Source organism: Tachypleus tridentatus, chromosome 8 (assembly GCF_004210375.1).
Source record: "Tachypleus tridentatus isolate NWPU-2018 chromosome 8, ASM421037v1, whole genome shotgun sequence".
NCBI classification, from domain to species: Eukaryota; Metazoa; Arthropoda; class Merostomata; order Xiphosura; family Limulidae; genus Tachypleus; species Tachypleus tridentatus.
Window position 1 is genome coordinate 109052373 of NC_134832.1, and position 286278 is coordinate 109338650.

The 286278-nt window shown below is 32.9% G+C and overlaps 6 protein-coding genes and 1 long non-coding RNA gene across 22 annotated transcripts; 3 read left to right on the forward strand and 4 right to left on the reverse strand.

Annotated features, from left to right (window-relative positions):
- Positions 1 to 50209: 50209 nt before the first annotated feature.
- LOC143223184 (cell adhesion molecule Dscam1-like) lies at positions 50210 to 117725 on the reverse strand. 9 transcript variants are annotated; one of them, XR_013012732.1, is made up of 18 exons: positions 86492 to 86766; positions 85659 to 85778; positions 84866 to 85042; positions 83287 to 83568; positions 80691 to 80816; positions 80401 to 80574; positions 72067 to 72214; positions 68842 to 68990; positions 67630 to 67761; positions 67304 to 67468; positions 66805 to 66875; positions 65677 to 65914; positions 65328 to 65426; positions 64730 to 64918; positions 63788 to 63964; positions 58380 to 58615; positions 53565 to 53752; positions 50210 to 52755 (listed from the first exon to the last, which is right to left on the reverse strand). XR_013012732.1 is itself a non-coding variant. In XM_076450766.1 (17 exons), exons 1-17 carry the CDS (start codon positions 87489 to 87491, stop codon positions 53669 to 53671), a joined length of 2673 nt encoding a protein of 890 aa, XP_076306881.1. In that variant the 5' UTR covers positions 87492 to 88224; the 3' UTR covers positions 50210 to 53668. The 9 variants fall into 9 exon arrangements, 8 of the variants coding, with proteins under 8 accessions (XP_076306881.1, XP_076306880.1, XP_076306882.1 ...); XM_076450766.1 differs by lacking the exon at positions 86492 to 86766 and adding an exon at positions 87386 to 88224 and having other exon boundaries at positions 50210 to 53752; XM_076450765.1 differs by having other exon boundaries at positions 50210 to 53752.
- On the forward strand, positions 53736 to 63966 carry LOC143223187 (uncharacterized). Its single transcript, XR_013012733.1, has 3 exons — positions 53736 to 53859; positions 62913 to 63014; positions 63827 to 63966. It is a non-coding gene; the product is annotated as an uncharacterized LOC143223187 (long non-coding RNA).
- Positions 117726 to 123396: 5671 nt separating the features above from the next.
- On the reverse strand, positions 123397 to 127234 carry LOC143223186 (cell adhesion molecule DSCAML1-like). Its single transcript, XM_076450774.1, has 5 exons — positions 126882 to 127234; positions 125832 to 126110; positions 125034 to 125150; positions 124762 to 124917; positions 123397 to 123627 (listed from the first exon to the last, which is right to left on the reverse strand). The coding sequence occupies exons 1-5, from the start codon at positions 127045 to 127047 to the stop codon at positions 123449 to 123451; spliced, it is 897 nt and encodes a 298-aa protein (XP_076306889.1). The 5' UTR covers positions 127048 to 127234; the 3' UTR covers positions 123397 to 123448.
- Positions 127235 to 136793: 9559 nt separating this feature from the next.
- LOC143223188 (cell adhesion molecule Dscam1-like) lies at positions 136794 to 183995 on the reverse strand. 8 transcript variants are annotated; one of them, XM_076450782.1, is made up of 15 exons: positions 183727 to 183995; positions 179989 to 180269; positions 179525 to 179641; positions 178430 to 178579; positions 149124 to 149271; positions 148314 to 148462; positions 146927 to 147058; positions 146317 to 146481; positions 145651 to 145721; positions 144518 to 144755; positions 142138 to 142236; positions 141238 to 141429; positions 140760 to 140906; positions 140216 to 140421; positions 136794 to 138907 (listed from the first exon to the last, which is right to left on the reverse strand). In XM_076450782.1, the coding sequence occupies exons 2-15, from the start codon at positions 180098 to 180100 to the stop codon at positions 138824 to 138826; spliced, it is 2010 nt and encodes a 669-aa protein (XP_076306897.1). In that variant the 5' UTR covers positions 180101 to 180269; positions 183727 to 183995; the 3' UTR covers positions 136794 to 138823. The 8 variants fall into 8 exon arrangements, with proteins under 8 accessions (XP_076306897.1, XP_076306895.1, XP_076306891.1 ...); XM_076450780.1 differs by lacking the exons at positions 178430 to 178579; positions 179525 to 179641; positions 179989 to 180269; positions 183727 to 183995 and adding exons at positions 173463 to 173621; positions 175584 to 175703; positions 177304 to 177585; positions 178025 to 178319; XM_076450776.1 differs by lacking the exons at positions 178430 to 178579; positions 179525 to 179641; positions 179989 to 180269; positions 183727 to 183995 and adding exons at positions 168131 to 168286; positions 168647 to 168766; positions 170598 to 170879; positions 171600 to 171865.
- Positions 183996 to 210928: 26933 nt separating this feature from the next.
- Positions 210929 to 213532, forward strand: LOC143223191 (uncharacterized). Its single transcript, XM_076450784.1, has 3 exons — positions 210929 to 211075; positions 212088 to 212288; positions 212763 to 213532. Exons 1-3 carry the CDS (start codon positions 211067 to 211069, stop codon positions 213153 to 213155), a joined length of 603 nt encoding a protein of 200 aa, XP_076306899.1. The 5' UTR covers positions 210929 to 211066; the 3' UTR covers positions 213156 to 213532.
- Positions 213533 to 225500: 11968 nt separating this feature from the next.
- On the reverse strand, positions 225501 to 260462 carry LOC143223192 (platelet-activating factor acetylhydrolase 2, cytoplasmic-like). The gene is made up of 8 exons (XM_076450785.1): positions 260048 to 260462; positions 237305 to 237419; positions 235635 to 235800; positions 233928 to 234249; positions 233327 to 233532; positions 231664 to 231840; positions 227397 to 227545; positions 225501 to 226154 (listed from the first exon to the last, which is right to left on the reverse strand). The coding sequence occupies exons 1-8, from the start codon at positions 260216 to 260218 to the stop codon at positions 226057 to 226059; spliced, it is 1404 nt and encodes a 467-aa protein (XP_076306900.1). The 5' UTR covers positions 260219 to 260462; the 3' UTR covers positions 225501 to 226056.
- A 2782-nt stretch (positions 260463 to 263244) lies between these two features.
- LOC143223194 (large ribosomal subunit protein P1-like) lies at positions 263245 to 271930 on the forward strand. The gene is made up of 5 exons (XM_076450792.1): positions 263245 to 263464; positions 267178 to 267238; positions 270435 to 270566; positions 271251 to 271307; positions 271831 to 271930. The coding sequence occupies exons 1-5, from the start codon at positions 263393 to 263395 to the stop codon at positions 271842 to 271844; spliced, it is 336 nt and encodes a 111-aa protein (XP_076306907.1). The 5' UTR covers positions 263245 to 263392; the 3' UTR covers positions 271845 to 271930.
- The last annotated feature ends 14348 nt before the right edge of the window (positions 271931 to 286278 follow it).

Here is a 286278-nt window from a genome sequence, read left to right on the forward strand (position 1 = left end):
TTTAACTCAAAACTAACGTGGGTAAACCACATAAATAATATTAGAACAAAATTTGGCGAAGAACAAACTATGCTAGGAGTCTAACTGGTAAAAATAGTGGAGCAACGGCAAATAACATCATAAAAATATATAAAACGTACATTAGGCCCATCATTGACTATGCAGCCCCTGCATGGATAAATGTAAGCAAAAAACTACTTCAAACAAAACTACAAACAATACAAAATACATTACTCACAACAGCTTATAAAGTACCCAGAACAGCATAATCAGAATCCATGCATAAATACGCAGACCTAGAAACAATAACAGATATATCTCTACATCGTACAATAAATTATTATGACAAAAATTGGAGAAGCAATGAACTAGTAAGCGAACTAGACAGATACTGTATACATGATGAGGATAGTTCTAAACACCTTTCCTCAGTAAATATATATTTTCTAAATAATAAAAAAGGCCACCTATAAACTAAAATTTACATTAGTTTAGAAGTTAATTACTAAACATTGAAAGGATTTTTTATATAAATGTTTTATAGTTAATACCTATCTAATAAAAGTACAAAAAATTATGGAACTATAAAAAGAAATGATTTATGTGCACCAAGTGTATGTGTAGATAGTTCATGGAAATTGCCCTGAAAGGGGCCTGAGTCAGTGCGGGCTACTCTTACCCTCGTGCACTATATACAAATACACTTGACAGTTGCAAAACAATTATAAAGGAAGGAGGAAGAGGTCGACAGAACCTGCCCCCCTCGGGTATATAAACATAAATACCCAAATAACTATGAGAGAGAGAACCCACCTGGCTCCATTTTTATTTAAATATAAAAAAGAGAAACTAAATGATATAAAAGTGTTATTTTAAAATTTGAAGCAATCGCCAATATATCTAAGGTATTGTACCATACTATATTGCCTCCCAGTGGCACAACGGTATGTCTGCAGACTCACGCCGCTAAAAACCGGGTTTCGATACCCGTGGTAGGCAGAACGCAGATAGTCCATTGTGTAACTCTATGCTTAATTCTAAGCAAACATAGCATATTCTAAGGTAGAGTCAAACCTGTCAATAACGAAAGCGTATATTTATTCTTGGAAAGAAAAGAAAACCTTAATTATATTCATAATGTTTACTCAGAAAGAAAAGTATTGTTTCTTCATCTACTTATATTTTTATGTGTATCTACGTTGGTGTATATATATAAATATATTTTCTTAAGGTCTGATATGGTTTCGAACTTCGCGCAAGGCTAAACGATGGCTATCATCGTTAGCCGTCCCTAATTTAACAGTAAAGACTAGGGGTACAGTAATTAGTCTTCACCACTAATTCCAGGTTTACTCTTTTACCAATGAATAGTGGGAATGATCATCACATTATAACACTCCCACCACTGAAAGGGCAAACATGTTTGGTGTGACGGGAATTTGAACCCGCGACCTTCAAATTGCGAGTCGAGCGCCCTAACCAAATGAGATTTTGTAAATTCTACTGTCTCTACTGGCTGTTGCATCTTGCCGATCAAGTATTATCTCTCTATTCTCTCACTGGTACAGGGGTAGATCTACGAATTTACAACGCTAAACTCAGGGGTTCGATTCCTGTCGGTGGACTAAGCAGATAATCTGATGTAGCTTTGCTATAAGAAAACACACACATATATTTTCATTTTAATACCCATAAATTAATGATTTGCAAATAGAGAACTGTTAATAGAGTTTAGCAACTAGTGTACATGTTGTCAAAACTGAGATATGGTGCGTACTTCATTTTATTTATTTATTTATGGAAAAGAAAAAATATCCACTTCATAATTTATCAGATCTTTTAAATTTCGTTTGTTTTATTTTGAATTTCGCACAAAGCTAGATGAGGACTATCTACGCTAGCCATTCCCGATTTAGCAGTGCAAAACTAGAGGGAAGACAACTAGTCATCATCACCCACCGCCAACTCTTGGGCTACTTTTTTACCAACGAATAATGGGATTAACCGTTCCATTATAACGCCCCCACGGCTGGAAGGGCGAGCATGTTTGGTGGATCTTTTAAGAACACTGATAACTTCTCTAGACAAAGTTAAAGAAACATCATCTGATGTAGTTAGTTCTTATGTGTTTAATTACCATTTGTTTTAAACCAAGAACTTATCGTACGTATATTGTAACCAAATGGTGAGATCTCGAAGCAAAATAATTTGTTTTTTAGTTTTTTTGTTTTTTATATATATACATACATGGGCCCTCTTAGCTGTCACAAATTCGTTATTGTTATATAACTACTCATTAATGGCCTATGTTGCGTTATGAAATGAACATTTATAAAAATTAAAGTAAGTTATCAAGTTATGTGACGAATAAAAGCGTGTCTTTTTACATAATGATTTTTTTATTTTGACATTTAGAACATAACAATTAAGAAATGTAATGTGCCTTTTATATGTAAAAAAGGAAAAGTTTAAATTTATAATAATACAAAAACCAGTATGACAGCTGAGTTTATCCAATCGTAATTTATTCTTTCTCAGAAAAACTACAACATATTTCAGTTTCAATCTTTTCACTCAACCGAATTTCCCAAAGGAATTTGTTGCATTACACATAAAACACGTCTCCGTGATGTGATCAAAGTCTTTTACAATTGGTTGTTTCCTCTTCCTTTTGTTTAATCATAGCCGAAAACTCTGAATTTATTACATAATTACCAAATATACAACAGTGTTGCAATCCAATTAATATATATACAGATAGCAAGTGCTGTAATAATTAGGTACTTAGCCTGTTTAGTTCTAACGTATATCTACTTATTGGCAAAAACTTTTACCTTTTAAAGGAAAAAATGCTTCGTAAAATACGATAAGAATAATGATTCTTCATAAACTAGAATGGATTTCAATGTGTGTTTTATTTGCGAGTTGGATTGTTCACGTTGCAGTAGTTCTTTTCTTTTATATATTATTGTTCAGTTATCTATTTCTTTTCGGTTACCCAGTTTCAGTCTGCCAAGGTTTAATAGTTAGGACGCTCGACTCGTAATCTTAGAAGAGATGGACACATTATGATGTAACGACCAATACCATATTTAGCTGGTAAATAGTAATAAAATGTATGTGTTGTTGTTTAGATACCTTCCTTCTCGTTTATCACTTTTAAATTAGGGACGATTGTCGCAGACATCCTTTAAACAGCTTTGTGCGAAATTCAACGAACAAAATAAAGAAAATAGTTTTAATGCTTTTAAACGGTTATATTTTTTGTGAATCATAAATATGGTGTTCTACTCAATTCTTAAGTCATAGATCTGTATTGCTAGTATAAATTATGCTAATTCAAGTTTCTTTTTTTAAATTTTCAATCCACTTTATAATATAATTAAAATAAGTGAATTCTATCTCTATCCAGCTCTGGTAAAACCGAAGGATGAACAATATTATATTTAAAATTATAAATTTTTAAAATACAAATATATAACTTATAAGCTATTCAAACCACGAAGACTGAAAGTGGCAAAATTTAAAATTAAATGACTGGAAAAAATATAATTTATTTTATTCCACAGAAATGGTTTCTTCTTGTAATATGCACTGATGTTTTTTTAGGATAATAGCATTATTATAACAGAAGCAACAATAAAACAATAGGCTGACACTAGATATACGTCTTGGTTCACAAATATGGCTCCTACACTTTTCGTCCACTTTCATAGTTTTGTATCAAACCCTTCAAGTTTAATCTGGTGAATACGATAATTTTAAACGAATCCGTGGAATATAAAGAAGTGAAAAATACCAAATATGTGTCACTAGAGGTTTTGATGTTTAAAAGTTTTCAGTGAAATCACAAATCTGTTTAGGCTTAAAAACGTTATTTTTCATGTAAAGTGTATTGGACACTCTGAGATAAACAAATACGCTCTCCTGTTTGCAAATAGGGATATATATATATATATATTCGTGTGCATGGCTAACCATCAGAATTCTCCCTACAAGCTTCAAGGTACTCTTAAAAAAAAAACACACGCTGAGTATTATCACACACCTTATAAAATTATAAACAAGCACTGTAGACAGTTTTAGAATTATTCGATCAACGAAGTTAGAAATAAAGCTTTTGATTTGAGAAGCAATGCTGATAATTAAGAAGTAGTAGTTTTGTGAAGGCAGTCCTAGGTAAAGTATAAACAATTGATCTCTGTAACAGATACTTTCTTCTCTGCATTTCTGTGGTCAAAAATAAAGTTCCAAACTTTTTATACCTGAAGTAAAGTGTAAGTTTATATTATATATGGTATGGTTATTATAAGTCAAGTACCTGATAAATTTATTTGTTTTGTAGTAATTTCGTGAGTATTTTGAGAATTACGTATTTTAATACAATCACCATGTAACGACCAGCTTGCTGCATCATATTATGAGTATTTAAATAAATCTCAGAATATATTTCGTTTCTATATCCGAATCGAAAATTCCTTGAAACGCTTCCAGAACATAATTGAAGGCCAAGATAGTTGATTTTATGTTTCAGTTGCTATTTGTAAAACGATTTAGGTTAACAATTAATCAAACTTAACAGATAATTCTAGCGCTAGCAGAGCTTATAATACAATTGCTGAAAAACAATTACTGATATACATGCTTAATTTTACATAAAGCTAAAGACGTAGCAGCTTATCATATTAAAATCAAATGTCCGACAGCTGGATGATAACAATGATGATTTTATTTTATAATAGTGTTCATGTGGTGTTTTCACACCCAGAATATATAATTATTAGTTTCTTTAAGTAAAGTATCAACAACCTCACCAACTAGAAAGCAAAATATTGTTGTGTCGTTACTTCTTCGCGATAACTCAAAGGTTAACTCTAAATTTTCCTATTTAGATTGTAATGTAGACAGTTTTTAAAGCCCCCAAGTGGCTCAGCGGTATGTCTGCGGACTTACAATGCTAAAATCTGCGTTTCGATAACCGTGGTGGGCAGAGCACAGATAATTCATGGTGTATCTTTGTGCTTCATTCAAAACAACAGTTTTTAAATGACAATCTTTAGTCAACTATTTTTTTTAGTTTCTTAGCGCAAAGACCAAGATAACAAGTGTGAAACGATCATTCCTATCTTTTTCATAATATAATATTAATTTATATTTTATGTCATATACAAGTATTTCAAATGAAATGAAACTTCTGTCGCTTTACTGTATTAGTTACGATATCTTGCTGAAGTGTTTTTTTATCTTAATTTGGCCAGTTTAATAAAAGTCAGTACTTCATAAAAGTTTATAAAGTTTTCTCCATTACAATTATGCCAGGAATGTTTTTAAAATATTTTCAGCACGAAAATATATTGATTTATTCGAATCATTTGCTACAAGGATCGTATGCGAAGAGAACTTCGATATCAAAAACAACAACACGCGAACTATCAACGCAAGGTATAAGCAAAGAAACGAACTTGGAATTTTGTAAAAACATAAGCTCCAAGTTACACCAATAATAAAAAATATGAGTGCATAATTCTAACACATAAAACCAGAGAAGATGCAAGACTTATATATCGGTTGAGGACGTTATATTAAAACAATTTTGAAGCCTTACAAAGTTGTTACAGTTATAGTCCATGTTACCACAGCCGATCGTGGTCAGTATTAACATTATTTAGTTTGATAATAGCACTGCAGCGTGGATTACTTTGCAAGAGACCCCTTCCTAAAGTTGTCATAGCCAAAGCGTATCGATCTTCCCTGCGTGTTTTCCATTATTCAACTAGTGTATGAAAAAGACGGTTTTTCAGTCCCTATTTCGACATTATCACTGCATAGAAATCCAAAAGCATTCCATTTGGTGACTTAACTGCTATATCTTCGCATGAAATAGCATGGGCACTCGTTTCATTAAACAGCTGTTTTAGGTATGGAATGGTTGAACAGATTTGTAGTGGATGCAACTTGTGTACACGTGGCATGTTTACCAAACAAAGATCCTTATTGTTTATTCTGCATACTGTTACCTGTTACATAATAACAGCTTTTATCTCTTACAATGCATAGAATTTTGCTTACAACTGCTAGAGTATGACCCATAGGTCTCTCATGGATGATCCTGACAACTCTAAACTGATTCAAAATATTTTGTTTTAGAATACTAGTGCAAATTCTAAATGGTTCAGATGTTTTCGTTGAATAGGCTTTTGAATGCCTTGCCCGAGAACTAAAAAATGTATTTTTCATCACTCTACCGATTTAATGTTATACAAGTCGAAATTTAGTTCTTATAAATACACTTCCAGTTCTACTTTATATTGGCTGCGGTTGTCACTTGGCTTGTTGATTTACACATCGAAAATTATTTCCATAATTAATAAGGACCATAAAGCAGTTATAAAAGCAGTTTTTCAAGTAACATTCTAAGAATGTAGACTTATTAGATAACAAGACAAATATAATAGCCAAACATAGCATTTTTGAAGACAATTAAAATGAAAATAAAAATCATTACATTTCTGTTTAAATGTTCTTAGCATAGACAGGTGGTTAAGGCACTCGACTCGTAATCCGACGGTCGCGGGTTCGAATCCCCGTCACACCAAACATGCTCGCCATTTCAACTGTGAGGGCGTTATAATGTGACTGTCAATCCCACTATTCGTTGGTAAAAGAACAGCCAAAGAGTTGGTGGTGGGTGGTGATGACTAGCTGCCTTCTGTCTAGTCTTACACTACTAAATTAGGAATGGTTAGCGCAGATAGCCCTTGAGTAGCTTTGTGTGAAATTCAAAACAAATCAAACCAAATGTTCTTATAAGAGAAGAAATCAACAATGATAAAAGATATTTCAAAAAACAATAAAATAACATCTCAGATAAGTAGGTGCTAGCATCATGGTAGCAAACTTGTTTGGAAGTAAAAATAATAATCGAAGATTCCCTCTAAAAGTTTAATCAAAAACCAACACAAGCGAGCAAACTACACAAAAACTGTCAGAGAAAATTGCTGGCCACCTTAAAGATACAGCATCCTTATTGTTACTTAGCGTGATCACAACCTTGCTAACGAAATACAAAAGTCAGATCTTGTAGTTAACTAACTAAAGACGACCTAAGAAAATCGAAACTTTGTTCTGTACTTCATTTTAATTAAAGTTTTAATACCCGTACTAACCGTCTTTAGAATACAACCTCGCCAAAATTCACCACATTCAAAACCATAATTTTACAAAAAAAAAATCAAATTCACTTACTAATCTGGTAAGCGTTTATCTTAGGAAGAAAGAAATATAGCTAATCTTCTTTATAAATGTAGAAAGTATTGATACAGAATGTAATTAGCATTGTTTTCTGCTATGGTAGCAATTCAGATTTCCAATCACCTTTAAATCTGACCATAACTGTGGTCTGTGACTAAACGGGTTAAAAATCTTAACTATTTTATTCCAAACCACTTGAGGTGCGTAAGGGGCAAGAACAGATAGTTCCTAAAACTAGTCTTTTCTGAAAGGAAGATCTTCTGTAACATAATAATAAAAACATATAATTCGTGGCATTTTATCATTCCCAAGAAAGAGATAACAGTAGAATTATCTACATCGTCAGCATAAAGAAGAAAAGCTATTTCATGATCAGCTAGCATTTACTTACGGAAGATAATAAAGCAAGTTAAGCAACATGTCACTTACCAAAGGCAAAATAACACAAGGAAATTATAGCTTAAATATAGGAGGACTGTACATAAGACAATTCCAATAGATTAGGCCTACAAAATAAACACAGTAGCTGTTTTTACAGTCTTTTACTGAAGCACAGAACTGAAAAGAAGACCTACTGTAGAGGGCTGTGTAAATACCATCTGGATGCAATAATGTCTTCACATTTTTGGAACGTTCATATACTAATATATTTACAAATACCCAAGAGGTTCGTTATCATCCTACCTTTGATACACCATTTCAAAAATGACACAGTGTATGTAGCAAATGAATTTTTCCAGGATATTTATGATGTTTAAAAATTATATCTGGAGAGTTGAGAAAATTCCAAATTGAACTCTAAAAATATTGAATTAACACCATTGTACCAGAAGAAAATATATTTGTTTGAGTTGGATGCCAGTAAGGCATATCTTACTTTAGACAAAACATCCAGATTCAAGTCTCTCCTTATTCGCAAGTACAAATGGGATTTATGTGTTAAGCCATTTAGTGTAATTTCCCATTGATTTCTGTTTCATTGAGTTTCTCAAACAGATATTCGAATGTAGCCATCTGGATACGACTGTTGATCTCCAAAAAAAATTTGAAAACGAAGAGGCAGCATTAACCTTAGTGTATTTTGCACAAAAAAGTCTTTTGTAATAGTTCAAACCAGGATCATCACTTAGAAACCTATTGATGTGTAAGACATGATATAAAATATTCGTATTCAGCCTCGTTTTACTACTATGCCACATAATTAAGGCACTCGACTCGTGATCCAACGGTCGCGGGTTCGAATCCCCGTCATACAAAACATGCTCGCTCTTTCAGCCGTGGGGTGTTATAACGCGTCGATCAATCTCACTATTCGTTAGTAAAAAAATAGCCCAATGGCGGAGGGTGGTGGTAACTAGCTGCCTTCTCTCTAGTCTCATACTACTAAAGTAAGGACGGCCAGAGCAGATAGCCCTTGTGTAGTTTTGCGCGAAATTCAAAAACAAACAAACGAACAATACTATACTACTGATCGTGAACAACCCCATATAAAATGTAAATAAAATAAATCTCTTTCCATTACTGTTAAACACATTTTTGTCTGTCAGAGGTAGAAACGTGTCATGATGCATATGATGTTCACACTCATACCTCTCACTTCACTGGTCAGTATTAAAGCGTATGTATCCTTTGTTACATGACTCTCATCCTATCGTACCGATTGAACATGGTATCGACATCCTTTCTTATCGAATTTACATTTTATCGAAACAGGAAATAAATATTTTGTCAGGAAAAAAAGTAAACATATTTATTTGTGGTGTATTTTGTACTTGTCGGAGAGAATTAAAACAAAAATAATCGATTAATTAAATATTAATTTAAGCACTTAGAACTATTGTTCAATAATAGTTGCTATTGGTAGTTTACATTTTCGACATAAGTATCTAAAGTTTATTTTGTACTTTTCGGTAATAATTAATATTTATGTTAGAAAAAAGTGGATTAATTAAATATTAATGTAAATACATAAAAACTGTTGTTTTTTAATTTGCTTATTGAAATTGTATATTTCCGACAGAATTGTTAGACGTTAGAAGGTCACACGTGGCAACGTTTAATCGAAATCCTATAAGACGTCGTTTGGATAAGATGTCGGCAAAAAACATCGATCATTCAAAGTAATAGTCACTATATATTATGCGCATGTATACAATTAATATGCTAAAAAGATCAATAACATTTTCGATAAAAATTAAGAAAAATTCTAAAACAGTAACTATTTTGTTTACTATCTACCTACTTGCTCAAGTCAGAGGAGCTAACTCCGAAATGGCATGGACTATCGCTGCAAGATATCTCCAGCTTACTTGACTGATCTGTGTGTATTTCCTTTTGATATTTTGATAAATATATGCATATTTTTATTAAATGGTAAACATGTCATCCACTTAAATATATTTTAGCCTCAATTCAGTCCAATAGATAGCGCTACCTATAGACGGATTGACACACAACAGTTTCTGAAAGTAAAGAACGTGCTTCATTCAGGTATAATGTAAAAAAATAAACAGACAAGAATACTAAAAAGGTATGATTTTTAAATTAAAATAGGGATCCTGCTACATCAATACATGCGTCTCTGAACTAAACATAAAATTTAAAAATTCTTATTAAAACAACATACGAACTACTTTTTGAAGCTTTGTGGTTTGTTTTAGTGAACGCTCCGCACGAAGTGGTAAAGCAAAATGCCGAGTGTCTAAGTAAATAAAAACAATATTTAAGTATTATAAGGTCACCTACTTCTTGCATTAATATGCCTTCTACACATCAATATGCACTACAGAAATTAAATAAGATTTAAACTGATTTTAGTAAACAGGGCACGTATGATAATTATTTAAGATTATTGTTGTTTCTTATCTCTTTCTTCGAATTTACAACACTAAAACTGGAGGTTCGGTTCCCTTGATGAACACAGTTGATAGCCCGATATGGCTATCAACGTTTTGCATTTTAGGCTTCATTACTAATACTTTTAATACAAATTGACCTTCTTTTATTATATTATTCGAGTACGAAAAGGAATTTGATTTAATGTGGCATCGTGATTAAATCTCCAGGTTATGTTCTACGTCTATTCATATATTCATAATGCCTGAATATTTTGTTTGTTTTTTCTTATATATCACTAGCTTTGACCTCTCACCTCCCAGTGTCACAGTGGAAAGTATGTAAGCTTATAACACTAAAAATAAGGGTTTGATAACCATGGTGACATGTTTCTTGAAGATTAAATTAATATGGATGGAGCCAAATAAGTTTTTTCTTTACTTATGATATAAACGAGATTTGTATATATATATATATATATGTGTGTGTGTGTGTTTTAAACAGGCCTAAAAATCAATGTAACACAACATTTAACTTTTTAGGAAAGCATGGCATGTAAATCAAATTATTATACTAAAAAAATTCCTTTATCTAAACGCTTGAGTACAAATTATTTTTGTGTTGACGAAAAACTTCTTTTCTTAAGGATAACGTGTTCACGTTACGTGAATTTTAAAACATGTACAAACGTGATTTATTCATTCTAATGTAACGAAAGAAAGCTTATAAACCTTTTCAGAAATTACATAAATTATATTACCAAGTAAAAAAATTAAAAAAGTATAGATGAATCTCGAAATTACTCAAACACATATATATGTAACTAAATGGATAGAGATAACTAAACGGAAACTTAGGCTTTCATTAGAAAGATTCTTTCGTACCTATTTCTTCGTTTACCAGAGTTAATTACTGCAAATCATTTTGAATTCGAAAATAATAATTCGTATTTAATGATGGAGCTCAACTCTGCTAGTTTGAAACAATTTGAATGTGTATATAGTATATCGCCTTGTAATTGTGAGGATATACTCTACAGTCTTACTATGTTTGAATACCTGATGTATAAGGAACATTTCTTTATTCGCCATATCATTTCACCTTTCATTTTATTTAAAAACCAGAACAGAATGTAATTATTCCGGTTAGCTTTTTCTATTTCTATTTCACTGAACAGTTTTTGAAAATATTAACGGAAATATTTACAACATCATTCAAAATTCACTAATTGTTTTACATCATTTTGTCCTATATGTTAATATTTAATATATCCGTTCTGTATATTTAAATACATTTATTATAGTAAGTATATTACACTTTACTGGGTGGAGTATTTATTAAGATATGTTGTTGTTACTTGTTACATCCAATGCCGAAAGAATAGAGATAAATATACTTAATTCAGTATCTTTTACTGGTATTTTTTATATAGCTTCGTTAACTGCTTTAGGCTGATAAACTTGGTTTATATGTTATTCTGTATATTTTGATATGCAGAAGTTTGTCATGCCACTTATGTTAGATATTATGAACATATGTTAATGTGTTAAAGAAAAGTAAATATGGGATTCAAAACACAGTTTAATTCTTTTAATGAATAAGCTATTAAACTTTGTTATCAATTTTTAGGTAGTTAGATACAGCATACTAATAATATTAATATCTGTGTGTTACAATGGTATACCGCTTGACCTTTTATTACTTACTTTACTACAAGTATGTGATAATGATACATATGATTTAATTTGTTGAAAATACTGTGTCTTCAAGACTCTTACCGACCTTTATACTATCGAAAGGTTATAATCTCATTATATTCTTTATTTAACACAAACAGATAAATAATGTGAGACTCATTAAAAGACGTATTAAATGATACAAACTGCTTCAGTTAAGATATAAGCTTGGTACGATTTTGAAAACATTACATACAATTAGAACACTAGGCTACTACTGTTCTTGTTTAGATAGTGTTTGTAGTGCGTGATTTTGTGATATTATGTGGCAGTGAGGTCTCGGTGGAACGGTGGGAGATATGATTAAGGTTGTTGTCCTGGAACCGACAGTTTGATGACACTATATCTCATAATATTTTATTACATTCAAAACACATGTTTTAGTGGTATCCGTAAAATCTGTATATTTCACAAAACTACAAGACACACAGCATTATGTATAAAGTAGGGAATATAAAATGTCAGAATAAAACAGAATAATCAAAACAAATTGTCATCATTTATCGATAAATATACAGGTATATAAGTTCAAAATCTTAAATCTTATTATTAAACACGCTAGTACCTAATATTAGGGATCGTGATGAAACAAAATGACAGCATTTATAAATCTCTTGTTTAGAATGTGTGAATATTAACATTGACTATTTCACAGTATTGGCTAGGGAAACTTGAAGCTAGTTGTAGTAATAAAGCTATTTACACTATATCTTAAGATACAAGTATATATATGTAAGCCCACTGAATTTTGGTAGAGTAAGCCTAAAGTAGAGAGGTAGTGTAGGATCACCTAACCTAGAGCCAAGTGCATACAATTTAACTCGACACTACAAATATCGATTCAATTTTAATTCTAAATTGTCTCTGAATTAAGCTATTTTTGTTAAATCCCCTGAATTAAGCTATTTTTGTTAAATCCTATAACGTTTTTGATAAAAACGAATATCTTTAATTAACAGTGTGCGTGTGTGTGTTTTCTTATAGCAAAGCCACATTGGGTTATCTGCTGAGTCCACCGAGGGGAATCAACCCCCTCGATTTTAGCGTTGTAAATCCGAATACTTATCTTTGTACCAGCAGAGGACTAATCACCAGCGACTCTAAATTAAGAAATCAACAATAATTTCATTTTATACGTTTAATGCATAGACCAACAACTGTTGCTGTTGCTTTTTTGAAGTTATGCACAAACCTACACAATGAGATATCATTGAGTTGCCTACCACTGATATCGAAACCCAGTTTCTAACGTTATGAGTCAGTAGCTGAAGGGCTAGACTAGCAACAATATGGGTTATATTTTTGTTGGTAGGAAACAGGACATAAAAGCAGTTGTTGGAATGTAGTGTTACCAAAAGGTACTGACTTTCCTATGTATTAGAAATTGTTAATTTTACTGACTTTTGCTAATAATTAATTTATGAATACGCCACGAATTCAGTTCATGAAGGATTTTCATTTTGATGAACTCATAAAGAAATTTACCGACGTTTGACTACCATGACTGTAATTTTCTGCTTCTATTGGCCAAACACAATTTAGCAAAATTTATTTAATTCAGTTAGCTGTAAAATATGAGATTAGGGTATACTATGGTGTATGGTGTATAATGATAGGAGAGTGCTAGTATTTGTCTTGTCATTTCTGGCAGGCCAAACGCTAGTTTGAATATAGAAAGTAAAACAAGAGAAAATGGGAAGTATGTGCTACTAACGAAGTTGGTATGGATACTATTTGTTTATATTCATATCGTTTGCTAATTATGCATTACAAATTATATCACATTTATTTTTTAATTACCATTGTCCTTCTTTCACAGCTCTAGATTTACTGAAGATGAAATTTTGAAGATTCTTAAATAGTTAATAAATGTTTGATACTATTACACTCATATTTTGTTTTATTATTAAATTATATTTTTTGAAACATGTCACTATAATAACACTTTTTTCTAACTTTGGAGCTATACTAAATAAGCCTAAGCTACACAATGGACTATCTGTCTTTTGCTCACCACGAATATCAAAAAAACGTGTTTTTAGCGATATGAGCCCTCAGACTTAAAACTGAAGAAGGGTAAGGTAGGGATAAAATTTGAATTATATTGTTAATTACATTGATCTTAACGAATCTAGTGAAGTGTTCATGGAACTATAAGACATCTGCCGAAAGAGTATTCATAATATTAAAATGAGCCTATTGAAGGGCTCACGAAAATATACAAAATCTATTGCAAAGTTATTCATAAAATCGTAAGGATCTGTTGAGGATTCTGAAACCCTAAAGGAATTGTTAAAAGATTTATCGGATTTCTAAAATTTTACATTTATACTATATCAAAAATTGTGATGTTTCAAGTATTATTAACTATCCCTAATTTGAATAAAGACTGCCAAGCTAAACAACTGGAAAATGAAATAATGACTAGCAAAAAGATATTATAATTTTTTCTGTTCTATTAAAAAAAAGCTTATCTAAACATATCAAAAATAAGTATGATACATGAAGTAAAATATAAAAGTTAATAAGAGTTTGGCCAATGAGATTTTTAAAAAAGGAAATCATATCAAAAGAAAAAAAATAGTAATTTTCCCTGAAGCAGTTCTTCTCTTGTAATGAAGTTTGGAAATAAAAAAATAGCCCGTTTTGTATCGCACCAAATTCTATGTTGCGTAAGCAATGTAGGAGGTTAATAAATATTAAAATAGTACGTTGTTACACATACTAACGCCCGCCGCTAGTACAGTGGTATGTCTTTGGATTTACAACGTAAAATCAGCGGTTCGATTCCTCTCCGTCGGCTCAGCAGATAACCCGACGTGGCTTTTCTATAAGAAAACATACACTCATTAAGTTTTTGTTTCATAAGTAATCTATTCAGATAATAACTATCTAAAAAAAAGGTCCCTTGTGTCACACACTAACTTTTGTGTTTCTTAAGCAATGCACGTTGTTAAAAGCTATAAAAATAGCACGTTATGTCACACACCAACTTCTTTTTTCCGTAAATAATGTATTTAGGTAATAACTATAAAAAGAGTCCCTTGTGTCACACACTAATGTTTTGGTTAATAAGCAATGCACGGGGCTAATAAATATAAAAATAACACATTGTGTCATAAACCGATATCTTTGTTTAATAAATAATATATTTAGATAATACTCATAAAGAAGAATCCTTTGTGTCACACACTAACTTTTATTTTTAATAAGGATAATAAATATTGATTAAAAAAACATTGAAGAAAAGAACTGATTGGTATAAAACTACGAAGATATTTTACCAAAACGTTTACTGTGTGATATCATATAATCACATTTCAAGTCACAACTTTGTTGATTATATCAAAACATGGTTTAAATTTTGCCATTTTACTGAACTACTTAACACAATTTGATACCTACAGACGTATATTGTGTTCATATCAATAGTTTGTTATGACAAGAACATACTTTAGAAAATTACTGTGGAGAACTAATTCTGTGTAGACTATTTCCACTTATAGAGATGTTTCAGGAGATCACTAAACTGGCCAGTGGATACAAATGTAACCGTATTCAAATAATTCTGTGAAACATATCATCTTATTTGAAAACAATGCATCCCAATATTCCTTAATTATTATGTACAAATCGACGCATTCTATTTATTTGTGTTTGAAATGTAGAAGTTGATCCTCAAAGACTGTTTGTTTGTTTTGGAATTTCGCACCAAGCTACTCGAGGGCTATCTGTGCTAGCCGTCCCTAATTTAGTAGTGTAAGACTAGAGGGAAGGCAGCTAGTCATCACCACCCACCGCCAACTCTTGGGCTACTCTTTTACCAACGAATAGTGGGATTGACCGTCACATTATAACGCCCCCACGGCTGGGAGGGCGAGCATGTTTGGCGCGACTCGGGCGCGAACCCGCGACCCTCAGATTACGAAGTGCACGCCTTAAGTGCTAGGCCATGCCGGGCCCGATCCTCAAAGAACAACAATAAAAGAATTTTGGGAACATGACTTTCAGATTACTGACACAGGAAATTTTATAACACTATATCTTTGTAAGATATTATTACATATGCCTGAGAATTTAAACTTCATAAAAGTTGTTTTGGTTTTAATAACTAATATTTCACACTTCAGCTGCGTGATAGAAAAAAAAAAGCTATATTTTTCAAATCTGTATGTGTTAATGAAATATGGGTATCATTTGAGGATTCAGCGTAAAGGAATTTATGTAGAACATGTAAATATTTCGAGACAATATAACCATCGCAGGCCTGTATTACTGTATTAGAAGTATAAGTACAGTTATTTACCTTTTTTTATTTCAGTTTAAGCTGGTACAGAGAATTATACACAACTATCTTTAGAATACATGAAGAATGCTTTGTAGTTTTCTTATATCCGACATTTATACACCAAGTTATGGCAAGTTTGTTTTCGTTAGGATTGTAAGGTAATGCATATTAAGGATACAATAACGACTTGATGTATTTTCTTCAGTTATCTGAATTTGACAGGAAAACTGGGAAATTATGAAGAAAACAAAAATATCATTTGTTTCATCCGATATAATATTTCAGCTTGTGTGATTGTGAAGTATCCCTGACCCTAAATAAGAAAATATAATTTTAATTCTGACAAAACAAACTGTTTTATTCGTACTTATCATCATCTTTGTCTTTGTCTAATTCAAATCTCTCATGACTAAAATATAGAGAACTGCGTCTTCATTATCATTTCCGTCATATAAGTTTCTTTTTTACCCGATCCGACAAGATATCAATAACTTTCTATGGAAAAATTCCACCATCACGATACGTTCATTTCGTCCGTTTTCCGTTCTTTAATATACAGATCGGAAATATCAGAATATTAATATGGAGATTTTTCTATATAAAAGTCTGATTGGCTGTTCCAAACATATGCATTCTCAACGTCGATGTTCGTGGCAGTAAATACACTACTCGGTAATACAATCAGGGAAGAAATGACTACTTCTAATCCCGAGCTTTTGTCTTGCCACATCGCACTAAAGTTTGTTTATATACGAATGTTTTAGTTTTCCGTACAAACAGTTCACAAACTACTTCAACTCTTTAAAAAAAATGGTTGATAGAGAATTTGAAGTACCTATTTCACAAAAACTGTCATATACCTTTCGTATTTTGGGCATGTTTAATTGTTTGATTTTCCCTTCACTGAGAAAGGCGATTGTAGTGTAACAGCCGCACAACGTATGTAATCCTGAAAGGGCAGAACATAACTGTTGACTGTGATTAGGACGCTTGACTCGTAATCTGAAAATTACGGGTTCGAATCCCCTTCGCACCAAACATGCTCGCCCTTTCAGGAGTGGGAACATTATAACGTGACGGTCAATTTCACTATTCGTTGATAAAAAAGTAACCCAAGAATTGGAGGGATGATGACTAGCTGTTTTTCCTCTAGTCTTACACTGCTAAATTAGGAACGGCTAGCGCAGATAACCCTCGTGTTGCTTTGCGCGAAATCATAAAAAAAAACAACAACAATTTTTTGGACACTTGTATTTTATTTACAAAGGTGCTCAACATGCTTATGATACATATGTTTGATTTATCAAGAAAGTAGGTTAAACCATGACAAACCTCGTCTGTCATGGTTAAACCTATTTCTGAGAGTTTTCTTATTTGCAAAATATCCTGTATTTTTGTAAAATTAATTTTGGTAGGATACTCAATGTCTGACTTAACTTTTAAATTGTGTATGACAACTAATCTGTTTTGCTAATCGTTTAAAAATTTCTGGTTCTCTTCACACTAATGGAATATCCTTCAGACATATTTATTTTTAATGCTTGATATTGTAACGGATGAAAGCGCATGTCAAGTAAATACAAATCTAATTTTGCCTAACTCTATCATTCTAATGAATCATTTAAAAATATTTTCATAAACAAAATTGAAAAGAAATAGAAAATAATAGATTTATATTAATTACAGATGGAAATATTAATCATTCTTGTGATTTTAAAGAATCTTAAATTTATCAATTTGGCTCAGAAGTATTCATTAAAGGTAATTTAATGAGATAATTTTGAAATATTAAATTTCTAAATAATTTGAAGTTAAATTTTGTAATATAAAATCAAACAAATAACACTAGTCACCCTTTAAATCAGTTTAAGATCAACATTACTTTTAAAATATATATTAGCATTTATATACATTTACATTTGGGGTAGAAACAGAATTTTACCTTTTAAGATATAATAGAAACGTCCCCGGCTGGTACAGGAGTAAGTACACGAAGTTACAACGCTAAAAGTAAGGGTTCGATTCCACTCAGAGAGCTGGACGTGGTTTTGCTATAAAAAACACACACATTAGAAACAGTAAGTTAACGTAAATAGGCTTAAAAACATTTCTAAAGAAACCCGTCTTTATGACAAAACCAATTTTGGATTCATGTTACATGTTATAAATTTTAAAATCAGCATGATTTTCTTTTGCGATGCTGTTAATCAATAACTAAGTACAGACAAACTGATAGAAGAATAAACATTCATATTTGAAGTCAAAATTATATAAAAAAGACTGTTAAAGATAATAATTGTTTACTTGATTTTGTTTAGGACAGATTTATCATTTAAGCCAATAAATTACAAACTTTATATATAGCCTGAAGCTAGCTCTTTAGATGTTGCATTGATATTAAATTTATTCCCTTATCTAATGTATAATTAATCTTTCGGCAATAAAATTTGACACTTTCAATTTTAGGAAATGTTCTTTAAAATACGAAAGATAATGTTGAAAAATAACTGATATAAAATGAATGAGCACATGAAAAATTTTACTTGTTTTCATAAATGTTCTTAAAATACTGGTGCCATAAAACATCAATGGGGCTGGTTTATATTCTGGCACATAGACTAACACGTCTATATATCGTTTGCTACCAGTGGGGCTCACACATTGCATATTAACGAGTATTCATTTTTTACTTGCTACCTTGATGTAAAGAAATAACCAAAACAATGAGTGAAATAATTTATTGCAACAAATATGCAACTACCAGTAATTAATGAAATTAATAGCAGTGTTGTTGGTAGTTTTCATTAAATATTTTTGTGTGGTTCACACATTCTTGCGGATTCTGAAATCAACGAACATGCTTTTAAAAAAACCGATGGGGTTCATTTGGACCCCTATCGCTAATTCTAGGGTTAAGTGAAACGTCACGTATATAACTTTTTCTACAGTGTGATCTCTAATAGATATGTAAGCTCTTTTTTTATAATGAAATGAGAACATGAGATTCCTACAATGGTATTTTAAATCTCTGCTGAGGAAACGATACTGTCAAGTATCATTTAAATGCCATATCATACTTCTTTTTAAAATTCCATGCAAAGTAAGCATATCGATTTGTCGTTGTTTCTTGGGTGTTTGAAGAGGAAATAATGTCGAAATCAAGCGACAGTTAGATTAGTGACAAAAAGTGAAACAGGGTTATTTTCATAGCACCGAACAGTCTAGTGCTAATGTAAAATTAAATACAAGTAAAAGACTGTTTAAGAATTTAGATAAGTGATGTTCTCACCTGAATTATGCGTCCGAAATACTTCTCAAATATCAGAAACATATTAAGCTGTATCTTTCTTCATGTTTTGGGCTGTTTTTTTTTTGGGGGGATAATTTCATGAATCATACAGAAAAATGAAGTACAAGTAATTAAAGTTAATTATCGAAATCAGAATCTTAACAACTTATGCACCGAAAGTTATTGAGTAAGACACCTACATTTGAAAGTATTTCTGTAATATTAAGAAATGTTATCAGTAAGATTGTTTACGTTTGTTATGCTTCTTCCTATTGATGTGCTGATCTTGTTTGAATCTATGTTGGATATAGCTTTTAACTAAATTGAGGTTCTTGTATTTTATGAAATCACCTTATCTCGCTAAAGATTTCAACAGGTTAACATTTTTTAATTCAAAATTATACTCATAATGAGACAATAATTCAATTATATCATTTGGTTCACAAAAAAGTGATATAGGTAGAACATTTTGCTGCGTTATGTGTTTAGTTTAATGCTTACATAATAGACTATTTATGTGATTTTCACCATCCATTTAGTTTGATCATTTGTCAATTGGTTACTAATAGAGGAATAATGTATACGTTTTTCACAAATAAAAAGACACTTTATAACCACTTCTGCCTTTCACTGGCTTATGATTATTGACCTTCACTTGAGAATCCCGCCTTTACCTTAAAATATTGTCATTTAAGATTCTTTAATTTCATATTCTAAACAAATCGTTAACACTCTTTTTAAGATGCAATCTTTTTTTCTAAATTGTATTGTTGGAAAGGATTTGATGGAGGAAATGCTGCATATTTCAATTATTACGTACAAGAAACACTTACATATTACGATTCTTAAGAGTCCAAAACTAAGAGTATAAGTTTGTAAAGAATTTGTCCTTTAAGATATTCAAATTTTATATTTTAAGCAGTTTAAGTGTGATTCTTTCCCTTGAATATTTGTCATTGTTTGATCTATTTTTTAACTGTAACATATAACTATAGTGCTCTGTTGTTGGTTTTATTATAATAATATTTTAAAACGTTCTGTCCTAAACTTCGTTTTATGTGTTAAAGATAGCGTATCAACCATATTACTTTTGTATTTATTTGATCTAATACGAATTGATATACGCGTAACCAAGATAGCTATAGTAATATAGAAAATTTTAATGCTACAAAACGTATTGAGACAAAGTCAAAACTACAAAAACTGAGTTACTTAAAATTCGAAAAATCTTATATTTACTTTGGTGAATCATTGTAATTATGTTGGTCTGAACCAAAGTATAGATAACTTTTTCGTTTTATTTACATACATTCTCAGAACTTGCGACTCAGTCATTACATAGACATTGTTATCAAAGGAAACATACTTTAATATTGTAAAGTTCTGATAACATATTGAGGAGATATTTAAAATAACAGTTTAATGAACAACTTAAGCCATCCCTATGGAACTCATCATCATCAGGTTAAGTAATGAAATTAAATTTTTGCTAAATATAAAGGGCCTGGCATGGCCAATCGCGTAAGGCGTGCGACTCGTAATCCGAAGGGCGCGGGTTCGCGCCCGCGTTGCGCTAAACATGTTCGCCCTCCCAGCCGTGGGGGGCGTACAATGTTACGGTCAATCCCACTATTCGTTGGTAAAAGAGTAGCCCAAGAGTTGGCGGTGGGTGGTGATGACTAGCTGCCTTCCCTCTAGTCTTACACTGCAAAATTACGGACGGCTAGCACAGATAGCCCTCGAGTAGCTTTGTGCAAAATTCCAAAAACAAACAAACAAACAAAGCTAAATATAACCGTACTGTACTTAGAAAACAATAATATGATATTTTATAAATATTATCATACGGAAAAAAATAGATGCTATTGTTTATGTTCTAGCATCTATACATTCCCTTGCTGGAGTCTTTGCTAGAAATAGTTCTAATAAAAGTGGTTAGAGGGCATATTCGTTTTCGTACACATCACCAAGAAACAAAGATCAACAATAGGTGCGACATCTAGCCGTATTAAACATTAATAATAATACAATAACTGTTTTAGGGTTGAGGTTAAACTTCAATTTTTTTCTTTGTAATAGAATAAACAAAGGAAAATAATTTAATCTGTATAACCACATACAAACATATGCATATGTGCAATCATATATAACGATGTAATATGTATACATATATATGTGTGTGTGTGTGATATTAGCATTATTTACTAATTTGTGTGTGTCATGGTCTGGATTAAGTGCGATCCAATGGATAGTGTGCGGAACTGTGGAACTAAATTTCCATGGCTTGCGTTCCGTTATCGAAAAAAAAATAAAATAAAAAATAATCCCACGCCGTACTTTCGGTACATTATGAAGGTGACTGTCATATCACACTATTGTATCTGTGGAGAACTGACACGGTGGTTGATGTTTACTAGCTGCCATCTTTCTAGTCTATCACCTCAAAATAAAGATCTGTTTGCGGAAGTATCCGGTATGTAGTTTTGTACTAAATTCACTAAACGAACTGTAATTACATTTAGATTGCATATACTTTTTGTTAAATACAAATTGGCCTCGTAATAACAAAACGTGGAAAGTTAATTAATATGATCAAAATATGTGTTAATGCCTGATTTTTTAATCAACTCTCTTCTGTTGTTAATCCTTGTTGTCATATAACGTTATCTTACTTACTTCTTGTAGCGTTGTGCTAGCTTATGGGTGGCTAACTCAATTAGCCTTCCTGTAGTTTTGCGCAAAATTAAAAAAAAACAAGCAAATGTATAATGAACAGTAATGATTTTGGGTATTTTAAAACAACATTTACAAAGAACGAATCTTAAGTCGTATCTAATTATGTTTTTAATTGTTTAATGTATTTTAATATATTATTTGTAATATTATAATACTCTGTTTGTGAATTTGATTAATGTGATGATTTTTATACAAACGCACCAAAAACACTTGAGTGATAACGTTATTGTAAACAAAACTAACAAAAGTTTATTTTAAAAAATGTTTCATTTATTATAGAAGTATGATCAATCAGAGAGTTCATATTTAATGTAAGCAAGAAATACAATGGTGAAAAATTTCTTTCTTTCTTGAAATTCGCGAGAAGCTACACTAGAGTAGTCCCTCATTTAGAATGGTAAGACTAGAGAGAAGGCAGCTAGTCATCACCTCCCACCACCAACTCTTGGGTTACTCTTTTACACACGAATAGTGCGATTGAACGTTACAACACCCCCCAGGTGTACGCTAATCAGAATTGAGAACAGTTGCATGATCAAAATTTAAGCAGAAAACAAGCACACTCCAGAAATATTAGCATAGATAAATAATAGCTAAATGTTGGAAGACAAAATCTAAAAATTAGTTTCAAAATATATTCAACTAAAATTGAGTGATTTTTTTATTTCTCGTGATAATCTGAGTTCAATGTTATATTTATAGGCTTATCCGTTTACCAACTCATGTTATGAGAATTACCATTCCCAAGGGTTGTTAAGAACTTACAGTAGAAGTACGTATAGATGTCATCAGTTGTCTATTTCATGTTTATGATGTAAACGATTTTAAACATGGGCATGTACGAGGTCTGTTCAAAAAATACGCGGACTGTTTGAATTGCGCGGCTCCAGTTGGTTCCAAAGGAATCCGCTTGGCGTCGCTAGGTTCGCACAAATCAGCTGATTACGACGCTATTTCCCGATTGCAGATATCTTCATTTGTGTATTAGCTACGCGGTTTTAAGTGAAGTGCGATTTTTTCGTTTGGCGGATTTCAGAATGAATGACCTGAAGGAGCAACGACTTGCTGTAAAATTTTGTGTTAAACTTGGAAAATCTGCGACTGAAACTTTTCCTATGCTTAACACGGCTTACGGTGATGTTGCTTAGAAGCGTACGGCATGTTTCAAGTGACATGAACGTTTCAAGGATGGTCGACAGTCCATTGAAGATGATGAGCGTCTTGGACGTCCTTCCACGTCAACTGACGATCCACACGTCGACAAAATCAACACCCTAGTGCAGGCAAATCGACGTCTGACTGTCAGGGAGCTTGCTGAAGAGTGTGGGATATCAGTTGGATCTTGTTACGAGATTTTGACCGAAAAATTGAAGATGCACCGCGTTGCTGCGAAATTTGTGCCCATTCAGCCCTCAGAACTCGTGAGTTTTTGGCCAAACACTCGATCACTGTTCTTTCCCACCCCCCTACTCACTTGACCTTGCTCCTTGCGATTTTTTCTTGTTCCCCAAACTCAAAAGATCCTTGAAAGGAAGAAGATTTGAGACGATTCCCGAGATTAGGGCAAATGCGACGAAGGAGCTGGAGGACATTACAAAAGAAGCGTACCAGGACTGTTTCAACAAGTTGAAACATCGTTAGGATAAGTGTGTGCGTTGGGGAGGAGAGTACTTTGAAGGTGTCCCAGACCTGTAACTTCTAAATAAAGTACATTTTGTTTTATGACGTCAGTCCGCTTATTTTTTGAACAGCCCTCGTATGATATGTATGTAACGGGAGACTCCTTCTTTCAGGTGTAAAAAAATTATTTAAACATGTGGAACTACTGTACTGTTTTGCAGGAAAGCCGAACGGATGACAGTTGGATTTTAAATCACGTTTTTTTGTTGGTTTTGTGAAGAAATAAATCTTTAATAATTATATCTATTAATGATTTCACTCGTTTTGTTTGTTTTTTAATTTTGCGCAAAGCAACACGACGGCTATTTGCGCTAGCCGTCCCTAATTTAGCAGTGTAAGACTAAAGGGAAGGCAGCTAGTCATCACCACCCACCGCCAACTTTTGGACTACTCTTTTATCAACGAATACTGGGATTGACCGTAACATTATAATGCCCCCACAGCTAAAAGAGCGAGCATGTTTGGTGCTTCACTTGTTTTAAGGATAAATATCGTGGGATTTCAAAGAGCTGTTTAATAAATAAAACTTAAATTTAAAAATCTGAGTGAGGTGCGGTTTATATAATGGCCACATTATAAACATTTTAAATTTGTGTTGATTTCTGATTTGTTTATGTTTTACTTTTTCATACTAGCGTTACGATACTTTTCACGTTTTCATAACCTACATCAATTCCATTATTTTAAAGACTTTTGCACACACATATACTACAATCCAAAGAGTCAATGGTACGTATGTAGGCTAATAACTGTAACTTGAGTTTTAATACAGGCAGTGGGAAGAACACAGATAGGTCCATTGAGCAGTTTAACATCAAACAGAAAAGAGTGCACGTTTGATTGACAAATATTTGCAGAACTAAAATTTATTTAATAAAAGTATTTTAAATTATAATTCATTTATTTGATCACTTGGAACTGCACATTTCGAACTAAGCAGCATTTTTTATTCCACAGATTTCAGGAATAGCTGGTCATAATTTTAAACGACTGGTCAGGGAGAGAAAAACCTGCTAACAACTAAAAAACGGCTTTGTGTCCGGCTATATGAACCAAATAACAGGATTCAGTGCGGCTTTTTTTTACATGTTTCTATTGAAAGAAGGAAACGTGTTTAGTACCATCATGTCATGAGCCTCTGTTCGTTCGACCTCGTCTGACTGATACAACATCAGGCTTCGTCTGGCCCTTATTGACTTCTGATTTGTATGTAAAATAATTTTGTAAAACAATGTATTAGTTTCAAAACTACTTTTTGTATCTTAAAGTGAAAACTTAAAATATCACGTTGTTTTAATCTTTCTCTAATATTTTTTTATTTTACACTGGGTACGCCTGATACATATTTATATGACTATTTAATTATACAAATTCCTTTAATAAAGTTTTACTAATTTGAAAAGCGAAGTGTTGTGGTTTTAGAGGCTCTAAATAAACCGGAAAGAAACGCTAAGATGGTTTAAATTTAATAACAACAGAGTGCCAACCAGCTTGTTTGTTAACAAAATTTATTGTTTCGTCACTATTAAACTATCCTTCGTGTAATGGAAAGACGTGCCCTGTGATAAAAGATATATTATTATTATCAAAAGTAGTATGTTATTGTTGTGATCTGAGTTCTTAGCTTTTATAAATTTATATTTATTGAAATAGGCGCATTTCATCTATGTTTAACACTAAGTTGTGCTAAGGTTTTTTTTCAATTAAGTTCTTTAAATGATTATGTCTGAAGTTGTTCGTTGTACCTTTTACAGGTTGCAACTCAACAAAATAAATTATTCAGTGTGGTTAATATTAGATATGACAGTTGTTCAATTGCCAAGATTAGTTACTCTAGTGTAAGAAAACTTAACTCCACAATTCAAATAATTGTCCATTTGATTGATTTGTTTCGAAGTTTGGGTATAATAAGTACGGATGATACATTATCTTATATAAAGATGTATACTTCAGCCATATTCATCCATCGTTCTAGATACTTTTTGTTAACTCTTGAAAACAAAAGTCCTAGTAGTGTGAAGCACGCTAATATCATATATTATGTGATTAATAAAATTTGAAACATTAAATTAAACATAAGCTTTCGAATCGGTACAGTTTACATGCAAGAGACAAATATATCAATATGCTTGACACGCATATACTTCAATAATGTTAACTTAATTTTTCATTGAATAATAGTTAAAATATAACAAGAATAAATTATATACTTATATTATACGTTTTTACAGTCAGTAATTCACTGATTAGCAACCCAGCGAAGTTAATACTCCTTTGTAGTGCGTATCAGCATTTAATTTAGATTAGACAGGATAATTTCCTTTTCTTTACGTATGTTACTAGCTATAAATAAAAGAATTATTACCTCAGGAAGCACACCGTTAATTATAACTAATTAGATCCAACAGGCCTTCGTATATACTACTACAGTGGATACTAAACTGGAAGAAAAGTTTGCTTTTTTTATTTTACGTAAAATCTTGAACAAAGGTGATTTGATGCTCTGCAGATATTTTAACCTACTAAGTTCAGTATTTAGAATGAAGAAATGTGATAGGTCTTTTGAAATATACCAATCGAGTTGTAATGTTGAGAAAATATTATATACTATATTTATTTTTTTCACTTTTTTGGCCTGGCATGATGTGGTAGGTAGAGCTCGAGTTACCATCTCCATCTCACGAGCTCGAATGTCCATCACACCGAACATGTTTGTTCTTTCAACCGTGTGGGCGTTCTAATGCTTCGGTTTATTCCTTTATTCGTTGGTAAAAGAGTAGCTCAAGAACTGGCGGTAGGTGGTATTGATTAGCTGCCTTCCTTCTAGTCTGTCACTGGTAAATTAGAGACAGCTACCGAGAATAATACTAATGTAGTTTTGTGCGAAGTTCAACAGTATGATCCAAATAATTTAAAACTTGTCTCAAAATTCGAAAACTGAAATCAGGCGATCTGTGATTCTACTTAAAGACAGATGTTTAGTCTGCATATATGTGCTAGCTGTCTCTTAATTCTGAGTTGATAATCTTACGGAGAAAAAGACAACCAGTCGATTGCACCTGCCGCCGACTCTTGGGCTACCCCAATCAAAGAGTGGGATTTGACAGTTACTCTTATAACCCCTCAAGGTCCACAACATACATTTTTATATATTTTTGCGGTTACAAAGTAGCAGTCGTTACACCTGGACCTAGGAATAGGTACTTCTTTATTCTCTATTTCATATTCTACAAACTTCCCGGGTATATAAAGTCAACTATTTATATAAAAAAAAATTAAAGTAACCAAAATGACACTTTGCTTCGAATTATACCGACAAGTGAGATAAAAAAAGAAACCGAATAAATCATATAACTAACAATTGAAAAATTACAGTAATAATGGAAAAGGCAAATACATTACATATATAATAAAGCATAAAATTGTTTCTGTAATATAATAATAGAAATAAAGAAAAACAATGCAACTCACATACGAAGTATATAACCCCGAATTCCTGGACTACGTTCTTATGTTTTGTAGAAGTAAAAATAAACACATTGTGGTTCAAAAATATCGTTAATAATCAAAGTAGATTCATTTTTTTACTTTCTTCTAAAATAAAATTCACTAATAAAGTTGGTTACCAGTTTAATTCCTCTAGATGAATAAATTACAGAAATAAATTAGTGAATCTATTGTAGAGGTTGGTTCCGTAATATTGAAATGCATTTGGTGCGTCACCATGTCTTTACGTTCAATGTAGTCAGATCCTACTATGCTATAATTGAGGACAGTGCATTTTGACCATGTTCCTGCAGCATACTCGTATTCACAAAAGGCTCCGTCGTGAGACTTTCATCTCTAAACCATACTATTCTTTCTTACAGGCTTTTCATATTCTATTTATTGCACAAGGATAATTCTTTTTCAGCACCCATTCCGAAAGTACCATCAACCAGAAAGCTAAATGCATTGCGATTGACTGATAAGTTTCAGGGTGGAATAGCACTGTTTCATTCTCCAGCTGTTTGAGATGTTCCATGATTGAAAAGAAAGGTTGAATGGATGCCTTATCTTAATGAACTAATACTTCTTGGCCTCGTTTCCAAACATAGATCCAACTTAATAATTATGTTGCGTTTTGTGCCTGGTGCACGCGGACGGCTGTTGTCATTGGCAATTATACACATAGTTTGTCATGTGTTATAGAGAGCTACACTTTTCTTACCATAGTTTGGATATGACTTATTTAAGATCATTCTCTGAATGGTCCTGGTGTTCCAAATTGATTCATATTTTTTTGTTTTCCAATGCCATTACGCAAGAAGGATATACCCGTCTTGGAAATTTCTAATCCTTGATCTGAATACATCTTCATGACCTAACTCTACAAAATGTTTTGTGTCTGAAAGGACTGTTTGATACCCTTCCCAAAAATGGTCACTTGTCGATGGTATCATACCATCTATAAAATTTAAAATACCGTCAACTTGTAACTCTGACACTCGTCACTCTACCGCGACTTTACATCGGCTATGATTATCATTGACTTGCTGATTTAAAGCAAAAGTATCTTTTTTTTGTAAAATTTAGATATTGCAACATTTCATCCAAGGTACCGTTTGCATTTTCCATTATCAAATAAATGTCAGTTTATAAGCAAGCATAACGAAGACGAAATCAAATATCCACAATTCTTGAGTATTTTATTACTAAAAAAATGCAACTGCACAATCGTTTTCTTATGATAAGTACAAAAGGAATAAATCATTTGGATATCAATTAGCTTAACATCTGTTGTTACAGTGTTATGCCAAATACAATAATCTATCTTACTTAAACTCAACAAAGTAAACTGAATGTTAGAATTTTCAACTTAACGGCACATTATGTATGGAATAGGGGCAAGTTTAGATACAACCTTTGATACAAGTGCAACATTGCTTGATTTTAAACTATTGACCAGAGAAAGAGCAATCAGTCAGCGGCCTCTATCGTCACAAGGACGTTGTTAAGCTGTTTGAGCCGAACAAAGGCATTGGTTGTCACTTTTAAGACTTCTCCCTATCTGAAAGTTCAGATCATATTTCAGATTACAAACAATGAACCATTTAATCTACTACCTGGCATGTTGACCACCAGGTCGTGCCTGGCTCAACAAGATAAAAAATTATATCTAAAAATATTCGTAACGCTTACGTAACAAATTCGTATACATCAATGGAAATTATCGTCAAATCTCCTTTTACGTAATAATTAAATTGAAAGATTACATACCGTCCAATACACATCTTTAGTTGAATTAACTCAAACTGCGTATTCCACTATGAGTCACTTGGTTTGTTTTAAATTTCGAGCTAAGCTACACGTGGATTATCTATGTTAGCCGACCCCTAATTTTGCAGTGGTTTGGTTTTTTTTTTTAATTTCGCACACAGCGTCACCAGGTATATCTGCGTTAGCCGTCCCTAATTAGCAGTGAAGGACCAGAAAGAACCAGCTAGTCATAACCATCTACCGCCAACTCTTGGGCTACTCTTTACCAAAGAATAGTAGAATCTACTGTACTTTATAGCGGCCCCATGGCTGAAAGGGCGAGCATGTTTGGTGTGGTGGAGATTTGAAACCATAACACTTGGAATACGAATTGAGTCTCCTAACCACCTGACCATGCCAGGCCTTTTAGATCAAAAAATTGTTTCTTTAACATTTTAGCAACTTCTGACTATTTTTGCATCTAAAGTATTGGACGAATGGAAGGAAGAAAATGCTATTGCAATTAATTCTTTCGCTCTCTAAACATGTCAGTGATCGAAACGTGGTGAAACTGCTTGCGTTGTTTTTGAATCAAAACAAAGAAAACATTTACAGTTTCATAAAATAAAAGATTTATAAGGAAGTTTTAAATAACGTATAAATACATGAAACAAATCACAAGGAAATATTTTCAAAAATTCAAAACTGCAAATTCATACGAATAGCAGAAATGAAAATAAGTTATTATATTTCGTAACATCGTGTCTGATAGAGTTAATATCCTGATAAATCTCATTGCATAAAGATATTAAACATGCAATATCTCTCCCCTATGGCCGTTTTATTAAATTAACACAGTCTAATTATTTTATTTCTTACTAAACAACATTTAAGCAATTGTTTAGTTTTCCTGTGTTTAAATACATTTTGGAGATGCATTTATGGCCGTTTGTTTTTTGTAGCAAATGGAATTTCCAGTATTTTATCCTTCGAAACTAGAACTGAAATATATTTTTATTTACACTTTTTTTTTCAAATGTTCCTCACAGATCTTTACAAAGTAAATGACATTTATCTAAACAGGATGTAGTTAACTCTATTTTGCGTTAATATTTACACTAAGCAAGTTGCACAAAATCAATGCTATTCTATGGCTTATATTTACCTTTTCGTATTGCTATGCTACTTTTGTTGATACTAAGAGTAGTACATTGGTCAGTTATGATCAGCATAAGTGGAGTAGTTACCTTCTCTTGAATGTGTAGTTGGCATGACCTCAGAGAAAGGTAACTATCGTATATAGCTATCAATGTAACTTTTCCCAGCAGCTTTCAGAAAGGAAGTAATAGCATAGAATCCAACAAGACCACAGTTACAGCACGCTGTACAATAAGTTAGTTAAGAGATACAGCAATACATCCTAATGTCAAATTCCATAAGGATTACATTATTGTTCTCTGTAAAACAGTTGTGTCTACTCTCACCATTCTACCATTCTATGTTCAATTTTCACACAGAAAAATTCATTTTGTCTAACCTGTGAAGGATTGGAGTTAACACTGAGCATCAGTATACTTAGATATCCCAATACCATGTTATAATTATATCGAAACAGTCTTTCCGTTCATTAAAATATTTTTGAAATGCTTGGATAATTGTCTTTATTATTCATAGAACATCTTACACTTTCGTCAGCCAGTATTTAATATTTTTGTTTGAAATTTAATATTTTAATGAATACTCAGCTGCTAAATATCGCATGTCAATTCGACTATTTGTCTTCTCTTTTGTGATTATGAAAACGGTTAACTTAACGATTCATAAAAATTATCGGAACAATATGCAATTCTCTAAATTCATTGTAACTCTCATAGAAAATCAAGGATTAGATAATGCCAATGTTAAGTTCGTTCCACACTGAAACAGTACATAGGAGTTGGTGACGAATACAATAGCACAAGCGGGTGAGAATGGTGACACATTATCCCTAAATTGAATGCATGTCCATCGTAGATTATTGTTCAGCTTGGTAGACTGAAATAATTGGGGTGAAGTGTCTTACTCAACGAGCGAGAAAGTGTACAGCTCGTAACCTCCTAGTATGAATCAAAGTGTGTTATCATATTTATCACCTAATAGCTTCCATTACAGCTGCAACTCATCCTGTGATTCAAAAGTAATTGTAGAGAGCGCTAGAATCGGATTAAAACTGTATTAAAGCACAAAGCTACACAATGGGCTGTCTCTGCACTGCTCACCATGGTTATCAAAAATCGATTTCTAATGGTTTCATTAAAAAAAAGATACATTACGAAATTATTTTTTTCTAGAATGTAATGAACAATTTTGTTAGGATAGTTCGTATTTCTTAATATATTAGAATCTTCATTGAGGATTACTTTCTAGTAAGACTCATACATTAGTTTTGTTCATAAAGAACTATTTTACTGCTTAATTGTAAAATTATATCATTGTATTAGCTAGTATTTATGTTTCTTTTTAGAACCTGCAAAAACCAGAATCATTGTATGTTTAAACAGCAAAAATGTTTCTCAAAAATAACAGCACATAAAAAATTGTTGTTACTTACCATTTACGTTTATTTTATTATGTAGAGCCACCTAACGGCAGCAGTAATTGTAAGAACTGGCGCAACGTGTGTAAGCATGTTTGTGTTATATATTCAGAAACTTCCTAATGGACTTGAGTCAAATTTTTAAAGAGGCTCCATGTGGTATCTTATGTTCTACAGAGACAAATATTTTTATGATATGTATACCCAAGAAAGAATGAAAATCATTATCAATAGCCATAAAAATGTTATTTAAAATAGTAATCAAAATGAAAATTAGTGATACCTTATCAAAACGTTGTACATATACAAACATATCAAAGTTAGATTGCCCCCAGTGACGCAGCGCTATGTCTACGGACTTACAACGTTAAAAACCAGGTTTTGATACTCGTGGGGGCAGAGTACAGTTAGCTCATTGTGTAACTTTGTGCTTAATTCAAAACAACAACAACAAAGTTAGATTAAAGAGGTCAGCCATATTAAGATTTGATATATATGACAAAGGTATATATATACGTGAGCAAACCAGGTGAAGATGTAATGCAACATTAGATAAGTTAAATGAAAAAATAAGTATTTAGTGAAAATTCTCATAATTTAATGTTGTAGTTTTAAACTTAGATCGTTTAATAGATGGCTAGTGAGATATGTGGCCATTACAATTGACGGAACTCAACATTTTGTTTATAGTAGGTAAACTTTAGTGATAACTAATGGCAAGCAATTTATATTACTCTAGGTTCTGCTGAACTTATAGGATAGTTTTTGTTGTCCTTGTTCAGAAATTGAATGAAAATACGGAATTTCAATATTTTGTGAAATACTTTCATGTTCTCCTTAGTGTTAATGCATAATGAAAAAGTTGCAGATGCTAGTTTTCGGGCTTCTTTCTTGGAACTAATGATGCATGTTCCTGATTTCACACGTGTGCGGATTTGAAATTAAATTGAAAGTGGCAGGAAGCTCTGTATTCACTCGCTGTATGTTGCCACTGTTTGGTTTTTTGTTAAAGAAGTATACATTACGGCTTATAATGCTCTGTATAATTTGGATGTAACTTTCTTCAATTAATTTTGCTATTTAAACATGTAATCATACTCTGAAAGAGTTTCTGGATGTGATTCGGTTTGAGTTTTCTTATTGAGATAGTAATTCCATTTATATCACTCAGTCATACTTTTTTGGAGTATCATGGTACGTTTCTTTTTCCATATCAATTTATTTTCCTTTTATATTTGTAAATATATATGATCTAAATGTAATGTTTGCTCATATTCTCGTGAGTGTTATTTTTTCTTTAATTTTTGAACTAGTTTCTACTTTAACTGTAAACAATATTACATTTTCAGAAGGCGTATTTTTCGTGTTCAACGTTTGTATTTCTGTTTTCCATTCATCTTCAACTTCTATTGTTTTGAAGCTTGGCGCCATTTCTTCGTGGAAAGGCTCCAAGCAGTATTGCATTTTCATATATTCTTCTTTACATAATTTAGGTATGTCTTCCCTATTCCCAAATCATGATAGTTATTTTAAGATTCAGTAGTTTGATTTTATTAATGTGATTAAAGAATAATTTCTTCGTTTGTGTCTCTGTCTATTTTGATCATTTCTTCAGACTGCATTCATTATTTCCTTATTGTTAAATGTTCTTCGTCCCGTTCACTTAATTAGTTGCAGGCTATATATTTTTCCTTCGTCTTTTGTCTCTTTCTATCAGTTTTTTTCTGTATTTACCTCCTATTTGACAACTTTGTTAATGATTATCTTTGTCTTCTATCGTAGATTCTCAGTTTTTGGGATTTCATAGAATCTCACTATGCTTATTATTAGGCAGTTTTTTTGGAATGTCCAAATATTGCGTGGTTGTAGGTGGCACAGTTTGCGATTTTTCATTATATTATCCGTTATTATTAAGACCATGTTCTCTGAGTGGTTTTATTAAATTAAGCCTCTGAACTTATTCTTATCATTGTTTTTTTTTATATTTTCATTTCTGTTTCGTTGATAGGCGAGTTTCTAACTGAGGATCTCCCACCTGCAATTATTGAATCCTATATGTCAGTGCGCAGTCCATGTAGCGTGGCAACATCCCTAATTTCAAAGAAATGACAAAAAGGAAGCAACTAATCAACATTAATTTATTGCTGTTTTTAATATTTATTATTTAATTATCTGTCGTTATCTTCATGCATCATTATTACACTACATTCCCAATGCAAATAAGAAAGGATTCCACTTTTAATATTAAAACGTGGATTTAAAGTATACTAACAGTTGTATGATACTACACAAGGTAAACAAAGGGAAGTCCAGTACCATATCAGTGTAACAGGCAAGAGTATTCTGTGGTCTCTACTTGTACTGGCTGGCTTCTATATTTATGTAATGAATAATTTACCTGTTGTATCTGGAGGAAACATGTCTATATCAAAAGAAAAATATACAAAAATAATTATAATGGCGCTCTCTTAAGTTAGACCACAGTTCCCGTGTACTATCCAAAAATCTTTACACTGTTATGCCAACGATAATTTCCATGATACATGACCAAAGGAAGTAAATTCCCAATTTATAATAACTTGCACAAGTCTTTTCTTTTTAATCACCAATTATAATGCTTATAATAATTTGTACGATTCTTTTATCTGTCTTAAAATGAGTATAACGTTATTCCAGGAAGCATGAGACAGAAACAGGGTCAAGAAAGTTAAAGCTATGTGTAATAATCTTTCGCGTGAACAGGAGTATTAGTGCAAATTTATGATCTATGTACATCAGGAATACTGGAATTTGTAACTAAATGTAGAATACCCGCAAGTAAATTTTGAAAAATTACCATAATATACATGAATAAAAATATATTCTTCAGTTGTAATAGAACGATAAAATATAGTGTGATATTTTCAATTATCACTTTGCTACATGAAGTTTGTTTTTCAATCCTATACTTTCTCTTTTTTTGGGCCTTTTCACGAATTTTTACCGTTTTCTGGGTGTGTATTATCTTGATAACTACCTGTATTGAATTTAACTGAATTCAATTTCCATTTTACATAAAGATTCAAGTGAAGCTAATGTTTACCGTGTTGGAAAAAAATATTATAGCACTATGAATATTCTACTGAGAGTCGGTTGGATTCTTAATTTATCCTAATTTAAATACACCCTGAATAAGCAACTGCCCAGCTCGGTGTGTTTCATAACAATATTTACTTTAGTCACGTGTAAAAATAATTCAAGTTTGAAGGAAGCCAAATGTTGTAAACCAATACGTCTATCATCTGTGAAAAAAATCATATAAGCTAGAAATGTGGAAATATATCTGCTATGATTGTGTTTTTATCTTAATTATTCGAAACACTGGAGTAGAAAGTTATTTCAAACTTTCTTTCATAGGGCTGTTTCTATTTTAAAACTTCGTCTTGATGACTATATTAGTTTACATTTCCTCTAAGAAATACATGTGTGTTTTAGGTCATCCTATCTTGATCGTTGAACAGTGCTCATAACGTAAAATTAATTCCTGTTTGTTTGTTTTTCCATTTACAGCTGGGCCCGGCGTGGCCATATGATTAGAATGCTTGACTCACAATCTGAGGGTTGTGAGTTCGAATCCCCGTCTCATCAAACTTGCTCACCCTTTCAGACGTGAGGGAGTTATAAAGTGGTGGCCAATCCAATTATTCGTTGATAAAAAAGTAATCCAAGAGTTGGCGGTGGATGATGATGACTAGCTGCCTTCTCTCTAGTCTATCACTATTAAATTAGGAACGGCTAGCGCAGATAGCCTTCGTGTAGCTTTGCGCGAAAATTAAAACATTTACAACGGATTTCTTGTTTTTTATGAATATTTCCATAAACATTTAAAACTAAAGAATTATCGTTTTCGGTTTGTTTTCTTGTAAAGGAACAGGTCATACTAACCTTTGTAAAATATTTACTATTTAAATTCTATCAATGTTTCTTACTTGTTTCAATTATCAGATAGACATCAAAATCCACGGAGTTTGCTTTTAACCTTGGACACTTTTGTATACCAATCGTAAACCTATGAATTTCTTGACGTATACTTGTAGAACGCCTATATCACAGATCTGATCAGTTATACTGTCTTCAAAAGATTTTACTTGAAGGTTTGTTTCTAGTAACATGTGAATAAATGATAACATTTGTTACTGATACATTTCTCAATAACAAACTGTCTTCTCTTCTCTAGTACTGCATCCTTTGACACTGGAGAGAGTGCTCTTTTAGTGATGGTTCAACCAATTTTTATATAACCTCTTTACCCGCAAATCATATTTCTATATTTGGCCTTTTTTCCTACTCCTTAGGGAATTTTACTTGTTATTATTTGGTGGTAAATTCAAATGTTCTTACTTCTCAATATAGTTCCTTTTGTTACGGATATTCCATTACATTAACAGAATACATTTCAGAGATTATAGTTCTCATTGCTTTGTTTTATTCTTGAAGTTTTCAATTAAACTAGTTTGTCTTTCACTCCGATCGTTTATACTGTTCTTTTATCTCTGATTGTTTATCTAACCAAGTAAAAGTTATTTCATTATTAATGCTACCAAAATTGTGTTACAGCTTCGATTCCTTCTGCTCCTTAGATGGTTATTTTTGTCCTTTGTTTTTCGATTAGTGTACTTTACTCTGTGAATTAGGATTTTTAAATAGCTTCATTATTAAGCTGTTTTTTTCTGTTGTTACTTCCCGTAATCTGTGACAGTAAAGACCTTTATCTTGTTCGAAATAAATATCACGTGTTTCTTCCTCGTGTGGATTAGAATATCTAATTTATTTTCTTATTCTGTCCGCTGTTTTGTTTTTATCTTTAACTTTTTTTTTAGTTGTTTGGCTATCTTTATTATCATTGGATCACTGCAGGCTACTTAGAAACTTACTGAAGGATGTTTTAGATCACTTTATCTTCTTTTTTTATTCTTCTAAGGTTTTTATTTGTTCTGAATTTCACCCAGCTACACGAGGGCTATCTGTGCTAGCCTTCCTTAATTTAGTGATGAAAGACTAGAGGGAAGGAGCTAGCTATCACAACCCACAGCCAACTCTTGAGTTACTCTTTTACCAACGAATAATGGGACTGATCGTCACATTACAACGTCCTCGCGGCTAAAAGAACGAGCACGTTTAGTAGGACGGGGATTCAAACCCGGTACCTTCAGATTGCGAGTTGATCTCCCTAACCACCTGGTCATGCCAGGTCTCTTCTAAGACCAGAGAGGCTTAAAAAGACTATAAAATACTTCAACTTTGCTTTTCCTTATTCATGAAAAACTAACTGACGCACCCAATCAACTGTCACTTCCGAAGAGAATGGGAGGGTTTAAGAGTACATGGTGGCAATCTGTTCAGCGATTCGCCTCTTATTAGCGAACACAACGCATAAGGAAGATAAAAAGGGTGCCAAATCCGGGTGCTGACAGCTTTTTTCTTTTGCCTTCATGGGAGTCCTAAAGGCACATGTTAACTTTTGTTACAGTTCTTCTAGCTGTTTACCAGCTATAAGCGAACACACACAGAAGTGTTCGTCAAATACCAATTTAGGTTATGATAAAATGAGCTTGTCTACAAAAACGTAGGTTTGGACTGTTTAATTGGTAAATGTTAAATCAGCAACTTGAAACAAGGAAGAAACACAATCATAGTTAGTTTTACGACAAACAAAGAAAACTGGTTATTAAGCTTCAAACAAAGTACCTGTCTAAAGAAAACGAAAGATTCAGAGTTTAAGACTGTAATACGTGAAATAAAAATAATATATATTAAGACTTGACTGAATATAAATTAAGACCACACTAAACAGAATTGAACTTGAAGTTACGACAAAGTAAACTAAAACACAGTCAGCTTAACACTCAAGGAATTAACCTGGAACTAAATTTATTACTATAATCGACCTTGACAATAACATTATCTCTGACAATTAATGAATCACATGCAAAGAATCACACGGTTATCGAGTTGATAACCCTCTCTAACGATCACTAAAATCAATTTGCCACCAAGAAAACTGAGGCTGTTTTCAACATTTGTGGAGTTTTCCTGAGGACTAGATCATAAGCCTGACTTATTTAAACAGTGTATCTTGTCTTAATTTCATTTCCTATGTCTTTCTCAAAATCTTGTCTTATTTTTATTCACCCATGTTTTGATAAACGTTATTAATCATTCAGAGGATGTTCACCCTGACCTGTGTGTAACACCTTCAAGTTTTAAAGTTGAAGACCCGGAATATCGTAGCTGGGTTTTCCAAGAACACTCAGAACAGTGGTGTATTTCCCTTCAATCTTTGTGTCTTTTAGATATCTTAGTGTTGTATATTGACCAAAGTAGCTTTTATTGACAATCAAGTTTTAATTTTCGAAGTACAGGAAGAAATCATTTAAATTAAAATTTTACCAAGTAATATCTTCTGAAAGGTATATGATGAGTTTATAAAAAATAAAAAATGAATAAAATTTCCTGATGTGCTGTTTTCAAAATTCATTTTTCAAAAAAATAATTTAAAATATTAAATTTTATTTTCTAAGTTTGTAAAAATACGTAGCTTTTGACAATATGACCAGTGCTATGGAATATCTATTGTTTTCCACTCCTTCACATGAAATGGACCATATAACCAGTAGGACGTATAACCAAAATATGATTACATGTAAATCACATAACCAGTGATGTCATAATTCAACCACAAAGGCTTTATTTCTTACACGTAAAAGAAACACAACAAAAGTGTGAAAATAATTTACTTGATTGCTTCTGCGGGACTAAATTTCATGAAAAAAAATATAATAATTATGTTTAGAGAACTATTAACAGTCGCTTTCGCTCGCCTCACCTTTACTTGTCAGAACTGAACGAAAGCTATGCTTACATCAAACCAGTATTTTATAGACGTATCCATAATAAATACGACGAACCAAATAAAAAAACACGAGATAAATGAAACAATTACTAGTACGAGTGATCTCCAAGGTTAGAAGCTGAAATAAAGTTTATGTGGTAAATGTTTCCTACAATAAGACTACTAAACATTAACAAGTTTCCAGTATTATATACACGTGTGGACAATATAATAGGTTAAACACTAATTTCTTGTTACTATTAAAGTCTGTTTTTGATAATTATTTTATCGCTATAAGTTCTTTAAACACTGTTTTAGCAAAATACGTGTCCTTTTGTATAATATATATTTTTCACAGGTAATAACTACTGTGATAAAAATTTGATGATTTTTTTGTCTTATTTATTACGGTTTAACACGTAGTTTCATTCGATTTGTAACAAAGTAACATTTAGCGAAATGCACAAAATGACACAATTCGCAACAAAAGACGTTTTTTCATATTCGCAAAGCAGCCTTTTGGAGGCAAATGGTGTTTTATTATCGCGCAAACGATTAACATCTTCATATGTTAACAATTTACAGCGACGATAGTATTCAGTTGTAAATATAAACATTTGTGTAGTTTTTTGGCGGTATTATGTAATCAATAAATAACTAAGCTTCTTTGTTTGTTTAAATTTCGCACAAATAACTAAGCAATACAACTTTAAATAGAAATTGCTTTCAGTTATGTTGCTGGATATTTGGATGTTCTAAGAAGATCAGGTCTGGTATGACCAGGTGGTTCGGGCACTTGACTTGTAATCCGAGGTTCGCGGGTTCGAATCCCCGTCACAGCAAACATGTTCGCTCTTTCAACCGTGAAGACATTATAATATGACCACTAATCCCAATATTCATTAGTAAGAGAGTAGCACAAGAGTTGGCGGTGGGTGGTGATGACTGACTACCTTTCCTCTATCTAGTCTTACACTGCTAAATTAGGGACTACTAGTGCAGATATCCCTCCTGTAGTTTTACGCAAAATTCAAATAAACAAACAAAGAAAATCCGTAATACTTAATGCCAGCTTAACTTCTGCTTAGCTTGAAAAAATATTGTCCACCGCTAAAACAGCCGTTAGTCTACGGACTTACAACGCTAAAAGCTGAGGCTCGATTTCCCTCGATGGACGCACTAGATGATAACCTGATGTTGTTTTGCTGTAACATAAAAAAAGCATACACAGAAAAGATAATTTTTCATTTTTAACCAAATTGTACTTCACTAGTGAATTTTCATTTTTTTTATCGTTAGATTCGTTTCTGTTCATCCTATGAACTATTTACGTTATTCTAAATAATTATGCATCAGTAATGAGTTTTCATTTGCTTTCAACATTAGATTCATTTCTTTTTTGCCTAAATCTATTTCCATCTTGTAAACAATAAACCTTCAGTAATGATCTTCAACCTCTAGACAATTTACTTATATTATCTTACGAAACAACAGTAATCTATTTGAAGCACATAAGGCACACGTCAATGTATTTGAATTTATATATATGATAGAACTGCACAAAAAACAAAATTTTTTTAAACTCGAGTTTTAATGAGTTTTCGAAAGTTTGAAAACAATGACGGAGATTATGAAGATAAATATTAGAGAAACGGTTGGACTTAAACCTTATGTCTTTAATTTATCTTTACTTCTCCCCTTTTTATTATTGTTCCAATTACAATGTTGGAGCTATAGTTTAATTTGTTAAACACAGAAAACTTTTTAATACTAAATTTTTGAAAGACAGCTAAAATAAGTGTAAAAGAACCACATTGAAATAAGGTGTATATACAAGACAAGCAAACTTCTCAGTTTCAATTAGAAAGTAAGTTATTATTATTATTATTTTATTGCAAAGTATCAGGTCATTCCTTTCGTAATGTCCGATTTTAGGTTCAGAAAAAATAGAAAGGATTTCAAACGCTTTTAATGTTATTTTATCAATAACGTATGTTCCATTATTATTAATTACTTCTTGCCAACGATTAACAAGCTTCTGAATGCCACTTCTATAAAATTATTGGGGATTGGAGAAAAAGAATGCAGAGAGGGTAGTAATAACATCTTTATGTGTTACAAACTCTTTTCCATCAAGATAGTTCTGCAAACGTCAGAATAGATGATAATCAGATGGGGCAAGGTTTGGAAAATAAGGAAGATGTGGAAGTTTTCCCAGTCTAGCTCTTCAACCATTGCAGATGTGATCCTTGCTGTATGAGGCCGTGCATTATCCTAGCGTAACACAACACCTTTATGGTTGATCAAAGCAGGTCTCTTTTCTTTCAGTGCAACATTCAAGCTCTCTAATTGTCGACAATAGAAGCCTGATGTAATCATCACACTGAGTGGCAACAACTCAAAGTAGATCACACCAACAATATCCCACATAACGCTTAACAAGACTTTCCTAGGGTGGAGGTCCATTTTGTGTTGTGCTTTAGCCAGTGTACCTGCACTGAGCTATTGTCTGCGGCGCTTAATATTTTTATAATATATCAATTTTTCATCTTCAGTCATTAACCTGTCCAAAAAAGGTGAATTACGTTCACGAGAGTGCAGAGAAGTGCAAATGTCTACTCTTGCTGTAAGGTTGGCTTATGTCAAATCATGGGGCACCCATTTTCCAAGTTTTCACACCTTTTCAAGTTGTTGCAGATGAGGTTGAACTGTTGAATGAGTTAAATTAAGCTCATGTTATAGTTCTTCAACTGTTACAGCACAATCTTCATCAAGTGCAACCAGAAGCAAGTCATCATTAAACTCAACAGGACAACCTGAACGTGGCGCATCACTTAAGCTGTGGTCACCTCATCTGAACTTCTGAAACCACCTTCGCCATTTTCGTTCATTGAGAGACTCCGCACCATAAACACCTTGAATGTTTCGTGTAGTTTCTGCTGCACTATTGCCTTTTTTAAACTCATAAAGCGTTGTATGCCTCAGAGAAATCCATCTTCATAAGGGTTCATTTGATTAATGATTTGAAAAAGTGGAGTTGGGTTAGTTTCTTTTATTTGTCTGAACATTTTTATAGAGGTCCAACTACATATGTTAGTCATTAAGGCTTTCTATAAAAAGAGAAATGATGATACACTTTCTGTATTTAATTTTCGGACATTACTTATGGTATGACCTGATAGTAACCTTGTATCATAAATAAAATTTAACAAAATTCCAGGAAAAATTACTAGATTTTAGCGTCATCTAGTGTTGATATATATTTAAACATGAAACTGTTATAATTTCGAATTTTAACTGTATAGTGCTGTCACCTAGTGACAGGCTCTGATTCAAATTCTTACTTTATATGTAATGGGTAATTTAAAACTATTGACTAAAATGCAAAAGCTACTTTTCTAAAATTTATCCTTTGCTTATGTTTAGTTCTATAAAAATAGAATTAAAGTATTTCATTTCATTCCGGAGGAAAGCTAAATCACAAATAATTTTTTCTAAGTTTTTACTTAGCAGTATCAAATTTTGTTTTGGGTTTGGTTTAGATTTAGTCCTCTATCATTTATTATAGAAATGAAACAAGATTGCATATTCATATTTTTGGTTATTTTTTATATTTCTTCTTTACTCTGATTTGTTGAGCTCAAGAAGTAATGATGTTGTATTTATTAAAATTATTGCGTTTAAATACGTTTCAGTTACACAGATTATTTAAATAATACGATGAAAAACGTTTTATCAGTACGCTTGTGGATCTGATAGAAATTATCCATCGCTTTGAATCGATGTTTTTGATTTTTGGACGTTCCATTTTTTCACGTTCATATTTTATATTCTATACATTAGAAAATCTGTTGTAGGTTTTGTTCTAGCAGCCTCTTGATACCGCAAATGTAGGAAACCGGAATGTTTCGAATATTGTTTATCAAAACTTGTTTTAGATAACTTAGCCTGAAACTTACTACAGCAATTACATATTAATAGTTATCAGAAATAAATGACTGCTAATAGAGATATACATATACCTCTATACCTTATGAATGTAAATATGCTAGCAAATCACTGACTCTTTATATATATATAATTTTATTAGTGTTGTTAATTTTTGCGATAAAAATCACAGAATTCTGAAACCTTATTTTTAGACGACACCAAATAACTTTTATGTTTAATTGTTGTATTTTGTAGCGTCTAATATCCGAAATTCAATTTTGTTTGTATGGAACTGTCATTGGATTCAATAATTTATAGTGTGGCTCTAGTAATGATAAGTCATTTTCATTTAGGATTTACTATATATTAAAAAAAATCAGAATATCTAATGATTTGAAATTACCTTTTAGTTTCAAGCAAAAAACAAAACAAAAACAGATAATTACAAATCCTTGTGTTTCCACTTAGAGACTTATGAAAGGGGCTTGGTTATACGTTTTACATTGGTGTGTACCTTGCAATAAAAGATGTATTATAACAGCTGTTGATACGTTCTGTTACTAAAGTCATATTTTAGAACCGTAATTACTCTTCACCAACATTGCACTACTTTTAAAGATGCTTAATATTTCAAGGAAGTGAGGCTATATTTGAATAAACAGAAATATGGCGTAAAAATGAACACTAAATAGCTATTACAGAAGCAGAATTTTGTAAAATTCGTGTGTGTGTGTGGGGGGGGGGGACACGGCCAGGTGGTTAAGACACTCAATACTGAGGGTCGCGAGTTCGAATACCCGTCACATCAAGCATGCTCAGCCTTTCAGCCGTAGGGGCATTACAATGTGACGGTCAATCGTATTATTCGTTGATCAAAGAGTAGCCCAAGAGTTGGCGGTGGTGATGACGACTAGCTGCTTTCCCTCTAGTATTACACTGCTAAATTATGTACGGCTAGCCTTCGTGTAGCTTTGCGCGAAATTAAAAAGAAACCAAACCAAACTAATTCGTCGAGTCAAATTCCCAAAAATTTTCTGACAGCAGCCCTGATAATAGATTAAGCACTTGGTAACAGATACTTCCAGGATAATGGGTTCATGATCGGGTGTAAATTGATAACATCACGTGACACAGTACTTTACGTGGAAACGACACTCATGCTAATTCGATAGTAATAAAGTATTGTTGTTATGAAGCAATTAAATGAATTTTTTATCATCTGATGAGTAAAAAAATCACTTTTTTTTGCTTCTCTCGCCCTCTTGATGATATAAATAGAAACTCAAAGAACTGCAGTACCAACTTGCGGACACTAAAGCATTCAGATTATGGTCACAGTATTTAGATGTTCTTGGATCATGATGTTCAAGTACAAGCCACCATCCAAGATTTTCAGAACTTTAAGATTTATATGGTATATATAAATGTTTGTTTGTTTTTTTCTAATTTCGCGCAAAGCTACACAAGAGCTATCTGCGCTAACCTTCCCTAATTTAGCAGTGTAAGACTACAGGGAATGCAGCTAGTAATCACCACCCACCTCCAACTCTTGGACTACTCTTTTACCAACGAATAATGGGATTGACTGTCACACTATAACGTCTCCACGACTGAAAGAGCGAGCATGATACATAAATGTACACGTTTACATCTAGAAGGGGTGGTCTACACGGAAAGTTGTAAAGATATTGGCTGTATAAAGTAATATCCGTTTATGATACAGGGATCAGAGTATATTGTAAACTAAATGTATATTAGTATTGTTTGAAATACTCTTTTCAGCAAATAGTATGGTAGACTCATACCACTGTGCATTCTTCTATGATACTATGAACTCGCACGAGTAGATATTATTTTTGGCAGACATGTATTGAAAATCTGTCAAAAAGTAGTACTGGAGGGTAAAAAAGCATATTTTGAAGTATAATAGTTTCATTTTAAACATTGTATCTAAACATATTAATAATGCATAACCGAACGAAATAATATGAAATTAGGTGACACATAGTTGCTAATGTTTATGAAAACATAATGTCACAACCATTTCTATTTCAATTGCGATTGCGTCAGTCATGACGTGACGACTGATTTTTTTATGTGTGTTAGTTTTTAGAGTATAAAATATAACGAAGGTTGATAAATGCCATCATACTGTGTTGCCTTTGGCTAAATTCATAAAATTAACATAGTATTGATATTTTCTTCATATATTAATATAAAATATTTTGATAACTCCTCAAGCATTACCTCCAATTCTTCCTTATTAACATATTTCTACAGTTCAGTTACATTTTTTTTCTAAATCTTATAATAAGTTCAAGTTATTGAGTAAATGTATTATAGTTTGACTATTAATAATTTCCTTACCCAAAATAATTTACACAGCAGCTGATTCCTTACCTATCCGGCTTTAAATTCAGAATTTTTGTGGTACCCCATTTTCATTTACAGGACAAGTGTTATTTAAATTTTAAATTTAAGTGTTTATAATTAGCGATATATTTATGCAGACTAAACCTAAACAACGCCTTCATTTTACGTTTACAAAACTGGAAATTACTACTGCCAATCGTCTTATATTACTTCGAAGAATATGTTTCTTCATTGGTTCTCATCATTTGTGACGCGAGTTCAAAAGTGAGGGTCATTAGCCAGTAACCATAGAAACTATTGATTTGAAACAAGACAGAAACACAGTGAACCTTTACAGTAACGTTCACGTTAACAAGACTGAATTACCCCTGCAGCGCCAACACTTAAGCGGTTTTGTTTATTTTTTGAATTAAGCACAAAACTACACAATGGGCTATCTGTGCCCTGCTCACCACGGGTATCGAAACCCGGTTTTTAGCGTTGTAAGTCCACAGACTTACCGCTGAACCATTGGGGGGCCGAACGGTTTAGAGTATTTATATATACGTTTGCTATAGATGAATTGTAACTCAGACTGAGGAATTTGGCTTCTTCAAAAAAAAAGTCATATCATTAATACAAAATTATTAGTGTAAACTAAAAGAAAAGAATTATCTATATACAAGATTTGAAGGCGAGAATGCAATATCATACTGTTAATAAAATAATTATATTTTTGGAAGATCACTATAATCTTCGAGTTTCTGTTCTAAGTAAAACCCACAAGATACCTGAAGCAGGCAGATGTTTTCTTTTTAATGATAGTGGCAGATGTTTCTACGCTTTCACAATACAAAGACGTTTGCTTCACTCCACGTGGCAGATGGCGGTCGGCACGTGCACATGCTTTCTTACACATGTTGGTATTTGTTGATGTGTGTGTGAGTTACAAATGTTTTTCATTATTAAATGTGAATGCATTAAGTAAAATTTTATTCATTATTTTTATTTCAACATTTATTTCATGTTCGTATTTCATACTAGGTATTTTAAATAAAACAAATATAAAATATTTATAATTTTATTTTTCCAATCTTTGCCCAAAGATGCCGCCACTAAGTTTGTGGTTGACAAAGATGTAGCACAAATAACCGACAGCTGCACGTGCATGCCAGCTGTTGTTTAAATAGCCGGTTAAAGGGACGCCAGAAGAATGAATCACAGACAGGACTTTTTGTCGAGACATAAACTGACCCTAAGAAAATACAGCCTCTTAGACATATTTGACTTTCGTTTAACAGCAGAAGTTAATACGAAGAAACATGTTAGAAAAAAAAATTAAAGTAAAAATGACTGGAAAAAAGAAAGCATAGATAGCAAAATATTTAACAAATACTGGACGTCATTAAATAAAGTATAATAACGACCTAGATATATCACAGTACGGTGCTTCTAAATACCTTGTACCTTTGCATGTTAAATATACACACTACGGAATATTCGTCTTGTCACTCATTGTAGGATTCAAGGCTTTTGTCACAGTTGAAAGTCTGTCACAAATAGGGTTCGTTTGTATTTAAAAGAACGTTTCACTAAACTTATTATCTATATTTACTATTCACTACTGATGGACTTTCTTGTCAGGTTCAAACAGTTCACGTTCAGATAAAAAAAAAAAAAAGGAAAGGAAAGTGAGAATCAAACGCTACAGTAAGAACGAACGTAAGTTTCCAACAGTTGAATCGTGATATATTAGGCCTGTGTAAGGTATACATTATCAATAAATACCTGTGCTAATAGATTTTCTTCCAGCTGATGGTGTACCTATTTATTAATAAACATAACACTCCCTGTAATGTTTAATATCAAATGCTTTTATGATATTACAATCTTTCAACGCGATAGTGTGTTAATATTTCAATTGTGTGTTTATGCGATATGCTGGGTTAAGCTTCTTGATATCTGATTCTATATACATTGAATTTCATGAGAACCCTAGCGTCGTATAATGTCACCACAAATATACATCTACAAATCACGGCAGTTCTGCAGCTTAACGAAAAGGTCTAAATAAGTAGTGGTAATTTACGCTAACAAATTTAGAAATAAAGATACCTGACTCCGATGAAAATGCCGTAAAATAGCATTTTGACGATTGAGGCCAAGTATATAGTTATTTCCTGAGTTTTCGGTTTTGTTTTACGAAAATACATTGTTCAGTTTTAACAAAGGTGAATTTATTGATGATGTAATTTTCTTTTCTATTTTCTAAAATGACGTTATTTTGTAATGTTAATGAAAGAAACTTTCTATTACAGTTAAAAGACAATTATTATTAACTCCATTTCTGTGCCAAAATTGGTTTCGTAATTTTAAACTTTGTGTAGGAAAAGTTGGTGAAGCCAACTGAAATACAACATGAACAATTATACTTTAAAGCATTTACACACGTGTTATATATACAGTAATGATAGGAAAAGCGTAAATGAAGCTTTTCTTGCTGAATTCCAAGACTTCCAACACTAAAATCCGAGACTCGGTTGCTCGTCGTATACAAAGTGCAGATAAACCACTGTAATATTGCGCTAAAACCAAGACAAAGGGTCACTCTAATTTTAATAATATAAATAAACGACATTATAACATCAAACTATTGTCGTTTTTCTTAATTGGACATTCAAGGTTTCGCCTTACAGCATTTTCAGAAGCGTTTCAGTAAAACATAAACTGTAACTTATAGTACAAAGTTACATTTGAAGTTTTGAGCAGTCAGTTACAGTTTATGATTCAGTGAAACGCTCCTGAAGAAGTTGTAAAGCGAAACGTTAAGTGTCCAATTAAAGAAAAGCAAAAATGTGATGCTATAAGGTTGTTTATTTCAGCTATTAAAATGTCTTATATACACAAATATGCATTACAGAAATTAAATATCCACTCCAGTTTTCCGATGGACTGCACCTGGTTTTGATTTTTTATTCAACATTTTTTGCTTATCCATTTACTAGGCACATTATTTACATCGAAAAATAGCTAAGAGTGATTTATAAGTTCAGTCATATACGAACTGAAAAAGATTTTCTGGTGTTAAAGCTAAGAAAAAGTTTATGCTGAAAGAAACAATGAAATTCATTAAATATTATCAAAGAATTGTAGTAATTCGATAAGTACGATGCCTAAAAGCTGTAACAATTATTGTTCTGAGCGATGTGAAAGAACATGCCAGCAGTATTCGTTCAGGATTGTTCTTTTTTTTTTAGGATCATGGAAAGAAAGTAGATTTTCTTTTGTAAGAACTTGAACGGACATTTCCCTTACGTTTGTAGCTTAAGGCGACGTCTGGCAAATTGCCAAAGCGTTGAAAGATGCCACCTTCTCTCAGCTACTGTTTCAGTTCAAACACTCTCACTTTGTTCTCAAAAGTTTCTTGTTCATTCTGTTCGATTTTCTCCATCCCGTATCTTTCAGCCAAACTAAGATATAAACGTTTATTGTTACAATTAAAATGTACGTTAATGTTTGGTGGAGAACTTTACATAACCCTGTAATACAGGCTAATAAATTCCACTACGTTAGCCAGTTGGCTGTAATGAATACTACTTGTAGTCCCCCGCAGGAACAGCGGTAAGCCTACGGATTTACAACGCCAAAATCAGGAGTTCGATTCCCATCAGTAGACTTAGCATATATCACGATGTAGCTTTGCTATAAAAACACATACACGTCTTGTAATAGGGAGAAAACACTCTAGATTCCAGCTTTTCTTAACTAAGGGGCGGCAATGAGCTTTTTCTGTTTGTTGTTTCGAATTTCACGCAAAGCTACACGAGGGCTATCTGCGCTAGCCGTTCCTAATTTAGCAGTGTAATACTAGAGGGAAGGCAGCTAGTCATCACCACCCACCGCCAACTCTTGGGCTACTCTTTTACCAAATAATAGTGGGATTGACCGTCACATAATAACGCCTCCACGGCTAAAAGGTCGAGCATGTTTGGTGTGATGGGGACTCGAACCCGCGACCCTCAGATTACGAGTCGCACGCCTTTACCACCTGGCCATGCCAGGTCGAGGGGGGGCAATGAGACATATAACGAGGTCAGACTTGAAATAACTTATCTACAAGTATGAAATATGATCGAGGAAAATAAAGCTTGCGTAAGGTTCAATTTTATGATATACAGGGTGTTCGGAAAGTCACTGTGCACTTATATATTTATTAACAGACATGTTGCAATATAGAATACAGGAGGTAAATATGAATGACAATTATAAACAATGTTGAAAGTGACCCCCGTTGGGTTCAATACAGGCTAGGATCCTTCTTATTTTGTTTCTAAACATCGCTATCAGTTGCTGGCTTAAAATAGACTGAATAAAATATGATTACAAAACTGCACAGTGACTTTCCGAACACCTTGTAAATATACACATATACATTTCATGTGAAATACATTTCTAATAGCACAAACAGAAGCGTTGCACAGCATAACTATTTTCAAACAGTAAAAAAAATTGTATTTTTTAATTATGATCAGTGAGAAATGTTCTTACCATAAAAGTTTGTAATGACGTTGTTCAATCAATTTTATCATGATAACTAACTCAGAATTACACATCAAAATTGAATCGTATTTTATCTTTCATGCAATGTTTGTTATCAAAGTGTTTCACGACACAAGAGGTGGGAACAAGTCGTAGTTAATAATTAAAAGTCATTTGCAAAGATCACTATGTGTTTATTTCATGTTTAAATCCTATGTTTATCTTTTCTTAGGCATGTTCGCTAAAGAGAGATTAGCAATTGCTAGAAATTGCCGCAGAATATCTTCAGTCTAAATTGTCTAAACAATAGATAAACATATGCAACAAGCATTCAGTTGTTTTGTAGAAGGGTGGCAAAAAACAAAACGAGTTAGCATTTCATAATATTTAGGTTAAACCATAAAATATTTACATCATGCACTGCCTGCGTTATTAACCCTCCCTGATATTCATACAAACTGATTATATCTAATCAAGTTAAAAAAGAAAGTGTTACGAAAATAAATAAAAAAATTACCAACATGGTTGAAACCGAATGGCTTCGACGCCAAATTGTCTTTATTCATAAGAATTCGATGTCGATTTTTAATCCCACACCACTAACTCGACTTTGTCGTATTCTGTCCTGTTAAACTTATTTTAACAAACTTTATAAATGCGTTAATGAAAAACATGTAGTAAATGTACCCGACATTATATTCTCAAAACTTCACAATATTTGACCAGTGTTATGTGTATGATAGTGGAGTAACTAATCCCTCTGCAGTAAATATTTCTGGTGTTTTATGTTTTTATTTACCGCTGTTACTCCTTTCAAAAAAATGCATCTCAGAATGAGATGGATCACATTTGAAAGTTTTACATAACGAAGTAACATACAACAACCATATTTTAAAGAGTTTTTTGTTGGGTTTTAATCTGAATGTCAAAATGTTACATAACAGGATGCTGGCTGAGACTAAGAACCATTTGACCACACATAATGGTAAAGCCTAATATAATAGATGAACACTTACAAACGTACATACATATAACGAATACAATTACATAGAACAGAAACAACATTCAACGACAAAGTAACATCAAAAACATGAACATTAAAACTGAGAATGAATATTTCGCTTAGTCTTAATAATTTATAAACAAATTATGGGTAATTATTTTTATATATCGTACAGCAAGGAATTAATCTATGAGAAAAACAAAACAAAACTCAATGTGTACAACTGAGAATTTACAGCACCATTACATATTTAGGCTTAACTTGATTATAGATGCCAGGTGTATGCTGTGACAGACAATGTATTTTGAATAAAATAGATAAAAAAAAAGATGTGTTAACATTAAATGCAATATATTTTTGTGTACATGATTTTTCATGGGCATTTATATCTGACACGATATACTGTCTTGATACCATTTTAAAACAGTTACTCCTTATAAACTAGTAGTAATTGAGTATTGGAATACCTAATCAAATTCTACAACAAACTGTTATCAACCGATTTATTATAATAAAACCATTATTTTGAAAAAAATGTATGGCATGAATTTTTTTTATAGAAATATTAAAATTAAAAATACTACTTGTGCTAATGATGAAATTCGTGATACATTGTACTATGATCCATTTCTAATATAAACGTTCATGTGGTTATCTGTGTTATATTTACAGTAAGAGAAAAGTACATGAGATAACGCAAATGTGGTTATAAAAAAGATATATGTGGAAATATAATAAGAAGAAAAATGGGCGGGATGCCTTGAAATTGTCGTTGAAAAATATTCATCAAAAAATCAACAATATATATGGACCAGTCATGCAGTTGTCATCGATCGTCTTTATCCAGCTATTGCACGTGCTTACTTCGCAGAGTCCTATTGGCGTACGAACAGCGTTAGAACACATCCACGTTTAGGTTGTCATAACAAGAATAGTAAACAAAATTGGGGACAAAGCTCAAATAAAGCATTTCCAAAACGTCACTACACGAGGCTTTCAAGGGGAAACCATTGTTGATGTCAATAGAAAACAATATTTTAGATCATTTTAATTTAGCTAACGTGTTGGAAAATAACCACGAGACAATTATAAAATCGTTTTGGATATGTTTCATTCAGCATATGTGAATACAATAGAGTAAACAACACAACATCAACAGAAAGTTGCAGTTAAGCCTAAGACTAGTTTGAAACTCATTTTGATACGGAAGTTAATTTATTATTTTAGCAATTACGAACTTTAGAAAACGTGACGTTTGGATCATTTTATGAGTCATTTCTAAAGCTGATACAAAAACTCATTAAACCTACAAAATACTAGTGGTATATAATCTGTTTGATTCTTCACCTCAAAAGCTGAAAAAATATGCAACTCTATAACGCAATGAACATAGGAAACATTCTGTAACAAAGAATGAATCTTACTGGAGAGTATTACTTTCCCCACCCCCAAGTAAACTGCTGCAGTACTTTAGAAACGTCTCCGGATTGAATGAATAAAAAATACTAAAACTTTAAAATGTTTATAATTTTTTTCTAAAGTAAAATATCTTTACACGTACACGAAGTTGTAACTCAACAACAACTATATCTTTAGCCAATTTTGAGGTTTGTTTTAATAAAACATCAACAATAAAATGCCAACATTTCTTTATATGTAACGATTCCATTAACTGTTTCTTCGTAGTTTGTGCCACACCGTTTATAACAACTGTCAAAAACAAATATCTTTCATAGCTTTACAACAAAGTATCAACGGATGATACACGGATCCACTACAACAATAAGTTATTAAGTTTTAATGAACAAAAATTATCGAGTTATTGTAAGGTTAAATTGTTACTTTTAAAATATTTATCAAAATTATGCGCCGATAATGTTCTTTTGTTTTTACACTTTGAAACTGCCACAGACAATTAGGAGAAACAACGAATAACAATATTAACAACATTCACATCTAATACAATAATTACTAAACTAATCAGCCTTGTTTGTCTTTTTGAACCAGCACGAATTTTATTCTACAAGACGACTAATGAATTATCTGGTTAACTAACTCATTTCTCAGTCATAATCTTGGTTTGTGACATAATGATACTTATAGCACATTACACCATTTAGTTTTTACACCAGCCCATAATCGTGTTTAACAGCTGTAACGACACAAGACATTCAACAACACTAGAAACCTGCTCAAAGTAGACTCATAAGGACACTTTGAACAGTTTAATATCAAAGTGAACAAAAAGAGGGACCCTTGAAGAAGTAAACGTGTTTGATCATAAGAATGAGCAATCTTAAACTTACGTCACTGTATGATATCTGCAAGGAGAATGACGTCACCATCAATGATATTGTGGAAGACAATTGATAACTCTACGAGGATGGAAAGTCTAGGCCTCAAGGCAGTTTGAAATCCACGCTGTAACCATACTAGAGAACATTTTCAAAATTTATCTTTGATGCCTAATATAGACAGAAGTATCATTCAAACAATACGTCATTTAATGATGTAACTATTGTAACAAAATTATTGGACATAGATACATTTCCTTCATTTATATTGTGTTCTTGTTGGATAGGTGGCATTAAGATTTCACGTAGAATGCTGGAATCACCATCATTGTATTATTATTTAGATTTTGTCTATTTGTTTCTAGCTAATTAGCTAAATGAATGAGACGATATTCATAAAATATTTCAATCTTGCTAATACTGAACTGCACATGTTTGTCTTTTTTAGCTAATTATGCTCTTCCATCTTTTTTTACTTCATGTAATTTGCTTTTAATGTGACAGTATTATCTAGCACCAAAACAAAGACTGCTGTAAGGAAACTCTAGTCTAGAACAAGATAAATGAAATATTTGGGTAAGTACATTTTAGTTTTAAAGTAATTTAATTTATACTTAGATAACAGGTATATAAGATGGGTGTGACATAAAAGTTTCAGTAGCAATAAGAATGCGTCACTTATGGCTGCTAGAAATGCCAGCTAGTTAAATGTCAGTTTTGTTGTACGCTCCGAATTCTTAGGCCAGCTTACTATTTATTTAAACAGTAAGAACGACATAATCGTTCGAATTAACTAAACAAACTAGGCGTTGCTATGGTTACTCATCCCTCAAGATAACAATGTGTTTCTGGATAGATGTGTAACTGACGCGTTACTCGCTCTACTACCAACTTGTAACACCCATACGCACGTATATGAGAAAAAAGAAAAATCAAATAAAAAGTACCAACAGTCCAGCTGTTGCGGAACTTTAAGACATATTTCTTATAAACTGTCAAGATCCGTCGTGGCCTTTTAGAAACAGACGTGTGTTTTTAAGAGTCAGGGTTCTCACGCTGCATGGTCGTAGTTGTGCACTTCCGCTCGCTCTTGAATCACGTTTCCATCCCCCTGCCGCCTGCTATCAACTGAGCCCTGTAAATAAAATGGATTACTATTACTATCTGGTTGTGAAGTGTTTCGTTGTCAGGACCGTAGAATGTTGTGCGTTAGGTAAACAAAGGTATTTTTGAAAATTATCAGTAAGTATATAGACTACTTGCTATTTAGTTACTTTAATTTAGTCACATGTATATCGCCTGTTAGGTAAATTCTCTTTCAGACAAAAGGATAGTATTTGAGAAATTACTAATAAACGATATATTCCCCAAAACTGCTTAGGTGTAAATATTATGATTTAAAGAACTGTTTTGATCACAAAAGAAGTAAACTCTAAATTAACTATTATACAGAATTCAGTTTTTTTATAAACGTAAGATATGCTGTAATTGTTCTGAAACATTTATGTTTCAAATATATATATTATTTAAGCATGGATTAAGATTCATCGGAATGAGAAAAAGGTAAGTAGCTATGATATATAAGCAATACATAAGAAAAAGTAAATTCTATATAGTCTCATCTTTTTTGTCGTGTGTAAGCGTTTTAGCGGTGGTAGTGTTTAACAACACACACAAACAATTGGGGGAGATTAGGGCTCACCTGTGTTAGGTATACTACGTTTTAAGATTTTATATAGCCGGAAATTTGAATTTAAATTTCGAAGTTAATTAAATGTTAATATGTATCAAACATATGATATTTGCCAACAAGATTGATACAAAATATTTTCTTTCTTAACACAAATATATTTTAATATACAAACAACAATACAATTGATAATAATGGTTATAACAAATAGTTATTTATATACAAAAATCTTACAAACTCACACACAATATTCGTTATTCTATCTGGTCTAGAACTGAATATTTTATCGACGGTGCAGGTCTACGACAAACGAATTAATTTATGTTGATACACAAATATACTTCAGCTGATGGAAATGCTTGCTAACTCTATGTCTATTTCACCTAACGCAGTTTATAAGCTTACTTTTTACAGAAGAAGATAGATATCTGATGTCATTATAAAGACACAAACGACTGAAGTTAATTTTCTGAAGTTGAACGGTTCGTAATGCTCGAATTATATAAACATTCCAGGTCAAATATCTGTAGTTTTCCTATTAATAAGCGTTTATTACGGTTATAGCTTCTGAGTCTTATAATATACTCACTGTAGCAGACAAAGAATATTCTAAAATTTTCGGCGTCTTACGATGGCTAGCTTTTATACTCATTAGGCGAGCTTCTCGAAAGTTCAACAATTTTAAAAGATACGCTAGTGTTTTCGTAAAACATATATTGTTAATTCTTACATTCGAGAATTTTCTACAAATTTAAAGAACAGGCGGGACTTGCGCAACACACATTTAACAATATACGTTACATGCATTAAAACTGAAACAAACATATACATTAACATAAATTTATGATATGGATTCCATTACACCTGTTCCTACAGTAATACAAAGAAACTACGATGAAGGAGCTACAGCTTTCCTCTTCTTACAACAAGTAATAAAAGGACATTTTGTAGATGTCAATTGATGTAAAAATGGTAGTGTCAAAAAGAATGCAAACAAGAATACAGAGATGATACAGCTATACACAGATCATCTGTACATGACTTTCAATATTAAAATTTAGTATTACACTGTAAAATCTGTATTTGACATTAATATTACTGCAGTTGGCCCAGGATGGGCAGGTGGGTTGAGGTGTTCGACTTGTAACCTGAAGATCGCGGGTTCTAATCCCGGTCGTACCAAACATGCTCATCCTTTCAGCCGTGAGGGCGTGATAATGTCACAATCAATCCCACTATTCATTGGTAAAAAAGGAGCCCAAGAGTTGGCGGTAGATGGTGATGACTAGCTGCCTTCCCTCTAGTCTTACAGTACTAAATTAGGGACAGCTAGCGCTTATAGCCCTCGTGTAGCTTTGGGCGAAATTCAAAAGCAAACAAACAAACAATTACTGCAGTTAGAAGTAATATATTCCTGACTGCTGATATACATTATGTTTATTATAATATCATGGTCATGTCAGAGAAGGCATCATTGTATTGTAACTAATAGATTATAATTTGCATACAAGGAAATTCCAATTGATTCAAAATATGTCAATTCGACCAACCTCGTAACCATTTTATACTCGTGCATTTTATAGTGTAATATTAAATTTTAATATTAAGTCATGTAGGGATGATCTAGGTATAGCTGTATCATCTTTATACTCTTGTTTGCATTATTTTTGCCACTGCCACCCCAAAATAATTTAACATTTACAACGTGTTTTTATTATTTGTTTTTGACGTGTTTTTCACTTACTGAAAGATAGTTTATTCTACGAATGTGTATGGCAAAATTTAATATTATTTGTACTGATATTTTACTCCTTCATTTCATATATATGATAGAAGTTTAGCACCCGATTATACAGTTTACAAAATACTGAGTATTCTACATCTTACAGACATATATTGTTCATCTAATATTGTTCATCTAGGTGGAAGTAATAAAGGTTCGTCTGTTCTAATAACAACACATAGAATAATATAATGAAAGTTAATCTGCTCAAATAATAACACACAAAAAATTCATATCTTGCTACAGGTTCTAGAGTTGACAACAGACTAGATAAGGCTATTTTACTATGATTTTCATGCAGACTAAATGGCGAAAATTTTGAAGAGTCTAGTTTTCCAGTTCTTGTTGTCTAACAAACTACTTTTAATTTCTCAGTACATTCGTAACATCAAGAAAGAATACTTATTCTGTAGATAATTCCCTAAATTGTTCGAATTTTTTCGGGTTTTATTGGGTCTAAAGACACCATGGAAGACTGCACCACTCAACCATAGTTTTAATGGAGTGTTGTATTTATTTCTATTGTACCTTATTTTGGTACAAAACATATGAAAATGACAATCCAAGAATAAATACTACAACTCTTTACATTAAATTATGGCTAAGTATAATTTGAATACTTTATTATGTATACAAATAAAGGAAATCCAGGAAGCTTTGTAAACAGCTATTTGCAACTCTGAAAGTTAAGGTACAGCAACTGAAAATTCATTTTATGAGCTTTAGCGCTATTCTGTCACCATGAATAAGTATAAAAATACACAGAAGGTTACGGATGAACCTATTTCAAAATTTGTTCTTGTTACATTAGCAGTTTTTAAGGCTATTCTAGTGAAACTCAGCATCTGCTACTCATTTTTTTCAACAGGGTTGTTTTGAACAAGAAAAGTAACCCAACCCAATTGAACTTTGATTGTTCTTCATATACCCAAAGAGAAACTCAAATTTTTATATTTTATACCAGGAATAGATAACATTGTTTTCTTCTCACTACACAAACTTTTGTTTGCTGTTAAGAACAAAGCTACACAATGGTCTATCTGTGCTGTGACCACTACGAGTATCGTTGAGCCATTAGGGATCACCACATAAACCAATATTCATAATGTTCCATTTGTTTTAGGTTTTTCTTGATTGCCATGCTGGTATTAAACACAAACACGTATACACAAAAGTATCGTTTCAGTTTCACTTGATCCCTAAAAGTCATACTTTCATAAAATAGTGCATGAGTAATATTAGACTGTAACACAGCGAATCTTTTTATTTTTGTGAACATTAATGTTTTTATAACACATATTTGCTGTTAAATTTTCAAGTATAATAGTAAGAGTGGAAAAATACTAAAAACGAATAATATTAAAACCGGATAACATTTAACAGAACTTAAGCATTTTGATCATTATAATTACAGAGCTTTAAGTCTTCGTCTGAATTGATTATGGAATATGAGTTTACCCCTCAAACAATTACAGAAGATGAGCTATCCATCTAAAACAATTATGGAACTTACATCTTTGCATAAAGCCATTCACAAAACCTGAACTCTTCTTTTAATGTCTTAACAGGATGAATAGTAAAAAAACACAAAACCGACGTTTTCTAGTAGAGTGAAAGGTAAACTCTTTATTATTTGTTACGACCGATTCTAGAAAATAACAAAGATTTTACCCTTCATTGTGTTAAAATACGTCTGTTTGTGGTTTTTGGTTTGAATATCGTAGCACTATGTGCCTAGTAACAAATTGTCATTAAAGAGCTTAATATCTTTATCTAATGTGATTACAAAGATTAAGGTCTTTAGCTGAAGTGATTATAGAATATGATCTTTCCTATTGTGTAACTTCATGCCTAACAACAAACAAATAAATCCGCCCTACAAAATGCAAGGTAACACAGATTTTTAGCTGTTTGTGTTTAATGGAAAATAAAATTCATCCCAAAATAATATTGTGGCAAATCTAATTTTTGAAATTAATATAGAAAAACATAATTTGTATTTATGTCATAGCTATTAAAACTAATTGCTGCCGACCCTAACTTTGAACTACTGAAGGAGAATGCAGACTGTCAGCAGTATCCTATCACCTACCAATCACACTTAGTGATTAACTATGATTCTAACAACATCACATCTTAAAGTACGTGGAATGTAGTTTGTGTCGCGTAGTCATTGATATACTGAATAATCACCTAATACAATATTTCTAATTTGTACTGCCTAACTTACCTACTACATTATACTTAAAAAATTAGAAAATAAAATAAACATAAATAAAATTGTCTTACCTCGTTAGATCTGGATCCTCTTCCTGTATTTCTCCGTCTATCAGTGGAATTGTTAGCATCGTTTAGTGGTAGCGTGTCATATGGAGCTGGATAACCATCAGATGGAGGTGGAGGGAGAGGAAAAGGTGGAGGGGGTGGAGGATGTTGTAACAGTGAACGTGTTTTCTCCACATCTACATAGCGCTGTGGTGGGGTACCATTCATACTGTATGGGTAGATTTTCTCAGTAACTGTGTCTGAAACAAGTCAAACTAGCGCTCTATATCATCATTATTTTTTAATCATTCACTCTCTATCTTTATATGCAAAATACATATTTTGTTTCATTGAAACGAATAAAAATAATTGTGTCACTACGCAATCAATCTAAGAATCAAGTGCTTTGCTGCGAATGCTATTTTTAAATGATTATCATGGTAGTACTAAACCATATTATAAACAAATGTGTATGTTTCTTTCGTCACTTTCGTAAAGATATATATTTATTTGATAATAAATTGAACAAGGTACATGCATATCTAATTGGTTTGGCCTAACACGGCCAGGTAGTTAAGGCATTCAGCTCGCAATATGAGGGTCGAGGATTCGAATCCCCTTCATACCAAACATGATCACCCTTTCAGCCGTGGTGACGTTATAATTTTACGTTCAATCCCACTACTCGTTGGTAAGAAAGTAGCCCAAGAGTTGACGGTGGATGGCAGTGACCAGCTGCCTTCCTCTAGTCTTATACTACTAAATTAAGAGCGGCTAGTGCGGATAGACATCGTGAAGCTTTGCGTGAAATTCAATCAAATCTACCAAAAACCAAAAATGTCTCGTTGGTAGTTCCTGATATATCTCATTTACCTTAAGAACCTCCGCCAAATACCTATGAATAATTTGATATTTTGAAAGAGTTTATACCAAAACACAGCTTTGGTTTACCATGGATAACTGTATATGAAATTTACACTTTAAAGCAGGAGTGGCTAACCTGTGGCGCATTGGTCTATAAAAATTGGCGCGCAATGCTTTAAAAAAATGAAGAAAATCGATGAAATAAATTAAGGAAGTTGAAAAACATAAATAAAAATTAAGAGTTGATGGAGAAAAAAAAATATTTCATGCCCATTTGTGGCGCCATCCACGTAAACCTGAATGTCGTACGTTTGGTAGCCCTGGATGTACAACATGTAAGTTTGCTTAATTCTTTATAGTTTCGTAGTGGCTGTTTTCAAAGTCAAAGTGATCAACGAATTCGAATTTGAATTTTAGTGTTTTGTATTTCTTCCCCACCGTGATACACGGCAAAATGAGCAAAAGAAAAACTAATGCAGGTTATGACAGTGAATTTAATGAACAGTGGGAAATTCAATATTTATTTATGATGGGACCTTCCGGAAAATCATTGCGTGTGATTTGTGAAAATGTACTTTCACATAATAGGAGATATGACCTCAACAGACTTTGTATGGCACAGCACAATGTGGAAATAAAGAAAAATAAAGCTAGTTGTAGAATCTAGGGAAACGGAAATATTATTTAAATAAAATGAAAGAAAAAAAAAGGAAAAACACAAAATTATTTTATGACAAGAAGTTGTGACAGTTATGAAATAACAACATCATATAAAATAGTTTTAATGCTCGCCAAAAAGAAGAAGCCATTTTCAGATGGCCAAGAAATTGTTAAATCTAACCTAAAAATATTCGCCAGACGTCCTTGTGATCAGAACGTTGAAAGAAAAGTAAGGGAACTTGCATTCTCAAAGCAGACGATAACGAGGCACTGAAGATCTCTCTCTTGATGTATCTCGACAAATCATAAACATGGCCGGTGTTTAAACCTTTTTTTTTTCAATTGCATTGAACGAATCTGCCGACATATGTGATACAGCTCAGTTAAGCATTTTTATTAAGGGATTGATGATAATTTTAACGTCTTTGAGGAACTTATCGGCCTCAAGTCACTTCATGGAACAACAAAAGGTTCAGACATATTCGAAAAATTAAAGTCATGTATAGAACAATTAAAATTGGATTGGAAAAAAAAATACTTGTTAGTATTTGGCCTGATGGAACTTCAATGATTGGTAAAGTTAGCAGCACCACTTCTTTGATCGAAAGGTTTTTAAATCGTCTTTTACTGCAATATCACTGTATTATAAACCAAGAATCATTATATGAAAAAAGTTTAAATCTCCAGATCGTTATGTCAACAGTGGTAAAATGTGTGAATACAATTAGAGCAAGAGAATTATACTGATGAGAATTTAAAGAATACTGTATTATAGTAGAACAGGAATATGGTAGTCTCATTCTTCATTGTGATATGCATTGACCCTCCAAAGGAAACGTTCTGAAGAGGTTTTGGCAATTAAAAGACAGTGTTTTCCATTTTATAGAAGTTAAAAAAGAGTTGCCTGCGGAGAGGATGCTCTTATGTGGCAGTAATATGTGATTTAGCATTTCTAGTTGACATGACCGATCGTCTCAACAAGTTAAACTGGAAACTATAAGGCAATGACAGATTGTTTGCTAACTCGGTAAATGATAGTATTGCATTTAGAATGTAATAATCTCTATTTGTTTCCATACTGGAAACAAGAAATTCCAACCATTTTGAGCATTTTAAAATGCAAAGTGAAAATGAGAGTTTTGAAACTAAATTATCAGAGAATGTATTATTACAACAATAAGACGACTGCAAGACACTTTTGAATCTCGTTTTTGTGAACTTACCAGTGAGAAAAATAATATAGAACTAGTTATTAACCTATTAGTCATTGCTGAAGAAAAAATATCAGCAACAACTATTGAACTAACAGCATATGCCAAGCTAAAAGCTAAATTCAAGGGGCTTCTTCTGATCCTTGAGGGGGTTGACATGATCCAATTATGGAAAATATTACTTCGTAATCAATTTCCAAATCTTTGAAAATTTTCTCAGAATTGCATCTATCGATTTTCATGCACTTACAGGTGTGAGCAAGCATTTCCATCTGTGAACTTCATTAAAAATAAACAACGATCTCGACTCAGAGACTCAAATTTGAAGAGCTTGCTGTTACTATCTACGACAGATTTGATGTCCAATATAGATAAGTTGACATGCTTAAAACAAACTCAAAAATCTCATTTAAGGTTTGTTTTTGAATTTCGCACAGAGCTGCACGAGGGCTATCTGCGCTAGCCGTTTTTAATTTAGCGGTGTAAGGCTAGAGGAAAGGCGGCTAGTCATCACCACCCACCGCCTACTCTTGCGCTACTATTTTACCAAATGAATAGTGAGATTGACTGTCACATAATAACGCCCCCACAGCTAAATGGCGAGAGTGTTTGGTGTGACGAGAATTCGCACCCGCAACTCTCAAATTACGAGTCGAGCGCCTTAACTATCTGGCCTTTCATTAAAGGTAAGACTGATTTTTCAAAGATGCAGTTATTTTCGTTGGAATATTCATGAGGATTTTGGCGCATTATGTAAAAGATTGGCCATCACTGCTTTATAGCTTGCAATATAAAAAATGTTGTCGCAGAATTCTTTTAGTTTTATATAAGCCTCGAGAAATTCTGATTTGATATACATTTTAAAATTACAGATTTGCAATTATTCACAGCTTATTGCTTGTTCATAAGCACAATTCTACACAAAGGGTTATCTGTGCTGGGCCCACGGCGAGTATCGAGACCATAGGTTTAGCGTTATAAATTCTCACATTACTTTTGTTTTTAAATTGACTCTCTTTCACAGAAATATCATGAGTGATAGGAAGATATTGCTTTTATTTACGATGTGCTTGACGGGATCTTATACATTAGCTGACAGCCAACTAGTGGCTTAATTCAAGAGGGGCTTATAAAATAATACTGTAAATAGTAAATTATTTTTTGATGTATCTCGTCTTTAAAACTTCCCTTTCATTTTCAAAAAGTGATAATAAAAGTAACTATGATTTTCTGATACATACTGTATGATTAAATTTCTGTAAGTTTAACTACCCACCAAAACGGCCCGGTATGGCCAGGTGGTTAAGGCACTCGACTCTTAATCTGAGGGTCGAGTAGTTGAATCCCCATCACACCAAACACGTTCGCCCTTTCAGCCGTGGTGGCGTTATAATGTGACGGCGGTCAATCCCATTTGTCGTTGGTTAAAGAGTAGCCCAAGAGTTGGCAGTGGGTGGTGATGACTGGCCACCTTTCCTTTAATCTTACACTGCTAAATTAGGGACGGCTAGCGCAGATAGCCCTCGAGTAGATTTTCGCGAAATTCAAGACAAACCAAACCAAACCAAACCCACCAAAACGTATGATTAATATTAAGGTTCTACAGACAATGTTACTAACTCGTCGTTTTTTCACTTTCACTCCATCTTTAAAACATAAGTCAAAGCACATGCCTTCAGTGAAGTGCTTTAAACTGCTTATTTTACATGCAGCCTTGCTTATAGTAGACGATAGTTTTACAATTCATATTACGCATTTAACAAAGCAATTATTTTTCAAAAAGAATATTAATGCTCTTAGTACTTCTTGACTTCCTTTTCAGGACATGTATGGAGTCTGTCGACTCGTATGTCTTGGATGTAACAATGGGAAAAGTTTGTGGAATGTAATCCCAACTGACAACATATATTATATGGAGTACTTGGTAAGTACTAATTCCCTAACAGTCACAAGACATGACAGGCATTGTCCCCTAATATGATTCGTTTAGCATTGAGGAAATGGAGTTATTATATTTTAATGAAACACCACATAAAAACACACATCGCCACGTGAACCGATAGAGTTAGAAAGTTAACTTTCTTGTAGCAAGTACCAAAGCGATAGGTTGCATTTGTTAACTATACATACTACGACATTATGTGCTCTATTTCATAAATTGTTATTAATTACATTACAGAGAACATGCAATTGATGTCTGTATATGTTTGCTGCTGACAGAGTTGATTCTTTATGGTATGAAACTCTATACACCATATGGCTTTTAACCTTTATGTTCTTTCATAGCATGCCTTTTAAATACTGGATGAAAGGTATTTATCTTAATAGAAAGTCTGAAAGGATATGAAAGGTCTTTTGTATTCAAACAATAAATTCTACATTCTTCAATTACACAGCAAGCACAGTGAAGTTACCCTGGGTGAGTAACATGCACTAGTGGATATTAACAAATCAAATTTAGCTAAAGTGCTGAGAATAATACAGTGGTTAATTATATATGGTCTTCGTTTTCTGACAGTAGACACTACTAATTTAACTAGTAGAATAAGTGAGTAATAAGTAGTGTTCCAGTAATAAACTACAGACCAAAACAGCTCGTTACTCTCAAAGACTAGAATCTGTATACATCTATAAACACAGCCATAAAATGTTGATATTATAATGTTTCTAATGAATTTATTTTATAAAATCACTCACCGATATCTCTGTTGTATCGTGCTTGTTCCTTCTTCACAGCCATGCAAGACACAATAATAACAAGAATTACAATGGCCACGGAAGCAGACACTGGTGCTAAAACAGGCAGACGGAGATATTCTGGTAATTCTTCTTCTCCTGAGATTACAGCATGTAAATTCCATTCCATAGGTCCTACTGAAAAACAAACATCCATTTTGCTTTTTTGTGTGTGTAGATAATTATATGAAGATTTCTAAATTTTAACAGATCTTATAAGATACGAAAGACAGGTAGAGTTGCTTTATATGAAAAATAGAAATTTTGTTTACTTAAAATGATGCTAACATGTAACAGTTATTTCTTTTAAAGATTCAACTGCTTTCTTCAACTTGTAACAAGTAAAAAATGAGTTAACAGGAGACAGAATGTCTAAGATTGTATTTTGTTGCATCATTAGATCCTTCATTATATATTAATTTAGTTTAATTTATTTTACAAGTAAAAGTAACAATATGTACAATTCATTTTAAGACATAATACTTACTAGTTCTACCAAAATAATTATTAAGCTACTGAATAATTTAAGATAGTTTGAAAATAATGTAACAGTTGTACTGCTACTACCTACTGTTATTGTTATCAGAGTACATTATATTTAAAGAATTCTTAGGATCACACACACAATAAATTTCTATATGACCCCTCCTTCACTTTTTAAAGTGCATTTTCCTGTAAGAATTTCTTTAAGGTATACTTTAAATATCCAAATGACAGTGCAGGTACTGCTATGTTATGTCTATCATTAAATTAGAAATTCCACCAACTTTTCCTCTGAACTTATATAACTGTAAATGATCGATTTGACATTTTTGTAAAAGTAAAAATAACCAGAAAAATATGTTCATTTGTTTTCCACCTATATTGTCTCATCTTCATTGAAGTGGTAAGTTCTAAGTTTACCTGCACCATCTGTTCTCACTGTCAGAGTTTCACTTGGGTTACTGTTGCCTTTTTGACTAGCAGCTTGAAGGTAGAGACAATAAATACTTCCAGGTCTCAAACTCCGAAGTACATATTCTTTCTCCTTTGTATGAGGGATTGTAACCTCAGTCCATGTGTTAGAATTTTCTTTGTAGAATAAAATATAATCTACAAAATACAATCAATTAGTGAATCAAATAATAAAATAAACTATGAAATAACATCTGTCATGTAATAAACATTGTCTTCTAACTTGCAAGAATACTAAATTGTATTTAAAGAAAATGAAATTCTAACAAAATAGAAAGTTTATGATAGAAGAAAAATATTGTAAAAACATTATTAAATTCAGTAAATTACTCAACAAGCGGTTCTAGTGGTAAGTCACACTTTTCTGTAACACAGTATATATAGCTGATTGAGAGCATCTGCTTCAAATTTTGAAATAAATAAAAGTTTTCATTCAGACAGTTGCATTTACTTGTTTATTTAAATTATTTTTTCTCATGTCTTGACAAATATTATTTCAATTTTAAGTATGCTTAAACGTTATAGGAAAAGAAAGTAGGATACCTACGTGAAATCATGTCAGCATCACCTTTATTTTGTCTCCACTTTATAGTAATACTAGTTTCTGACTGAGCAGTAACCCTTAAAGATGGAGCTGAAGGAGGATCTAAGTACAAAATATATCTGTAGTATCTATGATCTAAGAATAATTCATTAACTAAAATTACTCATCTCTGAAATTAACTGTAATACAGAAAAAATGCCAATATTTAAATTTATCCATATGAACTATAACACTACTAAATAAAACTCATAAGCATAGTACATATAAAGAATTGATACTATTACATTTGTCCACTTTTCCACATACTTTATATTTAACAGTGTATACATATAAACAAAGAAAAAGCATGTACCAGTGTCTTTGGTTATCTTCACAATCTCTTGGGACTCAGATCCTCTACCTGCACTGTTGAAAGCTACCACTGTAATACCGTATGCTGTATTTTTGCGCAAATGTTGAAGGAAATATTCTTCTGAAAGCCCTTCACTGAATGTCACATGCTTATATGTGTAAGAATCTGTTGAACCTGTTTCTTTATAGCCGACATAGTAACCTTTCAGCTGACCATTCCATTGATCTTTTGGTGGTGCCTAACCATATGAAAACATATAACATTGAATTTTACTGGAAATTATAGTCAAAGATCAATAGTGAAATAAATTAAGGTGTTTATTACTAAAACTGATAATGCTGTGTTAATGTCTTGTCTGTTAATGAGTTCCAACATAATAAATTTCAAATATACTGCGTTTTTTTATGACTTGAAGAGAAAGTTAATGATTGTTTACTCAGAATTAAGGGTACAAATTCAAACATTTGTGCACCTATTAATTTTAGCAATTGCTTTTCTGGACTTGTGTAACCTCAGCCTAAAAGTTAAGAGCCTTCTTTGTAGAACAAAATGTAGTCTATTAAATATAATCAACCAGTCAACAGAATAATAAAATCAACCATGAAATTACATTTGTTGCATTCCCCATATAATCTCATCCACATTGAGGTAATTATACACCATGACAGTATTCATGTTGTGCAATTCTTTTCTGTATATCCTGAATAAAACAAGCTTAACTCTTTAGTTCAGTGAATAGTAAACATTATTTATACTGCAAACAACAGGCCCACAAGTACATTTTATGCTACCTTAATTAATTTATTAATTATTTTTATACAGACTTGACAAATATTTACTGATAGGGTCTTAAAATACCTTCATATGCAAGCCTTTAAGCGTAATATTTTGTTCGAAAACATTACTAGTATCATTTTAATTATCATAATGTAAACAATCATATACTTTCCCAGATTTTGGCTTTAAATTTAAGCCATAAAAAACCCAAGGGAGAAAATTGCTTCATAATTTTAAATTCTACTATTTGTAAAAACGAAAATATTTTATTAAATAGGAGAAAATGTCATAATCGTAGATACCACAAAAACTAAACCTTAAAATATCTTTATGTCGATTTTTTACTCTTACTTTCCATTTCACATGAAGGGTCCCAGCTCCTCTGGCTTCTACTGACACATCAGTAGGTGAAGCACTTGGCTCTGAAAACATGAAAACATATAACCAACCAGTTAGAAAGCTTAAAAGGAAATGGCACGTCTTTTATATCAAATAATAAATTCTACTTTCTTCAAGTAGAAGGCAGTTTGGGTTAACTGAAAGTGATGAAAGATGTTGAATGCTGATTGAATTTGATTTAGGAAGGAGAGAAATTTAAGTAATACTATACTAGGTTAATTTCATCTTAAGTGAACTTCTAGAAGAGCTTGTTTATTATAAATAGCAGTTGTTACAATAATAACAAAATATCTTTATACACGTTTTTTTTCATTAAGCATTAAAATACATGAGTCCTTAAACATCATACATTTTAAAGAAATTGTTTTAAACTTTTAATGCATGTTTCTTCAATTAAGGATGTAGAAAAGCTCAATATTCAGCACACAAAGTAAGTCTTAAGGATATTTACCTTCTTCACTTGTTAGGAAACGTCTGTTTTCAGATGGAGTTCCTTTTCCTACATCATTTTCTGCCATCACTCGTACAATGTAAGATGTTCCCGGCTGAAGCATGTAAAGTATTATCGAAGTCTGTGCTGATGAAACTGTTTCTTCTTCTAGTCTATGAGGAGCACCTATAAATTCGAAACAAAACTATTGAAATCTTTTATTTTTAATATTCTCACTTTGGTTGATCTCATAAATATTTTACTTATTGGTTCCTATGATTAATACTACCTTGAATTAAAGACACATACATTCATATGTGTTGTACAAAGAAATTATAAAAAATTACCTTGGTTTTGCCAATACTGAATTATATATTTGTTAACGGGACTATTTCCACTGTAAGGCATCATCCACGTGATTCTCACACTTCTACTCCAAGTTTGGTCCACGCGAACATCTGATGGGGCTGAAGGTGGTTCTGAATGTTTAACGAAACAACAAAGTTTAAGAACACATTCTTTAGGAATCAGATTACCTATCCAATGTTAATTACTAGAACTGTCAAACTGTAATGAAAATTCAAGTAAAAGATTGTGAATTATGATTTTAAAAACTGATTTTGATTTACAGCTGAACATTGCTTTTATGTTCCAGAAGCAAAGTTTTTTAATCATATTTAATCAATATTTCATGTCATTTATAAAACAAAATTAAATTAAATATAGGAAATTCTCTATGTATGTACAAGTTCTGGACTGTTAACTTCAAAGTTAATTGTTATACTGAAAAAACTAACAGGTCATATTAATGTCACATGTTAATTTTATACATATGAAATAAAATAAAGCAGAATTTGTAATAAATCTGTTCTAACTATATTTCTAAATAGTTTTATTGTTATGGCATTCAGATATTTGAGAACAAAAAATGTATCTGGTAAATTGATCACCTAATCCAACAGTTTGAAGAGCTGTATAAAAGTCCTTATATTAAACACTAACAAACACTAGAGAGAAATATAGATTTCAAAATGTCTTATATTTATGTATATTATTTATTTATTCATTAATTTAAAGACTAAAATTAAATAGATATAAACATTTCTTTAACTTTAAACATAAAGACACCAATACCAGTTTAGTCATTTTTATTTTTTGTCAAAGGTCTAAAAATAAAAGGAATTGTAATTAAATTTTAATTAATGTTAGGTAATATGTATTGATCTCTAGTATTTACAAGTTTATATTTAGCAAGCAATAATCATATTATTTTAATTAATTCGTTGTTCTATAAGCTTTTCTGTAAAACATCACAATGAAATTGAAAATATTTTTAAGTAATTTACAGTTAACTTGCCTAGGATACTTTATAGTTACATGTAACTAGCAAAGAATTGAATAAGTAAGAGAAACAAGCAATCACAAGAATGGATCCTGCTTCTCCATCTTTGGCATCAATGACTGTACAATTTGTTTCTTTCTATGAAAGGCGGTCAAGCATCTGTGCAATGTTGTATTTCTCTATTATATTACCCTATTTAGCATTTCAAGTTACACACCAAGGACAATCAATTTTATTCTTCTTTGGTCTTCTCCATAGGTATTCTTTGCTAGACATGTAAAGATGCCATTGTCATTATGGTCTACTCCATGGACTTGAATTTCAGACAATGTTCCTCCTTCAGTTATTCTGTCAAATATCTGGTAACTAAGACAAAATAATTATTCTTAGAAATTTTTGAGTTAGAATAATTACAGGTGTAGCTTTCAAGACATCTTACCTATTGTGCAAACTTTTAACATACCCAAAACAATAAAATCAGCTTACACTAGAAAAAAAAGCACATGAAGTTTAATGTTCTATTAACTAGATGCTTGCAAGCATCAGTTCTTCATTTTCAATGATAATATTAAAAAATATTATATTAAAAGTAATTCTTAAAATTCTCTAATCAAATATATACATGTAAAAATATATATATTAAGTATTATGTAAAAGTACACTTGTGAAAGTTTCAGCATGCTAATCAACTGTGAAAAGTTGAGGAAGTCAAATGTAAGGTCAGCAGACTGATTCCGTATAAAATTGAAAGTCAATGCAGGATTAACTTTAAATTTTCAGTGCTATTCCATACGTAATTTTTACAAACTGTACTTTACTTTACTGTTATATTGACTAAATAATCAATCGAAGCTAGAGGAATACAAGTTTTTTTACCCTCATGGATCAATCTGACAGTGGAATGAACATTTCAATTGGCATTTACGCTAAAGGAATGAAAAGGCAAAGTGACCTATGTATTATTCATGTTGCTAAGGGTAACATTCTTTTAACTGGTACACAGGTTTCAACAATTAATTTTTAATGTCAGAGAGTTGTAAGTAAAATAAAAAGGGACAATATTTGTCCTTGAATATTTAAAAGACAAGTAGTAACTTTGAAATAGTGTTTCTTAAATCACGATACGGATTGATTCGGTGCTTTAACAATAAGTTGTGTAGTTTCACTTGTTCTTGATATTAGCGAACACAAGGACAGACTGCTCTAGCCATCCATCACTTTGAACTGAATGTTACAGAGAAGAAAGCTAGTCAACAGCAAGCGCTGCCAACTCTTGGGCTTCTCTAATGGGATAATTTAATGGCAATGTCATTGTTATAACGCACCCACAAATTCGTATCACAGAATTCGAGTTTTTGTTTTCCTTTATTGCTACAACCAGACACGAACTATTGACTCTCAGATCCTCAGTCCAGCACAACTAACACTATGACACAAGTTGTTTAGATGTTTTTTGAAATTAAAATTGACTTTCGATCGTGATTGTAATATCCTATGATGGAAGCGAAGGAGAGAATATAACGTAATATTTCACCCACAGATCTACCACCTTCTGTATCGATGAAGGCTCATCAGGCTGGTTGAGATACAAATATAATAATTGTCTAGGTGCTACATACCATCCGTTTTTATGAAAAAGATTGCTGGGGCGTGAACCAGATTAAGCAAGCGTATTTTAATTATTATTAATTTTATTCAGTAACTCCAAATAAATTTTTAACTAATTAGTTAGTTTGGTTCGAATATTCTTGCAATTTTACATAAGTGCTATCCGCACTTCTCTTACTTAATTTTGAACTGAAAGATTAGAGAGAAGGTAGTGAATCAATTCTGTGAACTTTGAAGCTTCTCTAGGCGAATAGTGAAATTTGGTTATTCTTATAACACTCACAGAGTGTGATTTTATTGTAGCAATGGGGTGTGAATCATTCTGACTTGGGTCTGACACACTAACCATCAGTCCTAATTAACTTGAAATTCCGACTGACACGTTTCACTTTATTTTTTATCAGAAACAATGAAAGTGACATATACATCAGAATTTCTGAATTCGTAAGCACATTCTTTTAAAAGGTACTGAGTTGTTTTTAGTGTGGTTTTCAAGTACAATATTTCAGCTCATAGCTCCATCTTTTGATCGATTTACATCTAATTTGATCTAATTACATCTGTGGTTATTGAGAGTTCCCTTTTGTTTTATTAAACATGCCCCTTTCTTACTGAATTCAATATTAATGTTTGGCCCTGTGGTAGAGTTCTGGATTTCGGATCTGTCGAACCAGGTTTGAATGTGTGCGATATCACAAAGCGCAATCCACTTGGCTGACTGGATGTTGCTGCACTTCCTCTGGTTATTAAACAGAATTAAAAACGGCGATATATAGCCTTAATAGTTTTGTCATAAATACTAAATGCACATATAGTATAAGAACAAACATACAAAGCGAAACATCTAGAAGAATTCATAAACACTTACCTGCTATAAAATGAGGTTTTTAAGAACAGAATGAATTATAAAAATATCTACGCATTTCAAAATGTTATTAAATACTAAAAATGAAAAAATGACTTATAAACTAAGAAGAAAGACTTGATTGTGCGTGTGTTTGTCAGCAAGATTTCTCAAAAATGGCTAAATGGAATTGGACAATTATTGGTATATATTTTGACTATAACCAAATGCAGAAATAACTCGTTTTTGAAAGCTCAAGGTCCGAGATCAAATCCACGAAATTCCAAAAACTCACTATCTCTTAACACTAAGACCGATTCTTTACACTAGTTTTTCTCTGTAACTAGGGCAAATATAATTTTAAGTTGTATTTACAGAAATATTGAATATGAATCTAAATACGTTATAATTTTCTTGTACAGATCACTGGTTAGGCTACATTTGGAGTAATGTGTTCAGTCTTGGGCTCCTTACCTTAGGAAGAACATTTAATTGTTGGAAAGGGTTCAGAGTAGAGTTACTAGAATGGTGCTTTGGAATGAGGGATTGTCATATGAACAGAGATTGATGGACGCATATAAGATACAATTCCTCATTGTTCTGTCATAAATGGTCCGTCTGTTGATAACGACAAACATACGGACAGATATCGTATTTTATGAGAGCCGAATATAATCAACGCTGCGTAGCGGTTGCATGCGATCTAGTAAGTGCTCCTCCAGTTTATAATACAAACAATTTAATGAAGTTGTCCTCTTTGTAATGTGTTTGTCTAATCTAAATATTTATATATAAACACCAGATCTCATGTTTATGTTAATTTTAATAAACTATTTCTGTAATGCAAAACAAAAATATAAAAATTATTATGTATGTAAATATACATGTGTGTATTACTAATACATCTGAATAACTAAATAAAATTACGGAACGTCATTATATTAATTACTTTACAATTTTATAAAAACAAAACAATAAACTGTTACTAACCGGCCACTATCCACTCTCGAAAGGCGTTCGTTATCTTTGTTCCAAGTGATCGTCATAGGGTTATCCCCGAGTGCATCACATTCCAATTTTACTGAGTCACCACGATGAACTCTCTCGACATGAAATTTTTCTTCAAATCTTGCAGGAACTTATAAAGAAAGAAAAATGAAATCAACATATGAAAAGCGATATATCATGAAGCTTTTTTAATAATGAACTCTGCCGTTTGTTAATAATTTCCAACATATTATTTACTATTACACTAAAATGAAGTACAAAATACATTAAAAGTCAATCACAGTGAGCGAGATTCTTGACGAAAAAATTAATTAATGAAGGTAAAATGCGTTATCACAACTTATTAAAAACTTTGTTATGGCAATTGCTAAATATATAATCTGTTTATCTTAGAGCATAATCTTTGAACTACTTATTATAGTAAAAATTCGCTTATCCTCCTAAGTTCTTCCATCAGTGACTAGCTTCAAGTAAAGAAACATAACATTTTCAAACAAATTAAAAATTAGGAAAATCTAAACTCATTTTAAACAATACAGTGAAAAACCAAAAACTTGAAAGAGTAAACATAATATCTGCTAAAGATTTAGGGAAATGATACACAAAATAAATTATAAAAAAATATTTATGCGCATTTGTTATTAAACTTAGAAAGAGAACATTTTTTTTCAGTTCCTGTGGTTTCATTAAAATGATTTGTTATGTATTAAAAAAACGGAAAGATGTTCTCTTTAAGGTTTATAAACGATACTATTTGCTTAGTTAACTGATTAGTTCAATGAACAATACGTCATATTATTAAATACTTCGCCTGAATAATAGTTCTTACAAATCCTAATCATTTCCAAAACAAATGTGCTTCTACTACCAGTTGACCTGGTATCATACTAAGCATATCTCAGACTGATCCTGATTAAACATTTATTTTAGAGAAAGAAAGAATAAACAACATAACTGATTTTTAAAGGTAATAAAGACCACAAATTCCATCGGAAATACACTTCGTAAGACTTCCTGCACTCACTTATTAAATACATTAGTTTTTTGTTTTTTTTTATGGGCATGGAAAAATTAGAGTTAAAGAAAAGTTATGTGACCAAACACAGATCACAAATATTTATCTGTGATTTGTACTAAACTAAGAGTCAAATAAGTAGTTTAATGTTAGAAAAATAATATTTAAGCAACTTTTACCAGTATAAAAAAAACCTGAATTTTTCCCATTTGCCATTTTTGAACCTCATTTATATCATTAATATAAAACCCGTTTCATTATAAAAATGCCTCAGTAACTGCTAATTTTATATGTTAATATTTCCGAATGTAACATTTTGTTCATCTGCAGAAGTTGAACATTGATTTTTCTAAATAACATTCTATAATTATTGTTTCATTGTAATTAATGTACTAAAATATTACTGATTTGACGTTGAAACAGTATTATGTTACGTAACACGGACTTAACATCACTTCGTGGCTATGACTAGTTTCAACTTTTGTACTTTTACAACGCTAAATTTTCTCCATAATGGTTTTGTGCTGTAACATTAGCACCACTATCAATATTTTTTATTTGATAAACATGTGGTAATAAAAATATGTGTTTTGTTAAATCAGCTTAGAATCCAACACCTCTCCGACGTCAACAAAATACTGTACTAGCTAAGCTACATGGTTAGCAACTGAAACATTAGCACCACTATCAATATTTCTTATTTTATGGTTTTATTTGACAAACATATGGTATTAAAAATGTGTACGTTTTCTTAGCTCAGCTTAGCATCCAATACCTCTCCAACGCCAAGAGAATGCTCTATCAACAAAGCTACATGATTAACCACCCAGTAGATACTAGTAAGGTAGTGTATACTCTGCTAACAGAGTTAAATGGTTAACCACTTGTTGATAGTAAGGTAGTGAATGCTCTGACATCTGAGCTATATAGTTAAAAATTAGTTGTTGATAGTAAGGTGGTGAATATTGTAACAACTGAATTATATGGTCAACCACCTAGTTGTTGAGAGTAAGATGGTGAATGCCTTATCAGCAGAGCTACATGGATAACCACCTAGTTGCTGGTAAGGCGGTGAATGTTCTAACAATTGAACTATATAGTTAACCACCTAGTCGTTGATAGTAAGGTAGTGAATGTTCTAACAACTGAGCTACGTGTTTAATCACTTCGTAACTGCTCGTAGAAAATTAGCCCTGTAGCACCTCCAGCAAGGTACTACCACACATGAAGCTTAATCAAAACTAATTTTATGAAACCAACAAGGTTATGTTACTTTATTCTTTAGACGGTAAGTACAGTATGCATAACACAGTCTTACTAGTACACTCCTTTTATCTGATCTACCATACTTTAAATGGGAACCAGAAAGGAATAAAACTAAAATTAACGATCATGGACGAATATCACACGTGCACATGTTCCTTTATTTTTTCCCAATACCTCGACTACAGACTATGAAGGCCTTGCAGATCAGACGTCGCGTTGAGACTAGAAGGGCCTACGAGTTCCCACGGTTGATAGTTTGGGGGAGACACTTTCTCAGAATGAAGAAACGTCATCACGAGCTCGCGTGGCGTGGAATATGTATACCCATTACTGTCATTGTGTATGATCCAGTTTTATGTTTAACAAGTACTATTTGAAAAGTTCTGAAAATTAAAGACGAGTACATAACACAATGAAAGATGCTTAACACACATATCCATACGTATATTTTAATGTACTGTCAGGTGTCTCTTTAGGGTGTAAAATATTGGACAATTTTTGGAATAATTTACTAGTCAAGACACACAGTTAGTTTGCTACAAACTAACAAAAAATACAGAATTGTATGTAAAATAAAAATCGATAGAAATATTTGTTAAACTTCACTTTTTAAAATACTAACACTTTTAAACAATGAAATTGTTTTAATTGCTATATTACACACGACACTTCATTTACCACTCGAACATACACGCTTTTCATTTTCAAAAATACTAAAAATCATGAATTTGTTAATAAGATCGGTTCTGTTTCGTAACACGAATGCAATTTGTTTGTGTGCAAACAAATTCTGCTCTGTACATATTTTGTGCTGACTAAGCTTGGCTTGTTTTGAATTTCGTGCAGAGCTAAAGGAGGGTTTGTTTGTTTGTTTTTGAATTTCTCACAAAGCTACTCGAGGGCTATCTGTGCTAGCCGTCCCTAATTTAGCAGTGTAAAACTAGAGGGAAAGCAGCTAGTCATCACCACCCACCGCCAACTCTTGGGCTACTCTTTTACCAACGAACAATGATATTGACCGTCACATTATAACGCCCCCACGGCTGAAAGAGCGAGCATGTTTGGCGCGACGGGGACCCTCAGATTACGAGTCGCACGCCTTAACACGCTTGGCCATGCCGGGCCTAATACTGATAATGTTTGTGTTTTCTTATAGCAAAGCCACATTGGGCTATCTGCTGAGCCCACCGGGGGGAATCGAACCCCTGATTTTAGCGTTGCAAATCTGTAGATTTTCCGCTGTACTAGCGGGGGCTACAGGAGGTATATCTGCGCTAGCTATCCCTAATTTAGCAGTGTAAGACTGGAGGGAAGGCAACTAGTCATCACTACTCACCCACCGTCAACTCTTGGGCTACTCTTTCAACCCTACAGTTGAAAGGGCGAGCATGTTTGGTGTGACAGTGATTCGAACCCGCGACCCTCAGATTACGAGTCGAGTGCCTTAACCTCCTGGCCATACCGGGCCTGCCGATTTTAAGACAAATCGAATAGATAATATGGCTAAAGATCGAATCTATTATAACAGTGACGTCTGAAAACACTTAGTCAAGTCCCCCGCCGGTCCTGCTGTAAGTCTACGGACTTACAACACTAAAATTAAGGGGTTCGATTCCCCTCGGGGGATTCAACAGATAGCCTAGTGTGGTTTTGCTATAAAAAAGCACACACAAGACTAGTCAAATTCTATTTCTGTAAAAGATGATAATAAAGCTTTTTAAATGTCAAATTGTAAAGGATGGCCAGGAATAAATTCACTGATATAAAAATAATACTTTGAAATATTTAACTTTAGGTAGTTTAAGTTTAAATAACAAATTTCGTAAAAGCAATATTCTTAGCAACAGAAAAATACACTCTTTTGATCTAAGGCAAAACTAATGGATCTGCCATGTAATTATAAATATAAGGCAGAACTAATAGATCCGCCATGTAATTACAAATAAATATCTTACAATAGTAACTAGAACTTTAATTGGTATATTCTGACCTGTTTCTATAACAGACATGTTGAACATCCATATTTTAAATTACACACACACGGAATGGTGATTTTATTTGAAGTGCTAACCAATCCTTTTTCTCCCCTAAAAATAACAAAATAACTTTGTTTTTAAATTACAACCAAGTACATTGTATATATGTTAAATAAAGTCCTAAGCGTACCACAGATGATACCAAGACGGATACCACTGTCATTTATTCTTAGGTTTAACAGTAATTTCAGAGGCGTAGCGCTGAATTTTCTCATCGAAACCCTTCATATACGATTTATTATGGCACAATGGGTCCTTATTTAAAATGCCCTCCCCCATAGCGCCATATCTGTGGGGGCAGTTGCTACATCCCTGTGTGATTCAAAGTGTCTTTTTATATTATAATTATATAAAATGGTCATTCATGTATTTTAATGGTAAAACAGGAGCAATAATTACTGAATATTAATGTTTCCAGCATAAAGACTAGCTACATATTCATTTATCTTTATTTCATGTTTGACGTAAGTGAATACTGATATTACACTAATTATCTATTATCACAAGCTTTAAGGTGCATTTACGAAAAATATGCCTCCTTAAAGACCTTTTAATATTTGTAAGTAAATTTATCTCCTACATGATTACATTAAAGTACTTTATTGTAACATAATAATTGTTTCTTTGTTTGAAATGAAGCATAAAGTTACACAGTTATCTGTGCTCTGTTCATCACGAAATCTGTTTTATAACGTTGTAAGTGCAGACATGCCACTGTGTCTCTGGGAAGGCAAGTATAAGAAATAGCAGCAAATATAGCAGGTTGTCTAAACGATCTCTGAGTGCTTCATTTTTCCAGCCCTAACTTACAATATAACATGTGTACACGCCCACTCCTTTATGAGTAAAGCTAGACTACAAATTTTAATAATCTGAGTGCATATCACTTTCTGCCCCCCGCTAGTGCAACGGTAAGTCTACAGATTTACAACGCTTAATTCAGGGGTTCGATTTCCCTCGGTGGACTCAGCAGATAGCCCGATGTGGCTTTGCTATAAGAAAACACGCTCATATCACTTCCTGCATCATTGAAGCATTGTTATCCATTACAGGAACACGTTAGATGGTCGATCTTGTTTGCTTTAAAACATCTACAAGTTTTGCATTTATTCTACCATCTGCATGACATTAGTTTCACTTGTACAGTTAGAACAGGCGGCAAAGCCATTCATATTATCCCAGTTCAATCTGTACACTATACCGGTTATTTATTCATAACATCAGAAAGAATCCCTCCCACTTGTTTAAGGTTCAAGATCATGTACGTCTGTTTAAGGTTTAGGACCACCACAACTTGTGCCTGTTTATACCGAACTTTGTATGGCTAGGACTTTTGTATCCGTTTGTTTATATGGAATCACGAGCTCACAGTAATAGTTTCGTAATAACAAATTATAACCATTTACTACACATTTAATCTATAAGATACAGTTACAATAAAATGTCTAGTATAGCTTTAATTAAATTGTTAGGAAATTAATATCATGATAATGGGTTAAATTATTGTGTGTTGAATAAGCACGTGTGTAATGAAACATTACGCATTTCTCCCATAGTAATGGTCTTAACTCGTTTGATTTTTTTACATTTCGTTTTAAAATTGCACCAATTGGTCTTTGATCATAAAATTGGCTTTGAACTTAGAAATCAAAAGATGGCATTCAACTAGATTGTCATTAGTATAATATTAGAGGTTTTGTTAAACATGGTTGCCAGCTAATAAGCAGCAAAAGTTTCTTGCAGTATCCTATAAGAACTGGTTGGCTGTTCACCGTGCAAATGCAAAGATTTTCTCAAAAACCTTTTTTATGACAACAAAAATGTACTTAACGTTGTACCAGTGCGTAGTCTGTACAATAATCTTTAAATAGATTTAAAAATAAGATTTTTTATCGTTGACAAGGGATGTAATACTAGTGGATTTTAAAATTTTAAAATAAACCTTCCTAACTATACTATATACTATACTATATAATTAATAATTATACGACGCTCTCATGCCTGTGTTATGACCTAAACAAAACAAAATTATGAAAATTATTCTTGAACTAATTTTATTGTGATTACTAAAACGTAATTTGGTATCAATTTAAGCTCCCCGATAGTACAGCGGCATATCTCTCGATTTACGACGCTATGATCAGGGGTTCGATTCCCCTCGGTGGGCTCAGCAAATAGCCCGATGTGGCTTTGCTATAAGGAAACACAAACAGGTATCACCTTATGCTTTACCTGAATAAGAAAACCGTTGTTCTTGTAAACATTCAGTGAATTTTCATAATCAGTACTTGCAGGTCTGTTTGTTGGACTGTTTTAGGACAAAGCTACGTGCTGTACACACCACGAGAAATAGAGCCTCGAACCTTAGTGCTTAAGTCCGTTAACGTATCGCTGTCTCAACAGTGAGAGTTTCAAGAAGCAAATCTAAATCACACTATACATTTCAGCCGAATCATTTAAAACTATTATGTTATTTAACTTTGTGAAAATGTTCCTACATACTTTAAAAATAATTAACAGTTAATAAACGATTACAAAAATAGTTGAACATGTAACGAAATTATGTGTCGGGTTATACTTTACATCAAAAAGAAAGAAACCATGGAAACACAAGTGATTTTTTATAAACATCAGTTCGTGATCCAAGAAACAAATCAAGGTTACAAACCAGAATTCAGTTGATGCAATGTGTCATTGTGCGTAAAGCGGCTTACCAGTTCTAAACTTACTTGTTTGATAGAAATTGTGAGCTTTCAGTATCCTGAATAAATTATTATTGAATCTTGTTTTACTCTTTAACACGATAGTTTACGTATGCCAGCATGACTGTCTCGTAAATATAAAACCACATCAAGTACTAAAGTAATAAAAACACGAACTATCAAAACTTGCAATCTGTAAATATACTCCAAAACCAAAGCACACGTTCTTTGTGATTTTCTGAAAACAACGGGTTCAAGTAGACTGTGACTTATAATTCTTAATATATTTGTACTTTACACACTTCGAAAGTTGATAAATAAAGCAATGCGCTGATTGATAAAATTACATTTAGTTAATATACATTTTACTGGAATATTATTTAAAAATAGACTTGTTTATAAAATGCTTTTCAGTTGTAAGTCATGGCATTCAATGTGCAAACTTTAACAATTTTATTTGAAATTTTAAATACAAGCATAAAACTCCTTCATTCTATGAACCACAGAGATTCTTTTGTTTTTAATTTCGCGCAAAGCTACTCGAGGGTTATCTGCACCAGCCGTCCCTAATTTAGCAGTGTAAGACTAGAGAGAAGGCAGATAGTCATCACCACCACCGCCAACTCTTGGGCTACTCATTTACCAATGAATAGTGAGATTAACCGTCACGTTATAACGCCCCCACGGCTAAAAGGGCGAGCATGTTTGGTGCGAGCGGGATTCGAACCCGCGACCTTCGGATTACGAGTCGAACGCCATAACACATTTCACCATGCCGGGCCTTTAAACAAGTTTATTGTTATAATAATGTTTTTTTATTCCGAAGAGATTATAACAATAATGCTTTATTTTAGTATCCATTAAAGTACTTTATTGTGTAAAGATCAACATGAACAAAAAGTTTGTCCAGTAACTTTTCTTATTTTAAAACACGAACACTATTTCAATCACTTTTATTAATTTCTCCAGATGTATATATCAAGTACAAAGTAAAGTGTGTAGCAAAACGACATTGGATTCTGTGAGCAGGTTATGAAGTGAATAATTAGAGCTATAAATAAAAATAAACACAAGCTCCTAACATATCTCACCAAAAGCTTCATAATTTCTCCACATATAAATAACAATAACCATCAGTTATCAGAAGAGTTCAGTCCACTACAACACTTTGTTCAAATGAAGCCAATTCTGTTCTATAATTTAAATTGTTACTTTGACCATGACCAATAACTTCCTCGTTTCAGGTTTACAGTCAACTCATGATCGGCCTTACTCCAAATTTTACAGCTTGTCTTACCGTGGAGAAAAAGTGTTACAATTTTGTTGACAGCATTTCCAATTCCGTTACTTGCTGTGCACTGGTATTTGCCAGCGTCCTCCTTATGAACACGGGTTATAATAAGAGATCCGTTTTTTTCAACACGAAAACGTTCTTTCGAAGTGATGGGCAGATACTGCTGTGTTGTTGAAGCTAAAAGTATAAAATATAAAGGTCATTTTTTCTTAGCAACTACTTAATGTTTAAATAAATTATCTGATAGGAATAACTACGTTGTTTCAAGTTTGTTATTAAATTACTGTACTCACCCATAGCCGGGAGAAACTTCCAACTTACAGTAGGTTTGGGATATCCTCCAATAACGCAATCAAATGTTACACTGCTGTCCACAGAAACTATGCCAGTAGTTGGTTCTTTTATCCACTTAGGTGCAACTGTAATATACGTATATTCATATAAAACGATTAATTTTTTTAACAAACTGTCTTTATCAAGCCGGTTAAGGTTATTTATGATAATGTTTATAATAAATATTATCTGAGCTAATCTGACTAAATCCATTTATGCATACAATACAGAAAGAGGGGGGAAAATTATAAAAAATAATTATTTGATATCTCATCACTCGTGTAACAAGCTAAACTAGTAAACAGTGAACAATATATATAATGATCTTAGATTGCTATTAAATGTTAAAAGAAGTTATAAGTTTGAATGTCTTTCATATGGTTATTCCAATTCTTACGAATTACTTGAAAGTTTCATCTTTTATTTTAATTTTATATAATCTGACTCAAACTCGTTCACTACGTTTTGACGTAAACATTTATTTAAATAAGAATTTAAGGATATATAGTCTTTCTTTAATCTTTTGTTTCGGTTTTCTTGGTGTTTTTATCAGTTTATTCTTAGCGTTTAACATATTTTAAGCTCATGCGTTCTATTTAATTCTTTAGTAGGAGATAAATCAGTTCGTTAAATTTAACAAAATGAACATTGACTTTTCTCACACGTCATTTAATGATCTCAGATTCACCTTTCGTTACATATTTTTTTTGGGGCGGGGGGCTTTTGAAACTGGTGAGTACCACATTTTAATTAATGTAATAAATTATAAGTTATTGTAATATCAAAATATATTTTAAACATTTAACTCAAGTATTGGATATATGTATCGACTGGACAAGTCGCTGACCTGTCTTAGTCATTTTGAATATGTTGAAACATTGGAATAATAATTGCTTAAGCTTTCTACATTTTCATTGGTATATCATACTAGCCATAAAATACAACTCTAATACAAGAAGCAAAGAAAGTTGACTAGTGACCAGTTGAGGTTGATAAAAACTGTCTAAAATTATCAATTGTTAAAATTCTGTCGATCAAAATTATTATCAATAACTTCTCAGAAGATCATATACATAGTGCTATTTAAAACAAAATAAAATATGCAGAAATATACAAGAAAAAATGAAATCAAGCAAATATATTACAATTAAAAAAACAGAAGGTTACTTTGATTATCAGTTTCATATAAAAATGATATAAACGATATATAATTTTCATTAATGAAATTGTTTAATCTAAATCGTAACCATTTGCTAAACAAAGTAACTTCCTTTCATTTTTATTCTTACACAACTTACGAGACAGACCATACATAAACTTGATGTCCAAGCAATAATATCCAGCAAAATGACAACATAACTTTTATTTCCAAATGCCATATCCGTGAAAGGCCTAACGAATGACAATATTGATGGAAAATGCTGGTGAGAACGAAGATCATAATAAGCAGTAAGAAATTCAACATCTCAGAAAATATTCTTAGCACGACACTAGACCTACTTGAGAATAATAATCAAATACAGACGTCTTTACAGGCTACAAAAAGCTGATAAAGTATAACACGACACAAACAGTTTATTTAAATATTTAAGAACTACAGGAGTAACAATAAATACGCCACCTAATTTCAAGAAAATGTTGGTACAGTGTTTTTGTCTTGTTTTCACTAGTTTATAAATGTTTGGAGTTGTGGGCAGGAATAAAATATAATAAAGCTTACCTATGGATATGTTCAGGAAGTTTATAACATTGCATATGACAAAATAAGTTTTCCATAATAAATATATCCTGCAGTAGTAATTGGAATGTCAAATTTTCTTTGTAATTACAAAAGAAATAATAATGAATTTGACCTCAAAATCAGCAATATAGTTTTCTTAATAATTATCCATAGCAAGTATTCTGGCGAAAAACATTGTATCACTGTCTAAACACGTAATATTTTTGAAAGCTCTGTCAAGCAACCAAGCACAAAAATATGAAGGAGTGTTTTCTGATATAGTCATTCAATGTACACGTAATATATCTGTACTTCTTTATGAACGTCTGATTTTTTTTAGTATTAGAGATATAGATAATTAGCAAAACGTATTAATACAAAATATATTATTAACAACTTCTAAGGACGCATGAGCTTTAGATAAAGATAATATATTATTTCAACCACACTACATCTACTATTTTTAGTGCTGACGAGACATTTCGCCAAATACAAGACACAGTGGTGGTATAGACGCTATAATTCAATGAACACCGTTACTGTGGGACTCATATTAAGCAAGAAAATTGTAGTTATTATTATTTTATTTCAAGCAATTTACAAATTACATTATTACGCATTTTACAAAAATTTATGTTAGCTACTGCAAAAACTTTATTTCTGAATGATCGAGGTGTTAAGAAAAATAACAGTTATTTAATTCATCTGAAGACACTGGAAAGTCGTGAATAAAGCTCTATATATCATGATGAAATAATAATTTGTGTGATAAAACCTTTACTGCTTGCTGTAGTCATATAATTATGCTGAATATTTAACGTGAAACTAAACTTTACCTGGAATAGTTAAAGAAGCAGTAAACTGGTCTGACCCATGGTGGTTTCTAACAATGCACGTATAGTTTCCATTATCATCTTCTCCAACAGTAATTACTTCCAACAAGGAGTAATCCTCAAATGTTTTAATGGTCACTTTAGGAACCTCTGTCATTGGATATCCATTCTTCAGCCACTGAAAGTGCAAAGGTCGTTCTCCCACTATAAGTGCACAAATTGCCTTAACAGTTTGGCCCTCACTCAACGTTTTAGGGAATATAAAGGGCTGAAGTTTTGGTGCACCTTTGAGAAAATAAGTACATATGATTGGTTATGTTAAAATAATTAATAAGCTTTGAAAAAATATCGAACATTTCTGTCAGTAAAACGAAAAACAAAATATACAAACATTAACATATAGTTTCTTGAGTAACCTATATAATATTGTTGTTTTTAATTATAGTTTGGCTTTTCCTCGAGCTAAGTTAATTGACCAAACAAAATGTCAAACAAGTGTTTAGGTTTGGATCTAGTTATATTTATTACATTAATATTAAGTTGTTTAAACATACTTTATTTTAGCATTTATGTATGTACTAAAAAAGCCACTTAAAAATTAAACTTACCTGTTCCACACACACGTTTTAATAACAATAGACACAGGATGCAAAACATTGTCATATCCATTCTGTTGCAGGTTCCACTCATTCGAGAAAACAACGCTTGGATCAAGATAGCCTTACGTCTAAGTTTTTGCAGTCGGCTATGAATAAGCTAAAATATACACTCAGACACCGAATGAGATAAGGTCATGGCAGTCGAATTTATGAGCGAGCTTTTAGCCATGTGCTAAATATTTGTTGTACATGTGTATGAAACTAGGATTGTAAACTACAAATCTTGAGGTTCATAACGTAGTATAATTCAACGATTAAAGAAACTGTGTACTAGTAAGGGAATAGTGTTTCTATCCACCATCAGTTTATTACGGAACAGCAGCGCCACTGCAGATAGATCTGGACTGTAAAAATACACTCACAACGGAGATGTGTGATATAATTTGTTTAGTTATGTCCATAAACGAAATTGTCGTACATTTTTCAAGTTTAGAAATCATGTTTATACAATAACTTTTGTAAGTTAATGAATCGCTTGAACGTTCCATAAAAAGAACAAAGCTGGATACTACGAATGGTTATGTTTTCAAGATGTACACACATACACACATATATGCACGTGTGTGTTTTTATGTGCGAGTGTGTATGCATGTATATATTTATTTTTTTGTACAACATCTTCAATGATGGGGAATATTATTTCACTACCTCCATTTAATCAAATGTGGTCTGAAAATGTAATACGTGTACATTACCAGAGGCATGGACATACCTTTATGATATTTAGAAATAGCCACAATGATAAAACAAAATAGTACGTTTATAGCTTCTTCAATAAACCATGTTTGTACGAATGTATAAATTACAAAAATCATACAGTTCCGTTTTTATTGTTTTCTATGACGAACAGTTACATTTTTGGTTCTACAAGAAACTACGGATGATGTGTTGTTATACGTAAAATAAGAAACCTGTATTATCACCTCTTACAGTTAACAGTACAGTTTTATTTAAGTCTGCTGCTACTCCGGTCGATGCCTGACAAGTATAGTAACCTGCGTCTTCCGACACAACACTATCGATGACGAGAGCGCCATCTTTATTCATTTTGACTCTACCTGTATTTGGTATCGTCAAAAAGCCATCACCTGCTACGACCCCTGAAATCCAAAAATGTAAACTGTGACAAGTATTAGCTTTTTCAAAAAGTACTGATGTAATAACACCAGTTATTCTACACATATGCAAACATACATGTATATAAATATATAAATACACGTGTGACATCTTTCTTAAATATTATATATTGTAATGAGTAAAATTTCTCTTGTTACACAAGATAGAAAGATAAAAACAATAACAATTTAAGAAAATACTCACAAACATAGCAGGTTTTAGTGACATTTTAAATTTTATAATGGCATATTGAATGTCTTCTATCACATTTTAACTAATTATTTTGAATTAATTTAATAATATGAGATATAGAGACAAATATTTTAGATAAAAATATAAAACAATTTTATAGAGTAATTTATGAATATATAAGTATAATAAAGGACGAGATTTATAATTTAAAAAATAAATTAGGCAATTACATAAAATATTATAAAATAGAAATTAAATATTTATTTATTGCTGTAAGAGGTTCATTGTAACCTCATCAACTACCAGGTAGTAAAATATCGGTAATTGTAGTAGTGATGAGTGACACGTAATAACATACACGTTAGATACCGTTCATTAATACATACACTGTCGACTCATTCAATCTACCTGAGTTTCTTTTCCAATGTATTTCTGGTTTTGGATACCCTGAAGCTGAACATCTGATAGAAGCTTTTTTCCCAATGCTGATAGTAATGTCTTGAGGTTCATCTATCCAACGAGGTGGACCTTGAGGTGTAAAAAGGAAAAGCAGTTAGCTGATATAATGAAATTTCTTTCTTTAGTTTTCAATTAAATAAATAGGTTTATAAAGTTGTATGCTAACTAATAGTTACGATTCCGATTAAATAGAAAAGTATTAAACAGATATCCCCTAATGGATTTTGATTATACGACAAGCAAGAGAAATTTTAAAAGCCCAGAAACTTTTCAACTCAGCTTTATCTTTATTTACATTTGGCTAAATATCGTGGTTCTATCAACAGCAGTACTAGTTACTTAACGACTAATAATAGATAGAAATTAGCAGGTCGTTTGGAAATTGGCTCTCCTTCGAGTTTGTTTGTTTTAAATTTCGCGCAAAGCTACTCGAGGGCTATCTGCGCTCTCCTTTGGAAAAATATAAAAACTTATTTTTGTAATTAAAATTTGTTTTGAAAAACATTAGAAAGCATTCTAATGTGTGTGATATTAGTTTATATTAAGTTACATAAAATTACAGAGAATTATCTAAATAAAAACTTTATCAGAGCTAAAGCACAAAGATATATTAAACATTTACTGGATATAATAAAAATCAAATTATTCAGTAATATACTTTTACTGTTGGTGAATGAATATATTACTGTAGAATTATGAAAATTATTAGAAAAAACTAACTAAAAACGCGTGAATATATGGTCCAAAATAACAAAAATTCTAAAGTGGTAAAATAGTGTTACCTCGAACTTTTAGTTCTGATGAAAAACTATCCTTCCCCGCTGGGTTAGTTGCTATACAAGTGTAGTTCCCTATATGTTTCACATTCACATTATTTATAATAAAAACTGACAGCCTTTTATTGTGTGAATTGTCCATTGTTCTTTGGATTGAAGGACCTTTCCGTTCTTAACCCAATTAAACTCGATTGGATCGTCACCTTCTTCTATACCACAGGTGATTTGAATTGTTTTTCCTTCTTCTATTACTTGGGGCAAGGAAAATGGCTGAATTTTGACAGGTACTAAAACAACAAAAATGATAGTTTGTTTACAAAGCTTCTCAATCAAATACATTTGAAAAAAATTCAAATAAATTCCTGTATTGCACGTGAGAGAAAGTTTATCGGTATTAACTCAAAATAAGGTACTTGAAGTATGAATTTAATTTCACAAAAAGAAGTCTAATAAAGATAAAAAAACAAATCTTTATGAACCAAAACTGAATTTCCTGTTGCTCAGCATGTATATTCGACTTATGTAAGCGAACTGAAATAAGAGTTTTATTGAAACAGTAAAGAGAAATGGTATAAATTTGGTCCTACTTATTTCAGATTATGTTGTTAATTTTCCCTGCTAATTCTTAAGAAATTAAATATTTTTATGTACGTACATGCATTAAAATCGTTGTAATGTATGTGTAAGAAAGCAGGTACGTGGTGAACTCTATAAAACTTTAAAATTAAATAGTAATAATAAACAGGAAAACGAAATTAACCTTTTTATAATAATAAGCTTAATTTTATTCTAAAAATATTTGCTTAACTGTGTATTTTTACAAGTCATATAATCATACACATAAACCTAAATCACAATAACAAAAACTTTGTTAACACTTAGTTCTAATAGATAACTTACCTAAGCCATAGGCCACCAATACGTTGAAATGAATGATCAGAACGATATGTAGGGTTCTCCGAATGAGTATTTGACACAAAGAACATTTCCAAGACAGTAGAATCATTGCAGATATTTTTACCTTCTACCTTACATTGGAAAATGTAACAAATTAAGTATTTTAATCACACAATCATTTCTGCAATTTATGTAAGTAAATGGGTTATAAAACCCCATACAGATTCATCGACTAAGGAATGGAAGTAATACTTCAGCGATGCTCTTTAAAAGCACTGGAAATATGGCGATTTTGACCAAACTACAAGATATTTAGTAATTTTGTAACAGCGCCACATATCGTTAAATGTTTGAAGCAACAAATACTAAAATATCTCATAAAGATGATAGCGAAGTCTTGAAACTTCAAGTATAGTTAATGTTAAATCGTATAGTTTCAACCTCCAGAGTTTATTACACAAACTCCATTGACGAAATTTCTTCTGGTTACCTTATATCGAGTAAAAAAGAAAAATGAATAAATATGGACTTGCATCAAGACGAAAACCTGAAGAAAATAATGTACACAACGTATCTTACAAAACTAAAAGCTGTCATTAGACAGAAAATGTTTTCTAACTGTTCGTTAATATTTTATGAAACGATAAAACCCATTGATGCACATGTTGAAGTATAAAAGTTTATCATTCCTGAGGTACAAAGTGTTAAATTACTGAATTGCCTTTCTCAATAAAATCTATCATATCCTTTAAATTTTATTGTGCTTATGAAACTTCCAAAGCTATGCACCTTATATAATTACATTTGAAAGTTTTCTTATCTGGTTTTCATTCAACTTTTACGTTGCTTTAATAATTATTTGAATGTTACCATTTACTCTGACTTCTATTGTTTTTTGTAATAAATTTTCAATGCCATTTTTCAATGAACAAGTGTAGTATCCTCCATTGATTCGTTGAACTTCTTTCAAATGTAAAGATCCTTCTTCGTCAACAATATCTTGGAGATCTTGAAACAAAGAACCAGAATCCCTCCCTAAAAATTAATGAGATACTCATACAACATAGAAACAATGAAATGATAACGTGTATTAAATAGTAAGGTATTTTATCTTAGTATTTAAGAGCTAATTTAAATGACCTTCTAAGTATGGTAAGTTTTATGGCATTCTAATTTCAAGAGACAATTATGATGGTAGAAATACCTAAAAGAGTTAAAACAAATCTTTAAACATTATCTAACAGAAAGAAACAAAACTTTGCACAAATCTAATGTTAAGCTATTTTTACATTACGAATTTAAAGTGCTTTTTTATTATTCATTATTGATGAATTATGCTGGTTAATAAAAGTGGCTTACGAGACTCCTTAGTCCAAACAACAGAGGGCGCTGGAGAACCGTAAGCTGAGCATGGAATTTTGAAAGATTCCCCAATAGTAACCCGAACATCAGTAGGCTCAATTTTCCAAGTTGGTGGCCCTAAAATTTAGTAAAGAAAATAATGGAGATAACTTAAATTTAATTATTCAATAACTTTGGCATTTATACATTTGTAAAAAATATGTGTACAATAACAGAAAAAAATACTGCGCTTAAGTATAGTGTGTAGTGAAAAGTATATGGAAAATAAAACTTTTCTTCTTTTTAGGCGATTTGAGTTTCAAAAATAAAATATTTAGAACTGTTTCTAAGTTGTAATCACAAGGATATTGCCAAGTGTTACGTGAGTTGTAAATAATAAAAACTTCTACTAACCTTGTACTGATAAAATTGCCGCGTAGCTATCCATTTCATATGCATTCTTTACAACACAAGTATAATTTCCTGAACTAGTAACTTTTACGTTTCTCACTTCCAATAATGAAAATTTGGGTTGTGTGATAACAGACCAATCAGTTCCGGAGACAATGGGTAATCCATCTTTTAACCATCTAAATTCAGTGTATCCGTCTCCTTCATCTAGTCCACAAACTATTTGAACACTCTTTCCTGCTTCTACTGTCTCAGGAAATTTAAAAGGGCGAATTTTCAAAGGCACTACGAGAGAAAATATTAGTATGAAGCAAATGCAAAGCATAAAACAAAAACACTCTATTTTATTTTTAAAAAATTAATGAACTTTAACGAAGAGGTATCTTTAAGTTGCATATCAATGAAATTTAGCTATTCTACATAATATTACGCATTCTTACTAAGTGTAGTGTTTCTAACTTTAAAAAATAGATTATATATATGGAATTTAAGCTTTTATTTTTAAAATAGTTAGCGAATATAAAACATAAAAGGAGAATACAAAATTATAGTTACTGAACGATTATACTTACCCTGAGTGTTGACTAACAGCACCGATGGAATGCTCACCAAAATATTTACCATCCTCAACAGGAGCATCACACACAGCGGACAATTTAGAGACTTGCCGATAGTCTTCATGGATGATTACTCGTGGAAACCCACTTTAGAAAAATTATTCTCTTATTCTATTTTACTCGTTTTTATCAGAATTTGATATTTATATAATAAAAGTGAAAAATATATATGGTTTTACAACAATGCTAACAGAACATCGCAATGAAACATAAATCTGCACGTTCATCATAATATACTATAAGAATATGGCGATGACAATCCAGTGGGAAGAAACTTGTTAATTCCAAAACAGCGCCACACATCGTCATACGTTAGAAACGTAAATAGCTTAAAAATACCAGAAAATATAACCAGCACCTTCATCAAAATACATCTCTGTAGTTTTCACAATATTAGACTAATAACAGCTTCATAAAAGAAAACGCAACATTTCTTCACCTCAGACCCATTGTGCGAGATACGTAAACATTATCAATGACTTTTAATAATGGTGTGGCATATCTGTTGATTCGACCTTCAAATAGTTCGATAATAAGTTTGTTGAAAAACATTGTGAAAATAAAAGTAACTCGTGAAAATGTAATTTAAATCGCACACTTATAAAATCATAGCATTACACCTGTAACAGGCAAGATATCTGATTGGAAATAAAAAAAAGGAAGACCACACCATTTTGTTTTACAAAATATGTTGAGTAACCATAGTAATGTGTTTTATTCTTGAAGTTTATCCGACTATATTCTTGCAGTTATTTACCCTTAATTTTGATTTGTATTGTTTTTCTCAGTGCTGCTTTAATGCCATTCTTTAGTGTACATGTGTAGTGACCACCATCGTTTCGTTGGACATCTTCTATGCGTAATATTCCGTCTTTATCAATACGTTTTTCGGAATCTTCATTAAAAGCACCAGAAAATCTATCTAAGAAATTAAAAATACGTTTGGTATCACAATAAATCTGATTAATTATTTTATATTTCCATAGAAATTGATAAATAGTTAAAGTTAAAAATAAATTCATACAAATAACTTATAATTTAAAACATAATATCAAGCTCAGTCAACAGGACATTAGAGTAAGGCTAGAATGTCGTTTCTTGTATTAAAGGGAATCATAGTGTTGTGACCAAACAAACAATAGTACTCTCAATTGTTGTAAATATTAAACAAGAATCTTCGAAAGTGTCAGTGAATGAAATTTCTTACCGATTTCTTTTGTCCATACTACAGAGGGAGCTGGAAAACCATAAGCGGAACATGGAATTAGAACGGAGTCTCCAACTACAATCTCCACATCAACAGGTTCTTCCTTCCATGTTGGTGGTCCTAAAAATATGAGAAAGTAAAGAAATAAAAATCTAGTAATTTATATCCTGTGATCCCATGTGTACTTTTATGAAAAATATTATCTTTATTCAAGAAAACCAAGCTCGTGCAAATACTACGTTTGAATGTAATAAAATACAGATACTTGAGATGTTTTCTATTTTATCTCCGAGTAACAGCACACAGAGTGATCAAGACAAAACTGGTATTTTCTCTTTATATATGCTGTATTGATAAAGAAACCTGGATTTGTACAAACTAACTGTCGTTATTTATCCTAAATAATAAGCTTTGGCACGTAAGTTTTCTTTTGTTTCAATACGATATGGCTTGCGTTTTCTTTGCAAACTATTAAAGTATGAACACTACCTTGTACTGATAAAACTGCTGTGTGACTGTCCTTTCCTTCAGTATTCTTTGCAACACAAGTGTAATTTCCAGAACTAGCAACTGTCACATGATCCAGTTCCAATACTGAGAATGTTGAGTGAGTAATAATAGTCCAGCGACTTTCTGAAACAATCGGTACTTCGTTTTTAAACCATGTAAAGTGGACATCATCGAATCCTTCCTCTAAACCACAAACCACTTGAACTTTCTTTCCTTCTTCCACTGTTTTGGGGAACTTAAAAGGTCGGATTTTCAGAGGCACTGGAAACAAAATGTATGTGTCAAACAAACAGTGAAATAATCGTTGATAATTATATAAATAACAATCATGATTTAATATGTTTCGTGCTTGCCAATCAACGAACCAATTTGTGTACAATCTCCATTTCCTTTCAATATTAATTCTGATGCGAAGGTTCAGATTAAACAATTTGTTATATTTCATGGATAAATTATATGCCATAAGGTATTTAATGAAAGGATTATATCACATAAGGTGTTTCTCAGTATTAGCAGTAAGAATATAAAAATACTGGGTGTAACGGCTCTTTTGGTGGGTTAAGTTCTCTTAGAATGAATATTTCTCGAGTATCAGCAACATTTTCAAACATACAAATCTAAAAATACCATCATCTTTAAGATTTAAATACATATTAGACTAAATAATACAAAAATAATGCTAAACTGCTATATCTATAAAGTAACGACACACACACAAACATATATATATATATATAACTATAGCTATATGTTCACAGAATCTTTTGAGTTAATATAAATAACTGATAACAAGTAGAAAAGTAGATTGCTAAATGTTTGAATAAATACTCAATAAATACTTACTTTGAACATTTGCAGCCTGGATGTAATTAGTGTTCAGGAAAAATACATCAACCATCCTTTGTAGAAACAGCAGGAACAGAGAAAAACTAGCATATTTCACGAGAGTCATCCTAAGTTAACTATTCGCCAAACTTAAAAAAAGCTTCACCGTTTTACCCCTTAAATATCAAGAGATTTGATACAGATAAGCGAGTCGACAATACACACAACTTTATGACTCTGCCTCATGAACACCAGGAGTATATGCAACTCTGTTTGATCATCGTAATATACTTTCAAAATATGGCGATATCAATTCAATGAGAATGGACGTATCTTAATTCAGCGCCACACATCGTCATATGTTGAAACGAAATTTGTTCAAAAATGTCAATAAATATATTGAATATCAAAATGAGGTATACTTCTGTGCGTTTGAAAGTTACAGACTATGGATAAGTAGCTATACTTTACACAAAAGTAAATGAATTAGTTTCTTATAGAGGGTACCACATGTAATTTTATTCTCTTCACTTTTGTTTTTAAATTCAACTCCAAAACTAGTTTTTAAAAAAACAGCATATTTCGTCGTATTTTTCGAAAACCTCAAAACAAAAAACAACAACATAAAGAATGTATTTTCAAAAGTAAAAGAACTTTTTCAAAATGAAGAGTCATGACAATTTACGTTTCTTTCAACATGAAAAAAGGTTATAAATAGTAATGTAATTCACGGAGTTATTCCAATTACACTGTAATACTGGATACCCTTTATCTTGACTTTGATCGTTTTTTGCAGTGGACTCCCTATGCCATTCTCCAGTGAACAAGTGTAATAATCTCCATCATTTCGATGTACGTTTTCTAAATGTAAACTTCCATCTTTAACAACAAAGTCTTCGGAGTTTTCGACAGAAGCACCAGATGAGCCCTCTAGAAATTTTAAAATACAATTAATATCCTTGTGAATACCACTAATAATTTCATAAGTTTCTAAACAAAAGAAATATTTTAACGCTACAGCATAAAGCTTAAATAATACTATATTAAAGTTTCATGTAATATTCAATATGATGTATGAGACTTAGATAATCACCTATAATATTAAATAATGGGTTCTCAGAATCCTATATTCTGAAATGTGGAAATAGAATTATGTATTCCAGTTCATTAACAAATGCTAATAGGGATCAGTTGAAACACGAGTGAGTAAAGTTCTTTACCTCTTCCTTTCGTCCACACGACAGAGGGTGTTGGAGAACCATAAGCAGAACATGGAATAATAACAGATTCTCCGACTACAATTTCCACGTCTCCAGGTTCTTCTTTCCATATTGGTGACCCTACATTTTAACAAATGAAGGAAACAGTAACATAATGGTTTCTTTCTTCGAGCTACAAGTGTGTATGCATGTTACAAAACTATTATTATTAGTTTAATAATAAAAACTACAAGTATAAAATATTCATGTTTAATATTTTGAAATATAACACAGATGATCATATAAATGTTTATACTAATCAAATACTTTCAAAAAAGATGCTGAAAAGTTAATATGGATCAAGGAAGAAGTGACGTAGATTTAAAAATGTGACAATTTAATTTTTTTTTAGAAATATAGAATGCTACTGACCTTGTACTGATAAAACCACTGTGTGACTATCTTTTCCTATAGCATTTCTTGCAACACATGTGTAATTTCCAGAACTAGAAACTTTCACATTATCAACCATCAACACAGAAAAAGCTACATGTGTAACAATAGTCCAACGTGTTTCCGAAACAATAGGCACGTTATCTTTTAACCACGTGAACTCAACATCACCATCACCGTCCTCTAGACCGCAAGTTATCTGCATTTTTTTTCCTTCTTCTACAAACTTAGGAAGAATGAAAGGTCGAATTTTCACTGGAACTGGAAGAATACCTGAATTAGACAGAAATAAAGTAGTTATCCGATAATTTAGGATTAAATGTATGAAAACATTTTAAAGGTTTTTGCAATAATTCAGTGGATGTGACAAGAAAGCGGTTAATTTGCTATTATAGCAATATAATATTTTCTGATATACCACATATCACACTTTTCCTACATTTTTAGATTTTACGTGTCCAATGTGACGGAACAAAAGCTTGAAATTAATTAAAATCAAAATCATAAAGTATTTCAAAACACATTAAAAACATGAAAAATATAATTAAGAACAATTATTTTAATGATCAATGAATTATTATTATTATTGTAAAAAATTATTATGGATATCACACTATACAAAACTAATTATATAATGTATTACCTGAAGCCAAGGTAAGATGAACCATGAACACGGCATGTGCCCATATTGGCAACCATTGTGTCCTCATGAGGAAGCGCTTGTGAAATGAATGGTGGCGTAAATACTTCTTAAGATAAAACTTTTAGACAAATTCGTGAAAGAAAGCTAAAAAGTAAGCAGGAATAAACATTTTCATTTACACGAGTGCAAAACCATGTTAAAAGCAGAATATTTGAAGCACAAACACATATCTTTTACCAAACACCCAGCTAGAGGATATAACTAGAAAATGGCTCCTGAAAAGAATACTGCAGCTACAAGTTTTGTTACTCTGAAATTAACTTCACTAGCGCCACATGTTGTCAAAACTGAAAGTTACTAAAGATTAACTAAAATATTTGCAAGAAAAGTTTACAAACCAACAATAGAAATCACGCTTCAGGGGAAAAGTTAGGCTCCATGAAAGATGAAGCACATTGAAGATATGGATTAACTGTTTGTCCCGAAAGGCATTTAGCCATGTATCAATTAGTACTTTAAAAACATTGAAACATTTCGTAAGGGCTATACAACAACACTACCAATTTGGTAAATAAAAATATCTTTAACATATATAAACAGATCATTCCTACATATTGAAAACGAGTTTTTGTAGAGAACATCAAATTCACGCAAGTACTGAAACGTCAATTAATCGACTTTTGAAAATCAGTCAAATGGGAAATGAAATGACAAAAACGGCATAAAATGATTATAATGTTTTAATTACAATATGTAATCATTATTGTTATCAAAACTTTCACAATGTGTCATTCTAATATGACTTTGAACTCTAAGAGATAACAATACACCACCAGTATTGACATCATGGTTAAACTTATTGATGTGATGATCTGTTTACCTCGTACAATAATGAGTACAGTTTTCTGGAGATATTTTCCGATGCCATTTGAGATAGTACACGTGTACTTTCCACCATCGCCATATCTAACGGAGGTTTTAGTTAGTGTTCCATCTTGGAGAGTTTTCCATTGACTTTTATCAAGTTCTTCACTTCCTTTAACAGACGGATAACCTATGCAAAAAATTCTAAACATTTTAAGTTGATTAAACATTGCATCATCTGAAGTGTAAACTAACATAGATATCCAATTATTTCATAAGTGACAATGAAATACTACAGGAATTTTAGTATTTATATACAAACAGGGACGACAATTCCAGTGATATATTAAATTTTCCAACAATAATACCATGTTAGATATCCAACTCTGAGTTTGTTGTACCTTTTCTGTAGATCCATTAATGTTATTTTAACCTGTAACTTCAGAATGCAAAATAATTGACTTAAAAAAGAAAGTTATATTAGCAGTATAAACGACGGACTGCTACGTTACTGAGATTTGAAAGTAAGTTTTGTCATGTGATCCAGAATAATTTTTATTTCGTATTTTAACGTAGACTAGAGCTAAATGATAATCACGTTTTCAAACTTTTGTTGATTGTTAAGAGAAAATAGCGCACTACCTTTCGTCCAAAGAATGTTTGGTGTGGGATATCCGTAAGCATTACAAGGCAATTGTAAAGGACTTCCTAAACTGACTACATTGTCTTTTGGAACAGTTCGCCATCTTGGTGGACCTACTCGAAGGAAGAAAATAAAATATTAATTTTTGAATGAAAATATAGTGAATCATTTATTTTTACATAATCAGTGTCAAAACTATTATAGTACTATACTTATGACAGAAAAACAATTGATTCCACTTCTGACGTCTTAGTTTTCTGTGGAGGTTCAAAAATATTTAAACCCCTTAAAATGAGACTGTTTCTAGGAAATTTACACAACTAAATTAGCAAAGCTTACGGCAATGATTTATTTCACTTTACATATATTATTTAAAGCATTCTAAATGAAATGAGTATTCAATCATTTAGAAATAAATGAAATAACTGTCAAGGTCATCGAAACAGTTTAATGACGGAATTTGTGAACATCTCTCGCAAAAAAAAATATAGCAAATGTTTTAATCACAAATATCGGGCCCTGACAGAGCCTAGTGTTTAGGGTGCTGAACTCATGATCTGCAACGACCATACACTTAACATGCTCATCCTTTCAGCCGTGGAGGAGTTATAATGTTACAATGACACCCACTATTTGCTGTTAAAGAGTGGCCAAAGAGATGGTTTTGGGTGGTTTGATTAGCTGCTGCCCTTTAGTCTATCACTCCAAAATTAAGGGCAGCTAATTCAAATAACCTTTGAGTAGATTTGCTCGAAATTCCACAAACAAACCCAAACATTATTCTAAGATACCTGGCATTTGTAGTTTTTTTACAGGCCATTTTCTCCATATCAATAATATTAGAAAACATTACTGGTCACTTGTAAGCTACCAAAGCCACGCGTTCCCCAGTGGCACAGCGGTATGTCTGTGGATTTACAATGCTAGAAACCTTGTTGTGATACCCGTAATGGGCAAAGCAGAGATAGTTCATTGTGTAGCTTTGTGGCTAATTACAAACACCACCAACAAAGCCACATATCTCAAGAAAATTGCATTATTTTTATGCAAACAAAACAAAATTATCACTAAGATTAAATTGATTTGTTTTGGAATTTCGCACAAAGCTACTCGAGGGCTATCTGTGCTAGCCGTCCCTAATTTAGCAGTGTAAGACTAGAGGGAAGGCAGCTAGTCATCACCACCCACCGCCAACTCTTGGGCTACTCTTTTACCAACGAATAGTGGGATTGACCGTCACATTATACACCACTACGGCTGAGAGGGCGAGCATATTTAGCACGACGCGGGCGCAAACTCGCGACCTTCGGATTACGAGTCGCACGCCTTACGCGCTTGGCCATGCCAGGCCAGATTAAATTGAACAGTAAGTCATTTACTTGTTATATCAATATACAGACAGCTAAAAGCTTTAGTCGTTTTACTCACTTTTAAATGTATTTTAAAATAATTTATTTTTTGGTTAAGCACAGGTATCAAAACCCGGTTTCTTGAATTGAATGTTCGCAGACATAATGCCATGTCTGCATTATGAACAACTGCAATTGACAACTGTCAATTATCACTGGGGACTTTTACAAAAACAACAGATAGTTGTATTACGATACAGCTCACCTTCTATGTAAAAATACATAAAAAAAAACATGAGAAGTGATCAGTGGGATTAATTTCAGTACTGAAGGTTTTTGCGGTTGTTGGTTTTTAAATGTGTCATATGCCATAGATATACAAGCAACTTGTCTCTTAGAGTTTACAAATGTGCTTAAAACTTTGATGGGATCTATATGGACCAACCAATAATTCTTGTATTGAAATAATTTTAAACGTAATCCAAAATAATTATATTAATTTATATGAACAATACAGAACATTGCCTCTAAAATTAGTCTCGCAAACAACCCTCCATTATTTATCACTGTATTCGTATGCGTGGTAACACTCACATTAAACTATAGTGATAAGACACAGCACAATAGATATCGTGGTTTAATGGTTGAATCTCATTTTTTAGCAATTTACTCTGAGTATTTTGCATTATTTTAGCGTATAATATTAAGCAAGCAAAGGTTATAAGCTGCTATTTCCTACCATACAATTACAGATTGAATATTCCGTATGTTTTTCTTACCTTTGATCAGTAACTCAGCTGTGTACATGTCCTTTCCATTTGAACCCATAGCATTACATGTATAATTTCCAGAGCTTTTCACCGTAACGTTTTTAATCATTAACACAGAAACACTTGTCGATGATAGAATATCATACAAATTTCCTTTGGTGATCAGCATGTCGTTTTTCAACCACTGAAACTCTATTGGTAAATCTCCATATTCTAAACCACATACTACTTGAATATTTGTGTGTTCAGTCGGGTTTGGAGGAAAGTGAAATGACTGGATCTTCAAAGTCCCTGTAGATTTAAAATACACATTACTTAAAATTGCAACAAATCGGCTAAGTTTTATTTTTTTATTTAATGACAAGTTTGTATATATAAATAAACATCAGGAATATAGAGCTTAGAAATTTATTTTAGTTTTCGTTACCAGTTCATGTAGACAAGTTCCTCAGAAATTCAAAATATATTTTAATGCTTTAAGAAAATCAGGTTTCAACTGTTCAGGATGTGAGTTAATGTAATGTAATATATGAAGGTTAACCTAGGGTAATTAACATCTTACCTATAGTCAAGCCATTTGAGCACAAACTGATGAGAAGGCCAATAACCACCATCACCCAACCACAGAATACATTGGAGTAACAAAGATCCATATCAAAAATAGTACTCGAAATAGTTCTTGTTGGATATTATGTTGCTGACGGTTTTGAATTAAAAAAAGAAAATACTTAAATATTAAATGGATTTATAAGGTTTATAGCAACCATTCATCAGATAATGCCAACAGCCATAGAAAAATTAAATGTAACGGTCAACAGAGAGTCCCTACGAAAAAACCAATTTCAACGCCTCGTTTGGTCTTTGAATATGGCGACTGGTTTAATGTAGAGCCTTTTTATAAAGAATTTGTTACTAACGCCACATAGCGTTAAAAACCTCAAATGTCATACTATGCATTATATCTTGCAGTGAAGATTTGTCTTTGAAACCATAAAAACGGAGGTTATTACACGTGTGAGAGATAGCCATATAACGAAAAGTAAGTTTAAGAGAGGGAAAAATTATTTTTGAAAAGTTAAGTACATCACTTTTCTTATCCTATGTTAAAAAATTAAATGAATGTTTGGTTGATATGTTAAAATTGAAAAGCTATTCCAAAATACTAATTTCAACCATACGTATAAACACTATAGTTGCTTCACTACAGTACTGTTATTCTATGAAGTATGTATTTTATCTCTAATACTAGGAATGAATGAAGTATAAAAAAGTCCATTTTACGGTAATGAATAAAAAAAGACAGAGGAAGATAAAAGATTATACCAGTGATAATCCTTTTATTTTTCATATGTAGTATTCATCTATCATATCTAATCATACTGCTTCCTGTAATTTGTTGCCAATGCCATTCCATGACTTACACCTATATAGCCCACTGTCTTCTTCTTTAAGAATTTCTATAACAAGTGTGCAGCACTTGAGAACGTGGATACCATTCTTTTCCCAATTCCTCTTCAAAAAATTTCCTGTAAACAAAATTAATGAATAAAAAAGTGTACAAACTATAAGCTTTGTGTTACCACATAGCATGTACAAACCAAACTTAAGTGGTTTCTGAAACGGTGACTCCTTCTACGGAGGAACTATTGAAATCTATTTTTATCCAATAAGTTAAACGCTTCAACTCGTATTCAATTGAATCCCAAAATTTTTCATGCAAAATTTGGTTTCAGAATATATTTTCTGACAAACTACTAACAATAAGCTAAATAAGTATAGAACCAAATTAGTGAAGATTAATTCACAGCTTTTAAATGATACATAATAATTTACATAAAACAGTGTTCACGGTTTAAATATGAGAAGTACAAATGTAACCCAAATGGCGGTGATATAAAATACAAGTAAATTTAATGATAGTTGTGGGAAATAATTAAAATTCGAATAATTACCTTTCATTAAGAGCTGAGCTGCATGGATGTCATTACACTAGAAGTCTATTATCCAAGTATAATTTCCCAACATCCTAATATTAATATATGTTATGGTGAATATTCGGAAAATTTGCCAGTTGAATAAATACTAGGCCTTTTACTTAGTTTTATTAACAAGCTATCCTTAGTCCAAGAATATTTTACGTTTCCATTTAATCTCTTAAATCGCACATGACCTCTCGATCTTCTTGAACAAGCTTTGGAAGGCTGTAACAACGGATTTTCACGTATTCTAAAAAAGTCACAAATGAGGAAGTATTTATGGAATATATCAAATATACTGAAGTCGATAGAAAAATCATGTCCATAAGAAAACAAAACTTTCATTATCATTCAACAGTTAACAAACATAGTCTTTAGACATAATGAATACATAATGCTTTTTAAAATAAGACAATAACAAATACACAATAAATGCATATAATGTTAATTGTAGACATGTTTTCTTTGAAAACTTAATTGTTAACTTAAAGTATTGATTGACAAAACGTTCATGATCACAGAAACACACACTTACCCTCTGAATAAGATGTCCAGCACAAAAGCAAAAAAAGGGAGTTAACTTGGATTTGTGTGCTTGATCCACTGATACAAACGTAAACGAATTTATTAGATCTCAATAATGATGTATCAACAGAATCTGCAAGCTTATTTTGTCGTACAACGCTCTATGCCAATACCTTTGTAAAACGGCGTTGTTTCCTTAAACCAGGCGCTTGACTCTTAATTCAAGAGTCGCGGGTTCGAATCTCCGTCGTACCAAACATGCTCGCCATTTCAGCCGTGAGAGCATTATAATGTGATGGTAAATCCCGTTATTCGTTGGTAAAAGAGTAGCCCAAGAATTGGCGGTGGGTGGTGATGACCAACTGACTTCCTTCTAGTCTTACACTATATTAGGAACGTTTAAACCAGATAACCCTCGTGTAGCTTGGCACGAAATACGAAAGCAAACAAACAAATCCTTAAACCAGTTGTAGTATCATATATATATATATATAAGCGTAAAGTTCAAGTTATGTAGCGCCAAGTATTAACGAAATGAAGAATAACTCTAAATGTTCAAAGTGCATTACAGCAGTATAATTATTTCATATCTGCTTCTACAGAGAATCAGTCGGTTACTCAAATTCAGATATTTTTGCCCAAATGTCTGTAACTTTGTAACTGGATAGCCACTTAAAAGGGGACTACCTTGATGTACAAAAAGGCAAAGGTATGAACAATTTCGTTATCATCGTAAAGACTATGAAGACAGATAATTAGTGGTAATGTGAAAACTCTAGTAGTAATTCAAGCTATGACAACAAAATGTTTTACCATTTAAAGTACAAAAATATATTATGTACAAAAGCCATCTATTTACAAGACCCGAGATTTTAAATGTTCAGTTTAATTTTCCAGAAAAAAAAACAGTTGTTTTTTTCCGAGAAAAATGAAGGCAGGTTATACAGCTTTGTGAACCGATTTATACTAATTGTGAACTACATGAATGTTGGTCCCTAAAATAAACAAAACAAGAAACCAGTAATTAAAATCTGCCCAATTGGTAAAAGTTGAAGTTGATTCTGAACTCTTTTCACCAACTACCTCGGACAGTTAACTGGACAATCTTCTGTAACTTGTGGTCAGAATATCCAACAACTTCACATAAATACCGTCCAGAGTCTTCTTGAATTGCGTTCGTGATATATAACGTTCCGTTCTCGAATGATTTTATTCGACCAGTGGCGTTTATCAGAATCTTGCGATTACCTGTTACATAAGTGAAAATAAGTCTAGCATTATCAACTTTTTATCAATCATGAGCACACTATTTTTCAGTAATGTTGACACTAATAATAATAATAATAAATAAAGAGAATTTGGTACTTCTGTCATAAAAAAAACATATAACTTTATTTAAAATATGTTTAATTCATCAACAATTTTACAATCATTTAATTAAAACGTTAAAGCATAAAAAAGATTCCGAAGTTAATGTTTTTTTTACTATAACTTATTAATGTATATTTTGTACGACGCTTTAAATTTTCCAAAACTCTACGAACTTTGCCAATAATTAAGAAAGCTGTGACCAATAAAGTAATCATAGTGTAGTATTATTATTATTTTAGTTTAAACAATAATGCTGTGTATGCTAAACAATTAAGCTTACCATCTAAAAATGTCCATTCAATATTTGGTAAGGGATATCCATATGCACTACATGTTATGAACACTGAATTTCCAACTCCAACAACTACATCATCGGGCTGTTCTGTCCACTTTGGACGTCCTAAAAATGTATCAACATTTGATTACCATTACTTATGGGAACTTACTTTGCAAAAATCACAGTATTAAATCTATAATTGAAAGGAGGTTAGTTTTATTTTTAGAAATAACAATTCCCGTTGTTGAGTTTTTAATTTCATAAATGATATTTATATAACTGTATCGTCTTTTTTTATAACTCATTTATGCAGTCAATAAAATTTAGACTAAGTAAAAATTCGTTAAATATGAATTATGGGAAAACTGTGAATAAATACGACTGTATAAAACTTATACTTGCCTTTTACCTTTAGCTGGGCAGACAATATATCCCTTCCAAAAGAATTCTGTGCAATGCAAGTATAATTTCCAGACGATTCCGTCGTGGCTCCATTCAGAATAAGCACAGACAATTTTTCATGGTTGATAACAGTCCATTCCTCTCCTGATGTGATAGGCAGTTTATCTTTCAACCATTTAAAAGTGTCGGCTTTATTTGCTGTTTTAAGACCACATGTTACTTGAATATGCTCACCCTCTTCGACACTTTCTGGGAAGAAAAACGGTTGAATTTTTGGAGGTTCTGAAATAAATAAATATACAATATAACAAAACATTCGATATATTTAAAGATAAGTTAATTTCCTCTTGCTTATATCACAACTTATGAATGAAACTTACCTTGGGCGTAAATCCTGATTACATAACACAAGATAGTCCATCTCGACAGGAAAACTATGGTGACGCTAGATGGATATGATGATTTCGATTGGTAAACCAACATCGTACAGTCTTAATACTGCTAAAAAATGCAGAGATTTTTGAAAACTCAAACAAACGACTGTTTAGGAGCTATTAAAGTTTAATAAAACATGCGAGTTCCCGATATTATTGCGAATACATGACCATAATACATTTACTCGGTATTTCTTTTGGCAAAGGTTTCTTTAACAAAGTAGTTCCCTAGAAGATGGCGTCATTTAATTTGCACAAGCCTTCAACGCCACACGTCGTCAAGGTTTTATACTACAAAAATAAAATTTTAAGTCAATTATAAGTGGTTTGACCAAATACACAAACTTTAATCAAAAATTAAGTGTTTCTCTTATTCTTTTCAGCAAGACTGTAATAACTGTTGAATTAAAAACCTGCTTCAAAGAATAACATCTGTAATTAAATGCATAAACTAAAAATAATTTATTTTTAAGTACTAGAAAGAATAATTTAATAAAATTCATTCCCTTCAACAGAAAAATGACGTTTATAACCTATTAAGAAACATAACGAGTCCGCTCAAAATGCAAATTAAATAAATTTTGATTCAAAACATTTATGGAAAACTTTTACGCTATAATTACGTTTTAACTGATAATTTCAGTTTTGTGTGTGTGTGTTTTCTTATAGCAAAGCCACATCGGGCTATCTGATGAGCCCACCGAGGGGAATCGAACGCCTGCTATTAGCGGTGTAAATCAGTAGACTTACCGGTGTACCAGCGAGGGGCATTTCAGTTTTGTGTTTCACTTCAAAACAAGCTAAAAATGTATTTTCGTCTTTCTTCTCGAACATTATTTGTTTATCTTCTTCTCACTAATATGAGTTTATAAATTCAGGTAGTTCTGTAATTTCATTGAAAATTTCACACACCTAAATACGTTTATGACAACTTGGTCTGAAATTCTATTCATAATTGTTTTCCGGTCGGCAGGAAAACTCTCATCATAATTCGACGATGCATTAGTCAAACAAGTTAAAATTTGCACTTGAAAGTAATTCAGATATAGAAATTAGTTCTCTGAACCTCTCTAGTGTTAACGTTTCACAAATGAAGTTCCATGATCAAATTATCTCGTGATATTTAAGACAAAACAAAAAATATATTTGCAATGAACAGTATATGGAATAAATACTTGTACATATAAAATCCTATTATTCTGTTTCATATCAATTAATTTCAACTCAGTTTCTCATGACGTCACTCTGTTTTATATTATATCTGCTGAAAATTATTACATTATAATGTAAAATGGAACGTTTGCACATCATGACCTTAAAATGTATTAAAGGCGTCAATGATAATCTTTATGGTAAATATCTAAACCATTATACGAGAAAAGTCTTGATGTGTGTCGGCGTATATCTGGCAAACCAATAGACTTCTTTATTGACAAGAAATTTGTTAGATATCCTTTGGACCACAGGGAGTGGCATTGGGGTCAGATATGGGTCATAGTATTTTACTCGTCATTTAATACATGTTGCAGCTCTTTTATATATATATGAACACTCCTGACGCACACGTTACCAAGTTAGTCTTAACTACTACTAAAACAGTATACCTCTTGTATTATGTGTACAAAAATGAGTAAATTTTCTTTTTGCAAAGCATACTCATAAATTTTCTGCATACATTTTTAATCAAAAAATAATTTGGCTTTTTCGAGCAAATCTACTCGACAGATACTCATAAAGATAGGCCTTTATTTTATGGATATCTATCACGCTCTGGTGTTTATTTAAACATTCGTTCTCAAAGGAAAACTCGGTTAAGGATAAACTACAGCTCTTTTTCTCAGAAATGTTTCACTCCATCAAAAAAGATGCAACCGAAGAAACCATTTAAAATAATATCAGTAAATCAAAACTAAACTGAACAAGGTAGCAGACTAGTATTAATAACTGTAGTATTCTATCAAAAACTCCCTTATGCCAAACCGATCACCAATCCTCAGATATACCGCTCTGCCATTAGAGAGAAATTTACAAATTTAGTAAATCGTACCATAAAATTAGCTTGCTAATTATATGAGAAACCTTTAATGTTTTATAGACAAATACTTAAAACATATGATTGCGGAAGTTTCAAGTTTGTGCATTAGACATGTTTATAATTAGAATTTTGTTCAAGTAATTCTTGTACCATTTTGGTTCTGAAAAAAAAAAAATGTTTAAATTTAATTTTCTCACTGTTTCATATACGTTGAACATAAGTTTTTATCATGAAATCACCGATCTCAAAATTGACTGATTTATTTAACATAAAGCAATAAAAGTTACGTGTTTTTAAACTTATATCACTAAAAGAAACTGTATAAGTCATCAAACCTTGTGAGAAATATGTAACAAAGATTTGCAGAATATCTCATCAAATTGCTGTAAAAAATACTATCACGTCTAGCAAATTATTTGTCAAGTATCTAGAAAAAAATCACATGCACGTTTTTCCTTTTGCTCTCAGATTATACATTTTAATAAAAACATTCAACAAAACATTTTTCAAAGTAATGTAACTTTGAGAGTAAGGCTCAGAATGATAACAAACTACATTTGCAGAGTGCGCTTAATTGAGTACAAGTTGTAAATGGGTTTTGAAGAAGTTGCGCGATTAGACAGTAAAAACAGTAAATTGAGGACAGAGGATAAGCAAGCGAGACAGGGATTGGATATATTTAAGGCAAAGGTGAGGATCAGAATATGATTACTGGGTTGTCAAGGTGCAAATTGGTAAAATAGTTAAAGTTATAAAGACAGACAAGTTCAGATAGCATTCAGGCATTCTATAATTTGTCTCGAAGTGAGAAAAGAGGTGATTAAAAGATTTACATAGTTAGTGTGTTTTCATTAAGTATAAGGATGCAATGGAATGCATTAAAAGATTAGGACTAGAATTTCGTGATGAAGAGAAATACACTTGAAGTAAAAATGTATCTCAAGACGACTGGTATGGATATTAAAACGTTTATTTAAATAAAGTAGAAAACAATGTTTCGACCTTCTTAGATCATCTTCAGGTAAACAATAAGAGTTTGCAATTGACCGTTGGCGGTCATACATCTTATAGACGAGAACGTAAACGAGTACGCGATTGTAGAGGGCGTTGCAGTTATATGTTAGGTTATTAATTAGTATAGGAATAAATGTTTTCTTTATATTTGTTTAATTTTAGTTTGAGTTGTCGTATAAGCAGGGCTTCTTTGATTTTGCGTTTGTTTGTGTCTGTTTTCCTACTTAGTATCTGGAAGTTTTCTATGCTTAAGTGTATTTGATTTGCAGTGTTCAAAAACGTGTGAGGTGTTTTTGCTTTTGAATCTGGTTTCCACTTTTCTCCTTGTTTTATCGATATAGTAGTCGTGGCAGTTGTTGCATTGTATTTTATAAGTAATGTTAGTATTGTGTTTGTCAGTGTAGTATTTACATAATATGGACTTTAGTTTTGTACCTAGTTTTTGAATTAATTTGGTGTTTACTAGAATGTTCTGTTTTGTAATGAGATTTTTACAAATGTTGGTTATTTTTCGTTGATAACGGGAATATATGGTATATAGCATTGTAAAGTTTTGTAGTTTGTTGTATCTTGGGATTTATTATCCGTTCTTTGATCTAGCTATGTGCGAATAATTTTTTCAACGGTTTTTGAGGACATTTGTTAAGGGTGACGGAGTATTGTTTTATTTTGTTAATTTCATCGTTAATTTTGTCGGGTTGGCATAGTTTTGTGGCTGTGTTTATTTGATTTCTTAATGTCTTGAGTTTTTGTTTTCTTTCGTGTGCTGAGTCCCAGGGAATGTATAATCCAGTATGGATGATTTTTCTGTGGATTTTTTTTTTAGTTATGCATCAGTTCTAGTTATCTTGAAGTTACGAAATGCTATTTGGTTAGTTTTTCTCTGTTCAACAGGTAAACTTAATGTTGGAGTGTGTAGAGTTAATGTGGTTGGAAAAAACAACTAGATAACTTAGCTGCTTTGTGTCATAAAACACTAAATCAACCAACCAACCAACCCAACTACTTAAACCTGCAAGATAGTTTTAAAACTTAAATCCAAGACCCCAATCCATTGATACACATTCCCAGCAACCAAATAGCAACCGTTATAGAATTCATTGTCATCAAAATTAACTTTATATTCAATGACTAAAACTGCCACTGCCTAAAAATAAATAGCCTAAGCATAAGCAATCCCGTGTCACCAGTTCTAGCCAACATTTTCATGATACATATTGCAATTCAACCGATCATTTCAGCCTTACACCCACCACTATGCTAGTACAGGTATGTTGATGATACAATTGCTGGGTTCACATCTACAGCACATACATCTAGTTTTTTCAACCATGTTAACTCTATACGCTCCAACATTAAATTCATAAAAGGAAATTAAGGTAAAACAAAACAAGGTGAAAAGAAACAAAACATAAATAGCATAAAACCGATGTTTACATCCAGTCTACAACGTTAAGAGAAAAACTACAGTAATTCAAGTTCTAAAGGACTTTCTGTTGCTTAACTGTAATTCTCATAACTCCCAAGGAAGACTAACAGGTAAGTACGAAACCACTGTCAGTCACCTGAAGTTGGCCTTTTCACTCCTGGTTTCAAGTTATTTAACGTTAGGGCCATTTTCATAAAATAATAAAAGCTTTAAAAGACTTGTAGCAAAATTTTAATAATAACTCGCCAGGATGACTAACAGGTAGTTCAAACAGCAGCGTTCATCACCTGAAGTTGGCCTTTCCAGTCCTGGTGTCAAGTTATTTCATGTTATGGCCATTTTCTAATTTCAAATCAAACTCGATGGACTGTGATTATTAAAAGGGAATCACATTAAAAAAGGTCTAATGTATGAATTAAAAAACTTAAATGGCATTAAAAAGATTAACGACATTTAAAAAACTAAAGAGATTTCCAAGGTGGACAGTGTCACCATAACCAATAACACTGTCTAACGTAATGGACACACCTTGGGACAGAACATGTTTAAAATGGTGATGTCGTTGAGAGTCGTAATGATGACAAGAAAATAAAATGTGGCTTATTGTGATCTGAGTGTTACACAAACTACACACTGGTGCATCAGTTCAAATAAAAGAAAATGACGAGTTAGAAAACTGTGACCAATATGTAGTCTAGTTAGAACAACTTCCTCTACCAATCCTTATGGAAGCAAGACGGCCAAAGTCCAATATAGGTTTTATTTGGAAAAGCTTGTTGTCGTGTTGCTCACTTCAAGTCGACTGCCAGCTGGCACGGAGCCGAGCCTTGAATACAGAACCATAGTTCATGTATGGAACAAGCGTAGCAGTGATAGTGCCAAAGCAGTTGGATTTAGCTGCGGTGTCGGCGAGTTCGTTGTCGCGAATACCAACGTGGCCTGGTATCCAGAAAAACTGGGTAGAAGAAGATGTTAAAGAGAAATGGGCCAGTTGGTTTTAAATATCGGCGAGAACAGGGTGTGAACTAACGTGAAGCGATTCCAGGGACAGCGAGTCAACATAAATAGTGCAGTTTGAATGCTGCTTAGCTTCTATGTGATCTGGGGCAAGAGAAGTTTGTTTTTGTTTTTTTGTTTTTTGGAATTTCGCACAAAGCTACTCGAGGGCTATCTGTGCTAGCCGTCCCTAATTTAGCATTGTAAGACTAGAGGGAAGGCAGCTAGTCATCACCACCCACCGCCAACTCTTGTGCTACTCTTTTACCAACGAATAGTGGGATTGACCGTAACATTATAACGCCCCCACGGCTGGGAGGGCGAGCATGTTTTGGCGCGACTCGGGCGCGAACCCGCGACCCTCAGATTACGAAGCGCACGCCTTAACGCGCTAGGCCATGCCAGGCCTAGGGGGCAAGAGAAATGGCATACAGTTCAGCAGTTAACACAGACGCTGTAGAGGGGATTCTCCATTCAACCACTGAACAACAACAAACCATGGCAGAGCCCACACAGTCACCTGATTTCGAACCATCTGTATAAGTAGGAATGGAAGGATGATTCAAAAGATTTTCAGCAAAGAACAGACAGTATTTCCAATCGGGAGTGTCTACTTTTCTCAGATTACTTAAAGACAAGTCACATTTGAGGACTGTAATAAGCCATGGTGGGATGGGCTGACCAGTAAATACAGCATTGTTATCCAAGGAGAGACCCAATTTATCCAACTGTGCCTGAATACGAAGGCTAAAAGGAACAATGGCAGATCTCTGTTCTAAAAAAGTATGGCCAACCGAGGAAGGAAAACACAACCCCAAGTGGGATGCGTTGGTAGGGAACAAAGTTTCGAAGGATATAGTAAAGACAGTTACAAACAGAGGAGGTGCAAAGAAGGTTCATGAGACTATGTATAAGCTCTGAACTGGGGAAGTGCAGAAAGCCCCAGTGCAGAGTCAAAGTCCTTGATGATAAATGGGGTCCAGCATGTTTAAGGCCGATGTTCTGGCAGAGCCATAGATCAGTGATCCATAATTTAGTTTTGATCGAATAAGAGCACGATATATATTTAGCAAAAAACATCGACCCGCTTCCCAAGTGTTGGAAGAGTTTGTTTGTTTGTTTGTTTTTTGAATTTCGCACATACTTACTCGAGGACTACCTGTGCTAGCCGTCCCTAATTTAGCAGTGTAAGACTAGAGGGATAGCAGCTAGTCATCACCACCCACCGCCAACTCTTGGGCTATTCTTTTACCAACGAACAGTGGGATTGAAAGCCACATTATACACCCCCACGGCTGGGAGGGCGAGCATGTTTGGGGCGATCCCGCGACCCTCAGATTACAAGTCGCACGCTTTAACACGCTTGGCCATGCCGGGCCTATGTGGTGGAAAAGAGGACATGGAGGATGTTCAGTGCTCTTGTAGATTTGTTCCGCAGCTGCTTGATGCATGGTATAAAGGTCAACTTATGGTCAAAGATTAGCCCCAAGAACTTTATCTCAGGAACCACAGGCAGCACAACTTCATCAATACGGAATTCAGGATCAGTGTGAATGCCCCGTTGATGGCAAAAGTGAATGCAAACGGTTTTAGAAAGAGAGAGAAGTTAAGCCGCTTGCTGTGACCCACTTCATTAAACGATTGAGGGCAGTCTGTAGCTGCCGCTCAATAAAACTTATGTACGACGAATAACATAAAATGTAGAAGTCGTCGACATTGAGCCCGTTTGTAACAGTGAGAGGGAGTCGTTCAGTGATGGCATTAATCTTTATAGTGAAAAGTATGACACTCAAAACAGAGCTCTGAGTGTCTCCAAGTTCCTATACAAAAAAAAAAACAAAACAGGAAAGTGTCGAACCCATACGGACATGAAATCTCCTGTCCATTAAAACCTTTTTAATAAAATGGGCAAATGGTTACGTAACCCATCATATATGGAGGTCTCGCAAAATGCAATACCTCCATGTTGTATCATAAGCCTTCTCAATGTCAAAGGATATTGATACAAGATGTTGTCACTTGAGAAAGGCTTCTCTGATTGAAGTTTAAAGTCGAATCAGGTGGTCCACGGTGAAGCATTATCGTTGGAACTCACACTGTGTGGGTGAGGAGGTTGTTTGATTCGAGGAACCAAACAAGACAAGCATTAACCATCCTTTCTCAGGTCTTACAGTGACAGCTTGTCAAAGCTTGGACGGTAGTTTGAAGGAATATTGGGATCCTTCCAAGGCTTAGAGAAAGGTAGGGCAATAGCTTGGCTCCAGGCATCAGGAAAAACATTCTCCTGCCAGATTCGGTTAAAAAAATCAGAAGAATAGGCAGAGAAGAAGGCGATAGATGACACAGCATTTCATAGTGTACATCATCAGTTCCAACTGATGTACTGCCAGATCAATGAATGGCCAGTTTGAGTTCCACCAGTGTGAAGGGAAGATTATAGTCACAATGATAATCAGCTCGAAAGGAAAGAGGTGATCGCTCTGCCCGAGGCTTGATGGCTAAGAAGGTGGAGGAAAAAGCAGAAGTACTAGATACCCGGCGAAAGCTTTCACCTAGAGTATCGGCGATGCTTCGGGTATCAGCTTCTTCCTGACCATCAGAGAGTAAGATCGAAGGGTCAGAATTATATTGCTCACTGACCTTTCGAATCTTGTCCCATATGAATCTGGAACTGGTGGTAGAAGATATGCTGGTTGTGAACTTAATCCAAGTTTCCTCCTGGATTTGACGTCTTACCCACCGAGCATGTGCACGGGTCTGCTGGAAAGCAATGCGGTTCAAGAATGTGGAATATCTACGGCAAGTATCCCACGCCCGTTTTTGAGCCTTCCGTGCCATGTGGCAGGCGGGATCCCACCACGGACGAAGATATCGTGGAAAACGTGTCGAGGTTTCAGGAATATATTGAGCAGCTACTTGTATAATGCAGTCAGTTACTGTTGCCACACAGTCGTCTTTTGATGACTTACAGACGATGGCAGGATCACGTACTGCGAGAGCAGTGAAAGAAGGCCAGTTTGATTGATCCAGCTTCCACCGGGGGACACAGGTCGGGTGGCATCGACCGCGGCCAGTCTCTCTCAAAATTATAGGAAAGTGATCACTGCTTCGTGAAAAGGAGCAAATTGAGAGATAAATAGCAGTAAAGAACTGACTAATTGCATGAAAATAAGTAGAAGAATCAGTATTGAAAAGGTAAAGGTAGATTGGAGATTGTGATTGGAGATAAATACGCTCTACAGAGCGGCCCCTCCTATCAATATCAGCACTACCCCATAGGGGATGATGTCCATTAAAGTCCCCCAGGATTAAAAAGGGAGACGGCAACTGTTCAATGAGAGCATCAAGGTCTGATTGATCATATGTGTCTCCAGGTGATAGGTAGAGAAAACAAACAGTGATGGTATGACCCAAAGAAACACGGATGGCTACAGGCTTCAAAAGTGTATCGATTGGCAAAGACAGAGTGAGCACATGCTGATCAATCAGCAGTGCCACCCCTCCATGCACTCGTCCATCACACAGCCTGTCATTTCTGTACAAAGAAAACCGCCGAAAAATGACTGTATCAGCAGGTTTCAGAAATGTTTCCTGAAAGGAAAGACATACAGGATGGTTTGAAGCAATCAGTGTTTTGATGTCATCCAGATTAGAAGATAAACCTCGACAGTTCCATTGTATGATGATAGCAATTTTTATTTATGTATAGGCGAATTGGGTGGAGAATCTTTCTGTTTACGACCACGTCTTTTTTCTTTACTGTCTTTATTCGAGGAGGGTCTGTCGCCCTCCATGGATTCTGCCCTGGGTCGATTGGGCAGGTCTTTGTTGTTGGAAGAGGATTCCAGGGAATGATGGCGTAAACAAATGATCGTTTTGCATTTTGGGGTGGAAGTAGAAGATGTATCCGAGGAAATGCATGAACCCGGAACCAAAGGAAGTGGATTTTTGAATTTGTTGGAATGTATGTAAGAGGCAGAGATGGGCGTTGAAGTTGATTTACCAACTTTATTTAACCATGAAGGTCAAAAGACTTTTCATTTGTTTTGAGAACGACTCTTTTAGGGGCACAGAGAGATCTGTCTGCACTCCCACTGTAGTAGTGGAACGAAGTGCAGCAGCATACGTCCGACATGAAGTGGTGGACAGCAACTTTCAAGACTCAGCATATGTAATGTTATGAATCGTTTTCAAATGCTGCACCTCTTTTTTTCAACAATTTAGGGCAAGAACAAAAGTAGGACGGGTGAGAGCCATTGCAATTGATGCAATGAGGGTCCGTATTACACTCATAAGCATCATGGTCCTTGTCACTGCAACGAGCACACTTCAAGGAACCACGACATGACGTCTTTGAGTGACCGAACCGCTGACACTAGAAACATCGAAGAGGGTTTGGAATATATTGCCGTTCTCTGCAATTAAGATAACCTGCCTTGATGGTGGCAGGCAGACTAGGTGACCCAAATGTCAGAATAAGGATATTGGTCGGCATCATAATTCCATCTTTGCGAGTGGATATAAGCCTCACTGCAGAAACTCCTTGTGTGGAGAAACCAGCGAAAATCTCTGATTCTGGGATGTTCTTCAAATCCCTCTCAACAATAACTCCTCGTGATGAATTCAAAGTAGAATGAGGTGCAACCTCAATAGGTATATCCCCAATTGCCTTTGGATGTAAGAGGAGTTCACTTTGTTGAGATGTGGATGTTTCCACCAATATGTCACCTGATCGAAGCTTCTTTACTGACTTCGGAGAGCCAACAAGTTCCTCTTGTCCCTTCTAAATCAAAAGTGGAGATTTTTACCCTAAAGGTTTGTCTGAAAGAGAATGCAGGATAAGAAAATGAGGTACAACAGGTGTTACAGATGTTGAAGATTGCTGCTCAGAATCTTCAAGACGTGGTCGTTTACCTATGGACTATTTTTTCACTATTTTATTTAAGATTTTATTTGGAGGATCCATAATAAAAAAAGGAAATTTCGGTGCTCACTGACCCCACCCACCATAAAGCCTACGAGGGGACGCGCTACAATGTCAAACAAGGACACTGCAGCAACGCCATGGTTTCGTGAGCACTATACTCAAACACCAGCATCAGATACAGTGTCCACAACACCTGTTGAGAACATTCAACACTGGTACTTGGTTGACCCTAGCCCAAGTGGACCAGCCGATTGATCCAAGGGGGCCACCCCAAGGCTGCCCGTCTACAGGAATTCAAGGCCAAAGTGGTGTGTTAGGGTTGATTCTTCAACCACCAGGATTCTTTCCTCCCTTTTTACGTGTTGCCACGCACGGCAAACACGTGGGTGGATGTTTGGATCCCAGAGAAGATAAACTGAAAGAACAGAACCTTCTCTGGGAGGTCCTCTCACTACATACAGGAATTCACACCGAGAGAAAGTAGTTGGGACTTCCGTAAAGAGGGAGATTACATCAAAACTGCCCATTAAGGTTCTATGATTTAGTTGGTCAAGAATAAGTTTAAAGTTAGAAGAGTCTTCGAAAAATGAGTCGGCTGATATAACATTATATATAAAATGTCCACGCTATGTATTTACCAAGGTTGTAGTTCAATGATTCATTGGTCGACATTATGGGTCACGGTGAACAGTCGGGCTTGTAAGTTTGGAGGTGTCGTATAGTTTTGGTGTGCGTGAGTTAGGCTTGCGTAGGTAAGATTAAAAGTTTTCGGAGATTGTTTATTTTGTATTAGTATTTTGTTTATTTAGGTTAGGACTATAATTTGCTTTGAAGCTGTTAAAAGGTACAGGTTATTACAGAGAATGTTGACAGTTTAATTCACATTGTATTCTTTTTTTGTAGCGCAAGTAGACACAGATGGTGTAAATAATTAAACCAGGTGAGTCGTTTAATAAATAGAAAGAACTCACTCAGAAGTATAGGGGTGTAAATAGACATGTAACATTTTTGAACTTGATGTGAAAACAAATTTCTTGGCAGGACCAAGGCTTAAATGAAACGTTTTCAGGGATATGCTTAAAACAACAGGTGAGCTAGTCGGAACTGTGAGATATTTTTAAGAGGAAGATGTTTTATATGCTAAAATTGGGTTTCACTTTAGTAGGTTAGGTAATAGGATGTTTGAAGAAGATCTAAATACATTTAATAAAGATTGTTTAAATTAAGTTTGCATTGCGCTTAAGAAAGTTAGAGAATTGCAAATAAATGAATTGACAGGGTTTCTGTGGTAACGAAGAGTTTGGAACAAGAAGATTCAGAGCATAAGAAGTTAAAAGTAGTTTTAAAGGTAAACCTAAAAGGCTGAAAAATAAACACAGTAGGATTAATAATAAACTTAGTTTCTGTTATTCTGATGTTTGGAGTATAAAGAGCAAATACATTAGTTGAAAGCTGTAACTGAAACACAAGGTCTATATAATAGAAACTACAATTGAAGAACATTGATAATAGTTATTTTGGAATTCAACTTTATAGTTTATATGATAGTGATAGACTTTTGAACCTATACTGGTTACAACCAGAGGTTTGAATGTAAAAATTCTTTAGGTTGCAACTATATCAGATCAGATATAAGAGGCAAAGAGAAATCCTGTTGCTAAATAAGTTGCTGAAACCATCAAATTACCGTTCTGTTTTTATTTGTAAAGCTAATAGAATAGTAGAATGTTTTTACAGATATACTCAAGGGGTTAGTTATTTCTCTATATAAAAATCGCTAGATAGGCCTCACTGTCAACAGGTATGGCCTCTCTATTTAAGAAAAACATTGACGTATTGGAAAGGAATGAGTAAATGGTTACTAGGAGGATCCCAGAGATGAAAGTGTTATCTTACAGCGATAATTTATTATTTCTTAGCTTATTTTCTCTTACGAAGAGAAACGTAAGCGGTATTCGTATTAAAGTTTACAAGATTATCCAATAGACCTACAGGATAAAAGCCAGCAATTTCTTTTTGCTATATTCTGAAAAAATAAGTCAAGAAAATATTTAATTTTAATATTTGAGAAATATAGTGTAAACTCCAGTTAAGACAGTTGTTTTTCTAACAAAGCTATTGACTTAAGAAATTTACAGTTGTTTTTCTAACAAAGCTATTGACTTAAGAAATTTACAGTTGTTTTTCTAACAACACAATTGACTATGAAATTTACAGTTATTTTAACAGTGTTATTGACTTCTGAATTTTAAAGTTGTTTAAAAGGGTAAACGATTAATTTCTAACAAATAAATGTTAGGTTTAAATGTTTACGTTTCTAAAAAGTGAATGTATAAGTGTAGATTTGAAAGACCAAATGTCCCTTGTTGTCTCTACAGGTTATTTTATGTTTACCTCTTACAGAAAGTTTGACTTGTTTACTCAAACTGCCACCAATACCATTGTTAACTTCACAGATGTAGTGTCCAGCATCGTCATATCTTATGTCTTGAATGGTAAGAGTCCCATTGAATTCCCAAGTTTTCGATACCTCGACGTATTTTTCCCCTATAAGTAAAGCGTTTATGGTGTGTACAGCTCTTTTTTTATTAAAATTTATAACTACAACAAGTTGCAAATAAATCTTATAAACCTCAAATTTGCGTAATAGAATTATTGTCATGTCAAAGTGACTAAAAACGTACTTCTTTTCAAATAAGCCATTTTAATATGGTAACTCAATGTTTATTGAAAGTTGAAATTATAAAGTATAATTTATCACCATCTTCTAAATCAAGCAAATTTTTCATTCATAACTAAATTAAAGTTGAATAGAAATGAAGCCATGTTAAAATTACTTAAACTTTTCATAAAAAGACAGTACGTAAAATAAAAAGAAAAGATGTAAAACTAGGTATTAAACTTTAACAAATATCTATTATTACACTAAATCATTAATTTGGAATTGATCTATACAAATACTGCCATTTCACTCAATTGCATTAACTTAACAGCTTCTGTAATACACACCTTTCCGTCTCTTCCACACAATGTTGGGTCTCGGGTAACCCCAAGCACTACAGTGAAAACTCACAGCCTCTCCTATGCTCGATTCCATATCTTTAGGTTGCTGTTTCCATTTTGGAGGACCTGATAACCCAGACATATATTTAAGAAATATTACATGAGGCTCTTACTACTCCTATATAAAATTATTGTGATATTACATAATTTTCATTTTAAGAAATCGATGTGTAAGTGCTAGCAATGTATTCTTAGTTAATAAAATAATATCAATACACAGATGTAAATAAATTTCACTTTTTCTATTGAATACTACATTTATGATCATGGTAAAGATCATTACCTTTAACACGAAGTTCAGTTGTGAATTCATCTTGACCAACAGAGTTACGAACAACACAAGTGTAGTTTCCAGATGTATCTATGGTCACACTGTTTATTATTAACACCGAAACTCTACCAGGAGAAAGTATTGTCCACTTTTTTCCTGACTGCAAAGGATGGCCTTCTTTAAACCATTTAAAATCGTCAGCAGTGTCGTGCGTCTCTAATCCACAGGTAACTTGAATATGTTTACCTTCTTCAACAAATTCAGGAAAGGCAAAAGGTTGTATTTTTGGAGGCACTAAAACAGAAATTAGTGAATGGATATATAACTAAATTTCAAAAATAAGAATTGGTTTGAATGATATTGTTGTTATATAAGTCTGAACCTTATACGTACGATATTAATGTTGAATGAAGTTAAACATACTCTTAGTTGCTTAAAATGGGTACAAGCAGAATTCAATCTCTTACCTTGAGCAACAACACTTGAGTAGAAAACAACAGCAACAATGGAGAACTTGAGTGATGATATTCTCTTTACGTTTGCACTAACAGAACTTGTATTCAAGACTTGCATATTTCTACGAAAAAATTTTCAGGCCAGACTAGTGTAGTTTATGAATCACTAAGATTGGCTAATTGATGAAGGAATAACATTTAATAAATGTAGCAATGTAAACACACTAAATTATTCAATCACCTTGTAATGCAATCTTCTCTTGTCGCGACAACTGTTCGGTCAAAATTCATCTGTTCCTTGCTACGAACACAAATAAATCAAATATGGCGTATCTGCAAGACCATCGCAAGAAAACACGCTGAGCTATTAGCGCCACATGACGTTAAGCCTTTGAATTAAAGAACTGTTTGATGTATTTTTCGAAAATGCACGAACAGGGATGTTTCCAGAATGTACGTAAGTGGAAAAATACACGAAACCTTATAAAAATGATCCAGTTTCTTAAATTGAGTAAGGAGTTACAAATGTCATAAAACAAATACGGAAAAGGCTGACAACTCACATGTCACCTAAGAAATGATAAATCATTAAAGATAACTGACGGGATCTTAGTCTGTGTGATATAATGTTGAACTCCGTAATAATGTTTCAACAAAAACACATTATGACCAAACTTAGATGTAGACACCTTGTATTTAACATTATAAGTAAAATAATCTTATAAATAGCTAATTTTAAAATGCCATATGCATTATTTGTACCTTGGACTACAAGCTGCACTGAATTAATTAAAATCTATCAATTCCATTAGACACTTTAGATGTAAAATCGGTTCATCTAACTTGAATATGCAAAGAATCCTTTTGAACAATCTTTACTCTCTTTGTCGAAACAAGGCTTTTCAGTCTTCTGGTCTACTATGAAAAACAAACAAACAAGACGTACTATTTCAATTTAGGATTGCAAAAAAGCATATCTGCATATAATACAAAAGGTCTCCAAGGTCTGCGAACTAATGCTGCTATAAACCGGATTTCGACACTCATGGTGGGCTGAGCACAGATATCTCTTTGTATAGCTTTGTACTTCATAACAAACAACAGCCAAACAAAAAGCTCCCTATACATAATTACAAATACAATGCCTGAAGATGGCCTTCTCCTATGGGGTGAAACGTTAAGTTTTAAGTGTTCGAAAAACGCATTTCTAATATAAAGATGTTGATGATATTATTTTTATTACAGCATCTTTAGTATATATTTTTAAAAAGTTCGTAATAGTTTGTCAATTATAAAACTTTTAATAAATAGTACTTTAGGTCAACTTTATCAGTTTATAAAACACAATGGCTGCGCAGATGCCTAATGTACAGTTTCCAACAAGAACTAATTAACTTTAACTCCATTTAAATTTTCTTTTCAAATTACTATTTTCAACATTTTAGAGTAAACCCTAAAACGACCATTTTATGTTTTGATGTTAACTTTATCTACTTAAACTATTTTATAGCACACTTTTTATAACATGTTAATATTTAGTTTCCACCATTCAACGACAGTATTTTTGAGGTGAAGGACGCAAAAACAAGGGAACTGTGAACGTTAATAAGTTGAATGAAATACCGGTTGCTTATAGAACAATTAAGGCACGAAAATATTAATTAAAACTAGAATACCGAAGAAGAATTAGATATTTTGCTAAAAAACTGTGGTCAAAAACAAGAATATATACATATATACAAGCATATATTACCTTTCATTAAGAGTTGGAAAGTGTAGCTATCTCTTCCACATTTATTTCGAACCAAAGACGGGTAGTTTCCATTTTCAGAAATGTAATAATTGTTTATAATTAACAGATACACCCTAGGAAGATTATGTTGACTACGATTTTATCAGTTTTCGGTGTCTTTTTGTTTCTAAACCATTCAAACTCAATTGATTCATTACCAGAAGTTACGTCGCGAACTGTGTGAATCTGTTCATTTCTGTTCATTCTCGAGAAAAGTGAAATGTTAAATTTTAAATGGTACTATGCAAGAACAAAACCATATTTATACATTATGGTAAGGAGGTCTAGTTCTCTTTTTGGGTACAAAACTACCTAAAGTATCAACAGAAACTTCTTATATAAGAATTTCTTTTTCAAATTAAACAGTTTTATATATCAAGAACAATTTTAGCTTTAATTAGTAATAATTCAGTTCCTCTTCCATGTGAAATACCACAACAGTACTTAAAATATATGAAAGTATTCTGGTTTAAATTATTTAATGCTTATAGTATTCTTAAAGATATCAATGTTATATAAAATTATGTGTGTGTGTGTAATTTCTGATATAACTGACATTGTGCTATATTTATTCATCCTCCATTGTCAACGTGTTTTCTTGCACTGCTTGGTTTCTTTATTTCTGCCGTGAAAACTTTGAACATGCTCTCTTTAGCAAGAATGATATTTTAAAGTCCTAACTTTTAATATAATGGATGGCTATTAACCAAAGACAGCAAAATACAAACAGCAAAGAGGGGTTTCTAAATTGGTTTGAATTTCGCGGAAACTTACACAAAGCCTATCTGCGTTAGCTGTCCCAAATTTAGCAGTGAAAGGGTAAAGGGAAGGCAGATAGTCATCACCATCCATCTTCAACTTTTGGCTTACTCCTTTACCAATGAATAGCGGAATTGACCGTCACTTTTAGCATCCCCGCGGCTCTAAGGGCCAATATGTTTGGTAGGAGAGAAATTCGAGTGCCATAGCCACTTGGATTTGAAAACACATCTTTGAGCTTATAATATATGCAAAAACATTGCTAAAAGCTAATGATGAGGTTTAGGTGCGTGTTTTTTAGCAGCGCATAAATGTAAAGCATATTAACGATACATAATGTACAAAAACATGTTTTCAAGTATTCTGGAATAGGTAGGTAGACGCGATTTCACGCGCTTGCTTTGCTCTTGTTTAGAATATACAATTGCGTTCGAACTGTAAACCCTCATAAAATATTTCTTTGACAACTGAAATGTACATTAGTAATGAAACAAATTAAAAAGTACTTGAACGTTCATAAAAATATTCTAATGCTGGTCAACTGTAATAAATAAGTAATACAGTCAGTAATGCATATTGCATTATTTTTTAGAGTTAATTTCATTAAATCTTATATTTATAAGCTAAAATGTTCATAATAATTTTGAACAATATTTCCAATTAATTTGTGTTTACGAACATTCTGTTGCATTGTTAGCTTAACACATAAATTCAGACTAACGTATCTCAAAAGCTGGCAGAATTTTACAATATATTTCTGAGATAATTACCGAGATAATCTAATTAAAAAGTAACCAACTAATGATTTAGTGTATCCTAGTTATTAGTTCTTTGTTACGTGTACTGACTTACCATATTTATAATTTCTAGTTAATTTGTTTTTTAGACTGGTGTTCATTAATTATACTTTATATTATCTGACTTCGTGTCTGAATAATTGGCTTATTTTTACGATCAATTCTTCAATTGCTACAAAACTACAAAAATATTTGTTAAATTGTAAATCACAAACAAACACAATGAAAAACAGTGCTCAAAATACAAACAATTATCGCCAAGTAAATAATTACAATAATGAAAATGTAATCTATTATTTTGTTTAATGATGGCTGTATAATTTATTTTGCTTGTAATTTAGTAGGTTTACGTATTACTATATTGTGGTATAATACTAGCATTATAAGGTAGAATTTCATAATTTTTACTCATCATCAATTTGAGAAATATTCATACAATTAAAATTACGTTTTGTTTGTCAAGCAAGCAAACAAGGGAACAATTGTAAAGTATCTAGGTAATTATGTATAAAATAAACAGTTAAAACATAACTACACTTTATTATTAGGCCTCTTATATTTTTAAACACTATATTCTTTTTCTAGTCCTTGAAGTACTTGAAAAAGACTGTACAATAATCATATTACAAATGTACTACATTCTCCATATTCGTTGCGGACAACGCATTTCTCTTCATCCAGTTAATATCAGGTCGACTGGGATACAATAAACACAACAATTGTCGAAACACTGTTTAAACAAGCTGTTTGTTAGAACAACGACATAACAATCACTGTAGCTATTTGCTTAACTGGATGGCTACTACCCAACTGTGGCTTCCGCCATCTTGAAGCTTGATATTACAAGGCTTCTTTCACTACATCCAGTGTTCTAACTGTTTCCATTCATTCCTACCAAGGTAGGCAAAAACAAATAGTAGTTTGGGAACGTAAAGATAAGGGTTAAAAGTTTATCGTTATTTTATCTTTGGAAATAAGATAATTTAAAAGTATAACATAGATCAAACACAAATGTATGACTGAGGTGCAGATAGTGGTTCGTTACCTACGTTGTCAGAAAAATTAAGCAAATTTAATTCAGTGTTTTATTCGGTGAGAAGCCGATATGAAAGCCATAACAACATCCTGATTTTAACCATTTGAGTTTTAATCAAAATAGAATTTTTAATATATAGTAGTATGCCTTTCCGTTCAGATAAATTAAAGTTTTACGAGTTTGATGAATAAAGAAAAATAGTCCCAAACATTCAAGCTCAATCATCTATACCTGTCTTACTTTCTCCTATTTAGTAAGAAGTTTCTTAAATCCTAGGACTTATATACAAGCCAAGATTATTCAAAACTGCTCTTTAAACGTTTAATACTATCTGCTTTTGACTTAGTCTTGAAAGAAAAGACAGAACACCTTATCAAGATGCAAAAAATTAAATACAATTCGTCGAAGTTTCACTTAGTTTAGAGATAAAACATTAGATGGATGTGAAAAACAGTAGAAATATTTTCTCTAATGAGGAAATTTTTGAAGTAAAAATAACTATTTAAGAGTCTTTTATCTCAACATTATTGTTACTGTTATTCTGTTAAATACAAAATAGAATTCGGTAATTTTAAGATTTTACAAGAAAACGGTTTAACGCATCTCACCTCTACAGAACACATCAAGAAGATAATCAAATACACTAAGAGATGTAATCCAGACTGGTACGTTTGCCTTAAGTTTCATTATAACTTCAACGATATTTTGCGAAAATAAGAGTTGATACTACGACATATGTTGTTCAATAATACATTGTAACCCCAGCAGTTAAAGGAAATGACATTTAGAGGTTATCATACTACCATTCCTTTTGTTTGTGTCGCGGAAAGTTGCATGTTAGTCCTTCTGAGTTCTGTTAACCTCAAGAATCGAACCCTGGATCTTAGCGTTGCAAGTCCATTATCTTATCGCTGAATCGCTGGGGGGGTAGTTTTAAATTTATTGCAAATACGCAAATAAACTATATAGTAATAAAAAGAACCATTTCTAAAATGTAAGGTCTCACTTTGAAAAACTGTCTACGCTTCATAAGGTCTTTCACACTGGCAAGCACTATATAAGTGATGACAAAGTACATTAATAACAGGCACCTTCAGTACTAGATATCAGTTGATATCTGATAAAATACTTATTCTACAAACTTAGTTATACAAAAAAGTCAGTTACTAAAGTGCATATTGCATGGAAAACATCCGTACCAGATACTGACGAAAGTGTCTCTTTGAATAGCAAAATAGAAGACTGTACGATAATATTAAATTAGTATAAATTCTAGGTGCAAACAGTCAAATAAGGAATGCCAAAACTCCAATTTTGTATATATATATATTCACTGATGTGTCATTTTGTGGATCTCTAACTTTGATAAATGCATATAAACACATTTTTATATATATAAAAATCTTCACTGGCGTGTCATTTCGTGGATCTCTAACTTTGATAGATACATATAAATCTTCACTGACGTGTCATTTCGTAATATCTAACTTGATAAGTACATATACACACATTTTTATATATACAAATCTTCACTGGCGTGTCGTTTTGCAGATATATAACTTGATAAATACATGTAAACACATTTTTATATATACAAATCATCACTGACGTGTCATTTCGTGGATATATAACTTGATAAATACATATAAACACATTTCTATATATATAAAAATCTTCACTGGCGTGTCATTTCATGATATCTAACTTGATAAATACATATAAACACATTTTTATATATACAAAGCTTCACTGACGTGTCATTTTGTAATATATAACTTGATAAATACATATAAACACATTTTTGTCCAACTCTCCTGCAGATTTCTTCATGATCCTCTTCTTCTTCCACTTGATCTTGGAATTTGAACGGTTGATTTTTTAAAATCTTTTTTTATCAATTATTCAAATCTTTACACATGATTTATTCTATGCAAGATTATAGATTATCTGAAAATGTTTGCATGGTGAATTTTGTAAACATATATGTTAAGTATTAAATGAAGAGAAAATCTCTTTAGTACAATGCTCTCTTTCAAATTAAAGCGGCTGCTACTTCAAGCCTATCAATGTTTTTCTACGTAATATTTTTAATATAAATGATCAATCAAATTCTTTCTTTTATCCATTGATCATGATCGATAATTATTAGCATTTTAATAGTTTCTTTTTCATAATACACAAAAAACACCTTAAATAACTAACTGTATACAAAAACTAATATGCAAATTTTGTTAAGCGGAACATCACACAATAAACTATCTGTACTTTATCTAGTAAAGCAATGTATGAATTCCTACATTCATAAGTTAAATTGGACGAAATCTCACCTTTACAAAATCCACCACATAGAAATGCTGATACGTTATTATTATCCAGCGAAGAACCGAAAAACGCAAAACAGTCGCCACAGCAGACCTGTCCAATATGCTTCAATCTCTCTTTAGAAGCCAGAAAAAGTTTTCCTAATAAAGTTCCTGAGATGTCCGCACAATCAACTCAATCTTTAACTTAGGATATTTTACACTCACTGATAACAAAAATGTTGCTAGTTTGATGCTCCAATAAGAAACATTACTGTATCTTAAACCACGTATCTTTTCTGGTATGCAGCGATAATTGAATCATGAACTCTAGCACGCATATGATGTCATGAAATAAGTAGATATGATTACAACATTTTTTATTATTATTATTATTTTCGCTCTTCAATAATCTATCGTGGAATCTTATAGTGCTATAACTAGTTATGGAGAAATGTTTAGCGAATTAAGGTCAAGCAGTTTTATCAGGAATAGTTGAAAATATGTACACCACATAATTTTAGCCATTACTCATTTAGTTTATTTTCTGTTCAAACATTTTCTTAAAATGTTTACATTAAGAAATAATTTTAGTTTATTTTTTTTGACAAAAGGGAAAAGTGAGGTAAAGAAAGTCAAACACTCTAACATGATCCTAAAATTCACTATTCTGCTGTACTATCAATACCTTTTACAGTAAGCTGCATCGACTTCTGTAAACCTTTACCGATCCCGTTTGTCACTGTGCACGTGTAATATCCGCCATCGCTTGGTGAAACACGTACAATGGTCAAAGATCCGTCTTCTTCTATCTTCCAGTGACCTTGTTCTAAATGGTGTCTGCCTATAAACAATGACGAATATTTCCTAAGTGTCATCGCAAACGGCTTTTGGAGCTTATATTTCCAATTACCTTATTCGATCGTAAAAGATAAAATATGCTTAATGTAATTGCTTTACCATTTCGTTTCCATTGTACCAATGGTTTAGGGTGACCATATACAACACAAGGTACAGTAACATCTTCTCCAAGCTTAACACTTATGTCGTGAGGTTGATGTTTCCATTCTGGTGGTCCTATAAAGTAGTATATGTATAATATATATTTACAACATAACATAATTTTACGGTTTCGATTAATAAACTTTTATTTAGTTTGAGTTTAGATTATTAAGTTTCATATTTATGTAAAGAATGATATTTTGTAGTAGAAGACAAAGAAAATATCCTAGAAATATTTTGATGTAGATAATAATAAGGCATTTTGGTTTTTAACTCTGAATGGCAACTTATGCGATACATTAGATAAACAACCAGATCAGAGGCCCCCATTATTTCTGGTATATAAATATACTGTCAGAGTTAGTAGAACCAGTCACCAACGTCTTTCTTATTGTAGCTACTCTTAAAAATCTGTGTAAGTGACTTACACAGTTATACCACTTCCACAGTTGATATGCAGAGGTGTTCAGTGGTATATCATTTCCGGACACTTGGGTCTTCCGACATATAACCTGCTGAGCATTAAGCCACTTCTGACAAAAACAATTACTGCCATTATTAAAATTTTAAAATGTCACTTTTTTACCAAGACAACAAAATAGTTGTTAGTCTTCTAAACCAACCTACTAGATGTAGCAGACTACAAGGCAGGATTGCAGGCTTATAAAGAGATGTTATGAGGATAAACATATAATAAATTCTATTAGATTTTCTCAGTATATACATAAGACATAATTTTATATGTAATATACACACCTGTGATAACTAATTTTGCTGTATGAGCGCCTTCTCCAGAAGAACTCTTGGCTAAACAAGTGTAGTTACCATTAGACTGAACAGATGCATTATTCACAAACAGCAACGAGACAGTTGGGTGAGCAACAACAGTCCATTGTTTCCCTGAATTAATAACCTTACCATCTTTTAACCAAGAGAACCTGACATCTTCTTCGGCTCCAATTACTCCACAAATAAGTTGTATCTTTTGCCCTTCCTGAACATTTGGTGGAAAGTTAAATGGATGTATTCTTAACGCTAAAAGAATCAAATATAAACCTGATAATGTCTAATACTGGAAACCATCTAAAACATCATAATCATTCTATCTGTTTCATTACAATATTCGTCTCTTCAATGACTTTTAAGTCGCTAAAGTTTTTACTGTTTGGTCAACTCAAAAAAAAGTCTTACTTTGCTTTATAGTTTTGTTTCACGTTCGAATTCATTTAACGATTATTATCTACATGTTTCGTACTGGATAAGAGACCTAATTTAATTTTCCTGTTGAACTGACTTTATTTTGAAGCTTGGACTTTTTCGAGGCTTTTGAATTTTCTCGCGTTTTAGTTTTCTAAATTATTTTATAGTTTTATGTTCCATTTAAATACCTGTCCTTGATTGTTAATTTTTATGTTCCATCTTTTTCTCGAAAGTTTATTGTTTTCGAACAATAATAATAATTATAGAATTAAATAACAAAAGCTATTATTATTGAATTAATACTGAGAGATATTCATTTATATCATTCCTTAACTTACAAAAGAATGAAGATATAAAAACAATTAGTTTATTTCCTTCAATGTTAATTTGATTACAATAACTATTGTTTGCTTTTATTTAAAAATAAAAAATAGAGTACCATATATACAATTCAAGTTTTATTTTTTACTTTGAGTAACGTCATCATTTCTTCACAATAGAAATGTGATACTTGTGCGTTCTCACGTGGGTATTTAGATAATTTGATTATGGTTTTTATCTAAATAATTTAACAATAAAACAGTTTAATAAGTCAAAGTATCTTACCAAGTGATAATTCTAAAAGCCCAAAAAACAATATGTTATAAGCTATCAAGTTCAGATAAATCATCCGGCACATCGATGGAACTATGTTTCTTCCTTTTACTTCTTCATTGTTGTTCGTTATGGGTTTTAGGATCAAATTCACATTGTAATATGCATTAGACATCATGGACCATTAGTAAGTCTCTACAAAGCTACTTGCTATGCACTATGTACCACTAAACCTCTTTACTAACAAGAACTAAAAAAAAATAGAAATAAAATCCATTTCACGATGGACACAATCTTTATTTTATATACAAAAGCTAAAAAAAAAATTTCACAGTCACCTAAGCTTCACTTCCACTCCCACCAAATATGGCGCAATGGATTGAAGAAAAGTATAAAGCGTATTGGGTTTTTAGCGCCCCTACTCGACGACTTTATGTACTATTTAATTGCGACATAATACAATAGCTTTCGTCATAATAGATCTGACAAAAATGAAGATCGTGAATACTTCTCAAGTCTTGACATAGAACAGACCGTTTGTGTGGTTTCTAAGTATTTCTTGCTTTTCTGAGTCTAAAGTTGGTAGTATGGGAGAAATAATTATCGAACTATCAACGCTGTTTATTGGTGTTTTTAACACATACAAATGAAATGAAAAGGAAGTATGGCTTTCTTTCTAATTTCACTGTAAGTTTTGTACACAGTTATATATTACGTTTGTACTCCCTAGTTTCCTTTTTGGACTTCTCATCCGGTACTCATTCAGTGGAATATGTGACTGTAAACTGTTACCCAGATAGCATTTATTGCTTCTTTCACCATGGAAAAGCAAAATCATTAACTATCACTTTATATATTATTTTATATTATTAAACTTATTTTTGAAAGCAAATTTGGGCTGATGGTTTGAACACAGAGAAAAGTCTAGTAAAAGGAAACGAATAAGTAACTATTATTTAAGTGGTACATTATAACACTGTTGTATCAATAACTTTATTTTAATGTTCATGTTCTAAAGCTTGTATTTGAGTATTATCATAAGAATACCATGTGGAGTACTTACCCATTGGACGAGTGAAATAAAAACTTGTTTGTAACAAAGGACAGGAAATTTTGTATCTATTTTTTAATGTATTATAAACATTGAAAGTTCAATAGAAATACATAGAGGTACCAAAACTGAAAATAAGAGCATATAAACACGGAATCTTATAAAGAACAGATACAAATACATATATTAAAGTTTACTGATATACATATGTTTTTTTTCACGGGTTAAGGATTTGATGAATATCTAATTCTTACACTAGTAGCCTAGAAAAACAAAAACTTTGAAATTAGACTTTAAAATACGCTAAAACACTGGCGTAACATCACATCGCAAAGGCTCACAAAATGAAACTTCAAAGACACAAATGACGTATTAATTGAACATTGATATGCCTTTACTTGCAATTTCAAACCCCATAAAGATACAAGAATAAAAGAAACTCGTTATTGGTTTACTGATTGTATTTCTTCTAACTAAACAACACCTCTCTTAAATAAATCCTTACTTACAAAATGTGTTGTTTTAGTGCCTCTGGTTGTGATTGGATTGAATTTTAAAGTATTCCATCCTTTTTTGAAATCTTAAAGTTAATTGGTTTAGGGAAGAAATTGATTCATACCCTTGTCAAGATTATATTGTAATCTATTTGTACTTGTAAGTTCTTACATACCTGGTAGAGTAGTTTTATTTTCTAATTTGAGAAAATGTTAGTTTACGCTTTTTCAAATGCGCAATCTGTTAGACAAAACATCATAGTGTTTCATGTTACAGCATACAATGTATCAATGGATAAAAACACGTTTTTTAATTATATGGTCAAAACAACACCAATGTAAAACTTGTATTAACATTGATTCTCTTAAGTTATACTTCTGTTCATACATTTTAGTATCATTAGACTTGTTCATGGAAAAAGTCTCTAAATTCGCGTTTCTTTTACAATATTTATTTTGTATTGAAAATATAAGAATCGTCATTCTTCCTAAAACGTTTAGTTCGAATAAATAGTTTGAAGAAATGCAAAACAAAAAATAAATTTATTTGTTTTCATGAATAAATTAACAAATAATAAAAATTTACTTATAAATGTGATTGCTTATCTTTATCAAAGTACATCCTATATTACACCTAAAATCAGAAATTTGGAAACTCACGGAAAGAATCAGAAAACATTCTAGTTAGAATCACATCTCTGTATGAAAAAAAGATTTATCTTTCCACCATCCTGTACTGTATCATACCTCTACACACACAAAAATTTCTCTCAAAATTCATACCACCAACCTATAGCGTACAAAAGGTATTTCCCTCTTCAAAGTCATATCACCAATCTGCACTGAACCACAGCTCTACAAAACGAATTTCTCTCTCTAAAGTCATACCACGTTCTTGTATTGTACAAAAGAAATTTCCCTCTCCAAAGTCATACTACGTTCTTGTGCTATACAAAAGGGATTTCTCTCTTCAAAATCATACCATGTATTCTATACTGAACCACTGCTCCGTATACAGTTGAGCTAATATTTTAATGTCATGAGGTGAGACATGAGGTCCTGATAACAAATTACAATCCTTACTTCAAAATCAATTCCATGAAGTCTCAATCAGATTTTCCTTTCTCTCACAGAGGTTTCTGAATATACCGAATAATCTATTAAAGGATTTTCTTCGATATCATAAATTAGCTTAATAGTATTTATAGATTAAATTACACTGGCAAACCTACTTTGTAAAACTTATCAAAACTGGAATAGTGCATTGTCACGGAAAAAGATATATTAAATTACGTCAGTAGGGCTCAAGTATGAAAGTGGGTATGAAGAACATTTAACCGATTCACCAGCGAAATAAATGACTTTTAAATTAATCTAAGGAGATGTTTAGATAAAAATATTTCTAAAAAGAAGAAGAAATTCAATTCTTTTCAGTTATGCATAATTTTAATGTAAGAAGTAAGAAAACAGCATATCCCAGAGTGTTGTTAATTATGGAAATAAACAAACAGAATTAACTTTCTACCCTGTCATCTAGCTTATGATATGTGAACATCAGCTATGATACACAGTGGATTCAACAGCTTTGCTATAAAAAGAATACAAAACATATTCAAACGAAACAAGAAAACGAAATTAGTTGGCAGTATGAACAATAACTAGTGCAGGTTTACATAATCAACATTTAATTACTCTAACTAATATAAGAGTATGAATTTGTGGCATCACGTGATACTGTAATGTAATACCACATTAGGGGACCAGTTTGCCTTCTTGAAGATACACTGCTGGCCAAAATCTTAAGGCCAATGAGCATAAAGACAAAATATGCATTTGCGTTGTTAAACTCAACGACTTATTTGAGTACAGCTTAGAAAGACGAAAATAAGAAAAGGGAAAAAAATTATCATTTAAAAGGGAAAATGTGAACACTATGAAATTAGCTGGTCAAAAGTTTAAGACCACACTGAAACGAAACGTTAATCGGTAAACACGTAACGAAATTCAGTCATGTGTGTTCAAGCATTGGCGTTGTTAACATCTCCCACTGACATCTCCTGTGTTACATTGGGTAAAAACATAGCAAAGGCTAAAACGTTGACAGAGTTTGAACGTGATAGAATTGTCGAGCTGCAAAAGCAAGGTCTCTCTCAACGTGCCATCGCTGGTGAGATTGGGCGTAGTAAAACTACTGTTGCAAATTTCTTAAAATACCCTGATGGATACGGAACGAGAATTTCAAGTGGTCGGCTCAAGAAAATTTCGTCGGCGTTAAGCAGGAGGATTCGACGGATTGTCTGGCAAGATACCAGCCGATTGTCGAACCAGATTAAGGCCCTTACGGACGCAGAATGCAGCTCAAGAACAGTAAGACGGCATCTACGAGAGAAAGGCTTTAAACACCGTAAACGTCTTCAAAGGCCACGCCTCCTTCCACACCACGAAACAGCTCAGTTAAACTTTGCTGAGAAGCACCAAACATAGAACGTAAAAAAGTGGACGAAGGTTTTGTTCTCTGATGAGAAAAATTTAAACTGGATGGTCCAGATGGCTTCCAATGCTACTGGCACGATAAGGATATTCCACTGGAGACATTTTCTACACGACACAGTGGAGGAGGTTCCATCATGATCTGGGGTACTTTCTCCTTCCACGGAACAATGGAGCTTCAGGTTATACAGGGGCGTCAAACAGCAGCTGACTGCATTGGCATGTTGGAGAGAGCATCATAATTGACTGAAAACCCTCGCTTGTGTAGAAATGACTGAATCTTTTAGCAGGACAACGCTGCAATCCACAATGCCCGCAGGTCAAAGGACTTTTTCATGGCAAATTACGTGATTCTTTTGGATCACCCAGCGTGTTCGTTCGAACTGAATCCCATTGAAACTGTTTGGGGATGAATGGCAAGGGAAGTCCATAAAAATGGACGTCAATTCCAAACCGTGCATGATCTTCGTGAAAACATCTTCACCACTTGGAATAACATTCCAGCCAGCCTTCTGCAAACGCTTATATCGACCATGCCAAAGCGAATGTTTGAAGTTATTCGCAATGACAGCCGTGCAACTCACTACTGCTGAGACCTCTTGTTGGGCATTTCCTACCCTGTTTAGGACGTCTTTTTGATGTGGTCTTACACTTTTACCCAGCTAGTATTTAGGCTAATTTCATAGTGTTCACATTTTTCCTATTAAATGCTAAAAAAGTTTTTTTAGTTTTATTTTCCCTTTTCTTATTTTCATCTTTCGAAGCTTTACTCAAATAAGTGGTTTAGTCTAACAACGCAAAATGCATATTTTTTCTTTATGTTCATTGGCCTTAAGATTTTGGCCAGCAGTGTATTTAGATTTTGAAGTTGACAAGCCAGGTTCAAGTCCGTTCGATATCACTAAATATTTACGGTACTTTTAGCTGTGAATAGGTAATGTTGATAACAGTCAATACCTTAGTGTGTATGGTAGGTGTTAGGTTGCCTCTGACTGACTGCTTTCCCTCTGGTCAACAGCTCAAAATTAAAGGTGACATACAGATTTGTTGGGAACAGAAACTACAAATAAAGGACATGCAAATGTTCAAAATAAAATTATGCTGACAATATAATTGCACTAACCCTCCGATCGTAGCTTTATCTTCATTATTTTTTTTCCTTTACAAAAATATTTCTTTAGTTATTTTTTCCATCATTCTGTCAGGTTTTAATAACAAATGTTAATTCTGTTAGTCACGATGTCTTGTTTGTATTTAAGCACAAAACTACAAAATGGAATACCTGTGCTCTTCCCACGAGAGGTACTGAAACTTGGTTTCTAGTATTGTAATTTTGCAGACATACCGCTGTGTCAATAGGATCCACTCTACGTGGTGGATGGGGTGCTGATGGTTTATCATGTAGCTTTGCACTGAGAAAACAACATTAACAATCGATGTTTCTAGAATAATCATTTTAACAATTTACAAACTATAAACACATCCTTATCGGGTTTTGTCCTTTAAAGTGTTGATTGTTGCTACCCTTAAACACTACAAATTATTAGTAATGGGCGTAATGTATTTAAAGAAAGTTAAATATGATGATGATAATAAGTGTTAAACAATTTAGTATAAAGATGACGAACGTATCAAAACAGTGCTAAAAAATCTCTAGCATCTGTCATGAAAGTATCTTTACATTTCTTCTTTTAAATAACACCACTTAAATATTTACAGCAATACAAATATTTCCCCTTTATGAGCGTATACTGATTTTTAAACTTTTATTTATTAATTACTAACTGGAATACAGAAATTATGTACATTCATGATTAAAGAAAGATTATTTCAGGACATGAAAAGTTGCTTTCCTTATATTTAATTGTAGAAAACACTAAAACACAGAACATGAAACCACAAGTTTCTCTTCATCTTTTCATATAGACCCAACAAACCTTCTTGCCACGTTTGGTGAAGATTCGTCAACAGGGGACGTAGTGGTACAAAAATCTGAAAACGTAAAATGCAAAGCTGAAGATTTGTATGTTCCCCTCATGGACTTAATTAGAATCCATGCCAATTTTGGTGAAGATCCATCCACACCTTGCAAAGTGGTTATATGGACATACAACAAGAAATAGACAGTACTATTATATTTATATATATATTATTAATTATTAATTGTAAAGTTTGTAAATATCGTCCAGAAAAAAAAGTTTAGATTTACTTAAAATATTGATGTGATTTAGTGTTCAGGAACGAATCGTTATACTAGGTAAGCTTAAGCTACTGAATCTTTTGTATATATTGTATTTAATAGAAGAGCAGAAGATATATCTTAAACAATCCCTTTTTTGGTGAATTACTGGTGAACGTTACTTGATATTAAACGTGTAAGTCTCATTTGAGAAGTTTCTATTGCTAACTCACTCTTTATCCAGTTTTATACTTCTTTAATAGTGGAATATATAACTAAGAGAGTCCCCCGCGGAGTGCCTACGAATTTACAGTGCTAAAATCAGGAGTTCGATTCCCCTCCGTGGACTCAGAAGATAGCCTGATGTGGCTTTGCTGTAAGAAAACACATACGCACTGAGAGCTTTCACGCTTATGCTTTCTGTCTTTGAAAGATAACACAATCATCACATGCAAAAATGATCAAACGCATAATAAAGCAGTATTTTAAAAGTTCCAGTTATGGAGTTTTATCTCAACAAGCCTCATCTTCCTCCAGTAGCCAAGTAGCCATCCAAAGAAGCTCTTCTTCTTCTCCGATCCCCAAGTCTCCTCACAGCTTCTCCTGACGCCCCGTAATAACCTTCATTAGCGATACTTCAAAATTATATTTATTAACAAGAATATCTTAATGTGCATTGATTATCTGCTAATTGCAATTGGTTTGTGACATGGCGTATGGTTATATAAAACGTCATTACGTTTGTAAATGGCCCGGCATGGCCAGGTGGTTAAGGCACTTGACTCGTAATCCGAGGGGTGTTGGTTTCAGTCCCGTCACTCCAAACACGCTTGTCCTGTCAGCCGTAGGGTCGTTATAATATATGCAAAAATGATCAAACGCATAATAAGGCAGTATTTTAAAAGTTCCAGTTATGGAGTTTCATCTCAACAAGCCTCATCTTCCTCCAGTAGCCAAGTAGACATCCAAAGAAGCTCTCCTTCTTCTCCGATCCCCAAGTCTCCTCACAGCTTCTCCTGACGCCCCGTTATAACCTTCATTAGCGATACTTCACAATTATGTTTATTAACAAGAATATCTTATGTGCATTGATTATCTGCTAATAGCAATTGGTTTGTGGCATGGCGTATGGTTATATAAAACGTCATTACGTTTGTAAATGGCCCGGCATGGCCAGATCCGAGGGGTGCCGGTTTCAATCCCCGTCACTCCAAACACGCTTGTCCTGTCAGCCGTATGGGCGTTATAATGTTAGATAAATCCCACTATTTGTTAGTGAAAGAGTTGCCCAAGAGTTAGCTGTGGGTGGTGATGACTAGCTGCCTTCCGTCTAGTCTTACACTGCTAAATTAGGGACGACTAGCGCAGATAATCTTCGTGTAGCTTTGCACGAAATTAAAAAAACAACAACAACACAAAAAAAAATCTTACCTACTGTTCTGGCTATGCCTACTTGTTTCATACCATTTCTTTTTGGACTGTCGAATAATCTGACGCCTTAAAACTTCTGTTACGTGACGAGGCATGATGCTACACTAAGTACAGAGAAATTTTTTGGACAACACGTTGATATGTTGAATAAGGTAACCTCCTGTACTTAAGGGAACATATGTGAAAGGATAAGAAAATTTAGGTAAACTTCACTGTTTAATGTACGGATCGTGGAAGGGCATCATTTTTTAACATGGGGACAGTAGCCCTTTTATGACTGTTATATCCTTTTCTAAGCATTGTACAAATATAATGTATGTCCGCAGCATGCAAATAGTTTTATAATATTTGTAGAAGCAGGATAATGGTAATATTTATTTACACGAGTAGTTTTGTCAATTTGATGGTTTATACAGTTCAAAATGTAAGGTAATACTTAGTTTTATTAGTAGTTTCGTGATGTTTTAGCCAGTTTTTAGGTTTACTGAATGTTTTTCTTTAAGGTAACCGTTTTTGATAAAAAGCATATATGTTTTGTTAATGTTTTTAGGTATTTCTAGTTAGTTTGAGCATAATATCAAAGACCTAAATTGCAATAAGCAGTAGTGACTATTTTAGCGAAATTAAATGATATGAGCATTGTGTGTACATTTATATGCAATACAAAATTTAACAATATTTAGAAAAGTAGGATATTTCTTAGGAGTATGATCCAATGTAATTCAACTTAAAAAGGCATGAATATTTTGTAGTTTTGCTAATGAGAAGAGTTAAGGCTTTGTGGTTAAGCACAAAGCAGTACAATGGTTCATCTATGCTGCGCCTACCATGTGTATCAAAACCAGGTTTTTAGCGTTATGAGTCCGTAGAATTACCGCTGTGCCACTGAAGGGGGGGGGATAAATAAAAAGTATATTCGAATTAATGATTATCAGACTTGCTTATCTCACTTCACTTACCCTTGTTATTAATTGTTTATTTATTTTCAATATTTCAATTGTCTCAAACAAAAAGCTACCGATACCTCAGCATTAAGTTTACGTACTTACAATGATAAAACACGGAATTCGATTTCCTACGATGAACAAAGCACAAATAGTTCACCGCACAATCAACAACAAAACATAGTATTATCAATAAAACGAAAACAGCTAGCATCATTAAATATAAATGATCATAACTGCCAACGGCGGCGCTAATATAAAGATAAAATGCATATTTTTAATTTATATAACTGATTTTACAAGATACCTAATTTAAAACCACCAGAGGGCTATTAATAAAGTGCTTGTATTTTTCTTATAGCAAAGCCACATCGGGCTATCCGCTGAGTCCACCGACGGGAATCGAACCTTTGATGTTGGCGTTGTAAATCCGTATACCTACATTAATAAAGTAACACAACATGTTTTTTTTTACTACTAACATGGAAATAATTGTACGTGTGTATAAATATGATAAAAAAAACAAACTACGTCTTGTTTTAAGGCCACGGAATGGCTATTCTCTATGGGCATAACTTATTATATTATCTTAGATTGTTTTTTTGTTTTCCTTTTCAAGATATTTATATTGTTGTGTCTTCCGCTCTGCGGATTTACAACGCTAAAATCGGGGACTCGATTCCCCTCGGTAGACTCAGCAGATAGCTTGATGTGGTTTTGCTATAAGAAAACACACTCTATGGTTGTTGGAATTTACGAAATATTAGAAATTCACGGAGCTCTAAATAAAATTTAGAATATTAGAACGATTAAATTAACATTATTGTTTGTTTTATGTTTTTATATAGGGCTGATGCTGATTAAATAATTTTATATTATTAATTTGTATTTGTAACAATTTCAAATCCCTTTAAATAATTCTAATAGTGACGTAACAAATACGTTACTAAAATAAAATGTATATATAATTATTTATTGGTTTATAATAAGCATTTTGAATATGTGTGAATCTTATAATTATACACACAGTTTACTTCTGTGTATAATAGTATTAGAAGTAAATATTCTTCGATAATCAAGAATATAAAATAAAAATATTAGGTGATGAAAACTTCCCTGTTTATTTATTATTTATTGTCAATTAAAGAGACCTATTCGTATAAAAATAAATTCCATAGAAATATCGCAAAAATTTCAAATCCGATCTTTAATTTTGTATACACATTATTCTTGTTTTAGTGAAATACATCTTGTAAAATTGTTGTTATTTAGCTGAGAATAATTTCATATCAACAGCTGAATTTTTTTTCTAAATAAACCACTCAAAACAGAAAGTAATCAGCTATGCTTTATTATCGTATATGAAACGACAGTGATTTCAGACATCTGCATTCTTATAAGTTTCACAGAAGTGCTACAACGATACCCCACGATATTTACATGAAACAAGTTCTGTTCGAACACATATACATGAGCACACAACATAATCTCGACGAAACAAAAATACTTAGCAAACACCAGTTAAATTGTAAACAAAGACTATAATAAGATAGAAATACCGTATTTATAAATGTAGTATGATCAGTAAAAGGAATAAATAAGTAAAGCTGAGTAGTCATAAAAATTAACAAAACGACGAACAAAAACGATCATTTTGATACGAGGAATAATTTGTTGAAAAGTTTAATAAAAAAATTCTGCTTACATAATAGTTTTAACAATAGCTTCAAAACTTGTTTTTCAAAATATCATAAAACAGTATTTTTTATTTTGATACAACTAGTTATTATCATGAATATTTATAACTGAAATTTCTATGACATCAAACAAATGTAGTAATTACATATTAAAGTCAAATTACTCAATGTTTTTAAAGAAAAATATACTTACGAGGGACCCTATTTTTAACATGCTGGTTTATTATCTGTGAATAAACATGAAATGCATTACAAAAATAACCGTTACATCAGTTAAGCCTTGGCATTACTGTCTAAAAAAAGGCACACCTCTAGACACAATATCAAGTGTGCAGCTAGGACATAGGAGAGAAAGATTTTAGCCTAACTACATGTTTTGCTATCTTATTAAAAATAAATTGGAAAATTCAAATCCCATCGTTATTGCTACAAAATGCTGACCAAGTAACGCCCACAATCTAGTCACAGAAAAAAAGAAAACCACATAAAATATTTTACAGTTCTTATTAAGTTTGTAAAATGCAACTACGGTTCCTATCTTACGTTCCAATCACGTAACATGTTAAAAGCTTCTACAATATGACACAAGAGAATCAATCACATAAGGAGATAATTACTGCAATACAAAAAATTATTTAAACAGAAGCACTGTCACTTAGAGAAACGTGACGTAATACTGTATGAAACAAATACTCACAAAACGAACGAAAGAAGCGACAGAGAAGGCACCAAAAATTAAAATCATAATTACTGTACCCTGTTCATGGGAACGTTATCACTTCTTTGTAACAGAAATTTCAGGCAAGAACCATTGAAAATCACGTGTATGACGATAAGTAACGGCAAACAAATTAATAAGAGAAGAATGTTACAACAGTACAATTAAACGATCATCACAAACACTAAAACCAAATATGTTTACAAATTGAAAAGACAATACTTTCATTAGTCATTCAGCCAAGCAGCACATCTTAATTTTGTTAAACTACAGAATAGTGGAATCGTAATCTCAACAATGAACATTTTTTGTAGCAACAACATTGTAAGTTTACATATTATATGGTGTTCAAAACTACTAATTATGTCTGAACTTCATTACAAAACAAAAAAGGTATTAGTTAATTAAAGATATGTTTAAGTAAACGTCTACTACATGAAATTGTAATGAAATATGTTAGAGATAATTCAGTTGTGTAACTAGCATATTTAAAAAACAGCTTTACAACTTTAACACAGGCAAGAACAATTTATTGTTTCAAGTACGCGAACTTCATAAATATGCAAAGTTGTTTTTCTTCTCGTTTATTATTTCAAACATCTTCACCATTTAACTACAATGTCATAAAGATCTGATTAACATACATAATTTTCTCTCCTCAGATTTACCCAACATTGTTACAACACTAAGTTACATACATAACCATACTTCATAAGGAGATACCTGAATGTCATCTAATACATTCAACAAAGCACCATCTTTAATGAAATAAAAACGTAGTACAAAACGTTAGAATGTTAAATCTCTCAATAAGTAAAGTTCCAAGTCGCTGACATCTCGTTATTTTTGCATAACGGGCGCTAGTATTAAGTCTTTCAAGTAATGTTGTGAGAAGATGAACACAATTAGTTTGCACACACCATTTCTAGCAAGCTTGAAACCTAAATGTGTCAGTCTGCCCTGTCATAGAGATGTGAATCACCTCTTTTCTTCAAAGATGGTGGTTTCGGATGAGGAAGTGGTCGATCTCTCATCTGGATGAAGAAGGTAATACATTTCATGAGATTAAAAACTATTTAAAAACATCTGAAAATGAATTATCTATTCAAAATGAGATCCATAAAGGAGTCACAAGTGACCAAAACAATAGAATTCTGCTCCAGTTTCTCAACTAAAGTCATTTACCTTTGGTCTGGTAATCAACTAGATAAAATATGTAATCTTTAACTGCACTTATAAAACACCATGTAAACTTCTTCACATAAGATGGTAAATATACATTCTCGAACAAGTTACTTTATTTAGTGATATTCAAGTAAGTCTGTTCGTTATAATATGAAAAAGATAGGTTTTTTGTCAAAGTTCTTCTTCTGGGTAATTACGTGAATGATATTTTCAAGCATTAATGTTCAAAACCCAAACGTGAAAACAATATTGTTAGTGATATAGAAGTGCAGACAAACGAAGCTATAATCTCTATTAGAAATATTTTATGTTACTTGTATTTGTAGTTTGAACAATAGTGAATGAAAGATGGATGCCTGCATGATTTTATCAAAGGCACTTAAATTAACTTGTAAAATTTCATCGTTTTCAGAACATTTAAAAATGTCATGCCTATCTCTGTAGTTTATTGCTTATAATTATTTATATAATTGTAAATAAACTTGAATTACAATGTATAATTGTTCTAGAGCACTTCATAATGCCATATTTATAGTTAATATTTAATTGATTATAAACTTGAATCATAGATGCTGAATGCTTTAAAAATATTTAATATATATATATATATATATATATGGAGAGAGACATATATAGATAACTATATTATTTTTTGCAAAGTAATAACAAAAATATACATTAAATATGCCTAAATTCCGTTAGTATGTCCAAAAATGTAAAATAACTTTAATGTTCGTCAAATTATGTAATTTTTGATGGGGTATTAACAAAAGTTTAGAATTGGCATACGTGATCTTTGTCATTTTCAGAATTAATTTCATTATGTTAATTTACCATTAATCGATTATACATTTTTCACCTAATGATTTAAAGGAATGATAAATGTTTTTCCTGCCTAGCAACAGGAGAAACCTTAAGCAAGGTTTTTGTAAAAATAGAAAATAATGAATGTGAAAATAGAAAATAATGAACATTTTCAAGTAAAATGTTTCATAAGAAAGGGAGATGTTTCTATAATGAACCATCAGATATATTTTATATATGTTACCAATATATTTAAGCCTAATGGGAATTCTGGTGTTGAACATTTATCCTAAAGAAACCAGATTTAAAAGAAGACTTATCTTGTCAGGCAATAGACAATAACTGTTATTTACCTGAGGAGGTAGAAAAGACTTAAGTTCCTGGCGAGGATCGTCTACTCGAAGTTCCAAGTCCCTGGAAGGAATAGAGGCATAAGAAGCAATGCTAGCGGCAGCTGGTGTCCCAGGTTCTGGATTACTTACACGTCTGGCCTTCTCCATATCTATATACCTCTGTGAGCCTGAAGCATAAGTTACAACCTTCCCACTTTGCATTGTAGCTGGAAATGAAAGTACTATGAATATTTTATCGTCGGAGGGCGACCATTAATGTGCAAAAAAGTCACTTAAAGCACAATAGAACTTAAAAATCGCACGAGTGACTAATGGATGAATCATAATGAACGATATTTTATGTTTGTCACAAATATTGTGAGAAACACAGACACAATTTCATGGAATTCCCAACAATATTTTATGTTCGTCACAAACATTATTAGAAATACAGAAACATTTTCACGGAATTTCCAACTTACTATAATGATTGTATCCAATATAACATACAACGTTATTTTTTATTATTTTCTATAATGACAACAGAACTAATGAATCTCCTCACTTAAATCTCTTTCCAGCGCTTTTCTCGCCTTTGTTTTCTTCACAAAAATTACTATCACGATGAGAACGACAACAAATGCAACCACTGAAGCTGTAACAGGTACTACTATAGCTAGGTTGAGATAAAATGGCAAGCCAATTCCAATGCCTGTAAAAAATCACCAATACATATTTATAAACACTTTTTATATCCAATCTTAGAATGTTCTAAATATTTTTAATACTTAACACCAACAGGTAAAAAATTCAAAGTTACACGTGAGAGTAATAGTTACACAACTTCAGAATATTAAAGCTATTACATTCAGGAAAATAATATCAAAACATTCTAAAACACTGGTGTATTATGATATAATTCATGCTACAATACATTCATAAAGGTGTTTACCAGCTATTATACACTTACAAGTTACTGCAACTTAATGAACCTGCTGTTGATGGCATAGCATCTACTGCATAACCATTATATATATTCTTACCTTTTGGGTTGGTAGTTATGCTTAAGTAATCACTAGGATTTCCTCTCCCAAACTGGTTGACAGCTGTAAGATAGAGTTGATAGGTGGCCCCACTCTCCAGGTCTTTTATTGTGTACATATTATTATCAGAAGCCACAACATGAACATAGTTCCATTCCTCAGAGTTCTTTTTCTTGTAGTGTAGAGTGTACCCTACACACAACATATGTTTATCTTATAGATACAACTGTAAATTGTTAAAATAAAATATGCTGTTGGTGATTTAAAGTTTCAACTAAAATAATCTCGATAGTCAGTTCACATAGTTATTTTTCAAATAATATATTTTGAAATTGTTTCAATTAATTGTACATGCTTTTTCTCAGCTCTTGATAAATCTCAAACTTTATATCACAATTTTAAAAATTAAACTTTATTCTACAGTATTTGTTCTTTATTCCTTTCAATTCGAACTTTAATGAAGTGCATCACTTTTCTAAGTATGGCATAAGTAAATATATGTGTGTATGTACTGGTATTTTCTTTCCTGAAAAGGGGTACAGAGTGACTGCTAAACATTACTAGTTTAAGTAACACTAGAACAGTGTACTACAGTGACAGTTGTATTAAATTAATAATTGCTAAATATTACTTTTTACTTAATTTAGATAACACTAGAACAGTGTACTACAATGATATTTGTATTAAGTTAATGATTGCTAAACGTTACGATTTTACCGAGTTTAGATAATACTAAAACAGCGTACTGCAGTGGCAGGTGTATTAAATCAAATATAAAATTTCTGTTAATTCTCTTCCAAATAAAGTCGTAAGATGTATTACTAAACATATATATATATATACACACACATATAAATATGATAAAGTTAACTGACTATGATTGGACTAATGTAGACTTACCTGTAACAGGAACATTATGGGAAGGACTTTTACCCCACTTTAGACTTATAGCAGAATCAGAATTAGATACTAACTCCACTGGCGGAGGTAAAGGTAAGTCTACAAAACAAAAAGAGATTTATATGTTTATACTAATGAACATTTGTTTTTAATAACACTGAATTGAAGTGATTAAAAAATGCACCAAACATGATCCAAAAGTGAGTTATTGTCGCCAAAACCAAAATAATATTCAGGTAAGTCGATACAGAGAAATAACAGTTATAACAAAAAAATAACATCTTTGGTATAGTTAACACTACGAACTTCATATATCTAACGGTATGAAGTTGGCATATCTAACAGTATGAACTTAGTTTATCTAGTGGTATGAACTTGAAATAGTTAACAGTGTGTTAGCATATTTATGGTTTGAACTTTTGTACTTCAATCATCGCTCATCAGTAGAGCGGTATGTTACTTATACTTCTATACATGTATATCACTCATATATCATGCCTGTATATATGTTTATATGTGTATTACTCGTATATCGAACGCTGTAGAATGTTAGTAAATATACACATATTAATTAGCAGCCTTTCCTTAATTTATAAAACTTTATGTTTCTAAATTTCCACGTGAAATTCAGTTTTCACGCTCTATACCTGTGAAATTTGTCGATGGCAGAAGAGCTTGTTTCCTGCACGTGTTATTAAAACCTCCACCCCCAACTTACTCCTTTAGTATGATTGTATGCAATAATAACAAAGGCCTTATAATTCGGTGGTCTTTCCAGTCTGTTTTAAGACCTTACCCAAATAAAACACAAAAGAGATGCACTGAATATACTTAACCCAACATTTAGGCTTAGAGCGTTGTTTAAATTTCTGGAACCACCCTCTAATACTGAATGGAAGATCCTACTCAGTTCATGTCGCGTGTCGCTCGTGTCTGACACGCGAACTACGTGAGTTTTCTGATCGAATAGAGAACTCAAAACAGAAATAAACTTTCATAATATTTAGATAAAGGTCCATTTAATACAAATTTACTATAAAGTACAAAGAATGAAAAAACACAATCATATCAGATACCTCGAATAATTTGTATTAACAAAAATGTGTATTACTTACAAGTGATTATTAATACACGTAATATTTACTTCGCATAGTCATTACTGAAAACATACTCCATATTAACATATATTTTTGCAGATAAGCAGTTAATTCGAAGACATTTCAAGTACAAACCAGTTCTCTGTCAAATAAGTGAATCCAACTGATCGATCATGTCGGTTGACTTTACACAACAAAGATATAAGTTTGCCGGGTTTGCTCGTAAATACACAATGTGGTTCAAATATAGTTATGAAAATGAGCAACAGTATTTTAATCCTATTTTGGTGATCTTAAAATAATGCTCTTACACAGTAAACAGTTCTTAAAAACCTGAAACTGTATAGTTCTTAGTACAGATTTTGCACAGTTACTGAATTTCCAGATTTCCTGAAAGACATTTCGAAACCGATATAGCATTACTACTTAGATATGTTGATTTATGTGTAGTTTCACTTAATTTATTTTCAAGTAACTTAATTTCAAATTTACCATGCTAAGATCAATAGAACAACGCCACGCCCTTGCAGTAAATGTTGTTGCTTGTAGAGATTACATCGATTACAGTATGGCGTCACAGTTTTATCCACGTGATCTAAAATGCTATAAACATCCACGAGCGCACATGGCGTAGCTTTTCAGCTTGACGTTACACATATTGTATGCGATGCGTCAGTTCTTTGTATGGAGTCTCCAATAAGTATTTAATAACATTTATTTATTTGTGCTTACATAGTGTGAACTTTATTTCATAATAAAAATCTAAGATATATTTTTTGTTTGTTTTATCTGGAGTTGATTGTTTGGAATATAAACTTTAAATAATGAATTTTTAATTGTAATTGAGTCTAGCGTTTAATATTTATTTCTTCGCTTTATTGAGTAAGTTTAACAATAACGCATTCAGTTATAACATTTCATAGACACACAGAGGAACTGACAGCAAAACTATGAACGAAATTGATATGATTATGGTATTTACAACACATTTTAATGTTAATCTAAAAGTGATATACTAATCACTAATCATCATATAAAATTATGTCTTTCATCCTATAAAATGTTATATATTATCTAAGAGATAACAGGAATCTTGTTAATCAAAATGACGCTATCATTATTATGGTTTACATTTTAGTAAAGCTCACAGGTTTTCACTTTGCAAGAAGCCGTTTTAATTGGAAAATATTTCTAGGAACAGATACAACATAAAGGAAAGCTTTAAAATGAATATGTCAACAAGAAAGTGTTAATAGTATGAACTTTATGACTTTCTCACAAACCTCCTTCTAGGGTTTTGACTGTTATCTCTTCTGATGAAGGACCAGCCCCTGCACTATTGTAAGCCTTCACTACTACGCTGTACCGTGTAGCTTTCATTAAAGGACTGAGAATGTACTCGTAACTGTCGTTTGATGACGACTCGACTGTCTTGAATAAGTACGACGTTGGGGAACTGTTAACCTTGTAGTCTATGTAATAACCTCTCAACTCTCCATTCCACAGTTCTTTCGGTGGAGGCTTGAAAACAAAATAATTCAATCAGAAAAAAAAATCCACAATGTACAGAATGATTTTTAAAATATTTTAATGTTACTAAAAATAATATCTGAAGCTGAGATGAAACTAATATTTTAAATAAATTTTGTTCTGCACAAGCCAGCAACGGGTATCAAAAACTGGTTTTTTATCAATATAAGTCCGCAGACTTATCGCTGATTCACTGGGAAGCTTTTATTAACTTACCAAATTGACCAGATATCTTGGAGAAAACAGTATTTAGTTAAATAAACGTCATGTAAAAATCTCATTTTAAGTAACCGTTAGAGAAACATTAGGGACACGGAAATCATAAGACCTGTTCTGGACTCAGGAAGCAAAACTAATCTTTAAAATTCACAGACAACATCAGAAACAACAGTTTGTTAATAAAAACAAAATGCAAGATACTAAACTTTGTTATTGCCTCTCTAATATGATTTTTTTAAGAAATCCAAAATGAATATTTATCAAACTCGACAATTTTAATAAGAGCTTTTGGTTAGTGTATTTTAGTTTTCGTCAAGATAAGTTAAAAATAAACTTAAACTAATATACAGGCAATACAAATTGTGCAATAGTAACAAAAACGTAGAATTTATACATTGTTCCATTTGAGTTGTATAAATATGTCAGCTTAGTTTTGTACCAGCTTTGGATTATTACAATGAAAAGACTGTACGCTTGCACTGAATAAATCAACTTGAGGTAAAACCAGTCTACTGTATAATCATTTAATACTTTTATTCATCTTATTAGACTTCACAAACATAAGTAAACATCTCTTTGTAACATAATTGGTCAAATATTACATTTCAGAAACATTAAACATGGACGTATTTGCTACAGACATAATAACGTTTGTCTTCGTTCTTACCCTCCAAGTTACAAGGAGTGAGGTAGATCCCTTCGGCTGAACCCGCACATCAGTAGGAGGACTAACTGGTGCTGGAAGATATTTACAAAAACGTCTATGAGTATGTCTTTTATTTTATATATAAAAATGCGAAAATATATATAATACAGAGATATTAACGCCTAAGTTGAATTTCTTTTTTGTTTATATCTAACCGATGCTTTTAAATAAATCATCGCAAATTACCACATTCTGTAAAAGGTAAGACCATAATTTTGTTTAAATGGAGACTCTATAGAAATATGTCTAGAGAAACGTAAGAATAGGCAGATATTATGAAGAAGGAAGAGTGGAACAGAAATGATAGAATGATAAAGGTAATTTCACAACAAAGGTATATAACAGTATCTAGCATTATTATGAAATCTCTGACGTTTATTGTAATTTTACATAGCATTGTTTATCCTTTACTGAAGATTAATTAGCAAAATAAGACTTAAACTGAAGATAACAAAATAATTCCAATCTTAAAAACATATATTTTTATTTTTATATTATGAATTTTGCTTTTCTGAAACTTGTGTTATTGATTAGGTGACATGGACCCAGCAAAGTTTCAGTTTTTATTTTAAAAATACAAACTCTGAAAGTTGTTTTTTTCGCGTTTCGAACATAATAACAAGAAACCTTCTTCTCCTGTAACAAACTGTATCGTTTGTGAAGGCATTCCTTGTCCAACCTCGTTCTCAGCAACCACTGTGACAGCGTAAGGAGATCCAGGATGTAACGACTTAAGAAGAGCTGAAGACTGACTGCTTGGTACAGTCTGTTCCAACAGTCGTTGTCCATTCTCTGTAACAATGCAATGTCTTTCGAGCTCAAGAGTATGTGAGTAACGCTAATTTTATTTTATTTATAACCTACAGTCAGCTACATCGTCTGAAAGTTAGTCAATAAAATATGTTAAAACGTTAGAGTTAAGAAAATTCAATTAATTTGAAGAGATTAAAACTTATTTCAGTCTTTCTTACCCAAACATATAAGCTGTAATTCATTTCACACAAACTCTATGTGAATAAATAAAAATAAAACTAGTATTTCATCTAAACATTTCGCCACATTATAATCATCTCTGTTATCTAGTTTTGTTTCACTTAATAAAAATCAGAAACTAGATAACAGAGATGATTATAATGTGGCGAAAAATCAAAACTAATGAAGAAATATTCAAAATTTTTCAGTATTTTATCTTTAGTTGAGTAAAATGTGAGAATCTAAAGAGCATATGTATACACACCCTTTTCTTGCCAATACTGTACAATAAACTTAGTGATTGGACTATTCCCACTATAGGGAACAGACCAAGAAATGGTTGCACTTCTACTCCAGATTTCCTGTACTCGAACATCTAGAGGTCTGGCAGGAACCTCTATAGCAAAATTAAAAAAAAAACACACTAAGTTTTAACAATAGCATTTAAAGAAAGGCATTTCTCAAATAACAAGTGTTTCATTCCCCAATGAAATGTATTTGTTTCATGAAAGCAGTATTATCATTCCTAATATGTATACTAATGATACGTTAATGGAGGTGAATTAGCTGCGAGCCTATCGTGGTTTAATATTATGGCATTAAAAAAGTACAACATTCTAACGATATTTATCACTTAAAATATGTTACAATAAATAAATGTGGTGACTTTTTTAATTTATTCACAAACAACGAGATCAAAATTTAAATTAAAAAACAACTTTCTTTTGATAGTTTAGTATACCTGTATGTATGTCAGGTTTTATCCGAAAATATTAAATTAAAATCAATTACAAAAGAATCATTTGACACCACATACGCCAATAAAAGAGGTACAATTATAAAATAAGTTAAGAATACTTAAATGTAGAATACCTATGGAAAGATACCAGCAAACGAAAAATTCAATCACTTTCATACTACTACAAATATTATTGCAAAAAAAAAAAAAATAAAAATAAAGTTACAAATATTATCCCAATATGTAATCTGTATAAATAAACGTCAATATGTGAGTGTTCATATCTGTTCCTTTTTCGTTTCCACATTTCTTGATAAATCAGCACCAAACTTGACATGGTGATACATTATGACATGGTGAAGTAACTGATAGTTAAGGAAATTAATATGTTTATCAAGATGTGTTTTGATTATTTCTGGAAATAAAAAATAATGCATTTTGAATAAATATGGCAGATATTTGGCCTCGTATCTCCTATAACCTCTTTAACAAGTAGAGAAGTAGGACATTTTGAAATTAGCTTACCAAACATGCTTAAAATAACTAATTAAGCGTTTATCATTTGGCTCACTAATGAGAAAAAATCTGTAGGATACCTATGCTATAATAGTATTAATAGTGTTATTAAGAATAACACATTGGTAAATTCACTTACTTTATCACAATATTGAGAAATAAGGAAATCAGGTATTATAATAACAAAAAAATATTAAAAGTGGTTATAAATTTGAAAGGTAAACAATATATAATGGCCAGAATGCCTTGTTTCGTTTATTGCTATTTTTATCTCATAGAAACGTTTTAATGTGTTTTTTTATAATATTCGCACAAAGTGACAGTATCAGTTTGATAATATAAATTCCCTGATAAAATTTAAAACAAATAGTGTATGTTTGATCATTAACAAACTCACCTACAATTACCAATTTGATATTTCTTTCATCTCGGCCATAATCATTCTTAGCAAAACATGTATATAAGGCACCGTCATTTCTGTCAGTAGATCTTATCATTACTTCAGATGTTAGGCCTTTCTCTACTGTTGTCTCAAACCTTTCATATCTAGAAACGTTACACAAAAAGATAGACGTCTCTTTAATCGTGTCTTGAAAAATGTGTTATTGTAGATCATGATATTGGTCATTGCTTGACGTTTTGCCAACCAAACAAGTTTCCTAATGTACTAACTGTTGGTTAAAAAAACGGAGTTGAAAAAAGGGTTAATCACATATTTCACTATTGGTGTTTGTATTAATATCATGAAATATATTAAAACATGCAATTAAACCATAGAGCTTTCGACAAGTGAACCTATTTTCTAAGACCTGATGAAGACAAATGGATTTTGAAAGTATTAAAATTGTCTACTGCATTTTTAATGCGATTTGACAATATCTGTCAACTGTTCTGTCATGTTATTGACATTATGATATATGATACATAATCATTACAGTAAAATATTAAAAATGATGACAAGTCAAATAGCACTTTTTATGCAAACTGGCCAGATGCATGTTACACCAGTTTTCACATAATAATATACAAATGAGCTAAAATATTATATGCATAAAAGAGACAAATTAAGTCACGAAGAAATTTATAATCTTGAACTTTTATACCACAAAAGTTAATGTCAATAAATATTATTTTAATTATTTCATCTGATTTCAAGATTTGAGACATTTTCCAACAGAAATAAGTATGATATAACGTTAAATTGTACCTGTCAAGTTCCTTAATTTCCAAGTTTCGTTTATCCTTAGCCCATGTGATTTCTAGGGGCAGGTCACCGATAACTTCGCATTTTAAAGAAGCCGTTTCACCTCTTCGTACTGTTTCAACACTGAATTTTTCTTCAAATCTAGCTGGAACTACAAAAACAGCGTATTACATGAATATGAAATGTATAATATTATTTCAGCACAAGGAAAACCTTTACTAATGGCTTTTATAAAAGTTAAACATTAGAAACACTGAGAATTTCAACTTTATCTTCAGTGTCTTATATATGAAATTTCGAGAAAGTTTTAACTAGTAGTTATCCTGTAAATGATTATTCATCAACTGATTTCTCTTTCCAGTTTTGGAAAACAAATGCAGAATTTATCATAAAAAACTTCTTTAAACAAGTAAATTAGTTCGATAACTTTAGAAGTTATCAATTGCAAATTGCAAATAGTAAAATACTTCAATTCAAAACAACAATGCTGGTATTATTTCATGAAAAATGGATAATACTTTAGAAAAATACTTACCAAGCTATTACTAACCACTCTGAACTTAACGCGTCCATGTTGAACATGATTTTAACTAAAACGTGTTTCATGTTTATTACTAGTATTATTTAGTACTGAAGAGTTATATTTTTACTAAATATAAGCTTTGATAAGACATAACTGAAATGGGTTCTATAAATCCACATAAAGTAACATATTTTAGGTTACATGAGTACAAGTGTTTGAAATTAATCGTAAAGAGTAAAATAAGTGTAAAAATGCAGTGACAGTACAGCTGTTGGTTCATATTTAACGTGACATTCCTAAAACACATGTTATTCTATATAGAATCACTTGACAATGCGAGCTTGACGTTTTAATCACATGTTTATTGTACTGTGGTGTTCTTAGTGAAAAGAAATAAGATAGCAGACACTTCCTAAAAACAAATTTAATAACCATTCTAAAACAAAAATATCTTTTTTGAGCACAAGTGTGCTGAGAGAGTTGTTGTTGTCGACCTTACCAAGTACTGTTACTTTTATTTTTTTCACTGATACCATAACCAACGCCATTTTCTGCAGAACAAACATAGAAACCGTCATCATCCAGCGTTGCTTTAGAAATGAACAATCTATTGTGTTGTAGATATCTCTTGTCTATTTCCCGAGAATCTGAAATGACAAATTATTCCATTGCCGAATATAAAGTTTCTCAAAACTGAAAGTATATCAAACAACATAACGAGTTTTCCTTTATCAGGTCACAAATATTCACACAAATTAACTCACACTTTATCATTATTGGATTTGCTTAATATTATTTACTATATTATCGTCGCAGTGTTTATTACATAAAAGAAAGCTCTGTAAAACAAAACGATCTCTACATGATCTGAACTTACAAAGAAACCAGAAATTTGCGTTGTCAACGGCATTTATTACAGTTTCATATCGCGATAATAAATATAACAAATATACCATATTCTCCCTACAGGCTGCTTTTAATAAGCAATTTCTTTTTAAGTTAGTGCGCAGGAAATTTGAGAAACAAGGCACTTGCTTGTCACAAACCTTTCATTACAGATTTAATAATACAAATACAATTGTATATATGCTAGCTAAAGCAATGATGTTTAAAAAAATGACTAGATTGTCTTAACTCTCCGTAATCAAATGCTGGTACAGGGAAAACTGAAACCAGAAGACCTCGGTTTACATACACCTATTAACCTGCATGCGTATTTAGGTATTAGCTTATGCCTAATCGTCGTTACACATCAATTCTATAGACTTAAAAATTGAACCGAAGATTAGCATTGAAGGTTACATAAATGTTCTTACCTTTCTTCCAAATAATTCGTGGCTGGGGATATCCTTCAACAACGCAACTTATACTAATTGTTTGTCCTACAGAAACAGTGGTATCTTGTGGTCGAATTTTCCACTTGGAAGGAGCTGTAAAGAAAACAAATCTAACTCTACTTAAACTAACTTTTATTCCCCGTTAAAACTATCTGGAGAAAACAACTCAAAACTGTTAGGAAGTGTAACGTAAAATATGATAATAATAAATATTGAAATTAAAATCTTTTTGACAGGGAAAATACGAAAATTCATCATTATAGTGTTCATATTTTTGATGAACAAATTCATTACAATATTTAACTTGGGTTTCTAGATAAGTTTCAAATAATTTTAGAACAAGATGGATTTGGTATTTTAAATTCTTTATACTTTTTAACTATATTATTATATAATTCATATCGAACTTATACGTTCTGCGCAGGATGGATTACTGGGAGATTTAGCAAGTTTATTGTTGTTGCTAATATATATGTCTACACTAAATTATTTTTAAACAAATAACGATATAATAACTTAAAATATACAAACCTTTCACCACTAACTCAGCAGTGTAACGATCAACACCGTGGTCGTTCCGTACTGTACAAGTGTAGTTCCCGGCATGTTCTCTTGACACTTTTGTCATGACCAAAAATGAATATTCTTGTTCGGATCCTATTGTTGTTAGAGATGAATTTCTCAATTCTTTCTCATCTTTGGTCCATGAAAAGGTCAGAGGAGGACCACCTTTAGTCAGAATACATCCAATTTTTAGTCTTTCTCCTTCTAATACTTCATCAGGAAAAACAATAGGTTGAATCTGAGGAGAACCTATGCAAAAATGGTGTAGTTATATTATTTTAGTTTTATCCCTACGACCATATTAAAAATGGTAATATTTTACTGGAATTAAAACATTCCTAAGAAAACTTACACTTGAAAGCTCTAACAATCATTATCTAATATATTTTTCCTTTTATTGATCTAAATGTAATTCGTTACAGTTTTCAGTAATACTTAGTGTTACTTATATATTTTATTTTAATAATCCAAAATAGTTGTACTTACTGTTATATGCAACAACAAATGAAATGGCACAGAGTGAATGGAGCAAAGTAATCCACATCTTTTTTCCCGCCATCTTTCATTGTTCTTCAAAGATGATAGATATTTGATAGAAAGCTTTTTATCAAAGCAGTTCTTGTAAGTGATACAATTCGACACAGGAAACAAAATTAGTAAAGTTGCTGGTGTATGAAGTGTAGAACTGAAAATATTTAATTTCTTCTGAGATGGAAATGAGAAGAAGCAGATTTACATCATATAACATGGCGATATTCGAGAGACATCACTGTACTTTATAATCAATCCTCCAACACACTCTAGTGGTAAACGAATGAACTATAAAATATCGCAAAAAATGTAATGTATGATTAAGTATGAAATTACGGAACAAATTACTATCCAGAAGGAAAATGTTACTGAGAGTATATATTTTATGTACGAGAGAGTTTCACACCAAAAAACATAAAATAAACAAACAGTGTCATTAGCAACAAAAAATATTCATACTAAGATATTAAGTGTGTTTTGTATACGAAATGGGTTATGTACTTAACATCCTGTGTTGAATTATTCAAAAAAATGCAGTAATTGCGTTAATGATTAAGTAACATTAACCAGTGTATTCATTTTTTGTAACTTTACATAAAACTAACATCACTATCTTTTTAAAAAAACAAGAATATTTAGACACATCTAGTAAGTACTTTTTCCTCTTAAATGAGTTTTTGTCCTTGGCAGACTTTCTTTGGAACAGATAGAGGATGAATTAGAATTAGTTTATTTTACAACTTTATTCATACACAATAAACTCATTATAATAAATGTGTAAAAAAACACACAAATACAAAACCTCTCTTTTAAATGTAATGCCTATTGCTTATATTGTTGTGAAGTCGTTGGTTGAGACGAATTTACATATGTATCTTGATGAATATCTGTACGTATGTGTACTGCTTCATTTGAACCTAAGTCATCTTAGTATAAGATGTTGGAACTTTGATAATGATCAGATTACCCGAAATTAAAACAGAAACTAGAGCAACCAATTTCTTCCCCACACCATTACCAGCTTCACAACGGTATCGACCTTGATCCTCAACTGTAGATTTTGGAATAATTAATGACCATTCTTTAAGGTGGTGATGGTGGTCTTTTAAGGCAAGTTCAACAAATTTCCCGCTCATTTCTGTTCAGTGGATGAAAAAAAATCATTATTTAAAGCATTGTATAAAAAAGTTTAAAGTTAGAAAATATGTTTCTTGTTAATACTTATTAAGTTAAAATAAGTAGTAAAACTATATTAACCACAATTATAATATTTGATATGTTTAGATTTTGGTGGACGAATGTGTAACACAATACTGTTTTTACAGCCTTAAATTCTGAAAATGTTAATGCTAATACTGGATTTCAAACATTATGATATTTCATTAAAATAACACACTGAAAAAGGAGATTTTCAAGTATTTCAAAAATTTATTTTTACACTCACAAAAACATCAGGAATAGAAACAAAGAATATTTTTCTCCTACGTACTTTTAATATTAATATAAGATCAATAAACCTAACCTCTCAGAACTTTATTGTGAACATAATGTTGAAATACTAGTTTCTAGCATGTATATTTTTACCTTCCTCTTTCTTCCAGATAATACTCGGTGTAGGTAATCCTTTAGCTTCACAAGATAGTGTAATTGATTCTCCAATTGTAACAAACTGGTCATGTGGTTTTATAACCCAGGAAGGAGGCGCTGAAATATTGAAATATAAAAGTATGGATTTCACCTTTTTATTCGACCATTAGTCGTGTGCAATTTACTTTTGGAACTTTGAGTTTCTAATGAGAAAAATGTTTTTGACTCTGCTTTGCTTTATAAATATCTTCCATTACACATGAAACAAGACTCAAAACATTGCATCAGAATTATATATCATGCCAGATATTACACTTAAACTTAAAAATAACGTTGGCTTCATTTCTAAAGAAGATAAACTTTAATATTTCATATAGTTTAATGCACCAGCCAATAGTAATACCTAAAGAAACAGAAATAGTGATAATATTGTAAGAAATATGAATTTTTTCATATTCATTTACCTTTAACCCTAAGTTCTGCTGAATAAGTATCCGTTCCTTTGTTGTTTCGAACACTACATGAGTAGTTTCCTTGGCTAAACGGGGTTATAGGGTCAATCACGATCATTGAATAATCCTGATTGCTATGGATTTCAATATCGGTGCTCTTATCGAAAATTTTTCCGTTCTTGTACCATCGAAATGAAAATGGTTGCTCTCCACTTCGTATGCTACAAAGGGCGTTAAATTTTTCACCAACCATAACATGTTCAGGAAATGTAAATGGTAATATTTTAGGTTGACCTAAAAATAAAAATAAATGTATAGAAATATATTTAACTATTAGAAATAATTAGAAAGAACAGTTAAAAGTGATAAAATGGAAGAAATTTCTCTGAAAATGCAACAGAAAGATAATGATAAAGGTAAATGTTGTTTACTGGTGACTTTCTCTTAACAACCGATTAGAAACATAATAACCTAATGCACTAAAATTATTTGGGCATAAATACTCACAACAAAGCTATTTTAGAAATACAAATCAACTTTATTTACATTTTGAAATAATGTTTGCATAACTTATGAAATTATAACAATACTTACCACCGCTAGTTCCACCTTCAGTCCCCAAGAATAAGACAAGAACGATTTTCACAGCCAAAAGATGTATCTTTTTTCGCATCCACACCAGTTCGTTCATTTCTGTTAATGTGTTCACTTGAATAATATTCAATTAATATCACGACTTAATTTAACTGTTGGGTAACATGAGGAATATTACTGGAGCAAAGAGATCTTCGAAATCTAGAGTTAAAGTGAAGGATCATGGCGGAGATCAGCTTTAACAATGGTCTTTTTTTCCCTTCATAGTAGTATAGCGCCCTCGTTCGGTATGATTGTAAACTTTAGCAGCCATTATTTGCGTTAAAAGTCCCAAAATAAAGCAAATTTCACCTACAATTTAATAATAAAACAAATTTTATTAGTAAATACTCTTTGATTTCAGTTATTGTCTCATACGTAATTACTTTGAATGAGCAATTGTTAAGCACAAACTCCAAGAAAATCAACAAGAATGTGAAAACAAAGTAATTTAAAACATTAAAAAAACAAGCATTTTCGTGATATATCCATATTCCTCATTTAGCGTAATATATGCTTCGTTTGCGCAAACAACCTGGACATACCATGTATATCTAATCTGACAATGGCAGACAATCCCTCACCAATCCCATTAGTAGCTTCACATTTATAGATCCCTCCATCCGCTTCCTTTCTAACTGATACTTCAAGTACTCCATTGCTTGATTGAAGAATTCGTTCAGATTTGAAAAGCTTTTCATCTAGAATAACAAAATAACAACAATTACATTACTAACTACACATTCATAAGAACGCCTTCGACGTTATGCAATCTCAATATGAAAACATTCTTAAATATTTACATGATCTATTTCTCAGTATAAAATTACCCCATGATTAATTACATCTTAATCACAAAAAAGTAAAGTATCAGATATTTACAATTAGATATGATAATAAAATTAGTCTTAAACATATTTTTATTTGATGGGTAATTAACTCGGTAACTTTCAAAATATTTTAGTGAGAAGCTTACAATTTAGAGAAAGGCAGGTCTAGGTTTATATTTTCATACTTATGACTAACGAAAAAAAATCACAGTTTGGCACTAATTGAAAATAATTAGCAATTAACTGTTGTCAGTAAATTTGAATTATGAAAAGGAAAGTTTCCCTAGACTTAGAAAAGTTTGGTTGTTGTTAAGCGCAAATCTACACTATACTCACTACAGATATCGAAGTTCAGTTTTAGAGTTATAAACATTTATGTTTGCCGCTGAGCAACTAAGATTATTTTGAATGGAATTTTTATCTTTAAAACTATTAAATGGTTTGACAACAAGTGACAAAATTAAAAGTATTGCTAACCTATGCGTCTTTTTACCAAATTTTACTTTCAAACAAAATTTAAAATGAGCATTTCTTACTCATTATTAACAGAAAAACGAAAACAAACAAAATATAATAATTTTATAATTGAGTCATGGAAATATGGTATATGATATATCTATAAATAGTAATATATAGAAAAACTAATAGTTTATCTAAAAAGTTTAGAGCTCATCTGGAGATTCTTTGAAGATAACAATCAGATGTGCTAGTGCACATCTCCATCTAGTCCTCAGAAATCGAAAAACATTACATAAGTAAGCTCTAAACAATTGGATAGATTCGATCAAAGCATTTATGATGAGTTATAATCTTCCATGTAAGCTTTCTTTCAGACAATAATGAAGGAATTACCTTCGTACTTTGACCATTTTATCTGAGGTTTGGGAAATCCATCTACTAAACACTCCAGATCAATTGTTTCACCAAGGCTGGTTTCTTTATCCATTGGTTTCTTGGTCCATCTTAGTGGAGCTAAGCATTTAAACACTCTACTTATAAACAATTTATATTACACACAAAATAAAATACAAAACATTCTATTATGTGATTTCCTAAAGGCAAAAGAGCAAACTGAAAAAGCGATTATAATATCAATTTAAAAATACGTGCATGATGTTTCACGTAGTGAAATTTACGTCACTTATGAAAATACGAACAATGGTTGTGTTTAAAGGCGCTTAGATATATTGCGAGAAAAAGGTACTGTGGTAAGAGTTGAAGACTTTGTAAATTATAATTTGTGTTTTGTACTTATCAATGATTTAAAAAGTTAGCTCTGTATGTAATAAGAGAAATAGAAGTAGCAGATTAATCTATTTTTTATTAACTAAATGCATAGATGCTTACAGTACGGTATTACAGAGATCTAAGTTTAAACACTGAACATATCAGAAAGTTCCTTACCATTGACGACTAGCTTGGCAGTGAACGTGTCTTTTCCCAATCCATTACTAACAACACAAGTATAGTTTCCAGCATGTAATAACTGCACTTTATCAATAACTAACATTGAAAAATCTTCATAATTTCGGATTTCCACTCCTGTTATATCATGAGATAATTTTTTTTCATCTTTTAACCAATAGAAGGAGACAGGAGGATTTCCTGTTTTCAACGTACACATGTCACTGAATTTATCTCCAACTAGCACTGAAGGTGGAAATTGAAAGGGCTGTATTTGTGGTTCTGATAAATCTATAAACAAAGGGAAAAACACCATTATACAGTTAATCTCTGCTACACATCTAAAATGGAGTTATGTACTGCTATATTTAGTCAAGAAATTGGTTTTATATCTCATCGGTTTTTTGAACTTACATTTATTATTGAATTTTTTTTTAATTACCATATCAAATGCTGAAAACTCATGCAAAATATTTATATAACAGAAAGTACTTATATAATTAGCATATATTAAACAATATTACAGCTGGAGTTGAAGAACTGAGATTTGTTCTTCGTAGAATAGTATAAAAATTACTTTTTTTGACAAGTTAGAAAAGTAGCATTATTACGAAACATTATTGCAAATATGTGCTCTGTACGCTAATCTGTAATGTTTTCAAAACTTGGCTACTTCAAAAGTAGAACTTAGTATCGTTAGGAGTGGATATTAACGTGTAATTCAATATGTATTATCAATGGCTTACCAAAACCGCTGTTAGCATGACCACCATGAGCTAATAGTATGCAGAACGTCCACAAAGCATAAAAAGTGGTCCATTGTTGTTTCCGTTTTAACTGGTTTATCATTATGTCCTATTGAAGAACTCCTTGGCTGGTCGAATATGGGGTTCCTTAGTTCACAATTTTTGTCACATTCAGAGCATCAAGACCAGGTTGAAAATAACAACATGGCGGAAAGCACTAAGCACATAAAAGGTTTTGTTTGGTCTGCAAGTTTATAGCCAAAGCGCCCTCGCTCGGTACAATAAAATCAACTTATATCCAATGATTGTAACAAATATATTCCAATCTGTTAAATTAGCCACATATTAAATAAAACAAAGCACGAACTTTATAATTCAGAATTTATTGTGAGACTATAGTATTTGTAACCTGAAAGTATTTCAAATTAATAAAACTGAGAATAACATCGTTATCAAAATTATCTACATATTCAGGAACACCATGAATAGTTACATGAACGAAGTATACAGTAAGTTCTAATTAATATTACGATCATTTTTATATTTGTATACCACTAAAACGTCACATTTTCCTCTTGCCTTACACTGTGTATTTTATTTCCTGACTTTAAAATGACAAAGTTCTTTCTGAATGATTGAAATATCTTTAAGTATTTATGACAACCTTAATTAAAATAGCACACAGTAACGACCTTTAAAAGATGAATTCGTATATTTTTATCTTATTTGTTTTATTTGTATGTTTGACCCTTTAGGGTTATCATGAAATTTTAGAAAATATGAATTAACAAATAATACCACAAATCAGTCTTATCATGATCTTTTTCTTCATTTTTTATTGTTAAAGCATTTTACCTACAAGTTTTCAAAATTGTTTTCACCAAAATAAGAATCATTTCATACACGGTAAGTATCAACAAATTTTGTAAGACTTTGTTCTAAAAAATAAAATAAAAACTATCAAAAACTAAAAAAATGTAATCACAGGAGTCGATTTAGTAATGAGATCAGTATAATATAATAACTTAGATCCATAGCTTTCCACATATAGCACCTATTATCATTAATTACTTTTAAAAACCCGTAAGAAATACAGTGATAGCGAAATGAACAAAAACAGGATAACACATACCACGTAGTTTCACTTGCACTACAGAAGTTAATACTTCCCCAACACCATTTGTGGCTTCACATTTGTAGGAACCTTCATCACCCTCTGAGGATTTCGGTATCTGAAGTTTTCCATCGTTTGAAAACACAAATTTTTCGGCAGACGTGGATAGAGGTGTTCCATCTATTCAAATATCGTTTAACTCACTAATTCTAGATAAAGTACTCGTAATCTATAAAACCTTAAATGATAAACTCGTAAAAAAGACAATAAATAATTATTTTATTGTATAATGTCTACCATATTTTATAGGAGTTCCGATGTAAAAGTTTACAACAAAGTATTATTTTGTTAAGTGACTAATTCTAATGTAAAACACAAATTTAACACATATCTCGGAATAAAGTTGAATAAATAAGCTTTATTGCTTCAATGAGTAAAACGAACAATAATTTAATCTCATAATTACATTTCCTTGGGTTTAGTTGCATAACACTGTGCACACTTTTCTTTAAATCGAGGTCTAAAAATCTTGCATAATTATAATAACAGGTAAATAAAAACGCATTTGCTTTGCGCTTACTTAATTGTGGACAACATTCACCTCTATTTTTTAGTTTCTTCCAACCAGTTAAACTTTATTTAGTTCTCAGACCATTTGATTAGTCTATTGAAAAGAATAGAATTAGATTTATTTTGTTTGGCAGTTAACTATTTTACTGTAATAAATTACAGAACAGAAATGGAAATACATCTGATTAAGATGTATTAATTTTAGAAAAAGGAAAAAATAAGAAAACAATTTCATAAAAACGATACACAACAAACTAATCAACTACAAACCTTCTAATCGAGTCCATTTTATTTGCGGAGTTGGGTGGCCAAGTACTTGGCACTGTAACAAGATTGGTTCTCCAAGTAATACATCCTGATCAATGGGCTTTTTAACCCAAGTTGGTGGAGCTAAAATTAAAAAGAAAATTCTCAAACATCAATCAAGAAATAGGAATACAAGTACTCAAGTTTTCACCAAACAAATAAATCAATTAATTATATTAACATCATCCAAGGCAAAGTTTCAAAATCACAATACAAAAGGACGAATTTCGTTGTTAACAGAATTTAAAATTCCATACCTTTTTTATGTAACTCGTAAATATATGCAACCAACAGCACACTGTTAGTTTTTTAATACAATCGAAACACTAATAAATTAATAAAAGCAGCAACTTCATACAAAATATGAAACCAATTAGAAACTCGTACCTTTAACCATTAGTGCAGCTGTAAATGTATCTTTTCCTGCTTTGTTACTTAAGATACAAGTGTAATTTCCAGCATGCCTCTCTTTCACAGAATCTATAACTATTAGAGAAAGGTCTTCAAATTTTTTAATTTGCACATCGGATTGACCCGTCAAAAGTTCATTTCCATTTTTCAACCACTTAAAGGAAAATGGAGGTTCTCCAACTTTAGCTGTACAAGTGTAGCTGAATTTTTCGCCTACTAAAAGAAATTCAGGTGTATTCAGAGGAAGAATTTTCGGTCTTTCTGAAAAAGATAAGTAAGTTTTTCATAACATTTTAATAAATTTCAAGTGATCCAATTTTAAAAACGCATGTTGTTCTACAAATACTGCTATTGTTATATAGTTAGAATTATGATTTTGTATTCTTTACTGCGTCTTCTAATATAAAGTTATTAAGTTTATAAAATTTGTATAATAACTCATGAAATAAAAAACAGTGCCTTAAACACAAAAAGCAGTTTAAATCTGGGGTAAATAAAGAAGAAACGTTTCGATGTTTCTTTTAAAACACTGCTTTTGGTTATTTTGATAATCAACGTAACAGCTTAGGTTCAGTATTCTAATCTGTATTTGTATTGTAAAATTTATCCTCAATTGAAGATGAAGACATTCTATGGAAGCTCGAAGCTTCAGTATGAATGTGGAAGATGAAAATAATATACAAGAAAATTTTGAGAGATAAGGCTTAAGTTTAGTTTAAAAAGGGTAAAAATGTTAAAGGCATCACTGTTTTCAGTTGACTAAATTCTAGGCTAAAACTGAATCTCTTTCTTTACAAATTTATAAGTCATGTTCGTATCACAGTTTTCTTTGAAATAAATTATCTGTATAAATGTTATATTGTATATCATTAAGTACTTTTATACCTAAATAAATTTTTTATATTAAGCCAACTGAAAACTGATGAAACATATAGAACCGTCGAGAAATGCTTCATTATCCTATATTTCATTCCAAATTTAATTTACTAAGAAGGTCATTATGCTATTTGTGATCTTAACGAAATTAAAGTTGATAATTAGTACTAATAGCTACGTTTTTAATCTACAAACTAGTGTGTGTACAAAATATTTAAAAACTTCTTTCTGAATTGACTTACCATGAAAGAGATAACATGGGCGTACCAAAGCAGTAGTCACAAGAGCAAACAACAGCAATTTCGGTGTTGTAGTCACTAACTTGCGGCTTGGTGAATTCTGTGTGATCGCCATTTTGTTTGAAAAGTAGTTTTTGACTCTCTTTTTTCAAACTGTTTTTAATAATTATTGTTATTTAAATATTTCGTACCGTACAGTTGTTGTAAACACAAATATCATACTCCAGCGTTCAAAAAAGATCTTTAACGCTATACTTGTAACTCCATACGAATCAAATTCTCTTCTGCCCCTTGAATTCTTCGTTTCTTTGTTTATATGTGAGCATTTTCCTATATTTTGGCTACATCAGCGCCCTCGTTTGGAACTTCAAACAGTTTCTTTTAAATGCTTAACAACTGATCAAATGTTAAAACATTTTAAAGAAATATATCTTTACAACAGTAAAAAATGGATAAAAGTCGTTATTAATAATCAGTTCATATATGGTGAATAGTTTCTTCTCTATAATACATGAAACCAGATAGCATAAAGTATTTCTTTAAAACCTGCAAATAAGATATTCATGGGATTTTGACGAAAGAAGGTGTTTCAGAATGTAAATATTGAAAGATTAGGATAAGGCTTAACCATTATGTTTAGAAACGAATTCCTTTAAATTATTTTGATGTACAAAGAAATAGCAAATACTTTTACTTCGAATGATTTGCCTTAAATGTGCGATATATCATGTGGATTTTGAATTAAAGCAAGTGATATTTAACTGTTCTTGTTCATTCGTAAGGTATTTTCTAGAAACATTGTACACACAGGACAATATAAAAAGAAATTTTTTATTTTAAATTTTATCTGTAATTTACAACAAACCATTAAATCTTATTAACCAAGTCATTCTTAATTTTAATTCCTATTTCTTTTGTTGGTGACTTTCAAAGCACTTGTTATTGTACTCTGATTAATAGACATTGTTCATAGAATAACCTACAAAAAAAACTATTATTAGAAACTATTTATTTTGGAAGTAAAACATTGTTAAAGATTATCTAAATGAGATATTTTGTTCAAAATTGTGGATATTAATAAAAAAAATAATTTTATTTTTAAAAATGAAGCATAATTTTTAACGTGAAATTTAAAGAGTATGCATTTTTTAATTTTGCAAGTTTCAATCGCATCACATAATACTTTTCATAAATAATAGATCTATAGATAAAGAATAATTCAAGTAAAAAAAGATATCACACAAAATTTACCAGATCTTTATTTGTGTTAAATTTTTCCTTTCTAATCTATATCTGGTTTTATCACAATTTTTAATTATAATAGATATAATATATTGCTGAGCTTCAGAATTTATACTACGTAACTAAATTAAGCTCTATATATTCAGAGCTAAGTACATTTTATTGTATAAATAAGATCTGTTACCTTGAAGTAACATGGCCCTAGTTCTGTCGAATCAAAGCTGAAAATGGTTGACTGGCATCCAAATATCAACGTGTAGGATAACGGTTACAACACCAAATGGTTTGACACAAACAAAAATCTATGAAGAAAAATAAGCTAATCGCAAAATATGTTTAGTTTTTTGGCTAAATCGACATGCAATTGTAAAATAATTTGGCTTTAAGTCTCTCTACACCAGTGTTTATCATGATTAATGCATAAAATTAAAGGTTTGTTCTGGGTATTTTTGAATTCAGAAATAGCGATAAGTGAAGTCAGATAAATTTGCATAAAAACTCCAGGGGAATCAAACATTATAGACGTTTGAAATATAAGGGATTCGTTTGGATTCAGACTTTCACACAGACTAACTGTTTTATTATTCGTATAATGAAAAGTTTAGCTTACATCATTCATTTTGGATATATTCAATATAAGCACCAATATAACAGTACGTTTTGGAAAACACGTAAATCATGGTAAAGTTGCGCTGTCAATGTAATAATTTCCATACCATTCACCTGAATCCTGACTACTTTCTTCAGTGGAAATCCAATATTATTTGAAGCTGCACACTCATAAGTACCCCAGTCGTCTCTTCTTATGGCATTGAAAACCAAAGCCATTTGGTGATTTCCAGGACCCAGAGAAACAGTTTTCCAGTTCTGAATCGAACCTATACCTAGAAAAAAGAAAACGAAAGCCGATAGCGAAAACTCATTTTGAATATAATTTATAGTGAAATAGCCATACTATTCAAAAAGCAAATAATGGTTTTATCTAGATTGTTAAACAAATATATTTTTCGATCAATAGTTGTTTGTAAGTATTGTGAAAATGTATACTCTGAATTACGTCTTTATTTTATATTGGTAATAAAATTATTACCATCGACTCGACTCCACGATACTTTTGGTGGTGGAAGTCCATCAGCTCCACACTTCAAACTTAAAGAACCTCCTTCTGTGACAGTAACGTCTGTGGGCTCTTCAGTCCAAAAAGGAGGTTCTGAAACAAGTGTGACATGAATATTTTATGATCAAATTACTATAAAATGGTTGCTGAAGTTCGATGTTTGATTAAAAGAAAACCGGTTTAGTTATATTCCTTCAGTTTTCGAGATTCTACTTTGTGAATAAAGTATTTAAAGTAGAATATTTGAGATACGTGCTCATCAACTTCTTATTCATGTTCCTGTGACGAGCTTTTCAGTTGTTATCGTGTAAATATATGTAAAGGCTATTTAAGACCCCCGATCAAGTAAACCGATCCATCTAGGTATCTCAACTCTTCAGAATCTTTTTCAGATTTGAAACCCATGAAATATATAGCAGTAATGATTTTAGAGGCTTCAATATTTCCATATTCTCCAGAATCAACATGATACATCTTGCTTTTTCCTACTCTAATTCGATTTTGACCTTTCAGGACACTTGTCCTTCTCATTACTCTTCTATCTCCACTTTCAGCATCATTTCTTTACTTCCAGTTAATATAATTTGCTTTATTCGATCATGTTTCCAAAGGTAAGCACCGTCTACAAATGCCACAGTCGAAGCAGTTTCCATTCTTTTCGTGTTTATTCTCTTGGCAAGGCATTTTACAGATTGTATTTATGAGTTTGTTTTTTTTCAATTAGAAGAAAAAGCTATTTTTATATTCCATTATTGGTATAGAGCTACGTAGTGTGGAGCCTCCAATCCATTTTACGGATCTGACGTTTTTTACCAAAATGTGGGTCGGTTTTTCACGACCGGAGGTCTTAAAAATAGGAAATCCTAATTTTTAATTGGTAACATACAGAGAAGGTAATCAAACAAAGGTATACACCGTCATCTCTTGTTTGACAAAATAATGGGTATAGATCACTACTTTTACAGTACACCCACAATCCTAGAGTTACTTTGGTAACGGTGCTGTGTTAAGAAACCTGGAATTAATAGATAGGGCACGCTTATATTAGGTCACGCCTGACCTTGTAATGAACTATTCTCTACAATAGTGCAAATATACATATATGCATATATGTAGTATTGAAAGTAATTATGGAATCGCATAATTATTTCAAATATAAGATCAATAAAAATTAATCAAATCGATTAAAACGTTAATTTACCGTAAGTACAGTACATTATTAGAGAAAAAAATACTTGGAACAAGCGAATACATTTCTTTAAATAGGACAATACAAATTATGTTTTTACCAAAACAAGTTTACAAATGCATCATATCAAATAATTCTACATAATTTGACCAAGTTGTTTAGTTGCCATTTGACCTTCTCAATCGCGATACACGCTCAAATAACCTTAATAATATTCTTATGAGAACTTTACGTAGGTCAGATCATATTGTGAATATTCCATTAGTATCATTTTCTTTGATTTTCCAAGTATCTTTCTATTAAATTCATGACATCACTATTTTGCTGGAAGATGATCCCTGTCAAATGTTTTGTACATGAGGAAATGACATGATGAAAAAGAATATTACTAGAACTGTCAACAGTCAGGATGTCATAAATTTTGTCTATATATCTGAAACAAGTGACTAGGGTGCAACTTGCTACTAACACTTATGTTGTTCGTTTAGTATGTGTCATTGTAGCTATTCTATGTTAACTGTGGTAATGTTCTTTTTTCTACCGTCGATTTGTGTCCAAAATTTCGAAGTTTCAGTATTTGTGGTCTGATGCCCATTTCAACCATTTGGCTTTGTTGTCTATCCTCAGTAAATATTTTGGAGCAGCTATTATTTCACTGAGACCGTCTTGCAATAGTGTAAATCTTGCTGTTCTCAAGATAACATTTACTCATATATACACTCAGATCTTTGTCTATCTTATAAACGCCATACCTTGTGATACCAAATACCACTTTTAGAAAGTTTCAAATTTTTACGCCGACTACTTCTGTTATTAACAGTGCCAGTTTCACATACCTTTTTCGAAACTGTGCCTCTATTTTTCGCAGAGACTGTCCTTTACTGGTGAAAAATTTGTTTTTCGAGATATTTGTCATTTGGTATTTTAATCTTTGGAGCAATTACAAGAACGTAAAATTACTTCTGCGCATGGTATATCTGTCTACTTTTATAGAATTTAGACTTGTGTGATGCTTCCTAGTTATTTGGATGGCAATCTATTGCAATGTAAAGATAAATCACATAATTAACATATCTCATAAAGAGTAGAAATAATTTTCTCTCTTCTAGCTCTACATATTCAAACAATTATGGTATCGTAGAGATTTGAAATTATCTTTTATCTCTGACTTTTCTCAAGTTCTATGATAATTTTTCTTGAGTTGTCTTTTCGCTCTTAAAGAATTATCGCCTTTACTTTGGTTTCTTCATGAACCCACTTCCAAATTTTATTTTTAGTAACTCTTCTCGTACGAGTTATTATATAAGTTATCAACACGCAATTGTGGTCTGACTTTAGCATGTTTTCACATACTAAATGGGAGACATTCCTGTAGTAGTTTCTTTTTATACTATTTTTCCTAATCGTTTGGAAGTCTTGGCTTTTGCCTCTTTATCATTATTTCAAGTATCATTATATTCTATCTGATTTTGCTGTCGTGTTAGTTATCAAAACTAGAGCTCATATTTTGACTTCAGAAACAAATATTAATTGTGTTATCTCTATAATCTTCCAAACTTTTGAAATGTCACAAAAAACATAAAACAAAATGAAAGATATTAAATAGATAATACCGTAAAATACGAATAAGTCGATCAGAACGAACTTTATTTAGCAACGAGGTTTATTAATCGAGAACACTCGCAAATCGAAATGTGCTGAATCCTTGATAAATGATGTTCATTGACCAAAGTTCAACTTACCTGTAACATGTAACGTAGCAGTGAAAGAATCCTTTCCTGAAGAAGTCTCTGCCACACAAGAATAGTTTCCTGTATTATCTCTGGATGTTGGGTCCACCACTAAAACCGAATACTGAGATTTGTCTTCTACAGAAACGTTAGGAATTTGAGAAACACGTTGACCTTCTTTGGTCCAGTAAAACTGGACTTTTTCTCCGGTAGACGTTACCGAGCAAACAGCAACTACTCTGTCTCCAACTTTCACTTTATCAGGAAATAGGACTGGTTGAATTTTTGGTGGCTCTAGCAAGAGACATAAACATTTTAATTTGCAGTATTAAATTCTGAAATATTCTAAAACGGAATAATGCTTATCTAATCATCAATTCATTTCTAATCTATGAGGTATTCTACTTAAGAAAACAAAAAGCCTAAAATGAATATAATTTCAACTTTTGAAAAGTCGGATAAAATATTTCTATTGGATTTTCGCAAGAAAAAATGCGTGAATACATTCATAGGTTGTGTTTCATAAGTTATATATAGCACTAAATTATACCCAAAATATGAGAATTCTGAGATAACTAAAGCATATAATAAAATGTGGTCTTAAGTCTAGGCAATATATCCATGATATTTCATTATAAATAACAATAGGTGACTTTTGTATATATCAAATGGTTAATGAAAGAAATTGTAACTATAAAACCTTACCTCCTAAACAGGCGACATTTACTAGAAGCGTAAGATGTAGCAAAGCACAGATTGTCGTCCATGTTGAAATAGGATGCATATTACTAATCAGTTTCCGTTTTTCAGCTAAAGTAATAGTCTTCTTTGTTTAATTTCCGACTTATATGAAGTAATACGTCGAGCTAAACAAAAATTATATTATAACATGTTCCACGAAACCAACAGGTAAATACACTTATTTTCAAGTGACCAGTAATGGATATTAGGTTTCTTTCCAAGTATCTCAACTGCAGTAATGGTGGCCAAACCTCTTGTCAACAAAGGCGTTATCATAGTTATTATATAAAACGACACCTAGCGGCAGACACTGAAACATATTTTTATATTTAACTCTTGACAAAAGTGTTCAAAATTATTATTTCAAGCATTCAAATTTAATCTCACTAGTGTTGTTTATTTTGAGGGCATTTAAAATTTTATCACCTTTTTTCTTCATATCTGTTTAACTAGATTGAATGTAAATATGGGTAACAATTTCAAGAATTAGTATGTCTCTCATGTTTCATGCATTGATCAAACTTAAGACGGAATGATTGGATTATCTGCGAAACCGAAACGAAGTATTTCATGAGTTACATTGTGAATGAATTAGTTTTCTTATGGAAAACACAAACAAAGCAAAATGAACATAAAAAACACCTTGTACTTATTCAACTTAATGTATCCATTTTTTATTATTATTAGGAAATGGCATCGGAACAAAAATTATAAAAAAATCTAGATTCTTTGTAAATTTCGATAATATAAGTAACTGTATTATTCAAATCATATATTTTGACAACATGAAGGCGTCAAAAAGTTTGATGTACATCAATGTGACACTCATTTGAGAAAATACATATTTTATTTTACCATAAAGGCCTACCTAACACATTTATAGTAATTTCCTTTTTCAATGAGTTTCCAACATCATTGGACACTGTGCAGATGTACTGCCCTCTTTCTTGTTTCTTTATTCTGTTCAGAATTAAATTACTTTTTCCCTTTACACCAGGAACAATTGTGTTGTACTCAACGCCATCTGAGAAAGTCGAAATAAGTATAACTATTTGTTTCAAATGATATAATTATTTAGACAAAGCTTAAATTTTAACGATATCAAGAGTTTTTAAGTCACCTTTATTGTGTAATACAGAACTAATACTGGAAACGACTTTTGGTATGTTTGTTATACAATAGAAAAATCTTAAACAAGTACCAATAGAAATACAATTTATAGAGCATAATATTGTGTAACAAATGATACAGTGAACCTCTATAAAAATTCGAAGATAAAAAAGAATCAGTTTCTAGTAAAAAAGAAACAACTCCTACATCAAACTTAGCATGAAATAGCTCGATGAATAATCAATGTATCATTGTTACCAGATCTACTATTTACCGGGTGAATACATCCATGTTATGATAGGTAAAGGAGTTCCTCCAGCTTCACACATGATATTAACATTTTCGCCAACTGGGAGTAATACATCATGAGGTTTTTGTATCCAATACGACGGAACTGAAGGGTAAAAGTAATAGAGAATGTCAGGATTACGTGTTTTTAAGTATATTATGAGAGTTACTTCGTTAAACAATTTTTAACTTGGGAAGAAATAGGAAAGAATTAACTAATATAAAAGTTAACATCACTGTATAAAAATATATTGGTAACAGTTACATTATTTTCAACAATTAGAGTTATAAAAGAAATTGTTAGAGGAGTCATGTATATTAAATTAAATTGTTATAAAAGTCATGCAAATTAAATTATTAGAGAAATTATGTATATTAAACTAAATTGTTAAAGGAATCATGTATATTAAACTAAATTGTTAAAGGAGTCATGTATATTAAATTAAATTGTTAAAGGAGTCATGTATGTTAAACTAACTTGTTACAGGAGTCATATATAATAAACTAAATTATTGGAGGAATCATATATATTAAATTTTTAGAATAATTATGCCAGCACTATTATATTGTTCTTTGACTTATTTAAAAAGAAATAAATAATTGTAAGTTCGAAGTATCATCTATGTTTACGAATAAACTTTCAACAGATATTCATATTTCTGTTGTATATGTAATTGTTGAAGTCTGTTAGTCTGCTATCTAAAATATTATCAGTTTTATATCGTTTAAAAAATTCATTAAAATGGATGCAGAATTCTTAGAACATTGATAAATAAACAAGTTAATTGTAATATATATTTTACATAAAGCAGCATTTGAAATTCAATATCATTATACTGTACCGAAACTTAAAGCACTGTACTTCACGTCACAATTACTTTGAGAGTTCTTCAGTGGGTATTCAGCTATTTCCCTCTTATTGATATATATGTATATTTTATGTTTTATTTACATCTAGTGTTGTTTACAAGTTATATGCATTACATGCTGAAATTAGTCACAAATAACATTTTAAATGTTTAAATTATTACCTCTTTTTCAGATTTCCCATTAAACTGGAAATATTAAATATATATATATATTTATGTTTGCTAAATGTGACTAGATTTTGGCATTTTATTCACGTTATAGTATTATTGCCTGCACATTTGTCGGAATATTTAATTTTCAAACTAATTAATATTTCAAAATGGCAAGCGATACACAATCCAATGTATGAAGATGAATACCTAAGTTTCTAATGTCTTTAATTCCGTTTTCATCATTTGTAAATATTTTCAGTTTTTGAGTTTATTTATTAGTTTTAAGACCCCACTGTTCGTGTAGCTTTGCGCGAAATTCAGAACAAACAAACAAACAGTTTTAAGACCTTAAAAATGACTAAGTTATTTCAGAATAATTCTTTAATAATTCTAAATTTTTCTTTTCAACGTTTTCAAAAAACTAAAGTACTTTAAAAAATATGGTCAAGTTGTTTTTTCTTAACACTGAGCAAGATATCAAAGATATTCTACAAACGTAAAACAGTTTTATTATAAAAATGTTCACAACATATTGAGAATTCAGAACACAGTTTTAATTATCACCTCTAAATATCATTGAAATTAAACATTTTTATTGTATGGTATAGGTTAAACCCGATGCATTTTATAGTAAAAATATATATTAAATTCTTTTATCTTAGCATTATCAAAAATCAGTCAAACTTGAAACATTTCATTTTTACATTAAACAATCGTTTTCTAATGAAATTAGAAAATATTTTATACTTATCGAAAATTTTTAATCAACACTTCATTCAGGTTTGAAGATTCCTGAAACGTATTATGTATACATCTAACTATTAAAATTTAAACATCTTATTCCACATGAAAATACATAATTAACTTTAGAGTGTTAGTGTGAGCGTAATTACCACATTTTCATGTTTCACTGACCTTTTACTTCTAGAACAGAAGTGTGAGTATCCTGTCCGACTATATTAGAAACCTCGCATGTGTAGTTACCAGATGACTGATTATTTGCATTTTCAATTACGATCATTGAAAAATCGCTATAGCTTCGTATTTCCATCAATGATGATGAGGTTATTTTTTTACCATTTTTGAACCAATGAAATTCTAAAGGTGGATGGCCACTTGCAACAGAACAGGTGACTGTAATTTTCTTTCCAGAAGTAACATCTTTTGGAAATGTAAATGGTTGAATTATTGGTTTACCTAAAAATAAAAAAATAAGGTGCTTTTTTTGAAAATGTCAAATAATAAATATACATTAAAAATTTTATGACTTTAACAGTTGTGTAATAGCTTATTCTTTCATAGTCTAAAAATAACTTTGTATGGCATGCAAAGATATTTATTTGAGGATATTTAATAAATGAATTAACCTATTCTACACTTACTTAATTTAACACTGATGTCACCTACTGAAGTTTGCCTTTGTTGTTACTGTGGAAATATTGTGGTATTTTCTAAATATTTATGGCGTTTAAATACCAAAAACAACTTTTATAAAGGTTCTTTAAGATAAGCTATAGTTTATTGTCTACGTTAGTTGCTAATGTGTCAAAGTGATAGAAATAAAAACATATACTCTATATGTGTGTGTGTGTGTGTGTTTTGAATAATTTTGTTAAACACGACTTTTCCTGTTATCTGATCGTCGCTAGTTGAAATATTGCTTTATCCTCAACTACCTAATTAAAGTAAATTTAAAGTACGTTTTCAGTCTCAAAATTATCAAATATTGTTTGTATTTAATCAAAGTTAAATTTTGTAATGTAGTGGTCTAGGACAAGCTAGTCCTAATTCTGCACATCGAAATTACAGCGCTACAAACGAGCGCTTTTAGAAAAATAAAAAAGTGAAATTACTCATTAACTTTAAACACGTATCTATGAATAAAACTCAAACAAAACAGATGATAAAAGCACTTACCCACAATGGTCTCTGTAGAAGATGAAATCTTAGAAAATAGCAGAACGTTGATTGTAAAAGTCCAAAATGGCGACATGACTCCAAATAGATACAAGATAGACAGCGGAATGGAACACAACATGAAACTCAAAGTTGATAATTATAAATGTGTATGTTATTTTATGATTCCTGGGAAAAGTAGAGGATACTTAAAAACTTTGAATACAGTAGAACTTAAAAGCTTAGTATAGGTTTTCTTCTAAACTACATCGACACACAAAATACATGTGACGTTTGAGTTACAAATGACACCTAAAGCTTTTGTATAATGTACTTATAATATATCTTTGTTCCTAAATATGCCAGTAAAACGCCATCTAGTGTCATTGAACAAAATACACAGATATTTACTTGGAATCTTTTTAATATCAAGAGCTAAATAGCCAGTATTTAGTATTGATATACGTATTATATTACATCTAAGTGAGATTTAAAATAACTCAAATTACATACATTTTTGCCTCAACACGGTTTTACAATAACAAATAGTATATGATATCCTTCCAAGTATGTTTTGTTTGTAGTATTATGTTGCTGACTAGGCCTATTCTTCAATGTCATAGCTACATATCTAATATAACTCAAATATGACTTACACCAGAACTGGAATTATCTTACAACGTTTTCTTTTCTGCGTTATAATATACCAAGCATAAATAAAAAACGGTTATGAGCAGAAACACGGTGATAATTAGTGGAGATAAATTTTATTTAACTTAGATTTTAAGTAAATTTAGTTTTCACCAGCTATAACTTATAACTTGAAAGATCGTGTCTGTTTTGATTTCTTTTCACCTAGTACGTTCGAATAAGCGATGAATAAACAAGTAATCTATCATTAAACCAATAATATTTAGTTTGTCTGAAACACTACTTTAAAAGCCAATATTTCTATCATTGCCTTATTTCATGCGAACTAACTTTATTTCGACTCATAAAGACATAAACTTGAAGGAACGAATACGAAGCATGTCATTTAACTTTACATGACAAAATCATTTGCGATTTGCTTATAATACAATGTAGATATGAATCATTCGATACAGCAAAGCACAACCAATAAAAGCAATAAGCACCAGGTATAAAACTATATTTGGAGACGAAATGAGAAATGTAACACTGTGTAAGATGTTTCACAGCTCAGGAAATTCTTACTGTGCAGGAAGAAACTTTAAACGATTTATTATTGCGTGAAGTGTTTTAAAGCAGGCTATCATCTGAGCGACACGACTAGGTATACATTGTACGTGAGAGATGTACTGGTCCAAGAATGATGTGTTGCAACAATTGGTTTGCAAAACGGTTGAATGAAGAATTTATCAGAGAACTACTTGTGAACAAATTGTGGATATGTTGGTACTTTTGCAACCAACTCTTATTACATAGTTAAAGAGACTCACCCAAAAAAGACGTCTCTTAAAACCTACTTTAGAGACTAATTAGTGAGTACTTAGTTTAAAGTTGTTTTGTTTAAAAGTAAAGGCAGATATATATTTGGTCTTGATTGCTCTTGTGTTATAGTTGGATATTGAAACAGAAAAAAAGAGACATGTTTTTGCAATTGTTAGTGAAACATAAGGCATTCTAAAAAAATTTATGATTCTCAAAACTCATTACACAATAATAAAAAGTGCAATCGAACTTAACCTTGTTACATTATTATATAAATTATCATATGTCAAAACACATTACTATCTTAATTATTTTTTCCTATTACAGCTGATTTGGTTTGGTCAGTACAATTTAAATGAAAAATTCAGTGTCAGATAAAATTTCAAACTCAGCCTTCAAAGTTTTTATCCGCTAGGCCATATATATTCTTACCCTTGACTGATAAGTATATCCTTTTCTTTAAGCTCGAGCCTACTCCGTTTTCTGCTTGACAAGTATAATAACCTTCCATAGAGGCCCTAGTGTTGGAAATTATAAGATCTCCATTTTCAGAGGTAGCAAAAGTAGAATCAGAGAAGTTTAAGTTATTTCCTGCAGAGAAAAATTAACCGATTTTCAGAAAATACGTACATTCTACTTAAATAATTATTGTGTTGTTGAATTCGGTTCACAGATATCGAACCCGGTGGATCATAACAATAGGTAGAAGTTAAATTACAAGATTAGCAATTACCAAATCACTAATCGTTTTTTTTTCTACATTTAATGTAGCTATATATGTTATTTAAAAATATTTCTTAATTAACTTAAATCTTCAATCAAAAGCAAAATTTTCAGTATTCGTGCAACTATATGCACTACTTAGAAAATGTGGAATTAAGAAACTTTGTCTGGGTCCTTGAGATTTTTTACTATAGTTTCAACAGTATTTCTGTACTCCATGTTTAGAATTTTTAAGAATAATGTGGTTTATTTAACCTCAGGGAAAGCACGTTGCGTTAATATCCACACTAATATTGGGCTTTTCTCTATGTCAAAATACTTTTATTCACAAAGTCCATGTATAATCCTACATATGAGTCTTAAACAACAAATATTTGGATTGTTGATTGAAAAAATAAATGCCAGAACGAAAGAGGTAAAATTATTCGCAACATTAATAGAACACAAACTACTTTGAAAACATTTATATTTATTTTCTAGCAGCATATTATGATCGAATAGAGAAACTGCAAGAATAATAGTTAACTAAAAACGTAAGTTACCTCCTTCGAATTATTAAGCTACTAAAATACAGGCTTCGAATCAGGGGTATGTAAAAACATTTCAGATTTTGTCTGCTTCTCATCACTACCCAGAAAGTACTTTCAGTCAAACGTAATTTGCTTTACATTTGTTAAGTGCAATTATCATTTATTTTTTCAGAAAATCTAGATGTGCATCATCTATTATAGCTTTATTTTTGATTCAGCCATTTAAGGCATTCGTACTAGAACAAGCTTAAGACTCAATTTATCAAAATTATATAATGTATTACTATGAAACTAAATTAATTAATTTCAGAAGCTGTAATAACAATTCTTATCTTTTTTTGTTACAATGATGATCTATTATCAATCATCAGGATTGTTACAGATATTTCTGCTATTTGTCTTATGGTTGGAAAAATAAAGAATGCTCTTTTAAAACATAATATATCAACTTAGCAATTTCTGATAAGGCAACGTTTGTACATTTAATGATTATGATAAGTAACATGTCTTAAATATGAAAATACAGAGTTTTGATCTTTATTCCAAAGCATCCAATATCCAAGAAAATCTCAAATTCCTCAATATTGCGGTTATTGCATGAATACTGACGCTAACAAACAAACAAATTGATACATATTTTTTAATTTTATCTACTTTCTAAACAGTCTGACGTTCATATGAATACACTTCCTTACTTACAACAGTTTATAAAGTGCATCCAAAAATGTTTCAGTGACAATTATATGAAACAACTATTTCGAAAAATATGCATGCAATCAGTTGTCTTAAACAGTGCCCTTTATTCGTCTTGTACGTTTTCCTACATTTGCTGAAACTAATATTGCAGTTTAAAGTTTCATTATCACGTAATATAAAGGAAATAAACACACTTTCCATGCCATATATATCTGCATTGTATGCAGACTTATGCTTTAAAACATGTAGGTGTAAATGCAAAATCAACAAAAACATGAAATATTTTTCTTCTTTTCTTTCAGTTTCAGAACAAACTCATTAGAATATCATATACAGTTTAGTTGTTTCCTTAAAATGTTGATTAATTCAGGATGATGTAAATTCAGACTTCAACCAAGTTATTTATGTGGTTTATTTTTGTTTTCATTATTGTTGTATTATGTATCTAATATTGTTCACGATGATGTGCTTATTAATAAAGATTGGAAATGTATCTAAAAATCTTTGGAATTACGAACATTTCTGAAAAGTGCTGTATGTATATTTTAATATTCTTTCTTCTTTAATAGCATTTTTAAAATTAAAACTTGTAAAAAGCTCTCACCGTGTTTGTTTTCCCACTTTATCTTTGGTTTTGGGAAGCCTTTGGCTTTGCATTTGATTTTTATATATCTTCCTTCTTCCACTGTAATGTCAGTAGGTTCTCTCTCCCACACTGGAGCCACTAATACAAATGAAAACAAATGACTTGGTACACATACACATTTATTCTATATAATTTAATAACTATAACTTGTATGTTTCATAATATAAACTACGTGACATCTATATCAGAATGTATTACTGATATTAAGTTAAAACGATTCTTAAACAAATATTGATGTTGTTTGATATATTTACAAAAATAAGCAACTTAGAAATATTGGCGTAAAGCACCCGTCATTTTTTAGCCCAAAATTCTAGATGTCGACTTCATAATAGATATTTTCATGAAAGCAGAATCGGTCTATATTTTGTAAGCTTGGTTTAAACCTTACTATTCAGTATAAGATTTATTGTGTTTTTGTAAGTTTAATTGATCACTTATTGCTATAAATACACTTGCATAGTTAAAAGTCTCAATACCTGATATTAATCTATTAGGCAATTTAATGGGTATTTCCAAAAATTGCAGCTATTTGATTTTAGTCTGTATTCTATCCTTTGAAACAAACACGTGTTTGAATCAAAATTCTAGAGATTTTAATCATCATAGTTTCATCTGTTGCCATTATTAGTGCATATAAGAGGAATTACTACAAGGTAAAAGCAGTTTCGGTGTGTTCGTCTGATTGTGTTAATTTTTCGACACCTTATTATTATTACAAATTACTCCTTCAACAATTGTGGAAAAAATTATAATTACATGAGGGGCAACATTTTTGAAATATTTTGTTATCAATAAAACAGATAATAATACTAGGAAGGTATTAATCTGTGTTTCTTTAAAATAATGATGTATTTCCATCTATAATCAAGCAGCTAATTTTTTACCTTATTTCAAAATGTGAAGTAAGAGAAGTCAGAACATACGAGTCTTTACTTTAACTGCAGATCCGTGTTAATGATTTATATAATATCAAATAGTTTAACATCAGTGCAATAACAAGAACGTTCAACTATTTGTGGGGATTATCTTTTCCTATCAGAGTTGAATATTTCTATAATCACAACATAAAAAGACTTGATTTTGACTAATGGTAAATCTGATGGCCTATGACACTTAAGATCGGGTTTTGATACCGTTGTGAACACATTACAGATAGTTATTTATGTAGCTTTGTCCTTAAAAACAAAGGCTTTACTTTTCTATAAAATATTCCGACTGACTTTATTAGACATTCGTGAGTAAATCTCTACTATAGTCACACTTCTTACTAAACATTAATATAACTGTTTGGGGAAAAAAATTCTCATTATTAAGTGATATATTACTCTTTTCAAAAATTAATTGAGGGTGTGTTTATCCATAAATAACTTTATCATAGGATTAGCTTTGAAACATTACCTTACTTGATCGCAGAAGATAATATTATCTTCTTAATATATATGTATATACCTAGAAAAATAATAATTACTGAACACTAAGATTTATTTCAATTAAACGTAAGCATAAGGTGAGAAATTGTATTGATAGATTCTTAATAATGAAAGACTCTTAGGGATACAGGTTCGTTGAAAGGTTGGTTATTAATAATACTAAAAAATAGCGATAAGATAATGCAGATCAACATAAGTATTTAACTTTACACACTGAATTTGAAATGACATTCACTCCAACATACTTGTTACGACGAGAGACGTAGTGTGACTATCTGATCCATGTGAGTTAGATACAATGCAAGTGTAGTTTCCATTGTTTTGCAACGTGACAGATTGTATAATAAAAAGTGAAGTGTCAGCAGTAGTTCGAATATCGACACCAGGAAATGGTCGTTTGAGCTCATGGCCATCTTTGAGCCATTTGAAATTAAATGGTCCATTTCCAGATCGGATGGTGCACAACACACTTCCTCTTTCTCCTATTTTTAGTCTGGATTGAAATTTGAAGGGAGCAATAACAGGTTCTAAATGAACAAACCGTGAAAAATTTAAAATTAAAATAATAAATTATGGACACTTTTATATACTACAATCATATATATAGTCTGCAGATGAGCAGAAACAGGGAATCTCTTAAAACTAAATTTAAAGGGTTCCATTTCATTTCCAATTCACATTTTGTATTCGTAGATACTATCTCTGACTGTCAGAAAAAAATAGTATATGGAAAAGTTACAATCGACATAGATTTCAAATTTTAAAACTCCACTCCTGCAACGTTAAAAATTACAAATAAATCTGTTTACTACAACGTAAAATATATTAAAAACTATAGATGATTTTTTCATGCTATTATTCAAGATGTATACACACTAGCACATTTGAAGGATAAATAGAAATCTAACATTTGATACCTATGTACAGTTAAATATATCATACTATTTGTAGTATAGTAACACTTACCATTAGCGTCTGATACTCCAAGATGAAACGCCATTACGACCAATACTGCTTGCAGGAGAAGCCAGATGGTCGCCATGACACTTGAAGTCGTATATACTCTGCCTCTTTTCTTAATTCGAAAACCCGCAGCGAACGCGATGAAAAGAAACAGAATAATTAAAATTCTAATCCAATAACGTTTCAAGTCTCCGGAAAATAAATTGCTGAAAAATAGTCAATGGTTATGAATCGACCATGTCCTCTGTTGCTTTTAGCATTTTTCGTTACCTCTTACAGTGGATGAGCTATTGGTAACAAAGAATAATTTACAACACACTTAAAATGTATTTAGGCGATTTCAGCGCCACGCTACGCTTAAACATAATATTAGATAAATGATCTATTTATTTATTTTTTTACGGTTACCTTTAACAAAAAGTTGGACTATTTTTTGGAGATTTTCTCCAACTCCATTGCTGGCTTCACATAAGTAATATCCTTCGTGGTTTTTTGTAATGTTCTTAAGTTTCAGAACATTTGTCCCTTTCTGTTGACTCAACATCTTAACGTTTATGCCTACAAAAGACACAAAGTAATAAGTTGGTGTTTAACATGGATTCATTAACCCTTTTGACATATTGACGTTGAAAGAACCTTCTCGTTAATTAGACAAGCTTAATCTTTTACGAATAATTTTGCCTTTGAAATAGCTTATGGACTTTTTTCAGCAAAAAACATTAGATATAAATAAAAAAGTATAAACCATGAAAATGTTTAAAGTAATTTTACTTCTTTTAACTGATAAATGGCGCTATGTTTGATAGTTGTAAGTATTAAAAGATATGATTCTCACCAAGTTCTTTACAATGCTGTGGTTTCCAATAAATAAGCAATAACACATAAATATTATTACCTAGTTTGTTTGAAGTTTTTGTAATTTTTATATAACGTTCTTTAATTTTAGTTCTGTTTAAGGTTGATTTATTTCAAAATTCGCGTATTGTTGAAAGTCATTCTCAATTGCTCATTCAAAACTATTTCTAGTTTATTGCATTTCATTGCAAGATCATTTTCTACAATAATTATACTTTGTCTATTTTAATATTTGATTTTTCTCTTTCTTATTTTGTTTATGATCATTTAATGTACGCTGTTAATTATCAGAAATATGGGATTTAAAATGTACGACCATAGAAAAACATGAAGTATGAAAAGTTGTAAATATTACAGCTAATGAGCAAATAAAATTATACCTATTATAAATTAAAATATAAATAAGAGTATAACAATAATAATTATGATTATTAATTGTTTTGGTTAATATATTTATGAAGACTAATAGAGTGTAACTTTAATGTATATTATTTTATCACAGGTTGAGACAACACATCAAAAAACAAACACAGAAACAGCAAAGAGGGCAGGTGATTTATAATTATAAAAGTACACTGTGTTGACATTCTCTCCTAAAAAGTATTAATTTCTTTACCGAAAATACGGTGAATAAAACATTCGCCTTACCTGATTGGCTCCAAGTAACCTCTGGTATTGGTATGCCATCAGCTTCACAGTTGAATGTTACGTCTTTTCCTATCGTAGCCTCAAGATCAGAGGGTGTCCTCTTCCAGTATGAAGGAACTAGAATAAATGAAGATTGGATGAATGTGGAAAAACTGATAATACTTACATTGGTTTAATTTGTTGTGACCAAAGTTTCAAAGAAATAGAAACGATAGGAGTTAACTGTGATTCTCTACTGATAATTGCTTCTTGCATACTTTTATAGAAATTGACTCTATTTATACATATGGCTGAGAAATAGGTGTGTTAACGTCAACAGTTAAGGTCGCCACTTGAAACACGGTTAATCTAATATATGAATTTTTGATTATTAAGTTCAATATTGGAAGTGAGTTGAGGAAGACCCCTTAAAACCAATTAACTTTAAAACTATACACTAGTTAATCACGAGAAAAGAATAAAACCTTTAACTTGAAGAAAAGCAGTGAATGAATCAGTTCCAGTCGAACTTGTAACAATACAGGTGTAGTTCCCATTTGTTGAAGCGTCAACGTTTTTTATAACGAGAATTGACATATCTGAGTAGGTGCGGATGGACACGCTTTGTGATGTGGTTAAGTGTTGTCCATCTTTAAGCCAACTGAACTGGAGTGGAGACCCCTCGGACAAAGTTGTACAAGTTGCGCTTGCCTTATCACCTTCTCTCAATCCTTTAGGAAGATAAATGGTTGGATAGCGGGTTTTTCTGTAATAAACATAACAGACAAAAGTTCTTTTCTTCAATTGAATACACAGCCCGTTTATGATAAATTTATTAATGAATATGCGATACAGAATATGTTAAAATTTCGTTTGGGAACATGTCTTTAACTCATACAAGTAGGATTAATTTCAGCTTCAATATTTTTATTATTATAACATAACAGATTTAAGAAAATACCACATTGTAGCGTTTATCAGAGAGAAAACTATTAGTTAAATTATTGTATTTAAGAGTTTATATATATATATATATATAGTGAATGCAATCCGTGTTGTATTATTAAAATAATTAAAAGGTGTTGTTTTTAAGCTATGTTAATCAGATATTTTAAAGTAAAACAACCATTTGAAGAAAAATTCTGGCACCAGCAAACATACTTATATGGGTGTATAAATTTAAATCATATAGTTTTAATTATTGCACAATGAGAGAATGCATAAATATTTAGATAAGAAAAAGTCTAAAAACATGTTTGTTTTTTAATTTTGCGCAAAGCTACATGAGGGGTATCTGCTCTAGCCTTCTGTAATTTAGCAGTGTAAGACTAGAGAGCAAGCAGCTAGTCATCACCACCCATCGCCAGATCTTGGGCTACATTTTTACCAACAAATATTGGAATTGACCGTTACTTTATAACACCCCACGGCTGAAAGGGCGAGCATCTTTGGTGTGACGGGGATTCGAACCCGGAATATTCAGATTACAAGTAGAATGTTTTAACCACTTGGCCATGTTCGGCCCTTTAAAAATATCTACGAAAAATATTATATGTAGGTATACACTCTTCAACAACATTCATAACCATATGACACAGTGATACAAAAGATAACACGAAAGAAAGCTCTTAATTAAACTCAAAACCATATAGAAATAAATAACTAGGCCAATATCTTAAGACATTTTCAGTTTTATAAACTGAGTTTTAAATATTTAGTTCAACATTTTTACTGTATGTCGAATATCTTAATTCAGGGCAAGTGTTGTCATTTTGTCAAGCATGTCTAAGCCTATTAGAAGGGTGCACCTGTGATAAACTACCAATATTCATTACATATGAAAATGATAAAAAAATTTTAATCGTGCGACTGAGTAGCAGTGTGTCAACACCACAAGATGAATATACGCTCCTATAGGACACATTTATTCACCAGTGTCACCAAACACTGATGAAGTAAGCACTTACCTTACTTGTAACCACAATGAATTTCTAATCACATTCTTTGTAATTTGACAGTTACCTGTAAGTCTGTAACTAGTTTCTTCTTTTTGTAAACGCATCTTTTAAAAGAAACATATCATTAAATTACACTAAACCAAAAATATAAAGCTACAAACCTACGACAATTCTTTAGAATATTTTAGAGTTTAAAGCAAAAGTGGTTATGTCACTTTTATACTTGCTTAAAAATTGGTTTAGAATAACTTTCCTTGAGTCTTAGTTTTTAAAATACCATCTACTTTAACCATGCTGTCATTATAAAACGCAGGCTTTTGTATTAGTTTGTGATAAAAAAAAGGTTTTTCTAACCACAATTTTGCACATTATACTTTCTGCAATTCTGTTAATAGAAAGTACGAACTAAGACAATTATCTACATTTTCATTAACTCAGTATAACTCTGCTTTTTCGAAGGTCAGACTTTTTAAACAATTTATGCAATTTGTTTAACTGTTTTGTTTATTTTAGGAAAGAAACTTTCCCATCCAAGAACTGTCGCAACTCCTTGGTTCGCCACCCTGTAAAACTGTATTAACGTAAATTGTTAATTATTTTATCCTGATATTGGTCGTAATGTTCTAAATGTTTCTAAAAAAGGCAATGATGTATATAACGTATCTGTTCTTTCAGATAACATCAACAGTTTACATTACCTTTACCTCTTCCATAAAAAAAAAATGTAGTACCTTTAATCAATATACCATTGTTTGATATTTATTGATATTTTAGAAGAATAACTACCTAAACTATAAATAATCTTAATAAACTAACGCATGTGTGATGAAATCTTTCACGCAAGGTAATATTTTTAGAAATCTGTAGTGGTTCATTAACACGTAAGTTACTATTAAATTTGCCCCCAGTGGCTCAGCGGTATGTCTGTGGACTTACAACGCTAAAAACCGGGTTTCGATACCCGTGGTGGGCAGAGCACAGGTAGCCCATTGAGTAGCTTTGTGCTTAATTCAAAACATCAACAACTACTATTAAATTTAGGTGGTATAAACAACCAAATATATTGCCTTATGGGTGTGCTTTGAATATAAATAAACTGATTTTAAATCATCTTAATTCAGATATCGGATTTAATTATTCATTTTGCTGCTCAGCAATCACATTCAGAGTTAAAGTTCTTAATAACTGAAGTTAATGTTCTTATTTCAGAATATAAAAGGAAGAATTCTGTAATGATTTTAAGTGTTTAAATAAAATGAGTAAAGATATGGAAAGCAGCAGAAGTCCATTATTATATTATTGTAATACTGCAGAAAAAATCCATGCTACAAAAATACAGGCTATATGTAAGAGTCCATAATAATGAAACTTTGCAGTTATTTAAAATTGGTTTATAATACTATAATTAATTTTAAAACTTCCTAGAAATTTTTAGCAACGAATACATTAACCATAAACTTTCTTATCATAGAACTATCGATAAGATTCATGTACACGTTATCTTTACTGAAACATATCTTCTAAACTATATGTGCACAAGAATGACTGTGGATCCATGATTTTGGTTTTTAAACTGCTCTTAGTACTATATGAGTCACACGATTTTTTACAATACCGTAAATATTGCAATTTACCTGCTCAATTACTCTGAGATGTACCTCGTAGTTTGCAGAAAAGTAAATAATTTCAACCTACGTTTTAGTCAGTTGTTTACAATGAACATTCAACAGGGAAAATATAAAATTATACAGTATTATATAATACGTCAACCCAACTGGTAGTAAACTACATGTAAATAAATCTAATTAAATTCTAAAATTCTAGCTGTGTTTCAGGACAATGGTGCATCAATAAGAGATTCCTGTCAACATTTGATAAAGTCGTCAATTCTAAGGCTAACGGTGAAAATGGCTTTCTTAATTTGGCCTATTAGTTTATACATTAATTCAATGTGTTTCAAAGACCTAGCAAGGTCTATTTTCGTAAAAGTATCTTAATAAAAGGAGTATAGGAAACATATGGGGTTATAATTTCTTTATAAAAACACATCTTTAGAAGTCTTTATCCTGAAAACTTTGCGCTTTTCATTTATTTGACCAAATGTTGAAAAGTATGTAAACTTTTCCTTATAAAACTAGCATCCTTAATTATTTCCTAAGGATATCATATGCTTAATGTATTGTACCAGATAAGCTGACTGAATTACATACATTACACTCCTACTTATCAAAGCTTAATTTAAAACGATAGAAGATCTATCAGTACCTCCATCTGCAGATGATAACGACAGCACAACAGTCTCAACGACGAACAGAAGTAAAATTCGCTTCGAAGCATTGGTCGCCATCATAGGGCGTCACTAATATCCTCCAAAACAGTCTTTGTTGCTTGTTTTCTAGAACACTTCTTTAAATAACCTATTTTTGTGTAAGTGGTGAGGATCTTCAACTTCCGACTTTATAGTTTCTTCATTTTAAATATGTATATTGTATTAGCTTTCTTTTTCATTTTAGATGCATTGTTAGAATTCATATTTAACAAATAACATTAGAAATTCCTGACGTCACCAGTGCCTCCTGAGAGAGCCATCTGGTGATTAAAATTTGTTTTCTTACTTTGCTACAAAAAATGTCTTTCTTTCTTTAGAATAAACATCTTTTAGAGTTCCTTCGGGTTAAGTTATTTTAAAATAAAAATTCAAAGTATATTTTTTCGGGCATTCTTTGAAGCCGCACTGAAGCAATTTGTGTCAAAATTAAAAATATAGATTATGAACTTCGAGATTTGCTGTGAATTTGACGCTGAGAGAAAAATGATTTTTTGAAATGTCATATGTCTGCATTATAGCGAAAAAAAATGCTCAATCGGTAAAGAGTAAAGGAATATAATGACATTTTGAATATAGAAATCGAAACATATTCTTCTTACTTATTCGAATAATATTTAAATAATTCAGTGTCGTTGTGATTCTTTTTAAGCAAGCCTATGAGTTTATCCAAAAGAATTTTAATGGTTAGTATTCACACCTACGATATAGGTAAAGCATGCTTCTAGAAAGTGTAGTCAGTTGAGAGATTTTGTAACATGCAGCATTAGTTGACCTGCAATCAACCGTTAAAAGCAGAATGGACGTGAGAGTTTTAAATTGACAAATAGGATACGCCTCTTTAAAAGCTAGATGTAGTTACTAGTTGAGCTAAAGGTTAACTCCAAAACATTAAATACAATATGTGTTATCTGCAAAAATATGAATTAGCTTATTGAAAGCCTATAGATAAGCAACTTCATACAGTCGAGCAAAACACTCTGTGGTACGAAAATCATATTTAGGACTCTCAAAGCCGATTCATTACTACTTCCCAAACGAGTTAGCTTGTACGCCATCTTGAATTCAAAATGGCTGCCATTCATGGCATATTCCCAGTATATTTTTTTCACAAAAATTAATTTAAAAACCGCTGTTTACCACTTTTTGCTAAAAGTATTAAAATCATGGCATTCTCAAACATTCTAAAGTGGTAGTCATCTAATTTATATTACACAAAAGTGATGAAATCAGGAAAAATAATTTGACTCTTGATTTAGAAAACGTGACAGTTGTTTTGTATTTTATAAATAATGTTGGTATTATGTTTGTTAATGCATTTTTTACAATTTTTTACCAATGGATTTTGGTTTTGTACCATGTTTTTGAATAAATTTAGTATTTACCGGAACGTTACGTTTTCTTTTTCCCAAATGTTGGCTACTTTTTCGCTAATATCAGGGAATATATGGTATACATCAGTGTAAATTTTTATACTTTGTTGTTTCTTTTAATTTATTATAATTTGTTTGATGTTGACTATGCCGTTGGTCTAGGTGTGAGTGTATAATCCTTTCAACGGTTTTTGAAGAAAATCTGTTGATGTTGATGAAATGTTGTTTTATTTGGTTGATTTCATTATTAATTTAAACGGATGAGCATAGTGTTATGGCTGTGTTTATTTTGTTTCTTAATATGTTTAGTTTTTGTTTTGTCTCACGTGTTGAGTCCCAGGGAATGTATAATCCAGTATGGATGATTTTTCTTTGGATTTCTGTTTTTAATTGTATTTCGGTTTCTGTGATCTTAAGTGTCTTTGTGGTGAATTGCTGGAACATCAAAGTTCAAACGATATTTCTATTATAGAATGCAATACAAAAGCAGTTGGAACAGCTTCTTCAAAACAAGAAAATTCCCTTTCATGAATCTCTTCAGGCTTTACTGGAGTCAATAGTTTCTTTCAAGTAAGAAGAATATGAATCAATTCAATAACAATAATCATGAGCCAGTGTTGAAGCTTTGGAACTTTTATTTGCTAATTGTTGATTTGTTCCCCATTTGACCCAGGCCATTCAGAGAAGCCAACTAAAATGTATACATAAATTAAATTTGTTGAAATATGCCATTTATATTTCCGTAGAAATATTACGATTATGTTAGACATTTGCCACACTATTGCAACTAAATGAAATTCAGCAACATCACTTGGCAAATGATGAACTTGCAATTCAATCAGTACCCAGGTTTGGCAAAGTTCCACTATGTTGTAGAGAAATAAAACAGGGAAATGAAATGTAAAAGATTGTATCATTAAATTCAGCAAAATCATAGGAGCTGTTGAAAGACGAATATTGTCACAGTTTGTTGGAGGTAGTGTATTACTCAAATATCAGAAAGAAAATTGTTGTTATCAGTAACGGTAACATTGGCGCCTCTCTGAATGTGAGCCCATCGCAGCTGAAACAAGACGACCATAACGTGCAACAAATCATTCATAGCTATACTGAGAGATGTCTAGATTTTTTTCCATCATTCAGTGGCATCCTTAGTTCTGGTTCCATAATTTATACCATCCTTTACATCCACATATTTAGCCGTCAGCATCCTAACAAGAAGAATAGATATGGAGCAAGGACACTATGAAAATTTAGATATACTATTAAAAACGCTATGAAAAATTCATGTTGTGATTTTACTAAAACAAGGTACTATAATTCATTGCTTAATGCATATATACACTCGATGGAGGAAGACGTCTGTGAAGACTGGAAATGAATCTCTAATTAAGTCAAAGAAAAATAAAATCATCATTCGGGATTGAAATATGGATGTAAAGGCTGGCTGAAATCATTTTGTTTGTATAACTAACTTTTGCCAAACGCAAAACTGGACATAAAAGAAGCTCAAATTATTCTTTAGGTCCAATTTTTCACTAGATAAACATATCAGATAGGCACATGTACCAGACTGGGAAATCAAACTTACCTGGTGTTCTAGAACAATATTGCAGAAGCACAAGGGCAAATGTAAAGAAAGATTATGTGATTGCTGATGTTACGACCATCTTCAAAACATTTCCAACATCTCAGAGATATGGGTTGAGTTGGCTACATTGATGTTCCAAAAGAATGTGGCGCAATGCCATAGCTGATGTCTACGAATCTAACTCGACTAATGATGGAAGTGAAATAAACATATAAGCGTTGCTAGTGTATCCATATCAAAGTAACAAACACCTAAATATACACCATCACAAAAAAGCTGGAAATGATTTTTAGATATAAAGAAAGAAAGACATTTCAGTGAAAGGAATAGTCAACCAAAAATTACAATATTAAACATGTACGAAGCTGTTACGCTAGATGTGCCACATCTCTAGACACATCATTAAAACAACATTATGGAAATCTCTAACACAGAGAGTATTTATTAGTACATTATTAGATTGCGTTAATATACTGTATATATATCAACTCCTACAGAACGGTTATTTTGATTTAAAACTTACTATTTCTACTCTGCCTCAAGGTTACCTCAAACAACAACATAATAAAATACTTTTTTGTTTCTTTGAAGTTAAGCACAAAGCTGCACAATGGGCTACCTGTGGTCTCTCCACCACGAGGATCAAATCCCGGTTTTTAGTGTTGTAAGTCAGAAGACATATCGCTGTACAACTGGGAGGCAATAAGAATAAGAAAACACAATTATAAGTAATATACAGAGATATGAAAGTAAATAAATGAATTTTTCAGTATCAAATAGTACATTGTAAAATTAAAGGTTTAATTTCATATCGAAACCTCGACAAACCACATGTTTTATGTCTTTTGTTAGTAGTATTCATGCAGTATTGAGTAATTTATTAACTGTTGTTTTGACTGATACCCACCGGTGGTTTATTGTCTTGTGTTTGGATGATAATAGCTTCCTTCATTTTTTACGTTTGATGTTTTCTTCTATATAAATTGTTTTAGCGTTTTTTTAGGTTGATAATATGGTAATTTTCCTGAACGTGAAAATCTATAGCTGATGTGTTTATAGCACAGTTCTGGTATGTAAGGCATTTTCCTTTGGTTGTGATTTTCAAGTTGTAGTTTATTAGTAGTTGAGACAGACGAAACGTGTAACACACGCTGAATTGTTTTACTTAGATCACTGTTCAAGACTTATAAGTAAATGGATATTTCTCTACGTTACAATACTTTTATTTGACTTCTTTTGACCCCTTAACGGAATCTTCATAGGGCAGAAAACTGAAACAGATTTCTATCTGATAGAAAAAGAAATATATTTATAATGAGAGTTCCGTGAAAAGAATGATCAACCGAAAATACACTACCATACTGACTTGAAATTAGAGTGCATGTAATCATGGATGCAATAGCATCAACTAGTACGAAGTGATGCTAATAACACTGAGCGATAAAAAATTCATCAAAGTGTGGAAAACTGTAAGAGGGCCGGAAGCTTGCAATATAAATATTCTAATTTAGAGAAAAATCCGTTTATAATCGGGTTAGAATCTCCATCACATCAAACATACTCGCCCTTTCAGCCGTGGGGGCGCTATAATGTCACAATCAATCCCACTATTCGTTGCTAAAAGAGTAGCCTAAGAGTTGGCGGTGGGTGGTGATTACTAGCTGCCTTCTCTCTAGTCTTACTCTGCTAAATTAGCAAATTCAAATTAAACCAAACGAGTTCAGTATGGCATTATGTGCTTAAAATAATCTAAAGATTTGGTTTAAATTTCGCCATGCATGGTCATGATATAAAGAAAAAGATAATTAACAGTTGATATTTGTAATAGCAATTGCTGAATGAAAACTCACCACAAGTATTAACTTGTACATAAGCAATTTCACTGTAAAGATTTTTAACCTGTTCACTAACCGAATCCACTATAAAATCATTAGTGTACACTCAGCAAATTCACCATAGTATTGTTAACGTATGCACTAACCAGGTACACTATAAAATTGTTGAAGTATGCATTTGGCAAATTCACCATTGCACTGATAATCTGTGCAATAATCAGATACATTATAAAATTCTTAGTAACCATTCAGCAAATTCAACATGGTACTTATAATGTCTGCACTTACCAAATCCACTACAATATTTTAAGGCGTTCGTTTAATAAATTCGCCATAATATCAGTAATATGTGCACAAAACAGATTGGTTGCACATTACTGTCGTAGCAAAGTGCTCTGAATATTTGTTTCAAAATATATTTATTATTTTTATTGCTGTTGCACCTTTTATTCGTGCAAATACTACATGGGAGCTACTGCTCTAGCCTTCCTTAGTTTAGTAGCGTAAGACTAGACAGCTATTAATCATCACTCACCTCCAACTCTTGGGCTACTCTTTTACCAACGAACAGTAGGCCTGGCCGTAACTTAAAACGCCCCCACGGCTGAAAGAGCGAGCATGTTGACACGTAGATTGTGAATAGAGTACCCTAACCACCTAGCCATGCTGGGCCTTGCATAAGTTGTGCATAAAAGTTCACCTGCGTAAGAGCCTGATATTGGTACTGAAAATATCTAAGACAGAGATACAAATTAAACAAAAAAGATGAGAAAATTCAAATAGTTATGTTTAATCCTAGATACTTTTTTTTGAAAAATATCTCAGGAATAATTAAAATTTATATTTTGGTTATTAAGTTTAAAATTACAAAGCTAAAATCCTGTGTTCAATCCTTGCAGTGGAAGAATGCACACAGTCAATCATCTATGCAGCTTTATTCGAAAGGAGGGGTAGACAACTTATTTTTCATAGCGGCTGAAACTGTGGCTAATGAAAACAACGTTGGCAACACTATTAAAAAATTTGAAAGATGTTAGTGCAATCAAATTAATTGCATTTCAACTAACCTTCAATGTAAAAATTTATGGGGGTTTTCATCAACAAGTTTCGTGAAATTTGACTTAATCTATGCTCAATGAGCATCTTAGCTCTGTCTCTAAATTTATGTCATTAAGCCGAAATCTGTATCTATACTTGAAAAAATCTAGCGTAGAAAATGTTGACTCACACACTCTTGTATACCAAACATGGAAAGTAATTTTGGAATTGCTATATTTAAGTTTGGAAGACTCTCGTTTATCAGAATAGTGAGCTATATCTCTCTGATAAAACATTTTTGTTTATCTTTTATGTATTCTACACTTTGCAGGGTAAGTAAGCATCTCGTCTTCAAATCCACACTTATCCAAAGACAAAAAGATGTAATTTCCTAACTCAGATTCCTAAGTCAAATTGAAATGGATCATGTAAAAATTCAAATATCAAGTTAAATTTTTTAAATTCAGAGAAGCGTGATTCAAATTTTTGAGATAGATTTTTGATCCAGTTTACATAGAGATCATTTTTACCATCAGAGAAATCATAGTCCTTATTATTTTCTAGAAAACTATTCATCTTTGCAAAATGTGTCAAATCATTCTTTTGTAATTGTTCCGCAAGAAGGTTTAGCTTTAACTGAAATTCATGAATAGACCGTGATTGCTCGCTTATTATTTTACCTCTTCCTTGAAGCCTCATATTCAAATAATCAAGTGAGCCAACATGTCGCACAGAAAGTTCAAATCACACTACCATGAGAAAGTTTAAATTTCGGGAAATTTTCAATCTTACCTTTTTTAACAAGACATTCTTTTATTTGAGAAAATAAGGAAGTAAATCGTTCCAAGACTTTTCCTCTACTTAACCATCTTACATTTGCAAAATCAGTAAAATCATCAAAAGTACAGTCACTGCTTTTCTTTAAAGACTCAACAAAATGTCGATGGATGAGAGAGCTTCTACTTCTAACATAATTCACAATTTTTACAACAATGTCCATCAAATTTTTCAAATTATCACTTTTAGACATCTGAGCACATAAATTTTCCTGTTGCAAAATGCAATGGAAAGATGGTAACGTGGACTTCACATTATTTTCAATTAAATGCTGCTTCAAAGAAGAAACAAATCCTAATTTTGCCCCAGTCATGGTGTGAGCACCGTCTGTTGTGACAGAAACCAGGTTTTCAAAATCTAGATTGAATTTTTGACATTTCAAAATTTTTTTCAAAGATGTTTTTTCTGCATGTTCGATCTCATAATCCATAAAGGCCAAACATTTCTTCCTTCACTTGAAGATCTGAAGTTACATATCGAACCTAAAATATCAACTGTGCAGTGTCACTAACATCTGTTGACTCATCTAGTGCTAAAAAATACAAACAGTCTTTTAGTTGTTCAAGCAACTGATTTTCTATGTCTTTCACTAATTCTAGCATTCTGCGGACAATTGTTCTTCGACTTAATTGCAAATTATTTATATTTTGAAAAAAATATCTTCTTTTATTTTTGAATCATAATTCGCCAACAGTTTCAATGACCACAATCAATATTTCTTTTACTAATTCAGCATCAGAATTTTTTTTTGAGCTAGAACCCAAGCTACTTTACCTAATGTAACTAGTTCTGTTGATGATAAAAATCTTTTTACGCCTTCCTTTTGTTCATAGAGTTGTGTTTTCAGATGGTTAATTTCATCCATACGATTTTTGCTATCAACTGGAAATTTTACATCAAATTCGTTGTAAAAATTGTTAAAGTGTTGTTTAAGGTTGTATACTTTATTATTCCGAAAAACTTTGTTACACAAAAGACGTATTGGCTTACTACTTGCTTCAATCACTGCACATTTCAAATCCCAACTTTTGTTAAATTCTCATTTCACATTTTTCCAGTCACGTGCCATTCTCTTTTAAACAGTAATGCCAGAAACAATTAAATTATCTTTATTTTCTGAGTGTTCATCATCATCTGGATTCTTTCATTTTCGAATTATCCACTTATCCATATGATGGGATTAAAAACAAAATATATTTAAATACTTGAAAGTTGCACAATAAAAATATGTTTGCAAGCGCATGCAAAACAACGCACATGCGATGAAAAACATTTAAACCAGACTAACGTTATAAAATGGGCGGAGTCTGGGCAGTGATAAAGCGCGCGACATCAGCAATGACGTGAGGCAGTGCAGTTGCTGATAACCAAATTTTCGATAAAAAATAAATGATGAAAAAATTGATTTCTAAACTTTAGCTGACCACAATTGTGCTATTCACTGGCCACATGGAGTTGCTCACCCCTGCTCGATATTAAACAAACGTTACCTTAGAAATTCAGCCATTCGTGATTGCAAATAAACCATATCTAATAGATACCATCACTGGTTTCTCTTTCTATACATGCTGAGTTCTGTTCCTGCCGCTAGATGGAAGAAGAGTAGCAGTGTATCAAAAGCAAGCACCAATGGATTGGTTTGAATTTTGTGCAAAGCTACAAGGATATCTGCACTAGCGTTACCTAATTGCTTATTTTTAATTAAGTATACGTTTGTTTTGTTTTGTTTTTGGAAGATATGCGCTTGTATTTCTTCTCTAAACAAATAATGTGCCGCTTTTATCCAATAATAATCTTCGAATTTTTAAATCTTCTTAATATAAAGTTTGGAGTTTTTCTGAAAATCTAAATTTCACTAGCAGTGTGTATTAATCATTCTTGAAACTGAAATCACAATTATTTATTTTAAAACTTAATATCATGGATAATGGTATTTGCTTCAATGTTTCTATTTTGCCTTTCGAATGAAACTGAAATATCAAATATCAATGTTTTTTTATGTTTGTTAGTTATAAATAAATATACGTATTTACGGCAATGTATACATATTTTACTTTCTTAACACTGTTAAAACTATAGTTCATCTATTAAGTCGTAGAGCGATAAAGAGAGGTGAAAATGTAAGTGTGCTTTGAATATTAGAAGTGTGTTCAGAATAAACATGTCTTACATAGTCATATAATGTTCAATATAAATTTTATTCGCCAGATTTATTTTTACACTTTATAGCGTAGTATGTTTCCAGTTATCGAATGAGAACACTCTATTATTCTTCTAGCTTACCACTGGTCGAGTTGACATTTCAAGTTGAGCCATAATTCACAAGTTCGTTGTTTGTAAACATTGTTGTGTTTTTTTGTTTACATATGGAACTTCGATCTAATTTACTTTTAAGTACAAAACTTTTTAGACAAAAGAATAAAATGCTTTTATGAAAACCCCTTCGCAAATATTCAAATGAACAAAAACAACAACTTTAGCATTTAATACTGGTATCAATAATTCTGTGTTGCAGGAGGGACTAGTCACCAATGTTGTTCTGCTATAGACAGATTGCTCGGTAAAATAATACTGTTTGTTGGTATGTAAAAAACAAATGGTGGTGAAATTCGAGTGTTATTACGTTATTGTAAAGTTATTATAAGTAAACGCTGTACTTTTAGTACTTAAAAAACAAGGAATAGTAAAATAAGTCATGAAAATATATTATACGACTTAGAAATGATACTGTAAACTAATTTAACTTATATGAGTTTCTAAAGTCGCAGTCTTGTGCTCTTCTTTAAACATATAAATAAAAACAAATAATAATAAATATCTCAACTCAATTTTATAAAGCAAGAGGAATTATTTTCGACGTATTATTTTCTAATACTTTGCCGGTGATTTTTAATTGGATAGATTGCAACAATTTCTACATGTAGTAAGATCAGTGTTCTTTAATCCAGAATGTTAAGCAACAAAAATTCTTTTAACTCACCTAATAGAAGATATATATTTGTCTTAGTACTAACACGATTAAGTCTTAATAACCGGACAATGATACACTTATGGTAAAATAATTCAACTTGTTAGGGTTGAGTTTTGAGGTATTTCTTTGGACAAGTAAATTATATAATACTAAACATCAACAAGTAAAACTGTTAAGATTGGAATGTTTCTGCTCGAATTTATGTTTTAAGTTGAACTTCAAGCGCGTGGCATTCTTTGAATGCAGATTGGTTAGAAACCATATATAACAATTATAACTTTATACTTTCAGAAATGCATCCACTTTTTATCGTATTGGAGAATAAACTTTCTACAAATTGAAATTAATCAAAACCTGTCTCAAATCATTCAAGATACCAAGAAAACTAAAACAATTAACAATGATTTTGATCGAGCATGGAATTATGGGTATAAATTATCACTCAAATGAATGAACAAAAAGGTAGTTTATTTTATAACGTTTTGAGTGATTTCTTTCACCCTTTTATTTTGCGCCCCACTGGCACAGAGATATATCTGAATGTTTGTTTGTTTATAATTAAGCACAAAGCTACACAATGGGCTATCTGTTCTCTGCTCATCACGGGTATCAAAACCAGATTCTATCGTTGTAAGTTCGCAGACATTCCGCTGTGCCACTGGAGGATAAATTTGAAGGCTTATGGTGCTAACAAACTTGGTTTTCATGCCTGTAGTGGATACAGTACAGATACCCCATTGTGCAGTTCTGCGCTGAAATGCATACAAATAAATAAAAATTAATTTTTTTGCTTTGTTTCAAAAAATCATTAAGATCATCATCAAACTTTAAAGAGGGCAGTGCGAACCTATATTATTACATCCACTTGATGCCTTTACTTTTGTTTCGTCATAATCACAAAACATGAAAACAATTATTTTTTAAAACAACTTAGAAAATGGTATTTATTTGCTTTCAAACTTTACGCGTTTGCACAGCAAATATATAATAAAATAAACAAAAAACAAACGTTTGTTAAAGTAAATATATTAAAGTTTGTGACACAAGAGATAAGATTGCTCAAAAGTCCGATCCGAGAGATACGTATTAACATAGAAATCGCCAGTTTGTTTGTTTTTTAATTTCTCGCAAAGCTACACGAGGGCTATCTGCGCTAGCCCCTAACTTAGCAGTGTAAGGCTGGATGGAAGACTGCTAGCTACCACCACTCACCGTCAACTCTTGGGCCACTTTTTTACCGACGAATAGTGATATTTACCGTTACATTATAACGTCCCCACGGCTGAAAGGGCAAGCATGTTTGGTGTGACGGGAATTCAAACCCGCTACGCTAGGATTACGAGTCGAGCGTCTTAACCACCTGGCCACGCCGGGCCTGAAATCGCCGGTTAATCGTTTCAAATATGTGTTGGTTTGATTGTTTTTTAATTTCGCGCAAAGCTACACGAGAACTATCTCCGCTAGCCGTCCCTAATTTAGTACTGTAAGACTAGAGGGTAGGCAGCTAGTCTTCACCACCCACCCCAACTCTTGGGCTACTCTTTTACCAATGAAGGGTGGGATTGACCGTCACATTATAACGCCCCTACGGCTGAAAGAGCGAGCATGTTTGGTGCGACGGGGAGTCAGTTGTCATCAATATATTAATATGGTATGATATGGACACAATGATCTGACTATAATGAAAGGAAGAGAACAGAGGACTATAAAGTGCAGAATGTGTCCTTTTAAATTTTCAAGTCCTTAGATTTCTTAGGAACGTGGTTTAAAAATAATTCCTACCTGTGGTGAGCAGAGCACAGTTAGCCCATTATTAATCCTTGTGCTTAATTTCAAAACAAAAAATAATTCCTTACAGTCACCCAGCTTTATAAGTGACAAAAATTATTAAAAGGAGACGATAGCTATTTGAAGTCTACTATCATGGCTATAAAGTTTGGACGAGACACCAATATTACAGCACCTGTACAAACGTTCATATATTACTTTTAATATTAGGCTTTATAATAATAATATAATAAATTTTATAATAATATAAAAATATTATTATACAAATACTGTATATGTAAAGTTAAGTGCCTCCTGTCTATTATAAATTTCTACTCACGATTAGTACATTCCAATTATTATGGTGAATGGCATAGTAGATGTTTCGTTGGTACCGGATCATACCTACTGAGGATACAGACTTAAGCTGAACAAAAGGATATCATTAGAACAGGATCATATGTACTGAGGTTACAGAATTAAGCTGAACAAAAGGATATCATTAGTACAGAATGATATGTGCTGAGGTTACAGAATTCAGCTGAACGAAAGGATATCATTAGTACAGGATCATATGTACTGAGATTACAGAATTAAGCTGAACGAAAGGATATCATTAGTACAGTATCATATGTACTGAGGTTACAGAATTAAGCTGAACGAAAGGATATTACTAGTACAGGATCATATGTACTGAGGTTACAGAATTAAGCTGAACGAAAGGATACAGACGAGCTGAACACTCGTACATAATAAACAAACCACCTAATAGGCTGAAATATATAGGTAATCACTTTATTAAAATGCGTAGACTTTAGAGATATTTATCTATCTCTATAAGAATTAAAAATATAGAGACTTGAAAGTGAAAAATCGAACATTCATCTTGTAACAAAATCAGAGTAAAAATGTATCTTAAACTTTGGCAAGTTCAAATTTTTTAACAAAAAACAGTTGGTTTAATTTGTTTTGATTTACTTTCTACCTTCTGTCCACTTAAAAGTTTTGTTGACGCTGTGGATGTTACTACGATACGAAATACATGTTTGTTGTTGTTATTGCTTTAGCGCAAAGCTGCATGGTGAGCTATCTGCTCTCTGTCCACTACGAGGAAGTGAACCACAGATTTTGGCACTGTAAGTCCGTAAATGTACTTCTTAACACCCACCAAGGACAGAGTTTTCTGTTGAACTTCATTTTTCACAGTCGTACACTACTTACGGTATTATGTTAACAAGTATTTCGATAATGTTTTTTTTATAATTATCACATATTCTGATAATTACATTTACTGAATTTGATTGCAGTACAAAAGGAGGTCACGCGAAATGAACATATGTTCCTCAACAATAATAAAAAAAACAACACCTGGAAACATTATATTTCGATGATACACCTCAAAACAAGTCCTTTTTTTGTATTCATTTCTCGCTAATAATCATGGAACACGTCCAATACAAAGAGGCGTGACCAATAAAGGACAGCATAAATTAGACGGCCTAAAGAGGTGGCATAAGTTGTCAAGTAAAAACCGGTCGAGTTGCAGTTGTTTACTGATTAAGAATGAAATTAGTTTTTGCGAGCTTCTTTCGAAGAAGCGTTTACGTAAAAAATCAAGGTCTGAGATATACTTGATTTCCACTTCAAAATAACGAGACGAAATTGAGAGAAATATTGCCATACCATTTTTTTTTCATGATAAATAAACTGTTGTTTACAATCACGCTGTTTTGGCGTTTCAAATTTACAATCCTATTTACTTTTAATGATATCAAATTATCATCAACTGTTTTTTAAGACATCCGAACACTCATTGCAGTTGTTTAATGGCTGTGAGAGGCAAAACTTGAATTTCATTGAGAATTCAGGGAAAGTGTTCAACTTTTACTTTATTCAAGAGAAAGTTGTATATTCAAAATCATCCACTTTTAATTGCGAAACATGAAGGAAATATTTATTCTTTATATTTCAACTCACAAAATGTATTGAAAAAGAAACATATTGTAATATTAAATAGCTCTGAAGAGGCTTAACGAAATTATATTAGTATGAATATCGAGTAGCTTTTACGTGTCACACCAACAAAGAAATAATACAATTATTCCTTCTTAAACACATTTGTCAAAGGGCTCTTTCGAAAAGCTCAACTTCTAACTATGCAACTACACTGAAAACGTTGTTACCGTGAAAAAGCTGTTATGTAAGAGATGAGAAATATGGTTGTAATTGTAATATAAATGAAATTTCCATACCAAATAAAAGTATTCGACAAAACATTTGTATTATATATGATAATGTAACGTTTTTGTTTCGTGATATGTGTATGGTATTTACCAGTACTTTATCCTTTTGTTTCTCTGTTAAACATTTAGACAAGTTCGTCTACAAAACTAAAGAAAATGTACTACATCAACGACGATCAGTAGAGATAAATAAATAAATGTTCAAATATCCTATTCTTAACTTGGCGTTTAGATAATTTTATTCACCGATCAAGATAAGAAAATTTTATCAGAGGTTTTGATAAATATTGCGTATAATATATAGTGTAATAAAAGTTCCGTTTTGCAGCAATATTTAATTTCCAATGACCCATTTAAATCACATTTGTCTTCTCATACCTGTGTCACGTCTACAAATATTAATGCAAACGAGTTAAATATAATTTCCTATAGCTATGTCTGATCTCCTTCAAAGAATTTGATAAATGATGAAAATTTCACTGTGATAATCAAGTTTTCTCCAAATAAACGTTCAGATAAACACTATTTTGATAATATGGTGACGAAACTACAACATCTGTGGAAACCAAGTCGATAATTCGATCATTTTGGATCATAAATTAAATAGAAATAATTAAATATGTATCAGTCTCGTGTTTCACGTCAGTAGATATCCATCAAACAATTATATTTTGAAATTTAGGTGACAACTTAGAGCAGCTAGTATCAATCTTTATTATTTTTGCAGCACAGTAAAAAGGATAACAATTAAGATAAAAACATTATTTATTTATTTAGAATATCAAATTAAACGTGTAATTTATCGTTATTGCCCTTAAGTTGACTTCAGTTTATATTATAAACCATAAACAATTTTTTTTTAACATTCTGAAGACTTTCAGTTTCTCTTTGTTCTTGGCTCGTATATATTTAGACCGTGGGGACTGCAAGTGCTCGTGTATTGGCAAAACTAAATACCATATACTAGTTAGAGCCAATAAACATATGTGAATTTTCTTGAAAACACAAAAATGGTTGAGTAACTCCTGTGCTTCCTCTGTACGTAAATATAGTGAATAAACTTGTCAAATTTCAATATCCTCTGCAAACACTGATCTGGAATTACTGACAAAAGAAACCCTCCACATCAGACAACTTTCACTGACACCGAACAATATGTCTTCTTTAACATGCACATTTTCTAACATGTACAACACCTTGTTCGTTATTCATTTAATTTTTATAATGTTGTAGTTTTGATTAAACTACTGTTATTATAGCAGTATAATTTAGTTACTTACTTAAAAATGGTGTAACTATTTTATTTGGATATTAATACTGAAGATTAAATCTGTTGAATTACGAAACGTTTATGTGTGTCCCCTTGTGTTATAAATAAACGATGTTGTTTATCTTAGGTATTGTTATCCTTGCTTTACCTCCTCATTTATCGAATATCACTTTATCTGATATAAGCATGCAGGGTTAAGCACTTTAAAATAATTTACACGTGTTATTTTGTGTTCAGAATGTAAAAGCTTTTGTGTTTTCGACTTGGTTTTGGTTTTAAATTTCGCGCAAACCTACAGGGGGGCTATCAGCGCTAGCCGTGCCTGATTTAGCAGTGTAGAACTAGAGAGAAGGCAACTATTCATCACAACCCACCGCCAACTCTTGAGATCCTTTTTTAGCAACGGATAGTGGGATTGTCCGTCACATTTTAACGCCCCCGCGGATGAAAAAGCGTGCATGTTTGGTGTTACGGCATTCGAACCCGCGACCTTTGAATTTCGAATCGAGTGCTTTAACCACCGGGCCGGGAGTTTTGAATAGAAAACTACATACAAATACAAAAGTTCTCTAATCATAATTTTTACTGTATAAATATATATAGTCCCGTTACAAAAATGTAGTTTGTTTTATACGAACATGTGGATATTATTTTAAATTTGAAGTTACGTAATAACGAAACAAGAAGTCTACTGCGTTTTCTCTGAAATTATTGAAGCTCATTCCTTACATCAAGTCACTTTTATATCACAGTGTCTCTACTCTGTTCGTGTGTCTGAAACACCTTTTCAAGATTAAAAGTGTTTCAAACAGTTATTATAAAACTTTCGTACTTGTACTTTTACCCAAAAATATGAGTAATATTGTACTCTCTTCACCACACAGTTTGTTTGAGCTAGTAATATGTTTTCAATTGTGCAGCGTCTGTCAGATCTTAAAAGGTATTTTCCACTGTTCTATAGGCCAATGACAACGTACCTATTCAACGTGCTTTACTTAACACATAAAGATAAGCAAGTCCTATATAATGAGGCTACTCGTAAAATAAAACCCTTACCATTACTTTCTTCAGGTTCTTAACTCCTAATTATTGCTGTTGCTATTGTCTTTTGTTTTGTGTTTTAATAAATACCTATTTTTATCATGGCCGAGTTGTTTATTTTGATGATGACGTAGCTCGATGGATCATTGTTAGGACTTTTTGTATTCGTTTGCCGGAGTGCTTCCTTTTGCGAGAAAAACAAACAAACAAAAAATCTAGCGTTTATGGGTTAAATCAGATACGCACCAGGCCAGTTATGAAACGCTTAATCTAAAACAATCTTAATTCATTGCCAACGACACCTTTTTCTTATGTGAGTAGATTACCTATAATCAGGGTGTCGAAAGGTCTTGAAGGTACACGTTTACAAACTTCATGCATACTGCATACGAATATTTCCTTATTGCTATAAACAATTAAGAAAATCAGTAAACAAATCAAATGGTATAAGTTTGTTGAACTTTATTCTTTGCTAATTAAAAGCTTATTTGTAGTATCTTAGAGGTTAATAAACAAGGAGAAACAAAACTAGGATAAATATCATTAGCGATGAGTGAAAAACCGTTTACCTTCTTCCTTATTTTATTGTCTTTTTCGTAAAGAACAATCAATAGTCCATTAAATAATGCATTAAATTCAGATCAATTGGCTTACATAATTCAGAATATAAAGATGTATTTATTGGTTGTGTGTAGTGTTTGTTGAAAGGAATGTTTGCCAAGAGTACCTAAAAACCCATTGAAATTTTCAATTTGGTCTCTCACTATCGAACAAGCTTATAAAAATCTAGTAAACCACACAATCATTACTTTTCCTGCAATAAGGTATCCTTACTTACTACTCTTGTGCAAGTTTATTACTTCGTGACGTCACTATTCAAGATAATCCAGCTGATTCTAAAAGTTTTAGACAGCTATCAGTGATTTTTAATTGATATAAAGTATTCTTAGATTCAGTCGTTCTAATACTTTTTTGAAGTTAAACGTAAAATAGATGGTGACATCGATAAGAGTGTTTAACAATACCTGAAATTTTTCAAACTGAAAAATTAAGGTAAATTTCAGGTGTCGAATACATATTTATTTTTTTTTAAACAGACTATGGATATTCTATTGCTTTACACAGTAATTGATGTAAAGTAAAAATCAGGGTACTTGTGAAACTAAACAATGCGTCTACTTACATATTGTTTATGGTGTTGTTTGATAGTTTAATTCTGTTTTATTTGTTTTCAACATCATTATTTTCTCAATCAGAACTCATTGTTAAGTATTTTGATTGTTAAGTTTCGGGCACAGCTACACTAGTACTATCTGCGCTAACTCTCCCTAATTTTAAAATAATTTATTGTTTGTTGCCAAGCGTAAAGCTATACAATGGACTATCTGTACTGCATTCCCTACAGCATGAAAATCCGGATTTTAGTGTTATTTTTAAGTAATATACTGTAAAGAAGATAAGAAATCAACAGTAACCACCGTTAAGTCTCAGGAAACACTAGAATTGTATTATCACACTTATAACACAACCCCACCACACACACAGTGTGGGGCGTTTTTTGTTTATTGTTTTTGTAGTTATTCTTTATGGAAGTAACGAGAAGTGAACAACGGAACCTTAGATGCAGAGTCCGGCATGTTAACCACTGGAAAACATTTATCTTAAGGATTTTGAAATTTAAATCATGAAGTTATAATAGCACGTTAAACCTATTTATTTCGACTTTCTTTAACGGATTTTGATAAAGAATGATCATCTCATCTATTCGAAAGCATTCAATATCAAATTTTGAATATCGTAAAAATTAAGCAATACATTCAATACCCAAAATTATCATACCAAAAAGAAACAAACACCCAATATTACCATAGATGATAATTCACATGACATTATTATCATATGTAATTCCCCATAAGGTATTAATACTATACAGTGACTGGTCACTGTAACTCGGGGTAACTCCCGGACACACATTTCTGGAATACTATATTACTTTACAGATACAAAACAGACAACTTACGTAAACTTTTCTGCCATTGTCTGAGCTTAATAATTTTGATACACAGTTAATTTACAAGACAATGCATGAGAGAATAAATTTCTTGACTTAAACTGGGCCATGGTGAAATGTTGTTGTCGAAGATAATTTCTCAGATCGAGACATATTTGACTTGATAAGGTATATAAACGGTATCACTGAAAAGATATGAGCGATGAATATTTGTAAGCGTAAAGATAGTCTTATTAGATGCATTTTATCCCTTATTTATTCACAATAGAGTAAAAATACGCTGAAAACCAATTAGAACTCCATTTCACCAACAATGCAACCCACTGAAGGTGTAGCAGTGGGTTCATTTGATTCCTTGAAAAGGTCTAATAATATATCTATAGTGTTATTGAACTTTTTGAGGGGACTTTTAACACTCCACAATTTTACTCCGTTTTTAAGCAAGTTCTCTTCCGAGGCAATAATGCTCTAATCCACCTTTCTTGTACTGTCTGAAATTGAATTGAAGTATATGACAGTGACATAAGTGATCTTCTTTGGACAGAACACTCACAGCGATACAACTGATTGAACATCTCTTTATATTTAGAGTAAAACCGCGTTGGCTATCTGTTATGTCCATCGAGGGAAATTGGAAACCGGGATTTTATGTTGTAAGTCAATAAAAGTTACTGATCTTCTGTAAGGGAATGAGCATCTTTGAAATGAACAGAAACGTTGTATTCGCCATTGTAATCTTCCACAGATATATGTAAGTTAATTGCAGATACTTTTAAATAAATTAATCAAAATAATAAAAAAAAATCTTCCGAAATATTATGGAGACTAAGATAAACTGACTCCTGGATGTTATTTCTGTAAACGTTGGCTCAACCCAAAATTAAGTGGGAGTCATAATAAAATATATAACTATAAAAAGAACTGCAATGTGTTTTACGTTGAATATTTTTGATAGTTCATAATAAAATATAATCAATTTTATAAAACATTTAAACACTACTTCTAAGAAAACTAACTGTTATTTATCTTATAGTCTGATTTGATATTAATATTTCATTTACATTAATTATTGTGTAGACATTTTAGTACACAAATTTGACTTATCTACATTCCTCTGTACCCTCGTGTCGACTATAACACCCTTTTATCAATTTACTCGAGGATTATTTATAATAATAACGATGAGCATGTCGCTCATGTTCACTAGACAATAAGATAATTTTTTTTCTAAGACATAGCTTTAACTGAAAAACACTGGAGTAATAACCTTACCAAGTTGCTGTTGGCAACACCAATAGTAGCTTATTTTCCTGTCACGTGATTTTTAATTTGTTTCTTCATTTTGCTGAGAAACAAACCGTTTAGCTGTGTTTAATTTATTATTATTCATACGGTAATGAATAATATTACCGCATAAATTATAATACTGGTCACTGCTACCACTTAGATTGTCTCGTGATGCATGACAACAAGCTCGTTGTGGGCCATTTTCAACCTATTTACCGGTTAGCTCTTTTGCCACGTTTTAAAAGCTGTTTAGAGTATCTTACTTCATTATCTTGTGAACATTCTCAAAGATCAACATTCTTAGGTATATTACGAGTAATGGTGTTGAAATGTACCTATGTTTATATATTTCACTCATCTGTACAAACGCTATTTAATTATCTTTAAAATTTATGTATCAACCTAAACCATTAAGCTAAATCAACCAATTTTTGTAACATTGTTTTTTTGTTTTTACATTAAAGAATAATTATTATAAATCCTGCTAGTTATATTTTCCTGGTGAAATACAGAAGATTATATGAATGCTTCCAGGGGCGTATATCCTGGGGGGATGGGGTATACATCCCCTCCTTCATTTTAGGTGGGGGTATGGTGCATACAATCATCCCCCCCTACAGTTTGGTCTGTTGAATTGTTTTATTGCATCACAGGCCTACAAATTGTGTGTTTGTTCTTGTGATTCTCGTGTTCTTACCAATCGAATTACTTAAGTAGGCCTAGATGTAGGCTTTTTCAGTGGCCGAAATGTACATCTTTAATATAGGCGTGCTTCTAACCTTTTCGATTTAAGCTATAGTTCGTAAGTATCAGTCAATAGGCCTAAGTATACATGCAAGTATCGTGGCAACAAAATTACTCTGTGACTGCATGTTTACAGCTTTCAGGTTCACGTAACCAGAGATTACCAATTTGCAAATTAAACAGTCCACATAAGTGGTTGCAAAAATCATCCACCCCCCATCGGGTGTGAAAAAATCTATGCCCTGAATGCTTCAATATGAACAAGCAAATGACTGGTCAAAAGAGCTTTAGGTGATTGATAAATATTTATTGCGAATATTGTAACAAGTTTTATCCATGTATGGTAAAATTGAGAACAAAGTTTCAACTTTACTTATTACTACAAATCTTTATCGGACTATAGTTTAGTTTCAGTACTACGGAAAATCAATTTACTTTTATGTTTTAGAAAGCACTCCTTTAATTTTAGTTTCAGTTCCAAGTTATATCGAAATATAAACTCTATTTCTTATTATTTTGTTACTTTTGGATATGAAGTGTATTTTCATTTAATAACAACTATCTTTCATGTATGTTTTTGTCCTTGAAACTACTTCCTCTATCATCGATAGTGGTCAGTCTGATGAACATGATTGCATACTAATGCCAAATATTGCAATTTCTGTGAAAGATACCAAGGCCTACCTTATACCAAATATCTTAACAAACGTTCCAAAGCGCTGTATACATGGACATCAGCCAGTTTTCTTATGAAAAGAAATGTTAATTTCAAAGTGTTGATAAAAGCTTGTAAACTTTTGACTTATGAACATTAACCAGTTTTAAAACCTTATTTGGTACACCGTTAAAGATACCAGGCGATATTCCAGCTTCATCTCATTGTTTTTGTTGTTGTTGTTTTTCAGTTGGAGGGTTACTTTCTTTGGGAGTTATCCAGCTTGTCTATTCCTTTCACTATGCGAATAGAGATGTTGAGCCGGTTTGGCTAAAAGTGTGTTTTTGGAGTCTAATGCTATCTTTATTGCTCTGCTCTACAAGTGTTTCTGTTTCCGTGAAGAATTATGAAGGTTGTCTTCTATGAAATTCTGTGTCCTTTTGCTTTGTATCGTTTAAGTATTTTAAAATACGAACAGTCTTCTTCAGAAAGAGTTGTGATGCATACCTCTATGGCAACCGTCTACTTTCAAAACATTTTGCTCGTGGTTACACGATCTAATATGCGACCACACACTACTTTATTGTACAAACCGTTTTCATGAAGTGTGGTTAATCTTCTGTATTTGTAATTTTCGTATTCAGTTTAGAAGCTTTATTTTTGTTATTATCAAATTTCTACTCCGTTTTTTTTTTTTTTTTGTAATGAAATCATCCATAGCTTAGATACTGGTAGATTTCTTTTACAATAATTATCAACGTTTTTGAGATAATGTTTCCAATTAATCTTGTATTGTGTTTTTAACAAACGCGTGGGCTCAATGTGCTTATCATTTATGGACAAACGAGTTTACTGGGTGGAGCCGCTAAGATAATGTATTTTGAGAATGATTACGGTAATATGGTTAAAACATCAAATAGGCAATGAATGGGTAGCTGAAACATGCCATTAGCTACCGAGCAGGGACTATGAAATTTGTACTGTTGGTAAATGTGATTGCTGTAGTAGGCTCTCACAATAGTAACGATACATCACCCGTTACATTTAATCAGTATTTTCAATTCCATCTTGTGAAATAAAATATATCAAGAAAACGTGTTTGTTCTCAAACGCAAAATATTCTAGACCAAAACAACTGTCCACAATCTGTACAGAAATTTTTGTTAAAAATGTTCGCTCCAACTGAATATAGAACTAAACAAGTGCCAACCGTCTATATAAAAACTGTTTTTTTGGAAATGTTCGCTCCAAATGAATATAGAACTAAACAAGTGTCTGTCATCTATATAGAAACTGTTGTTTAAAATGTTTGCTCCGAATGAATATGGAACTAAACAAGTATCCACCGTCTATATAGAAACTGTTGTTAAAAATGTTCGCTCCAAATGAATATAGAACTAAACAAGTGTCCACCTTCTATATAGAAACTGTTGTTTAAAAAGTTGGCTCCGAATGAATATAGAACTAATAGACAATAGGTGTTTTTCTTCTTCTGTTTCGTAACGCAACACACCGCATGTGTGGTTTAGGTTGTATATTATACAGCATAGTACAGTGTATTGTATACGAAGACCTTGATTACATTGAGGCTTTCAACTTGGTGATGGTCCAAAGTATGCCTCTAACAGCTGCAGCTGCTTGTGAAGCTATAACTTACAAACCATCGAGTTTTATTATTTTAAAGTAGTCAAAATCGCAATATAATAAGACTTTGAAAAGTAGACGCGAGAAACATGCGAGACAGAGATTCACGTGTAACGACACTATGTGTGGAGTTCTAATCGTCAAAGTTTTTGTAGATAAAGATAGTAAAATGTATATTACTTGCATAAAATATACAATAAAATCCCAAAATTGGAAATGTTTTAAATCATAACTAACAGAAGTGCGTACTTGTGGAAAGCAGGCTTAATAGTTTCACAAGTTTTTTATCTTGAAAATTACCAACCTGAATACAGAGTGAAATATTCAGGGAAACGTTTGAAAGCTCTAAACAATTTCTATCCAAGTGTTCTAAATGTTAGAAATACGCTGACAATTTTGAAGTTGCGCGCTTCTTAAATTTATTAAGAATATATTCCACTTCAGTACCAAAAATACATTATATTATATAGATGAGAGATTTAAGAATACCTATTTGTGCTAAAGCTAAAAACATACATTCTTAAGATATACGTAATACATATTTCAGAAGATATAGGTAAGAATGACTTGAAAATATAAACTTAAGAATACATACTTGGTTGACGTTTTTTTTCTCTTAAGTATTGAGTGTTATGTCATATTAACAATTGGAAAAATAGATATTGTAATAGCACAAATATTTTTTGTCTGCTTCATAGAAGTCAATATTACAAAGCATTATCATTACTTAAGTTTTCACTTGTTTTATTATTATTATTATTATTTAATTACTACATTGACATTTGCAGATATGGGACGTTACAATGTTTAACATCTATTCCATAAGACACTGACTAATATTACAAAACGTTGACAACTTCGGACGTTATAATGTTTAACATCTATTCCATCAGACACTGACTAACATTACAACACTTTGACAACTTCGGACGTTATAATGTTTAACATCTATTCCATCAGACACTGACTAACATTACAAAACGTTGACAACTTCGGACGTTATAATGTTTAACATCTATTCCATCAGACACTGACTAACATTACAACACGTTGACAACTTCGGGCGTTATAATGTTTAACATCTATTCCATCAGACACTGACTAACATTACAACACGTTGACAACTTCGGGCGTTATAATGTTTAACATTTATTCCATCAAACACTGACTAACATTACAACACTTTGACAACTTCGGACGTTATAATGTTTAACATCTGTTCCATCAGACACTGACTAACATTACAACATGACTAACAGAAGTGTTAGTCACTATGGCACTAATATTCCATCAAACACTGACTAACATTACAACACTTTGACAACTTCGGACGTTATAATGTTTAACATCTATTCCATCAAACACTGACCAACATTACAACACTTTGACAACTTCGGGCGTTATAATGTTTAACATCTATTCCATCAGACACTGACTAACATTACAACACGTTGACAACTTCGGACGTTGTAATGTTTAACATCTATTCCATCAGACACTAATATTACAACACGTTGACAACTTCATAACTAAAAATAAATTTAAATAATACATTTTACACCTGAAGGCTATTAACTCTTAGAATATTGACTGCTGCAGATGGCTCATGTTAAACAATTTTTTAAATAATGGCATTTTCAGAAAATATATATCAGTGCTGAATCTTCTAATAATATGTACCAATAAACATAAACTTTTTATTTTATTTTAGAGAAAACATCCTTAGATTAACAGTTTCTGATCAAAACATCTATACTTGTAAGACATCTATACTTCTGAGCCATCTATACTGGTAAGACATCTATACTTGTAAGATATCTATACTTGTAAGATATCTATACTTGTAAGCCACATGGTGTCTATTTATAAGTCTACTTTTTTTAAGATCATTTGCAACTATAAAAAATATACAAATATATATTAGTAAAACTATTCACATCACAGTAGATCAAAACCCGCGTATTGAGCAATGTTTGAAACATATTTTGAACATTTTATTTACAAGTATTTTAGTACGAATACTGTCCTCATGCTACAATATAGGGCTCGATTCCTTCTGGTGAAAAGAGTACAGCTAGCTTATTATGTAGTTTTGCACTGAAACAAACAAATAAAGCTTATATATATATATCTTTTGTAACCATTCCATAGTTTCATACAATACGTGTTATACTGTATCCCATAAACATGTATTATGTTCTAATGTCGTTTGTCCATAAATAAACATACCACAATTTCGACATAATAATCGCATAACTTAGATTTTAAAATTATTTCATGGTACCAACATCCAAGTTCTTGTTCTAAAATGTCTCGCATTTTGTAATTGTTATTATGTTTGGTTCTTCCATTGTCTTCATGCTGTCAAGTTTTTCTTTTATTTTATGTCGATCTTAAATACCTTCGTGTCCTTTGAGTTTGTTCGGCGAAGTCACTTATTGACAATTAAACTTTAGGTCACAATGAATGAATACGTTTTTCATGAAGTCGTTTTTATAGTGGTTTTTCCTGTTTCCATTATAAACCACAGCTGTAGGGCATTATGAACAAACGTCCTATTCCTTCAAGGTAAATCTAGTGGTAGATTGAGGTATGATCCGTTTTCCAAATAAATCAAAATAACCGTGCAAGTGTTATCACATGACAACATCACCACAACACTACTTTCCCTTCAGTCTGAAACAATGATGAGAACACCTTTTTTCTCCAGACTTAATAACTTATACTCAGAGTTATTCTGAAATATCTTTACACAGATCTATCCTTCTCTGCTTTTTCGGCTATTTATTTAAAAAATCCCAGCTGTGAATCATTCTACCATTCTCAACATTTCTCTTTAATTTCTCACTCACAAGGTTTTAACTTGGAAGAGGAAACGTAGTTCCTTCTTCAGCCACAAGGCCTTGTGCTCAGTGTTTAAATTAGGTGAAAAACTTTCGCCAAGTGTGACGACCGACCATAAGCTCGTTATATCTTTTATCTGCCTCATAATTACGTTTTCTCGGCGTGTAACGCACCACTGCCTAGAACCTATACTCGGTGTAGAGAATTTAAAATAATCTACAGTTGGCAGTCTTATAATACTGGACTTTCTCAGATGTTTTTTCCGACATTCAGAAATGGACATTACAAGTGAATGTTTAAGAATATGTGTATTCTTAAACAAAATAGAAAAATTAACTTTCGATTATAGGATTTAAAACTGGTTAGCCATCTAAGAACCACTTTCAAAAATTAAAAAAATATATTTATTTGTTTAGCGTAACGTTCTTGGATCCTTCATGTGTCTCGCACATCTAACAATATCTTTAGTTTTGATAACTGGTTTGTGCGTTATGAAACTTAAGTCTCAATTGGTATAGTCAAACTTAATTCTCAGTAGGTATAGTCAAACTTAATTCTCAGTAGATATAGTCTTCTAATACTAAAGAAAAATTATCATACTCAAGAAATATAATTTTAGCATTTTTGTAAGAAATTTACAGCGAGAGTGGTAAAACCTTAAGAATAAAAATAAATAATTTAGTTTGTTTTGAATTTCGCGCAAAACAAACTACACGAGGGCAATCTGCGCTAGCCGTCCCTAATTTAACAGTGTAAGACTGGAGAGAAAGCAGCTAGTCATCACCACCTAGCGCCAACTCTTGGGCTACTCTTTTACCAACGAATAGTGAGATTGACCGTAACATTATAACGCTCCCACGACTTTAAGGGCGAGCATGTTTGGTGCGACGGTGATTCGAACTCGCCATCCTCGGATTACGAGTCGAGTTCCTTAACCACCTGGTCATGCCGGGCCAAAAATAAATGAAAAAAAAGCATTAATAATTTCATGCTGTGAAATTGTTCTGGAAATCTCTGTTGTACGTTTCCTCTTTACTTCCTTTTTGTTTAACATAACAATATTAACTCGTTAGCCATCTTTAAAATAAACCGGTAAGTTTAGTGGTTAGCGTATCATTTTGTAGATTGGAAGGTCTAAGGTTAGAGCCGTTTAACACATTCTACACTTTCAACTGGCTGGTTTCTTCTCCTCTTGTACTTCCAAAGAAAAATTAAAGAAACTTTTTTTAGTGTCCTGAATCTTTCTAGAGACTGCGTTGTTTCAGGATAACTATATTGATAACAAACACACTCTATCTACCTTATTAGCAGCAAAAACAACAAAGCGAGTTTCTGAATCATGCTTATAGACGAGACTAATCCTGTATGAATCATATGAACAAGTTTTTTGTTTTTTTTAATATATGTATACGAGAATGTGTTGAAGTACATACATTAAGTACATTTCCATAAAGCTTTTTATTTCTGGCAAAACATAAAGCTCGCAAAACGTGTTTTATTGTTGATATATATATTCAACGTTATTGCTAAAAACATATTATTTTACTGCTGAATAATGTTTTTATGTAATAGTGAACCCATTTGTAACTTCTAAACATTCGAAACTCGAGAACAGGAATGTATATTTGATTTTTTTAAAGATTACTAAATTATGTTTGGCGCTGGTTTTTAATTGCTAAGTTTTCCAAACAAAGTTTTCATTATCGTGCGTCACAATGGTTCTTAATTACTCATATATATAGTGCTAATCACACAATATAGGGCACTCTCTCATTCAAGCGTTACTTAGTACATAAGAAAATGATGTGTAAGTACAAGGCTGTGTGAAGAATACAAATCAGTACAACAATGACAAAATATCAAAAAAAGCAGATCACATAAATACTAGTCTCGATCGAAAAATAACTTATGACCTTTGTTTATTAGGAACCAAAAAGTAGCCTAGGAGATTGACATTTGTCAACTGACTTTCGCCATCACATCATTGGTTAGCAAGTAATGACGTCGAAATAAATCAGTAAGTTGTTGCTATAAAAGCAGCATTGTATTCAACATCTAACATATTCAACCGAAGACCTGCTATTAATACATTACTTCCTTTGATTAGCTAATTCTCAGGAAAATAAAAATGATTCAGGTAAGTTTGTGAAACGTTTTGTTTCTTAGTTGTTCTATATGTACAATGATTATTTCTTTATCAGGATTTTCCCTTGATCAGTGAAATGTTCTAATAATTAGAAAGTGTGTGTGTGTCTGTTTTCATATAGCGATGCAACATCGGGCTATCGAGGGGAATCGAACGTCTGATTCAGCGTTGTAACACTTACCGCTGTATTAGCGGAAGACAGTTATAAAGTAAAATATATTACGGATACTATAACTTCTGATAAAGTAAGCTACACATTGTTTTATCACTGTCATGCTTACTTTGTAAATGTAGTTTTCTAACACGTGCTTATTAATTGTAGTATTTTTGTGACCCTTCTATATTGTATTTGATATAGTGAGCGTTTTTTGTTTCCAAATAGCTAAAATATATGTAATATATATGTATAATATATGTAATATTTAAGATACCATAGTACATTTTTTTCATTAAAGAAAAACATACTAACAAGTAGAGACAATTATTTGTATTGTCTAGTGAATTTTTAACCATTTTGCACTGAAAACGAATCAAACAAAGAAAGTCTAGCTCTGGCTAGCTTCTCTTAGGTCTATATAGACTAAAGAAAAAATAATAAATATATACACAATATATATAAAATATTAGATGCATTTTTTTCGCTAAGAAATATTTATGTGAGAGCTATAGTAAAGACCAATTCCAGTCTTGTATATCTGCAAACCTGGTCACAGAATAAATCAGAACTTATGTAAATAAAATAACTTTTTTGCTGTTTTTTTTTCTTAAGATATCCATTAGGTGACGTTATCCATGCTTTCCGTGTAGCTCGTTAGTTTGGCAGAATATATTTATGAGAAATAGAAATGTAGGTTATAATCTCGTCGTCAAAACTAAACAATTGTTTGAAGCAATATTCATAGTTGTAAAAACATTATAATCATAGTCATGATTAGAAATTTTATATTTCATTTGGAACCATTATTCTTTTTCTTTTTAAAACATTTTATAAAATATTTATTAGATCTTGGTTACTTTGGGAATTATTGTTGCTGCTGCTAAAGCTGGTTATTCTGGTGGTGGAGTTGGTAATGCTGGTGGATTTCTTGGTGCTGCTGCCAAATCCGGTTACATTGGTAGTGGAGGTGGGGGTAGTGGGGGATTTCTTGGTTCTGGAGGAGGAGGTATAGCAGCAAGTTATATCAACGTGGTTCCTGTTCAAATTGTAAGTACAGATATTTAAATCAAGAAAACATTATAATTTTGAGCTATTCGCACATTAATTCAAAATAAATTAATTAACAAATAAAATAAATTAACAAAGAACCCAAAATACGAAAATTTAAAGATTTAGTAGTTTAAAGACATTTGAAACTATTGTAACGATTAATAATAATAAATACAACTTTACAAAGCATTCATGAATTATTGTTTCATTTTACAAATAACGAGTGTCTTTAAGCCTGCTGTTTTTAAGTAATATTTATACATTTTAACAATTAAACAATTTCTGATTGTTTATAAAACCTCAACTCCTCCTTGAATGATTAGTAGTTATTGTTAATTTGAACTAGCACAAGTGTTTTCTGAGATACTCTCAGATTAAAATTAAAGTGATATGAAATTAAAACACGAAGACAGTACAAGTTTCACTCAAAATTATAAACAATTAGGTAAATAGTTTTTTTCTTAACAACAGAGGGCAGCAGAAGGATATGAACAACGGCTACCATACCATTCCATTCCTACCCCTTACTCCTTCAACTACATTGCTCCGGCTGATGGAGGTTATAGCGCCCGCCAGGAATCTGGAGATGGATACGGTCGAGTGATTGGGTCTTACAAACTTTCTGATGCAGATGGTAGGGAAAGGACAGTCCAATATACTGCTGGTCCAGAAGGATTCCGAGCTCGTGTCTACACCAACGAACCTGGTACCATAAGCGCAAATCCTGCCGATGTGATCTTCCAGTCTTCTGCTCCGGTTCCGCCTCCTTATTACCCACCCAAACAATATTCCAGACACAGAACCTCTGCTACTATTGGTCATCAAAAATTCATCCTTATTCCAGCTAGTGACCCTTGGCAATAAGCAAGATTTTCTTTAAATGGTCAACTTCATAATATTTTAACTAACATTAAAAATCTTGATATAACCCTTCAATTACTTAAAACAGAACAAACTTTTTATGTTTTCAAACCCTTTCTTGCACTAAATGTTCAATGTGCCAATACTCTTAATTACTTACTTATCTCCCCCTAAAGATATACGTTTATACAAGTCGGTGAGGTTTTTAATCAGTACAACCAAAGTTCTTGCATTTAAGTGTCACGTATTATATACTTTTTTTGTTTATTAGTCTCTACAAATAATTTGAAAAAAAGGTTTATTTGCAAGAAAATATATTTACTAGAATATGTATATCTATGTATAAATGAAATATATGATAACAAATACTTTATGTTAAATTGCTATTGGTATTTCAATTATTTTCTCATATTTGTTATACGAAGATCTAGAAGCCAAGAGCACCAGAAACTTTTCTATTTTCATCAGTCCAAAAAACGTTGACATTTTTCATTGCAAACAAACGTTATTACAGTTTAGCATTACTCGACATTCTTTTAATACTTTTAACCAAAGTTGACTAAAATTACCAGAATAATAAAAAAAAGGCCATAAACCTTCTTCCAAATTCATTTTCATTCATCATGGTGTCCTCAGTGGTAAGTCCTAAGATTTACAACACTAAACTCACGTTTGGATACTCGTAGTGTGTAGATCACAGATGGCCTAATCTATTGTTTTGTGCTAAACAAAAACAAAAAAATACTTTACAACGAAAGACCGTTCGACTACGGCCCTTATTCGAATAATTAAGTATTTTCAATCTTTAAAACTCTTCTAAAAGAAGACTCTATGGAAGAAAGATTATTTTTGAAGAACATATACCATTACAATAGTTACTGTACATGGCAGTTGTTCCATAGCTATACAGATAGCTAGTAAAACACTTTCATGTAGTGGGGAAGGGAAGTTCCAGTCACATAACAATAAATTTCGTGTTGTTAATTCAAATTCTTATAAATGTAAGTGTCAAACGTAGGAATACTTCAGTAAGAAATTTTATTAAATGTAGTGCTCCAACTGTGAATGATACAACTTTCAGACAATTTCCAACTTTTTAAAAGATATACGTTTATACAAGTCGGTGAGGTTTTTAATCAGTACAACCAAAGTTCTTGCATTTAAGTGTCACGTATTATATACTTTTTTTGTTTATTAGTCTCTACAAATAATTTGAAAAAAAGGTTTATTTGCAAGAAAATATATTTACTAGAATATGTATATCTATGTATAAATGAAATATATGATAACAAATACTTTATGTTAAATTGCTATTGGTATTTCAATTATTTTCTCATATTTGTTATACGAAGATCTAGAAGCCAAGAGCACCAGAAACTTTTCTATTTTCATCAGTCCAAAAAACGTTGACATTTTTCATTGCAAACAAACGTTATTACAGTTTAGCATTACTCGACATTCTTTTAATACTTTTAACCAAAGTTGACTAAAATTACCAGAATAATAAAAAAAAGGCCATAAACCTTCTTCCAAATTCATTTTCATTCATCATGGTGTCCTCAGTGGTAAGTCCTAAGATTTACAACACTAAACTCACGTTTGGATACTCGTAGTGTGTAGATCACAGATGGCCTAATCTATTGTTTTGTGCTAAACAAAAACAAAAAAAATACTTTACAACGAAAGACCGTTCGACTACGGCCCTTATTCGAATAATTAAGTATTTTCAATCTTTAAAACTCTTCTAAAAGAAGACTCTATGGAAGAAAGATTATTTTTGAAGAACATATACCATTACAATAGTTACTGTACATGGCAGTTGTTCCATAGCTATACAGATAGCTAGTAAAACACTTTCATGTAGTGGGGAAGGGAAGTTCCAGTCACATAACAATAAATTTCGTGTTGTTAATTCAAATTCTTATAAATGTAAGTGTCAAACGTAGGAATACTTCAGTAAGAAATTTTATTAAATGTAGTGCTCCAACTGTGAATGATACAACTTTCAGACAATTTCCAACTTTTTAAAATGTTTCTTTTTTATAAGTCGACAGTAGTAATCAAGTCTTTTAAACACTTCCAGCAACAACACAAGGTAACTTGACGTTCTCTTTTTATCATTGTTTTAATTCAAAGAGATGTGATGTATAAATATTCACTTTGGATGTTAATTTATAAACAAATAAAACTGTTTCAGAAGACTTCTAACAAAAAAACGTATGAGAAAAATCATGCTTAGCATATTGAAATATAATAGTTTAAGGTTCGCGTCCCCCTGTTGCAGAAACGTTATCCACATTGTGGATCCCTGAATGTGTTATAAGAAATAGCAATCAAGAGTCGGATGACAACTTCTCTTTCCTCTAATAAATTGGTTAATAATTAGTGACTACTCTTGGATTACTCTTTTACCAACCAATAGTGGGATTGACAGTTGAATTATAACGCCCCTACGGCTTAAAGGGCGAGCATGTTTGGTGTGACGGGGATTCGAAGCCGCGCCCCTCAGATTAAGAGTCAAGTGCCTTAATCACTTGGCCATGCCGGGCCGGGTTTTAATGGAATCGTTTGTTTATTAGCTGGCTTTTGCGTTAAACTACTCGAGGTTTATCTGCACTAGATATTTCTATCTTTGAAGAGACAGACTAAGAGAAAGTCAGTTAATCAACTCTATCATTTTAAATATATTTTCTATATATCTACATTTAAACTGAAAACACATACACTTTGTAGAAAAGAAGTAACATTTCTGAAAACTTTCATTTTTATATCTTGTGCTTTTATTTATGAATCACTGTACGAAGAAATACAGTAACACTTGTAAAATTACACGAGGGCCATTTCTATCCTTTTCCAGTTTGATAGTGGTAATTCTATGGACTTACAATGCTAAAGCCGGCGTCCGAGCCCCGCGATGAACACATCAGATAGTCCAATGTAGCTTTCCCCTCTAAAAAAACAACCATCAAACAAACATTTGTATCCATGACTTTACGAAATAAATCTATCTGCAAACCTACTTTTCTTAATCACTATTAACTTGTAAAATATTTTTCTCATACATTCGTAGCACAGCGCCCTCTATTGTAGAAATTACTTTACAAAATGACTGATAAATTCTCTGTAATTAAATATATAAACGAAGTGCAATACAATTTTCTCCTACCTATCTTAGCTTCTAATTCTAGTAGCTCCAGAAAGTCATGATACTTTTGTTATAAAGATCTCTGAAAATTACTATAAAGCTACTTAATTTCTTTTTTCATGAAATCTCAATGTAGATTTATTTACTTCTAATGTTTTCCTATGAATGACATCCCTGACTCTTACCCTAACAAATTATATGCATATTATTATTTTTCTTGTTTCATGTCAAAAGCCAATGATCTTTCCAACTTGGTTCTCCATTTTACTAGTATACAACAAAAATTGTTTTCAGTCTCAAAACTGGACGATTCCTCAAGCTATTGCGGTGCATCCTTTCTCACTTCTACATTTATGCTCGACTCGTTGAGTTTCACCGTGTCGCGCCATCTATTGATATGGAAATGTTCTAGGAGAAATAACATGCATAACGTAAGATGTCGATAAAATAACAAAAAATTGAATCACATATAAAAGTTCATAATGAGTAGATGGAGCTAAATTTAGAGTCAATTGAAATCTTCATGTCCAGAAGAAAAACAGAAAACATTTGATACAAATTTAATGCTCATATTTTACAAATCAAATAGAAAATAGCGAACATTAAAGTATAATAACGTTATTTATATCTCAAACAACCTATTATGTTTTATGTTTTAAACACTACTGCCCAAAATCTTAAAGTCAATGAACAAAAGAAAAAATATGTATTTTGCGTTGTTAGACTCAACCACTTATTTGAGTAGAGCTTCGAAAGATGAAATTAAGAAAAGGGAAAATAAAAAAAAACTTTTTTAGCATTTAATAGAGAAAATGTGAACACTATGAAATTAGTCTAAATACTAGCTGGTCAAAAGTTTAAAACCATACCAAAAAGAAGTCCTAAACGGGGTAGGAAATGCCCAAAAGATCTCAGTAGCGAGTTGCACGGCCGTCACTGTGAATAACTTCAAACATTCGCTTTGGCATGATCGATATAAGCGTTGGCAGAAGGCTGGCTGAAATATTATTCCAAGTGCTGAAGATGGCTTCACGAAGCTCATGCACTGTTTGGAATTCACGTCCATTTCTATAGACTTCCCTTGCCATCCACCCAAAAACATTTTCAATGGAGTTCAGTTCGGGCGAACACGCTGGATTGTCCAAAAGAATCACGTTATCCGCCATGAAAAAGTCCTTTTTCCTGCGGACATTGTGGATTGCAGCGTTGTCCTGCTAAAAGATCCAGTCATTTCCACACAAGCGAGAGCCTTCAGTCAATAAGGATGCTCTCTCCAACATGCTAATGTAGCCAGCTGCTGTTTGACGCCCCTATATAACCTAAAGCTCCATTGTTCCATATGATGGAACCTCCTCCATTGTGTCGCGTAGAAAATGTTGGAAGCCATATGGACCATTCAGGTTAATTTTTTTCTCATCAGAGAACGAAACTTTCGTCCACTTTTCTACGTCTCATGTTTGGTGCTTCTCAGCAAAGTTTAACCGAGCTGTTTCGTGGTGTGGGAGGAGGCGTGGCCTTTGAAGACGTTTGCAGTTTTTAAAGCGTTTCTCTCGTAGATGCTGTCTTATTGTTCTTGAGCTGCATTCTGCGTCCGTAAGGACCTTAATCTGGTTCGACGATCGGTTGGTGTATTGCCGAACATCCCATCGAATCCTCCTGCTCAACGCCTGCGAAATTTTCTTGGGACGATCACTCGAAATTCTCGTTCCGTGTTCCTCAGGGTCTTTTAAGAAATTTGCAACAGCAGTTTTTACTACGCCCAATCTCGCCAGCGATGGCACGTTGAGAGAGACCTTGCTTTTGCAGCTCGACAACTCTGCCACATTCAAGCTCTGTCAACTTTTTAGCCTTTGACATGTTTTTACCCAGTATAACACAGGAGATGTCAGTGGAAGATGTTAACAATGCTAATGCTTGAACACAAATGACTAGATTTCGTTACGTGTTTACCGATTAACGCTTCGTTTCAGTATGGTCTTAAACTTTTGACCAGCTTGTATTTAAGCTAACTTCATAGTGTTCACATTTTCCCTATTAAATGCTATTTTTTTTTCCATTTTTTTATTTTCATCAAACAATCGGTGTTACAATTTTTGCTCCAAAAACACCCGCAATCCAATTTTCCAGATATATAATCATACGTATCTATCTATGTTGGTTTTTTTTGTCCCGATGCTGCCACTGGTGTGCCTCAGTAGCATGCAGCGTGGAATCAAACAATGGTTTTAGTATTTTAAGTCCGTTAACTCAGTGGTGAGTCTGAGGGCTTATAACGTTAAAAATCGGGTTTAGAAACCCGCTATGGGCTGAATATAGGTAGTTCGTTGTGTAGTTATCAGTTTAACAAACAAAGTTTTGCTACCGGTGGGAAATTTTCCTACAGTAACAATAATGGAACAATTTGAAAAACATTGGCCCTTCTATGGAACAATCACTGCTGGGCATAAACAGAAACGAACTGTATTTTAGACTGTCGTATAGAGAGAAAATTTATTAAACCTAAAGGAATATTTATGCATTTTTCTATTATTTAATTTAAGGTCTTAAATGACCATAAATTAAACGCATTCTTCAAAAATGCTTTCTCTCTGTTATATGAAGTTAAAACAATAGAAAACGTATTAACACTTAAATAATAATAGTCTTTTTTCTATATAACGAAACTCTTTATAAAATACAATCCAATTTCAATACTATCTTAGGATAGTAAAAGATCTAAAGTAAATTATATTAGATTTATATGTAGTTCATCAAAATAAGTTTAAAAAATAAAACAAGTTCACTAATGATATTTTAATTTTATTGTGAACATTTCTAAGGCCCAGTACAGCCAGATAGTTAAGGTACTCGACTCGTAATGTGAGAGTTGCAGGTTCAAATACCCGTCACATCAAACATGTTCGCTCTTTCAGCTGTGGGAGCTTTATAATGTTATGCTGAATCCCACTACTTGTTGGTAAAATAGTAGCTCAAGAAATGGTGATGACTAGCTACCTAACCTTTACTTTTACACTGCTAAAGCAGGAACGGATAGCGCAGATAACCCTCGTGTATCTCTTCGCGAAATTCAAAACAAACTGTCAGTTGAAATGGAAATTAAATATCTTTACGAATCAGCAGATGGCAATACAATACGTCATTCTTTGTGTTTTTCATCTTCAGAAAATATTTTAAAATATTTATAATCAATGTTTATGGAATGTTATGCCTTTACAGATTTACCTTTAACATCACAGTAAATAAGCCACAAAGCCAAATATTTTTTGTATGCAATGTTATTATAATGTTATTAATTTTTTGTAAATAATTACTTGGCCTGGCGGGCCTGGCATGGCCTAGCGCGTTAAGGCGTGCGCTTCGTAATCTGAGGGTCGCGGTTTCGCGCCCGAGTCGCGCCAAACATGCTCGCCCTCCCAGCCGTGGGGGCGTTATAATGTGACGATCAATCCCACTATTCGTTGGTAAAAGAGTAGCCCAAGAGTTGGCGGTGGGTGGTGATGACTAGCTGCCTTCCCTCTAGTCTTACACTGCTAAATTAGGGACGGTTAGCACATATAGCCCTCGAGTAGCTTTGTGCGAAATTCCAAAAAAAAACAAAAAACACTTGGCCTGGCATGGCCAAGCGCGTAAGGCGTGCGACTCGTAATATTTCATGATATATTTTTTTTTACTATCCAAAAGAAACTGAGTTATTAGTATGTAAATTTTTCGATTCTTTTATTCATTATTTCGCCATGCTCCACTGATGATTATAAAACCAGATCAAATTAACTAGACATGCTTCAGTGATAGTTATAGAACCAGATCAAATTATCTAGACATGCTCCACTGATAATTATAGAACCAGATCAAATTATCTAAACATGCTTCAGTGATAACTGTAGAACCAAATCCGATTACCTAGAATACTAGTGATGATTGTAGATCCAGATCCAATTACTTAGACATGCTCCAGTGATGATTATAGAACCAGATCAAATTACCTAGATATGATTCAGTAATAACTATAGAACAGTGGTTCTCAATCAGGGATACGGCGGAGGTCAAAACACATACACTGTGTGTGTGTCCGTTCCGTTCCCCCCACTCGTATGATTCGTGACGTCATGCTACACTTGGCCATCATTGGCTGCGGCTGATCACGTCATACACATCACTTGACCTTAATATCTGTGCTGCAGGGAACTTCGTGCGCTTAACAGTCGACTTGTGACTGTAGTAATTGTGCGTCATTTGTGATTTTTTCCTAATCTTTCAATCCCTTCATACTAACTACGTTGAGCAAAAATAGAAAGCGGTCGGACGAATACGTACAATATGGATTCACGTGTATAACGGAACATGATGGGAGTCAGCATCCTCAATGCATGATTTGCAATGCCACGTTGAGCAATTTTAGTCTAGCACAAGCAAAACTAAGAGAACACTCCCTAAAGCTGCATGAAGATGGGAAATACAAGATCACAACGCTTGCTGAATTCAAGGTAAAGAGAGCCAGGTTCGATGAAAAGACTACTTTGCCTGTTCTCGGCTTTGTACCCATCGACAAACCGATCCTCACAACATCGTACGAAGTTGAATACTTGATCGCAAAGCAGAGTAAACCACACACCATTAGTGAAGCACTCGTAAAACCAGCTGCGTTGAAGATGGCGAATATCATGCTGGGAAAAGCTGCTGAAAGTAAGTTATCCCAAATTCCTCTTTCAAATGACACCATCAGCAGCAGAATAGATGACATGAGCAATGATATCTTGGCTCAAGTAGTTGCAGATGTGATTTCAAGCCCTGCAAAATTCAACCTTTAACTCGACGAGATCACCGACGTTTCCAGTCTAAGCCAGCTTGTTGTATTCGTGCGCTATGTGAAGAACCACGAGATAAAAGAAGATTTTTTATGTTGTAAGCCTCTTACAACAACAATTAAGGCAGCCGACGTGAAGAAACTTGTGGATGACTTCTTCAGAGACAACGATCTTTCGTGGGATATGGTTTCTGTAGTTTGTTCGGACGGAGCTCCAGTCATGCTGGGACAAAACTCTGGTTTTGGTGCGCTGGTGAAAGCCGACGCTTTGTTATGTTTTGGTTTTTGTGTGAAATTCATGTTTCGTTGGTTTTGTTCTTTGAACACAGTGATATTGTGTGCAACTGATGCATGTTTCATTTTGTGCACTAATAAAATATCTACTTATGTTTTGAATTTGAAAAAAAAAATCATATTTTATTTTTCCAATTACGAAGAGTTCTGTGAATGCAAGTACGAAACTTCCGGAGTTCAGTACCTCCAACAAGGTTGGAGTGCTAATATTAATATAGCAACCACTGCTGTAGAACCAAATCTAATTACCTAGACATACTAGTGATGATTACAGAACCAGATCTAATTACCTAAACATGCTAGAATGATGATTATGGAACCAAATCCAATTACCTCGACATGCTCCAGTGATAATTATAAAAACAGATACAATTATCCAGACATGCTAGAGTGATGATTATAGAACGAGATCCAATAACCTTGATACGCTCCAGTGATGGTTACAGAAACAGATTCAATTATCTATGCATGCTCCAGTGATAACTATAAAACCAGATCCAGTTACTTAGATACGCTACAGTGATGATTATAGAATCACATCCAATTACCTAGATTACTCAAGTTTCGAGCATCATCTTTGCTTCCCCAATTACCATAATTGTGAAATGTAAAAATAAAAATAAATGCATTTACATCAGTCAATGGTAAATCAATAAGGTTCAAGCTGTTCAGATCATATTTGTAAACGATTTTCAAACATACGTATGAAATGCGTTAACACTCGCAATACTTGATTGAACCATTACAGCTTCTGACCCTTCAGGTTTTCATAGGCGTTAAGTTAGATTGATTACCAAAGATATATTCCATGAACCTCCCTATGTTCCTATCAAATGTATTGCCATTAACAAGTGAACTTTGAAATATATATAAATTTATACACATATATATTATATTTTAACTTTATTTTCTGGCCTCTAACTCAGCAGCTTTAGTCAGACAAAACCAGTTCAGAAACAATGCATCAGATTAAATCTTTAAACCACATAATTTGACAACTGGATAAAGTGGTGTGTAAGGGCAGGATGTCATGTAAACAATAATTCTAAATTGTGCATTTAATTACTTTTGCATTGTAGACAACATATTAGTTAACGTTTTGTCATCAAGTACAAATAGTTTACACAGGCACATGAATAAATAGTTTCTTTTGTTACATCCTTGCCTTAAAGGAGGAACTTAAGTAAAGTCGTAATGAAATGCAAGAATACAGGTGGGAGATGCGAAATTTTAGACCATTATGTGCCATCTTTATCCTTTCTTGTGTCTGTTATTTATAAAAGACTGATAAATGCTGACACTCTTAAGAGTTTCACTTCTGCCTCGAGTAATTTTGATTGGATCTCTATAATATACAGGAAACCCGATATTGATTCGTTTTATACTTCATTTCTTTTCTTTTTTTTTTATAGCAGCTATACAACTTTTATTTTCCTTTTACTAAATTTATTAAACTGAACAATGCTAGGTGTCCTCCTTCCATGACCGTATCTTTATTACCTATCATTAGACGAAAACAACGACTGTGTCATCGCTTTAAACAAACAGGTAATTATTGGACTTATAACAAATATTTGGAGCTTAACGTGTTTGTTTAAGGTCAAGTTGTTGGTCATGAAGTTAGACATTTTGCTAACGTTTCTCAAGACGGGAACTCGTCACACACGGAAAACAATTAATAAACAAATGGGGAGAACCTGGAAAAGTAAAGCCAAAATTACACAAACTTATAATAAATCGGGTTCTTTTGTTTCTGATCCTCCTGGTTGTGCTGATATTTTAACACGATGTTACTCGTACGAGGACCAGCCTGTATGATAGTCTCTTTATCTTGTCTCTGTAACTACGACTGATATTCATGCAGCTATTTAAAGCACTCTGAAGTACTTTGTCTCCTGGATGGAATGGTGTATCACCTTCAGTCTATTTGTGATCCAGTTATGGCCCCTTAACTATACTTGTTAATAATGTATATGTTACTGGCAAATTTACTAAAGGTCTTCAAACTGCTTTGATCGTACCACTTTACAATAGGAGTCATCCTGACCGGGTTGGAAATTATCGACCTATTTCTTTCCTGTGTGCTCGTATTGTTTAGCGCTGTTGTTGTTTATTGTTTTGTAATTAAGCACAAAGTTATACAATGGGCTATCTGTGTTCTGCCCACCACGGGTATCGAAATCCGAATTTTAGCGTTATAAGTCAACAGACATACCTCTATGCCACTGGGAGGCATAATTGCATCATTACATTCTAATGACCAATAAAATTCAAAGTAATTCGTCATTTAGTTTGAATGCAATAATTCTACTGAAAAGTGCATATTGGCAATCATTACTAAGCTTGTTAAAGCTTACAAAGTCATGAGATTTGTTTCGTTTTTGAGCTAGATACTATCAGGACCTTTCACAGTGTGAATCACACAATATTTCCTTACAAATGTGCTAATTATGGCAAAAAACGTATTTAAACAACAGCAATAAAAAGATAGCATACTCTCTCGCCCAGTCAGAAATCCTTTTCGAGATTGCATGCGTTTATATTGGATAACTTCGTATTTCACCTTCGAAAACCCAGAAACTCGTATACAGAATGATCATTTTTTGTAGTGTGATGATGAATCTTAACCTTAACTTACACATGAAGTTTCATACAAATCCAATCCGCTTTTATAGAGCTATTAACTAAAAAACACGCGAAAATGTCTTATCTCTCCATTATAAAAGATGCTTCAAAACAATTCCGGATCCGAATTCAGATCAGATTTTGACCCATGCTGATTTCCTTTCTTGTATACAATTTTCATGTACATCAGCCTATTGCTTTTGAGATAAGTACGTGGAAACACAGATACATGGACCTGACTGTAAAACTCTCTACCGTGCAGAGGTTTTATTTTGTAAATAACAAGTTAACAGTCTTGAATTCTAACACATATTAAACATTTGTATTATGTGGAAAAGTTTACAAGTGATTTAAAGGTGTGATTTATACAAATACTATGTACGTACGTACGTGTGTGTGTTAGAATACTTTAAACAACCATATACAATTCAGATGAAATATGTTTGAGAAATTTATATTTGTAGGGTATGATTTTAAGGTGAGACAAATGTGTTGTATTTAAATTGAGAAACGCAATTGAGTTTATATTCTCAGTATTGTGTTTTAACAAAATTTTTATCAATCTCAAAAATTACATCTGGTTTTACTGTGTTTTAAATGGAAATTTTGTTTCAAAGATTTACTGAAACTTATACCTATAATCTTATATATAGTCTGATATACGTTCTTTAATCATCAAGTCTATCTCAGTAAACATATTATATTTTCCTTGTCATATAAGGCATAACAAATTAGTTTCATACGAAATATAGAATGTGTAGCTTCCCTAAATTTATGCAACCTTTCAATAACCTAAATACAGTAACATTGTTCTTGTTTAACATAGCAAGACATGAATAATTAAAACTGTGTCCGTCTGTGCACCTCTACCAAACCTAATTTAATTATTTTAAGAAGCTTTTACGAAATTCCAACTGGTGAGATAAAACTTAGATGAAGAATATTGTTCATCAAAGTGATATTTTTAGGTATTTTTAATATACCAACTCTTTAAATTATTTTATAACATGAAAATTTAAAGCCTTATCTTCCATATAATTACATTACGTTTGTTTTTCACGCTAAAAGCTATACAGTGAACTATCCACCTTGTGTCCACCGCAGAGATGGAACTACATATTTTCATATCACTAGCTCTCGAGCATATAATAGAGTCAGGAGAATATGAATACACTGCTCCTTTGCTTCTTAACAAACATTTGAAATTCTGACTCGTGATATATAGCAGCTGGTTGCTAATTAAGCAGTATTCAAGTGTATTTTAACACATGTAACACAAATAAGAGAAGGTTTTATTACTATGTGCACTCTCGTAAAGAAATCATCTTGTTCGAACATCGAAAACAAATATCATTCTATTGACCATGTTATGTTTACAGAGAAAACAACATATACTGTAACAAATATCATTCTATTGACCATGTTATGTTAACAGAGAAAACAACATATACTGTAACAAATATAAAATCAAATAAAGTCATTTTCACATAAAACATTTATTCATAGAACAACAGTGCAGTCCAAAACTTATATTCACTTGTAAGCAAATTAAATGTTTCATAACTTGTTCACAAGTTACATAATAAGTATAAATGTCGAAATAAACACCAGTTAAGATTATTATTTTTTATATGCAGTTTAATAGTTATCATCTACCAAAATAATTTTCAGTTTCTCCAAAAGATAGATAGCAATTTAATATTTATAAATTTAATATTTTGGTTGTGAGGGAATACAAGTAATAACAACCAAAACCTATTTTTAAAACAATTAAAAGCTATATCCAAAACCTAAATTGTCCTCAAATGTAAATCAATTTATCTTGAGATTAGGTCGTATACATAGAGATATACAAGTATGAAAAATGAAAAACTTAAAACAGAGCCATCGTAACATGATATCCCATGTTTATAAATCACCAATGGGACGTTTGATTTCACAGTTTCTGTAAATATCTTGGATGTCTCTTCCATAGAAAATCAACAATCCATTCGTCGTAAGGAAGTAAGCTCTTACATCAAATATAGTCTATACCATCATTTTTTCATACGCCTTTTCTTTAAACGTATACCTTCTCTGATTATATGTTCTTTTCTTTTCAAATAGGCTTCATGTTCAACATTGGTATGTCGACCTAGAATAAGGATATAAGAATCACAGATGTATGTTTGTTTGTTTGTTTTGAATTGCGCACAAAGCTGCGCTAGCCGTCCCTAATTTTGCAAGCAACTCTTTTACCAACGAATAGTGGGATTGACTGTTACATTATAACGCCCCCACGGCTGGGAGGGCGAGCATGTTTGGCGCGACGCGGGCGCGAACCCGCAACCCTCAGATTACGAGTCGAACGCCTTAACCCACCTGGCCATGCTGGGCCAGATTTATGTAATAATTAATATAATAAAAACGTTTAAACTGTTACACAAAACAGGAGAAACTATTTAATTCGTAGTTTGATAACATTAAAGGCTTCACAGTAACCATTTTAATATGAAATAGAACTGCTATGATTACGAAACTCTCATTGTATCAAACGTTATAATCGTGATGTAGTGCTAAATTTAAACGTTAGAGGTCGCCACAATTTCCCTTAATCTAAAACTGTGAATTAACTGCAACAAATACCAATCAGACCAATTTTAAAAATTTTCCTGTTCCGACTTCAAACGGACACTTAACCCAAATTTAAAGCATACTCTCTTTGAATAACTTCAGTTAGAGAAAGTCTGACGTTTGAAAACATTGGTAGATCAACCAGCTCTTTGTATTGCACATGTAGGCATTTATTTGACACATTTAACTCAAGAAATGAGGTATGAAATAATAATCTTAATGTTTTTAAGTCATAAAATAACTACAGTATTCCATTTATTGGTTGTTGGCGTTACAATAAATCATATAAAGAAAACAAAAAGTATACTACATTGCCCGAATAATATCAGGTTAAAACACGCCGACTTAAAATCATTTCAAAGCTACAGATGAATTTAAGAATATGGAATCGCTCGTATTTTTCAGAACTTTCCATGGGAATACGAAAAACTGCTCATCTGATAACACTTGTATAAAAGTGTTAATATTACAGCACTTTGATGTCCGAGTTTTATTAAATCATTCCATATCACAGGGTACCTTGAAAATGTATTAACAGCTAAAAACAAGAGGTAAACAAAACAAAGAAGTCATGTATAACTGGATAAGTAAACCTAAAACTCACCCATTTGTGAAGAAAAGCATTTTACTTTTACACATACAATGTTATCAACATCTAGCAATTACTGATTTTAAATTATTTTTTGAAAAGCATGTAGCAAAAGAACAACACACAAGTAAAAATATAACTTCTACACAAAGACCAAAAAGTAATGAAACTTACCCAAATGCTTAGCCAAGAACACCATCATTTCCCGTGTTGTCAAGTTCATTGCTGTAAATCTATTAGTCTTAGACCATGCTCCAAAACAAAGACGAAGAACAGGTCCACAGCAAAATACAATGTCTGTTTGGTTTTTGTGAACGGTACCCCTGTTGAATAGACTTTGAGTTACGCTATTTAGTACTTGATTAAGTGAAATAGTAAATATATAATAAATATATTATTTCTTAAGTAATGAAAGATAAAGGTTTAATTATTTACGTTAATTTCTAGAAACCAAAAGTATTGTATATATACATGTTTATTGGTATGGTGTATTATTATTATTATTAATAAAAGTGAGAAAGACATCACAATAAACTAGCTTATAACATTAACACCCCCCCGCTGGGACAGCAGTAAGTCTTTGGACTTACAACGCTAAAATCAGGAGTTCGATTCCCCTCGGTGGACACAGCAGATAGCTCGATGTGGTTCGTATTTAAGTCGACAAATTTAGGTTTCTACCTGACTTTTAAGAAATGATCCATATCAGCTTGCATTAGTCACTTAGGCGTGACTTTGAGTTTTAACAAGAGTCTGATAACGATTGTAAAAACTCGTTTCTTTTGTGTTTCAGTTTTGCAGTTGATTTTTAATGCGGATATATCCTCCGCTGTTCATTAGCTAAACTAACGTATTTTTGCTGTAGAGGTGGCCCAGGATATTTTTTTTATTTCTCTGTAGTTAATCACTAAGCTACGAATGGGGTATTTGTGCCCTGCCAACCAAGGATATCGAAACCCAGTTGCTAGCGATGTTAACCTGCAGACACATCGTGTGCCACTGAGAGGCAGGGCTGGCGAGAATGGGTAGTAACCACCCTATTATATGCCCCATGGTCCAAAGTAGCATCTTAACAATTTTGGTTGATGTTAGTCAAAAGATACGAAGTAGCCTGCAGACAAACAAACTTTATTATTTTTTGTTTACTTTTACAAATTTAAATATCGCTTTTTTCAGGCATCCATTTGTTATTGTTTGGTTGATTTTGGTCCAAAGACACGAAGTAGTCTGCGGAGAAACAAAACAAACAAACTTTTTTTTGTCTACTTTTATAATAAGTCTTAGATCTCTCTTTGTTCAGAACTCTACTTGTTATTATTTGGAACTGCTTCTGACATAGACCAATTGCAACTGTTTGTCGTATCCAAAAAGACATCTTACATACCTCACACAGAATAATGCTAGAAACGTCCATTCACACTCCGTACACGAACTTTATCGTGTCATGTTTAATTTTAGTGATGACAGCTACCTCATGCAAACATAGACAAAGGTACGTGTAAATCGTAATTGATAACGTCACTGGGCTGTTCTGGGTGGCTTGTTTTCTAACAATTTAACCCTTAAACAGCGGAAATGTTGTAGGTAGCTGCATCAATTGATGATGGCTGCTGTTTAAAGGTTAAACTGATTAAAACAGAAGAATTTTATTGCTACGTTTGTACAGTAAGTGTGTCATGTGTCATTTTAAATAAAAAAGACACATGTACTCTCAATTCATACTTTTACATTTTCTGCTAGTAGACACAAACAATTTGAGAAACTTTATTGTCTAAATATGCAATAGCAAATATTGTTCTTGTATAGCACTGGTTATTAGCTTATAAATACGTGTGCCGAAACTAAAATAAATACGCGGAACCAATTTTGTAGCGCAAATGGCAGACAAGAAGTCATTTTTAATTTGACTCAATAAAGTTCTTCATTATATATGTATATATTAGGGTGCAAGTTTTGGAGCGTAATGAATAATAACAATAATGGCCAGTTTTTATAGCATGCCTAATGCATCTACTTCTTATTCCTCCTGTACTACACAGAATCCAAAATGTGTGCGTTTGTTTTCTTTAGCAAATCCACATTTGGTTATCTGCAATGTCCACCGAGAGAAATCGGTCTCCTGATTTTAGAGTTGTAACTCCGAAGGCTTACCGCTGTTCCATAAACTATAGTATCACCAGTGACATACCAGAGGTAAACCGGACATAACTCAACTCCAACTTTGATGATACTCTGTCTTCGCTTATACGATATACTGGGCATTACTTTCGAGACCCAGTGGTTACCTTAATAGAAAGCTATAACTGGTAAAAGGTTAGCTTGTAAACACGTGCAATCTTTGGACTTCAACGAATCAACACCTAGAACCTCTACACCCCCCACCCACCCACAGACACACAAATACTTGCCATAATATTACATAAAACAAAGAAAAGCCAGTATTATTTCATTCGTACTACAGTACAGTGCGATCTTTTTCTTCAGTAACAATAGGACGGTTAAGCTGGACAGGAAATGCCCAAAATATTCTTGCCTCGAGAACTAAATAGGCCTATGCACGTTATTAAAGTTGTTACTATTAGACATTTCATCTGGCACAAATTCGTTTTTTCGGATGTTGATCTGAACGAGAATTAGATTTTCCACAAATATTTATTGGGAAGCTAATTCGGCAAATTTATTGGATTAATGTGAACGAGTTAAGTGTTTTTAATTCGCTAAAAGAGGAAGCTTTATGATTGATTTCCTCACAAGATTTCGCTTTTCACATGTATATATAGCTTAAAAATGTATTTTTTTTATATCTATGCATCGCAATAGCAGCAATCTTCTAGAGTGAAAAAGTCCATTTGACAAAATTTCTAATCTTCTCAGTAGTACTCGTACTCGAGCGTGACGTGTTCGTTGCTATAACAGATGTTTTGCTTTCATTTCTTGTGTGGAAAAACAAAAAACTCAGAAACATCTGTTTAATCGATTGTTGTTACTTCTTGATCTCACAATATGTCACATGATCAACAATACGAGTCATCAGGCGTCCCATTTCGGTTCTCGCAGTCAATATATCGTTACAACATTGATCCGCTAAAACATAATGGTTGCTTTTTATGTCTGAACAAACGTTTGGATAAGTAATGTGAGTACGGTCAAAATATTATATAAATTTGTTTTCTCTATAAATGTGTCAACAAGCTTAATGGAAAATATTCTACTATATTTGAATAACTGTTGCCGTATTTGCTTTAGCTATCACTAATTTACCGTGATAAAAGTAGTTGAAATGGTGACGTTGTAAATTATTATATTTAATACACTATAAAAAGAAATTACTACAAACAGCCCACTAAAATTACTAATTGTTCATTTAATCGTACATTTTCATTATATTTTAATCAGGAAACTTCTGCCATCACTAGGATTTAATACTCTCATGTTGTAGCCTACATAAATATTGTGAATTAAACCGTTTACGTATCAATGCTACCACATTCTATTTACAAAAATGAAATAAGTACAAAACACCAACATGAACATTTTGAATAATCTAGTTATTAAAGAGTGAAATGCTACAACAAAAAGACAAACATTTTAATTAAAAACATAATAAACTGGACTTAACAAGAACGCTACCATATTTTTAAACTAAGAAAAGGATAATCGTTACAATACAAAAAATGTGAAGAAAAAAGTAAAACCTGTAATTTGTTGTTGTTGTCGTATTCAAAACTAATTATTAAAACAAAGGGATTTTTATTTCACATTAAGTAGAGGATGTTAGGCATTTGTTTAATTTAAAATGTGAAAAATTAACAGTACTTAAAATAGGAAACAGTTTTCCAAGGCAGAATCATAAAAAAAGGAGTAATAAAGAAACAGTTGATGCCTTGTGTCACTTAGGTATTAAACACAATAATACTTTGGAATAAGAAAAGTTCACGTAACGAATTTCAATTCATTTGAATGGGGATTAAGAATTCAAGTTACCCTGATTTAATAATGAAATAATTTGATCAACAGAAGTTAACATTTTTGGAGGGGAAATTTTCTTTACGCTGTTTACGTTAACAGGCTGATAAATGCTCAATTATAGTGCTTTAAATGCAAATATATTGAAGCTTAGATAAGAATTAAAGGTTAAAAGTGTCAATAATAATTGAGTTAGTTTTAAAGATTCAGTATTTCATTGATTTCAGTAAATAACCGGCTACTGTTTTTACTGTTATGTAAAAACCTCTGTTGTGTGTTCAATCTCAAAAAGTATAATTTTTTACTATATATATTTTTCAATTTACCTAAGTTACCTTACAGTCATTTCCAGGTAATGTTTCCAAAACATATTTATATTTATAAATTACCAAAGAAGTAATCGATTAGTATTAATGCAGAGAAATAAAATCCATTAAATTCCATAATATTTCAATGTTTAAGAAACTAAACCAACTTGATGGTCACAACTTTCCGTTCAATTTCTTCACTCTCAAGGTTTTTCATAACATTGAGGTTTTCCCACGTTTGAAATTTTTCCATGTTAATGAAAAGAATCGGTTGAGTCACCATGGAAAACAAGTCTTGGTTTTCTTTCAGTGGGTACATCCAACAGTCTAAAGCTAAGCCTAACCTAAAATGCAAAACGGTTTATAAATGTTTCAATATTATATCTATCTTAGAAATGACACGCGATAATATTTATTCCTCCTTATTATAAATTAGTTTTAAGCATACAAAGTACTTAATAAATTAAACAAATAATTAATAAATGTTATACAATATCTGATTCATGTTTAATTATCAATTAATGTTTATGTTAATGCTTACTGTGACACTTACAGGGCCTAAGTTTCACGTTTGAAAATATTTTAAAGATAACACATTTTTATCCAGTTTTCCATACCTATAAGCTGTAAAAATATCCAAAACGCAGTCAAATACTTTTTTCAGGTCAAGGTTAAATTCGCGAATTACTGCAATGGTGCAGGTAAGGTTAAATTCGCGAATTACTGTAATGGTGCAAGATATCTTAAATTGAGTAATTGTTCACTAGCTAACATCACGATCACAGCACTTTTCTCATTAGTGATTATTGTAATATTATACAAAATGTTAGTGTTTGAAAAACATTTAAACATATTACAAACAACTGTATAGTCAGTACGGCGATATTTAAAACAAATTAATAGTAAATACAATCATTTTTATTCAAACTGAAAAATCGTACAAAAGCGAATAAGTAAAGTACAGTGTGGAAATAACCGAAAATATAAAAATTGTTAAAATGAATAAATTCTATGGATCACTCAGGGTAACGCTTCTGATCCAAACATTAATAAGTTTGTTTTTTTTAATTTTAATTGTTATGATTTTCGAATGATCAAGATTACCGTTATGAAGAAAACAGTTGTACTTCACGTATATTTTTCGATAACTTATTTTGAGTAGGTATACGTGATTGATAATTAACTCAAGTATATTTATAAAGACAGTGTCAAGTTGGAAGTTAAACATAACTCATTCAAGTGTTTTCAAGAAGAACTTAAGCACATTATTTCATACAAGTTGCTGTAACCTGAGCCACTGTTCTTTTCTTTGGTGAAAAGTTACATAATGAGCTATTTTCACTATCTCCAAAGAAACTCGAACCATGGATTTTAGAGTAAAAATTCCATATAGATTGCAGGCATTTAAGTAGTCAAACCCTATAAAATATGACTGCATTATAATAATATCCAATGGGTAATACTTCAATTTCATTACATTTAAAGCTTGATACTTAAAAGAAAAAAATACTAAATATAAATCGTTTGGTTCATGCAGATAAGCCTTAGTGACTATAACACTAAAAATAAGGTTCGATACCCGTGATGACCAGAGCGTAGATAGTCAATTATAGCTTTGTGTCAAACGATAAACAAAACCATGTGGGTAGAAAATATTGTTTCGGCATACATTTATATCGTTTCATACTGTGTGCTCTAATTAATGTGTTTTTTAGCGTGTTATATTGTATTCAAATGTCAAGTTGATGCTATTACAAACATGTATCTAAACTGAGGTGCATTTTGGAGCCAACTTTTATTTTGTTACTAAATTGCTTCTTGCCAACGTACTTAAAACGTAATTCCATGGCTAGAGCTAAAATGACACTGGAGCCACCGAAGGAGTGGCCAGCGACGGCTGCTTTCGAGAGATTCATCGTTCCTTGGAACAAAGCTGAATCAAAGTGATGATCTAGAATGTTTTTAATTTGACGTCCAACGTTCAAGTCTTCCAAAATGTCCAGTGCGTGCGAACAGTCTCGTGCTCGTTGTTTCGCCTAAAATAGAAACAAGAGTCACATAATAGCAACACATCCTACTGACGTATCAACGATAATAAAATTTGGGTTTATGTCGTTGCTAAGAACAGTCCCTCCCCATAAAAAAAAAATAGGAAAACTATTAGGTGGTTCCTTGGAAGAACACCATGTACATGACGTTAATTTTAGAAAATGTATGGAATGTATAATACCTGTGATGATTGGAAATAAATTCAGTATACAATAAAAAATACAGATGTTTATAGAATAAACTTAATGTGACCATTTAATATACAACGCTCCATTTTTCTCAAACTTGTTCATTTTCAAAATCATTTAATTTCATTTTCTTAAATAAAATCAAAGTTATTTAGGAACTTACTTAACAAAGACTTAATCTACAACAGACTCGCCTGTTTATTTCTAATTGTATATTCGTCTTTCTTTCTCCGGATACGACGATAAAAAACCCACTCTTTGACTATATCTGGAATTCCATTTGCTTTTCCTAAGGAAATTCGACTAGATTCCTTTATATTTCCATCAACTTCTTCAAGATCGTCTTCCAAGTCTTCCCAGTCTTCATTTTCATCCTTTTCTTCGTCACATGATTCCCAGTCAAATTTGCCATCCACCTCACAGAAGTCAATTTCGGAAAGATCAGCTCCTGGTAACGTTCCTCGAGACGAAACTCTAGCCTTCTTAAAGTAATAGCTCAAGCAGGCAGAATGGTCTCTACAAGGAAACTAAACAATATTTAACTGAACGATAATTTAAATAATACCAAGTTAACTTATGGAAGTGAAAGAAATGCGGTTAAATGACAAAACCCTAGTTTCAATTTTGGTGTACACCAAACATATTTTTCAAAACAACAAAATTTCCAGTGCATACGTCAATGTTTTTGCTGCAAAATATTTTTCAATGTACATACAAGTCCGAATATAAACGGATTTTTCTCTAAGTTACAATATTTATATTGCAAGTTGCTAGCGCTCTTACAGTTTTCCACGATTGATGAATTTTTATCGCTCAGCGTTATTGGCATCACTTCGTCGAACACCTTAACCCACCTGGCAATGCCGGGCCTGTATGTATGTATGTGTATATATATGCTTGCCCTTTCGGCCGTAGGGGCGTTACAATGTTCTGATCAATCCTACTATTCGTTGGTCAAAGACTAGCACAAGAGTTGGCGGTGAGTGGTGATGACTAGCTGCTTTCCCTATAGTCTTACATTGCTAAATTAGGGACGGCGAGCGCAGATAGCCCTCGTGTAGCGTTGCTCCGAAGTTCAAAAAACAAATAAACTTAAAATAGATAATCCACGTATTATTTTCGTAAAATGGATTTGTGAATCTTTGTTTATTTATAATAATATTCCAGCCTTTTTATTTTATATAATTAAATATAATCATTAATTATCGCTATTTTGTCACTTGTAAGAAAATAAAATAATGTATCGACACTGATGTTTGATATTATTAAACACAGCATGACAAAAAACACCTACAGTCACTACTATGTAAACGACTTACAAAGAATTGTTGTAACTGTCTTATTCTGAAATTTTTAAAATGTTAAAGGTATATTATGCAGCAAGAAGCCTGAAGGTCTTATTGTGTTATCATAAAAACTGAGGATGAACCTGTTTTATATCACAAAAATTAATTGTTCACTTCGAACAACTGTGAATATTTTATACAATTATTTATTTTTTTCATGAACAGTGAACCATTCAAACTATTTTTATTTGTACTTTTTCGGGATACAATGATTATGGTTGATAGTGTACATGTAGTGCAAATTATTATTTATAACTTGTTAAACTGAGCAACATACCATGATAAAGAAAAGATGCAGTACCACGAATACATAGAAATATATCACACACATAAACTACGCAAACATGTTAAAGAATTTTCACACAATTTCCCTTGTAAAATTATTCACTTTCAGTACTTTAATTTTTATAGTTAGTACTTTATATAGTATTTTAACATATATATGAATACAATTTATGAACTTTTAATAACTTATCATTATTATTTGTGATTGGAACATATTTCATTAACAAATATATATAGGTCCAGTCTATAGTCTAGAACACAACTACTTACCTATGTTCCAAACAAGCTACCACGTATCCTTGAGATGCTAATTCTGAGGCTATTGTGGAATACGACGTTCGGCAACCACCCATACCATGAGAAAAAACAATCACTGGGAATAATTCCTCACATCTAAGTGGCATAGCATTCCATAAGGCCGGAATGTAAACATTCCCTTAAAAACGCCAGAAAGATTTTAAAAGTTAACACTTTTAATGTTTCGGAAACATTAGTGCACTACATATTATGATATATTAATTAAAACATTAATATAGTAATACAATTTACAGGATACGGTTTGGATTTACATGCATACATTAGACTAATTAGCCCATTCCTTACAAATTTGTAAATGATATATGCAACATAATATTACTGTATTAATTATGACGTCACCATACCTTTAAAAACTCGGTACATACTTAATACATGGTATACACTATGACGTCACCATAACTTAAAAAACTCGTTGGTACATACTTAACACATGGTACACATTATATGGTGGTCAGAGTGACTTTTACGTAGAGGTAGCGGCCAAAGTAGTAGGGGTAGGGGTCATTGGCCGCAAGAGTGTCATTTAGTATGAAGTTGTAAGGTCATGTAGGAAGCGGGTATAACTCAATAAATGGCTCTTCATATCAGCATATGGTGGATGTTGTATCAACTGAGTTTATGTGTTATTGCAATAGTGAAGCAATGTTTTTCATTGCATTCCTCCCTTTCACTGTGTGTTATGTTTTCTTATAGAAAAACTGCATCAAGCTATCTTCTGTATCTACTGAGGAGAACCGAGCCCCTGGTTTTATCATTATAAATCGAGCACTTATCGCTGTTCCAAAGGAGGACGGAAATTTTAATATTTTTTGTATGTTTCTATATATAAACGCAGTTAACGTTAACTTTACATCAAGGGTAATAAACGCTCAATTACAGCAATACTGTGGATGAAAGGGGTTGTGAACCCCCAATAATGTGTCCCTTGATCTAGATTATCATCCCACAAATTTTTTGTTGACATTGGCTCAATGATCTAGTAGTAATTAGATAAAAGACAAACAGACAGACACATTTTTGTGCTTTATATATTTATAGATAATATTTGTCTCAAATATATGTTTTGCAATATTTGTTGAATTCTACATTTCAAATTTTAACAGGTCGACTTTTCAAATCACGATAATTAGTCTGGTACCTTAATATAACCAAATTCAAATGCATATTAACATAAACAAACATTTCATAGCAACAATATAAACAGAAGGCAAACAATATTAGTCTGTCTACGCCGCGGATCGCTAGTTTATCGATATTCAACTTAACACTCATTGGCTGATGTAGAACAATAGTAAAGTATTTAATTTTGTATTTTTCAGTTCCGAATTATTTATTACTGACTTTGCTTGTAACACTTATCCACACAGCCCCCCCCCAGCTGCACTGCGGTATGTCCACAGACTTACAACGCTAGAATCCGGATTTCGATACCCGTGGTGGGTAAAGCACAGACAGCCCATTGTGTAGCTTTGTGCTTAATGACAAAGAAACAATCAAACTTATCCATACAAACATGGAATATGTATTAAAATATACCGCAACATTCTATGTTATATATTGTATAATCTATACTAATGTTGAAAAAATAATAAACAAAATGTCTATGTTTACCTGTTACTTACCTATTACTCGACGATGTAGAATACGAATCAAGGATCGAGGGTAGTTTATAAAATTTGCAATACCATCGACATAGAGAGGGTGAGGTATTACCGTTGGCCACTGAGAACTACGTTTCTTGGAAAGAACGGGAACAAAGATAGACCATGTTATATTTTACCTTATATTCACGTAAATTTTACCACAACTAAAACAGAGTCTCAGTAAAACACAGATAACATCTGATAAAATGTAAACATTTCAGTAATACTACAATCAGTATAAAGTTAAGAATTGAGGAGAGTCAAGAAATGTGTCTTCTGTATGATATATATGACCGTCGTGTTTTTTGTAGTTTTTTTTTTAATTTCACGCAAAGCTACACGAGGGCTATTTGCACTAGCCGTCCCTAATTTAGCAATGTAAGTTTAGAGGGAAGTCAGCTAATATATCACCACCCACTGCCAACTCTTGGGATACTCTTATGAACGAATAGTGGGATTGACCGTCACATTACAACGCCCCCACGACTGAAAAGGCGAGAATGTTTTGGTGCGACCTGGATTCGAACCCGCGACCCTCGGATTACGAGTCGAACCCCTTAACACACTTGGCCATGCCGGGCCCCCGTCATGTTTTATACGCAATTTTGAATCTTAAGACATTTCAGGTTAATTTTGTCTTCGCTAATCATAGATTACACAATCAGTTGAAAGGTATTACAGCTACAATGAAACTTGTAATCCCTATCAAATTTGTGTCAGTTAACGTTTTATTCAGGTGTTATCGTGCTGCATACCTTTTAACAAGTGTATATCTATAAGTGATAAATAACATACTTCGTGGGCTCCCTTATCAGGAGCAAGTTACCCATAAGCGTTACTTAATTACCGTTTATATTTGGCAATGATTCTTTTGCCTCTATATTCTATATGTTAGGTATTTTTTACGGATTGTTTTTAATAATAAATGTTACAATGTTCATTGCAGTTCGTATGTATGTATGTATGCAAGTATTTTTTAGATGTTTTCCAGCAAGTAACAAAAATGTATCTTCTAAAATTGAGTCTTTAATCTGATTTTGTTTTTCGAACGATGAAAAAGGTGCTTTAACCATAAACATGCACATCTTATGTTTTACAGATATTAATATCCCAACAAAAGCTATTGTAGATTTTAGAATAATCTCTATTTCCTTCTGTATAAATGATACAAAATATCTTTAAGCCCCAATATAAGGGGCCCGGCAAAGCCAAGTGATTAGGGGCGCTCGAATCCCCTTCACACCAAACATGTTCGCCGTTTCAGCCGGGAGGGCGTTATAAAGTTACGGTCAATCCCACTATTCGGTGGTAAAAAAAAAAAAACAAGCTCAAGAATTAGCGGTGGGTAATGATGGCTAGCTGCCTTCCCTCTACTTTTACACTACTAAATTAGAGACGACTAGAGCGGACAGCACTCGTATAGCTTTGCGCAAAATTCATAACAAACAAACTAATATGAGAGTTATTTAGACGTTAATAAAAAGTCAGTTTTTAAAATTTTAATATTTTGTTAATTAACAAATGTCCAATGAGTTCCTTCATAAACTTCTTGAGACAGCAGAATATTATTCGTAAGTCGGTTAATTTAACGAAACATTGTCACTTACGATTAGTCGCTATATCTTATTGTTGTGCACCAAGTATACAAGGTGAGAAATAAGGACTGGAAAACTAAATACTATAACTGACCCAAACTCTTTGTTTTAATAGATGAGTTTACAAACTTGAATAGTCTGGGCAACCATATCGTTTAACTTCTCACTTTTGTTGATACAATACTTTTATATTGTTGAAATAAACGTAAACAATCCAAAAATAAATGCTTGCCTTTACAGAACCAACGTCCACGAGGAAATTATTATTTATTAACATGGTTTGGGTAGTATACTATATATACACACACACACACACACACACACACACACACACACACACACACACACACACACACATTTATACATACACACTAAAGCAAAAATTCACAGTCACCTAAAATTTTACAGTATATGCTCTATTATTGATTACTGAATGATCAAAACATTTATCCTTCATCACTTCACAAAAACAAACAAAAAAGACTAAAAATTCACTTCACTGTTTTCTCGACCAAGTCGACTTTAGTTCGAACTTTGTAACTCCAATTGACTTCAGTTTATCTTTACAGTGTTTTTTTTTCCCCCATCAGCAACTTACAAAACAAGTGTAGTTCTATAAAAGTGCGTTACAGAGCAATGAAATGAAGAAAACGATTACTAGTAATTATGAATTTAAAGTTTTATAGAATTAAGTTAAAACTTAGGAGTGGCAAGAATCTTTAGGAAGTAAGAAGTTTAACACACAACTATGGATCAGGTAACGCCAGAGATGATGTTAAACAGGGTTATGAATCATTCTTTACTTTGGATATTCGTGCAAAGCTATCTGAGTTCAATTTTATCCTTACTTTTAAACTGATGAACTACGGAGGAGGTAGCTACATAACAGCGCACACCGTCAACTCTTGAGGTACTATAATCGAAAAAATGGTGTTTGACAGTTGTCATTATAATGCGCTCCCACATTCAATATGTAGGTCGTAATTTTTAAACAAAGACATAAACCGCGAACCTTCGTATTCTCAGTCCGGCCAGTTAAATACTATACAAACGCCAGGAATTAAATAATATTTATAAACAATCTTACTTTTAATAGTTACAAGCAACACTTCAGTTGGCCCAACAAGGCCAGGATAGGGCGTTCGATTCTTAATGCAAGAATCGCGAATTTTAATCCCCGTCACACCAAGCATGCTAGCTGCCTACCTACCCTCTAGTTTATCACTGCTAAATTAGGAACGGCTATCGCAAATATCCCTCGTGTAACTTTGAGCGAAATTAAAAAAAAAATTTAATAACACTTCAGACTTCTGTGAATATTCTGGTTTCTATATATTTTTTTTTTATCAAACAACATCAAAAAGTATTTTTTTTTTTTTTCCTTGTAATCACCAGAGGGAACATAAAGCCAAGCGTTATTGCAAATTAACATTTTTATTTCGGCGTAAAAGTGTTGACAAAATTACTTAAAAAGAAAAATAGAGCATCAACAGCGCCTTAGACGTTAAGCCCTAGGCAATGATTTAATAAGGTCACATTTCACATGAAAATCATTTTCCAGTATTTCCCCTTTACCGCATGTTATATCAGCAATGGTAAATTTTTCGTTTTTAGGACAAACTATTTCCAGTGTTGTTTTAAGAGATATTATTTTTCCTTGTTTGTTTTATTATTCTTATTTATGTTTACAGAAGGTTACTGACATTCTTGAGTACCAGTTAGTGCCATATAACATAGATTTTCAAATATATTTATGTAATAAGATGCAGATAATGGTTCGTGTGCCCGAGCTGTGACTCTGAGGGTTCATGGTTGTGTTCAATTCCACAGAAACTTGCTCCGCACTTTCTAGTTGTGAGCACACTATTAGAATTTTTTTGTCGTTTTTGAATTTCGCACAAAGCTACTCGAGGACTATCTGTGCTTGCCGTCCCTAATTTTGCAGTGTAAGACTAGAGGGAAGGCAGCTAGTCATCACCACCCACCGCCAACTTTTGGGCTACTATTTTACCAACGAATAGTGGGATTGACCGTAACATTATAACGCCCCCACGGCTGGGAGGGTGAGCATGTTTGGCGCGACGCGGGCGCGAACCCGCGACCCTCGGATTACGAGTCGCACGCCTTACGCGCTTGGCCATGCCGGGCCTGCACTATAAGAAAAAAAGAACGATATTTTCGTGCATTCTCCACTTGGGAGCATGTAATACAGAAATGGTAAATTTGGGAAAATATTTCATACACTTTTTTGGTGCCACTTTAGATGCTGGTAAGAAAACAGGTGTAATTATAGCTTAGTGAAGTCCGTTGAAATTGTGCAACAGTACAAACTGTGCTAGAAATTACAAAAGGGAAAATAAAGTAAGTAAACGGTATATTTGGGATCAAATTGATAATATACTCTTCAAAACAAGAAACGCAAAAGAGATATTTTTGTTATTTTAAAGAGAAATATGTGTAATAACCTTACAAGCTCAGAGTATGTGATGTTACACGTGTTAAGGCACTGATTGTCAGACCAAACTGACAATAAAAGTTGTGCACTTTGAAAACGGAGGAAAACATCGGATTTTTCGCCAAAACACATGCGTGTCCAATAAATTTGTTTGATTGTTTTGTTTGTTTGTTTGTTTTGGAATTTCGCACAAAGCTACTCGTGGGCTATCTGTGCTAGCCGTCCCTAATTTAGCAGTGTAAGACTAGAGGGAAGGCAGCTAGTCATCACCACCCACCGCCAACTCTTGGGTCACTCTTTTACCAACGAATAGTGGGACTGACTGTCACATTATAACACCCCCACGGCTGGAAGGGCGAGCATGTTTGGCGCGACGCGGGCACGAACCCGCGACCCTCGGATTACGAGTCGCACGCCTTACGCGCTAGGCCATGCCAGGCCCCAAATTTGTTAGAGAGATCTGCATGTTCTGCGAGTGCGACATGTGCAAAATCCCTATAAAAGTGACGGGTTCTCGGTTTCCATAGCTCAGTGTTAAGCCACCGACACGCAATGCAGTTACGCCAAGACTGACTGAAGCACAACGCAACAACGCCATTGGTCGCTTGGAAGCAGGCGAATCTCGATCAGATGTTGCCAGAGCTGTGAATGTCCACCCAAGCACCATCACAAGGCTATGGAATCGTCACCAACAACATGGATCAACTCGTGACCGTTCACGATCTGGCAGACCTCGTGTGACCACGCCCGCACAAGATCGCTACATCCGGTTACGTTACATTCGGAATAGGACCACCACTGCGACGTCTTCTGCCTCAACCATAAAAGAGCTGCGTAGGATTTCCGATCATACAGTACGCAACCGTCTACGAGATGCAGGAATCCGACCTCGACATCCAGTCAGAGGCGTCATCCTCACCCAGCAACATCGTTAAGCACGGCTGCAGTGGACTCGGGCACATCGGGTATGGCATCATCGACGATGGAGGTATGTTTGGTTCAGCGATGAATCACGTTTTATGCTTCGTAGGCAGAATGGAAGGACCCATGTTTACCGTCGCCGAGGTGAACGTTTTGCAGCAAACTGTGTGCAGGATGTTGACAGATATGGTGGTGGCAGCGTCATGATGTGGGCTGCCATCGCCTACAATGCCAGAACAGACCTTTTGCACATTCGAGGGATCTCACGGCTCAACGATACGTCGACGAGATTCTTAGGCCCCATGTGCAACCCATCATGGTGAACGTCAACAACGTTGTTCAACATGACAACGCCCGTCCTCACACAGCCCGATTCACCACTGTCTTCTTGAGACACCACAACATCAACGTTCTTATCTGGCCCTCCAGATCACCAGATTTAAACCCCATCGAACATCTTTGGGACAAGTTGGACCAACGTCTGCGACGGCGACAACCTCAACCGCAGACTCTACCTCAGCTTGCAGCAGCTTTGCAGGCTGAGTGGACAGCCATTCCACAGGATGTGATTCGTCATCTCATCGCTTCCATGGGCAGGAGATGCCAAGCAGTTATTGGTGCTCACGGGGGGCATAATCGTTATTGACGTTGAGTGACGTTAAACTTCAACTAGTGAGCGTGGACTTCGCCTTTGTAGACTTTGAATGTTCAGCAGTGAATGTGCAAAGTTTCACACATGTCATACAGAACTACCCGGAATAAACTTGTTAACAATTTGTTTCATATTTTGCCTTTTGCGTATCTTTTCATGAAGAGTATATTATAGATTTTGTTTGAAGTTAAGCGCAAAGCAACACAATAGGCTATCAGTGCCTTGCACACCAAGAGTATCATAGACATGACATTGTGGGTCCGACATGGCCAAGCGCGTTAAGGCGTTCGACTCGTAATCCGAGGGTCGCGGGTTCGAATCAAAGTCGCACCAAACGTGCTCGTCCTTTCAGCCATGGGGCGTTATAATGTTACGATCAATCCCACTATTCGTTGGTAAAAGAGTAGCCCAAGAGTTGGCGGTGGGTGGTGATGCCTAGCTGCCTTCCCTCTAGTCTTACACTGCAAAATTAGGGACGGCTAGCGCAGATAGCCCTCGAGTAGCTTTGCGCGAAATTCAAAACAAACAAACAAACATGCCGCTGTGCCACTAGGGAAGGGGGTAAATATTATAGAAGTAAACTGCTTTTCTATAATGACATGACAAATTACAATTAAAATATTTTTCATATAAAGGAAAAATGACAACGAAATTAAAAAGAAGGGAAAGTATATTTGATAAGCGTAATCTAATTTATATACTCTTCAAAAAAAGAAACGCAAAAGGCAAAATATGAGACAAATTGTTAACAAGTTTATTCCGGGTAGTTCTGTACGACATTTGACATATGACGTTTGCCGTCGCAAACGTCGGTCCAACTCGTCCCAAAGATGTTCGATGGGGTTTAAATCTGATAATCTGGAGGGCCAGGGAAGAACTTTGACGTTGTGGTGTTTCAAGAAGATAGTGATTAGTCGGGCTGTGTGAGAACGGGCGTTGTCATGTTGAAAAACGTCGTCGACGTTCACCTTGATGGGTTGCACATGGGGCCTAAGAATCTCGTAGACGGTTGCGTACGGTCTGATCGGAAATCCTACGCAGCCCTGGTATGGTTGAGGCAGTAGACGTCGCAGTTGTGGTCCTGTCCCGAAGGTGACGTAACCGGATGTTGCGATCTTGTGCGGGCGTGGTCACACGAGGTCTGCCAGATCGTGGACGGTCACGAGTTGATCCATGTTGTTGGTGACGATTCCATAGCCTTGTGATGGTGCTTGAGTGGACATTTACAGCTCTGGCAACATCTGATCGAGATTCGCCTGCTTTCAAGCGACCAATGGCGTTGTTGCGTTGTGATTCAGTCAGTCTTGGCGTAACTGTATTGCGTGTCAGTGGCTTAACACTGAGCTATGGAAACCGAGAACCCGTCACTTTTATAAGGATTTTGCACATGTTGCACTTGCAGAACATGCAGATCTCTCAAACAAATTTATTGGACACGCATGCGTTTTGGCGAAAAATCCGATGTTTTCCTCCGTTTTCAAAGTGCACAACTTTTATTGTCAGTTTGGTCTGACAATCAGTGCCTTAACACGTGTAACATCACATACTCTGAGCTTGTAACGTTATTACACATATTTCTCTTTAAAATAACAAAAATATCCCTTTTGCGTTTCTTGTTTTGAAGAGTATATTTGAGTATATTTTAACGTGTTTAATTAATATAAAGGTTCACATTTTACGCTGATAAGTTTTGAAAAATATGTATTTGATTCGGTTTATTACAGATTAGCTGTAAAATGACATTCTAAACAGTGACCTCTGAAGTTACAAAACCGGCAGAAAAAAAAAAGTACTAGTTTGAAGTTAAGCCCAAAGCTACACAATGGACTATTTGTGTTCTGCCCCATGGGTATCGAAACCCAGTTTATAGCGTAGTAGTCCGCAGATATTCCGCTGTGCCACTAGAAAACAGTAGTAAACAAGAGAAAATGTTTTGTTGTATAAAATTTATAGTAACATATAATAAGCGATAACTTGTGCCATGCAGATAAACGATTTCTAGTGCTATCTTGATCCAGTGTGAAGTTTACAGTTCAATTAGATAACCTAATATAATGTTATGTTGCAGTTTTATTTTCTTTTTTTCTTGCATTTTTAGTGAAACAGTAGTATATTTATTTTCATTAGGTAATGTACACTTAGAATACTTTGAACCGTAGCTCTTCATGACGAGAAACCTACTTGCAATAAAAAGTGTATCTCAGAACAACTTGTATGGGTATTAACACTTTTCTTGATAAGTAAAGAACAACGTTTCGACATTTCTAGGTCATCTTCAGAGTTCTGAGATGCATTCAACCGTAGCGCTAATTTGCCTCGTAGTAATAATATCAAGATGTCCTAAATTTCAGTTTTGTTCAAAATTTTAAACTTACTTTTGTAAAAACCACTCACTTTCAATTGATACAGAGGTTGATTTAATTTTCAAGTGGTGTGATCTTACCGATTGAAGATTTAATTCCTTCTAGGAATATAACAGTAATAAGGCCTAACAAAATGATAACAAACCCAGACAGAATATATCTTAATTCTTAACTGTCCGTAATTTGAATGCTGTAAACTGTTTTATTTGAATTGCTTGAGCTACACAAACTTAACAAGTTACCACGATTAGAAAATTCATTCGAACATTATTTTTCATGAACCTCATTGATACGATCAAGTACAAATCATTATTATTATAATTTTATGTTTTTCTTTGTCTGACACCATTGAGTGGAATAAATAACAAAAGAAATCAGACAGATTAATTCCGTAGTTAATTTTCAATGTGACAGATAATACACGTATCTTAAACATTGGTAACAATTATACGCCAGGATGTTCACTGAACAGTATGCTAATATAAACAAAAACTTGTAGTTTCCCCCACCTGGTGATTCTTAAACCTGCCCTATAATTAATACTAGGTATTTTACAGTTCCTGCAATATAGTCTTAACATAAATTTATATAAATTAATTGGTGTGTAGTGTACTACCACGATCACCATGTATGTTGGATGAAATTCAGCCTGTAAATAACCCTATAGTAATCTACACTACCTGCTCGACAAACTTTCACAAAGACACAGCATTTAAACCTTTCGGTAACATTAATTTACATTAAAGCTCAAAAAGTCTATTTAAAAAAAAAAAAGAAACAATTATCAGAAAAGTATCTACTGCGATGTTTCCAAGAATTCATTAACTTTATATATTTTTTTAATAATATCAAGCTCAACTGAGAATACACTTATCCATACAGGGTGGTTATAAAGATCTCATACTACAAATGATTACGTCTTAAACCTCCTGCCTTAAGGGAAATCAAAACACTTTGGGAGTGCATTAAAAATCCTATGCTTTTCGTCACTTCAGTCGTCAAATCAAGACTTTCCTGGAGTGATTGTAAAAATCATGTGTCCTGAGCCACCGTATATTTAAAGAGAGAAATTAAAGCAGTGATAATTTGATATGATATAGGAATTCAGTATAGCTTTGAAACTCTCCAGAGAAAGACCAAACGTTCTTTAATAAACAATTCTATGTTTAGTTTTGGTGAGAAGTTTGTTCCTTTGGACAAGTGACTTAAAATATAAATTGGAATGTGGTATTTTAATAATTACCGTTTATTTTACAAGTATCTGATCAGTTACCTAAAACAGATATTCTAAATAATTTGTGTATGCAATGATCTAATGCTATTTAAAGCTATTATTTCACGTAATGCGGTTACTTTAAAAGAAATGAAAAGCAAATTGTGAGCTAACATATCTGATTAAGAAGAGAACATGTGGAAAACTGACAGTTTGTGTATAAGAATCAAACCCGTAATAAAAGGCTTGTACATTTACTCAGTCTGAACTTACAATTCTGTAAATATTTACATGACGAAATATACAAAAGGACGTTGAATACATTAAAGGAACTAGGTTTTAAGCAAGCAGCATGTATGTGTGTAAAAACTTCATACTTTAAGAACACAAATGAGTCGTACACTTCCAGAGTTTAAAACAAAGTAAAACAAACAATACTTTTTAAAATAAATTAACCGCCATGTATGCCTAATAAATGATGCATTTCATCCTCATTTCCCTGTTTCTATAACCAGAACAGATATAACGCGTTTAAATTAAAATATTTTGACTGTCAATGTATGAAAAGTACGATAAAACTTAAAGAATTTCCTGGTAATTATTAGTTTAAAATGTAATTAAGAGCCTTACATTCGTGCATGTTTTAGTTACACGGGTTATTTTATTTGCAATTAATCAACATGCACGCTTACACAATGTTACTTTTATGCTCTAGTATCAGAAGTTAAACTTAAGCGTTTAACAAAATTGTAAGTTTTATTGATACAACGTTCCTTCAAAATCTTTTATCAAAGATATAAGTATGTATTTCAAATAAGAAATGGTAAATATGACCAAGCGTAAAAGTTGTAGAGAAAATATTGTTTGTAAATCGAATGTCTCCGGTTAAAAGACAAAAATGTAGAGAGTAAGCGCATTATGGTAAATATGTTCACACAAGTGGATTAGTTTGCTTAAAATTGTTTAACTTAAAAAATACAAGTCAGTAAGACATGAAGTAAAAACTAACTTACAACTAAAATTAAAAGAAATACAAAAAGGCAAGTTATGTAATGAAATTAAATTCACGCATTAAGATATGTGTGATACTATTAAATAATCTCCTGCATCAATATGTTATGTGATACTGCTAAATAATCTACCGTATCAATATGTTATGTAATACTGCTAAATAATCTACCGTATCAATATGTTATGTGATACTACTAAATAATCTCCTACAATCAAGAAGTTATGTGATACTGCTATATAATCTCCTGCATCAAGAAGTTATGTGATACTGCTATATAATCTCCTGCATCAAGATGTTATGTGATACTGCTAAATAATCTCCTGCATCAATATGTTATGTGATACTGCTAAATAATCTCCTGCATTAATATGTTATGTGATACTACTAAATAATCTCCTGCATCAATGTTATGTGATACTACTAAATAATCTCCTGCATCAATGTTATGTGATACTACTAAATAATCTCCTGCATCAATATGTTATATGATACTGCTAAATAATCTCCTACAATCAAGATGTTATGTGATACTACTAAATAATCTCCTGCCTCAAGATGTTACGTGACACTACTAAATAATCTCCAACAACAAGATGTTATGTCATACTACTAAATAATCTCCCGCAATAAGATGTTACGTGATACTATAAATTAACCATGTACACCAAAATTATATACAATATTACTAAATTATCTTCTGCATCAATTTGTTATGTGAACGGGTTTTTCTTTGAGTCGAGGTTGATGTTGCATAAATGTGTCAAGGTTGGTGTCAACAGGAACATTTCGTGTGGACGACTTTGGAACAACTTAATTCTTCAAATAAAAAACATAGCGAAACGTCTACGCAGTGAAACAAAACGTCAGCGCAATTATACGGGTTTTTAACTAAATCCATATAGATAGTTTTCTAAAGTCGTGTATTCTCTGAACTAAATATAAAATTGTAACGAAAAGCGTGATCTTTTACGCTTTAAGGTTTACGTAACTCAGCTATATAGTCTCGCTCACTAATTTAATTAAAGTAATGCAGTGATTTGTTAACTTCTTTGTTTACCTGAAGATGACCTGAGAAGGTCAAAACGCAATTCTCTACTTTATTTTAATAAAAGTTTTAATACCCAAACCCGCCGTCTTGAGATACATTTCTTACTTCAAGTGGGTTTCTCGTCATTATGAAACCCGCTACGCTAATTAAAATGTAGTCGATGACAATTATGTAATTAGTATGTACAGTACTGTGCAAAAGTATTGATAGAAAGTAAAAAATTAGACTTCAGGCTACTTTCTAAAAAACAGAAGGTAAATCACAGAAGAAACATTTTATTAATATTCATATTTTGTACAACAGAGACTCAGTGGAAGTGTTTGAGTTCAGCAAACAGTTAATATTTTTTGTCAACATCTTGCTTTAATAACAGTAGACAGTCTTTTAGGCTTTATTGCAACATATTTAATCAAAGCGTCTTTTGGGATTTTACTCTAAATGTCTCTAATACACTCCCATACAATGTCTTTGGAAGTAACTTTTGATTTGTCAAATGTTTGGTCTATCGAATTCCAAATCTGCTCAAATGTGTCGAGATCAGACTTTGTGGGGTTCATTGTACCATTTCACTAATTCCAGAAGCTTCTTTTTTAGCTAATTAGTTTCTACATAGGTTGAATAAGTGTTTGAGGTAATTATCTTCTTGGTAATAGAAACTTTTACTGATAATACACAAACCACTGAATATGCCATGATGAGTCAGTATCTGATGGTACTTGCGTTGATCCATTATTCCATCTATCCTTGCAAATATCTCCAGTCACCTCAACAGAAAAACACCCGCAAACCATGACACTGCCTTCTCTATGCTTCGTGGTAAATTATATGCATTTAGGTAAGTATCTTTTAGCTTTCTTATGCCGAACGTACAATGTACTTTTGAACTAAATATTTCAAACTTGAACTCATCCGTCCATAACACCCTTTTCCAATCATGAAAAGTGTAGTTTTGTTTTGTTTTTTTACTTTTAAACTAATTCTTGTCTCTTGACAGTATTTGGAGATAGAAGTAAAGTTTTCTAACTGCTACACAACCAAATATTCTGTTCTCATTGAGTCTTAATACTGGAGATCTGGGCACTTTTCTGTCATTCGGTACATGGTCGTTTATCTTATGCTTGACAAGAGTGAGTCTTCCTTCTCTCCCCGAAGATACATAAAAATACTTAACATTAGTATCATTGAGTTTAGATGTCCTGTCTCGTCCTTTCCTATTTTTAAATTTACATGTCTTGATCTTACGATCTTGATTGTTTGATTGATTTAGTGTTTTATGGCACAAAGCAACTAGGCTACCTGCGCCAAACGTCCGGTAAAAAGGTAAAAATAAAGTAAATGTAGTAAAATACATAAAAGGAAATGAAGGTAAAACAAAACATCATTGAAAAACAGAAAAAGCATAAAACCAATGTTGACACCTAGTCTACAATGTTAAGAGAGAAAGCAGAGTAAGAGAAGTTGTAAAGTACTTACTCTAGCAAAATGGTAATGAGCATAACCCGCCAGGAAGACTAACAGGTAAGTTCAAGAACCACCGTCAGTCACCTGAAGTTAGCCTTTCCAGTCCTGGTTCCGGGTTATGTGTCATAGCAGCCATTATCAAAATGTAAAATAATAGAAGTTTTAAAAGACACATAGCAAAATTGAAATAATGAGTAGCCAAATGTCCAGGAAAAAGGTAAAAGTCAAGTAAATGGAGTAAAATTTGTAAAAGCAAATGAAGGTAAAAACAAAACAGGAATTAAAACAGAAAATGGCGTAAAACCAATGTTGAGATTCAGTCTACAAAGTTGTAAAGGACTTCCTGTAGCAGAATGGTAATGATCATAACCCGCCAGGAAGACTAACAGGTAAGTACCAGAACCACCGTCAGTCACCTGAAGTTGGTTTTTCCAGTCCTGGTTCCGGGTTATGTGTCATTACGGCCAGTACTAAAAGATAAAGTGATAAAAGTGTTAAAGGACATGCAGCAAAAGTGTAATAACAACTCGCCAGGATGACTAACAAGGCAATGTTACAGTTGGCCTTTCCAGTCCTGGTGTCGAGTTATTTAATGTTCTGGCCATTTGTCAATGTCAAATTGAACTAGAGAGAATGAAACTGTAAAAAGCGAACCACAATTAAAAAGGTGTAATGAATAAATATTCAACACTTAAATGAGATTTAAAAGATTAATGGCCATTAAAAAACTAAAAACTTTATCAAGGTGGACAGTGTCACCATCACAAATAACACTATCCAATGTTACAGATAAGCCCTGGGAAAAAAGTGCCGTCGTTGAGAATCGTAAAGATGACAAGAAAGTAAAATGTGGCTGACAGTGATTTGATCTAGCTTACGGAAGCTAGATGGCCAAAGCCCAATAAAGGGTTTTATGTGAAAAAGCTTGTTGTCGCGTTGCTCACTCCAAGTGGACTGCCAGCTGGCACGGAGCCGAGCCTTGAATACAAGACCATAGTCCATGTACGGAATAGGCACAGTGGTGATAGTGCCGGAGCAGATAGATTTAGCTGCTGTGTCTGCAAGCTCGTTCCCGTGAATACCAACATGGCCTGGTATCCAGAAAAACTGGATAGAAGTAGCAGTTAATGAGAAATGGGCCAGTTGGTTTTGAATATCAGTGAGAACAGGGTGTGAGCCAACGTGTAGCGATTCCAGGGCCAGTATAGAACTAAGCGAGACAGTATAAATAGTGCAGTTGGAGTACTGCTGAGCTTCAATATGATCCAGGGCAAGAGATATGGCATACAGTTCAGCAGTGAACACAGAAGCTGTAGAGGGGATTCTGTGCGCAACCACCGAACCGCAGCAAACCATAGCAGAGCCCACTGAATCATCTGATTTGGAACCATCTGTATAAATGGGAACGGAATGATCGTTTGAAAGATGTTCATTAAATAAAAGACGGTACTTCCAATCTGGAGTATCTGCCTTTTTCAGATGACTGAAAGAAAGGTCACATTTGGGGGCTGTAATAAGCCATGGTGGGATGGGCTGATCTGTGGAATCTGCAATGTTATCCCAGGACAAACCCAATTCATCCAATTGCGCCTGGATGCGAAGGCCAAACGGAGCAATGGCAGATAGTCTGTTCTGAAAAAGTATGGCCCACTGAGGAAGGAAAACACATCCCCAGGTGGGATGCTTTGGCAAGGAACGAAGTTTCGAAAAATATAGTAAAGATAGTTGCAAACGGCGAAGGTGCAGAGAAGGTTCATGAGATTCAACGTATAAACTTTGAATTGGAGATGTGCGGAAAGCCCCAGTGCAGAGTCGAAGTCCTTGGTGATGAACGGGATCCAGCATCTTTAAGGCCGAGGGTCTGGCAGAGCCATGGACCATTGATCCTTAGTCGAGTTTTGATAGAATAAGAGCACGATATACCTTTAACATAGAACATCGATCTGCTCCCCAACTGGTAGTAGAGAGGACATGGAGGATGTTCAGTACTCTTGTGCATTTGACCCAAAGCTGCTTTAAGTATGGTATAAAAGTCAGCTTACGGTCAAAGATAAGCCCCAAGAACTTGGTCTCAGGGACCACTGGCAGCGAAACTTCATCGATATGAAGTTCAGGATCAGGGTGAATACTCCGTTGGCGGCAAAAGTGCATGCAAACGATTTTAGAAAAAGAGAAATTAAAGCCGTTCGCCTTAGTCCACTTCAGTACACGATTGAGGGCAGTTTGTAGTTGCCGCTCAATATCTCATGTTCGACGAATGACATCAGATGTGAAAGTCGTCGACATACAGCCCATTCGCAATAGTGAGAGGGAGTTGTTCAGTGATGGCATTTATCTTTACACTGAAAAGTGTGACACTCAAAACACAGCCCTGAGGGACTCCAAGTTCCTGTACAAAAGAACGGGAAAGTGTCGAACCCACATGAACTTGGAATCTCCTGTCCATTAAAATTTTTTTAATAAACATGGGTAAATGGCCACGTAACCCATATGTATGGAGGTCTCGCAAAACGCCATACCTCCATGTTGTGTCATAAGCCTTCTCAATGTCAAAGAATATTGACACAAGATGTTGGGCGTTTGAGAAAGGCTTCTCTGATTGATGTTTCAAGTCGAATTTGGTGGTCTGTGGTGGAGTGCTGTCGTCGGAACCCACACTGGGTAGGCGAGAGGAGGTTGTTTGATTCGAGGAACCAAACAAGACGAGCATTAATCATCCTTTCTAAGGTCTTACAGAGACAGCTCGTCAAAGCAATTGGACGGTAGTTTGAAGGAATCTTGGGATCTTTCTCTGGCTTAGAGAAAGGTAAAATAATAGCCTGGTGCCAGGCATCAGGAAAAACATTCTCCTACCAAATCCGGTTAAAGACAATTAAAAGGATATCAAGAGAAGCAGGAGATAGATGGTGCAGCATGTCATAGTGTACATCATCAGGTCTAACAGATGTACTGCCAGACTGGTGAAGAGCCATTTTCAGTTCCACCAGTGTAAAGGGACAATTATAGTTAAAGAGACAGTCAGATCGAAAGGAAAGAGGTGAACGCTCTGCCCGAGTCTTGATGGTCAAGAAGGTGGAGGAACAAGCAGAAGTGCTAGATACCTGGCAAAAGCATTCACCTAGAGTATCAGCGATCCTCCGGACATCAGCCACCTCCTGACCATCAGAGAGTAAGATCGAGAGGGGGCAGAATTGTAGTGCCCACTGACCTTTCGAACCCTGTCCCATATGACCTTGGAACTGGTGGCAGAAGATATGCTAGTTGTGAACTTAATTCAAGATTCCTTCTGGCTTTGACGTCTTACCCACCGAGCATGTGCATGGGCCCGTTGGAGTGCGACGTGGTTTGAAAGTGTGGGATATCTACGAAATGTATCCCAGGCCCGTTTTTGAGCCTTCCGTGCTAAGTGGCAAGCAGGATTCCACCATGGACGAGGATATTGTGGAAAACTTGTCGATGTTTTAGGAATATACTGAGCAGCTGCTTGTATAATACAGCCAGTTACCGCTGCCACACAATCGTCTGTTGATGGCTGATTCCCGATGGCAGGATCAAGTTCTGCGAGAGCAGTGAAAGTGGACCAGTCTGCCTGATCCAGCTTCCACCGGGCACGCGGGTAGGGTGGCATCGACCACGGCCAGTCTCTCTCAAAAGTATAGGAAAATGATCACTGCCTAGTGGAGTACTGTCAACCCTCCATGAAAAATGGAAAAATAAATGAAGGGGAGAAAACTGAAAGATCAATAGCGGTAAAGGACTGACTAGGTGCATGAAAATAAGTGGAAGGACCAGTATTGAAAAGAAAAAGATTGTGGTCAGAGAGCATACGCTCCACAGAGCGACCCCTCCCATCAATAACAGCACTTCCCCAGAGGGGATGATGTCCATTAAAGTCCCCCAGGAGTAGAAAGGGAGACGGCAACTGTTCAACGAGAGCATGAAGGTCTGATTGATCATATGTCTCACCAGAGGACAGGTAAAGAGAACAAACAGTGATGGTATGACCCAAGGAAACACGGATGGCTACGGCCTCCAAGGGTGTGGTGAGTGACAAAAACAGGGTAGGCACATACTGATCAACCAATAGTGCCACCTCTCCATGTCTCGTCCATCACACAGCCTGTCATTTCTGTACAGAGAATACTGCCGAATGGTGATTGTATCAGCAGGTTTTAGAAATGTTTCTTGTAAGGAAAGACATACAGGATGGTAGGAAGCAATCAGTATTTTGATATCATTCAGATTAGAGCGTAAACCTCGACAGTTCCATTGTATCAAGGTGTCCATTTTTAATGACGGGTAGGCGAAGTGGCTGGAGAACCCTTCTGTTCACGATCACGTCTTTTTTTCCTTACTGTCCTTAGTCGGAAAAGGTATATCAACCTCCATGGATCCTGCCCTGGGTCGATTGGGCAGGTCTTTGTTATTGGAAGGGGATTCCAGTGACTGAGGACGCGAACGAATGATTGTTTTGCCTCTTGGGGTGGGAGAAAAAGATGTATCAGAAGAAATGCCTGCATTTGAAACTGAAGGATGTGGATCTTGAGGTTTGTTGGAATGTATGGGAGGAACAGAGATGGGTGTGAAAGTCGATTCATCAACCTTTTTAACCATGGAGGTCAAAAGGCTTTTCATTTGTTTTGAGAACGATTCTCTTGGAGGCACAGAGAGATCTGTCTGCACTTCCACTGTAGTTGTGGAATGAAGTGCAGCATCATATGTTATGTATCGTTTCCAAACGCTGCACCTCTTTTTCCTCCAACCATTTTGGGCAAGAACGAAAGTAGGAAGGGTGAGAACCGTTGCAGTTGACGCAATGTGGGTCCATGTCACATTCATAGGCATCGTGGTCCTTGCCACCACAACGAGCACATGTCAGGGAACCACGACACGATGTTTTCGAGTGGCCGAACCTCTGACATTGGAAACATCGGAGACGGATTGGAATGTATGGCCGTACCCTGCAAATTAGATAACCTGCCTTGATGGTGGCAGGTGCACGTGATGATGTAAATGTCAAAACGAGGGTATTTGTTGGCAGTGTAACTCCATCTTTGCGAGTGGAGATGCGCCTCACTGCAGAAACTCCTTGGAAGGAGAGACCAGCGAGAATCTCTGACTCGGGGACGTTCTTCAAATCCCTCTCAACAATAACTCCTCGTGAAGAATTCATGATAGCATGAGGGGTAACCTCAATAGGTATATTTCCAATTGCCGTTGAATTCAAAAGGAGTTCACTGTGGTGGGTTGTGGATGTTTCAACTAATGTCTCCAGATCGAAGCTTCTTTACTGACTTTGGAGAGCCAGCAAGACCCTCTAGTCCCTTCTGAATAAGAAAGGGTGACAAATGCCCTAAAGGCTTTTCTGAAAGAGAATGTAATATAAGAAAATGTGGTACGTGTGTTACAAATGTTGAAGATTGCTGCTCAGAGTCTTCAAGACGTGGTCGCTTACCTATTGACTGTTTTTTCACTATTTTATTTAAATTTTTTGAAGGAGGATTCATAGGAAAAAAAAATTTCGGTACCCACTGACCCCACCCACCATGGAGCAATACTAGGGGACGCACTACAATGTCATGCAAGGACAATGCAGCAACGCCAGGGTTTTGTGAGCACTATGCCCAAACACCAGCATCAGGCACAATGCCCACAACACCCGTTGAGAACTTCCAACACTGGTACTTGGTTGACTCTAGCCCAAGTGGACCAGCCGATTGACCCAAGGGGGGCCACCCAAAGGCCGCCCGTCTACAGGAATTCAAGGCCAAAGTGGTGTGTTGGGGTTGGACCCCTCAACCACCAGGATCCTCTCCTCCCCTTCACGGGTCGCCACGCACGGCAAACACGTGGGTGGATGTTTAGATCCCAGAGAAGGTATCCAGACAGAACAGAACCTTCCCTGGGAGGTCCCCTCACCACGTACAGGAATCCACACCGAGGGGTCTTACGATCTATGGGTATACTTGACACCATTTGGGAAGCGTTTCAAGTAAAGCTATCATGCGAACATTTTGCTCTAATGGCAATTCTATAAAATGTTTGGACCATAGCATGACAACAAAACTTAATAATTATATACTGTTGGCCAAAATCTTAAGGCCAATGAACATAAAGAAAAATATGCATTTTGCGTTGTTAGATTCAACCACTTATTTGAGTAGAGCTTCGAAAGATGAAAAAAAGGAAAGGGAAAATAAAAATAAACTTTTCAGCATTAATGAAGAAAATGTGAACACTGTGAAATTAGCCTAAATACTAAATGGTCAAAAGTTTAAGACCATACTGAAACGAAGCGTTAATCGGTAAGCACGTAAAGAAATTTAGTCATTTGTGTTCAAGCATTAGCGTTGTCAACATCTCCCACTGACATTTCCTGTGTTACATTGAGTAAAAACATGGCAAAGGCGAGAAAGTTGACAAAGTTTGAACGTGGTAGAATTGTCGAGCTGCAAAACAAAGTCTCTCTCAACATGCTATCACTGGCGAGATTGGGCGTAGTAAAACTGTTGTTGCAATTTTTTTAAAAGACCCTGAGGGATACCAAACGAGAATTTAGAGTGGTCGGCCCAAGAAAATTTCGCTGGCGTTGAGCAGGAGGATTCGACAGGTTGTCCGACAAGACACCAGCCCATCGTCGAACCAGATTAAGGTCCTTATCGACGCAGAATGCAGCTCAAGAACAATAAGACCACATATACTAGAGAAAGGCTTTAGAAACCGTAAACGTCTTCAAAGACCATGCCTCCTTCTACACCGCGAAACAGCTCAGTTAAACATTGCTGAGAAGCACCAAACATGGGACGTAGAAAAGTGGATGAACGTTTTGTCCTATGATGAGAAAAAAATTAACCTGGATGGTCCAGATGGCTTCTAACGTTAATGGCACAATAAGGATATCCCACTGAAGACATTTTCTACACGACACAGTGGAAGAGGTTCCATTATGATCTAAGGTGGTTTCTCCTTCCATGGAACAATGGAGCTTCAGGTTATACAGGGGCGTCAAACAGCAGCTGGCTACATTGGCATGTTGGAAAGAGCATCCTTATTGACTGAAGGCTCTCGCTTGTGTAGAAATGACTGGATCTTAAAGCAGGACAATACTACAATCCACAATGTCCGCAGGACAAAGGACTTTTTCATGGCAAATAACGTGATTCTTTTGGATCATCCAGCGTATTCGCCCAAACTGAACTCCACTGAAAATGTTTGGGGTGGATGGCAAGTGAAATCTATAGAAATTGACGTCAATTCCAAACAGTGCATGATTTCGTGAAGCCATCTTCACCACTTGGAATAACATTCCAGCCAGCCTTCTGCAAACGCTTATGTCGACCATGCCACAGCGAATGTTTGAAGTTATTCTCAATGTCGGCCATGCAATTCACTACTGAGACCTCTTGTTGGGCATTTCTACCTTGTTTAGGACTTCTTTTTGGTATGGTCTTAAACTTTTGACCAGCTAGTATTTAGGCTAATTTCATAATGTTCACATTTTCTCTATTAAATGCTAAAAAAGTTTTTTATTTTTGTTTTCCGTTTTCTTATTTTCATCTTTCGAAGCTCTACTCAAATAAGTGGTTGAGTCTAACAACGCAAAATGCATATTTTTTCTTTATGTCGTTGGCCTTAAAATTTTGGCTAGCAGTGTGTATATATATAGCGTAGACACCGTTTTTTTGTTGTTTTTTTTAAATCAAGGTTTATTATTGTAAAGTACTATTAAATCGATTTCTTCTAGCATATACTGGTACTATATGTCAGGTTCTTGCTGGCTTCTTTCTGTACAGTTAAGACACTGCATGGGATACCATGACAGCTATTTCAGACCCCAGGTTTGATCAGTATGTTCATTCAAGCAGAATTCTTATGACATGTTCTTGGTATAAATATATAGGAATTCTAAATAATAATAAGTATTCTCACCCTGGTTCATTCAGTTGTCAACATGTAGCAGTAAAGTATTACCATTGTGTTGAAATTTACATTACCTAATGACATGAAAGAATTAGTTCCATAAAATGAAAAGAATGACAAAATATCCTCTTCTTCTGACACTTCTGCACAGTACTGTATTTATGCATTAGGATATGCGGAATTCTTCCATTCCACGAAACCCCTGGATGTATTTCGAGGAACCCCGGTTGAGAAGCATTGCTCAAAGTAACTTTGGTACCCCAATAGCACAGCGGTACGTCTGCGGACTTATAATGCAATAAACCGGGTTTCCATACCTGTTGTGGGCAAAACATAGATAGCCCGTTGTGTAGCTTTGTGCTTAGCTATAAACAAACATCGAAGTGATTTAAGTTTTTTATATATCGTTTGCTGAAATAGAAGTGCTCTAGTACTATGGCCAAAAAAGCATAATAATTAGGCCTACTAGTCGTGCGTTGTTTCAGGGATCGTCTGTAATGAAAAAGAAGTTATTTCGCAAGTCTACAATTTGCTGCTATTCTAAAATAATATTTTCTTATGTACACAGAACAAACCAATACTGGATAATCAAGAAATTAAGTATACAATACGTTTTAATACTATACAATATACATGTAACTGTACGTAATTCTTGATCATGACGTGTGACGAATGTTTTACAACTCCGGTTTATTTGTTATTAAGCACAAAGCTACACAATGGACTATCTGCGCCTTGCCCGCCATGGGTATCAAAACCTAATTTTCCACGTCAGACGTACTGCTGAGTCATTGAAGGCGAGTACGTAGAAAGCGAGAAATAAGATATGAATGCCAGAATGAGTTAATTATTCAGTGAAGTACTGAGTTAATTAATTATGTTCAATGAGAGTTAATAAGCTAAACAGTGAAAGTTATTGCGCTTGTTTTCAGTAATGGAGTTATTAATCTAGTCAGTGCAAGGAAATCCTGCAAGTAAGCTTATTTGTGATTTGACACATTGGTTTCATAATTTCTATTGAAAAATTGTTTAGGAAGTTAGGTCTACCAGTGAACGTAGCCTACAGTACGTGTCAGTGAAAAAAAAAGAAAAAGTAATTCGTTATCGTTACGTGAGCTGGACTTCGCATTTTATTTACCAAATAATTCAAGAGGAACAGTGTAACATATACACCCAGACGTTAAATATTATTCGTTAAACATATGAGTTTCGTATATTAAACTCAAATAAACAACCACCTTTAAAAAAAAAAAATTACAAAATGTATTCAAAAGTTCGAAAGAGAATATTGTTTGGACTTGTAGTTATTATAATTTAAAAATCAACAATATTTAAAGTCACACTAAAAACTTGTATGTGAAAGACCAAAACGTACCCTTAATTTTATTAAAGACAACGCTACATTTTCCGACCTACAGGCCATCAGGTTTTATTACAACCACGTTTTTGCATCTAAAACTGCGTTCTCAAGGTCAAAACGTGTAGTTCTGTTTTACGTTAAGCGTTTTGTACCTTTAAATATAAAGGTTTATTGTGATGTATTTAATTGTTGTTATCTTAAATTGAAGTACAAACTATTGCATTATCTTATTACATGTAATCTGTATTTGTTTTATAAAAATGTACCAATCATCATATCACATATACGTGAGGAAACAAAAACATGCTTCGTCAAAATATCAATCTGTACTTTAGACAGAGATATCACATTCGCTTTAAACGGAATTATTCCTGTCTTGTGGTAATTCAACCGTATATATATATATATATATATATATATATATACACACACACACACACACGGTTGAGTTATATAATTCGAAATAACTAGATAACACTTAATATTACACCCAGCTCACCATCAAATCATAATTCATCCAGTAATAAGAATTATATAATTTCTGTTTAGAATCAGTACTAACAGTAGCAATGTAAGCAGTATGAAACAAGTTGTAAAGTGAAAGCATTCTGGAGTAAGTATTTAAGTATGTCAAAACAGGGTGGTATTTACAAGTTTAGGTTAATAACGTATTATTAGAAATTACACGAGATGGAAATATATGCAATGTATAATAGACTTACCAGTATACCCATGTGTGCAGCTGGATAGAAAAGTCTCATAAACACCCCGGTTTTAGAATAGCCGGTCATTATATCAGTACACCCTACAGTGTACGGGCCGGAAGCCAAGGGAAGGTGCCACTTACCACAGTGTCGTAGCTTCATTTGCAACAACTTCTTTTCTTTCCCCATAATCAGGCCACGATTAGAGTTTTAGTAATATTATTTAACTCGAGTTTCACTTCACTAGAATCACACGATGACCTTAATATTACCTCCCGTCACATACACGTTGTTCATTAACGACGAACAGAGCTGTAATAACACACTACTCCTGTTACAGCGACTACTACAACACTTTAACCTACTTAAAATTATTGAGCTGAACAGCTCACTGGTTACCCCTTCCTTGCTACATCGCCATCTGCTGGTGATAAGTTACTAACAAATGAATGGTATTCGCCGTTTGTTTCTTGATGACGAGAAACCCACTTGAAATAAAAATGTATTTCAGAACGGCTGGTATGGGTGTTAACACTTTTATTGATAAGGAGAGAACAACGTTTCGACCTTTTTAGGTCATTTTCAGGTTAACCTACGTTGTTCCCTCCTTATCAATAACAGTGTTAATACCCATACCAGACGTTCTGAGATACATTTTCATTCGCCGGCGCTGAAATTAGTTTAGCGTCAATTACTCAAAATGGTTACGTCTCACTATAGAAGAAGTGAATATTGAAATTGTCATTGCCCTTCATTAACAGTTGGAAAAATCACACAATGTGTCTTGCTTGTTTGTTTTTCTTTCATAACAGTTAGTAAATATTACACTTTATTTGGTGTAAGCCCCCTGGTGGAATAGCAGTATGTCTACGGACTTGTTTGTTTGTTTTGTTTTTGAATTTCGCACAAAGCTACTCGATGGCTATCTGTGCTAGTCGTCCCTAATTTAGCAGTGTAAGACTAGAGGGAAGACAGCTAGTCATCACCACCCACCGCCAACTCTTGGGCTACTCTTTTACCAACGAATAGTGGGATTGACCGTCACATCATAACACCCCCACGACTGAAAGGGCGAGCATGTTTGGCGCGACGGGGATGCGAACCCGCGACCCTCTGATTACGAGTCGCACGCCATAACACCCTTGGCCATGCCGGGCGTCTACGGACTTACAACAGAAGAAACATGGTCTCGATACCCGTGGTAGGCAGAGCACAGATAGCTCGTTTTGTGACTTTGTGGTTAATTACAAACAAACAACCTTCAGTACTTGACACAACTTTCTTTATCTTTGACCAATTCTTGGAGCGATAAGTACAAACTAGTTTTACCTAAAATTAAAATATTCGGCTAAGGAATAACTTTCTTTGTTATTTCATAGACAAAAATAAACCAGAACAAAATAACCTTTGTAATAGTAATTCAGAAACAAATGACACATTTTCTCCTGAATATATTACTTGTATTACTCTTTATATCTGTAGAAACTGTAAAAGATACATCATTATATATATTTCAAAGTAATTATAAAAACTTGAAACTTGACATGATGATCCCGACCAGTTGTTAATACCACTGTACTGTCGAAAAATATTTTCGTGTATTACCAAGGATTACCATTGGCTTCAATTTCTGTTCGTCAGGCAAGCACCATTTTTGGTACTTCTGTGTAACATGTAAAAATTAGCTTATATGTATTCTAAAAAAATGTTTTACTACATGCAAGCTTTCGATTACATGTTAATCCTTGTTTAAAGTGACCCTATCGTGGTATCTGCTGCCCCTGTTTTCCTTTTTTTATTACAAACCTGTAGCTATATTATCTCATTCTTAAATAATCATTAACCTATTTAAAGGTCATGGTTACAATATTTGTGTGAGTTATAATTAATAAGCAGAAAAATGTTAAAAATGGATCAACGTGTCAAGAAAAGTATCGATTTACTATTAGAGTTACAGGAGGCATTAAGAGATAAATATTCTAAATAACATAATATTCGATACATTACCTAGAGAGTGAATTGAAATATTTTCAGTTATCCAAACAGTGCATCCTACAGTATATGGGCCAGGAGGTAAGGGAAGGTGCTACTTTCCACAGTGGCGGAACAACTTGTTTTCTTTTCCCGTAGTTAACCCGCACTTAAAGTTATAGTAAACGTATTTAACTCGAGTATGTTTTCACTAGAATTATAGCATGACTCTAATATTACCTCCCGTCGTGTTATTAGCAACATGTTTTATATATGCACTACATATGTCTATGTACGCCTTTACTGGAGAGTACATCGAAATTTCTCGAAGCAACTTACTGTTCAAGAGTAGTGCAAGTCTTTTTATCATTTCTCTGCCATGTCTTCTGTATTTATATACTTGGTTGGTTTTTATTCAGAATGATTAACATAGTGTTTCCTAGTCAAGTGGACAGAAAGGCACGTTAAAATGATTTTAATGTAAATCCTATGCGTTCAATATATGGTATAGTTTACATCAATTTTAAAGTAAAATATGTAGAAATTGTAGAGACAAACTCAGGGAAAAGCTCTCAATTCAACTTTCTCAACTTTATCACATATACCACACACAAAAATCAGAAAATCAAAACTTCAACGGCCCTGCATAGCCAAGTGTGTTAAGGCGTTCTACTCGTTATTCGAGGGTCGTGGGTTCGAATCCTGGTCGCACCAAACATGCTCGCCCTTTCAGCCGTGGGGGCGTCATAATGTTACGGTCAATCCCACTATTCGTTGGTAAAAGAGTATCCCAAGAGTTGGCTATGAGTGGTGATGACTAGCTGCCTTCTCTCACTGCTAAATTAGGGACGACTAACACAGATAGCCCTCGAGTAGCTTTCTGCGAAATTCAAAAAACAAACAAACAAACGTTTCTGCTTGGCTGCTATATTTTTTCCTTGCAATAAATAATGACAGTTTAGCTATTTTGGACTCAAAGCGAGATTGCAAACCGGATAACTTGTGATCGTATGATTTTGCTCATCGGTGATGCAAATAATATACTTTTGTGAACATTTAATCCAAATTCTGTCTTAATCAGCAAATTATTCTGGAAATTTTCAAGCATTCTGGTAAAATTCTGATAGTAATTTCGAATTTTTACAGGGTAAATTTGTCATACACTACCCACGGTTTCAAATAACAGTAATATACAAATCAGGAAATGACAAGAAACTGAGAGGGGGCGAGTGGTATAACTTTCACACAATCTGCTATCGAAGTGAGCGCCCTCTCTCTTCGTAAGAACGTTTGGTTGTTAAGTGTTTGGTTCTCCTTGTGGGCTAAGGTCTATCCGACGACTTACACTATTTCTGAATACATCCATCGATTTAAATAACGTTAACATAAAATATGGCATCTAATGACGAACTTGCTTGCGTTTATAGCGCTCTGATTCTTCAAGATGACGAAATTGCGATCACTGTAAGTTGAGTTGTCATTATTCTGTGTATTTAGACAGCCATCACTGATTTCTTGTTTTAAGAATAACTGACACGTGGTGAGTTTAGCAATATCACGAGCTTGTATTTAGATCAGAACAAAATCAATAATATTTATGTTCTCTGTTAAAGTTTTCTTTAAATATCAGTTGTTTTTTAAATAATATTAAAGAATAATGTAGTATTTTAATAATGGTACTATTATTTTAAAAACGTGTAGAACAGTAGTGGTAGCACTAAGTCCTATTACTAGAGCTACTAGCAGTACCAGGCTTTAGACTGAATAATACTACTGTGGTATACAGAAATTAATTTATTATTATTATTAAATTTGTATTTATAGTAGCACTATATCTACCTAACAAATCACCTGAATTTTGTAGTTCGATAATGCAACGGTTTCTCTGCAAGTGCACAACTATGTGCAATCTACATATAATGTCAATACTAATAGTCAGATGTCTGCTGAAGTATTTTCCATGCCCTTTATTTCATAAGTAGTTTGAAAACATTTACATATCAAAATACTTTTCAATAATGTAGATAAATTATTAATTTTTTGCAATTCCTAAAATTTCATGTTGATATCAATATTGATCAATTCATCAGTCTTTGAATGTACTGAATAGTCAGTCTGAGAAAGAAACCAATTAAAAATAAATTTCAATTTTGTGAGGGAATTTCTTATAAGAAATTGGGCTTTATCCATAAAATGATTGAAAGAAAGATTATTGTCCCAAACTCTAAAAGGCCTGATGCCAGTAGTAGTCCCTTTGAAATAAAGGGCATATTAGTACAAAGGTAAATGAAAAAACTTTGTTGTAATGTTTAATTATTAAAAAAAAAAGGAAACTATATTGAAAATATTTTTTCAAGTGAAACATGGCACACAAAATGTTTTACATAATGTTCTTCTAGAAGTTCTAGATTAAGTATTCCAAAAATTTGATATCAAATGGCAAACAAAAGAAAAATTTCCAAAATTGTTCAAATATAAAAATGGTTATCTAGATCAGTGCTTCTCAACCATTTCTAATATCATTCACTCCTTGTTTTTTTTTTCACAACAGTTCATTCACCCAGTGTGAAAAAGGTACTAAATTAAAATGCAAAATTATTTGTAATATATTAATTATACATCAGACTACTACTAGGCCTAGTGGTTAGAGAACTTATCTGAGGATCATGGGTTCAAATCCCTGTTACATCAATTATGTTTGTCCTTTCAGCTATAAGGACATTATAATGTTATGGTCAATCTCACTGTTTATTGGTAAAAGAGTTGCCCAAATAGTTAATGGTGGGTGGTGATGACTACTGCAAAAAACCCTTGTGTAGTTTTAGGCAGAATTTTAAAAAAGCATGAACTACAATTAGAATAAATAATAACTAATTATGATTTTCCCTTAGAATTTATGTAATGGATAGTATTCATTCATTCTGATATTAATCTTATTAACCTGTGGGTGAAGCACTTATCTGGAAAACATTTTAATCACTGACTGTTAGTATAAAACTTTCCAAAGTATCTGCTTCTAACTATCCTGAACAATGGAATAATTGAGGAACACTGGGAAAATGATAATTGTTATTCATAATATATTCATGAAAATTGCAAACTTTTTTGTTCTGGGGTTTTTTTATTGTAAAATTTCATAAATTTAACCTAACATTTTAACTGTTAAAAGTATTTGGAGTAAAGAGCCCTTTGTCTTAGACTATCATCAGAAGAAATATCTTTAGTATAGGAATGTGAACAGAAAAAAAATGCTTTAAGAGTGCAATGTTTGTTTGTTTTATATAGATATACTTTTTTCTTGTTTATATTATGTATATAAATTATTTTTTATTTTGCCATGCCAAATAAAGTGAATCAAATGTCCCACCTTTCACTTCTAATAAAAATGATAATTGTTAGAAAATGATTACGTCAATAGTGGTATAAAATAACAAGGAATAGTAGCATCCAATAAAGAATAAAAAACAGTGGTTACTTAGCAAACTTGAGCACTTTGTAGTGCTTTATGCACCCATTGCAGTCAGTTGTTCTGACAGCAATGAGTTTAACTATGTCAGTTAAAGTAGCTTCTTCACACTTGCTAGTGGACTTAAAAATTTCATAAATTTTGTTTTAGAATTCTAAATAAAGTCCTTTTTTTTCTTGGAGGTGGCTTGAAAGTACTGAAGGTCTATCAGTATTCTCTACATTGTATGAATATATTTATTTAATCATAATTTCCTTGTATAATAACTGCATTTTAACCAAAACTATACAGAGAGTATGAAAGTACTACAGCCATTAATAAAATTGATTGAAATTCTTTAACAAAATATGTCATAAGGAATGCAGTTATGAAATCATAAATTAGGATTTTTGGGAAAGTATTTTTTTTTTTTTTAGTATTTTAAAATGCAATTGGAGAAACTGGAAATAGTGATAAAGTAAGAAAATTAGAGATGCTACACATCTTGCTTTCAGTTCAGTGGAGACCATCAGGAAGAAAAGGTTAGCTTCACAATGTGTTGCTGAAGAAAATGTTTGAACAGTTTCTGCCACAATTACAATCCTAATTTATTTATTTCTAGTTTGTGAAAAGCGTAATTTGATCATTGTGCACTACATTTCATTAAATTTTGTTTTACAGACGAAAGTTACTGTTAGTTGTGTATGTTATGTCTTATTGAACTAAGTGCTTAAATGAGTAAAAAAAAACTGCAGAAATGTAAAAATGTAAATTTCTATATAAATGAGTATAAAAAAAGGTCTAAAAATTCAATATATTGGATTAACAATTTTAAATGTCTTAAGTTTGTGATGATGAAAAAACCCACTTGAAGTAAAAATGTATTTTACAGATAGCTAGTATAAGTATTGAAACTAATTAAAATAAAGTACAGAACAATGTTTCAACCATTTTAGGCCATCTTCAGGTTAAGAAGGAGAGTTTGCAACTGACCGTTGCCGGGTATATTTTAGGGACAAGAGTGTAAATAGGTACAGGATTGTGGGGGTCACTGCAGTTAGATATTAGGTTAATATGGATATAAAGATGTTCCTTTGTATCGGTTCAATTTTGGTTTGAGTTCTTGTATGATTAGAGCTTTGATTTTGTTTATATTTGCTTCCATATGTAATTAGTGTTTTCTGCAGTTATGTTGTGCTTATTTGTAGTGTTCAAAAACGTGAAGGTGTCTTGTGTTCTTTAAATCTAGTTTCTGTTTTACTGCTTGTTTCTCTGACATAAAGTCATAGCAGTTGTTGCTTTTTATTTTATAAATAATGTTGGTGTTATGTTTGGCAGTGTAGTTTTTTTACAGTGTGTATATAATTTCTTGTAATACTGTTAAAATGATTGGTTGTTTGCTTTTCTTTGAATGATCCAACTATGTAATTATTTTGTATATTTATTTCAGCTTTTATATTTGGAAGTGTAATTTTTAGTGAACCACAAAACCATGTATAAATCTGGTTTTTCACACTTTTAAATTTTAGTAAACTTCAATTCCCATTTTGTAGCTTTAAGTTTGAAAACCGCAATTTATCACGACTTCAATATCATAAATCTAGTAACAACATTGTACCAGTAATATTCTTCAAAACTGTTCTTCTCCTAAGGTGTTTGGTTTCATATATATATTATGTACTAGCTCTTGGTACCAAATATTCTTTCATATTAAGATGCATTTCTTTTGTAGGCTGAAAAAATCAACACAATCTTGAAAGCTGCAAATGTATCTGTGGAGCCATACTGGCCAGGTATGTATAGTGTATTCCATGTTTATTTTGGTGTAGTTGTCTACTTTTTGACATAAAATAATTACGTGAAATAAGTCTTGGAATATTGATCATGATGAGTTTACATTCCTGGAAAATAATTAACATAAAATTTACTTTATGTTACTTGTATGTATGAAGTACAAAATGTAAGGTATTTTGCTTCCATGTTGTTATAAGTTGGAAAGATAAACTTTACAATGATTACTCATTTTATTAGGACCTATGTACCCTTTCAGATATGGGTTTCAACAGGGTTTTAGTTGCAACTTGTGTTCACCATATGATGTGTCAGGTCTCTATAAAGCATAATGGGTGCAACAACTTAGCTTGGTATCATTCATGACTGTATAGATCTTGTGTTGCTTCATATACACCATAATGAAGAGATGAACTTTAAAAATATATTCAGCAACATGATCTTTTGGCTTCATGAATTGTGTATTGTATTAATTACTGAATGGGGAAAAATCCATCGGGATGCCTTCCAGCACCTTGTGTATTTTATGCCACATCTTATTTTAGCTGTTCGAGCAAAACTTGTTCTGACCAATTATTTGGTGTAAGTTTGAATAAAATGGCCATCCAGTGTACATGTTTCAGTAAGAACAATAAGTGTATTTCATAAAGGTTATTATATGGTTAGTAATTTTTCTCCAAGTCTTCTGTTCGTGAGTACCTGTTTAATTATTAATTGCATAAATTATTTATTAATATTGAACAAAGTTTACATATTGCTTGTAAATTGTCTTGGTTTTAGTTTGAAGAAGTCTAAAGAGTAATAATTTTCAATAGATGTATATGTACTAGCTACACAGATTGAGATTGTTTTAGTTAATAGTACAAAAAAGGTTCCTGAACAAATGTTAGAAAAGTATGACTGAACTGTTTAAAAAAAATTGTAAGAAATTGTTGAAGAGATTATAAAATATTTGTGTAGATGTTCTGTAAACTGTATGGAATTATAAAGTTTACTGTATATTTCAACACTGTAGTGCATGAATTTGAAAACAGTGAGGTGTATGTAATCTTGATGTTTATTATGTAACTGGCAAGAAAGGTGAAGGTTTCTATTAGCAAATAAAATTTTGTATTTAAAGCAGTGGTTGACAGTTGAAAAGTTACTGGTGAAAACTGGAAGTACAAGCAAACCTTTAAATCATATGTACAGTAAATTTTCACATAGAAAAGGTTTAGTGAAATGACTTGTAACTGAAACATTGTAGATTACATGTGCCATTTATTTAATCAACTCACTAAATGATCTAACTGCTTTTGTAAAGGAGCAGAAATCTCTTCACAACTATTAATCTGCAAATGTAAGTAGTTTATTGACTACTCTTTTATCTGTTTCACTGATGTAAATAAAAAAAGCAAGGATTCTAGACTGATCCCTGATATACCCCACTTGTGACATTAACCCTATTGTAATGGGTTTGATATAATATACACGAGTTTATGTACACATTTGCACACTCTAAATTTTGATGCAATGTGTACCTTCACAAAATTTGGCAGACTTTTAGTTAAAAGTACAAGTTCTTTGTACACAAAAAATCAGATTTTTAATGAAATATTTTTGTAAAAATATGATTAAAAAACTTCATCCCAAAAATTCAGATATTTGCATAATTCCTAAAACCTCCTAAATACATTTAAACATTTGTTTTCAGTGAGACTTATTTTCAATACCCTAACTATGTGAGGTCTGTCAGTTAACTGACCTTATAAGCATCATTAAAAGAATTAGGAAATTTTTTTCTTTCATGCTAGAATGACTACATGTAACACAAAAAAAGCATGAGAGAAACATTACTTAACAAAACTTAAGACTTGAAAAATTTGATATGATGCATATGAAAGTTGTGTAATGTTTATGAATAATATGACAAATGTTGTGAACATAGCATTTACTAATTTGAAGTTATAGCATGAAACCTATCAAGAATAAAATGGTTGAAGTTGGTTCAAGAGACAGAACCTGTGCAGAAAGAGATAATCCAGTGTGACTGAACTTTGTATCAATTCTTTCTTCCATCCAGCCATTCTTCTACCCAATTTGTTAATTTATTCTCAGCACGTATAAAGACATTTTTTTTTTTTTTTACAAGCCTTTTGTGTCACCTTGTTAAGTGCTTTCTGAAAATTCAGATAATGCCAAATTACACCGTTACACTCTTCTGCATAAGGGGTTCAAATATCCAATATTTAGCCTCCTTCAAAACCCTTAGGGAAATATGATAGTATCTGGCCTGTGAGACTTATAATTTTTAAACTTCTGTTTTTCCTAACTAGCTCAGATTTAATGCAGTCATCTTGTTTAATATTTCCATTTATCAACTGTTCATGATGTGGAATACTGCTTAAATCATCATTAGCAAAACCACCAAAGAAAAAGCAAAATTTGATAACCCAAACATGTCATTACATGTGAAATTATGTCCCATTATTTGTTCAAATTGCTTAAGTATTTGAATTAATATGTGAAAAAGCTTAGTGTTTGGTCAGTCTGTTATGCTAGCTTTCTCAGAATTTTACGAGTTACACAAGTTCAATTCCACTTTTTCTCTTATAATACTTTGTCTTTTGATTGCCTGTTCCCATTTTAATTGAATTTAGTTTGTTAAAGTAGCTTAAGTAGCACTTTTTCTGCAATATAAAATTGTCAAAAGGGAGCTCCAAAGACCAGATTATGTATGACGTGTGTGTGACACCACATCATTAGGATGTGTGAAGCTTGGAAAGAGACCAGTAATTAAAGACAGAAGTGTATTTGCATGCTATTAACACCTTTGATAAATGAGTAAAATTTTAATGCAAATCTGCGCTTGGGAATTATTACAAAAAGCCGTTGTTAAAACAGGATGAAGATAGTTATCTGTAAGGCAGACGATGACTTTTCCTCATAAGATGAACTTGTGTGTGCAATCACATGGCCATCATACATCTTAATATTTTATCCAAAGATGTCTATGTAGTATGTTCCTGTTAAAGGAATTTAAATATTGCTAGTGTTATATGGAGTAGTTTTGTTTTTCAGTGGTTCCCATTATTCTAGATGGGCTTTTAAACTAGTTATAAATAATTGTCAGTTTTCTTTCTACTGGTTGAATCATGTTTTTCATCATCAGTTTATAAACTTTAAAACCATAATTTATTTGTGCCTTTCTTTTTGCAGGTCTCTTCTCTAAAGCTTTAGAAGGTTTAGATCTAAAACAGCTTATTGCCAATGTGGGATCCAGTGTTGGTGCCTCTCCTGGTGGAGCTGCTACAGCTTCAAGTGTAGCACCAGCTGAAGCAGCGAAAGAAGGTTGGTATTCAGGCTTCTATGCTGATGTGAAAAATCATTCAAGTACAAGTCCCAACATTTTCTAGAACCAGCTATGTTTACGAGACATTCAAACTTCTAACCAAGTCTTAGTTCTGATATATGTTCATGCACATTAGGCATTATCCAAACATTAGTCAGTTTATGGATGTAGAGCATGTATTTTTGTTGTGTGGTTGTTTTGAACATCTAGAATAAATATAATTAATCTATAAAAAATTTATTACAATACTTACATTTTCAAAAGTTTGATAATTTGTATAGAAAGGGAAAAAAATGAAAGGAAACTTGTAAATTTAGAATTAAATTATTTTTATTCCTAAATACTGTATGTGGAAGAATTTCTAAATTTGTCAAATATTAATTTACATTTTATTTATTTTTATATATATAAGAACCATAAATTTTTAAGCTACAAACAAAACATATCAACATGAAACAAAATATGCTGCATATGTTTAAAATGTATATAAAATATATATTTATATATTTATATGTGTTGGCAGTTGGAGACTACATCTAGTGTAAGCATCTGAATTTTTCTTGGTAATGATATACCACTGTTACTTGTATAGCAAGCTCAGTTACTTGAAGTATCTTATGTAGTTTGACTTAAATTTAAATTAAGATATTCTAATTATCAACATGTTCATTGCTTTGAAACAGAACCTAAGAAGGAAGAAGAACCTGAAGAATCAGAAGAAGATGATGATATGGGTTTTGGTGAGCTTCCTTAGTCAATTGATAATGTTTGCTATATGTCCTTCTCACAAATGTAAAAAACAAAACAAAATTTAAGAACCCAATTCTTTGTTCATTTTTCTAAAATTATATAACTGGTTATTTAATTTTTAAACTAAGACCTTTGCTTTCATCAAATGTGTCACTTATTGGCTCAGTGGAAAATTACACAGCTTGTAATGTTAAAATGCAAGGGATGATTCTTGCAGAATGCACAAATATCTTTATTTTGTAGCTTTGCACTAAAAGAAATGGTGATACAATGGTCTTGGTATAATATTATCATAACATCTAACTGTTTAATGTGTTATATAGTTTGAGAATCACATTTTATAATTTAAACAGAAATTTTGTGTAAATTACTCAGGTAATACCAATCTTTAGATGAGAAAATTTCAAACATTATTTTTTGGCTAACTTAAATAAGTGGTTGTTTGTCTTGTTTTTTTGTGTAAAAGAGATTCATTGAAGACATCCTTTAAACATCTTATTTTCTCTTTTTCAGGTTTATTTGATTAAGTGGTGGAACCAAAAACTGTTTGTCAGAGATATATTTTGTATGGTTAAGTCAACCTCATGTCCAAAATAAAATAATAATAATTTTTTTTTACTGTGTACTGTGGTGTTTAAGCATGTAAGAGTCAAGAAATAAAAGTTCACTCACTACCTGCATTGTTCATGATAGCTTTTGTAAACTTTGAAACTAGTTCATAAAATATTGAATGGAAATAATAAAAAAAATAAACAATTGGTTTTAAGAAGTAGGTTTTGAAATATCATGACTGCATATTTATGAGTATATAGCCATAACCAAAGTATTTCAAAATTGGAATAATCCAGTATATTTTATTATGTGTGGTATCCTTGTAGACTTAAAACAACAAAGACATTGAAAAATCAGTTACAACTATTCAAATTCTGTAATATTTAGTTAATTGTGCTACAGGTTAACCTTTGGTATTAACTGCAAAGCAACAGGAATATGCTAACTTATGCATATGAAATAGTTAGGTGATACATGTAAACATTACAAATATTAACCCTGACATAATTGAGGAGTAAAATATAATTAGTTTTTATGGCATATAGTTTTTAGGTAGTATTACATGAACTGTTATAGCATTGAGAAGCAGTTTACACCCGAGGATTGAAACCATGCTCTGCTATGTTGTTTGGCCAAGTGGGTTAAGGCATTCAACTAATAATCAGAGGGTTGGGGGTTCGAATCCCTGTTGCATCAAACATGCTCACACTTTCAGCTGTGGGGGCATTATGTGATGGTCAATCCCACTATTTGTTGGTAAAAGTCTAGCCCAAGAGTTGGCAGTGGGTGGTGATGGCTAGTTGCCTTCCCTCTAGTCTTACACTCTAAATTAGGGATGGCTAGCACAGACAGCCCTTGAGTAGCTTTGCACGACATTCAAAAACAAAAGATTTAACACAGTGGAATATGAAAGTAGCTTTATAATCTAATGGTATACTGTATTTCTCTCCTAAATTTACACAGTTGTTTCTGATATTTATAGTGTAGCATTTTTGATTTAATCCAAAACAGAACATAGAGTAAATGAAATTATTTGTTTTTCAAAAAATAAAAAATTATAAAAAAAATTTCCTGTTAAAATTGGGGATTATTAGGATGTCAAAGAAAATCATTTCAAATGTTTGTAACTACAATCTCTGCATTTACAGAAATTAATTTTTCTGTAACAAATTCTGCAGATTTGCATTAAATATATCACAAGATAAAATGGTTCTTACGTCTTTTTTGTTATTAACTTTACAATATTCGTATTTCTACGATATTAAAAAATTTCATTTCTACAAAAATAAATCTTAAGAAAGGTTTTTTTTTTAAATAAAAGATTTTGAATGAATTTTACCTACCACTTGTTCAGGTTTTGTCTTTCCTACAGTACATCTTTAGAGCTACTTGAGCACACACCCAAGAAATTCTGTGTACTTGACCTTCTAAAATGCTATTTTTGAATCTTGAAGTTCTTTATATATTTGTGTAATTTGTAGCTATATCTGAATTTGAGTTTTTTTTAATTGCAAGTTATTTCTTATTCTGGTTATTTCAATAATCCCCAGCAGACAATTTGAACAAATTTAATGGTCAGTTCTGGTCCTGTAAAGACTGGATATAATTTAAGGGTACAAAATAATAGGTTGAATTCCTGGTTGACATAGGAGCATTGAGAACCATAACAAACATCACCATTATGTCAAGTGAATGCTGACTGTTCTAACAAGTGACGATAAATGTCATGGGAGAATTAGATCACTTGATTCGTAAGTGTTGCTTAAATAATGAAGGTAGTTGTCTTTGGATTTGGTACTCTTCCATAGAAGGTATCCTTAAATATTGCTGGTCAGTTTCTGAAGATATGACTGTTAATTGATCAGTATTGATAAGCATGTCTAAGTGATGTTGGTCTAAAGTTTGAAATACGTTTTAATAGACATAATTACTGCTTAAATGTGGTAGATATAATAATTTGGAGAGATCAATTAACGATTAAGTGCATTTTACTGATTTAGTATTGCCAACGTTTCACTTCATTATGGAGTAGTGATAATTCATTAAATGTTATCCAGGTTACTTTATTGTCATGCAACAATTTGCTGACACCTGAAGGTTACCCAACTGTTACGTAATATGCCGATTTCTAAGGGTCATGTAACTACATCGTAAGCACCAGAGAGCGCTGATGCCTTCGGGAGAGGTGATAGTGTAGGTTCATAAAGTAAATGCTCAAGTAGTAACAGAGAATGTAGTATATAGACAGAAAATCATATACGAGTTGTTTCCCTAGTTTGTATAAATTGTTTTGAGCTGTTAACAATGCTGAAATAGGGACGAAAACGCCGATAGTCGTCGTGTAGCTTTGCGCGAAATTTAAACCACAAGTGTGTCAATTATATTATAAAATCGATTGAAGTTATTTTTTTTTATTTTATGCTTGTTTTATAAAAATTATTTCTACAACTAATGAATAATCTTTGTCGTTAACGTAATTCATTGAAATAAATGTCTGACAAAACTCAGATATTTTTTATCTAATAATGAGTTATATCAAATGCCCCCTTTAAAGTTTACTTTTAACACTATTTATTTATAATTTACAAAACATAATTTCACGTATGGCAAATAATTAATAAATACCCTCATCCACTATACTAATTAAGTTATTTTCGTACACAATCTGTTTACTGTACTGAAAGATCAAGGCTATTTGTGTACAAAAGTACAATAGGCTAATAAAATAGTAAATTGGCAAACAATATTTACAAGTAAATTGAAAAATACTCTATACTTCAACAGAGAATTGAATCGTATTCTACAGATGAAGATAAAATAATCTGTTAAAACGTACTTTGTTCTCTAAATAAAATTTTCTAAATTATGCTTATAAATCGTTTTTGTCATTTTATTATTGAGCAAAGCTATGCAGTGCATTTTTTTACTGTTTTGTTATGGTAGGTGTTTACTGATATTGAATATTTGTAATAAAATATGAGAAATATTTTGTATATTCGACATAAACATACGAACAACATGGGTATATAGTCTTCCATAACTACCTTTGAGACAAAAAAGAAAAACTCGTTATTCTTTAGGAAATAATCCGTTCTCCTTTCAACGATTGTTAAGTGCAAGTTCCTATTGCTAGCACGGCAACTCATTCTAAAAGATAGCATTTTGTTATAAAAATAAATCTGTTAATTGGAACCTAGTCTGTCTTCTCCAATTCTTACACGAGTATTCTGTTCTATTATACACCCCTCGGTGTGGATTCCTGTACGTGGTGAGGGGACCTCCCAGGGAAGGTTCTGTTCTATCTGGTTACCTTCTCTGGGATCTAAACATCCACCCACGTGTTTGCCGTGCGTGGCAACCAGTGAAGGGGAGGAGATGATCCTGGTGGTTGAGGGTTCCAACCCTAACACACCACTTTGGCCTTGAATTCCTGTAGACGGGCAGCCTTTGGGTGGCCCCCCTTGGGTCAATCGGCTGGTCCACTTGGGCTAGAGTCAACCAAGTACCAGTGTTGGAAGTTCTCAACGGGTGTTGTGGACATTGTGCCTGATGCTGGTGTTTGGGTATAGTGCTCACAAAACCCTGGCGTTGCTGCATTGTCCTTGCATGACTTTGTAGGGCTCCATGGTGGGTGGGGTCAGTGGGTACCGAAATTTTTTATTTTTTCTATGGATCCTCTAACAAATTTAAATAAAATTGTAAAAAAACAGTCAATGGGTAAGCGACCACGTCTTGAACACTCAGAACAGCAATCTTCAACATCAGTAACACACGTACCTCATTTTCTTATATTACATTCTCTTTCGGAAAAACCTTTAGGGCAAATGTCCCCTTTTTTTATTCAAAAGGGACTAGAGGACTTGCTGGCTCTCCAAAGTCAGTAAAGAAACTTCGATCTGGTGACATATTGGTTGAAACATCCACATCCCAACACAGTGAACTCCTCTTGAATTCAAAGGCAATTGGGGATATACCTATTGAGGTTACACCCATGCTACCTTGAATTCTTCACGAGGAGTTATTGTTGAAAGGGATTTGAAGAACGTTCCCGAGTCAGATTCTCGCTGGTCTCTCCACTCAAGGAGTTTCTGCAGTGAGGCGCATCTCCACTCGCAAAGATGGAGTTACACTGCCAACAAATACCCTCGTTTTAACATTTACTTCACCACGCGCACCTGCCACCATCAAGGCAGGTTATCTCATTTGCAGGGTTCGGCCATACATACCAAACCCTTCGATGTTTCCAATGTCAGAGATTCGGCCACTTAAAGACATCTTGTCGTGGTTCCCTGACACGTGCTCGTAATGGAGGCAAGGACCACGATGCCTATGACTGTGACATGAACCTACATTGCATAAACTGCAATGGTTCTCACCCCCTCTTACTTTCATTCTTGCCCAAAATGGTTGGAGGAAAAAGAGGTGCAGCGTTTGAAAGCGATACATAACATTAGTTATCCTGAGACTCGGACATATGCTGCTGCACTTCATTCCACAACTACAGTGGGAGTGCAGACAGATCTCTCTGTGCCTCCAAGAGAATCGTTTTCAAAACAAATGAAAAGCCTTTTGACCTCCGTGGTTAAAAAGGTTGATGAATCGCTTTCCACACCCATCTCCGTTCCTCCCCTATCTTCCAACAAACCTCAAGATCCATGTCCTTCAGTTTCAAATACAGGCATTTCTTCTGATACATCTTTTTCTCCCACCACAAGAGACAAAACAATTCTTCGTTCGCGTCCTCAGTCACTGGATTCCCCTTCCAATAACAAAAACCTGCCCACCCGACCCAGAGCAGGATCCATGGAGGTTGATAGACCTCCTCCGATTAAAGACAGTAAAGAAAAAAGACGTGGTCGTAAACCGAAGGGTTCTCCAACCACTTCACCTACCCGTTCTTAAAAATGGCCACCTTGATACAACGGAACTGTCGAGGTTTACGTTCTAATCTGGATGATATCAAAACGCTGATTGCTTCCCACCATCCTGTTTGTCTTTCTTTACAAGAAACATTTCTCAAAACTGCTGATACTGTCTCCATTCGGCAGTTTTCTCTGTACAGAAATGACAGGTTGTGTGATGGTCGAGTACATGGAGGGGTGGCACTGTTGGTTGATCAACACGTGCCCACCCTGTCTTTGTCACTCAACACAACCTTGGAGGCTGTAGCCATCCGTGTTTCCTTGGGTCATACCATCACTGTTTGTTCTCTGTACCTGTCCCCTGGAGAGACATGATCAATCAGATCTTGATGCTCTCGTTGAACAATTGCCATCTCCATTTCTAATCCTAGGGGGATTTTAATGGACATCATCCCATCTGGGGAAGTGCTATTATTGATGGGAGGGGCCGATCTGTAGAGCGGATGCTCTCTGATCACAATCTTTCTCTTTTCAATACTGGTTCTTCCACTTACTTTCATGCACCTAGTCAGTCCTTTACCGCTATTGATCTCACAGTTTGCTCCCCTTCATTATTCTCCCATTTTTCATGGAGGGTTGACAGTAATCCACTAGGCAGTGATCATTTTCCGATCCTTTTGAGAGAGACTGGCCGTGGTCGATGCCACCCTAACCGCGTGCCCCGGTGGAAGCTGGATCAGGCAGACTGGTCCACTTTCACTGCTCTCGCAGAACTTGATCCTGCTATCGTAAATCAGCCATCAATAGACGACTGTGTAGCAGCGGTAACTGACTGTATTACACATGCAGCTGCTCAGTGTATTCCTAAAACCTCGACACGATATCCTCGTCTGTGGTGGAATCTTGCTTGCCACTTAGCACGGAAGGCTCAAAAGCGGGCCTGGGATACTTTTCGTAGATATCCCACACTTTCAAACCAGGTTGCTTTCCAACGGGCCCGTGCACATGCTAGGTGGGTAAAACGTCAAAGCCAGAAGGAATCTTGGATTAAGTTCACAACCAGCATATCTTCTACCACCAGTTCCAAGATCATATGGGACAGGATTCGAAAGGTTAATGGGTACTACAATTCTGTCCCCCTCTCGATCTTACTCTCTGATGGTCAGGAGGTGACTGATGTTTGGAACATCGCTAGCACTCTAGGTGGAAGCTTTTGCCAGGTATCTAGCACTTCTGCTTGTTCCTCCACCTTCCTGGCCATCAAGACTCGGGCAGAGCGATCACCTCTTTCCTTTCGAACTAACTGTTTCTTTGACTATAATTGTCCCTTTACCCTGGTGGAACTAAAAATGGCCCTTCATTGGTCTGCCAGTACGTCTGTTGGACCTGATGATATTCATAATGACATGCTGCACCATCTCTCTCCTGCTTCTCTTGATGCTCTTCTGATTGTTTTCAACCGGATCTGGCAGGAGAATGTTTTTCCTGATGCCTGAATTTTGTCTATTATTTTACCTTTCTCTAAGCCAGGGAAAGATCCCAAGATTCCTTCAAACTACCGTCCAATTGCTTTGACGAGCTGTCTCTGTAAGACATTAGAAAGGATGGTTAATGCTCGTCTTGTTTGGTTCCTTGAATCAAACAACCTCCTCTCGCCCACCCAGTGTGGGTTCCGTCGACAGCACTCCACCACAGACCACCTAATTTGCCTTGAAACATCTATCATAGAAGCTTTCTCAACCGCCAACTTCTTGTATCAATATTCTTTGATATAGAGAAGGCTTACAACACAACATGGAGGTATGGCGTTTTGCGAGACCTCCATACATATGGGTTACGTGGCCATCTACCCATGTTTATTAAAAAAATTTTAATGGACAGGAGATTCCAAGTTCGTGTGGGTTCGACACTTTCCCGTTCTTTTGTACAGGAACTTGGAGTCCCTCTAGGCTGTGTATTGAGTGTTACACTCTTCAGTATAAAGATAAATGCCATCACTGAACAACTCCCTCTCACTGTTGTGAATGGGCTGTATGTCGACGACTTTCACATCTCATGTCGTCGTCAAACATGAGATATATTGAGCGGCAACTACAAACCGCCCTCAATTGTCTACAGAAGTGAACTCTGACGAACGGCTTTAATTTCTTTCTCTCCAAAACTGTATGCATGCACTATTGCCGTCGACAGGGTATTCACCCTGATCCTGAACTTCATATCGGTGAAGTTTTGCTGCCAGTGGTCCCGGAGACCAAGTTCTTGGGGCTTATCTTTGATCGTAAACTGACCTTTATACCACACTTAAAGCAGCTTCGGGTCAAATGCAAAAGAGCACTGAACATCCTCCGTGTTCTCTCTTCTACCAGTTGGGGGGCAGATCGCTGTTCAATGTTAAAGGTATATCGTGCTCTTATTAGATCGAAACTCTATTATGGATCAATGGTCTATGGCTCTGCCAGACCCTCGGCCTTAAAGATGCTGGACCCCATTCATCACCAAGGACTTCGACTCTGCACTGGGGCTTTCTGTACCTCTCCAGTTCAAAGTATATACATTGAATCTCATGAACCTTCTCTACACCTTCGCCGTTTGCAACTATCTTTACAATATACTTCGAAACTTCATTCCTTACCAAAGCATGTGTTTTCCTTCCTCGGTGGGCAGTACTTTTTCAGAATAGACGATCTGTCATTGCTCTGTTTGGCCTTCGCATCCGGGCGCAATTGGATGAATTGGGTCTGTCTTTGGATAACATTGCAGATTCCACAGGTTGGCCCATCCAACCATGGCTTATTACAGCCCCCAAATGTGACCTTTCTTTCAGTCACCTAAAAAAGGCGATACTCCAGATTGGAAGTACCGTCTTTTATTCAATGAATATCTTTCAATATGGTTCCAAATCAGGTAATTCAGTGGGCTCTGCTATGGTTTGCTATGGGTCAGTAGTTGCGCGCAGAATCCCTTCTACAGCTACTGTGTTCACTGCTGAACTGTATGCCATATCTCTTGCCCTGGATCATATTGCAGCTGAGCAGTACTCCAACTGCACTATTTATACTGATTCGCTTAGTTCTATAGTTGCCTTGGAATCGCTACACGTTAGCTAACATCCTATTCTCGCTGATATTCGAAACCGACTGGCCCATTTCTCATTAGCAGCTACTTCAATCCAGTTTTTCTGGATACCAGGCCATGTTGGTATTCGCGGGAACGAGCTTGCAGACATGGCAGCTAAATATGTCTGCTTCAGCACCATCACTCCTATGCCTATTCCGTACATGGACTATGGTGTTGTCTTCAAGGCTCGGCTCCGTGCCAGCTGGCAGTCAACAAGCAACGTGACAACAAACTTTTCAAATCAAACCCAAAATTGTACTTTGGCCATCTAGCTTCCGTAAAGTTCGGAAGGGGGAAGTTGTTCTCACTAGGCTACTCATTGGTCACAGTTTTTTAACTCATCATTTTCTTTTATCTGGAACTGATGCACCAATGTGTAGTTTGTGTAACACTCAAATCACTATCAGCCACGTTTTACTTTCTTGCCATCGTTACAATTCTCAACGACGGCAATATTTTAAACATATTTTTTCCCAGGGTCAGTCTGTAACATTGGACAGAGTTATTGGTGATGGTGACTCTGTCCACCTTGATAATCTTTTTAATTTTTAATGGCCATTAATCTTTTAATCTCATTTAAGTGTTGCATATTTATTCATTACACCTTTTTAATTGTGGTTCCTTTTTTACAGTTTTAATCTCTCTCCTTCAATTTGACATTGAACAATGGCCAGAACATTAAATAACTCGACACCAGGACTGGAAAGGCCAACTTCAGGTAACTAACGCTACTGTTTGAACTATCCGTTTGAACTACTCGTTAGTCGTCCTGGCGAGTTGTTATTATACTTTTGCTGCATATCATTTCACACTTTTACTACTTAACTTTTTAGTACTGGCCATATTGACTCATAACCCGGAACCAGGACTGGAAAGACCAACTTCAGGTGACTGACGATGGTTTTTATACCTACCTATTAGTCTTCCTGGCGGGTTATGACCATTACCATTCTGCTACAGGTAGTTCTTTACAACTTTGTTGACTGGATGTCAACATTGGTTTTTACGCCATTTTCTGTTTTAATTGCCGTTTTGCTTTTATCTTCAATTACTTTTACAAATTTTACTCCATTTACTTGACTTTTATCTTTTTGCTGGACATTTGGCTACTCGTTATTACGATTTTGCGGAGTGTCTTTTAAAACTTTTATTCTTTTACATTTTGATAATAGCTGCTATGACACATAACCCGGAACCAGGACTGGAAAGGTGATTGACGGTGGTTCTTGAACTTACCTGTTAGTCTTCCTGGCGGGTTATGATCATTACCATTTTGCTAGAGTAAATATTTTACAACTTTGAAGACTGGATGTCACCATTGGTTTTTACACCATTTTCTGTTTTAATTGCTGTTTTGTTTTTGCCTTCATTTACTTTTACAAATTTTACTCCATTTACTTGACTTTATCTTTTTACTGGACATTTGGCTACTCATTTTTACAATTTTGCTATGTATCTTTTAAAACTTCTATTCTTTTACCTTTTGATACTGGTTGCTATGACACATAACCCGGAACCAGGACTGGAAAGACCAACTTCAGGTGACTGATGGTGGTTCTTGAACTTACCTGTTAGTCTTCCTGGCGGGTTATGATCATTACCGTTTTGCTAAAGTAAATACCTTACAACTTCTTATACTCTGCCTTCTATCTTAACATTGTAGACTAGGTGTCAACATTGGTTTTGTACTTTTTTGTTTTACCTTCATTTCCATTTATATCTATTACTAAATTTTTTTTTTTTTACATTTTTACCGAATGTCTGGCGCAGATAGCCTCGCTGCTTTGTGCCATAAAACACTAAATCAATCAATCAACCTATTATATACAGCGTAGGACAGAAATCAGAAGCCTTTATGGTGTCATTCTCTTGCATAATATTATAACCTTGCATAAAATCACCGATTACCCGTTTGTTTTTCCTCAAGAGAAAGATAAGCTATGGAATATTAAGCTACCAATTGCCTTCTTCAGTTCTTACACTAGTGCTCTGTTATCCTATATCATATTTAGAATTTACAACGTAGTACAAAGAAATCAGAAGTATTTATGCTGTCATTTTTTTATAAGCTTGAGTAAAACCATGACTTACTATTTTTTCCCCAGAGAAGATAAGGTATGATATATTAGCCTAGCACTTAAGATAACCATATCATTAATGTAAACAACAATGAAATAACTAAAAGAAAGTTTGTTATATATATTTTTTTGTATTAAGTATAAAGTTACACCACAGGCTATGTGTGCTCTGTCCACCAAGGGTATCGAAACTCGCTTTCTGTGGGAGTCCACAGACATGCCGCTGTGCCACTTGGAGGAAGTAAAAGAAAGCTTTTAATTATACAGATATATACTGTGTGCGTGTAAAGAGAGTTGAGTTGTAAAAAAACCTTACTGAGTTGTGGACTGGGTAGGTCTCTTGAATTGTATTTTATGAATATATACATTGTATGTCATCACTTTATTATCAATACTGTATTGGAATCCTCTGTGCAGGCTGAACTTACCAATACTGACGTAAGATAATTGAAATATTATTGATATAGACAAAACCAATACACACTTTTATTTTTAATCAATTTATGAAAAACGTACTACCGTGTTTCTCCGAAAATAAGACAGGGCTTATATTAATTTTCACTCCAAAATATGACACTAGGGCTTATTTTCGGGGGATGTCTTATTTTGATATATTAAAAAAATGAAGTTACAAAGTAAAACTATTAAACTAACCATTTAAGATAAACTATTATTAAACTATTAAACTAACTGATTAATACTTAAACAAGCTAATTAACTAACTATTAAACTAATTAATAAATTAATTTTTTTTATTTCTTTCCTCTTCCTGCCACTCTTAACTAGGGCTTATTTTAAGGGTAGGGCTTATATTAAAACTATCCCCAAAAATCACACTAGGTCTTATTTTATGGGTAGGTCTTATTATCGGAGAAACACGGTATTAAAAATTAATTACAAACGACAATACATCGATCCAAAGCTATTTTTGAAAAGCACTGAAAACACAACCCATCGAAATTCAGATCTGAAAATTATAGACTGAGAAATACGTAACATTTTTATGATCTTTTTTTAAAATATAGTTACGAGATTAAAAGCATTTGATTTCAAATGTATCTTTAGAACTCAACCACATCATCGCTAACATGCAATATGAAATAGGTGAAAATGGCAGGAAAGGTATTATAGGAGTTTGTTTCAGGCCCCCACGATTCATTTGGGAATCACTGTATTCCCTCTTACATCTAATGACATAATGCATGATATTTTGTTTATGCTTTGCTAATGTTCTAGACATTTCGTATTAACCTGCATAAGGTAGAGACTTCTCCTCTTCTCAGAATTGCTCATCTTATCAAGCGAATGAAACAGAAATTTCTCGTTGACCTTAACAATAATTAATCGAGAATTTTCTTTGCCACTTCAGCAAATATTTCCAAATGCTTCAACAATTCTGGAACAATACGATATAACAATCAGCATTTAACCACAAATGTTATCCTCTTTGTTGATAATTTTTTGCTGGCTTGCATTATTCATACGAGTAAATGTATTTGCAAACAGCTGTTCGTGTTTGCATTAATTTATCCGTGGAAAAATAAAGTTGAACATCGAGAAAAAAAAAAGTATCTGAAGAAAACAGAAATTTTTATTTAAAAATAATTTGTATAAACTCTTCAATATAAGTTTTTAATTATATGTATGTATGTGGGATTTGACGTAAGATTTTCTATACTTTTGTTTTTGAATAGTTTGTAGCTTGGAAAACAATTGTTTTAATAAAAACTGTAATAAAAAAATCTTAAACGTAAGTTTTACCTTCCTATAATTAAATGTAAACCGACTATATTTTTTAAACTATTTAAATCAAACAAAATTTACGTCTTTAACACAATGAAACAAGGACTGTCTTGTTATTTCTAAGGTTTGGGTGCATGAATACTTTATCGGTCATTTTTCGAAATTATACTATTAATTTATTAATAACTGGCTGGAGTACCCGTCCTCTGGACGGAAGTTATGTAAATTCATGATTAATGAAAGGTTACCCTAGGACATGAAAAGTTGCTTCCCTTATATGTAATTGTAGAAAAGGACCATAAAAACTGCAAGCTACAAAATGTGAAACCGCAAGTTTGCACGTATTTTCACATGGATCCAACAAACATTCATACCAAAATTAGTGAAGATCTATTAACAGGGTATAAAATAGTAAAAAAAAAACAAAAAAAAAACGCCCATAAAACCGCAAAACTGAAAATCTGTATGTATCTCCCCTTAAACCGAATGATTTGGTTTATTTGGAATTAAGCACAGTTATACAATGCGCTATATGTGCTATGCCCACTACGGGTATCGAAACTTGGTTTTTTGCGAAATTAGTCAGAAGACATACTACTGAGGGACTGTATCCGATAAAGCTCCGTATCAAATTTGATTATAATCCACCTACAAGGGGTGAAGTAGTTAAATGGGCGTACAAAAGACAATAGTATTATATTTATATAGATACGTTGTATATTTGTAGGACTAGACCTAGTATGGGCCCAATTATACTGTGAGATACCGAAAACGGAGAACTATTCTTCTGGAAATCAGTGAGCAAAAACATTACCCCTGTATATAATTGAAAACACCATTCAGTAGCTGTTAAAACGTGTTTGTAAAACAAAGCCAGTATCACCACGTGTTCACCTAAATTAGAGGGAAAAAATAACCACAGGCATTGCTGCAATGTTTACAACAGATTTACCATAAAACCCTAAAATCAAACAAATTCAAAATTAAATCATTATATGATTGTCCTAACATTTTCAGCAGGTGTGCAATGCCTCCTATTTCAAGTCAGAAGATGATGCTATTTCTTCAGCACCCTTAAGAAAGATGAGTAAAAATTATTTCGTATTTTCAATAATTCGTTTAGATTGTATAGTCGGATAACTTAGAACTGGCCCCCCAGTGGCTTAGCAGTATGTCTGCGAACTTACAACGTTAAAAACCGGGTTTCGATACCCGTGGTGGGCAGAGCACAGATAGCCCCTTGTGTAGCTTTGTGCTTAATTCAAAACAATAACAACTTAGAACTGGCTGGCTGGCAATCTTCGAGTGCAGAGTTTAAACTTGTTGCTAAATATATTCGCTCCTTTCTGTCAATCCAGTCGCATTATTTCACGGTAAAAATAACAGGTCAAGAATTGTCTGTGGGCAGTATTGACTAGCTTTCTTTCTCTAGTCTTCCAATTTAAAATTACGGGCATCTATCTCAGATATTCCTTGAGAAGCTTTAGGTGAATGTTGAAAAAGAAACAAACAAGAATATTTACACAGTTCATTTTCATTGCAGTTTGATCTCATCAAAATTACATTTTTCATTTTTTCTCTTGATTAATAATCTACAAAACAATGGTTAGATATACATAATAATTTATGAATTTTTGTTTATTGAACAATTACTCGCACTTGCGATATCAAAATGAATTATCAATAACAACCTTTGGGCAGTTACAACATTTTGGAAGGTATCATTTATCTATTGGTTAAAAGGAAATTCAGCTATATAGTTTCTTGAATTGATTTTCACTCTTCAAAGTAGTCTTCAGCATCAGTAAATCCAGAATGTGTTTGTGTGAAAGCAAAGCCACACTGGGCTATCTGCTGTATCCACTGTGTGGAATTGAACCTTGGATTTTGGCGTTGCTAGCACGTAAACTTAACGTTGACCAATAAATCCAGAGATACGTTTGTTTGAAGTTAAGCACAAAACTATTTTTACAAAGCGTTACCTGTGCTCTGCCCAGCACGGGTATCGAAATCCATTTCCTAACGTTGTAATTCCGTAGACATACCGTTGTGTCACTAAGGGACACAGAGAAACGTCCTTACTACTCTCAATTCTTCTTTATGCAGTTTATATTTATAGGAGAAAATAAAATCTATTGTTCACCAATTTCATTGCATTGAACTTTAATGGTAAAATCGCAAGCCATAACATTTTCTTCAGAACTGTTGTAGCCCCATCACTGTATAATTTATATATGTTTTTTTTCTCCACGTAAAATATGACCAGTGGTATGGGCAATAGTTTCCCTGACGTCACCATGGCATATTTACACTTCAAACAACAAATTGGTTTCGTTTTTTTTTATACGTGTCTTCAGAACTTGTGAACAAAATGTTCTGGCATGGCGTTATATGTAAGCACCTCAAACTAACAGTATGTTATAAATAACTAGCCAGGTTATGTGTTCTGTGCACTGAAAGCATTTAACCTTACAAACTTAATTATATACGTAAATACTAACGCGTAATTCTGCCAGCTCTTTGGTTACTTCTTTCTTCCTTCTACACCGCCTGAAGCGCAATAAATTAGTTTTGTGCTTTAATTCGTTTACAAGTCGATAATTTACCTC

What these genes read in the sequence shown, in the direction of transcription:
- LOC143223184 (XM_076450765.1), bottom strand. Translation starts at nt 86,627, where the DNA reads ATGGACAATTCACACAATAAAAGGCTGTCAGTTTTTATTATAAATAAT. An exon ending in GAAGTTTCTCCCGGCTATGG is followed by an intron (nt 80,575 to 80,690) that starts GTGAGTACAGTA and finishes TTATACTTTTAG; the next exon opens with CTTCAACAACACAGCAGTAT. An exon ending in GAAGATAACCAAAGACACTG is followed by an intron (nt 65,427 to 65,676) that starts GTACATGCTTTT and finishes TTTTGTACTTAG; the next exon opens with ATCCTCCTTCAGCTCCATCT.
- LOC143223186 (XM_076450774.1), bottom strand. Translation starts at nt 127,047, where the DNA reads ATGATGTCTAATGCATATTACAATGTGAATTTGATCCTAAAACCCATA. An exon ending in GCTTTTAGAATTATCACTTG is followed by an intron (nt 126,111 to 126,881) that starts GTAAGATACTTT and finishes TGATTCTTTTAG; the next exon opens with CGTTAAGAATACATCCATTT. An exon ending in GGTACAATGGAAACGAAATG is followed by an intron (nt 124,918 to 125,033) that starts GTAAAGCAATTA and finishes CATTGTTTATAG; the next exon opens with GCAGACACCATTTAGAACAA.
- LOC143223188 (XM_076450776.1), bottom strand. Translation starts at nt 171,720, where the DNA reads ATGTTGTGTTCCATTCCGCTGTCTATCTTGTATCTATTTGGAGTCATG. An exon ending in TTCTACAGAGACCATTGTGG is followed by an intron (nt 170,880 to 171,599) that starts GTAAGTGCTTTT and finishes TTTTATTTTTAG; the next exon opens with GTAAACCAATAATTCAACCA. An exon ending in AGTCTTTTCTACCTCCTCAG is followed by an intron (nt 138,908 to 140,215) that starts GTAAATAACAGT and finishes TTCTTCATCCAG; the next exon opens with ATGAGAGATCGACCACTTCC.
- LOC143223191 (XM_076450784.1), top strand. An exon ending in ACGTGGTTCCTGTTCAAATT is followed by an intron (nt 212,289 to 212,762) that starts GTAAGTACAGAT and finishes TCTTAACAACAG; the next exon opens with AGGGCAGCAGAAGGATATGA.
- LOC143223192 (XM_076450785.1), bottom strand. Translation starts at nt 260,218, where the DNA reads ATGGGGAAAGAAAAGAAGTTGTTGCAAATGAAGCTACGACACTGTGGT. An exon ending in TCTACATCGTCGAGTAATAG is followed by an intron (nt 235,801 to 237,304) that starts GTAAGTAACAGG and finishes GGCGTTTTTAAG; the next exon opens with GGAATGTTTACATTCCGGCC. An exon ending in CGGAAAGTTGTGACCATCAA is followed by an intron (nt 227,546 to 231,663) that starts GTTGGTTTAGTT and finishes TCTATTCAACAG; the next exon opens with GGGTACCGTTCACAAAAACC.
- LOC143223194 (XM_076450792.1), top strand. Translation starts at nt 263,393, where the DNA reads ATGGCATCTAATGACGAACTTGCTTGCGTTTATAGCGCTCTGATTCTT. An exon ending in ATGACGAAATTGCGATCACT is followed by an intron (nt 263,465 to 267,177) that starts GTAAGTTGAGTT and finishes TTTCTTTTGTAG; the next exon opens with GCTGAAAAAATCAACACAAT. An exon ending in TGTGGAGCCATACTGGCCAG is followed by an intron (nt 267,239 to 270,434) that starts GTATGTATAGTG and finishes TTCTTTTTGCAG; the next exon opens with GTCTCTTCTCTAAAGCTTTA.